Source organism: Abramis brama (genome assembly GCF_963993115.1).
Source record: "Abramis brama genome assembly, chromosome: 9".
Lineage (NCBI taxonomy): Eukaryota > Metazoa > Chordata > Actinopteri > Cypriniformes > Leuciscidae > Abramis > Abramis brama.
The window spans coordinates 8,389,738-8,664,106 of NC_139971.1; the positions used below are offsets into that span (position 1 = coordinate 8,389,738).

Consider the following 274,369-nt stretch of genomic DNA (forward strand, 5'->3'; position numbering starts at 1 on the left):
TGTCTTGGAGTATCGCAATAATATTGTATCGTGATATGTATCGAATCGTGACTTGAGGGTATCGTTACACCCCTAGGCTAACATATATCTAAATATGTGAAAATGTAAAAGTAAAGGTAGTGTACATATTTATCACTGAATGTTGTTGTCCTCTCTGCACTGTAAGAAAGTGAAAATAAGAAATTGTTACCTTAATAAGGAGCTACCTACTTCTTCTGATCCTTGACATGCCAGTCTTCATGCTTTTTTTTCTGTGACTTTTTTTTTTGTGCGTGTTGAAATACCAAAAGAAATTTTACAAAGTATGAATGAATGTCTCATTAACAAAAAATGTGAAAAATAGATTTTTCTTTTTTTTATTTGATTGTTTGATTGTTTACTAAAATTGTGTTGAAAGCCATTACAAATGGCACGTCTCTGGGTGTTATCTATTGTAACCAGCAGGAGTCTCATGATCTCAGGCTGAATGCAGAAGTTTGGCTTGATGAAAGTTCAGAGCGCGGAAGTGAAGAGAAACTTTCGCATGAATCTCTGCAAGAGAGCGACTCTTCCCGCGTTTGACTGTGGATGATGATGGTGATGGTGGTGATGATGACACGGATCCGTTAGTGTGCCTGAGGAAATACTGTTGTTTTGTGAGGCTTCATTTCAGGTCTGATAATGGGGTTGCCGACTCTAGAGTTCAGTGACTCTTTTGTGGACAGTCCGGACTTTAGAGAGAGACTCAAATGTCACGAGATCGAGCTGGACCGAACCAACAAGTTCATCAAAGAACTGATTAAAGATGGACACCAGCTGATCTGCGCGCTCAAGAGTGAGTACTAAACATTTCAATTCAATTCAATACACAACAGCATCTCTCTAACTGTTCATGTTGGCTGTAACTCAATACCTAGTTTGCTGTCTACCTAGACAGCATGTGGTCACTATAGACGTGTTCTAGCGCGTTTGTGATGCCCAACTATGCAGTCTAAGTAGGCGTCTAACTAAGTTTTGACAAATAGCCAACGTGATGAGTTAAAAACATCCGAGTTTGCGTAAAAGGCAAAAATCCAGTGATAAAATTACCACAGCTAACAATTAACTCGGCATGAAATGTAGCTGGTTTAAACGCATCAAACAAAATGAATAATTTTAGCCTCACCTCACTAAAAACAACAGAGAAAGCTCTGTTGTAGCCAATAATTCAATTCACAGACATTTTAATTATTTTAATGACCAAAACATAATATTTACCTTGTTACTGCATGGTGTTACCTCTATTAAAAAAAAAAAAAAAGAAAAGAAACTATGACACTCAAATTGATATCATTTGGACTCTTTCTACAGCATGACAGGAAGACAAGTAAATCATGTCAGTACATTTGATAAGTGTGTACACTAATTGTAGTGTTGACAGCATTTCTGAAGCTCATATATATTCGACATGGCTACCAAAGATAAAATTACCAAACAATTGTTTAAAGAAATTAATTACTATAATAAAAAAATAATTACTTAATTTAAGCTAAATTGCAGCATTGTTACTTACAGCAATGTTACCCAGTCGGGCGTATTGTTGAATATTTAACCTAAGATTTCTTTGAATGTTTATTGAAAATGAAACAGTACATCTGACAGTTAGTTCATATCATGAGTCATATCACAAGTCTTTTCACTACCTTGTTGACCATTTAAAGGGATAGTTTGAAAATTTTGTCATCACTTTCTCACCCTCAAGTTTTTCCAAACTTGTATGAGTTTCTTTCTTCTGTTGAACACAAAAGAAGATATTTTAAAGAATGTTTGTAATAAAACAGAACCATTTTGGTGAACTATACCTTTAAGAGTTTCAAGTCTTAAAAGTCTTTTCAAGCCTTTTTATAGAAAGTGACTATTAACAAGCATTATTTCTTCATGAATATGCTTGTCGTGTCATAAATTAATGTATATTCAGATAAGCCTACTTATTATTGTGTGACATCATGTTACTTTATGTGATGAGATATAACCTAACTATAAAATTACCAAGACATTTCTATTTATTTTTTTTGCTGTTTAGGGTAGAGAGACAGAAAAGGAGAACATGAATTTTGAATGTCAACATTTCTATTTCAGTTCATGTTTGAATGTTTGTGTGATAGTATCTATTCAGGGGTTATCTAAAGTTCTAAATGACAAATTGTTTACTGATCTGATCAAGGTCACAGATACATAGAGACTGTTGTGATTCCCAGTGTAGTCTTTCACTACAGGCCTTTTGTTTATTAGCGTACACTAGCTATGTTTCCATCCAAAGTTGTGAGTTTTGTTTTCCAACAAAATTGGAATATCGCATAAAATATTTGCGAATAAAGTACTGTTTCCATCCTGTGTTAAGAGAACAAAACTTCCTGAGAAATTGGTGCAAAATATCTGTAATAAAAAGAAAGTTGCTGCAATTGGGGAATCCACTGTTGCTCTTATTTCATACATCATAAATTACTTGCATCTCAGAGTGCGCAGACAAAATTAATTTACGCTGTCATGTTACTGTATCTTGCCTTCAGAGGCGGAAGCCTGATGTTTGGGAACGCAATTGTGTGAGACAGTTCTGGGAGGTGAATATACCCAAACATTTGACATACTTTGGCTCGGCCATTTCAGACTAAACCAACATTTCAGATGCTGCCCAATGAAATTGTCAGCTAGTTAGTCCACTTTATTAAATCACATAGACAAATGCCCCTTTCACACAGCAATACCGGTAAATTACCGTAAAATGACCAGATTGACTTTTCTGGTAAATACACAAATGTGCTGTTCACACAAACAACTGTGTTCCGTCTTTTTACCGGTAAGATACCATTCACACAGCAGTACAAAAAAATGACCTTTAAACGCCGGGCCATTTTATTCATCCACTTGAATGAAGAGAAGCACTTAAGTTTCACTTAAGTTTTACTTCTGAGTGATGGGCGTAAGGGGATTATCACAAGACACGTAATAGTTAGGCTATGTATTGCAGTTATAATAGTACGCAATAACTGCAGAGCCGCAGCACTGATGAATGGAAAAGAAGGCCTTGCCTTCTTGGCTGCATCCAAAAATCGCTGTACGTACTGTACATTTGGTTTTGAAACTTAATGCATCCAAAAGAAACATACATTTATAGTTCGAGTGTTGTCATTTTATGGTGCAAGTTTTCAGCACTGCTGCAGTTCATTTTACAGTTCCCCTGCATTATGTGGATTATAAGGGACAAGAAAATGGATTATTTGTCACATTCGAATGACGTTTTAGTAACTGTTGACTAGTGCTGCACGATTAATCGTATCGCAATCGCAATCGCGATGTCAAGCCTACGCGATTATATGACGCAAAATGCTGCGATTTTATATTAAATAAACAAATAAGCGCTGTTAACGCAATAAACGCAGCATCTGTTAATTTTTGGCATCCTTTGGCTATTACATGATCCCGCTCTTATTCATGCAAATGCTTTTAAACCATTCATGCGCGACAAGACAACAAAGAACGCGCTGTCAGTGAATGTCCTCCTGACACACACACACACACACGCACATACACACGACCTACAGATAGACGCGCGCCAGTATAAAGTTCTCTTTCGCTGTAGAACGAACAACACACATGTATACATGTATGCCAAAATGAACGCGCTGCCTGTGAATGTCCTGACTGTGACACACAGAAAGACTCGCGCTAATATCGTGCGTGCGCACAAAACAGCATGCCAGAATACAGTTCTCTTTCGAGCTTGAACGAACAATAACACACACAATTATGCCAAAATGTCTTTTTGTCGAGTATCTTCATAACATAAGAATAGTCTTATGATGAACGTGAAGAGTTGTGACTCGTGAGAGAATGAGGCGCGTGTGAGATCCGCGTCTCTGTCAGCAGCGGCTGGTCTTAAAGGGACAGTACACAGTAGCCACTAATTATATCTGTCGCTAAAGTTAATCAAAGAACAAAGGGAACAGAGAAAAACACTCACTGCTCTTGACTAAAGAACTTTTTTCTTTAGGCAGATTATCACTAATCTGTGTGTGCATTTATTTTCCTTGAGAATCAAGCAAGTTGACTCATGAAACCATTTGTTTATTATATCGCAATCGCAATATTGACCTCTATTATCGCAATATGACATTTTTACTTATCATTCCAGAACTGATTTACCAGTTTTTTGTGTGTGTGTGTGAAAAAGTCCTGTTTACACATGATCTCATAACGGTAATTTACCAGTAAAGACTATATGTGTGAAAGTAGCTAAAGTCACATGAGGAATTTAATCAGTAAATGTGATTCCACCATAGTTGATGGGCATGTCTTTTTATCGGAAAAAAAAAACTGAGCGCATACTGTTTTTTTTTTTATGCACCTTTTTAGAATTTACGTGTGCTTTGGCTTTTCCATTCAGCATTTTATTTTTTATTTTTTACAGGAAATGCCAACATTTTTAAAAATAGTTTGATGGAAATATAGCCGCTTTTCCTTGTCAAAAAATCAAGGCAGATATCTCTTCTTCTTTTTTTGTAGGTTAATGTATGCACAATTAAAATTACATTTAAAATTAGTATGCCAAAGGTGCTTGGCTGGTATATCTCCAGTATATTTTTGTATGCATCTGTGAAAGCATTCACACTGTTTCAGCTAGTATTTGACTGCCAAATGCATTAGATGTACTGTGTGTGTAATTCTGGAATTGTGATTCTAGAGGATGTGGATAAATTGTGGGTAAATACAATATGCCCCCTGCCCCACTCAAGGTTCCTAGATTATCTGATTCCCCATGCCAAGGCCGTGCAAATGCTGCTGCTTCTTTTTGCATAATGGAGGTTTTGCCTAATGATAATATTATGTGGCACCGCTGACCTTCAGACATGGAAACAAAAGATAACTTGTTTTTAGTTAATGCCACATTGGCTCAGAGATAACATTAGACAATAGGATAACTGTTTAATGTTGTTAAAGAAATAAATAACCCAAAAATTAACATTCTTTCATAATTTACTCACCCATGTCATTCAAAACTTGTATGACTTTTTCTTTTTCCAATTCTGAAGGTTGTGCTGATATTTATTTTTATGCTTTTTTATTATCTTACAATGACTAAAGGTTTTAAAATAGTACACAAAAGCACAATAGAAGTGTCATAAATTTGTCCCATATGACTTCAAGTCTTCTGAAGCCATGCGATTGTTCATCACTGAGTCAGTGTGAATAATTTTTCAAACTGGTTTTATGAACTGCTTTGTTAAAAAGTTGGAATCAACTAATTATCTCACATACTCTCAATATTGTGGTAAATACAGCTAGGATTGATGTCAACATTTTCAGAGAATAATATCTTAAATTTCAGTCTATTCATCAAGTTCAAAAAAGCTATCAACTGGCTTCAGAGGATAGTGACATCAACTAAATGAAATGAGTTTATTGTACTAAATATAAAAATAGGATGTTCATTGTACTTAATAGAAAAAAGTTACATGAACTCATGTTAAGCTGAAATTAAGCTGAAATTAAGCTGAATGAGTTGCAACAGATTTCTAGTTCCCAGCATACATTGTGTCAGACAGAATAGGAAGAATAAATGTTGAAATTAACTGTTTGTTTTGTTTGTTTTTTGGTGCACAAATATTAATATAAAGAGAGATGAGTTAGGAGAATAAATGTTTAAATTAACTGGGATTTTATTTGGTGCACAAATATTAATATTAACATTAAGAGAGGTGTGTTAGTGTTTAATATTCTGTTATGTTGGGATTTATATGGGTTTCTATTATGTTGTAAATGTTTGAGGTTATATACGCTGGATGTTGCTGAACTGTGTATATGCAAGTGTATAGTGATAGTCTCTTTGCTAAATACATTAGCACATGCAAATGTGCTATTGCTTGCAAGCAGTTAACCTCAAAAATGATTTGAGTTTATATGTTTATGCAATCAATTTATATGAGTTAGCTTAGTCAAAATTTAAATTACATTTTCAGAAAAAGTCAGAATTTTAAGTCATAACTAACATAATATTTGAGTTTAACTTAAAAAACGTGTAACTGATTGCTTAAGTTTTTTGTTATGCCAATCTATAAGAGTTTACAGTGCATATGAACTACTTTTACATCCTTTTTGAAGCTTGAAAGCCATAATTGTATGGAAAAAGCATAGAAGCAGTGTTAAAAACACTTTTTTGTTCCATTGGGAAAAACGAAAGTCATACGGGTTTGAAACAGCATGAGTGTGAATAAATTATGACAGTTTTCATTTCCGCTTGAATGTTACTTGTTTTGTTTTTTTTGACAATCATAAAACTCTGTTCCTTTGCTTACTTCACATGGCACACAGACAAGACTACCATTCAGTTTAATGCAAAAAAAACTAAATACATTTCCCAAAATCATACAGAGGACTAATTGTCACAAAAGCTCTGTTTCAAATAGGTCTTTGATCCTCCTCTGTCCTGTGCATTTTGGGACTTTAACCTTGCTTTATTCCCAGCAGAAAACTTTGAAAAATCATCCAAATACACTTTTAATATCCTTCTCTCCAGTCAAATGAACCCAAATGAATAATAAGTCTTTCAGACTGATGTGTCACTGGGTGGCAGTGCAATTTTGTTCACTTCATTCAATGCTTCAGTGGGGTGCATGTTTTTGTAAAGGTCACATAATCCTGCGTTTAACAGCAGCGCATAGTGACTGTCGGTTAGAATCTGGGGTGGTAATTTTCTGTGGCTTTTTCTTAATGTAATATACTACATTCATTGAGCTACTTTACCATATTTCCACCTTCTTTGCAGTGGCTTACTCGTACGGGTGCTTGAAATCCTTGAAAATGCTTGAATTTTTATGTTGTTCAAGGTTTGAAAAGTGCTTAAATTTTGGATAAAATGCTTGAAAATGCTTGAAATTGTAACTATTTCTTTCACAACAAATAGAATAGTTTGTTTATTACATGGAGAAATAAAATGTAGCCCTTCAAGATACAGAGCGATTAGCGCTACGCTGGCCAGAGCAAAAGTAGGCGGAGTTTTCATTTTGATTTCTGCGCTTTTTTGGATGCCCCATTTTTATTGGCCGCACAGGAAATCGTCACAGAGCGCAGCGGCAAAAGTTGAACTATTTTTAACTTTGACCGCGGCGTGCACATGAGCTCGCCAATGCTGCGGCGCTTTGGTCGACGCAGCAACAAAACGTCCTCGCGCGGCACGCAAGCCTTTGAAATAAATGGGTGTCATAGCACAGCGGTGATAATGTAATGTTAGTATTGCATGTCCGTTATGGCACGTTCATTTGTGGAATATGTGAACATAGCCAAAGTTACAGCACAGTAACTGTAACGTTAACTACCCGCAAATTAAAACCTGCAAACGTTAGCCCAGTGCATAACAACAATCGCTGATTGCTGAACAGAAATCGTGTCAGATGGAGTGTCATACAAGTAGCCTATAGGTTGAGGATGGCCTTATGCAATATTTACACTGCTCTATTCCAGTATATAAATGTATATGTCTTGGCAATGAAATACATTTTTTTTTTTTTCAATTAATATAGGCTATTTATCAGGCAGGTGCCTGTGCACTGTCAGAGTCTTCTGGGTTTAAATGGAATTACAGGTTGTTGTTGCACTGTTCTCCGATTTTGTTCAAACCTCGTCTATATCAAGAATGTGTCCCAAAACCAAGGCCTGTAAAATATTTCTGTTCAAATCCTATGTCTTCATATTTTCAGCCCTTGAAATTACTTCAGTTTTACAGCCTGAAAATCACATTATCTGGGAAGCAATATTTGGGCATTAATATAATGAAAAGTATTATTCATAGACATTATCTACTTAGACAGTGATACATTTTGAAAAATAAAACTTGTGATTTGCTTAAATATCTGATCCTTCTGCTATTACGAAACACAATTTTGGCTGTTTATAGCATTATCTCTTTTAATGTGATAAAAACACTAAATAATAATTTTGACTATGTATTGGTATGTAATTTACGGTGGTGAAAGGTGCTGGAAAAAGCTTTAAAATGGACCTTGAAAGTGCTTGAATTTGACCTCGGAAAAGGTGTACGAACCCTGTACAGTGTATGTGAATATGTGCAGTTGTTACCATCTGCATGATCTGTCCCCCTGTAGTCAATCATTTTATCCCTTAAAACTCATCTTTGATCACCAAAATGATATATTTGACATATTCTTCATGCCTTAAAATAGCTTGAATGTAACTCTACAACCTTGCCTCATTTAGTATGTACGTGGTTCTATGAATATCCACATTAGCCCCACCTCCACTCACTCACACAGCTCAGAGATCCACTCGTTGAGGATCATGTAGTCGTGATTGGTTACAAGGTAGTTTGACGCCAGAAACACCAGCGATTTCAAACCGCAATTTTTATTCTGTCTTTTGGTTCACTGTAGTTTTAAGGAGAAAATACTCAGCAATGATGTTCACTTATGAATTTGCACATTGTTTCTCTTAAAGCATATTAAAAACACCACATAGACATATAAACAACATTAAAAGCTTGATTTTCACCATAGGGGGACATTAAAAATGTCTTCCATTGAATTATATGCTGAAACATATAATATGGATGTACTGACAGCATCTGAAACCCAAGTAGTATTATGTATTTACAGCTATAGAAATGTAATATCTATTTGAATCCTTTATTGCACAAAAATATATAAATAGTCATATTTTTACAATTTTATAGATATATTTCAGATTCCTTAACCCCATCTCCAAACCTAAATATAACCAAACTTTAGAAAAACATTAAGAGAGTTAATTCAAAAGTTATTCACAATAAGTTATTTCAAAAATGGCAAAAACATTTGCAAAGTAGCATTTAACAATGTGTTGCATTTGAGGCACTTACTGGTGGTAAATAGGAGTTTTGTGTGATGTACAGAGTAGAATTTTAGTTGCTAATCACTGAAAAATGAAGATTTTCTGATCCACTTCATAAAGGCATGCATATCTCATTTAAATTCATACAGTATAGCCTACCTGAAACATGACGTCGCAGTAGTGATGAGGCAAACGAAAGCCAATAAGCATTTGATATGACTGATTGAAGACAAAAATGTCATCTTTTAATATAATTTCATTATTTAATATTATGTATTATTATTCTTTATTAGTATTCATAATCAGTTGTATTATCTTATGAAGTTTAAAATGCATGAGCTAGACTACAGATTGCATGGACACATGTGTTTAGGGATCATATGTTAGACACAGAGAGGGGAGCTGGAATGAATCATATAAACATAGAAGTATGTGTGCAATGCAATACTCCACTGATGCATAGGTTTTCCAATGATGATGTGTACATCGACTGTTGAACAGTTGGCATATTCTTTACAAGGAAAGGAATGTTTTAAACATATATAAATAATAAATAAGAGATTTCTTGGCGAAATAACTGGCTTAGCTTCCGTGATTCAACCATAACAATTTTAATTTTCAAATCTACACTGATGTAAAACAATTGCCATACATCTCTGGCAAATGTACTCATTTTAAACGAGTGCAAGATCTCATAGATGCAACCTTTACTGAGGTTATATACAAAGATTGCTGAATAAGAATTTGGATTTGGTTCCGTTCCTCACATTATGCAATCATATGGATTCTGGAAATTTGGATTACAGTGCAAGAATAAAATGAATTACTTCTATGATTATGTTATGGTGCATTTGTGGTGTATTTTATGCAAACAATTTTATTCACAGCATATTTAGCATATTTATTGTCTTTTTTTCACAACATATTTAGAAAATGAAAATTCTGTCATCATTTACTTACCCTCATGTTGTTCCAAACTTGTATGAATTTCTTTCTTCTGCTGAACTGTTTGATTACCCATATTCTTCAAAATATCTTATTTTGTGTTCAGCAGAAGAAGAAAAAAATCATACAGGTTTGGATCAACTTGGCGGTGAGTAAATAATGACTGTTTAATTTCTGGGTGAACTATCCCTTTAATAAATGTGATTTGAAAACAGTTTAATTGATCATAAATGAAATAGAATCAACAAATTAATTTCATGAATTAAATATTGATAATTACGATGATTCGTAAACTGTAAAGTTGTTGATAAATGATTTACATTTCAGATGCTGTCAACACGTCATTCTTGTATGTTTAGTGTCCATGCAAACACAAGTAAATGGAGTAGAACAACATTTTACATAAAATACATATGGATACTTAGGAGTTGCATACTAGACACCAAGTTAGTTTTCACTGTGTGTGTGTATACCATTTCTAATACTTGACAGAAACATATAATACTTAAATTACTTACATTACATTATATTACATTACTTTACACTACTTACATTGTTACATTCAGTCATAATTGTGATTGCTACTTTTAGGGATTAGTCTGTACTAGACTCTTAAATGATGTGTAGGGACATGCCCTTACCGTCCATACCAAAATCTACACCCGTCGGGAATAGTATTACATTCTTGTTAGATTATCGCATGGGACAATCACCGTGATTTTGCCAAGTAAGACGTGTTCCTGGATAAACACATTTTGTTGATCCTGGAACAACATAGTCATATCCCTACCCATAAGTTATCCCTAAAATCAGAGGGAAATGATCGGTGAATAACACTGATGTGGAAGCACCTCACCCTGGTTGTAAGCCTGAAATTGACATAAACTGTAAACTTGTCCTTCAAATCTGATCTTTTCAGAATGTTTTTCCAGGATCAAAAAGATGTTGATCCAGGAACATGCTGTACTTGGTGAAATCACATTCACCCTCATGGGACGCTGGGTATATTCTGCATGCCATGAGTGATTGGCCAGAGGTGTTTATTTTGGATTTTTTTTTTTGGCTAAAATTTGTCTGTTAATTGAGACGTTCCCACACACAAATCACAATTTTTAAGTTACTTGACAGAAAATTTTTACCATCATTTTTGCTGAAAGTCAACATATTCGTCCTCTAATTGTGAGTGTTTATTCAGTGCATATGTGAATCTAAACAAAAACATTTAGTTTTATGAGCTATACCTCACCATTTTACTTGAATGGCATTGTTAACAAAGCCAATCTCTTTCTACTTCAAAGTTGCTCAATGCTCACCCAGCAATGGAAGTTCGAAATAAACCACGGCCCTTCTGAAAACATGATTTGTCCTATCTAATTTGCAGCAGAGAGTCTGTCAAGGAAATTAAGGGGAGCTTCAGCTGAAGAGACTACTTACCGCCCAAATGGGTTAGAGGTGCTGCCTGATCAAAAGGCCCTTTGCCTTATGAAGGTGATTAGTGAGCTCTGAATAAGAAGGATGACGGGGTCGGATTCTGTCCATGTTAAAATAATGATGTCCGTGTAACTGCTACACAATCGCTCTTCAGCACTGATTGAAATATTTAGGAAGAAGTATTGTGCATTAGAGCCCGAATTCGTAAGTATTGTACAGGTTGGCGATTTTTGTATGAATTCGGACAATCTCACTTGTATTAAAATGTAAAACACCATTAAAACTTCTTAAAATCTCCTGATTAGACTTTGAATTACAAATTTCCAATGTGACCCTACTAAACCACGCAGTACGTGTGTGTGAATGTTGTACTTTTCACCTTACGTCATTGTGATCTGTGTGTGGAATGTGAAGGACTCCGAGCTGAAAATCTCCAGTAATGTGAATCGTCACTGGTCTCACAATTCAATCCTATTACGATTATCATGTCTTCAATTCGATATCACGATGCATTGCAATATCACTGCACATGGCAACATTTCAATCAATGAATACAAGCAGTCAGATATGAACTCCCTTTTTATTTTATCTGCTCCAAGACCGTACACTTCCTGAATGTATTTAAACAAAACGTAGCCTAAGCCTGAACACAGCAGACAACAGGAGCATTTAGAACTAATAAACACTAGTGAATACTAAAAAGGCATGAAACTGTCAAGTAGTGTACACTGAGAAAAACAATAAGTAGAATTTACTCAATTTTTATAAGGCAAGTTTTTGCACAAATTTTTTTCAAGTAAATTTCACAATGATGGAAATTAAGTAAATCTACTTAACTAAGCCGAGTAAAATTCACAAAGTGAATAAGTACATATAACTTGGCCTGTTAAATTATATTGAGTAATTTTTACTTACAAATCTGATATAATTAATATAATTAAGTAAAACCACTTGATATTTTAAATACATTTTACTTGTTTTATGCAGTGCTGGTAATTATTTTAAATTCAATTAAATGTTACTCTTATAATGTGACAAAATAATACTGTGACAATGTGCAGTTAAGAGTAATTTATTAAGAAATAAGCATATACAGAAACCTATAATGACAATAATAACAATTCAGTGTGTTCGGTCTCTCTCTTTGTCCCTCTCAACCGGTTTACAGCAACGGAGGCACAAAGGGCTGAATGCATTTGAGAAATATCCTGAAATTAAGAAAAGAGAGAGAGAAAAAAACAATAATCAGTAAACAGCTAATACTTTTAAATTAAAAGTTAATTAATTTGCATTCACATTATTCATTTCATTTAAACCAAATCATTAAAAACATCCTGCATGACCTTACTCTCATAGTCAATTTACACACATTAATGCTAACATGTGACACACAGCAGATATCAAGGCTACGAATTAGGAATTTGGGAGTACGAATTATTGTCATTTACAACGTGGTTACGATTTAGTAAAAGCAGGGACCATTTAATAGATAGTATGCACGATTTAGCAAATGAATGAGGAAATGAATTATACTGTGCACGATGAGGGAACGAGAACCTTCTCACTTAGGCCTATTGTTAATTCGTGGCCAATATTTGTCATCTATAAAGAAAATTGCACACAAAATAAATATTAAACAAAAAGATCATGATTTAAGTGACATATTCATGGTTTTTAGGCGTAATTACTGATAAATCGTGTAAAACGTAAAGTTTAAAAATGAGAAAAAAATATGGCTAACGTCTACAAAGTTAACTCGTCATTAACCCTCTTGAGTCGGCAAAAGCGCCCGCGCGTAGCAGCAAATTAGACTTATACTCCGTCATTTTTGGTCATAAAGATTACAGACTTAAGAAATATGAAAAAATAAACTGTTAAATGTCTACTTTTTCCACTTTCAATCGAAATAAAACATTGTGCTTTTGTAAAATAAAGAAAATAAACAGGGTGCTTTCTGCCTCTGCCTCTCCCTTAACTTTTTTCTGGAGCACGTCTCTAAACTTAAGAACACTAAACTTTTCAAATGTATAGCATGAAGTGATGACAAGACAATCGTTGAATTAATCAAAAAATCATTATAAATCCGTAATATAATGCAGTTTTTTACTGTTGCTTACCTGTCGAGAGCCGTTGGAGTGGAGATTCGAAATCCCTCAATCATCGCGTGTTTTCTTCTTTCTGCGCATGCGCAGATTCCTTTCTTCAAGGACTAAATTTTACTTGATTTTTTTAAATTTGCTTCAAGTACTTAATTAATGCATGTAAATATGCCAGAGAGTCAGAAGTCAATTTCACTTGTCTGTTGGATGTCTAATATTTACAAGTAAAAAATTAGTATATAATTAGGATTTACTTAATATACTAAAGTTTTCATTTTTACAAAATTATTCTTAGCAAAAGATACATGATTTTTCCTGTTTTATTTACTTTGACATAAAATCATTTTTTACAGTGTACTTAAAGGGTTAGTTCTCCCAAAAATTTAATTAAATTTAAATTACCCCATGATTTACTCACCCTCAAGCCAACCTAGGTGTATATTACATTCTTCTTTCAGACAAAAACAATTGGAGTTATATTAAAAAATGTCCTGGGTCTTCCAAGCTTTATAATGGCAGTGAATGGTTGTTTCTGTTTTGAAATCCATCCATAATAAAAGTCCTCCACACGGCTGATGGGGGTTAATCTGAGGCCTTCTGAAGTGAAGCGATGCGTTTGTGTAAGAAAATTATCCATATTTAAAACTTTATCGACTAAAATAACTAGCTTCCGGCAGATGGCCGTACGCATTGATTTATGGTGGAAGAGTGACCCTTGACCTTGACGTAATGACGGAAGCGCATAGGATAGAACAAAACAAAACCAATCACAAATTAAAAGACTAAAACGACAATTTTTAAGAGAAATGTCGGAGGAGCTTGAGTTTGTTGCCCAGCCCTGTTTGTTTGAACCGCGAGAGGCGTCTAAACTTACGATACTCCTACATCTTACGTCATACATGCGTCACGAGTTGTGGCGCAAGTCGACTTGCATAGTATGCGTCCTAATGTTACCGAATGAAATGTGGACCCAGGACGAGCTATAGGACTGTGATAGAAACAAACAGGTTGTGTACTTTCTTAGCTGCTGTGTTAGCTGAGCCATTGAGACATTGCTAGCGGCTAAATACTATTTATAGCTCTTTCCAGGCATTTATAATCTTGTCTTGTGTCATTTATAAATATTGTAAAAGTTGAATTTTGAATGGTTTTTGTTGTTTGTCAATTTAGAAGCAGCTTTTAGCAGCAACATTGTAGACATACAAAACATCGAGCCCACATTGTGGCATTGATAAGTGACATTTGTGCTTCTCCACTCTTGCAAAGCACAAGCAGTGCATTAAATTTGAAAGCATTTCTCTTCCTCTATCTCCGCATTAGTAAGGTCTCTGTTTGGATTCCACTACTCTTCTGGGAGTGTTGTGTGTTTATGTGAGTAAGTGCAATGCTCCAGGGGTTTTGCCACAGGAAATGCGCTGTAAACAGTGTTGTGTAGTCTTGTGCTTTCCTCCCACTGATAACTTTCCTCACTGACAGTACTGTAAGTGTGTGTCTGTGTTTGTGCTAGTTTGTATCTGTAAGACTCAGGATGCTGAGAGACTAATTAATCTGAACCAAGATTGGATTGTCGGGAGTTATTTTCACAGTGAAATGTTCTAATTCTTCAAGGCTCTAAGAAACAAGAAACAAATGTTACACTATAGCCAATTTTATCTATAACCAAGTGAGTGTGAATATGACTCTGACCTTTACAAATTCACTCCCAAGAGCTGTTGCCTGATTTGACCTGATGTCCTCGTTCAGAGAAATGCTCTTCATTGACTAGTACATCATTTAACATATGCTACTAAATGAACATATCTGTACGGTACAATTTTCTAAACCATTGTTGCACTATTTGCTTTTGTTATGCTCTGTACAGATAATTTGATACAGTATATTAGTTTTGTTAACTAGAACAAATACTAAATGTATGAAGAACTTTTCATACCTTGAAATAAATAAACATTAACTGAAATAAAATATACCGTTTATAATATACTTGCCAAGGCAACATTTCTCATTTTCGCAGAGATAAAATAAACTAAAACTAAATTTAAATAAACAAACTAATTTTGTTTATATAATCTAAAAATCTCACAAACCTATATAGACACATTAAAAAAACAGAAAATATAAAAATCTAATTATAATAGTATATCATTGATACTAAAATAACACTGGTTTGCAACATAAATCCCATACCAGCCATCTTGACCAGTCCCAGAACTACATTGTTGCTTAATGGAATGTGACTTATCATTCTGTATCATACCTCCTTGCAGCAGACAAAGAAATAGACGTATGTCTATTTTACACCATAAACAATGTTTAGCTGTTTGTATATTACTTGCAGAAATATGTTCACAAAAATGGTTCACAGTACAACATATTTTTGGCTTCCTGGTTTGACCACCTTGATCAAAGCCTGTTTTATCCTTTGAGGTTTCATATCATAAAAAACTCAATCTAAATTGGGCCTATTTAAAAAATAAAATTATGCATGTTCCTAGTGTTAATTGTGCATTATTCATCAGTTCAATAAAAAAAATATTTTTGGAATATCAAATGTTATTACGTGCTCTCCCTTTTAAACAACTTCTCAAATGACCAGGAATCACTTTTACTTTCAATCTTTTCTCCTCCAATCGCTCCATTCTGGTATATACAGTATAACGGCCACATTTAAAAAAAAATATCCTGGTTCCTTATGAAATGTGACATCATGGAAGTAAAGTTTCATGTACTATGTAAAGATACAGAACTGAAAACTTCCTTCTCAGGCCAAACAAGCCATTAACCGAAACTCTAAACTTCCTGAACTATGGCTTTATCGATATATTATGATTTTTTTTTTTTTTTTCTCATGGTGCATTGTTTCTTCAGGTCCTTCAATATGTTTATTTACTGTATGCATGCGTTTCTTTTCTTACAATCAAGCAGCACATGGTCTAAGTAAGTGTATACAGCACTCCGAAACCGCTGTTTCTCAGTGCAATCAGAGCCGTTTCTGGGTGAAGTGAATTGATTGATACTGATACTGCAGATTTACCCACTCCAGAGTTTCAATGGCGATCTTATAATGAGATTGTGATTGTATTGATCTGTATTATGATGTGTATTATATTGTGACATAGTTGGCAAGACCCGGCTATTGTATTAACCAACTGATCTTTGGATGCTAACAATACTTTTAGTACTCATTAATTTTGTCCGCCCAATCAAAGAGAAGTAATAAGGAAGGAGATTGGATACTATTATTCCATATGGCATATAATTAACAGTAAGAGTGGTATAAGAGATGCTTGCCAGATGCTTTGCCGTTTCTAACTGATATTTAGTGTTTTCCAAGGTCACTGATCGATACGTGAGGCACAATTCAGGGCTCAATGATTTCCACAATGCGGAAAATGCAGACTGAATCATGTTATAAAAATGGAATTTGCCAATTTTTATATAAAGAAATCAAAAGTAGATCTAGACAATTAATCAAATTGTGATATATTGTGACTAGTGTCTGTGAATATTAATCTGCAAAAAAGACTGCTATTTAAATTCGAAGTCTGCATATTTTGTGTGTCTTCGTGTGAATTTCACAGTTTCGTCTGCTACAGATATTCAAGCACGCGTCAGACCAATGGAGGCCTATTTTAACGATCTAAGCACATGGTCTAAAGCGCACAGCACAAGTGCTCTTAAGGCGTGTCTGAATCCACATGGTCTAAAAGGGTTGTCCCTATTTCTCTTAAAGGGGTGGTTGATTATGATTTCACTTTTCTAACTTTAGTTAGTGTGTAATGTTGCTGTTTGAGCATAAACAACATCTGCAAAGTTACGACGCTCAAAGTTCAAAGCAAAGGGAGATATTTGCTTTTAAAGAAATCGTTTTTTAAGGACTACAACAAACGGCTGGTAGGGACTACACGAGCTTCCTCCCGGGTTAGTGACATCACTAACCCTATAATTTACATAAACCCCGCCCCCGGGACCGAGATTTATAGATTATCATGACAGAATATGCTAATCAATGACTAGAAGATAACTCCACATAAGCTACATAAATTCATCAACTGTTGCATTCTACATGTTGTCACTTCTTCTTGAGTCACTCCATCATTAAACATAAACATTGACATTTCTAGTGCACTTCTGTGTGAGGTAAAAGGACACCAGCTCTTGAAGCTCCGCCTCCTGTGCTGAAAGCAGCAGCTCATTTGCATTTAAAGGGACACACACAAAAACGGTGCGTTTTTGCTCACCCTCAAAAAGTGACAACTTTAACATGCTATATACAAATATCTGTGGGGTATTTTAAGCTAAAACTTCACATACACACTCTGGGGACATCAGAGACTTATTTTACATCTTGTGAAAAGGGCATTATACCACCCCTTTAATGAGTAATGGGTGTGTTTTGGGCGCAACGTGCAATAAACCAATCAGAGTCTAATCTCCCATTCCCTTTAAAAGCCAGTTGTGCTCGCGCCATGGCGGATTTGCTATTTACATGGCGAAATTTGCAAGCGGAAAGCTGAATGCTTGCGTGAGGTTAAAGTGCGCAAGCAGACCATCTACGGGACAAAGTGTGCGTGCGTTGTGGACGCGCCTTTAGGCTCATATTACTAACGCGCTCTTTAAATAACACAAAATATTGGCGCAGTCTATTTCATTTCATTAGATAAAACTATCGTCAGATACACAGAATTTTTTGTTTGATTACAGTACATTTGAAAAGATTAATTAAAAGTATGCAAATATTTAGAAATAATTAGAAATGGCCAAGTTGTCCTGCATATGTTTTTTTTATTCTTGATGCTGCTCTGCGTCACTTGATTACACACTTCTTTATTTGTTGTTTGGATGACAAAATGTTACATTTTTAGGCTTACTGTTCAGCGAAGACAAGTGTGAATTTCAACGCTTTAGTTTTAGCAGTGAAAGAGTGTGTGGTAAGATGTTTTTTTTTTTAAAGATGTAGTAAATAGCTTTTTAACATTTAATATTTGACAACAACGGGAAATGTTCAACGACCAACAGTAATATGCAGTGATGCAAACTTCTTTATTAAGTCTTGCTATTTTGAATTGAAAATATTCTATCATTTACATGATTCATGTAATTCATGACTGAATGTAAACGAGACAAGAAACGTTTTGCGTTTTTTGAAATATTAGACATAAGAACAAGAGTAAATGTGTGTATATTTTAAAATAAAATATTATTTGCAAATTAATTAAATTCATCATAGCTACAATTAGAGAACTTCTTTACCGCTCTTTTACCGCACCCTCCATGTGTTACAGCCTTGATCACACAATTCAGACAACATATTAAACATTTATGAATTCAATTGATTAAACAGGCTTTTGATCTATGAAAATTTAACTAAATCACTAAAACTGAATCTAGAAAAATAAAAATAAAACCACCAAATTTGGGGGAAAAAATTTAACTGAAAAAATACATAATTTTACAAGATCCTAAATTCAGTGTGCATGGAATCTTTTGTGAATCTATCAAAATGTGATGCAGATTTTACAAAGAAGCTGTTGTTGAGTGATTGGGAAGTGTTTTGGACCAGATTGCAAAGTAACCACTGATTCTCATTTCACATGCAAATATGGAATAAACATAGAAGCCTTTAAGGCATAACGGTAAAAAAAAAACAACAAAAAAACATTCTAAGGGTTAGTGAGAGGGTGGAAGATGGTCATGAAAAACTAAATTATATTGTTTGTTGCCAGAAAAAACAGTGGAACATGACCTGCAATATCACTGAATGGCCTGTCTTTCATGTTATACTTCTTTCTGTCTTATGTTGTGAAACATGTGCCAAGATCTGAAGATATACAGTACTGTATAATTGACAATTTAATGAGATGAGATGTAACTGAACTTCATTCAGCTAATGCGCATAGCAATGATCTTTAAGTAATCCCTGCAGATGTTAGTATACGTGATGTGTTGTGCTAAACGGAAATATTTCCCTTTGCTCAGCAGAAAGGAGTAATTTGTACTAAACGATATGCTCTTTTGCTGCTAATTGAAAGTGACACTGTTTGATGGAATCTGAATAAGATGCTTTTGTTTGTTCTGCTGGATGGCTGTTTGGCTTTTGCTTATGCAATTAATTTCAGGCATTGTTTTGCGTTTTATGCTTCTATTGCATTAAAGCCAACACCAAGAAAGCTGGTTTTGTCATTCTGTCTTCCCTCAGATTGTAGACACGGTGTTATTACAGTCTGAGATGCATATGTCACTTTGCTTTTGCTGTAAGAGGCTTGTTTGTAAGACTTGTGAGAGTGATTTTGTCCAGAATTAATGCATTTCTGAGACTGTTGTGCCACCGTGATAAAGTTTTTCTTGATTTGTGGTTCTCATGTCTTGTATTTCCATCTGAACGAGGCCAATAATGGAAGTCGTGCAACCCATCTGATTGGCCGATATGTTTGGACATCTTATTGGCTGGGTGTGTTTGTTGTGCTACCTTGACTTCTTTTCAATGATGGAACTGTTTCATAAGTTGGTAACAAATAGTCAAAATTGTATATACTTTTTTGACAGGGTGTGTTGAAGAATTTTGTCTGCAAACGGAAAGACTGAACGCGTCTCCAGAGAGGAAACGTATCTGTTCGTGCGTGAGGTTAAAGTGTGCGAGCAGACCATCTACCGGACAAGCCGGATTCCACCATATCTTTATGTACACAATAATAATCTTTTACATTATAATCCTTTTTTTTATATATATATATATTTGGCATGTTTGTGTGCTGCTGCGTGTCCCTGTGTGTTTAATAAGAAGAGTGTACGCGCGTTGTGCACTCGACTATAGGCGCACATTACTAATGCGCCCTTTAAATAACAAACAAATATTGCGCCATTGACTTTAGACCAGGTTTCAGTTGGTCAATGGCACAGTCTATTTCTGTTGCCTCAAAATAGCAACTCGCCAACAATGCTCCTGAACACACCTCGTTTTCAGACCAGCACGCCCATGGGCGCACAAATATGCGCAAATGCATTTGCTATTTAAACAACGTGGCGCTGTGACACATCTTCTGGAAGAGTGCTGAATCTCCTGATCAAAACACATGTGAAGAAGACGCAGAAACAAGTGATCTCATATGTATCATATACATATGTAAAATAACTGCACATAAATCAAAACTGCACAATGTTACTGATTAAAATGTGGACCCAGGATGAGCTATATGACTGTGCAAGCATTAAGGGTGTTGATAGACTCGATCTGCGTGATTTTCTCAGCTTTTTGCTTAAAATCTTGCTTTTTTGTTGTTGTTGTTTAAAAGCAGAGGCTCTGTTCTTTCTTTTGATATTGCATGTTCAGATATTCATACAACAAAATATTCTGGCGGCCATGAAAATTTTGTGAAAATGATCAAAAATGTTGGCGGTGGCTGGCAACTTAAAAAAATAAAATAAAAATGCTGGCAGGGTGTGATGGCTAAGGCCACACTGAATGAGCACTTAGTTTACTTTGAATATGAAGTGATATTTTGTTTGTTTTAGAGGATTAATGTTTTTGTCTGTTTATTTACTAATTATTTTGTTTCTTTAAATGTTATCTACCCAAACACATGTCTCTTTGGTGCTGTAAATCCCAATGAGCAATAAAGTCAATAATCATTTATTTCTAGAGTGCACGCTAGTGAGTAAATGAGACCACAACCAAGTTATGGGTTTAACATTTTATTTAAGTTTGTTTAAATGTGTACATCTTACCCGTGGTTCCGCCGGGCTCCATGACTGCAGCATGGAACAAAGGCTTGGAATTAAAAGGGCGCGGCCTTTCCTGGTGTCCTTTATATATTTAGTTGGGAATTATGGGAAATGTAGTTTGGGGATAATGTTCTAGGGGGTTGTGTGTTAATTTGAATGTTTAAAAGATGTTTTGTGTGTGTATGTTTAAGTGTATTTTCATTATGACTATGATAAATGTGATTTTTATTTTGGTTTTTGTGAGTTTGTGTATAGAAGTATTTCTTTCTTTCACCTTTTTAAGTCTGATGTAATTGAGAACTTGTGAGACCCCTGTAATTCTAAGAATGGTTTGGTCCAGCTTGTTAAAAGGGCTTCATTTTCTGTGGCTGAGTTAGTTCGGGTGAGGGATCCCTGAGTAAACATCTGAGACCCAGAACTCAGTTGTGTGCTGATGCACAATTTATGAATCAGTGGGGTTTTTTTTGTGTTTTTTTTTCTCCCTGCACAAAGTGTTGTTAAGTAAGTGTTACAGGCAATAAAAGTACACTTTGTTGACTCCATACGTGTCTCCTGAAAATTTTATGGAAGAACCCTTACAAGATGGTGGCAGCGGTGGGATTCTGTCCAGGAGGAGACTGTCTGTAGAGAGTCAAGTACTAAAAGAATGGCGCCTAAGAGAGCAGTACGCGCTGTTGTTCCTGCTGATGTCCAGAGCGGCCCAGATGAGGGTGAGATGCTGATGGAGGATCCGACAGGTGTGGCTGAGCAGGTGTCTGAAGAGGAGTCGAAGGGTGATGTACTGGAGCTTAAGCGGATGTTTCAACGGTTCATGCAGGATCAGCAAGAGAGAGATACCCGTCAGATGCAAGATGCAGCTCGTCAAGAGACGAGATGGAAATCGCTTCAGCATCAGTTTCGTGTACTACAGGATGAGGTCAGCCAGCGAACTCCGTTGGAGGATTTGCGAGATAGGGGAGACGCTGAGGTGGAGGAATCACCTAGAGCTTCTGTTGGCTCCCGCATTATGAGCCATGGTTATGCGCTGAAAGAACCAAAGATTCAACAATTGTGTGAAGCGGATGACATCGAGCATTATTTAACCACGTTTGAACGGATTGCTGAGGTGTGCAGATGGCCAAGGGAAGATTGGGCCATTAGACTCATTCCATTGCTGACTGGCAAGGCACGCAGTGCATATGTTGCCATGGATGTTGCAGATGCAAGTGACTACCCGCAGGTAAAGGAGGCTATTCTGAAAAAGTATTCCATTAATCATGAAACGTATCGACAGAGATTTCGTGCTATGGAGGTGCTGGAAGAAGAGACCCCTAAAGAGCTGTATGTTCGACTGAAAGACTTGTATCAAAAGTGGGTGAGACCGGCAGAGAGAACGAACCAGGAGATCGGAGAGATAATTGTCCTTGAACAGTTTTTGCGGATGCTTAGCCCAGAGCTACAGACGTGGATTAAAGAACACGGCCCGTCTACAGCTGAGGAGGCGGCGCGTCTGGCTGAGGTATTTGTGGCGGCACGACGAAGAGCTGAGCCCTGGAGTCTCGCTCGCTGGAAGACTGCACGAGATGGAGCTTCTCGACGACCGATTTCAACATCTCAAGGAAGTAGGTTCACAACTGAGGCAAGTGGAAAACGAACTGAGAACTCTGGTGTCTCTGGTTTAGAGACTATTAAGTGTTATAAATGTGGTCAACTAGGTCATAAAAAGCCAATGTGTCCGCAATTGACAAAAACACTTACTAATATGTGTTATGTGCCTCGAGAAACTATACCTGAACCTGCGAACATTCCCATCCCAACGCAAGTGATAAGAACTGTTGAGTTGAATGGGAAAAAAGTCTCTGCCTTGATAGATACAGGTTGCACGCAGACCTTAGTTGAATCAGAACTTGTACCTGAATTGGGTGTTAGTGGTGATACCCCAGTAATAGTGAGATGTGTTCATGGGGAGGAGCGTCAGTATTCTGTCACTGATGTATACCTGGGTATAGCGGGGCAAACCTATTTGATGAGGGTAGGACTGGCACAGAACTTGCCATACCCAGTTATTTTAGGTCATGATTTTCCTGCGCTGATGAATTTGTTACCTCTTTGGGATACTTGTAATGTAGTTCTGACACGGGCTCAAGGCAGACAGAATGAATGTGAGGAGGAGGAAAACTCATTGTTGTCATTACCTTTTTTTGATTCTGAACTGGCTGTGAATCAGTGTAAAGAAAAGAAGTCTAGGAGGGAAAGGAAACAGGAAAAATTTAAGAGAACTGTAGTGCAGGCTAGGGAACTAAAAGAGCCTGACAAACTGTTGAATGCTGATCAGATCCCAATACCTGAAAATTTGAGGCAGTTGCAGAAAGAGGATGCTGAAATTTCTAAATTGTATTCCCAGGTGGTAGAGGCAGCTCAAACAGGGTCAAACATATTCATGTTTCAAGGGAAATCCTTCAGTGTAATGAATGATTTGCTGTATCGTAAAACAGGGGATGAATTACAAGTGGTGTTACCTGTTAGTGTACGTAATACAGTAATGACACTGGGGCATTCCATCCCGTGGGCTGGACATTTGGGGAGGCGAAAGACTCATTCTAGAATTAGTAAACATTTTTACTGGTTGGGAATGTCTAAGGACATTGCTGAATTTTGTAGAGCTTGCCCTGAATGCCAATGCTGTGGAATTCGCAAACCTCGTAAGGCACCATTAATACCCTTACCAGTCATTGATGTTCCCTTTCAGCGGCTGGGAATGGACATTGTAGGTCCACTGGAACGGAGTAAGACCGGCTATAAGTATATGTTAGTCATTTGTGATTATGCGACACGGTTTCCAGAAGTGTTTCCGTTAAAAAACATCAAAGCTAAGGCTATCGCTTCATGTCTGGTTCAGTTTTTTTCTAGAGTAGGTATTCCAAAAGAAATACTGACCGATAGAGGAACGAATTTCACATCTCAATTTCTGCAACAGGTGTATCAGATGTTGGGAATAAAAGGATTAAAAACAACTCCCTATCATCCGGAGACAGACGGCCTGGTAGAGAGATTTAATCAAACTTTAGTGCAAATGCTTCGGAAATTCGTGAATGAGGTGGGGACCGACTGGGATCAGTGGCTACCATATCTTATGTTTGCTTATAGGGAAGTTCCGCAGGCGTCAACTGGGTTTTCGCCATTCCAGCTCATGTATGGCCATGAAGTGCAGGGACCATTGTCCCTTGTGAGAGAGCTGTGGGAGGGGAATTCGGGGACTTAAGTCAAAACAAATGTTATTGATTATGTGTTAGCCATGAGACAAAAATTGCAACAAATGACTGAATTTGCTTCTGCCCATTTGAAAGAAACCCAGAAAAGACAAAAGACGTGGTATGATAGGAAGGCGAAGACACGATCTTTCGAACCAGGTCAGAAAGTTCTCGTCATGCTTCCTACCTCCGAAAATAAACTTTTGGGTAAATGGCAAGGGCCGTTTGAAGTAACTAAAAAAATAGGAACAACCACTTATGAGATAGCAACCCCAGGCAAGGCACGATCACATCGGGTGTTGCATATTAATTTGTTGAAGAGATGGTACTCGCAGAGTGAGAGCACAGTTGTTAATCTGATCCGACTAGTGAAGGATGAGGAGGAGCCAGAAGAGCAATATTTACCTGGTAGTCAACCTTCGCTGCCTATTGACCTTAGTCATCTTCCTGTAGACCGTCAAGCTCAAATTCAGCAATTGTGTGATCCGGAGTTGTTTAAAAATCAGCCAGGCTATACCACAGTTACAAAGCATAAAATAGTGCTTAAAGAAAATGCGCATCCAAAACGAATGAGCTATCGCATCCCTGAACGATTGCTGACAGCTTTCGAAGATGAAGTAACATTGATGCAGCAAATGGGTGTAGTTGAATCGTCAAAGAGTGAATGGTGTAATCCGGTGGTGTTGGTACCAAAAAAGGATAATACCCTCAGGTTTTGTATTGATTTTCGCTATTTAAATTCCGTCTCCAAATTCGATTCGTATCCTATGCCTCGTATTGAGGAGTTAATTGAAAAACTCGGAAAGGCTAAGTTCATTAGTACTATCGATTTAAGTAAAGGGTACTGGCAGGTGCCTCTGGACTTGGAGTCGCGAGAGCTGACCGCTTTCCGTACACCAAGGGGGCTAATGCATTTTCGGGTGTTACCGTTCGGCTTGCACGGGGCACCCCCGACTTTTCAAAGATTGATGGATACCGTATTGGATGGTTTGGGAGGATTTGCGGCAGCTTACTTGGACGATGTTGTGATATTTAGTACATCTTGGGAGGATCACCTTCAACATCTTCGAGCGGTTTTCCAACGAATTAAAGATGCCGGTTTAACCATTAATCCCGCAAAATGTTCATTAGTAAAAACCGAGACCGAGTACTTGGGGTACGTATTGGGAAATGGAGTTATTAAGCCTCAAGTGCAGAAACTCCGTGCTATTCAATCCTGTCCACTTCCAGCTACAAAAAAACAAATTAGATCATTTCTTGGTTTAGTCGGTTGGTATCGGAAATTCATTCCCCATTTCTCGACCATCGCGGCACCGTTAACTGATTTAATTAAAAAGACGAATCCTAACAAAGTGCAGTGGACTACACCCGCTGAAGAAGCATTCTGTGAGCTAAAGGGGGTGCTGAGCAATGAACCCATTTTATGTAGTCCTGATTTTGAAAAATCATTCGTTCTTCAGACAGATGCGTCCGAATTAGGGTTGGGAGCTGTCTTGATGCAGGAAGAGACCGGAGGAATGCATCCCGTGGTGTATTTGAGTCGGAAATTATTTCCCAGAGAAACTAGATATTCTGTGGTGGAAAAAGAATGTTTAGCTTTGAAATGGGCTCTCGACTCATTGAAATATTATTTGCTCGGCCGAGATTTTGTTATCGAAACGGACCATAAAGCTTTGAAATGGTTGAATAGGATGAAAGATACAAATTCTCGCTTGACACGATGGTTTTTATCTATACAACCCTTTCGTTTTACAGTGAAGCATCGCCCGGGGGTCGAAAATATAGCAGCCGATTTTCTTTCTCGCTCACTGTGCGAGAATGTATAGGTGGGGGGAAATGTGATGGCTAAGGCCACACTGAATGAGCACTTAGTTTACTTTGAATATGAAGTGATATTTTGTTTGTTTTAGAGGATTAATGTTTTTGTCTGTTTATTTACTAATTATTTTGTTTCTTTAAATGTTATCTACCCAAACACATGTCTCTTTGGTGCTGTAAATCCCAATGAGCAATAAAGTCAATAATCATTTATTTCTAGAGTGCACGCTAGTGAGTAAATGAGACCACAACCAAGTTATGGGTTTAACATTTTATTTAAGTTTGTTTAAATGTGTACATCTTACCCGTGGTTCCGCCGGGCTCCATGACTGCAGCATGGAACAAAGGCTTGGAATTAAAAGGGCGCGGCCTTTCCTGGTGTCCTTTATATATTTAGTTGGGAATTATGGGAAATGTAGTTTGGGGATAATGTTCTAGGGGGTTGTGTGTTAATTTGAATGTTTAAAAGATGTTTTGTGTGTGTATGTTTAAGTGTATTTTCATTATGACTATGATAAATGTGATTTTTATTTTGGTTTTTGTGAGTTTGTGTATAGAAGTATTTCTTTCTTTCACCTTTTTAAGTCTGATGTAATTGAGAACTTGTGAGACCCCTGTAATTCTAAGAATGGTTTGGTCCAGCTTGTTAAAAGGGCTTCATTTTCTGTGGCTGAGTTAGTTCGGGTGAGGGATCCCTGAGTAAACATCTGAGACCCAGAACTCAGTTGTGTGCTGATGCACAATTTATGAATCAGTGGGGTTTTTTTTGTGTTTTTTTTTCTCCCTGCACAAAGTGTTGTTAAGTAAGTGTTACAGGCAATAAAAGTACACTTTGTTGACTCCATACGTGTCTCCTGAAAATTTTATGGAAGAACCCTTACACAGGGAAAGAGTTAAATGCCTGAATGTTTCACCATTCATCATTACATATTCGGATCTTGAGCGACCCGGATCTATATCTAACAGGGATGGCCCTCTAACTGCCGCAGTAGTGTACAACTCTCCTAATATTTTAATAACAATTGCAAAAGAATAAAATCAAGCATATTTCGTTACCTTTTGGAATTTGGAAGGTTTCAATATGAGCAGATATTTTATACCATCATCACTGTCCTCATCAGAGCTCATTTCCCAGTACACACAGCATCTGGCTCTTATTTGCGATCTCAGCCATATTCTCAAAGCTGTCATATTCAACATCTTCAAAATCAATATTTTGATTGCTGACAGCTTCTTCACCAGATCCACCATCAAGTGACAGTGACACTAATATGATTGCATACAGTAATTGCATTGAGTGAACTGAGGCGCTAATAGAGTCTCACGAATATGCACATCGTGTAGCCGTGTGGTGAAGCCCAACGGCCAAGGTCAGGATTTTTATTTATTAATACATACAATTTTGGTTTGTTTTTCACCCTATCGTATACCCCCAGAACACTTGGAATATACGGCACGTGTCGGTTATAATTATTCTGTAATCACCTTTTTTTAAAAGCTTGATGCTGGTCGCTATTCACTGCCATTTCAATGAACGAACGCGAGCGAGACATTTAAAAAAAAAAAAAATTCTCCTTTAGTGGCCTATAAAAGAAAGAAGGGCATACGGCATTAGAACAACAACAGGGTGAGTAAATTATGACTTAATTTTCATTTTACGGTGAACTATCCCTTTAAGATGGTGTCGTTTAGGTAGAGATACTGCAGGCCTGACTGGGGGATTGGTGTTCAGAGAAGTGCTGACTGGAAGAGTGCCAGGCCTGATTTCCTCCGGCTGACACATGGGCACCCCCGCTGAGAGGCTGATGAACGATTGTCATCGTTACCTGGAGCAAGACTCTTCCTCTTTCGATCCCCTCTGAGTGGAATCAAAGGACAGGGAACTCCTACGGTTCGATCAGAGAACAATCCCATGCTTCTTGTTAAGCTGGAAGAGGGTCTCTTTGATGGGCCGCTCTCGTGGCAAATCAGTTTGGTCTTCCCGTCAAGAGCATCTGATTGGGTATCAGAGGAATACAAGTTCTCTCTGAGACGTTCCCTAATACATTACCTGTCAGTCCTCAAAAGAACATTGTAATTTAGCAGTTTTGTTCCATGACTTCTACATGAACCTCGAACAAAGGAAATGTTAACGGCCCCTTCACTTGCGTGACAGTTAGTAATGGATAAATAAATGATGTTGCAAGCGGGCCTGCTGGTGTCCACATTTATGAAAATATATAGGTCTACTCCGAATGCTGTGCAGTTTGTTAGATAAATGGATACTGCAACATTTTAAGCAGGTATTTTAGACAAGGCTACACTTTTATTATCAAAATTTGTAGGGGTGTGACGAGATCTCGTGTTACGAGATCTCGCGAGATTAAAACGCGACGAGATTTCTCGTCGAGGTGAAACTTTGTCTCGTGAGTTGTTGTGATGTCAGCGTGATGGAGCGTGAGGGTGAAATTAGTATTGAAGATGCCCCTGCCACTTTTAAATCATTTGTGTGCCGGGCCAATCACACACACACTCCACGCACACACACAAACTCACTGTCCCTCGCTCACTCACTCACTCGCGCGCACACACACACACGATCACTCGCGCGCGCACACTCACTGTTGCTCGCACTCTCACTCACTCGCGCACACTCACTCTCGCACACACTCAACCCGTCGTGGAGGACCGTTAAAATTAAACATGCTAGTCTTTCTGTCGTGATGTCCTGAAGCATCGCAGACACGTAGGTTGTCGCCCACTATGACACACTATACGAAATGAAACGATCGAATCTTGCGTCCCGACGCCCGTTGTCCTTTACGAATCTCCACGAAACGGATCGTGCCAAAATCGCGCTAAAATAGTGTAATCTGAACCAGGCAGGTAATAAACATTTGACCTATCGCGCAAAGAACCTATTAAAGCAGTAAGACATGGGAACAGTATAGCTAACATTCACATATCACAAGTCATATCGACATCGCAATATTAAACAATGTTATCGCACATCGCAGCTTTTCCTCATATCGTGCAGCCCTAGTTACTGCCCAAAGGTCTCAACTGCTGCCAGAAATCGTCGACATGCTTATATTCTTGAAAAAGAACATGACCATAATCTTAGTCTGTTCTGTGTAGTTAATTTATCTCTTTTTCATGCTTGAAGAAATTTTTTTTTTCTGTTTGAACTTGTAGTTTTGAGAGAGCAGTAGGCTACTTTGATTATGGATACACACTTACTGTTTGCATTTAAAGTGTTATTTCAGTTATTTATATTAATTTTATTTATACTGTTTTATTTTTTTTTATGTTCGATTTGTAGAAAGGAGTTAGATTTCTCATGTGAAATCGTACAGGGGAGAAGCCAGACGGTAGAGTTTATAGCAAAACATTTTGCAGTGTTTGCATGTCCTTTACTGCATAGAATTCATTAAAATAGAAGTAAAATAACATTCATTACAAGTTGATTTCAAAATGCACCTAAATTGTTTTGCATTTTGTGATTTTCAGTTGAATAAAAGACTATTTTCCATTCATACATTTCATCATTGAGGATTTCTTAAAAATTGTGTAAAAATCTCGTCTTGTCTCGTTCTCGTGAACCCAATCTCGTGTCTCGTCTCGTCTCGTGGAGTAAGCGTCTCGTCACACCCCTAAAAATTTGTATTGGCATTATCACTTTCTGTACTTCGCAAATAGTTTGACACATACTTTCAGAAATGCGTTCCGAAGCATTTAGGAATGCAACACAAATACTATTTAATGCAGGTGATCATGATAATTGTCAGAAATGCAAATATTTTTTTCTTGTTTTTAATTTTTTGCGTTAAATAAAGCTTAGGCATTACATGTGCATGTAGTTTGACTGGTTACTATTTTCTTTCTTAATGTTTTGTCTGTCCTCTAGTGGTTGGAAATGTGTATTAGCTGTGTCTTATTATGAGCAGATTCTCTACACCTGTGGACCGTGTAAGAGGAGCGTGGATATAAGGAGCCCCGTTGTAACATCTGGGAGGCGGGATTGGTGCGGCGGTCGAGTGGCGCTTGTTTCCTTGTTTCTGTTTCCCTGTTCCCTTTTCTCCCAAATTTTGTTATGTTATTGTTAGTTAATAAAAACCATATTGGACCGAGCCTTTCACGTTGACCTCCTTTTGCGTTATGGCACTGGCCGTAACATAATTGGGGGCTCGTCCGAAACTGTTCCATTTATTAGCCTATGTTATTTTTGGCTGTTTTTGTGTGGAAGTAACTACTGTGGTCCCATGTGAGTATTTGACCCTCTTTTGTGTATTGGCAATGGCTGTAACAACATAAAATAGTTTGATTTTATGGAAAAAAAATAGTTATTATTTTAAAATATGCTACAGTTGGTGACTGTGATAGAAGGAGACATTCTCATTCTACAGATCATTTAATAAAATATTTAAAATTAAATTTATTTTCAAGCTCCATTCTACTGAGAGTGAAAAACCACAGTGTTTTATAAACGTGTATAGGCCTATCTGATTTTTTTTTTTTTTTTTAGGAATGTGCTAGCATACACTGTAGATGAACATGAGAGATTAGACATGAGCTAAAATTGACAAAGCTCCCATTTTTAGTGTCACTAATTTTGACAAGCAGATTTTGAAATTTCAGTGTTTCCACATTCAATCAGGTAGTAGCTGTACTTGTTCCAAAGATGGCCACAGAGTGAACTGACTTGCTTTAAAAGGGACTTTGGTTAAATTTGAATACATTGTTTTCTGAGTGTACACACACTGGTGGCACCACTCTGCATTTGTTCAACTACGACTCTGGGGGCTGTTCATCAATCCTGCCATGCCATAGACCAACATTTACATAGTTTTCCATTAAATTAACCTAACAACACTTTGGGGTGTACAGTATGTACTGACTTCAGTACATCTATATATACAACTTGTATCTGCACAAAAGGACGAAAATGCAAGTGAACTTGAACTAAGTTACATGCTAGCCAGAAAGTGTACTCCCATGGATACGCTCTTCCCATCACAACACGCTGAAACACGGGCAACTAAAGCACAAAGAATTCACAACATATTATAGGCCTAGTGTTCGCATTATAATGTTATAAATGGACTGCATTTATATAGCGCTTTCACAGACCTATGGCCACCAAAGCGCTTTACATTGCCTCACATTCACCCATTCACTCACTCATTCATACACCGACGGCGGTGTCAGCCATGCAAGGCGCCATCCAGCTCGTCGGGAGCAGCTGGGGTTAGGTGTCTTATGTTATATGGCTGACGGGCGCTGCAAATCTTGCACTTAAATGTACGCAAAATATTTTACGAGAGAACGCAAAAGCATTTCACGATCTAAGTGTTTTCAGGCATCACTGAGTGTTTTCAAATCCATAGTTTCACTTTATTTCGCCTGTCTGGATTCTGCATGCTGTCCTACGCTAACCAATCAGACCTCAGGTACCACCCAAAATGGAGCAATAATCAATAAAAAAAAAAGGGAAATATATTTTTCACAGCAATCATCATTTTCATCCGAGTACTAAAAATTTGTTTGCCAAATTGGCTGGTGAGTGAAAAAGTTAATTTCAAACTGATTACAGAAGTAAAATGGGATTTTATTGTCATTTTATGTTGACTTCAAAGCATGCTGTTACTGATGATTCAATTTAGATTAAAATGATGACGTCATGCACATGCGTATTACGTGTTCAATCTACGCGTTTCATCGCCATCTAATGGCCTGGCAGCAGAATACAGGGTTTTTAGTTGTTTTCGTCGATCGGTGTGAATGGGGATCGTTTTGACAATGGTGTCGTCTGTTCGCGGAAAACTCAAAGGAAAAACTTTCAGTTTTAAGCATATCGTTGTCGTGTAAACGTACCCTTAGTATCATCCAGTAGATTTCACTGAAAATACTGCATGCTTTAAGTAAGTTTTACAGTGAAAAACTTGCATTCTCTATTTGGTTTTTGGTTTTTTTTTTCAGAGACTTGCGTGTTAGATGGTGTTGTTATCACTATAAAAGGTGTCATTTGCCACATTATTGACTAACTGATGAAACATTTTGGAACGTAAAGACAGAACTGAATTCCTTTTCACTACACACCCACACTTATATAAAAAAAAAGGAGATACACGCAGCCACCCACTATCTGCAGTACACTATTAGACACAGGCACCGTCACTCTCTCTTTGGCTTGTTGTTTGTAGCAGGGCCTGGAGGAAATGTCCTTTCCCCAACAGGCAGTGAGCTATGAAGGAACTCTTCCATGGCAGGCTGTGTGGAGGTGTGACATCAGATAAAACCTGTGATAAAAGCAGGCTGGAAGCCCGTCATGTGCACACTGCCTCTGCCAGGTTCCACAGCATGCCCTGTAATTACACTCGCAGCAAAATTACCCAGCAGATGCATCGTGCTTGTTAATGTCATAACAGGAATGTTGATAAGTGCCGACATGCATGTTCTGTGCACATCGGATCGTGTTTAAAGGGATAGTCAGCCAAATCTATCAAGCTCCAAAAAAGACAGAAAAGCATCATAAAGTAGTCCATAATCCATATCTGCTATTTTCCAAGTCTTCTGAGGCCATATGCGTGGTCTCGCGTCACAACCATGATATATTTTTGTGACAAACACTAAATGAAAAGAAATAAGTAAATAAATCTAGTAAGGTTCGAGAGGCAGCAGGGTGGATGTATGTGACCTTTTGAGAACATGCTCTTGTTCTGCTGTCTGGTTTTGCCCTTTGAGCTCTTATTGTCTTGTAAGGGGATTTTCTTTTCTACCCCTGAAACTTGGTAGGTAATGACACATACTGTCTTTTAGTGTGTGTGTGTGTTATTGGGATTGGTTCCAGGTGGTTTTATATTCACTTGCAGCTTTTGTAAGTCAGTTTGAGTGTGAAATGCTTTGTGACAGCTCATACTGCTCTGTCATCTTTTTTGAATCCAGTTTTCCATTTTATTCTCACTCATTAATTATTAAAACCCAGTGTGAACATATGCAAATATGCAAAATCATAATACTCATTCTTACTGGTGTATGTCATATCATGCAGTGGTGTGAACAGCTAGTATTACTCTTGTTCATTAAACCAACTGTCTGAATCAAGAGCTGTAAAACTACTGAGATGCCTTCCTTCCTAGGCAACATCTTTAGGCATCATAGCAGGTGTGCTTCTGATGCACAGGCTGTTACAAAACGTCAAACTAAATTGTGGTCTTAAAACATTCCTAGTTTGGCCCAAAATCTCTTTTTGACAGAATGCAATCCCAGACTGCAGTGCAGAAATGCTGATTATGAATATGTATTTTATTAAGTACCAGAAAGCATCAAAATTGTTCTCTCTAATAATTTCTTTTGTGCTTATTTATCAAGTTGTTATCTTAGCCACATGCTAATGTCAGATTATTGGAATCAGCAGTTACATTCGATTGCTAACTAAAGATTATACTCTTTAAAAAATCCGTTGAGTATTGTCAGTCTCAAGGACATAGTGGAAAAATGCAAATGCTTTTGCGGCAGCATTTTAATGTAGCTGTTAGTTGACCAATGACGATTTCAGAGAGGCTGCCTTTTTGTTTCATGAATTCTGATTCACTGTATTGCTACATGGTTTCAAATGTATCTGAATCTTTCCACACCCTCAAATCTGTATCCTTCACATGTTCAGTCAGAGGTTTGTCTAGTACTTTGAGTCTCTTGCGTGGTTCTCAAATAAAACCGTAAATACATCGTTTATTGTTTAATTAGAGTCTATCTTGAAATTATTCTTATTTTAGATTGCTGACAGCTCTATATTTTTAGTGTTTTACAGTGAGAAGCGCGTCTGCAGCAAATGACATGCACATCTCATCATTGTCACCCGATACATTTTTAAATGTGTTTATTGTGTAATGTATTCTCCCCCCATGAATTTCTGTTATGCTACGCAAAACTTGTACTGAAACGGAATTGCAATAACTCGCAGAGTTAGGCTAATTAATTAATTTCTGTATGTGGATGCCAATTAATAGTGAAGTACATACTGTAGTAAAGGACTTTTTATCATGCATACAGTGGCCATTCTTTCAGTGCATCAAACAGGTGAATAGCAGCTTTATATGACTAATGAGCATAAGCAACAGAGAGAGAAAATTAAACGTAACACTTATTAACAAGTTATAAACGTTAACAACTTATTCTACTAACCCAAACCCTAACATCTAACCCTAACATAACAATCTACTAATACTCTTGAGAGTTAGGGGTCGTTTACACGACACCGTTTTCGACTGAAAACGTAAAACTTTTTTGTACGTTATATAATTATTTACACGACAACGACTTTTGGGGGCCTGAAAACGCAAACTTTTGAAAACTGGTTTCAAAGTGCAAGTTTCTGAAAACGATACCGTTATTGTTTCCATGTAAACTACAAAAACAGTGATGTCACGCGCATGCTTATTACGTTTAGTCTATAGGCGTGTAGTTTTTACTCAAAAAGTGACATCGCCAACTACTGGCCTGCCAGCATAACACAGCATTTTTTGTCGTTTTTGCCGATCCGTGTGAACGGGGATCATTTTGTCAACGTGAAAAATGCAAAGGAAAAACGGTTCCTTTTTAGTACATCGTTGTGTGTAAACATACCCTTGGTTGACATGTAGTTGTAAGGCTCTTATTTCATTAATGTAAAGAAAAATAATGTCTTTGGGATTTCCAGTACGTGACTCAGTGAGTTTGTCTCTGTTTCTTAGCATCAAGCTTAAACTACATCTCTCATTTGAACATGAATGGCTGTTACGTTGAATAAAGTTTATCGTTTTATCCATGATATGATATTATAAAGATAATATCCCCCCCAAAAAAACTTAAATATGGGGAAAAAAATATAAGTAAAACAGATTATCTGTGTATCTTTACAAATGTGTGACTATTAATGAAGTTGCTTCCTAAGAAGATAATTTCAATTCAATCACTTACAATGTTGATACTCTTAGATGGCAACTGCTTATAGACAGTAGACAGTGAGGAAGCTCACTAGGGTTTGAAACAGAGCCAAGAACTCACCATTTACAATCCTGACTCAACGATTCCCTAAAGGCATGAAGGCAGAATTTTGTGACGGGTAGCATGTTCTACACTTAATAGGTAAGAGGAAGAAACGAAAGCAGCACAAAGTGACAGCTCTGTGGAGACAGACAGCAGATCTACGAGCCATTACCTATAGAGATAAAGAGACAGTTTGGAGAGCTGAAGTAATGCAGGAAGGAATGGCCACTAGGGAGATTTTTCACGGCTTTGGGGGCAGTTGTGGCCTAATGGTTAGAGTCTGTTTGGTAACCCGAAGGTTGCTGGTTCGATTTTCAACAACGGCAGTAACGACCCTCAAGACACCCACTTTCATTTGAACAACCTCTGATCTCGGAAGAAGCCCGGCCTGTTATACGTTAATGCTCTCACGGAAGGCTTGAGGAAAGTACTGTAGTTGTGGATCAGCGCTGCAGTGGTGATGCTGTCTGGTGGTATGAGAGGTGAAGGGCACTGCATTATTGATGGGGCTTATTCAGCTTGACTGAGCAGACTCGCATCTCAAACAGATTATTGACCAGCACCCTGGAGTCTCGGAGCTTGTGCATGCCATGAGATGATATACATGCTCACTCAACACATCAGTGGATAACCTTGTTATGCGCTCTCAGTGCAGTGGGTGACACATAAGGCCACAGATGAAACCTGATCCTGGAGTAAATTCCTGTGTTTATCTCAGTTAGAAGCCATGACTAGACTTAAGCCAGTTCTTTCAATAGGAAGCAAGACATTTGCAAATAGAAATCTAAGTTAGTTTTATGAATTTCTTTGAATTAGAATTTAATTTCTTTACATTCAAATTTGAATTGCAATTATACATTCTGTTTGCAACCTCAGCTCAAATTCACTTCAATTCAAGGATTGATTCAGCATTTAATATTCATTATCAATCACTTCTAAAGACCAAGAACGATAACTACTGTAAAGGTAATAACAATAACTATATTATCGTCCACATCAAAGGATGATAACCCTGTTTATTATAAGCATGCATTATGTAGTCTGCCGCTTTAAAAGTTGGGTGGATTCTGATTGCCTATCAATGTTTTTTATCATTCATCAGCTGGAAAAAAACTCGTCCTGAAAGTGTTTCCTTTTAATTCCTTTGTGAATTGAGGATACTAATTGTTGCAGTTTGCAAGAGGAATTTTTCCCCAATCTCTCCTGATGCTGCTCAAGAGTTCATGGTAATCGTCTGATTCACCTTTTCATGATGGGTCATACATTGTCAATAATAGACAGATCTGGACTGCAGGCAGACCAGTCAAGCACATCCACTCTACAGTGTAGTGTCAGTGTAGTGCCACTCTGTTGAAGCAGATGCACAATGAGGCCTGACATTGTCTTGCTTCCCAGGAAAGATGTCATCTTGATGGCAGTATATACTGTATGTCTCTGTACAATCCCATACACTTCCACATCAGTGGTACCTACACACATTTTCAAGTCACCCATGCCATTTGCACTGATGCACCCCATACCATGACAGATGTTTGCTTTTGCACCTGTCGCTGATGAAAATCTGGATGGTCCCTTTCGGCTTTGGGACCTGGAAGTTGATTCTGTTTTTCCCCCAAAACAGTCTGAAACATGAATCTGACCACAGCACACATTTCCACTGTCTTTTGGACCGTCGGAGATGAGCTTAGACCCTGAGAACTGAGCCGCATCTCTGCAAAGAATTGATGTATATCTTTCTCCTTGCATAAACAGAGATTTAAGTTGCATTTCTTGATGCAGAGGCAGACTGTTAAAGGAGACATATCATGCTTTTAAATTGTTCCTTTTTACATATAAATCATACATTTGTAGTCTATATAAAACGGAACTGCAATGCTTGGGTCTGAATTCCTCATTATTATAGCTCCACAGGCCCCTTTTCTACCCCTTTTCTGATGTGCGTCTGAGAGCAACTCGTTTTGGTGCGGTCTCTTTAAATACAATTGAGACACTTCATACCCCGCCCACACTCGGTTCAACTCCATCCCGTTCGGCCATTTTTGTAGTCTGATAGCAGAGATACAATTATCTAGCGGCACAGAAACTTTTTATTCACACGTTATTAACAAAATGTCAACAACGGAAGACTTGTCCAGCCAGCCTTACATGTTCGAGCCAGAGTCGGAGCAGGAGCGAGATGAAAATGAAGACGACGAACCTGTAGAACAACGTCTTCATATGGATGTATCGCAATGGTGTGTACTGTATTTACACATGAAACTTTGGTCTTCCGACCTTTTACCACCGTGTCGATTTATTTTGATTAATATGTGCGAGGGAGAGAGAGCAAGACAGCGTCTAGTTTGGAGACGGTGATGTCTTGTTTACACTTTCGCCTGGCTCTGAAGAGAGAGAGTGAGCGCTCGCGCGACCGGGTCTCTCTCTCTGCTCGTTCTTTCAGTTAAACATGCGCCCTGTCACGCGCGGCAGTTCATCTACATTAGACGGTGTAATGAAGCGTGTGGGTTACTATATCCAACAATCAAACATTTTAACTTACCCTCTCGTAACTTCTGCATCCTTTAGCTTGGACTACAAAATTGCAGCGAGAAATAAAAATGGCGGATTGCTCGAAGTGTTGGGCCGGAAGTCAATGTCCTTATTTGGCAGTTCCGCTGCAAATACTGTGACGTAATAGTTCAAAAAACGTCATAGATAACAGAAAAATCGGAACAGGTTGAAAAATATGACCAAAAAAGAATATAAAGATATCAACGAAGCACCTGAAGAGAATAATTTCATATTTTCTGTACTTCTAAACACTCCAAATATACAACAAAATGCATTTAAGGGCTAAAAAAGTGCATTTGGCATGATATGTCCCCTTTAAGTGACAACGTTTTTTTTTTTTTTTTTACAGAGTAGCTTGACAGTTTCTTATTCAGTGCCATCTGGAGGCTCAAAGGTCATGCACATTCAACAGAGGTCTCCTGCCTTCACCTACACAGGCTGAGATGTATCTTAATTCCCTGAATCTTTTCACAATATTATGTATGGTAGATGGGGAAAGACCTACATTCTTTGCAATCTTGCATTGAGAAAAGTTTTAATTGTTAGACAATTCTTTCATGAAATTTGGCACAAAGTGGTGAGCCGTGATGACCCATCTTTGCTTGCAAAGGCTGAGTCTTTAAAGGATGCTCATTTTAAACCCAATTACAATACCATGTCACCTGTTCATTGTAGACTGTTTCAAAATGTTTAACTTGGATATTCTATATTCTCTAGATTTATTTTATTTTTTTCACTTTTATTTTGCCTCTGTCCCAACTTATTTGGAGTGTGTTGCAGCCATCAAAATCAAAATTTGTTTATATTTACAAAATACACTTATGTTGGCCAGTGAAAACATTGGAAATCATTTCTTCATAGTTTAGTCAGTTAAATAAAGGTGCAAGAGAATAACAAACCACAGATTATTCTAAAAAATGTGGGGTTATATATCTGAAAGGTAGCAGATATAGTACAACCTTGTTAATTCTTTAGGCCAGATAAAGGAAAGAATGGTCATGAAAATCTGTATTTCAGTGTATATTTCACTGTAAATTTCTAACTTTTATGACAAACATTGACTAACTATTGTAAGTGGAACTTTAGGGAAAATGCAACAGAAGTGTATACATGACTCCTTTAAAGTAACACTGTTCGTGTTATAAGATATGTAACATTGTACCCTGATGTTATGGAGTGTGGGAAAAATCACATCACATCCTGTTGTCCTTTGCTGCACTGTTTTCTTTAGTTAGGAATCATGGCTAATTTATTCATATATAATCTGTAACCTTTGGAATTGAACTCTGGAAGTGGAATGTTCCAGTGTTTACTAAATGCGGGATTGCAGTGTTCTCTGTGTCCTCCCTAGTGACCTCTGTATGATCTAAACTGCATTCTGTATGTTTGATACGTGAGACTCAAAGAGCCAGACGTTACAGAAATGTTATTTCTGTCTGCTCTTGACCTTCATGTAAGGTCAAAAAGTGGGCAGAAAATGAACACAAATTACAGTTTGCTGAAACTGTATGATGCACACACACACACACACACACACACACACACACACACACAAAAAAAAAATCAGATAAAAACAAAAGTCATTAAGTGCAAATCTCAAGGAAAAATGGCCACAAATAAAACCATATGTTCACCTTTCTATCCTCTCAGCTTTTTTCAGTGTCAATGCTATGGATAGCCTATATTTTATAAATGAACCATAATGCCCCAAATTACATTTTCATTGAACCTAAAAGCAAAGTAGCCACAGGACTGCGAATTATATGGAGTGAACTTTTGATCTTTCTGGAATTACAAGCCTCCGTTGCAGCAGATCAGTGCCAGTCTGCGTATTAGCGCTGGTCTATGTAATGAGCCTTGCAGTGCATCCTTGTGGCCTCTCTTGATAGATGTCAATGAATAATTTATCAAACCAACAGTCAAAAGTGAAAAGTAAGTATTCTTCCCCGCCCCGTTGTGAATCCCTACGTATTGCTCTTTTGACAAATCTTATGCTCTTAAGCTTGAAAGATGATTAGATGAGACATTTTCCAACCCTACATTCTTTCAAAAATAAGATTTAAGGAGAAAGTAATGAGAAACCCTTTTCAGAGTTTTCTTTGTCAGAGAGCTTTTGAAGGCTTTTGTTGGTATTTGGAGGAGCAGTTGGGTCTATCACCTCTTTAAGACATGATGAAATGGCTGTTCTCTGCAGTCTCATTACCTTTTTTGATTGAGTTGCTTAGCGTTTCCTGATCGAGTCCTTTCCGCCCACTCTTCATGACTGAGATGTGCGTTTAGCACGCCAAATGAGAGCTCATTTACTCTCAGCAGGGAGTGAAGATTATTTATTTGTCTTTTTGTACAGACTCATAGTTTCATGTTGAATAGAGGATACACCTTTGACTGAAGTGGATAGATTTTTGTTTGATTTAAGCTCAAACTTAGCTTTCATGTGTTTTTAAAGTCTTTGAATGCATTTATGTACCATGATAGTTCAGTCAGGGCTGGTTAACACAGAATGGGTTTTTGCAGTTAAAAACGTGAGATGCAGGTCAGTGGAATGAAAAAAAGGGCAAGGTCTAGAAACGTGTTTTTTTTTTTAAGTTGCGCTTCTTTTAACTTGAGCGCTGCAAAAGATGCGGCACGCGAGCCAACAGCTAAAGACGTCTTTCTAGCGTGTTTACATCATGAAACAATGGTAAAGTAGAGCATTGGAATGGAAAAACATATTTTGTGTGAATGGCCCCTTAAATTGATTGTGTCACCTTAATTAAACCTTATATTACGGGGCTGTTGAGTGCTTGAATCTGATTGGTTGATGAACGTTCTAAGGCGTGCAATTATATTTCAGGAAAACACACAGTAGTAGTTCCAGGCAGTTACATGTCCATATCACTTCACCAAATGATTTCAGTTATTTCAAAATCCTTATAGACTACAACAGCAAAAAAAAAAAAAAAAAAAAATGACACTGACCAAGCAAATAAATATAGTAAATAGGATAAAAACAACAGATTACGACACTTTTTGTCACAACATTACGGAAAAAGCACATACTTAAACGCACACACATACAGTACTGACACACACTCGCACAGAAATATGTTGTCAGCGCTAGCAACTTAAAAGCAATGACATTTCTCACTAGCGAGGTAGTAACAGCGCTGTTCATTAAGCAGATAAACGTTTCGCTGTAAGTACTGAGGAGACGCTGCTGCCGAACACTGTTGAGAGATGCACAGACTAAGTTTAGGTAATTCAGTTTAGGTAATCTCTCTGTAATAATTGCATTAATAACTCCACTTCGCGTCGCGGTGTGCATTATTTTTGAATAATTCAAAGGCCTGTCGTCAATTATTCTTTACTTGCGGTACTCTTGCGGAACATTCATGGGAAATAAATCTCTCTTTCTCTGTTTCAGACCTCTCAGCAGCCGTGCAGAAGTTCTCCCAGTCTTTACAGGAGTTCCAGTTTGAGTGCATTGGTGATGCAGAAACGGATGATGAGGTGAACATTGGTAAGTGTGAGGTCAACTGCTGTTTTGAGGTCTGCTACTGCTGATACAGTTTCAGTCTTGTAGATGCATGTAGGAATGACAAATCACAAATGGGATATCTCAGCTATTGGATAAAATGCAGAGCAAGTCTCTTGCTTGGGTTCCCCAGACAACCCTCTACGCACACATTGGCAATAGAATCACCATTTTATTACTCGCCAGCTTAGACCAGGGATGGGCAACTTCGGTCCTGGAGGGCCACTGTCCTACAGAGTTTAGCTTCAACCCTAATCAAACACACCTGAACAAGCTAATCAAGGTCCTCAGGATTATAGAAATTTTTTTCAGGGTTGGAGCTAAACTCTGTAGGACAGTGGCCCTCCAGGACCGAAGTTGTCCAACCCTGGCTTAGACTATACAAACTTAGAGCTCTTTTTATTTCATTTGTATCTTTGTTTTATTGTAATTGTCCTATTGTTTGTAATTTGCCTATTTGTGATTATTTTTAACTGCTGATGTGGAAAAAAAACTCTTGTTCTTGATGTTAAGTTCTAGGTTGATAAAACTATATATTACCAAGTTGAGCAAAGAGCTGTTGGTATTTAAGTATTGGAATTAGGTTTATATTTTTCATTTACATTGATGTTAAAATTACATTGTCAGATTTGAGACATTACTTTTTATGTCATGCTAAAACACTTCTGTTCCTTTCAGAATTTCAGAATACTTTCTTTTCCCAGAAAAAATGTGAAACACATACAGTATATTAGTTACATGATCAGACCAGATCAGTTTTTACATATTTTTAAATACAATTTAAATTGATTTTACACACTTAAAGCAATATCATATCGCATCTCGAATATCGCATTTAACAAGTTATCACATATCGCATTTATATTGCAAATTAAATCAGTTTATCTTTAGCATAACAGCTAAACTAACAAACATCAGGCAATCAAGCGTTTTTTTTTTTTTTATAATATAACTTTAGTAATTATAACTAAAATGTGGCAACCATGCAAGGAAATGTATAATTACATATGTGTTATATTAAACTGAACTTAAATCATAACCGAGAAGTCCATTAACTCGCCTAAGCTATGAACTCATCATCTGAGCGATAAAATGTTCTTCCAGACCCATTAAAGACAATCTGCTTAACCATTCTGAGATCATTTTAATGGAAAGTTCCTCTAATGCTCTGAGGAATAGTTTCCTTCCAAATTCCCAAATGTCCTGCACCCTCCCAGATGGATGGGATTGTCATCTTAATCAAGACTTATCCCTGGAAATTTCATGTGAGTTCATTGGAGCATAAAGGGATTTCAATGCTTTTTTTCTTGCACTCCGACTCTTTTACTTTCGGCTATTGAACACAAACTTTTTAAAGTCTTAAACGTGTGAGCAGTCACTGAAGGTCTTAGAATTCATCGTTTTGATTAGTAAATGTATTCTTGTATGAAAGCAAGCGTTGGGCATGCTTGAAATCCTGTCCCAATCCAGATTTAGCTCAAGGCAGGTCTCGGTAAGATTGCCTGCCCAGCATGCATAATGTATTGTATTGATTTTCTTACATTCTAGACGAAAAGCTCTCGGCTCAGCCCTTTAAAAGATCAGAGTAACTAATTGTGATTTGTGTCAGAGATTAAGGAGAATGCAGACTGCTCACCCCACGGTGGGCACTGAGCAGATGTGCTGAGAGTTCGTATGCCCTGATGGGTTGATCACTCATTCTGTTCTGACTCTTTTAGCATCCATTCATCTCTTCCTATGCTTTTCTCGTTCCAGCGTTCTCTCCTTATGTGTCATTACTTTGTTTATTATCTTCCTGCACTGCTCTGTGCATTGTGTGCTGGCTTGACACTCAGACCATCTGCATCTAACAGTTGGCTTCCCGTCTTTCCGTACTCTCGATCTCTCAAAGCAACCTGTCTTTTAGCTTTCTACCTTTTCCCCTTCTTTTCCCAGGGAATCTGATGGGAGAAAAGCTAATTAAATGTGTCGAGGTGGGGCAAAGCAAGCCCACAATGGAGTTAATTTTGGCCCTTTAATATCCCCATCTGGTCGTCAATGTGTTGAATAGTTGCCATTTTTTGTCTGGTTAAAAAGGATGTTGGGCAGGCCAACCATATTGGGAATGTTTTGTAAGGTAGCAAAAACATCTTTATGGTTGTTTATCTAATGGACAGCTGTATTGGACAGAAGCATTGATGGGTAGGAAATAATAGGGCTACAGATATTGATTTACACTTGTAATGTGGCAGAATGATTTTGGTTTACATTCCATGGACAAGTGAATGTTGATGAATCCTGTGACTGCATGTTAATGCAATCTCTTTGCCATGAATCCAGCATTTTGTTCACAGTCCATTCAGTGACACTCTGATGAATGCTGCACACAAAAATAGCAGGCCAGGCACTTTGCAAAATTGCAAGTTCCGATCTAACGGTTTTATGCAACTTCCAGGTGTGTAGCTGTGGATGTTTGCTTAACACTGACACAAAACCAGGCTTCATTCACCCCAAAGGAAAGAATATTTACACCGTGTGAATCGTTCAGACCCTCTTCAAGGTAGAGTTGCACCAGCCATTCCCAAGTTCTTTCTTAAATTGGAATGTAAAGTCCACACTAGAGTAGGGATGTCACGGTACCAAAATTCCAGTAGTCGGTACCGATACCATTCAAATTTTACGGTTCTCGGTACCAATTTCGGTACCACAGCAAAATCTGTTGGAACTATTTTTCTATTTTATTTAAAGGGTTAGTTCACCCAAAAATGAAAATTATGTCATTAATGACTAAGCGACGAGAATACTTTTTGTGCGCAAAAAACAACAAAAATAACGACTTTATTCCACTATTCATTTCCTTCTCTCTGGGCCTCGAGTTTTTTCACGTAGTATAACTGCGTAGCGCATCTAGTCGTTACTTTTGTTGTTTTTTGCGCACAAAAAGTATTCTCGTCGCTTTATAAATTTAAGATTGAGCCACAGTAGTCACTTGGACTACTTTGATGATGTCTGTATTACCTTTTCTGGACATGGACAGTATACCGTACATACATTTTCAATGGAGGGACAGAAAGCTCTTGGACTAAATCTAAAATATCTTAAACTGTGTTCCGAAGATGAACGGAGGTCTTACGGGCTTGGAACGACATGAGGGTGAGTCATTAATGACATAATTTCATTTTTGGGTGAACTAACCCTTTAACTATTTGAAAAAAAATATTGAATTCAATTCAATGACTTTATTTATGACGGTAATCATAAGTATATAATACATATAAGCATTAAAGGCTACATGCTGTTTAAACGTAAATATTGCTTATAAAAAAATCCCATGGAGACGTAGCTAAATCTACTGTACAGTAGCCTAATATAATTATTTCTGTCAATTTCTTCAAGTTAAACTTTTATTTTGACGGGTTGCCGTGAAGACCTTTGAGTTTCTGTGTCTGTATGATATGACGATAGTTTTTTTTTTTCAAATTAAACGGTAAAATGCTCATGAAGTGACTCTCAGAGCGGCTCTGGAGATGAATTTCATCATGTCATCATATCGTGAGGCAGCAGAGGCTGAAAACAGTGCGAGCATCACTCGTGCTTCAGTGTGTGTGTGTGTGTGTGTGTGTGTGTGTTTGTGTGTGAGGTAAATGAAATGTTCACACAGAGATAAGCATAATATGCAGGGTTAATATTTAAATAGTCTTTTTGCAGTTTAATATACACAGACACTATTTATATATCTACTATATCGTGGTATATATCGGCTACAGACAGTGCTCCAAGTAAAAAAGTTAGTCTGGAGCCCCGTGCTTAGATAAAAACACGAAAGAGACTTAAAGCAGCTGCCTATTAGTGAGTACCGAATATACCCGGTACTACAGAAATGCTGGTATCGTCACATTTTCCGGTACCGGTACTTTGACAACACTACACTAGAGGCTTAGTAACTACTAGCTAGATTGTATCTAACTCTGTACTTTATTCGGTTGAACCATTTGTTCTTAAGGTAGAACGAACCTAGTAGGTCGTCACTTAAGTCGCATAATATGATGTTTACCCTCAATGCAGCTTTCAAATACGTGAGCAAAAGTTGTGTTGAAAATCCTTTTTTGCCTCACGTAACTAACGGTAAAAATAATTTTCCATTAAATACGATACTACTTAATCATGAATGAAGTGTTTTTATATCTAATTATTACATGGCTCTGTGGAATGCTTGATTCTGATTGGTACATCGCGCCATCCAGCGGTATGTTATGTAAGGGATAATGTACATTCACCTGGTTGTTATCTCAGAATAACCCCCCGACAGGGTGATGAGGACCCTGACGCGAAGCAGAGGCGCGAAGCATTATTTTCAATTAATTGAAAATAATTGAGAAATATTGATCGGAGTTGAAATTTTTTATTAGGTCTTTAAACACAAAGCTTCCACGGAGAGAGCAGTTGCTAGCACAGCAAGTTCACACTAGATGGACATTTAAGAGATACGGTATACAGTCACACCACTTATTATACATCATTTCGCCACATAAATAATTATGAAGACCCTAACCCTAACCCTCGAGACTGCGCTCTACAGTCACGGCGGCCACTGCACTTGGGGGTAAGGACAGACGAGGCGAGAGGCGAGAGATAAGGAGACGGAAGGATAAGGAGAGACAGAGACGAGAGTGGGGAGAGAGGGAAGAAAAGAAAAAAAATCTCGGTCCACTTCCCAAAACGCACTACCTTTCGGTCCTCCACCAGCTGGATGAACTCCTCTGTGATGCCTGGCCGTGGTTCTGGATAGCCCTCGGCAGAGGGCCTCTTACTCCTCCGACGCATTATAACCCATTGTAATCAGTGATGCTGTCTACACTAGATGTGGCGCGACGCGGCATGACAAATTCCTGACATTAAACTCATGCCCTGTTTTATTTATAACATACTTCAAGCACTCACACTACTTCTGACTGGATTTGCAATGGTCGCTGTGTAGACAGCCTCAAACTATTGCGACGCGACAGCTGTCACGTCCAGTGTAGACATGGTGTAACCAAGTTTTGAAGCAGGATTTCCACTTTCAGAGTGGTTTTATTTTTTTAAGGATCATACCCAGTAATATAGTAGTATTATAGCAGCCATCCGCTGTGGCATCGATCATTGAAGACCCTATATCAGTTGACCACTAGAAAGTTCTCATCTATCACTCTTCATGGAAAGTTTTCAAAGTGTCTGGTATTTCTGTTGTGATCCCATAGTGTCCCATACCTAAAAGGGTAAGATTACTCTTACTGAAGAAAAATGTAATTGTCTTGTGGAATCAATCTGGTCATCGATGAAAGTGAGCTTTCGGAGTGACTTGACCGGACCCCTCGTGTGCTGTGGGACCAGAATCTTGATGTAGCTGAGCTGCAATCTACTTTGAAGCTCCAACCAGTCTGCGTCGCATCAGCAGTCTGTCTGGGAGTACAGACAGGGTCACCTGACCTCCTATCGATTTCATTCCATGACTTCCTGCTGTGACATTCACAATCCACACCAGTTATCCTGAAATCAATCTCACTGAAAGATTGATGTAGCTATAGAAATATTAATTGTCCTATAAGTACAAGACTGTTTCACTTCAACCGCGATGAGCCAATGACTGTTGCCGGCCATACTTTCTTTCTTTTTTTACTTTCCTCTTTTCTATCTTTGAGTCTCTCTCTTTCCCATTGTCTCACATAATAGAGCTGTTAAGTCGTGATGTCAATTTGTAGACCAACCCAGAAGGAGATTGTGTGAAATTGATCTAAGCATTTAATAGTGCAACCATCAAGTAGAAATTAATATTTTTCCCTTACACCTTGAATCATTATTTTTCAACAATGTTTTGAAATATATTTTTTAAAAAATGTATATATATATATATAAATTTTTTTTTTTTTTTTTTTTTTTACAAGTTCACAAATATCAAATATTAAGCTTTTGGGGAGCCACACATCACAATGATATTTTACAACCTGAACTAACCATGTCATAAAGTATGGTGTGTGTGTGTGTGTGTGTATGTGAGTGTATAAATATAGACATGCGCATTAAATATTTGCAAACATTTTGATGACTCAAATCAATCAATCAAATGCTCTCTGGATTGTTAAATACCCTGCCCGTTTCGTTATGTCCTGCCTAAACTTCCTGTTCCATAGGAAATATTGCAATAAAGAACAATATCAAGGGCTTTTAAAACTTTTTTTTTTTTTTGAAGCAGTGTCGTCTGCGACTGGTCTTAATTTATGGATAATGCATTTGGGGTTTCTAAATGAGAGGGCGATTCCATGTCTGCCTCTCTCATCTGTCCTTTTCAAATGTATGTATGTCAGATCTCTTTTGTCCTGAGCCAAAAGCCCATTTCACAGAATGACTCATCACTTCTGTCATTCTCCCCATTAACCTGTGAATGATACATATGCTCTAACCCCTTTTAGCCGCTATATTCTGCCTTAAGTACCTCATATAGTTCAATAGAGACATTTATCCACAGCCTCTACCCTTATCTTCCACATCAAATCTGTCTCACTCTCTCCCACTCATTTCCTGTTCTCTTCTTCTTATCTTTTCACATTCAGTTTCTTACTCTCTCTGCTTCTAATAAATAAATGCACGGTCACTTTCGTTGCTAAAATGTCTAACATGCACATTTGGTTTTATTTACAGCTAATTATACAACAAATTTATTTGGCAAATTTTATGTTTATATATTTTTTTACACTTATTTATGAATCATTAAATCATCCATATATCATCTAATCATCAGTTCATATATGTATATAAATATGCACTGATCTATCGCCAAAAATCACATGATTATATCCTGTCAATCAAAAGGGGGCGGAAAAACGTGTTCAGACTGCAACTCATGCTGCATATATATATATATTTTAAGCAATACATAAATATAAAATATAATAAACAATGCATAAATATTTAATATTTTAAACTAGGGCTGGGCGAAATGACCAAAATCTCATATCACGATGCAAGTCATCTCATATCCCGATAACGATATATATCACGACATAGTACCTTTTCTGTAAATTCAATCAATTAATAGTTTATATATATATTTACCACATGGAAAATACTTTCTTTTAGTATATATAAACTAAAAGAATAGTTGCTATATATAAATAGAGAGAGAGAGAGAGAGAGAGAGAGAGAGAGAGAGAGAGAGAGAAAATGTTTGATTAAGAATGTAGAAATATAAAATATGAATGAAATATAAAACAGTTTTCAAAAACAAATGATTACAGGCCCAACATAAACTATTGATATATAAAATGGCAAATGTAAACATTGTACTTTCAAGTTTAAAATGTAGCAGCAATCAGGGTTCCGAATCTGTTCAATGAACGTAAACAAATAAAGGAAATTTTGACAGGAACATAACCAGAAATCAAAATTTAAAATTTAAATTTAATCGTTCTGAACAGACGCACTTATTTGAAATGGCCATTAACTGGTTATTAAAGGGTTAGTTCACCCAAAAATGAAAATTCTGTCAGTAATTACTCACCCTCATGATGTTCCAACCGCGTAAGACCTTCGTTCATCTTCGGAACACAAATTAAGATATTTTTGATTAAATCTGAGAGTTGTCTCACTCCTCCATAGGCTGCTATGTGACCGAAACTTGCTGGCCCAGAAAAGTTATTAAAGAGATCGTTAATATAGTCCAAGTGACTCCAGTGGCTCAATCTTAAGTATATCAAGCGACGAGAATACTTTTTGTGCGCAAAAACAAACAAAAATAACGACTTTATTCCACTTTTCATTTCCTTCTCTCTGGGCCTCGTAGTGTTTTTGCGCTGCGCGTCTGTGTTGCACGTCATCACGCATCACACACATGACCGGCGTCGGCCAATAGTGAGCCTACGTGTAACACAGACGCGCTGCGCAAAAACACTACGCGAACCAACTAGAGGTCCAGAGAGAAGGAAATGAATAGTGGAATAAAGTTGTTATTTTTGTTTGTTTTTGTGCACAAAAAGTATTCTCGTCGCTTGATATACTTAAGATTGAGCCACTGTAGTCACTTGGACTATATTAACGATCTCTTTAATAACTTTTCTGGGCCAGCAAGTTTCGGTCACATAGCAGCCTACGGAGGAGTGAGACAGGGCTCAGTTTTCATCAAAAATATCTTAATTTGTGTTCCGAAGATGAACGAAGGTCTTACGCGGTTGGAACAATATGAGGGTGAGTAATTACTGACAGAATTTTCATTTTTGGGTGAACTAACCCTTTAACGTTATTTTATCGTTCTGTTAAATAATTAAATTTGGCAGTCAACCAATCACGAATTCAAATAGTACATACTGTGCAAATGTGATATTGACGCATAGCCAAGATCAACGTGAGTGAAATGCCCGCGCTCAGCTGTCAAGTCATCATAGGTAGCCTATGTCACAATGGCAATGCGCTGGCGTTAGTTTTCCCGAGGATATACTGTATATGTCACCAAATATCAAACAATTAGGCCTACATTTCAGTGAAAATGAATAGCAGGTAATATGCAACTTTTAGTTTTTTTAAACCAGCGAAAATTGCAGGATAGTGTAGAACATCGATTCACACAACGTCACATCACGCACTTAAAGTGCTTCTGTGAATGGAGGAAACAGAATAAAACTAAATATATAAAACTAATATATAGGCCTATACGCAAAATATAGGCTATTTCACTTAAATAATTACAGATTAACAAAATTTTTTAGCTGACCTCGGTTCATGCGACGGTTGTCCAAAGTTCACGGAAAGGAAACCGAGACGGCAGAAAATGGCATCGTGCTTGTTTTCTGTATTTTATGAAAGCTTTACAGGTTTGAATCATTTTTTGCTTCTATCCGTATGACCATAAATTACGGAGTAACGGGTTCCTTAGAAGGACAAAAATTCCTGTGATCGCGCCGACGCCTCACACGCGCACACGTTCTAGCATTGCTAACTTGACATCGCAGCATGTTCATTATCAAAATAAATAGTCAACCAAACATATAGAAAGTTAACCAAACCATGTCCATGCTACAGAGGTAGCCCCTCGTTTAGGAACGAGCTCCTTGGTTTGTCCCGGCTGGTCCTTCTCCTGCTCGGAGCCTCCCGGCTCTGTCTCCCCTTCACTCGCCATGTTATTCACGTTTCTGCCTGCATCCCGTGGTTGGCGTGTAAGATTGCAGTCATCCAAATGATGAACAAGTTTTGTTGTAAACAATGTTTTTTTGCGACACCACGATATATACAATAGAGCATAATATGAAACAATACATTTACATTTACATGTACATTTATTCATTTAGCTGACGCTTTTATCCAAAGCGACTTACAATTGCTATACATGTCAGAGGTTGCACGCCTCTGGAGCAACTAGGGGTTAAGTGTCTTGCTCAGGGACACATTGGTGTCTCACAGTGGATTCGAACCCGGGTCTCTCACACCAAAGGCATGTGTCTTATCCACTGCGCCATCACCACCCATACAATAGACTTTTTATTTCCATACGATATATATTGTCATATTGCACATCCCTATTTTAAACAATACATAAATATTGAATATACAAAGTCAACAAAAGCTAGACATACAGTAGCTAGAAAAATTATTTTGCCCAGCCCTAATATTGAGTGTGTTGTGTGCATGGCTGGCATTAATGGGTGTTTTTGGAGTCTTTTGGGAGATGGTAGTCTTTCGTTCAGCTCTGGCTGCTAAAAGCCAGGAAGCGTGAATGGAAACAAATAGAGTGGACAGGCTATCTGTGCCGATGATTTGATAATTGTGTTTATAGAGTTGGCAGGCTGAAGTTGACCAAGTGTCCAAGCACAAACGGAGGTAAAATCCATCCAGGGGAGACAGCAGCTGTCTCTCATCCACATCTTGTTTAAATGAAACAATGGAGCCATCAGTGGCACGCAAAAGCTGTTCTGAGAATTCACAAGCTGCCGTTGTGCCACAGCAAGAGACCGAGGGTAGTGCCAACTCTGGATGAGGTATTATTTTGAAGGGTGCGGATGTCTTTGTGAAGCACTACTTTGCAGTGGTCTTGGAATTTAAGCTCAAAGACAGTTCACTAAAAAATACATTTATATGTTGTGTTTTAGCTGTTTAGCACGCTACAGGAACTGAAAGCACCATAAAAGTAGGGCTACAAATAACGATTATTTGAATAATCTAAGCATTTAAGATATATTATAATTATAAGATAATATAAAAATAATATTATCTACAAAATTGTTATTGTATGAATGTATTGAATATATATATTGAATGTATCTATGTTGGCTATGTGCAATTATGTGCAAAAAAAGGGGGTTAAAATTTAAACTGGTCATTTTCTATTGTGCTTTGTCTGTTTGATGCGCATGCGTGTCACACTCACTGAAGTCAGAACATTGCTGTCAATATGAGCGTTTATTCAAAATGGAAATACTCACTTGACCTTGTAACATTTAGGATACAACCACAAAATGTAAGCTATTCACTAGTGGTCGTTGTTCTCTTTAGCTGATGTGTTGGAAGCAGGACTTTTATTTTGACAGCTCTGAGAACACCCATTCTCCATCTTCATTAGTGTACGGCAGGGCTATTCAATTGGCGGCCCGCGGGCCAAATGCGGCCCGCCAATCATCTCCATGAGGCCCGACGGCACCAACCTCCCGCCTCTTTTCCTGACGGTGCGGCTAATTCAGTTTGATACTCGCTCCGATTGACCTGAGAAACGTTTTACGTGCGAATATTTCAGCAGTTATTATATGTGTCCCGAATTTATGTCGACTGAACCAGCGATAGGCTACCAATCATTCGTGAATGAATCATTCTTTTGGTTCGATTCTAAACGCGCTTGCATAACGGTCTAAAACTATTCGGATTCATTCGGACCGCTCCGTCATCATCTGAAGCGGTTTCTCGTTCAGTACAGTATAACAACAAATAGCGCTGTTTTCAGTTGTTTCACTAGTCGTTTCAAAACGGCCCAGCACGGAGTTGCGTTTACTCCCGGTCCCGGACACTATATTAAACAGCGTTGCGACAACCAGTGGGAAGCGTTTCAGTTCGACAGAAACCTCTCTGTTACAAACCACAAACCACTCGATGATTTAATTAGTATTAAATCGGATGAAACAGCCTCAACATTCCCAACAAGTCTGATGAGGAAAGCAGGAGAAACATTGTGGCATGAACGAAATTAGAAAACTTTAAATCCCTTAATCACCCTTACAAACATTTACCATGAATGTACCAGGCCCGGCTCCACGGGGGGGCCAGGGTGGGCCTGGCCCACCCAATCAGAAGCTTGGCCCACCCTGGCCCCACACCACATAACAGCTAATCACAAAACTGTTCAATCTTTAATATTCAATTGCTGCTCTCACGCTACACACCATGTTCTTATGCAGTGAAACATACATCGTGGAGCAGAAAGGACACTGACAACGCGCTGACAGACAGGACAGATCAGGTTACTTTTAATATGAAACAAAGTCTCAACTTTCAAATTTGGTCATTTTTTAACGCAATTTAAAAAATAAATACCGTTTTGTGGCTCTTTATTATGTGTCTGACAGATCGCTGTAGAGCCTCAGTTAAAGCTGCTGGTGAACCGATCATCTCTTCCTTCTAGTTAATTTATAGCATCAAATAAACATACAGTAAATGAACATCAGAAGGAATGTTGTTTTAACCGTGGAAAGACGTCAGTACACGCCGTTATTCAAGTTCAAATCCTTCAACGTTAATCTACTCCTGACTGCTTTGTCGGACGCAGATGGCGGATTATGATTGGTCAGATCGCCTGTCAATCAAACTTCCTGCGAAGTTTGAATCTTCATGATGACTTGTAATCGAGAGTTACCACACTCTTTAGCCTAATAAAACACAACATGCACAGATTTCTTGTTCCAAAATGAAAACCTTGTGTTTTTAGCTCATGAAAAAGCAATAACACATGAAATGGACATGGGTGAGTTTGTAACAGAATTCTCTAAAATGAGTAGAAAGCTAATGTTGTAAATTATAGTGATGTAAGTAGATCTTTTTCAAGACCTGCCCCGTTTTCTTCAAATCTAAAGTTACTAAATTGATACTAAACTGATACAAGTGATACAACTGTTATTTTTTGCATTTTTATTTTTACATTCTTATGTATATTTAGATTTTTTTTTTTTTTTTTTTTTACCACACAACAGATTTGTGTGGTTAAAAAAAAAAAAAAAAAGATTCTAAATATACATAAGAATGTAAAAATAAAAATGCAAAAAATAACAATGGACAAAAATCTGTAATGTTATACTACATTAACAGACGTGAGAATAATTCTCAAGAAAAACAGCATTTCAGATAAAATTAACATTTTTAGTTTGTAACTACAGCTGTAGCTGATGTTGTAAATGGTATAGTGATGTAAATAGTTATTTTAAAAGACCTGTCCCTTTTTATCAAATCTAAAGTTACTTAATTGATACAGGATCTGTTAAGGGGTAAAAAAATAATAATAATATTACAAACGCAAAAAGAGAGAACGTAAAAATAAACATGTTAAACATTTTTATTTCTAAATAGTAGCAAAATATATATATATATATATATATATATATATATATATATATATATATATATATATATATATATATATATATATATATAAATAATAATAATAATACACCCGGCCCACCTGGACCATGACTTGGCCCACCTTTCATCTCATATCTGGAGCCGGGCCTGGAATGTACTGTAGTAATTTACCATGGTTGGGCAGAAATGTGCAATATTTATATTGAATACTATGTAGTAATAAATAAATATAGTATATATATATATATACACTATAATATCATATAGTATAATAGTAAATATAGTGATTTATATTGCGTTAGTTTTATTAGGTGGGTAGAGGAATATATAATTAATGCTTGTTATGAAATGATGTCAGTTTCTTTGTAAAGGTGTGTATAGTTTTTAACTTGTGTTTAGGCATTTTTTATACAGTGGGAGTGAGTAGCAAGTCTCACTGTCAGAATATTTTCATTTAAGCATAACAATTATAAATAAAATAATTATTATTTCTCACCAACAGCTATAAGTTTGTATAAATAATTTATTTGTTCCAAGGAAAATAGTTGTACACAGCTGTAAATTATCAAGTTTTTTATTTATTATGGTTTTATATATTTGCATAGGCTACTGTTGGGTACCACATTTCCAAGTAAATACCACACTTTTTTAGGGTTACTTTAACTTATTTATTGAAACTGTTATGTTTCAATAAATAAGATAAACCCCCAAACCAACCCACCGGCCCACCTCAACTTTTTGATTTGATAATGCGGCCCTCGAATGAAACTAATTGAATAGCCCTGGTTTACGGTCTCTGTTTAACAGCTCTGTCTAATACGTTATTAGATAGAACTTTTAAACAAAGAAAGTAAGTTGTATACGAAAAATTATTATAGTGTTTACTACTAGTAATAATGTAATTAGTAATAGGCAAACACTATAATACTTTCTCATTTACTGTCAGCATTCAGCAAATGTGTATTTATATAATTTAAACTAATCTAGGAATATCTAATAAACATTTCATTTCACAAACCTTGCAGGCTTAGTCAAATCAGTTAGATATTTTATGCAGTCTACAAACCGGATGCACATGCATCTGTCAAAGCACATGACAGGGCAAGCTTCAGTCAACTATAAGCTTTTGTTTGAAGATGTTTAGTGTGTACTTTTTCCGCAGCAGGGAAGATGCGTTTTGTCCATAGAAAATGTGTTGTTCCCTGCTGTAAAGTGACGTGACTGGCAGATGTTTTCTGTGCATTGTGAGTAGGCTTGATTAATCGATAAATAGATTATAAATACTAGATTTTTTAGGGCTGCCCTCGACTAAAACTTTTCTAGTCTACTAGTAATTGTTAATTTAAGCAATTAGTCGACTAATCGCACATGTATATTAATAAGCCATAGAAATCATAATAATGAGCCTTTAATTGCCTATATATAACACATAGCCTAATCAGCACTCAAGTGCATTAAGCTTGCTGCAGCGCACCGGCAAAAGTAATGATTATGAATGTATCGTGAAAAAACAGAAAGGAGACTGTCTGAACATTTTAATAATTTATTAATAATGTTTTCTGTGTTTCGGCTGCAGAGGTTTAAGTGGACGATGCTGACTCGTCATCTCCAGTAGTGGACGCCTATATGCACGTTTAAATTCTTGATTGACAGCCTTTCATTGATAGCCTTATATTTCTGTTTCAAATTAAACATTCAAATGGTTAATATTTCAGTATATTATAGTAGATATTTTACCAGTGCCTGATCTTTTTTTTGGAGACACTTAAAGCGTGAAATTGTCATTATGTAATTGTCCTGCAGCTCCAGATTGATTAGTCACATGGCATTCATAGCTGATGTCAGGTGAAATGAAATGTAAAATTTTCATTTTAATTCCGCTTTAAGCTTTAGTACCTGAAACAACGACAGCAGCGTCTAAAAGCCTATAAGTGCTCTGTTAGTTGTGGATAAATTAATGAACACTTCTCTTTCATACCTTTTAGGTGACCAGAAGTGGAGGAAGGTTTTTTTTTAACTGTTCCATATTGTTTTAAATTCATAGTAAAATGGCCATTGTTCATTCTGCATTCTTATTAAATGCTAATTCATTTATATAAGTAGCTGTGACAATAAATCAATGCTAACAGCATCTATTGACTCGTATGAATCAAGTTAGTATTATTATATAAGTCTGAACTTTAACCAGCGAATGCAAATGTATTAATAACTCTGTTTTTCTCCTCCAGCTCAGTCCTTCAAAGAGTTTTCCCAGCTGCTAAACACCATGGAAGAGGAGAGAAGGCGGCTGGTAAGTAATGAGTATGCATACTATAAATACCTTTATGGTTGAAACCTACTCTCCTGCGGGACCCAATGCAATTGAGTGCAGTGCGGGACAATATTTGATGGGAAAGTGCGATTGCTGGCGGTATGTGTGCGGGTTTTGGGAGAATAAAAGGCTTATTCGCTTAGCCTTCCCCTGCATGCTGCTGCTTCTGATTGCTTTTAGAGGGAAAAGCTGCCCATAACTACAGGTCTAGGATCAGTTTTCTCTGTAATAGCATAACAGGCGAAACAGATTTGGCAAGCGATCCAGTGCATATCTTTGTTTGTGCTCTGGAGAATGTCAAATGTTTCTATTCACAATATGTTTTTGCAGTGTTGAGTTGACAAAGCCTGAGTTGACAAAGTTGATACTAACATAACCTGACTGGGTTTGTTTGGTTTTGTTAAATTGAAAACAATCCTGTAACCCAGAGTTTGTTCATAGCTAGCTTCATGGTACATGCCCCGTGTTTCTGTGGGTGTGTGTGTGTGTTTCAGAACTCAGAGCAGACACACCAGTGAGATCCAGAAGAGACGGTATGGTTAACGTGTTTGACGTGTGTGGTCACTCGTCACATCTCGCAAGTGACATCCGGCGGATATCACATACCATTCCAGTAAAATGATGTGCATTTCTGGGAATTTAAACCATTATACTGTAGTTTAACACCAAAGGTTCAAGGTCAAGCCCTAGGGCCTTATTGACTTTCTAAATGTTGAAACACTTCCAGCAATATGCAGCCTCATTTATATATAAAGCCTTATAACATAACCAAAAAGATGTGAGAATTATCCAAAAGACTTAATAGCTCACTAAAATGGGACCTTAATGATATGTGTGGTTATCACACAGTTACCAGCTGCTCTTTTAAACCTTTACATTTTTAACTACATGGCATGAATAATACATCAGGGATGCACACAGTCTGTAACTACATTGGGTTACAGACAAATACTAAATCAAGCCATCCGGGTTTTTTTTTAATTGGTCATGATGTCAGGTAGCTCCACCTCTCATTTTACAGATTATGCTGCCTCTTAGGATACCTGACAATTGACAGTTCTAATGGTGCATTCACATTAGTGACATTTCAGTAGAATTTTGCAAGCAGAAATGTCCATCGTCTACTGTCAGTAGTGTAGCGATGGATGAAGCACAGCTCACACAGAAGTCACTTTCAAACCAAGCAGATTCTTGTTGGTCAATGCAGTGAATATATTGAACCCAATTGAACCTGTTGTGAAATCTGCATCCAGAAATCTTTCGTCCTCATGCAAAATTCACAGTTGCGTGGATTCCTAATGAAATTACCTATTGAAATTTAATGAATTTCACCTGCAAAAATTTGCAGTTGAGATCATATTCTTTCTCTGTTGTGATGTATATGGCTTCTTGAGCAAGAATGTAGAGTTGGAGCTGATTATGTCCATTGGGAATTGATTGGATTGTTGGATCAGTGTCATGTGAGAGGTTGCTGGAGTGGAGGCAATATTGCCCAGCCCTTGCGTCATTGCAAACAATCCCAAAATTCATCAGGATGAAAAAAAGTCAAAAAGATGGCAGAGTCGATTATACATATACTTTATTCCAGTGGCAGTATACAGTCTGACATATAGCTCAGTCTAATTTAAATTGGGCTATTTAGAGCTAACTAGAATATTACGTTATCAAACTCCATTGGAATCAAGATTAGATATCAGTTAGGATGTTGTCTTGGAAGACTGCTGTCAGTGTCAACATAGGCAGTAGACAACATGGAGGCTAACTGTGTTTATGCATTTGTGTTTGTAAGTGGTCCCAACAGGGAGCATTAATGTTTGGTTCCTTTAAAAATGTTTGAAGTTACAGAAGATAAAGGAAGTGTGATAAAATGACTAATGGTTTGTTTTCGCGACCCTTGTTGTTGTTTTTCCAGAAGAACTGCTCCTTAACGTCTTTGTCTCGAGTGAAGCTCTAAAGGTTCATTCGTATACTGCAACCCCTGCTCTCTCACTCTGATCTCCATATACGGGGAAAAGCAAAGTCTGTTTCATTTCAGACAGTGAGTAATGGGCTGAATAGAATAAAAAAGGACCTTTAAAATATACATTTCCTCTTAAATGCATAACTCATGGATTTATGGCTGGAATAAACTCATTTGTGTGGTCTCACACAGTCAGACACTTTAGTTTTATTGAGAACAAAACACTTTTGAGGCTAGCTGCCTCAGTGGATTTGATTTCATTTTCCTCTCCTTCATCTTAAACATCTAATCTCTTTTTTTTTTCTTTTTTTTTTTTTTTTGCAGTCGTCATGCATAGTTTGCTGCAACGACACTCTTTGCAAGGAAGAAACTCGGAAGATTTAGACTGAGAGGAAGCCCACAGTACAGAAAAAAATCTCAAATGAGATATCTTTATTATCTTTCACCTAGACAGCAATGAGGTTGAATGGAGATCAAATGAAGGTTTAAATGTACAGTTACACAAATGCATGTGAAATTATTTTGGACCTGGCAAAAACAAATATGGGCAACTGGATACAGTATGTCATGCTGTAGGGGTCCTCTTTTTAGTAAAAATAAATTATCATAAATAATAATATATATTTTATATACAGTGAGGAAAATAAGTATTTGAACACCCTGCTATTTTGCAAGTTCTCCCACTTGGAAATCATGGAGGGGTCTGAAATTGTCATCGTAGGTGCATGTCCACTGTGAGAGACATAATCTAAAAAAAAAAAAAATCCAGAAATCACAATATATGATTTTTTAACTATTTATTTGTATGATACAGCTGCAAATAAGTATTTGAACACCTGTCTATCAGCTAGAATTCTGACCCTCAAAGACCTGTTAGTCTGCCTTTAAAATGTCCACCTCCACTCCATTTATTATCCTAAATTAGATGCACCTGTTTGAGGTCGTTAGCTGCATAAAGACACCTGTCCACCCCATACAATCAGTAAGAATCCAACTATTAACATGGCCAAGACCAAAGAGCTGTCCAAAGACACTAGAGACAAAATTGTACACCTCCACAAGGCTGGGAAGGGCTACGGGGAAATTGCCAAGCAGCTTGGTGAAAAAAGGTCCACTGTTGGAGCAATTATTAGAAAATGGAAGAAGCTAAACATGACTGTCAATCTCCCTCGGACTGGGGCTCCATGCAAGATCTCACCTCGTGGGGTCTCAATGATCCTAAGAAAGGTGAGAAATCAGCCCAGAACTACACGGGAGGAGCTGGTCAATGACCTGAAAAGAGCTGGGACCACCGTTTCCAAGGTTACTGTTGGTAATACACTAAGACGTCATGGTTTGAAATCATGCATGGCACGGAAGGTTCCCCTGCTTAAACCAGCACATGTCAAGGCCCGTCTTAAGTTTGCCAATGACCATTTGGATGATCCAGAGGAGTCATGGGAGAAAGTCATGTGGTCAGATGAGACCAAAATAGAACTTTTTGGTCATAATTCCACTAAACGTGTTTGGAGGAAGAAGAATGATGAGTACCATCCCAAGAACACCATCCCTACTGTGAAGCATGGGGGTGGTAGCATCATGCTTTGGGGGTGTTTTTCTGCACATGGGACAGGGCGACTGCACTGTATTAAGGAGAGGATGACCGGGGCCATGTATTGCAAGATTTTGGGGAACAACCTCCTTCCCTCAGTTAGAGCATTGAAGATGGGTCGAGGCTGGGTCTTCCAACATGACAATGACCCGAAGCACACAGCCTGTAAGAAGCTTCTCTGTGAGCTTCTCTGTAAGAAGCATATCAAGGTTCTGGCGTGGCCTAGCCAGTCTCCAGACCTAAACCCAATAGAGAATCTTTGGAGGGAGCTCAAACTCCGTGTTTCTCAGCGACAGCCCAGAAACCTGACTGATCTAGAGAAGATCTGTGTGGAGGAGTGGGCCAAAATCCCTCCTGCAGTGTGTGCAAACCTGGTGAAAAACTACAGGAAACGTTTGACCTCTGTAATTGCAAACAAAGGCTTCTGTACCAAATATTAACATTGATTTTCTCAGGTGTTCAAATACTTATTTGCAGCTGCATCATACAAATAAATAGTTAAAAAATCATACATTGTGATTGCTGGATTTTTTTTTTTTGATTATGTCTCTCACAGTGGACATGCACCTACGATGACAATTTCAGACCCCTCCATGATTTCCAAGTGGGAGAACTTGCAAAATAGCAGGGTGTTCAAATACTTATTTTCCTCACTGTATATATAGTTTGTATTTTGTATTGAGCCAAGAGATTTAGGGCTAGATTTACTAAAAGCTAGCACCAGCGCAAACTCTCTTTTGGTGTTAAACTGCTGTCAGGATTTACTAAAGACAGGCAGTGAAAAATTTGCGCTGAAAAGGCGTAGACATGGTTATTTTTGCGGCTGACCTTATTGCATATGCATTCGTAGGAGTTTCTCTTTCAGACGCAAAATTTATGGGAGGAGAGTATTTAAATTAATCATGAAAGGTGATTTACTAAGGTTTGCGCTAGTCAATTTACTGGTGTTTGTGCCATTATTTACCGCCTAAAAAGATCATGTCTTAAATCAGATGCTAATTTGCACTGTTCTTGGTAGATTGCGTTGGTCACATTATGTAAATGATCCAGCTGCGTCTGTGTTTTTTAATTTGCGTGTCGTCAGTAGATCACGTGCAGAACTGCGCTCTCACGCTTATTTGCCCTGTTTAGTAAATCTGGCCTCTAGATCTTCTGTTGGTCAAATGTCTTTTTTACTTGTTTCATTTTGTGCCAGATGGTGTTAAAAATAGACTATTTTCACTAATGTTTTGTTCTTGGCTCATTATAGAGTATTATTTTAGCAAAATACTTCCTTTAAATCATTTGTGGGTTAAGTATCCTGTGTATTCTATTTGTGAGTTGCTGCCTTGAGCATTGAAAATCAGTCATTTATGAGGTTGCATTTCAGTTAGAATTCCGATGTTGAAGACAGCGGTACGTAGGCGGTAGACAGACAGGCTAGGTTTTGAAATGAAGCCATTATCTTTGTTTACGTTGTGTGGCTCGCTGCTCCTGTCCATTCTCTGTTTCAGCGATTGACTTTCCACACCGCTTAATCAGACATCCACTAAACCAGGGCCAGCTTTGGTTAATGAGAAACCACATGGAATGTAGCTGCAAGTCAACGAAACTTTCCACTTTATTTAGTCATTCACATTCTTTTTTCATGTTGTCTTCAGCTTAGTGTTTCATCACTTCGGCCTGTAAGATCTCAGGTCTCATTGCTCCATCTAGCAACACCTTGTGTCATACATTTTTGAACAAAGGAATATAAGAAAGGGAGGAAGAAGATTTTCCAAATATTTTCCGTGGTGGAGTTGCTAGTGTATTCTTTATCTCCTGAGTCCAATCAGTCATGGAACGGAACGCTCCGCTGTCAGACTGAATCCGAGGCAGCCGTATATACATGCAAACGTCAGTTCTCTTCAGTCGAGTGGGATTGAAGCCGGGCCCTTGTGATGCTGTTAAACTGTCAATAATGCTGACCTATTGACGTGCCAATGAGAGCAGAATTGTGATTATCTGTCCACGTCTTCATTAGTATTTCTGTTTTGTGGAGATCAGAATGCTAATTGACATTTCAGATTTTAAGATTTCTGTCTGCAACTCACAAAATCACAACTGCACCAAAAGTCTAAACCTCTGACATGCACAAAGACAGCTTTATAAACACATAATCTTTATTATTTACATTGAATTTGGGACCAGAAAATCCCTAGAAACCACCTAGCAACACCTTAACAACAACACATAACAGCCTAGCAACCACTGTAGATTAACCAAGGCTAGATTATTGTAATGCTGTTATGGGTGGTTGCCCTGCACGCTTAATAAATAAATTACAGCTGGTCCGAAACGCAGCAGCTCGAGTTCTTACCAGAACCAGGACGTATGACCATATTAGCCCGGTTCTGTCAACACTGCATTGGCTCCCATTAAACATCATATAAATTAAAAAATAACCACTAAATGGTTTAGCTCCGCAGTACTTGAGCGAGCTCTTAACGCATTATAGTCCTTCACGTCTATTGCGATCTCAAAATTCCGGCCAGTTGATAATACCTAGAATATCAAAATCGACTGCTGGCGGTAGATCCTTCTCCTATTTAGCACCAAAACTTTGGAATAGTCTTCCTAACATTGTCCGGGAAGCAGACACACTCTGTCAGTTCAAAGCTAGACTAAAAACACATCTCTTTGACCTAGCACACACATAACACATTATAGACTTTTATAATTCAATGTTAGGCTGCATAGATTGGGTCAGCCGGGACCGGGAACACTTCTCCTAAATCCTGATGTACTCGTTACATCATAAGAAGAATGGCGTCTACGCTAATATTAGTCTCTCTGTTTATCCCGAGGTTTACCGCAGTCCGCCGGATCCAGGCCGTATCCAGATCTGATGAAGGACCTGCATCTGGACACGTAGACAACGCAGTCCTGAAGTGTCAACTAGTCTCTCCCCTGTGTTTCTCTGAAACACAGCAAAACCAATGTTACTCACATATCGAGAAGAAATAAAGCAACCTCGGCGTCCATTTTCAGGCCTTTCCACTCCTTTTAATGGGTTAGTTCATTAATTACTCAGCCTTATGTCATTCCAAACTCCTAAGACTTTCGTTCATCTTCAGAACACATCTTTTTGATGAAATCTGAGAGCTTTCTGTCCCTCCATTGACAGCCTCCGCAACTGACACTTCAATTAAAAAAGTTCATGAATGAACAAAAAGTTCATAAAGAGATCGTAAAACTAATCCATTTGAATTGAGCGGTTTAGTCCAATATTTTCTGAAGCAACACGATCACTTTATTTGTTGAACAGATTGAATTTAGACTTAAAAATATAAATATTTCACAATATTACAATAATTCAAAAAAGCTGTTTTCTATGTGAATATATTGTAAAAGTAATTTATTCCTTTGAGCTGTCTTCAGTGTCACATGATCCTTCAGAAATCATTCTAATAATTTGCTGCACAAGAAACATTTCTGATTATTATCGATGTTGAAAACAGTTGTGCTGCTCACTGTTACTGTTGTTCAGTTGTTACTGTCACTTGAATCATTTTAATGCATCCTTTCTGAATAAAAGTATTCATTTCTTTAAAAAAATCTTACTGACCCCAAACATTTGAACAGTAGTGTTTGTATGACAACGGAAATGATGTGTGAATGGATGGTTGAGGGAATTAACAAATAAACTCAAAGCAAACCCAGCAGCCTGCATCAAATTTCTTCTGCGGCTTTGAAAGTGTGTGCTTTCACAGACTAGAAATTGAAACAAAATCCTCTGTCCTCCAACCCCCCGCGTCCCCTAGTCACATCTGGAGTCAATCAACAACCCAAAATAGAAAAGACACTGAGCGATAAGAGGCTGCTTTTGCTCACTGCCTCACTGATACATGTGTCTCATATTAGTGCCACTTCCTGTTTGAGTGGTTTATTAACTCAAATATATATTTTGGTGCCAGTATTAATTTAAGGAAGTTTTGGAATGGTTTGAATGGTGAAGCTGGGTTATTGCCACTAGACAGGCATGACGGTTTTATTACCGTCATGATGGTTTGTTTGGCTCAAAGCCATAGAAGAAATTGGTATCCGTGTGCGAGTGTGTGCCAGCCACCCAACTGTGTTATTGTGAAGCACAGACTTATCAAATTCCACCGTTTTAAAACGAAGGCTGGTTTAATTCCCCTGGTGTGAGACAGCAGAAAGAGAGATGGAAAGCTTGTGTGTGTGTGTGTGAAAGAGAGAGAAACTGTTTTGTGCTCTGCATGGTTGGAGATTGTTCAAGGCCGCTGAGTTCTGATGGTATTCAGGGGCCAGGGGCCTGATGCTGTGGTGCTCTTTAAAGGTGATCATATCCTTTAGGGAAATCCTCTTTAAGCTTTTCCAGAACAAATCTGTCCTTAGAGCCGATAATGTTGTGAAAGCAGTGAAATTCAGTCCCCTTTTTTTCGGTCTAGCCAGGTGTGGTTATCTTCAACCTGCACCCTGTTTAGTAATTTCCTCACTTGCTTAACGCCGTTCCTCTTAGCTTGTTTTGTGTTTTAGTCAGCTCAAAGCATGCTTTTACATCCCGTCTTACATTAAGGCTATTAAGAAGACAGGTCCTCAGCAGCTCAGCTGTGTACATTCGTGTAATCTTGAGTTACAGGGAACTCACTAACATTTATGCTTACATTGTGCCCTAAACCACTCACAGCTTATTATACCCTCATAAGCTTCGATTTGACGTGATTTGCATTCAAAGGTGTTTTTTTTTTTTTTTTTCATGAGCTTAGGTTTGACATGCAGTTACTGTATAGTAGCCTGATGTCGTCATACTCGGATTCTAGTCAGAATATGAGTCTGATACTGCTCCATTGGGCTGTGATTAAGGAGCGTGTTTCAACCGAACCAGGAAAGAAAATGCCTCTGCACTCAATTGGATAGACCTACAACCAATCAGACAATGGTGAAACAATGTAATTGATACTAGGGGTGTGCGATATTGACAAAAAAATGATATCTCGATATTTTCTCAAAAAACGATTATTAGACGATATTTTGCTGAGTGTGTTTATTGTGTTGGTACTTTGGCAGGTTTAGGACTGTCGTGGACAGCCAACTCTGGTTTAGGACTCTGTGTGGTGGTCAGTTCACAGCAGTGACAGAAATGATTTTTTCCAATATGTTTCAATTGATTTTTACCAATGGGCATTTTTACCCATTTTTAAAACCTATTTATATGCATGCATCATCTTTTGTGTCAATTTCATAAATTGAATCAAATAAAAATAAGACACAATAGGGCTGTTACCAATCAAATGAATTCAGTATCAACAAAATTCATTTTTGCAATATTGATATTTAAAATTATTTAAAACAAGAAAAGATACTTTAAATGTGAATTTGAAAAATGCCAGTAGGTGGAAGCAAGTCACTGTTAATGAGCGAATCATTGAGATTCAACCGATTCATTCAAACGGCTGATTCATTCAAGGAAAGAAGCATTTGACTATCTAAATTTATCCTAGTCAACTGATTCGTTCAAAAAGCTGATTCACTCAGTAAGGAAACTCGTTGGCGAAATAGAGCAAAAACAGGCAATATGGTGTATAAAATGTAAGTCAATTAATATTAACTTCTTGTTTATTAAACTTGTATAAAATCAATATCACATGTGTTATCATGCTGATATTTGGAGAAAAACTGCACTCTTGTGATATTTATTACTAAGACTAAATCACGCAGTAAAAGCGTGCACTCTAAATGTGCACCCGCACTAGTCTAATCTACAAGACTACATTACGTAGAGTATGCATGCACTCTCTGGGTGTGTGTGAGGGATAGGCTATAGCCTACTCGATAATGTCAAATCGCACATAGTTAAAACAACAATTACGATATTATCGCAGACGATATCACACACACCTAATTGATACTTTGATATCTTTATTTGAAGCGACTTTCAAAAGGTGATTTTATTCCATTTTGATCGCTACCGTAGACATCAGTGTTTATTTTCAAACTTTGAACTTCTGTGATAATTTGAATAATTGTAAGACAGAAAAAAAATTATACTGTTTTATGTCTTGTATACATGACAACTGCTCTCTCTGGCTCAGATTTGAATTTTTCGCTGTGATTGTTTATAAATATATATATATATGTGTGTGTGTGTGTGTGTGTGTGTGTGTGTGTGTGTGTGTGTATATATATATATATATATATATATATATATATATATATATATATACTGTATATATATATATATATATATATATATATATTCATGTGTGTGTGTGTGTGTATATATATATACACACACACAATTTTGTTTGTTAAATATGATAAACAGTTTTTGTTAAAATATTTGTCTCTACATTTTGCAGTCTTTTATGATTTTTTGCAGAGATTTATGCAGTGTCTCCCTTGTTTTACAGTTGGAATAATATTTATTTGTTTTATTTATTTGTTTTATTTTGCAGTGCCGTTATGAGAATTTGGCAAGAAAATGTCCTTAATTGTCACGAAAATGATCTTGAAAAAAAATGTGATCAAGCAGTACTAACTCTTGATCTGTGTTTATGCAAAAACTGTAACCTGGTTTAGGCTAGACGTGGTGAATTGTCCAATCTCCTGGAGCTTTTGTTTATCCTCACTGTGATTGCGTTCCGCGGTGTGGGCACACTGTGTGCTGAGGCCAGTCTTATGGAATGTCACATCGAGCGTGACTACAGTGAGGGTAGACGGGCAGAAAAGAAGCGATTGTTTCCAAGGTTTACTGAGTTTGTTAATGGGACTCAAGAGGGCATTTAAAGTGAGACACACACACACTAAACTATAATGTAACTCCAGGACTTGAGACGAAATCACTGCCTACAGCTAGAACCAGACAACAGGGAAGTTTATTTGAGGTTACTGTAACTAAGACAAATGTTTCTTTGAATAAAAGACCCTGCATACCTCTCACAGCTGGAGCAAAAAAACAAACAGAGGGAACATAGATTGATGGATAACATCTATGCTACCAGTCAAAAATTTGGAATAATTAATATTTTTTATATTGTTTTTAAAAGGAAGTCTGTTATGCTCACCAAGGCTTGTATGTTGAATAATACAGTAAAACAGTAACATTGTAAAATATTATAGCTCTTTTCTATTAGAATATATATATATATATATATATATATATATATATATATATATATATATATATATATATATATATATATATATATATATATATATATATATATATATTTTAATGTAATTTATTCCTCTGATAGCAAAAGCTGCATTTTCAGCAGCCATTACTCCAGTCCTTTTAAAAGTCTTTCTAATATGCTGATTTGGTGCTCAATTATTATTGGCAAATACACTCACCGGCCACCTTGCTAGGACCAGGTTGGACCAACTGCCTTAATTCTTTGTGGCATAGATTCAACAAGGTGCTGGAAACATTCCTCAGAGATTTTGGTCCATATTGACATGATAGCATCACGCAGATAACTGCAGATTTGTCAGCTGCGTATCCATGATGTAAATCTCCTGTTCCACCAATCCCAAAGGTGCTCTATTGGATTGAGATCTGGTGAATGTGGAGGCCATTTGAGTATAGTGAACTCATTGTCATGTTCAAGAAACATTTTTGAGATGATTTGAGCTTTTTGACATGACCCTTTGTCCTGCTGGAAGTGGCTATCAGAAAATTGCACTCTGTGGTTATATAGGGATGGACATGTTCAGCAACAATACTCAGGTAGGCTGTGGAGTTTAAACGATGTTCGATTGGTACTAAGGGGCCCAAAGTGTGCCAAGAAAACATCCCCCACACCATCACACCACCAGAAGCTTGAACCGCTGATACAAGGCAGGATGGATCCATGCTTTCATGTTGTTTATGTCAAATTCTGACCCTACCATCTGAATATTGCAGTAGAAATCGAGACTCAACTGACCAGGCAACATTTTTCCAATCTACTATTGTCAAATTTGATGAGTGTTTGCGAACTATGGCCTCAGTTCTTAGCTGAAAGGAGTGGCATACTGTGTGATCTTATGCTGCTATAGCTCATCTGCTTCAAGGTTCGATTTCAAGGTGCTTTCAGAGATGCTCTTCTGCATACCTTGGTTGTAACAAATGGTCATTTGAGTTTCTGTTGCCTTTTTATCAGCTCGAACCAGTCTGGCCTTTCTCCTCTGACCTCTGGCATCAACAAGGTATTTTCACCCACAGAACTGCCGCTCACTGGATATTTTCTTTTTTTTTGGACCATTTAACTCTGTAAACCCTAGAGATTGTTCCCAGTAGATTAAACAGTTTCTGAAATACTCAGACCAGTCCATCTGGCACCACCAACAACACCATTTTCAAAGTCACTCACCTTTCTTACCCATTCTGATGCTCAATTTGAAATTCAGCAGATCGTCTTGACCATGTCTACATGTAGTTGTTTGAATGCATATGAGCTGCTGCCATGAGATTGGCTTTAGATATTTGCGTTAACAATCAATTAACAGAATAGATGTACCTATTAAAGTGGCAGGTGAGTGTATATTATTGGAACTATTTTTTAATAATAATCTTATCAATGTTGAAAACGATTTTTGGCGCTTATTTTTTGGTGGAATCATGAATTTTCAGGTTTCTTTGATGAATGGAAAGTTAAAAAACAAACAAAAAAAAAACAGCATTCATTTATTAATTCCGAACTTTTTACCAGTAGTGGATTTACCATTTATAATCATTTTTGTGCCATTTCTTTCTAGAACAAGTAAAATATCCACCAGGAATTGAATGGAATACCTATACATTTTTAGACCAGAGGGAAGCTACCTGCCACAGTTCTCTATTTTAACATCCCATCTATAAAATCTGATTTGGTCACAAAACACTCTTCACCTCATCACACCGCCAATGAGAAGTTTGAGTGCAAGTTGCTCTACCTTGAATGAGGCAGCCTTTGCAGTCATGAGCAGAAAAAACCCTCTTATCTGCTCATCTACTCTGTCCGCAGACTGTCGCCTCAAGCCTCAGTGTGTGAAGGATGTGAGGGTTTGTCCAGGAAGCAGGTATTAGGCTGCATCAGCACCTGAGGTGATAGAGCGACTCAGTAAGATTTGTGTCTCGCTGTGAGCACACTTAGCATAATCGCAACTTAATTGATATGTTAGAAAATGCTGTCATGGAAAATCTATACAAGTTCATCATAGAAATTAGATGTCCCCTGCTGGTGAAATGCCTAATGGATAAAGCTATAGAGCCCAAATGGATTTCCCTCTTTTTAGGTTTATGGGTAGAATGTGTGCTTCAAGATCTGTTGAACGCCATCCAAATGAATTCAGCAGACTTTCAGCTCAAAGCAAATTTTTGCAGTCAACCTCACTGACACCAATTAGTGTCGTATATAGATCACAGCAGACTGCTCTCAAATGCCAGGAATGAACCAGGTGCTTTTGTTCCTTGCGGGCATTTACTTTGATATCTTATGAAAAGTTTTTCTGAGTAACTTGGAAGAGTTGATGAGTTTATCATATGATTAAATAAAAGTTATGATTACTAACAGCTTAATATATTGTTCAGTTGTGTTGAAGTACTCGAGACCGGTCAAGACTCCAAATGCCAAACTTCCTGCTTCAGATTAGCCTAAATCAAAAACTTATTTTGAATTTGATTTATTTTGTTAATTAGAAATTAACGAGGGAATGTATAAAAAAAATGACACCAAAATGAATATAAATGACCACAAATTTCGAGATATGATTGCCAAAAATTAGTCGTATGAGATCTTAGTTTTTATTTTATAACATATTAAGCAAAATCGCAAGACCATGAGAGCTGTTTCACAAATACAGTATGAGCACAATTGCAAACGTGATACTGATTTCAAGCAAATGTTCAATAAACAACATTTTATTTTTAAAACACTTATCTAAACATTATTTATTCAGTTGTAATTGTACAAATTCAGATGCAACTTCTGTGCCACCTCTACATTGCAAAGCAGAGATGTGCACAGGAATTTTGAGGGGCAGTTGCTCTGACCTGAAAAAAGGGTACCCCCCCCAAAAAAAAAAAAACTCACGGGCTATATGAAGGACTGAGAATAACAGGGTCTTTATTAAAGAAGAAAGAAGTAAAGAAGTAAAGAAGTAAAACACTGAAATACAGCACTCAATCACCTTAACTACTACTAATAATAACACAGAAAACCATGACTTGAGACATATTATGGTCTTATTATTATTTGTAAAGATTTCAAAACGTCAGAGATGACAGGTTTATGATATGTAAACAGTATACAAAATGTATTAACAATACGTTAAATGTCACCAAAATACACATGAGAAAAAGAGTTCCTCATATTATTGTTTATTGTTTTTTATTTATTTATTTTTTTTAATTTGAAAAGAAATAATATGGATTGAATTGACAGATGGGGAAAAACTCTCTTCTAATAATAAAAAAAAAACGCTTAAATTTCAGGGAAAAATACAATCCTTTTTTAACCTTTTGGCTTCCTGTACATTCAGTTGTGCTTCTTGCTCGTATTCAGTTCTGATGGTACGTATGGTAACCGTTTATATACTGTCTATGATGGTAACTGGGCAACTACGCATGATTTGTAGTATGATTGCGTAAAGGGAACAGGAATTCTGGTAGGGAACAGAATCGACTGCTACACCGGTCTCGTGCAGCGCTGCAGCCACTTAAACAGAGTTTGCCCTTCCCCTACTGACTGTCACTTTCGGCGCCCGAATGGAAGTGAATGAGGCTTTATTTTTATATCTAAAATGAGTTTTACTTAAAATGATTTTTTTGTTGAATTTTTTTTTTTTTAAACATAAATTTAATTATATGTTTTAAAGTGCCCTTAATATGCTTTAAAGGTTATGTTTGCCCCTTATATGTTTTAAAGGTTCCTAATTTTGCTTTGGAGTCTCCTAAAATAGATTTACATGGATCCAAGGCCTAAAAACACTTTAATTTTCTCATAATATACATTGCAGTATCACCTCAGACTCTGAAAACAGTTTGTTCGAAGATTCAGTCTCTCTAAACCCCTCCTTTACGAGAGTCTACTCTGCACTGATTGGTCAGATGGCTTAGTCTGTTGCGATCTGTCTACCGCTTACAGTGTTTGTCAGAAACGAATCATGTATTATTATTTCAGCTATGGATCTTCCTCAGTGCTTTATACACAGTGATACAAACAGTAACGATGGTGTCGGTTTTACCGTATCAATTCAAGTGTGAGTCCTCATCCTTTTGAAGTGCATTCGAAGTGGATTAGCATTGTTGAACACAGCATCTTCTAGACATGTCGACAACACAAACCAAACTCATCCAGGCTTCAGCACAACTACAGTGTTTGAGGACAAATTAGACGTTGTTCACGGGCAGCCAATGAAAAGCATAGGCTGGTATTATGCAAATTTAGTCTTTAAAACTTTGCAGACCTTTTACATTCACAAACAGCTATATTACACACTGCATGGAAGATAATATTCGAAAAAAGTATATTAGGGGCACTTTAAAGGGACTATGTGTAGCTTTTTAGGTATTTTATTATCTAAAATCAATATTTTTATTAATAAATATGCCCTCAATGGTGTACAAATACCTATGCCAATGATCAGACTAATCCTCGTAAACGAAGAATTTATTATCTTTATATACATAGGACGGGTAGGTCCACGGAGGCTTCCATGTAGTTCCGCCATCTTGAAAAACTATAATAGCAGAGAGGGACAAAAAGTACTAGGCCAACGCCTTTCCACAACGCGTTTTCGTTCAGAACCAGCGCCACGTGACTGAAGCCAGCAGAAGCGTTGGAGCAGAGCAGTGAGAGGCGCTTGTCACTGCCGCGGCAAGTTTAAAAGGCTGCACTGTACGGTTATTTATACACCGTTCATTCATACATATGCTGAGTCACAGGATGAGTCCTCGTCATCGAAAAAGTCCAAAATAGACCGTAAAAGGAAACGTGACCGGAGATTGCAAAAACAAGGGTTAATGTCAGGATAGCTAACGTTAATGCAGGAGAAAGCTTTCAAAAGAGACCCTGAAGTTGCCTGCTTTCTTCTCGACAGGTAAGTCAGTGTTACGGTCTTAATTACAAGCTTTTTTTTCACTGCTTGGTTGTGTACTTTATTATATAGACAGTAGAACATTTATAGTTAAAAGTTAAACAGGCTCTTTGATGAATAGCAGCTATTGAGTAAAGTAACGTTAGAGAAGGCTCTGATGATGATGATATCTAACAATGCACGTACTTCAAAAAATATAACGAATAAAGAAGGCATTACTAGGGTTGTGCCGATAGACGATAGTATCGTGTATCGACGATAGACAGAGATATCGCCGATGGCAGATGCCTTTGACGATATCAATACGATAATTGGCTCGTTTTTCCATTAATGTATTAAATCATTATTATTATTATGAAGCTAGTATAGTTATTAAATTAATTAGGAACTACAATTATATTTGCCTTGCCTAAATTCATAACGACATCACCACATAACCACACTTCCCTGCTGAAAAATCCAGCTAAAACCAGCCTAAGCTGGTCAGGCTGGTTTTGGCTGGTCTCCCAGCCTGGTCATAGCTGGTTTATCAGGCTGGTTTTAGAGGGGTTTTGAACACTTTTTTAGCTGGTCAGGCTGGTCTAAGCTGGTCAGCCTGGCTGGTCTTAGCTGGTCAGGCTGGTCTTAGCTGGTTTTAGCTGGTCAGCCTGGCTGGTCTTAGCTGGTCATTGTTGGGCTTAGCTGGTTTTAGCTGGTCAGGCTGGTCATTGTTGGGCTTAGCTGGTTTTAGCTGGTCATTGTTGGGCTTAGCTGGTTTTAGCTGGCCAGGCTGGTCATTTTTGGACTTAGCTGGTCTTAGCTGGTCAGGCTGGTCTTAGCTGGTTTTAGCTGGTCAGGCTGGTCTTAGCTGGTCAGGCTGGTCTTAGCTGGTTTTAGCTGGTCAGGCTGGTCTTAGCTGGTCATTGTTGGGCTTAGCTGGTTTTAGCTGGTCATTGTTGGGCTTAGCTGGTCAGGCTGGTCATTGTTGGGCTTAGCTGGTCAGGCTGTTTTTAGCTGGTCAGACTGGCTGACTCTATGTCTTCTCTATTTTTCCTGCCACTGTGTGTTGTGACAAATAATGTAAACAATTCCAAGTATACTTAAAATAATCTTCAGGAGCACAGGCAACAATTCAAACAAATTCCTTTTATTTGATATTGCAGCCCCTTAAAACAACCCATTGATATGCTAACAGTAATGTACAAAATTATTAATTGAAATGATTAAAATGCTAAAAACTATAATAGTAACTAAAGGAGAACAATAACAGAATTATAGAGATACATTTTACATTACATTTTTCTTTTCTTTTTTTATGACATCTTGTATTTTTTGGGATATGTAATACCCCACTTGCTTCTCCCGCTTCTCTCTCTCCTTTTTCGGGTTCTTTTTGTTTGAGCCAGTCACTGAAGCAGACTTGAAAGATAAATAATTTAGATTATTAATTTGTCACTTTTCAACTAGTAAAACTTAGAAAGGTAATCAACTAATGTAAAACCGTTTTACTAAATTGGCTACGGCTACATAAAGTATATGAATGAATGAATGAATGAATGAATGAATAAATGAAATAACAGATTACCTCTCAAAACTTGCAGCTTGGATGGTGTCAGGGGAGGCTTTGCAGAGTGTTTATTCGTGGGACACTCCTTTCCTGACACACTTCTGCTCTTTAAAGTGTTTGTATGTGGATCTTCAAGACAAAACATAAATTAGCTTCAATTGTATGAAAAAAAACACTCTTCAAAATATCTTCTTTTATGTTCTACAGAAAAAATAAACTTATACAGAATATATTCCAGTTGGTAGCTATAAATGTTGTGACGTTACTCCTACTTTGGCTACCACATCAGAGCTGCATTTTTTTAAAGATCTCAATATTACAAATAAGAAGCTGTATTTATTTTCCTACAAAGATATCTAGTCATTTCAGTGAGATCTTAACAATTTGTGTGGAACCTTTCAGCACGTGTCAAGCAACTTCAGTCTGGGTAGATGCCATATTTAAGTGAATCAAAAATGAGGCTGTGTGCAATATGCATACAGTCAGTTCAAAAGTTTGTACCATCTAAATGTGCTGGATCTTTTTACTTCATCACCACCCATGTTTTCTAAAGTTGATTTTTTTCAATATTTCATCAACATAACAGTACATTTAACCGATTGTAAGTCTGTCTTTTACAGACAGTGTTAGCTGTAGCTTTGATTTCGAATTAAAAGTCTCAATATGTGATGATCATTAGCTTCAATGCAGAACATTAATAACTATGATTGGGACTGCCATATATACATACATTATAATGAGCAAAATATTGCATTAAAAACGTTGTAAATTCTTTGGGATTAGTTGCTGTGTTTCAGCCATAGACTGTAAAAAAAGATGGACGACGCCCCTTCGCTCTCTTCCATTGATGAGAACTGAAGCCCGATATGGCGCTGACATCTTGGGGCTTGAGTTTGCGCAGTAGCGATCTCGGGACCAGACCTGCGCAGTAGTGAGCAGGAAGTAATCAACGCTCCGCCCTCACTCTCGCCGAATGCACTGAGGGAGAGTGGATTCTGCACACTTTTTTAAAAATTGATTGCAGTACGACAAGAGGCTTGTTAAAATAAAGTATACAATCTCCTCAGTCCTCCGAAGATCCAGACAAAATGTCCGTTGGTGCTTCGGTGACTACTTCACTCAGAGAACCTGTCAATCACAGCTGTCAATCATGACGTTACACCACCGCATCACGTAACTAACTAAAAACCAACTTATTTTTGAAACAGACACTTGATCTTACACCAGCGTGATAAAAACAACAGCAAATGAAAGAAACCACATTTGGAAAAAAGATATTTGAAGTGTAATTTAATTGTTTAGTTGGTATCAAGTCCCGTTGAATAACACGGGGAGGCGGGGCTTATGACATATACAGGGTACCCCCAGGATCCTTCAACTTAAATTCAAGGCTTTTTAAGACCTTTTTAATACCATTTCAAATGAAATTCAATGCCAACTTCGTACCAATTCCGACAGAAGTATGAGGGGAAAATGTCAAATCTGTATACATTTTAAACCCTAAAAAATAATTATGTACAAGTAGACTACTTGAATTAAATAAAACATTTTATTTAAATAATAAGTCATATTTAATATATACGCAGCAGCGTTGTAGCGTGCACGTGTGTAGGCTAGTGTTAATTTTGGCAGCCATTTTTGATTTAGTCTTACTCTTCATCTTCAGACGAAAATGCTTATTGGTCTTAGTCACATTTGAGTCATTCTGCCTTTCATAGTTTTAGTTGACGAAATGTGTTTGCATTTTTTGTCAACTTTTAGTCATTACTTTTAGTCAAACTGCAGTAACTTTAATTTTGGTAGCTATTTTATATGTAGTCTTTAGACAGAAAATGTCATAATTATTCTCTCTAGGCCAATTCAATTAAGCTTATGAGAAATTAAAATTAAGCTAACAGGCTGTATTGGCATTGCACTCTTTAGCAGTAGCACTTGTGCAATTCTACATATCCCTTTTCCTTAGTTCTCCAATTTTTTAGAGTGCCGTACCCCCTGGTACCCCAACTCTTCCACATCTTTCCATTAAGGGACAATATTTGCCCCATTTAATCGATTTTTCCATTTCATTTTTCACCTTTATAATACCTTTAAAAAAATAAATAATGCTTTAAATAAAACAATGTTCAATAAATATGCAATGTTAAAAAACGTTTAATATTAATAGAAATATGATATTAAAATCGCCAGTAGGTGGCGGTAACTCACTGTCTTTGTCAAAGCCACAGATTTTGTTGCAAAATAGAGCAATAAGCCTGACAATACTGTTTAAAATGTAGCACATCACTTAATGTTACCCCCTTTTTCTTTTCTTTTTTTCACTGTTGTATAAAATCAATGTCACATTTGAAATCGTGTGGATAGTCGGGAAACATTGCATTCTTGCTCGTATAATGATCAACATTAAAAACACTGCTGTATATCAGCCTGCATTTTGATCGCAGATTTAGTCGCACAAACAGCGCAAGCGGCTCGTGACAGAACACAGACCGACTGAATGACACTTTAATTTAAGTAGAAAATCTCAAATGAAGATCGCTGAACTCCAGCTTGTCTGTGTTTTCAGATCATCCGCGCTTCTTCAACAATGTAGAGAGAGCGCGCGTGGATGGTTGTGGCCAGATACTACTGAAAAGACCGGGTAGAAAACATGTTCTTTTAACAGAAAAGCTCTGCTTAGTAACCATCGTAACGGGTGCGCACACTTTCGCGAGTTCTGCTATGACGTGGAGCGCGAGGTGCACTCAACGTTACGCGACTAATTTTTAATTAGTCTACATTAGTAACAGTTAATTTTGTTACGGTATGAACTTAATCATAGAAAAGGCAAAAAATCGAAGACTTTTGTAACGAAATCCAAGACTTTGTATACCAAATTCAAGGCTTTTAAGGCCTTCATTTGAGATTATCAAATTTAAGACTTTTTCAATGCTTTTAAGACCCCGCGGGTACCCTGATATACTAGGACCAGTCACCGGGGGGCGATCGAGACGTTTTGGCTTCACTTTTCAGGGCTTGTGCGGCACGCTTGGTTTCAGCGTGTTGTCCTGGGAGGAGTGCATCCACAACAGGAGTTTCACTATGTAATAGTTGATTACTATTCAAGCCACTAGATATCAACTAAAGTGGATTTTCAGAGGGAAACAAATAAATTAAATTGACTTTAGAATTCACAAAATGACAGTTAATTGCATTAACATGCAATGTAATACCTATGAAAAAAAAAAAACATGTCAATGTGTTACATTAACAATGCATCTCTATTTAGTTTTTCACCGATGTCTAGGGGCTGTTTACACCAGGGCACTTCATGCGTTTTCTCAGATCAGATTGCTGTCTGATTTATCAAAACGATTCCATTTACACCTGGTTACATCAATGTGTGTGTGTTTTTTTTTTTGTTTTTTTTCGGATATAAATCCGATCTTAAATTCCCGCTATTTGCAGATTTAATGGAGTGCACGTCACCGAAAGCAACAGATATGAGATACATTATTTTATTGATCATCAGCTAAAATTTCTGAATCAAAGCCCGCAATAAGAGAAAGCAGAAACAGCCCTGGTAAGATCATTTCGTTTCTTTACATTTAATGAAGATGATTGTGTGATAAGCGTCAGCGACTTACTTTCACTTTGATTTGCGATAGTTTGCACGTTGGTTTGATGAATAGATGCTCATCTGCGGCGATGCGTGTTGCAGTAGCGTCATCATATCTGACTATAACATGACATATAGCCTATAACACGCTCTCACATGTTTATTTTTTAATAAACCATATTCAACAACATATAAAAATGAAATAATCTTTAGAGTAAAGCCGCAGCATCATTACCAAGCGCGAACCATTGACAGTGAATGAAACGAAGCGAACTTAGCCTGCAGGCTGTAGTGTGACATGCGTAAACCAATGGTGTAAACATAATCATAGAGATGACGTGCCACGGGTTTTTATTTAAAAGAAAAAACGTAGCTTGTGTTTGTATGTAGGTCTAGGCAATTTATATTCACAATACTTAATAACTAATATTATTTTATTGCATTTGTATTAAATGTTTGAAGAGGTAAAAAAAATATCGGTCGGTCTTAACTAGTGTTGGGCGATATGCTCCATTTTCATATCGTCCTATCGTCAGCCTGTAAGATCGGTGGTACGCGATATTATCGTGAGGGGGCGGGGCTTACTTATTTGATCATTAACTTGCTTATTTACTCGTTAATTTAATTAACAGCGCGTTCTCTCAGAGACGACGGTGGATATAACGGTATAGCAACTATCTTAACTTACTGGCTTAATATTTCTCTTGTGGACTTACATTATTGACAGTGAAACAATTAGAAGAATATTACTTGTTAAACAAGTGTTTGAAGTAGGGGTGACCCCGAATAGTCGAAGATTCGATTGGAGGAGCCTGATTCGACTACCGATCTCACGGTCGAATCTTCGCACAGGTGTTATGAAACGAGGATCATGCCACTTTGGCTATAAGAGAGCGCTCAATGTCTGATTTCACATAGAACTATCGGTTTTCTGTCAATACATTAATATTCAGCCTATTATGATAATGCTGTATATAAAAATGTGCAAAGAAATAAGTTTTTAATAAATATTTTTAATGTGCGTGAATAAATCCAAACACCCCGTGACAGATTTAAGTTTCACTTTCAATCCGTGACCGACAGAGGAGCGTCTTCGCGGCAAGGATTTAAATCTTTAACAATGTCTGGGATAAGAAACTTTAAAGTGTGGATGTACACCATCAGAAAGGATATTCTCCAAGGCTGAATTTAGCATCAGGAAAACCATGATCGCACTTCTGCCGGCCAACGTTAAGTTTCACGTTAGAATGTATTTTATCCGCGCGCACAATTTGAAAAGACTCCAACGGACACAGACAGAGTGAAAGATTGGATTTGTTCTCTCGATCAGGTAGGGTACAAGTGATTTCAAAACTTTTCAGACGGTTCTAATTTGATTTTTGGATGCTGTGAGTGTGAACATTTTTAGCTAAAAAGACTGCCTCTCCAGTTTAGCATTTATTGTTGTTTCTGCAGTTAAAAAGACAAAGTTGAAAATTCTGGCTACTATCGTTATTTTAATAGTTTCTTTATTTTAATTTTATTTATTGATCTGTCAGGGTAATCTTTATTTGTGGCTTGTGTTTTGAATATATGTTCCCCTGCACTTTAGGCATTTTGCACACATTTGCTCATCTTGTGACTTGATTCTGATTTATTTCGTTTTGTATTTTTATTTATTAGAAAGGTATATTCTGTTCTAATTTAATTTAGTAAATTGTTTATTTTTTCGGTGCATCGATGTTGTGCCCGCACAGGTAATTTAGCCGATTTAATTTGATTTGCATGTGAAATGCAAATCCTGTCCGTGGCCTTTCTGGAGTTATTTATTAGTGTTATTTCTTAGTTTTATTGATCCAAAATGTTTTTATACATTTTCTTCTATATCTTTGTGTGATTTTCTGTACATGGTGGCTTTGAAATGTTAAAGCCCCGCCCCCAGCCCCACCCCTACACACATGATTCGACTATTAGTCGACTATAGGCAAGACATGACGATTCTGATTCGACTATGAAAATCCATAGTCGGGGACACCCCTAGTTTGAAGTTGCTTTTGATTTCACAGACGGCAGAGTTGTGCTGCGTTCTTGAACTAAAGACTTTTATTAGGCCTATATAATTTTAGTAATATTATTATCATTAATATTTTGTAATTGTATTGTTTTTAGTGTTATTAGTGTCATTCAATGTTTTGTTAATGTGCTATGGAAACAAAATACTGACGAACAACGATGCCGTCTTCATCTTGGCTCTAAATGATGCGTCTGTTAAAGCAAGCACTCTTGACAATTTGTGAATGGATCTCATACGCACGTCGGTGATGTCGCAAGTGTGGTTATGTGGTGATGTCGTTATGAATTTAGGCAAGGCAAATTAATTGTAGTTCATAATTAATGTACCCATTAATGTTCATGTTTCAGTACCCATGCCTACATATGGGTGTGTTCATATGGATGAAAGCCTGTTGTGTTCAGTCTCTTGATTTGTGATAGTGACAGCTATTGTGAAACTCACCTTGTCAAGGTGACCGCATCAAGGTCTTGTCCTGAAGAATCACAGGGCCAAACGCTAGGGATTATTTCATCTGATAACAAGAGCATAGCCATAAGTTTAAGAACTCTAATGATATCTTTAGCCCCTGATATTGCATTGGGGATATCAATTCAAACATTTTAAAGGCTAAGAGTATGAGCCATGAGTAAGCTGGCCAGATATCTGTGAAAAATAACTTGCGTGCCTGAACCATATTTAGCATTTAAAAGTAAAAAGAATTTCAGTATTTATCAGTAAAAAATACATACAAATAAATAAATACCCCTGAGTATGGTGTCTGTCTCACTGGCCAACATAACTCAAAACAGACCTAGAGAAATAAAATATACCAATGACCATGATATCCTGTTATCATAATAGTTAAATAAATAATTATAACTAGGGTTGTGCCGATAGACGATAGTATCGTGTATCGACGATAGACAGAGATATCGCCGATGGCAGATGCCTTTGACGATATCAATACGATAATTGGCTCGTTTTTCCATTAATGTATTAAATCATTATTATTATTATGAAGCTAGTATAGTTATTAAATTAATTAGGAACTACAATTATATTTGCCTTGCCTAAATTCATAACGACATCACCACATAACCACACTTGCGCCATATCACGCGCGTATGAGGACTCCTCAAAGAAAATGTTTTTAAAACAGACAAAACAAAAACTACATCCCAAAACGAAATTTCATTGCAAGGTGATCCATTCACAAATTGTCAAGAGTGTTTTAACAGACGCATAATTTTTATACAGAGCCTAGATGAAGACGCGGCATCGTTGTTCGTCAGTATTTTGTTTCCATAGCACATTAACAAAATATTTAATGACACGAATAACACTAAAAACAATACAATTACAAAATATTAATTATAATAATAATATCAATAAAATGATATAGGCCGCCTAGGCCTAATAAAAGTCTTTATTCACGAAGCATCTGTGAAACTCTGCCATCTGTGAAAATCACAAGCAACTTCAAACTTGTTTAACAAGAAATATTCTTCTAATTTTTTCGCTGTCAATAATGTAAGTCCACAAGAGAAATATTCAGCCAGTAAATTAAGATAGTTGCTGTAGCCTACCGTTATCCACCGTCGACTCTGAGAGAACGTGCTGTTAATGCAGCGAAAGCTCAGTCCGTTTCTGCTTTCGTTTTCAGGGATTGAGCGCGTTTACATGCACGTTATTAACTCGATTTATGCTGAATAAACTGACAATGCATGTGGTCATGTAAACGGATTAACCCGTTTTCCTTTATCAGAGTCAAGTCATAAGTTTAAGTCGGCGTATAACCGATCGACTTTTAGATTTTTGCCTCTGATTTCTCCTGGCATTTAAAACACCTGCGTTATTGAAGTGCGGTGCGCATGTGAAGTGCATCCAGACAGAGAGAGCACTGGTAGGAGGACATATATCGCAGACTCCGACTCTTTCTTGAATCAAGAAATTAAAACGTGTTCACATCTCGTCAAACAGTCAAAATGCTGCAGATCTGTAACGGCATGAGAGGATAATGTGTGTCCGTAAATTTCCCGCTGACGTACATGTTGAAATACTCCGAGTCAGATACAAGAATGATTAGGATCTTTTTTTTACCTCACTATACCAGGAAATAACCTGATTTAGCCTATTAATAAACACTCCACCTTTGCTAGCAAAATAGAAAAAAGATTCTCATTTAAAACGAAGTAATAAAACAAGCAAATTGATGAGTAAATAAGCAAGTTAATAATCAAATAAGTAAGCCCCGCCCCCTCACGATAATATCGTGTATCGCCGATCTCACAGGCTGACGATAAGACGATATGAAAATGGAGCATATCGCGCAACCCTAATTATAACTACGACCATTATACCATTATATTTGTCGCCTATTATTTAGCCTACAGGCTTCTCAAGGACAATCACACTGAAAAATCCTGGGGTTAATGATTTTAAAATGTGAGACTTCTTTCAAAAGCATAAATCTTACAGACCCCAAACTTTTGGACAGTAGTGCATTGTATGTTTGAGGTGGTTTTGCTTACTAGTCATATGGTTCATAGCCGTGGAGATTTTCTTGGATGGGGTTGCAGCAGGCCTTCAGCATGATGATCTACAGTAGGAACATAACATGCAATGTCACAGAGCCAACACTGTTACATAGGATTTACAATAGGGTTTATTACAAGAAACCAAGCCAGAGCAGAGGTGAACTGCAGAAAAGAGAAAGAATTATATATTTAGATAATATATTAAGATAATAATTAATTATATATTAATATAAATAGATGCATATGAAATTAATAATTCACCCTTTGTTGTAGAGTTTTTTTTCCTGTTGCTCCTGAAATCACTTTTTTTAAATCACTATTTGTAAGTGACGTCACTGATTAACAGTGCAGCGCATTCTTTCAGGTTAAATAAATTAGCTTACTTTCAATCACCCATTGACAAATTACCAGCAAAACAAAACTATCAAAAACTGTTATCTACACAAAGATGTGGTTAAAACCCCAAACTTTTATAAACAAGAGCTCCAGTCAGACTATAGTTAGCCTTAACGTAAGTTAAGTTAGGCCTAACTTACCTCTTCTGAAACTGGTTGAGATGCTAACGGACTTTTTCGAAGACACAAAACCATTTCTATAAAGTAAATATTCAACAGGAGCGTGTCAATTACACGTAATAAAGGTGTCAGGGACGTTTGTATGTATTATTTTTGTGAATTTGTTGACTAAACTCACCTGAAAGCAGTGAAAACAACAGCGAGAGACAAGAGTTTTGCTGTGTGTCAGTTGATGACGTTTCCCGTTTCCATCTGCTCTCGCGCGCACAGCGCGCTCGCTCCAGTGTTTGAATGCGAATGTTCGAATGTTCACGCGCACGCACATTAAAACACTTCAAAGTCACGCAGCATTTAAATAAACATCTAGAATTAAAAAATCATTAATATTAAATCATGAATTTAAAACTCATTGTGTAGTTATATGACCCATTCATGTGCAATATGCCAGGTTTATGGCAGGCGAGTAAAAAAAAATTGTGACAGTGACAGAAGTATTAAAAGTTTTTTATTTTATTTTTGAAAAATTCAATTTACATTTATATAATGATAAGTTGCGTTAGAATACTAATAATTGCGTTATATTACTAAATGGCAAGCAAACAAACAAACAAAAAATCTGGGTTCCAGACGGTTCCAATAATTAACTAGTGTATATTATAATCAACTTCGTCTATATTAACTTATTGTGTGTGTGTGTGTGTGAATTATTATATATATATATATATATATATATATATATATATATATATATATATATATATATATATATAATATTGTGAGATGTTCATCAGCTTGGCTAGGCTGGGAGACCAGCTAAAACCAGCTGACCACCAAATTGTCCAGGCTGGGAAACCAGCTTGACCAGCTAGGAAAGGCTGGGAGACCAGCTAAAATAAGCTATAAGCCAGGCTGGGAGACCAGCTAAAACCAGCTAAGCCAGGCTGGGAGACCAGCTTGACCTGCAAAGCCAGGCTGGGAGACCAGCTAAAACCAGCAAAGCCAGGCTGGGAGACCAGCTTGACCAGCTAGGCCAGGCTGGGAGACCAGCTAAAACCAGCAAAGCCAGGCTGGGAGACCAGCTTGACCAGCTAGGCCAGGCTGGGAGACCAGCTAAAACCAGCTAAGCCAGGCTGGGAGACCAGCTTGACCTGCTAAGCCAGGTTGGGAGACCAGCTAAAACCAGCTAAGCCAGGCTGGGAGACCAGCTAAAACCAGCTACTTCCAGCTTAAACCAGCCAACCAGCTTAGGCTGGTTTTAGCTGGATTTTTCAGCAGGGTTGCGCCATATCACGCGCGTATGAGGACCCCTCAAAGAAAATGTTTTTAAAACAGACAAAACAAAAACTACATCCCACAACAAAATTTCATTGCAAGGTGATCCATTCACAAATTGTCAAGAGTGCTTTAACAGACGCATAATTTTTATACAGAGCCTAGATGAAGACGCGGCATCGTTGTTCGTCAGTATTTTGTTTCCATAGTACATTAACAAAATATTTAATGACACGAATAACACTAAAAACAATACAATTACAAAATATTAATTATAATAATAATAATATCAATAAAATGATATAGGCCGCCTAGGCCTAATAAAAGTCTTTAGTTCACGAAGCATCTGTGAAACTCTGCCATCTGTGAAAATCACAAGCAACTTCAAACTTGTTTAACAAGAAATATTCTTCTAATTTTTTCGCTGTCAATAATGTAAGTCCACAAGAGAAATATTCAGCCAGTAAATTAAGATAGTTGCTGTAGCCTACCGTTATCCACCGTCGACTCTGAGAGAACGTGCTGTTAATGCAGCGAAAGCTCAGTCCGTTTCTGCTTTCGTTTTCAGGGATTGAGCGCGTTTACATGCACGTTATTAACTCGATTATGCTGAATAAACTGACAATGCATGTGGTCATGTAAACGGATTAACCCGTTTTCCTTTATCAGAGTCAAGTCATAAGTTTAAGTCGGCGTATAACCGATCGACTTTTAGATTTTTGCCTCTGATTTCTCCTGGCATTTAACACCTGCGTTATTGAAGTGCGGTGCGCATGTGAAGTGCATCCAGACAGAGAGAGCACTGGTAGGAGGACATATATCGCAGACTCCGACTCTTTCTTGAATCAAGAAATTAAAACGTGTTCACATCTCGTCAAACAGTCAAAATGCTGCATCTGTAACGGCATGAGAGGATAATGTGTGTCCGTAAATTTCCCGCTGACATGTTGAAATACTCCGAGTCAGATACAAGAATGATTAGGATCTTTTTTTTACCTCACTATACCAGGAAATAACCTGATTTAGCCTATTAATAAACACTCCACCTTTGCTAGCAAAATAGAAAAAAGATTCTCATTTAAAACGAAGTAATAAAACAAGCAAATTTATGAGTAAATAAGCAAGTTAATAATCAAATAAGTAAGCCCCGCCCCCTCACGATAATATCTTGTATCGCCGATCTCACAGGCTGACGATAGGACGATATGAAAATGGAGCATATCGCGCAACCCTAGGCATTACTACTAATTACCATAGTTAATGTTTTTCACAGTCAGTAATTCATACTGTAGCATTCTTTTTTTCATTGTTTCAAGTTTCAGTTTGTTTTAAATAACAAACCTGTTCACCCGAAGAAAAACTCAAAGTGCTATTATAAGACATCCTGTCATAGCTTTTTAGTACATAGCGGCTACCGTAGATGCAACGCGCATTTAAAAAAATGAGGCGCTGGAGAGCATTATTCGTTTGAATGCAAAATACAATTTCACCACTAGATGGGAGAAATTCCTACACACAGTCCCTTTAATATTAAATACATTTGAACACATTTTGTCTTGAAACCAATATATTATCAGTGATGCTTTAATTAACAAACAAATCAGAAATCACAGTGCAACATCACAGAAATCTTCCACAACACCTTGCAAGTTCTACAATGGTCACATTTTCTTCAGATTACATAAAAATCTCACTGCACAATACTATGGCATCCAGCCATAAAGTTTCGCCCATCTATTTTTATACACAGATCCACTGTTTTCCTGTGCGCTTTTCCTTTAGATTTTTTTTCACATACATTCTATTCTTTTAGCGTTATATTTAGGCCTTTGTTCATGATGTATCTTGAGACATTAAACACTTCCAATGTAAAGTCAAACCACTCCAGCTTTTTGCATGTATGTTTTACATAAACTTGCCGCATGATAAAGCAATTATTTTTGATTGAAGCCATTTTTTTATGTCTGCAGTGACATGATCCCTACAGGTGAGACTCTACAAAGGCCCCGTCAAGACAGGCCATTCCAGATAAGGCTGATTACGGCAGCTCATCCCAAAATTAATTCCAAAGGTCAAGTGTCTTGAGAACTGCCTCTGCAACTACAGAGGAAAAAATGCAATGAAAACCTTTACTGTTGATATGGAGTTATTCATATTCAGATTAGTCACAGTGTCTGAGCACTGCATCGCAGGATGTTTTGGTCTACAGCCAGGGAAGTTAAGACGGTATGAAATCAGCCGTGAGGACGTTCCACTCCAAACGGGTATTAAAGCCAAGGTGTCGATTCAGCTCATGCATTAAAATCATATAGATCTGATCCCTTACATTATCCTGGGAAGACACACACAAACAGACCTGTTTGTGCCAGACGAATTATTCAGAGTTCTGAATACACATGCTTTATTCATTGGTCATAAAATAATAATGAAGGAATGAGCTGGAAATTTGAGTATTTATTGAGTTACTTTCCAGTTAGCCACATTTATCCATTATCCTCTCCACTAGCCGCAGGGTTGATGTTCGCATTGCAGTTCTTCCCTTGCGTTGGAATATTAATCCAACCAGTAATTCCTTTGATAAAGTTATGCTTTCAAAATTCTTTGTTCAAGGCTCGGGGGGGGGGGGGGGGGGGGGGGGGGGGGGGGGGGGGGGGGGGGGGGGCAGTCTTTGAATACCAATGAAGCGATGCTTCCTAAATTGAAATAAAAACAAAGGAATGAAATGAGGAACGGATAGAAATGGTGCAAGGTTTGAGGTTTGCGGCTAATTGCAGAGCATTCGGATGTAGATGAGGTTTGTGTGCCTTTGTCAGGCAAAGGTTAGGGTGACCGTGTGTTTGAGACAATGAAAACAATTCTCTTGATTTATGGGTGGAGGGAGACACTCTCCAGAGATGGTGGAGGAGAAAGGTCTCTCTAAAATTAGACCAGGTATTATGTGCTGTGTTATAGCTTTATCACACACCCTCACGGCACAGAATAACTCCGTTAATCAAACCGAGTGTCATGTCATGCCACCACGGCAGGTCTGCTCCACATACGCAGATGTGCATCCTGACCTAATATGTTTGCATGTTTTTGGTAAGGAGGTTTTTAATACCTGGAGAGAGAGCTATCCGTTAGCATTCCCATTTATCTCAATGGCAGTTGCAGTGCGCTGCATAAAATCTACTGCAAATAAAATGTACTTGTAGCAAGATTGTGTGAGCAATGTGTTAAAAAGACTTTTGAAAATATGCAGAATATTTGCTGCTTTGATGCAGACACTTAGTCTTGTTTCCTTGCACTGAAATGTTTAATTAAATACTCAGAAGATGGTAAGCAATGGAACAGGGAACAGGTGATAACTAATCAGAAACCATGACAACTAAGGAATGACTAGGGCTGTGTCCGAAATTGCCCCCTATACCCTCCTCCACTATTCCTTCCATTAGTCCATTAATATACGTAGTTCGCTTGAGGGAGTGAGTGAAAACAAGTGAGTGAATTCGGACAATGATGGCGCCGGAAGGGCTGCCGCTTTTGCATAGTTTGTGCTCGCTGTTTAATAATTATTTGAAACTTAGCAAACTGGCAGCTACCATCGTAAGATGAAAAGATTTATCTTGAACTCTGTCATGGAAACTATGTGTAAACCTTAATTAATCAATTTAATAATCAATTAAAAATGAATTTATACCTGAATGATATTACGCTGTAGCCATTGGACCAGTGGTTTGGACAATGGATTCATGGATGACTCAGATGAGGGAATTAATTTGACGCACAACTCTCACCGTGAATTATGGGTATTCTTTAGCCGTTGGTTGTACACTTGTTATTGCAGTGGATTGTGGGATTGAATGAGTGCACTCAATAACGTTCACTATGGTTTAGGACACCACAACAAATGTCTGTCCCTTCAAATAGTGCCCTATTTAAGGGTATGGGGCGATTTCGGAACACAGCCTAGAACTAAGGGAAAATGGAGACCATGAAAACTATGACTAAAACCAAACAAAACAGAAAAACAGAACATAACTGTGAATGAAATATAATACCACTTGTCTTATATGGTTTGTGTGAATGCTGGAGTCTTCCCAACGTCTCAGGCTGTAGTGTAATATAATACAATATAATATTATGTGGTTAACACTGAGGATGACAGACTTAAATGAACAAACAACACTGAGACACCTTATCTATAAGAAGAACCAAAGCTGAATGTACTTTTTGAGAAAGGTTTTTCAATGTGTGCAGCTGCACATGTTCTTTCCGTCTGTTTGCGTGCCTGCCTTGTTCTACACTGTAGTGTGCTGGGACTCTGGGAGTAACAAGAAGATGAACAAGCTCATCAAGAGAGCAGGCTTTTTGGAGAAGGCCGAAACCATCTGGTGGTTGTAGAGAAGAGAATGATGTCCAAGCTGCTGGACAACATCATTGACAGCACTCCCTACCCCCTCTGTGACATGCTTGTAGAAATGAGGAGCATGTTTCGAAGTAGGCTGATTCAGTCCTGGTGCAACAGAGAGCACTACAGGAACGTCATAATTCATCAACTATGTGCAGGCTGAGAACCATTGATCTTAAATGAATTAGATCCTGATCTCAGTTGTTCTTGGTCATATCATGAAAAAACTTAAAATATATTATATCACCCAAAGAACTACAGCATCCAACTTGCAACATCCTATTAAAGCCTGAGTGACTACCCACATAACACCCTAGCAATGCGCTAGCAACAACCTAGAAGATCCTATCAACTACCTAGCAGAGCCCTTGCAAATACCTAGACACCATAGCAACATCATTGTAAATGTAACTGATGCAGTCACCTGTTCTCTCTGTGAGGCTGGAAAGAGCGTGTCAGTCTGCTACGAGGGTCTTTTCCACGGTATACTATGATACCCTCAGCAAACGCAGATATATAGAGACATATTTCAGCTTTTAAATGCATGCCTATCTGCGCACGTAAAACTCCCTCTCTGGTCGTTGATGGCCATATTTCTCTCAGCTCTGACAATACCGGTGCGTTTCATGGCCCGTTTAAAACAAAAGCCATTTTATTATTTATTTATTGCTCAAATTCACAATGTCTGTATTATTTGTCATTTTCCTCATTTGAAAAGTCTTTTCTGGAGTTCTCATTAAGTGAATACTGATGAATAAAGTTCTATCACACTAATCATTACTGCTCTTCTGAAGTGTTGGTGTGAATGTTCTCACAAGCCTCCTGCAGAAATGTAAACTCGCACCACAAATTTGCGACCATACAATGAAAGAAATCCATTCACTCCTTTTTTTTTAATCCTCAAAGTCTAAACACTCTCAATAATCAGGCCTTTGGATTTTCTGAGCACTATGATGTCATAATGCTCATGCTCCGCCCACGACCGCTGACGGACTGTCCCGTATTAGCGTATTTCTGCCCTCAGCCATTCAACACCCCCCATGGAAGAGAGGGGTGGGGTGAGCAGTTGCTCATTATCATTTAAAGAGACATGCACCAAAAAGGTCACTGTGAACAAAGCTGTTTTTGAGGAGGTAAAAAGGGTGTTGTTTTACGCAACCATTGAGGAGTTTTAACCAAAGTATATTACAAACTTTACATGAACACCCTAAAGAATCATACCAACTTGTGGAAAATGGGCATCCGATGACCTCTTAAAGCTGTGAACTTCACTGAAGTTAATGTAGTTTAAAGAAGAGTGTTTTCTCATGAAATACCTTATATCTATTCTTGATTGATTGCAGATACAGAATGCTGACGATGTTCTGATCACACCCTTGGAGAGATTCCGGAAAGAGCAGATCGGAGCAGCCAAAGTAAGTCATCCTATATCCCTTTAGACAATAACCAAAAATACCTTGGTATTTGGACCAACATGGCTAAAATATGCAACGCAGTCATTCTTGTGTGTGTGTGCATTTGCAAACACATTCGTTTTTAGACTGTGGACAAATCTTGTTTGCAATATTCTGCTATAATCTGCCACTGTGTTATTTATGACTTAAATTATTCCATATAAGGCTTTTTTGCTGTTAGCATGATTTGATGGATATATTATATACCTGAAGATAGTGATATTTTATGAATGTTTAGCCATTACGAGAGTGCCTTCATACCACTAACAAAACAAAAAAAAATGTAAAAGTGCCAAAGGTATGACCATGTTTGCCCTGCCGTATATTTTTTTTAATTGGTTGGAATACCAAGTAAATACCATAGTATATTATGAATATGGTAATAATTTAGTATCAGTATGTGTCAAACTACTGTGTTATGTATGCTTGAAATTAGCATGATTTGATGGATATATTAAATACCTGAAGATAGTAATATTTTATGAAAGTTCAGCTATTACAAATCTGCCTTTTGTACCAATGAAAAAGAAGTTGCAAAACGTACCTTAGTTTTACTGTGGACTTTGGCCAGTTTGTTAGTACCGTAGTTATATACGAAATACCTTTGAATAGCATCAAATATAAAAATTGCAATCATTCAGTATACTGTATATTGAGAGCCATGATAATACCATCACTATACTGTACCATAGTACGGTCAGTTTACTTCCCAAAAGTGGTATGAACGGCTGCTCTTGTTTATCTGTAGCTGTAATTATGATGGTATTATTATTTTGATGAGATTGAAATTGAGGCTCATAGTCCCTTCAATGTGTCGTATTGTGTAGGGCATCAGGTCACTTATTTTTACAGACCAAGTTTTCCGGGTCACAATTTTTGATGGTCTACTTAAGACATTCTACTAACTATGAGTAAATTTGCAACCACATCAACTAGGAGTCAATAGAGTCTTAGTAGACTGTCTGCTTAATATCTGCTAACACTTTATTGTGATGCTCCCCAACAGACATTCTACTGACAATAAGTAACTTTGCAAGTATATGTCAACAAATTCTACTAACTCAAACCCTAACACCTGACAATCTATTATAGTCGACTAGTACTCTATTAACTGGTAGTTGACATGTAGTTGCAAAGTTACTTATAGTTAGTAGAATGTCTAAAGTGGACCATTGAAATAAAGTGTACCAGTTTGTGTCTACTGGAAATCTTAGAATATAGAATTTTTAAAAGCTAACTGAATTATGGTACTTTGCCCAGCAGTCTTTCAAATATAGATTAAGCGAGATATTCTGTGCTGCAAAGCATAAATAAACCATCTTCTCCAAAACTTTGTATGTATATATATATATATATATATATATATATGTATATATATATATATATATACAGTACCAGTCAAAAGTTTGGAAACACTACTATTTTTAATGCTTTTGAAAGAAGTCTCTTATGCTCATCAAGCCTGCAGTTAAAAACAAAACAAAAACAAAAAAAACAGTAATATTATGAAATATTATTACAATTTAAAATAATGGTTCTCTTTTTTAATATACTTTAAAATGTAATTTATTTTTGTGATGCAAAGCTGAATTTTCATCAGCAAGTACTCCAGTCTTTGGTGTCTTATGATCCTTCAGAAATCATTCTTATATGCTGATTTATGATCAATGTTGGAAACAGTTGTGCTGCTTAATATTTTTTTATAACCTGAGATACTTTTTTCAGGATTATTTGATGAATAAAAAGTTAAAAAGAACTGTATTTATTTAGAATAGAAATCTTTTGTAACAATATACACTACCGTTCAAAAGTTTGGGAACAATAACTATTTTTTTTTAAAGAAATTAGTACTTTAATTCAACAAGAATGCGTTAAATTGATAAAAGGTGATAGTAACGATTTATATTGTTAGAAATGTTTTTATTTTGAATAAATGCTGTTTTTATGAATAAATGCTGTTAACGTTTTACTCATCAATGAATCCTGAAAAAAGTATTCCAAAAAAATATATTAAACAGCACAACTGTTTCCATCATTGATAATAACTGAGTATCAAATTATCATATTAGAATGATTTCTGAAGGATCATAAGACACCAAAGACTGGAGTACTTGCTGATGAAAATTCAGCTTTGCATCACAAAAATAAATTACATTTTAAAGTATATTAAAAAAGAGAACCATTATTTTAAATTGTAATAATATTTCATAATATTACTGTTTTTTTTGTTTGTTTTTTTGTTTTTAACTGCAGGCTTGATGAGCATAAGAGACTTCTTGCAAAAGCATTAAAAATAGTAGTGTTTCCAAACTTTTGACTGGTACTGTATATATATATATATTACATTTATATTTATTTATACATTTACTATACTTGCAGGTTCCCTACAAAAAGTACTGTGACGGTACCTTAGTAGAGTAATGAAATCAGATATAAAAAATACCATGATGCTACTATGTACACTTAGATACTGAATTATTACCATATTCATATACTATGGTATTTACTTGCTATTCCAAGATATTTCAAAGAATACACGGCAGGGCAAACATGGTCATACCATTGGCATTTTTAGGTACTTTTTAGTTAGTGGTATGAAGTCACTTTTGTAATGGCCAAACATTCATAAAATATTATTACCTTCAGGTATTTAATAGGTTTATTAAATCATGTTAACAGCAAAAACCTTATAAGGAATAATTGAAATCATAAATAACACCGTAGCAGACTTTGGCAGAATATAGTCCAAACAAACACATTTCCAAATACAGACACACATTCAGCTGCATCGCTGTACGTTAAATTAAGCAAAATAAAATATCCAGCAGTTTGACCCCTTTGGGCATCTAAAAGATCATACACACATATTCAGTCACACATATGTACAACTACACTCACTCCTACATAAATATACCTATACTCACTCAAACACACATGCTGAGTCTTTTCAAGGCGAGTGTTTGGTTCAGCCATCTGTACATAACCCAAACCCTCTGATTTATGTTCCTACCTCAAAGCCACTTTTGATTTATTTTGCATGAAAAGGGTTTGTGCTTGTGGCATGCTCTTTGTGGAAGGTTCACTTGCAGGACCCGAGGACCAGTATTCTCTCTGCTTTTGAACGGATGGTTGGACACAGTGTAACCAGGGACTGATTCGCATAAATCGAGATCAACCGCTGTGGCATTATGTTTGATTTTCAGTAAAATATTTGCAAAACAGTGCCTTTAAAGGGGTAGTTTACACCAAAATAACAATTCTGTCATTATTTTATTTCATTTCCTTTCTTCTGTGGAAAACAGAATGAAACATTTAGCAAAATGTTGATGCATTTCCAAAAACCAAGCTTGTATAGTTTTTTTTATCATTATTATTGTATAGTTTCAGAAGACTTTGAATATAAACTTAATATGCACAAGTCGTATGGAGTTTGCTTTGTTGGATGTTTTTCATTTATGCCTTTTTATTGTCCTGATGTACTTCTACTTCACCTGTTTCTTTTTATTGTTTCTTTTGTTTTTTATTATGATTGATTGTATCATCCTGTACATCTCAGTCTTTTATTGTAACGACTAAACAAAAGACCTCTCTCTGCGGAAAGAGCACTTATTATAAGTCTGCATGAAACGGAAGTTGCGATAATATTTTCTTCCATTGTGATGTGTATATATATATCTTTATGTATGTCACAACGTGAAATACCGTGAAATATAAACTCGCAATTGCAAGTTATAAAGTCCAGTTCTGAGGGAAAAGACTGAATTGTGAGTATACATCACGCAATATCACGAGAAAAAATGTAAAATGTAAAATTGACCCTTTGTAGGGAGTTTAATTTGACAGGCGATCTGATCAATCATAAAACGCCATCCGCCGAATCCGCCATTTTTGTCCGGAGAGTTAGAAGATTAACGTTGGAGGATTTGAACTTGGAAAACGGAGTGTACTGATGTCTTTCCGCGGTTAAACCAACATTCCTTCTTATGTTCTTTCATGTTTATTTGATGCTATAAATTAAAGCGGCGCTATGCAGTTTTGGCAATTTCTTCGCTGTTTTCTTGCTTTTTGCTCGTGGGTTTCTTTATAGAGCTCCCCCTACAGCTTCGGAATAGATATTTGACAACACTGTCGTAAAAACTCATTGATGACTCCCCCCCCCCTCCCATCTTCTCCCTCCCAGCACAGAGCCATGTCCACTGACGTATGTATGATACACAGAAGGCTAGCATATAAATGTATGTGTGCAGTGCCGTAAAGCAGTTTGTTACATCGCGAGACCTGATATCACGCAATACTTCCTGACGCTGAGGTCCGCTGGCCCAAAGTTGCAAGGGTGGTTTTTCCGCTCACAGGCACTAGGGGGAAGCGAGACGGCCACCATTCAACCCGAAAAAAGTCATATAACCATTCCAATGACTCCGAAGCTGTTCAGTTAAGGTAAATTAAGCTAAAAAAAACTGCATAGTTCCCCTTTAATTTGAAGGAAGAGATGAACGGTTCACGAGCAGCTTTAAGAGGCGCTACAGCAATCTTTCACGACACATTAAAGAGCCACAAAACGGTATTTATTGTTTAAATTTCTTTAAAAAATTACAAAATTTGACAGTTGAGACTGTTTCATATCAAAAGTAACCTGTCTGTCCTGTCTGTCAGCGCGTTGTCAGTGTCCTCTTTGCTCCGCGATGTATTTTTCACTGTTTGAGAACATGGTGTGTGGCATGAGAGCGGCGTGGCTTGTCGGACAAAACAACAGTAACTAAAGGGGGCGGGTCTTTGCAAATGGTCAATTGCGGGGGAAAAAGTCACAAGCTTCATAATATATATCTTTAGTGTAAAATGGCTTCATCAGGTTCTTTGGATGGTTGTGGTTTGCTATTGGTCGAGCTCATGTGAGTGACAGGTTGTCCCGCCCTTGTGCCAGTAAACACATCATCACAGAAAAGAAGGGATGTCACTGCAAGAGAGAGGGGAAGTTATTTTGATTAAAGATTACAAGTGCGCACAAATTAAAAATAAGAATAATGATGATGATGTGCACAGATAATTAATTTATAATAAATACTGCAATATTCCATAAAAACAAGACTTTATAAATCACCACCCTTCTTTCACCCCTAATCTCCTTTTTAACAACTTGCTTTTAATAGCTTATCCCTTTTTCCTCTACTATAAACACACTCTAAATATGGAGAATGGATTGAACACTAGCCATGGAGTCAGGAGACTTACTTAAAGGATTATGGGAATGTGGGGAATCGGCCGGCTGCCAGGCCTCCCCCTCACTCAAGTTTAGTGTTCAGAGGGTTGCTGGGAGGTATAGACGTCCTTATTAGGGAATTACAGCCTCGCTGCAGCCCCAGCTGGTTAACGGAGTGAGGTCAGTGGCCGATGAAAGGGCCGCTCAAGCCCAAAGCCCGAACAATTTATTTCCCATTGGCCAAGCAACCCTACCCGCCACCTCACAGGTACAAGGCTTTTACTACGAGAGGAGAGCAGTTACGTATGGGTCATCAGAGCTTAGAATCACAAGCTGTGCAACTTTAACGGAACATAAGGATTTTTAAAGAATTGGACTCTTCTCCATGCAGTTACAATTTTATCAGGTAAAAACTTACAGTATTGGTATTTAGTGTAGTTTTTCCCATTTGTCCTGGAGATTATTAATGATTTGGAATTAATTCACTTTTGCCTTTTGCCTCTGCAAATGTCACTGGCACAAATCTACCCTAGAACAGAAGTTAATGATCTCAACTAATGGTGTGTGTAATTCTCTGTGAGATGGTTCTCATAAAACTGCCCTCAGCAGGTCATCAAATCAGCATATCAGATCCAAAACTTATAAATAAATAAAGCTACACCCTCTAACTGGACCACAAATGTAACATATGCCGATACATTTATTACCAACAGTCACAGTATTATCTAGTTCATTAAACTAAAAACTGCAGCAAGCACTTCTTACCTTGGCCTTGAAAATAGGTTTGCATGGAAGCCAGCTGGGTAATTCTACAAAACAGGTGCCATTTGTGTCCCTCATATATACAACTTTAACAATGAATAGCTAGTGCCAGCTTGTACTGTGTGGTAATGCATGCCAACTAATGTGTTGCTATGTGCCATTTTTCTACAGTTGATGTTTTTGAAGAAGCATCACATGTAAATTCTCATGCTATGAAGCACTTTTTAGTTTCATGACCAATGCCCAAGGGTCCAATTTGAATGACCTTAAGCGCATGGTCTAAAGAGCACGGCGCAAGTGCACTTAGTCCGAATCCACTTCTGCTAGTTTAATGACGGGAAAAATGGTTGGCGCCCGGCGCATGGGCTAAAAGGGTTGTCCCTATTCTCATAATGAGTAATGGGTGTGTTTTGGGCGTAACGTGCAATAAACCAATCAGAGTTTCATCTCCCATTCCTTTTAAAAGCCAGTTGCACTCGCGCCATGGCGGGTTGCAATTTACATGGCGGAATTTAAAAGCGGAAAGACTGAACGCTTCTCTAGCGAGGAAACAGATCAGCTTGTGCGCGAGGTTAAACCGCGCGAGCAGACCATCTACGGGACAAGCTGGATTCCACTATATCTTTATGTACACAATAATAATCTTATATATTGTAATTCTTTTATTTTTAATATTTGGCAGGTTTGTGTGCTGCTGGGCATCCCTGTGTGTGTAATAAGCAGAGTGTACGCGAGTTGTGGACCGGCATGTTGTGGACGTTACTAACGCGCCCTTTAAATAACAAAAAAATATTGTGCCATTGACTTTAGACCATGCAGGTTTCAGTTGGTCAATGGCGCAGTCTATTTCAGTTGCCTCAAAATAGCAACTCGCCAACAATGCGCCTGAACACACCTCGTTTTCAGACCAGCACGCCCATGGGCGCATTTGCTATTTAAAAAAACGTGGAGCAGGACGTGAAAATGATAACTGCGTCGGGCTGAAACTAGCAAAAAACACTTGTGTCGCGCATGGCGCTGCATTGTGCCGGGTGTATGATAGGGCCCTAAATCTTGTAAAGTCAAATAAAAACATAAATGTCTCAACCCTTTTACCTTACAGAAGGCATAATTATGCCCCAGCAAGAATTTCAATTTATTAATTTAGCTTGAGATGGCAGTTTTTATCTGATAGAATTAATATCTCATAAAAATTGTACTTTAAAAATCACCTTATGAACTTTAAAAAGCATCCGTTTGCCTTGCAGCAGTTAGATCATCATGGCCTACTGAGAAATGTAGAGTAAAGATGGATGTGGGCACATGGTTTGCTGTCACAGTGACGACTGGAGATACGAGGCACGTGTGAAGACACCTCTGGACTGATGGTGGCTGGAGCAGGTGGCGGACGGCAGGGGGTGGATGAACATCTGCCCTGACCGGGATCTGCTAATGAAACATGCCGTTATGAGATTGCCTTAGGTGGTTAGGCAGACAAATTTGCAGACAGAAGATCACAGATGACATACATCTTCTAAATATACTGATAAAACTGATTCTGTGGTGCTACTATTGTCAATACTACAGAAAAAACAAATGTAATTTCTGAATAAGTTAGTTCAGGCAAGAATTAAAAAAAAAACTAAATTATATATTACTGCTCAATTTAAGCTTGTAGAAATTAAAGCATAAATATCAACATTAAAAAAAATAAGTAAAACATACTCAACTTTCTGATACTGGTGTTCCCATCATGCACTGGGGCATGAATAATTAATAAGGTTGCATTTATCACATTTTCCAGCTGCATTTACACTGTTTTATCATTGCTTTTGTTGTTAGGCTTAGTAACTTGCTGTTTTGTGACATCTGGAGTTGATTTTCGACTTAGAATGACACTCTAAAATGATCCAAATGAAATTTACCAGTATTGTGTATTGTGTTCCAAGTATTGAGATCTCTGTGTTCAGGTGGGTACCACATTACTTCTATTATATAGATATGTTGTTTACACAATATCTACTGTATGATTTACTTAGCATACACTTTACAAGCATGGCTTAATTGAAGTAAAATGCCCTTGAAACAGAGTAAAGTATGCAAAGTAAACTTTAAGTAGAAATTACTCAACAAACTTTAACAGACCAAGTTCAATTTAAATTTACTATACAGCTTCCATAAGACAAAAACTAATATTTTTACATTTGATGATTAACCCTTTGAAGCATACGATCACACCGGTGTGATTCAAGTTATCAACTGCTAAATTTAAATCTGCTTTCGCATTTGGCTGGAAGGACGGACATGCTCAGCGCTCGTCATGTTTTTTTATGTTTCTGATATTTAAATACAGATAAGTACAGTATAAGTATCCAAAAAAAACATTTATAGTTTGTAAAATATACACTGTTGTCTATGGAAGCGGCAATAATCCTTTCAAATGTAACTTGACGACGTGTTTTATTGATATCCGGTAGTCTATTACACATTGTGTAGTTGACTATAAAGTTTACCGTAATCTTAGAATGTAGGTACAAAATGAATAGTGCTCCAAAATGGTTGTCTATTGGTGAATTTCTTAGTTTTGAAGCTAATATGTCACACTGCCTAGGCGATTCATGCAGAACCATCAAGTTTCCGGTGGTTGAGGTAATCTGTCAAAATGGCTTTTACCGATCAACCGAACTCAACGCATGCTAGATAATTGAGGACGAAGAAGTTTGAAGGACTTCATAGAATATCCTCTGATTCACAAATGCTGATGTAATCCGTGTCACTGCTTATTAAATTCACTTGTTTCTGTAAGTTACAGAATACATGAAAGACTGAATCAATGTACCATATTACTTATAGGCCTAATATTCTGGAATAGCGACAGTAAATGTATTAATAATGTTCTCACTTAGATAATTCAAAGTATAATCTGATATGATAACATTGCAGGAATTATTCCAGTAAAAGATGAAGTAAAGTTTTATTATAAACATTTTGGGGGTATGGGGGTTCTTTTTTTTTTTCACATAAAGCACAAACAGCTAAAAAACAAACAAAACAGTCATCAATTGTGAAACCTAAGAGCATTTTGTCCCTCTATTGAATGTCCATTCCACCAAACCTTTGACGCTTCAAAAAGTTCATGAAGACATCATAAAAATAATCCATGTTAATGGTTTAACCAAAGTCTTCTGAAGAAAAACAAACTCTTTATGCACATTATAACTTATTATAAACATTGATCAACAACACACATACATGGAGCACATCAAATAATGTAAACGGAAGCTCAAACATGCTCGCTTGACGGGTGAGAAGTGTTCGTGTTCATATTGATTACTTTTAAGATGTCTTTATGAACCGTTTTAAGTGCCAAAGTTTTGGTGGAATGGCCTTTCTAAATTATGGCTCTGTTCTAAAAATTCGGGAGTCACCTACCTAGACAGCATTTTTAGGCATATATGGTGTAAACATGGTGTTTTTTTTAAGATGCCTTGTTTTGTCAATAAAAAATAAAATAAACATTTGTATCTATCATTAGCAAACAAGGTGATCCCAGAATGCATTTCAAAGAGCACAGTATTATTACAGTATTCTCTTCTTAGCTTAGCCACATGCTGAAGTCAGACTCTTTGAAAATCAACTATGAACATTAGGATGCCTACACACTAGAATTTATATCAGAGATGGATGGTGCATTGTACAGATGTAGAGGGAAAGTAATGGAAGCATAAGTTCAGAAAAGGTTGAGGTTTCATGAGAGTACTACACTGAAAATATAGTAACATCTAAATGATCTAGTTTTGTTCAAGTCAAAAATATCATTTAACATCACTGAACCAACCTAAATACATCAATTTGCAACAAATGTAATTTTATGTTATAAATAGCTATTTAAGGTATTAATTGCACATTGCCACTTTTTACAGTGAACTTGTGGTATAGTATGTGTGAGAGACCATTGACAGAGTTGCTTGTGCATTTTAAATCAGAAACTTGTGATGTTCCTTTTCAGTTCGGATGATATAAGGTACAAGATGAACAAAAGCGTTGCACTGAGATTGAGCAGCAGAGCCTATGGTTTCGGTTATGTGTATCTCTGAGACCTTGCATTCCCAGCTGGCAGGTCGAGCTAACCGTAGGCAAATACAGAGTTGAAGATTTGTTTGCATCCTTAACCACTCAGAGATCCTCAGACTAGACCTCGCTTACACAAAAACTCACACCATCAAACTCAACACACTCCCACTTCCCTAGACCGGCGCATATCTGATGACATTCAAGGTAACCACAAAACTCTGAACATTGTGCAAACATGCAGTTACTGAAAGAAGTACATTGTGAAAGGAATAACTGGTAAACATGGGCAAGAATTGCATCATCTGTTGTTTATGTTCACAGAGTTCTTTAGCTATCGTAGACACCAGTCCTTTCATTTGTAAAATAATGGATTAATGGATGGATTTAAATTTTAATTTTTAATTGATATTGATAATAACTTTGCTATGGAAGCTTGGTTCCACCACAAAATAAAAATAAAAATGAATTGTGATTTTTGCTACTTTTTTCTTGAAATTGCGAATATACATGACGGAATATATACGAATATATACATATTATTTTCTCAGAATTGTGAGATAAGAATTTGCAATTGCTAGTTATAAGTAAGAATTGCGAGACATTAATATATATATATATATATATATATATATATATATATATATATTATATTTATATTACGCAATTTTGAGGGGAAAAAAGTCAGAATTGCGGGATATAAACTTGTAACTCGCAATTGTGAGTTTATATCTCACAATTCAGACTTTTTTTCAGAATTGTGAGACTTGCAGTTGCTAGTTTTATTCCATGGCGGAAACAAGCTTCCATTCCGTACCATACCACAGTCAGCAATCTTAAAATGAAATTACAATAAAATAAGACTCTGATTTTTTTTTCACAATGTATTCTGGGATTGCATAATGCTGCCTACTGTTTGGAAAAGGTCTAAGGTGCCTTACAATCCTGTCTAGGTAGGCAACTTTGGAACCAAACTAATGATCTCTGTGGCCGGACAAGAGCTGCCTCTAGTATCTGAGGTGTTTCTGTCTAGCTTTTCAAGGGTTTTAAAATTCAAGATGAATGGGTAGGTGTCCAGGTCATCTGGGCAGCGTTGTTAAAGGCCCGTCTAATCTGGGGCACTTCCTGTCTGGTGCCGAGTGCAATACAGTGTATTTTTAAATAACTCAACGGGAGGACACATTCAAGGATTACTGCAAACCTTCATTAGAAGGAGAGCTGTGAAAGGAGCTTCTTGCCTCTAGAAAGAGTTTCAAAATAAGGGGTGGGAAGCTGGCCTTTACCCTCATGTGCTAGGTAGGAAACGTCTCGGTTACGTATGTAACCCTTGTTCCCTGAGTAGGGAACGGAGACGTTACGTCGGATGACGACGAATGGGGTTTCGCTTAGAAAGCCTATCATCTTTGAGTATATAAAACGAGCCAATGGCAATGAAATGCCATGGGTGTGCGGAATTTGCATAGCGTAACTCCGCCCTACCCTGGGGGTATATAAGGAAGTGCGCTAGCAACATGCAGATATGTATTCGCTGAGGAGCCGAGACTGAACTCAGGCGTTCCAGCGGTACAGGGGAAGTGGCAGGGAGACGTAACGTCTCCGTTCCCTACTCAGGGTTACCGAGACGTTCCCTTTCGTAGTCACTCCGAGTTACGTCGGATGACGACGAATGGGGTTCCCAGTGTAATCACGCCACCTCTCGACTGTCTTCCAGTGCCCTGCGTAAGTCTGAGCTCCCTGTCGTGAGACTAGCACGGACGAAGGAGTCCTACTTAACACAGGGATACCAAGGTACACTGGGAAGCATATCTCAGTGGAAATATGCAATTATGCCCAGCCCGAAGGGGGGGACTTGAAATACACATATGACCCCGGGGGGCTGCATATGGAGTATCACTGGGGTGTCCAGCCGCAGGTGGAATATTTCAACCCCAGGGGTGGCAAGGTGGCTTGCCAAGGGAAAGACACATGCTCAGAGAGGCTTACAGTGGAATACACATGTGGGGGTCACCCAGAGGGGGAACCATGCACATGGAAGCACCTAGCCAAGCGCGAAAGCTGCCAGTGGCATAACTCTGGTGTTGACGTCGTCAGTGCTGGAGGAGACTCAGGGCTTATTAGGCTCACCTGAGAAGAATATCGCACGTATCCCATCCGTGGAGAGGAATGGCGAGCAAGCGAAGACACCTGAGCAGAATCTCTTACCGGCTAGTTGAAGCGAGTACATGAGAAGAAACTGGCTCCACTCCCATTATAGAATCTCGCAAATGTGTTAGGTGTCGCCCAGCCTGCAGCTCTGCAGATGTCTGTTAGCGAGGCGCCATGCGCTAGAGCCCAAGAGGATGCCACACTCCGAGTGGAGTGGGCCGTCACACCAAGGGGGCATGGTCGACCTTGCTGCTGGTATGCCAAAGCAATGGCGTCCACTATCCAGTGAGACAACCTTTGCTTGGAGAGAGCCTTTCCCTTCAGCTTCCCACCATGACAGACAAAGAGCTGATCTGAGGTCCTGAAACACTGCGTTCTGTCTACGTAAGTACGGAGTGCACATACTGGACAGAGCAGTGCCAAGGCTGGGTCTGCCTCCTCCAAGGGCAGCGCTTGCAGGTTCACCACCTGATCTCGAAAGGGAGTGGTGGGAACCTTGGGCACATATCCAGGCCGGGGTCTCAGGATCACGTGAGAGTTAGCCGGTCCGAATTCCAGGCACGCTTCGTCAACCGAAAATGCCTGCAGGTCCCCTACCCTCTTGATGGAGGCCAATGCAACCAGGAGCGCTGTCTTCATTGACAGGAACTTAAGCTCCACTGATTGCAGAGGCTCAAAGGGAGCACTCTGCAGGGCAGTTAAAACCACTGAGAGGTCCCAAGAGGGAACGAGAGGAGGGCGAGGAGGATTCAGTCTCCTTGCTCCTCTCAGGAACCTGATGATCAGGTCGTGCTTTCCCAGAGACTTACCATCAACTGCGTCGTGATGTGCGGCAATGGCGGCAACATACACTTTCAGGGTGGAGGGAGACAGCCTTCGCTCCAAGCCTTCTTGCAGGAAGGAAAGCACGACACTGATCGGGCATTTCGTGGGTTCTTGATGTTTAGAAGAACACCAGTTGACGAAGAGGTTCCACTTCAACGCATAGACATGTCTCGTGGACAATGCTCTAGCGGAAGTGATGGTAGCCACCACCGCTGGTGGTAGGGTACTCAAACCTGCCTCGTCCCGTCCAGGAGCACACGTTCCACACCCTCGGTCAGGGAAAAAAACAGGTCGCAATGGGACGAGTCGTGGGAGGCAAACAGATCTACCTGTGCGTCCCCGAACTGATCCCAAATCAGCTGAACCGTCTGGGGATGGAGTCTCCATTCTCCAGCGAGAGGCCGAAGCGGAGACAGCTTGTCGGCCGCCTGGTTCAGGTCTCCCGGGATATAAATGGCTCGAAGCGACCTCAGATGCTTCTGACTCCATATGAGGAGGTGGCGGGCGAGTTGTGACATACGGCGGGAGCGCAGACAACCTTGATGGTTGATGTACGCTACAGTCGCGGTATTGTCTGACCGGACTAGTACGTGTTGACCCCTGAGCAACGCACGGAAGCGGTGCAGGGCAAGACGTACAGCCAACAACTCGAGGCAATTGACATGCCAAAGGCGCTGGGGTCCTGTCCAGGATCCCGCGGCAGCATGTCCATTGCACATGGCGCCCCAGCCCGTGGTGGAGGCATCTGTTGACACAACAACATGCCTGGACACTCGTTCCAAGGGCAAGAAGAAGGGCGCGAGAAGAAGCACTCTGAGGACACAGTTGCATCGCAACAGAGCGTTCAACCCGGGGAACCCCAGTGTACCCTTTGGCGGCCGCCTGATCGAGAGGAGGCAAGGCGGAGGAGGACGCCGAGCGATCACGGGAAGACAAGGGTGCCTTCCAGGACCTCGTGACCTCCTCATGCACATCCGGGAAGAAAGGCATTGGGGTCACGCGCTGACGAGGATCAGCGGCGGCACCCAAAAACCAATCGTCCAGCCGCGAGCGCACCGGACCAGGTGGCGGGGACCACTCAAGACCGATGGCCGCGGCTGCCCGGGAAAGCATGGCCGTCATCTCGGGATCAGACTCGGGCAATGCTGGGACACCCGAAGGTGGCAGCACAGCCGAATCCTCACTTCCCAAGGACTCCTGCCCACCTTGTGATGCAGCGATCGTCATCACATCTTCCTCTGGAGCGCCGAATGAGACCCGCGGCAAGTCAGAGGACTGTACAGCGGGCTCATTCGAAACACTCGGGGGTTGCACGGCGCTTGTGGAGCGTGGAATAGTCGGCGCTTTGTTCCACACCGTAACCCTCAGGTCACCCTGGCCGCCAGCCGAAGTACCAGCTCTCGCGGAGCTCGTAGATCGGGGTGCGGATGAGGGGACTCTACCATGAAGGTCATTGAGTCTTGACCGCAACCGTGCGATGGGCATGTTCCCGCAATGGGAACATGACTCATCCACAAACGCTGCCTTAGCGTACTCAATACCCAGACACACAAGACAGCGATTGTGCCCATCAGAGTCAGAAATGAATAGACCGCAACCAGAAGTGCACGGGCGAGGCATCTTTAAAAAGACGTGCCGCGTGCAAGCTCTTTTAGAAAGGAGATTTCTCCGCAAATGCTGAAGCGACCAGGGAGAGAACACACAAACACTGGCAAATCACTGCACAGATAAGCAAGGAATGTGCACTCGCTGGAACTCGCTGTCACACCAACACTTGGAGAGAGGCTCGTTCGAAGAGAAGAGAGATGAATCTCAGGATTGGCTTGTGGAGTGAAGTACATCAACTTGGCTCCGAAGCGAAAACATATCTGCATGTTGCTAGCGCACTTCCGTATATACCCCCAGGGTAGGGCGGAGTTACGCTATGCAAATTCCTCAGACCCATGGCATTTCATTGCCATTGGCTCGTTTTATATACTCGAAGATGATAGGCTTTCTAAGAAAAACCCCATTCGTCGTCATCCGACGTAACTCGGAGTGACTACGAAAGGGAATGATAGTTTTTATGTCTAAGATAGATCAAACGCTGAAGGAAGAACGCTTCTCTTGTCTCTGCGACGCTTCTGTAAAACGAGAAGTGAAATGCACTGTGGTTTGTTAGTATTCAGTTCTGTGATTACAGAGCACTGATGTTTGCATAATAATGCTTAATAATAATAAATGACAGCTTGTTAACTGTTGTGCTAAAGGCTTTTGAACCAATCATGATCAATTATTTTAATAATGTACCTTGTATCTTCATAAGTATTGCTTTTTTTAGGGTGCAGTATGTAATTTCTGCACAACTAGAGACACACAGCAAGGTCTATCATAGCAAAAAGCAAGCCGTTAGCATTCCCATTCATCTTAATGGCAGTTGTTCAGCTATCGCTATTTCATGCTTTTAAGAGCCTTCCAAAAAATTGGGCACTGTTGAAACATCTACAATGATATGTTGAAATATTAGAGAAATATACTTTTTGTTCACAGAATGATGCATTTAACATCATCTACCAGCAAACTCAACCAGAATAATACTAAATAATGATTGTTTGCAACCAAGTTTCATAAACACTCCCCTGTCTGTCATTGATCCCCAACCAGGATGTCCCGTCCCAAAATTAACATAGTTCGTTGAGCCAAATGTATGCATGGTGAATTAAAGCACCACACACTCTAAAAAACACTGGGTTAAAAACAACCCAATTTGGGTTGTTTTCAACCCAAGGGCTGGGTAAATCGAGGACAGAACACATGTTGGGTTCATTTTACCCAGCGAATTGGGTTGTTTATTTAACCCAGCATAATAGGTTGATTTAACCCAGCATCTTGATTCATTTTTACTGTAATACTAGCTTTTTTTCTTTCTTTTTTTTACTTCATATAGTTAATGTACGGACTAACTTAATTACTTAAAATACTCGATACAACCACTGGCTTACATGATAATTCCTTTATTTTCAATCATATTTTACAGTATAGAATATTTTACATCATTTTTAATACATAGTCAACATTTAAAGGTGCTGTATGTAACTTTTTCACTCTACCAAAGCATAAAAATACCATAATGTTTGCATATATTGAGGAAACATGCTAAGTTTACATAGTTGTTTCTCTGAAAACCACTTCTACAGCCAATTATTTTACTTTGAAATGTGCGTTTCCTGGCTGGAATGTTTGTTATTGTTTTGGTCTGTGATACCAACGCATTCTCATCCTAGGGCGTCATATACTGACGCTTTTGACATTTCGTCTACATCGAACGCACATGGCACCCTTTAGCGTCAATATGAGACGCACAGAGCTTTGTTCGGTTATGGGTAGGTTTAGGTCTGGGGTAGGGTTAGGGTTAGACCGCTAGGAGGCGCCTTCTGGCCCATATCTATCTGCGTCTCATATTGACGCTAAAGGGTGCCATGTGCGTTCGATGTAGACGAAATGTCAAAAGCGTCAGTATATGACGCCCTAGGATGAGAACGGGCTGGTGATACTGCACGTTGCCAGTTTGCCAATTTTCATCGTCCGTAGCGCTCGTTCCTGTGAGCGCCGTCCAGTCTGAGGAGCAGGTGGCGGGAGAAACGACGATCTTCGATATTTTGAATTCGACTGCAGTACCTATTTCGACCACTAGTCATTCTTGTCATTCTTACATACCGCACCTTTAAGCTCGTTTTACAAATATTAGTAGTAATTCAAGTGTAATCGACCAGTCTCTGAGAACATTTCCATCACGCGAAAAATATCAATGCGTCACTCTTTTAGGTGACTCACATCGCTCCCCTGTATGTTGCTTTGTATAAAATTAAATGATATACAGAATAATAACGAATTTATTGATAACATAAAATGTATACAAACCTGTAGCCTATTTTACAGAAGACATACACCATTTTAACGGAGCTGCACTGCTCTCTCCTGAAGAGGTCGCAAAAAGCCTGCAATATATAACTCAATCCATGGGTTGTTATGTCTGACCCAAGATCTGGGTAACACAAGAAAGCTACCCAAACACTGGGTTGTTACGTCTGACCCAGGAGCTGGGTAACAAAAACTACCCAAATGCTGAAAAAAATAACCCCAAAAAATGACCCAAAAGGCTCAACCCAGGATTTGGGTAGAAAAAATAACCCAAGGTTTTTTTTAGAGTGCAGTCAGTGTTTACAAAAGGCATATTTACAGTGAGGAAAATAAGTATTTGAACACCCTGCTATTTTGCAAGTTCTCCCACTTGGAAATCATGGAGGGGTCTGAAATTGTCATCGTAGGTGCATGTCCACTGTGAGAGACATAATCTATAAAAAAAAATCCAGAAATCACAATGTATGATTTTTTAACTATTTATTTGTATGATACAGCTGCAAATAAGTATTTGAACACCTGTCTATCAGCTAGAATTCTGACCCTCAAAGACCTGTTAGTCTGCCTTTAAAATGTCCACCTCCACTCCATTTATTATCCTAAATTAGATGCACCTGTTTGAGGTCATTAGCTGCATAAAGACACCTGTCCACCCCATACAATCAGTAAGAATCCAACTACTAACATGGCCAAGACCAAAGAGCTGTCCAAAGACACTAGAGACAAAATTGTACACCTCCACAAGGCTGGAAAGGGCTACGGGGAAATTGCCAAGCAGCTTGGTGAAAAAAGGTCCACTGTTGGAGCAATCATTAGAAAATGGAAGAAGCTAAACATGACTGTCAATCTCCCTCGGACTGGGGCTCCATGCAAGATCTCACCTCGTGGGGTCTCAATGATCCTAAGAAAGGTGAGAAATCAGCCCAGAACTACACGGGAGGAGCTGGTCAATGACCTGAAAAGAGCTGGGACCACCGTTTCCAAGGTTACTGTTGGTAATACACTAAGACGTCATGGTTTGAAATCATGCATGGCACGGAAGGTTCCCCTGCTTAAACCAGCACATGTCAAGGCCCGTCTTAAGTTTGCCAATGACCATTTGGATGATCCAGAGGAGTCATGGGAGAAAGTCATGTGGTCAGATGAGACCAAAATAGAACTTTTTGGTCATAATTCCACTAAACGTGTTTGGAGGAAGAAGAATGATGAGTACCATCCCAAGAACACCATCCCTACTGTGAAGCATGGGGGTGGTAGCATCATGCTTTGGGGGTGTTTTTCTGCACATGGGACAGGGCGACTGCACTGTATTAAGTAGAGGATGACCGGGGCCATGTATTGCGAGATTTTGGGGAACAACCTCCTTCCCTCAGTTAGAGCATTGAAGATGGGTCGAGGCTGGGTCTTCCAACATGACAATGACCCGAAGCACACAGCCAGGATAACCAAGGAGTGGCTCTGTAAGAAGCATATCAAGGTTCTGGCGTGGCCTAGCCAGTCTCTAGACCTAAACCCAATAGAGAATTTTTGGAGGGAGCTCAAACTCCGTGTTTCTCAGCGACAGCCCAGAAACCTGACTGATCTAGAGAAGATCTGTGTGGAGGAGTGGGCCAAAATCCCTCCTGCAGTGTGTGCAAACCTGGTGAAAAACTACAGGAAACGTTTGACCTCTGTAATTGCAAACAAAGGCTACTGTACCAAATATTAACATTGATTTTCTCAGGTGTTCAAATACTTATTTGCAGCTGTATCATACAAATAAATAGTTAAAAAAATCATACATTGTGATTTCTGGATTTTTTTTTTTTTAGATTATGTCTCTCACAGTGGACATGCACCTACGATGACAATTTCAGACCCCTCCATGATTTCTAAGTGGGAGAACTTGCAAAATAGCAGGGTGTTCAAATACTTATTTTCCTCACTGTATATTAGTTTCTGCACCATAAATTGAATTAGGATAAAATATTATAACTTTGATAAATTGCACTTTACCTCTTTATTTTGAAACGTTTGCTTTAAATATTTGGAATGTGGCCTTGATTATCTTGTTATATTAAAATTAGACAGGCAAGCACTTGCTTTGTATGACAGGTCTTTGTATGCTGTTATAAAAGACTCTAGCTGATGAAAAAGACAGTGTTTATTGTTCACTATTCAAATCAAAAGCCACACAATTCCAGATACCACAGTTGATGATGTGTGCATAGAATATTTTTAACTGAATGTACTTTTTTTTATCTTTTTTGTTCTGTTCTGTTCTGTTAGTTAATGATGTTGTATCCTTTACGGAAGTTTGTTTTTCTTTGGTGTTTATGTTGTTGGAAGGTGAGAACATGCTTTGAGTGTCATTAAAATAGCTCAAGTTGAGGTGCTACTGCTTAATTATCACTGGACTCAGTGTGTAATTAGCCATGTGACAATTAGCTGAAAAAAGAGCTGTTTGTTTCAAGAGCCCTGCACTGCATCAGTAGATCTTCAGATGTTTCCAAGCGACTGCTCAGGCACATGTAACATCCCACCTGCTCGTATCAGGTAACAGAGGAACGATTAACCCTTAATGAATGTAATTGAAGTGTTGTGTGAAGATGCTGAGGATGTCACTGTTCATTATGATCCTCAGTTCTCTAGAGATCAGCACAGGACTCATCTCTTGTCTCATCCCCTTTTCTTGTCTTATTTTGTCCTCTTGTCTTGTCTCATCTTATCTTATCTCATATTGTCTCATTTTGTCTTCACCTCTCATTTCTTCTCATCTGTTTTTTTTCTTTTCTAGTCTCGTCTTCTCTTCTCCTTGTCTCATCTTTCAACGCTTATCTTGTCTTGGTTTGTCTTTTCTCTGATCTTCTTTTGTCTTGTATTGTCTCCTCTCCTTTGTTCTTGTCTTTCTCTTGTTTATGCCTCTCCTCTCTTCTGTTCTTTTGTCTTTCTCTGTTCTTCTCTGTCTAACTTTTCTCCTCTCTTTTCGCCTCATCTTAGTTTTTCTTCTCTCACCTTGCCATGCCTTTTCTCCTCTTTTCTTCATGTCTCATCTCAGTTTGCCTTTTCTCTTATCTTCTCTCATCTTGTATTGCCTCCTCTCCGCTGTTCTTGTCTTTCTCGTCTTCACCTCTCCTCTCTTTTTCTCCTCTCTTCTCTTCATTTTTCTTATCTTGACGCGTCTCTTGTTCTTCTCCTCTTCATGTCTCATTTTGTCCTCTCCTCTTAGAAGTCTCTTCTAATCTTGTCTCATATTGTCTCTTCTGTTCTTGTCTCTATTGTTTTCACTGCTCATCTTGTCTCAGTTGGCCTTTTGTCTAATCTTCTCTCATTTTGTTTTGTGAGTTTCTCATCTTCTCTGTTCTTTTCTCTTCTCGTCTTCACCTCATTTAATTTCTTCTTTTCCTCTTCTTTGTCTCTTCTTAGTTTTTTTTGTCATCTCTTCTTCGCTTTTCCTCTTTCGTTGTTTTCTGTCCTTTCCCTGTTTTCTGTCCTTTCCCCTCAGCTTGCCTACTCTCATCTCTTTTTCTCACTTCTTATCTCACGTTTTGTTTCTTCTCTTCCGTTCTGTTCTATCATCTGATCTTGCCTCATCACTCTTTTCTTGTCTAATCTTCTTAACTTGTCTTGTCTCAGTTTGTCTCTTCTCGCCACTCATCTTGTTTTGTCTTGTGTTCTCCTCTCCTCTATTATTGTCTGTCCTTCTTTCTGCTCTTTCTGCTTTCATCCAATCTCATATCTTGTCATCTCTTCCCTCTTTTTGTCTCATCTTCTCTCGTCTGTTCTCTTGTCTCTTTAGTCTCATCTTGTGTTCTCTTCTCCTCTCTTATTGCCCCCCCCCCCCCCCTTCTCATCTTATCTCAGTCTGTCTCTTGTCTTCTCTCCTCTTCTGGTACTTAGTAAATTGATCCAGTCATATTTATTAATTGAACTTCTGAGTGTAATAAACAGTGGCAAGACATTCCATCACAATTGTTTAGATTTGGCACCAAGCTTGGAAAATTGGAATATTGGCTAATGACTCAAATGACTAAAAGCAGAAGAGAGAACAGATAAAGAGAAAGAGTCTGGGCTGTTTGTGCAGTGCAGCCCTGGGGGTGGGGTATTGGTTTGTTTCCCCTTGGAGCTGTCAGTATCTGAGGCAGTGATCACTCAAAATCTGTGCCATCAGCCTGTCTGGCCAGGTGGCTCCGCAGGCTCCAGGATTCTTTGTGAGTGTGTGTGTGCTCAGGCACATATGTTTGTCTGCCTGGCTTCTTTGTCCCTCTGTGGGGGATCTGAAGACTGTCTGTCATGCAGGGCTCCCTCCACGGCACAGTGGTCTTTAACCTGGCTGCAGTTCAGACTGACCCAATGAGCTGAGGTCACGTGAGGTCAAGTCAGTAGTGGATGGCAGTAAATTGTTGAAGGTCTGAAACAAAGACCTGATGGTCAACAGAAGCCCTGCTGGGACAACAGAACAGGATCACACTGTGTAGCGTGTCTTATGGGTAGCCCTCTATAGATTCTGTTCCAGCAGAAGCATAACATTTCCACAGATTTTGGATATGTGCCATTCACAAAGTTCTACTTATCCGCTATGTAGCTTTTGGTGCTATCACAATAGTGCTTTTGGTGTGCACGTCTTTCATTTGACATAATAGTTTGGTCCGTTTAGATGATGTGAACAGTGATCAAACTCAGGCCCTGTTTACTCCTGGTATTAAGATGCGTTTTGGTCAATCGGATCACAAGTAGACGAGGGAGACACATACCCGTTTACACTTGTCCATCTCTTTTGTCCACTTTCAACCACTTCTGTCCTGATTTCTTCGAGGGGAGGATCTATGAGCGGGAAAATGCATAGGTTTTTTCAGATCTTTCGATCTAATGGACAAAATAAGCTCACACAATTTACATATGAACGCACACGGAGATGACGGAAAAACATACGGAGAGCAGCAGCTTTCACTTCTGTGCTGATAGCCATAAGACCACCACGAACGTGGTGAGTGTGTGTTAGAAATCAGGAATGGTGAAAGAACATTGTGCTTGGTACGTTTTTCGTCTTTAAACCAAATTTGGCCCATCTAGCCCATCCGGCTAGCGCGCTTCCCATAATGTTTACGCATTAAGTCATTAGGCGAAGAGTAGGCGTCTTTTGTGGCTGTTCAAACGCATTCGACCACATGAACGTCTCTGCTATGGAAGAAATCTGGCATTCATCAAAATGTTTTAGACCCTGTTTATACCTATAATTAGCGTTGTGATCCGATCAAACAAAATGCAGCTTAATATCAGGTTTAAACAGGGCCTCAGATTCAGACAAAGCATTCAAAACCAAATGTGAAAGCACCCTTAATTTTGATCAGATGTGTCTGTGACCATTGTGTGTCAAAGAAATTTTTAACCTCAGTTGGCATATGGATTAATAAATTCATTAGTAAAATTAGTTTTAAAGTGTGATTTAAAAGTTGCACCTGACTATTAATTGTTTTATTGTTACATAATAAAAGAATAAAAGAAGCTTTTATTCAGTCCAGTTGTATTGGATTTTAGGTTGACCTGTTGGCATTTAAGCATGAAGCATTGGGTCTCATTCACCAAGCATGTGTATGCACAAATTTGTTTGTTTCTGCTTGTTTACAGAATGTATTTCCCCCCTCACACTCTGGACTGTCTGGTCAATCAAAAACTTTTTTTAGGCCACTGATATAACTGGATTCTTCATCTCATGTGACTGCACACCAGTGATGCGCGGGTTGATCCAAAATGAACCGATGACTCGGTTACGAGTCATCAAAAAATATTTTTAATGATATTCGGGTCGCGGTCGGTCGGGTCGTTTGAAATAAAGATGCCAATTAAACCTTTGTAATTTATATAGTAGCCTACTAGACACAATTTTCTATGAAATACATAGGCCTACACTTTATTGGCTGAATAACTGGCAAGAAGTACGATGACGCACGAGCTCAGTCTGCAGGTAGAGATGGAGGCGGCAAGAGAAAAGGTGAAGACTGGGGAGTGGAAGCTCCGCAAATACACAAATAGAAAGAGCAAAGTGTGGGAGACATTTGCCGAAATAATGAAAGATGATGACCAAAGTGCTGGCTTTGTCATGTGTACTTCTTGCGATGCTATTTACACATTTGATAGCCACAAAACTGGCACGACCAACCAGGCACGGTGCCAGGATTCCAGTTTTGGATGGGCCAGGGGTGCGTTTCCCGCAAGTTCATCGCAATGTCCATTGAACTCTATTGGTAACGAGGGAACTTGCGACCATAGTTGGCTAACGATGCTTTCGGGAAACGCACCCCAGACCAATTGTGGGTGGGCCTTAAATTAAAATCGTAAAAAATAAATAAATAAATAATAAATAAATGTAAGAAAACGTTATCCAACCACTGCTTAACCTAATAAAAAAATATTGACTAATACAGCCTTCTGTTATATTATCTGTGTGTATACATAATATAGATTTTAATAGCTTGATGCTCTTTAAATATTTTGTTGCATTGTTAAAAGTTTCGGTGCATAGGACAGACCTATCCGCAATCGTTCTCCATGGTTCTGACCAAAGAAGAGCGCTTTGGAATCTCCATTACGCATCATACCTGGGCTGCATTTTCCGATAACATTGTCTCTTAGCGCGCTACGAAGACTCTTAAGGTATAACTTAACTAAAGGTATACTACCACTAAAGGTATATCATTGCTAGGCGTCTTCAGGGCTATCATCCACTCGCGAGGCAGAGGCGCTGAAAGGCAGAGGCGCTGGCGCCCTCCTAGCAACGGCGCTGTTTTTGGTAAAACATGATTTTGACGACTTCATTAAGTTTTGTTTTATAGAAAACTCTTTTTAAAAGATTTTCGTTTTGTATAAATTGTATCTTAATTTTGATCAATGTTTTATCAATCAATTGCCCGTATTTAATGAATAAGAAGCAAATAGCCCATATAGCAGACAATGTAATAAGGCGCCGGCATGATCACTTGCATTGCTTGTGCCTCACAGTTTTGAGAAATATAGGCTATATATTACAGAAAGCTTGAAATGTCTACTTTTAAACGAAAATATTCAAACCAAAATAAATAGGCTACTCTCTGATTATGTAATCCATATGAAATGTGCATTTCTCTCTGGCGTTCATGGCGAGTCCGCATCGTCAACTTCATCTTTGCAGTGACACAGAAAACACCAGGTTATTACTAAACAATTAAATGTCTCCTTGCTAATTTAGACACATTCATAATCATTACTTTAACCGGTTCTTTGTGGCAAGCTTTATGCGTGCGGTCATAACGCTTATTATCCTGTAGGCTATAGCCTATTTAAGTAATTAAATTAATATAAAGGGGCGATTTGTCCACGAATGGCTTAAATGAACAACTACTAGTCGACTAGAAAAAATTAATTAGTCAGAGGCAGCCCTTATTCCACATATTTTCGAACCAGCAGGCCATTCTGGGTTGAGCGAGTGACCCTACGGAATGAGTGAGAGGAGCGGAATATTCGGAAATGCGCTCTCCGCTCACGAGCTCTGATCAGAACAAACCCGAACCTCACTGTCTGCTGAACTTGCGCAGAAACATCAAAATAGACATAGCCAGCTTTTTAAAATTGTTTTTAAAACTAAACATTTAGACTATTTTAGTGCAAATTATGAGCTTATTGACGATTTTTTATAATTCTTGACAAAATTAGAATATATAAAAAAAAAATTCCAATGACGCTACGATGAGCATTTACTACTTTTAAAAAATGCGGGTCAGGAAGCGGGTCGGGTACAATATTTTCTTTTTCTTTTTTTGCGGTCCGAGTTGAAAAACGTTGGTCGGGTGCGGGTTGTTTATACATTGACCCGCGCATCACTGCTGCACATCATTAAAATGTTTAAAATAGGACTAATAGTCAGTTTGTAAAATTATGTATTTTAAATTTGATTTCTCTGTATGGCTTTAATATATTTTACTATATTCAGTTTTGCTGACTTAAATTTTTTAATCTGAATGCACTGTACTGGTGCAACGGTTCAAATTACTCACGGTTCGGTTTGTATCACGGTTTTAGTGTTACTGTTTCGGTACGATCCTGTGTGCTATGTTCAGGGAAAAAAGAACTGTGGATATAAAGGATATAATGTTTGGATCCAGTACATACTGACACACTGTTGTAATGTATTGGGATCCCAGAATGTGTATCCATCGACAGAAACATGCATTAGTAGAATATTGTCTGTCTGTTTTATGTGTTGTTATTTTCAATAAACCATATTGTAGATGTGTCATCAGATTTAAGATGAACCGCGGTGCAAGTGCGTGCCGAACCGTGGGTGGAGAATAGTACTGTTTGATTTTTTACCAAGAACCGTACACCCCAAGAATGAACATAGTTATAAACACGCTCTAAAATTATTTGTGGATTTTTTGTGGAGGTCATAGTATTACAGTCTTTTTTTTTATTGCAGATATTCATATCAAATTAGCCATTATCATCCAAATAAAAAAAATGCTTGTCTTTTACTGTGTGGTTATACTAAATTATTCATTGATTTTAAACTATAATGGGACAGTCCAAAACATTTCAAGCTTTTCAGTTTAACTCTCTTATTTTTCTCTGTCTCAGTCTGATTGTCTCTCAGTGTATTTGTGGAGGAGATTTTATTTATTTTATTTTTTTGTATTTCCTTCAGTCAGTTTATTATTTTATTTTTTTTGCAGTTTTCAGCTCACACAAAAAAGTCATCAAGCCCAAAGATGCAGTATATTATATTCCACTGTCATCCTCATATAAAGCAAACAAACCCAAAGGGAAATTGATTGACTGTCAACTCACTATCTAAAATATTTATTCATTTATTTTTCTGTTTTATTATTTAATTCTTATCCCATAGGAGTCTTTCAGATATAGACTCTACATTTTCCTCTGGAAAGGTATTCTCTTTTTCTGCACACAGTACAGGAAGAGTCTAAAGATGCAGTCATGAAATTATTTATTGATTATGGTAAAAAATGTGACAGTGCGAAGAATGCAGGACTGTGATTACTAAAATACAACTTAACATTGTCAACACAGAAACAGGATGTGATTTGAGGAGAACCAACAAGAAGTAGATCTGTTTTATCAGTGTTGAGTTTGAGAAAATTACCAGTCATCCATGCATTTATGTCATCAATACAAGCCGATATTGAGTTGGTAGGGAAAGGAGCAGTGCGTTGAGAACGGATGTAAAGTTTGGTGTCATCTGCGTAGCAATTGAAGTTAAAGCTATGATGACGGATAATGTGACCTAATGGAAGTGTGTAGATGATGAACAGTAAAGGCCCAAGGACAGAACCCTGGGGAACACTGTGTACTGTGATCAGTATTCACATTTTTCCGTATGTTTTCTTAAGAAAATGTAATAATCTAGTACTTCTGCTTGCATTTTTGGATGTTTTTGCACATTTTTAATAGAAAAATTAGGGAGGTGTTCGAAAATTATCAGGATCACATGTATGAAACTCATGCGTTTGGCTCAAACAAACCAGCTTGTTTCTTTTGACAGTGGTCCAAACAGACCCTCTGTCATCTCCCATGCTCCCACTCAGAACAGCACTTGAGTTGCTGCAAAGAAATAGAGCACTTTAAAATTTACATATGACCTTTGAATATTGCGATAACTGTAGAATCCACGTATTGCATCGCTGCATGAAAGGCCTCGGGCAGAGAGCTCAGGTGTGAAAACAGACTGAGTGGAGTCAGGGCCTTTGGAGGGTTCAATGTTGTGGATTCTTCTGTGGAAATTCATCTCCTTTCGTGAACTTGGTTATCTTGTGATTTGTGACGGGATGGAAGGAGCAGATAAATATCCAAATTTTATATTCAGAATTCTCCTCTTCATCCTTCACATTTCTTTACTCTTCAACCTCTTTATTTTCATCTAAAGCTAGCCTACAAAACGTGCTCTGGGTCAAGTTTTCCACTGAAAAAAAACAGCAGTTTTATTTAACATAAGGTGTGTCTCCTCCTGCATTCTCATCCCAAGGCGTCATATACTGACGCTTTTGAAATTTCGTCTACATTCGACGCACATGGCACCCTTTATCGTCAATATGTGACGCAGATTATGGGTAGGTTTAGGTCTGGGGTAGGGTTAGGGTTAGACCGCTAGGAGGCGCCTTCTGGCCCATATTTATCTGTTCACTTGAATAAGTTCACTTGCAACACGGACCAAAGACATCTAAACAAACCAAAAACAGGACGTGATGTCGCAAGATGTTACCCTAAAAGAAGATGTTACCCTAGAAAGACAGAATGCTCTGTCTTATGCATTTTTTCTTGTCATAGTCGTGAAGTTGTCCAATACAGATCAGTAAAGGCATCAGAACGGCATTATCTTGAAGCAGATCTTCGTTTGTGTGTGTAACGAAGGAATTTCTGGTGCTGTTTTGAGTCCTTCACACATTTTATAAGCCTTTTGTGAGTTCTTAGCTGGTAAAAATACCATGTACGCACATACAATGAGTGCATGCAGCATTGTTTTCGATGCTCTGTAAGTTCCGTCGCAAAATATACATCATAAAATCGGACATCGGATGTGCCTTGTTGCCGCCTTACCTCCGGCAGCATTGTTTTAGCTTTCGGACACAGCCACAGTAACTACACCATTGTGCTGCCAACACAGCATATTTGCATTGATGGCATTTCAAAAATGATAGTGTTTTATGACAAAGTAACTTTTGCCATCTTGACTTTTAATACCCATGACATTGAGCCTATTTGTGAGTTTGTGTTGCTGTAATTTGATTATTTTGGCTGAAGTTTTAGAATATTTTGATTTTGAAATCTTCCACTCCTATGCTTGAGCGAACATACTCCATACTACCTGTGCCATTAATGAGTCAGCATTGAGACAAATGCAAACCTTTTCTGTCTGCTTGCAACTGTCAGGAAATGTTAACTTATTAAAAGATGACCCATGGACATGAGATTGTGCAAAATGGTGATTTGATCTGTGTCTGCTGAGAACAGAAAGGGATGAATCTTGTTATCTTCAAACTATGCATGATTAAGTATCATCTTTAAGCTTGGTTTATATCATTTCATTGCAGAGTGACAATATATTTATTTTCATGCAATATATCAATTATGTGTTAAACTGTTTTTAAAGCAGTAACTACACATATCAGTGGGAGACAAGAACGGGCTATAATAAAAGCATTAGAGTGCCACCCAATGGCCTGACAGGCACATCACAAGCATATGAGGACCCCACTTTTAAAGAAAGATTTCCACGTTTAACTTTTCACAATATATTTGTTTGTTAGGTTTTAAATGATTAAATGACAAAAGTATTCAGACACTTTGTAGCTGTCAAATGTTAGTGTTACATGTTCATAATCAACTGAAGTGTTTTTCACCTGTGGTTACTCTGTTATGACACAGAAAACTGACTTAATACACTAAACAACTAATGCCAGAAACTATTTGTTTTTCATAGGAGGGAAAGAAGAAATTTGACAAGGAGACGGAAAAGTACTATTCCACACTGGAAAAACATCTCAACCTTTCATCCAGAAAAAAGGAATCGGCTCTCCAAGAGGTGAATCATTCCATAAATAAGTATAGTTTTGCACTTTCCAAAGGAAATACCAGTGCTTGCAAGAAAAAATCTTACTAATTTAGGTTTTAGTCTTAATTCTGATGCAGTGCTGCATTAGAAGTGCCTTACCATCATGATATCTTGCTTTCTGTCTGCTGTGCACAAGACTCACAGTAGCTATGTTTACATCCACCTATTTGTATGCACATAACTGGATTAACCAGCGGACCAATTTCATTGTACAGCATCTCAATTGTTGGATTGATCATTCTAAAATGTCTGAGCAAAGTCTATCATCAAAATGATTTGATTTAATTCCCTCCCAGAAGCATCTCACATCACACAATAAACACGCCAGTCGCCAGAACACATCTTATTTTGGCTCAGCAACGTTCTCGTTGCCGAAATGGTACTTTTAATGCTCTTGCTTGCAATCTTATGTACACTTTCACAAATCTTACCCTGCGCATGCGATTCTTTATGGCATCATAATACTTTCATATATTTTGCGCTAGTTTCTCAGTGATGATTTTGTTCTCTTGAACACATAGGATGGAAACGGTGCTTTATTTGCAAATTAAATTAAATTCACAAGTTAAATTCGCAACGTTGTTGTTTGTTGTGAATCAACAAATAACTGCATTGTAATGCTGCCTTCATGTGCTATCGGAATTATCATAAATATCAGTTTCCCAGTCGGAAATAGGACATGGACGCCCTAAACGCCTAAAGTCATATTTAGTACTGGAAGGGCGGACCATGAACTTTAAACATGGCGGAGTAGAGAACGACTGCTGCTGTGACTGCTATTCTTTCTTAATTTTTTCCACAACAGCTACACCACTTTGTCTTGTTGTTAAATTAGTGCATATTGACATATATGAATAACCATTCGAAGCATATTGAATGTTATAAAATTCCAGAATCGTCAGCAAGATACCACGGTGAAAGTTTATATGGTTGTCAATGAATGGGACACTACATTTTATTCAAAATTAAATATCTTCAATACATTTTGGCTCCATTCTCCATTCTTTTCGACAACAAAGCACTTGAACGTGACAAGCTCAAAATTACGACTTCAGAAGTCGGTTTCAATAGCACGTGAAAGCAGCATAGTGGTGAGTATAAATGGTTAAATGTATGCAAGGAAGACAAAGTCCAATCAAAATTCTGTATGCAAATCAATGCAAGAAAGACAACCGATTGCAAGTCAGTATGCGAAACGACAAGTTTAATTTTATTAAAAAGTATATAAAGTTTACAAAAAGCAAAAACAAATAGCCAATGTAAAACTGAAACTGTGTACACGTTGACTTTTTGATGAAAACAGTGGCTAAAACATGGGTGAGTTTTGTGATGTCATTTATTTAAATGGATAGTTCACAATTTTTTTATCATTTACTCACCCTCATGATGTTTCAAACCTGACTTTCTTCTGTGAAACATAAAAAGAAATTTTTAGTAATGTACTTTCCACACTTTCCATTCAATTACAATAAATGTAATAACCCACAAGTCATATGAACTTTTATAGTCCTTAGTGGGGTTTTTGTGAAAATTGAAAGCTTGAATTTCTACTTTTGTGTTTCACAGAAGAAAGTCATATGGGTTTTAAACAACATGAGTAAAAAATGATCAAATTTCCATTTTTTGGGTGACTAATCCTTTTAAAAACATCAGGGTTTACAAGCTTTAGTTCCTGTTTTTTTCTTTTCTTTTTCTTTTTTTCATTCCTCTTTCCTGCTGTTCAGAGATGTTCCTATGCGTTTGTTTAGCTTGTTGTTACACAAATTCTCACAAAGCTGAGCCATAAATTCTCACATGTAACGATTAACCAAAGCCCAAACACATCCAAATGAGCGTACAAGCCTGGCAGTCATCGCTTTCTGTCTGTCTCTGGGGTAACAGCGCTCTTTGTTCATTTCCAGGCTGACGCTCAGATTGATAAGGAAAGGCAGCTCTTTTATGACGCCTCGCTAGAATACGTCTTCAAAATCCAGGAGGTTCAAGAGAAGAAGAAATTTGAATTTGTTGAGCCGGTAAGATCTTTGTGATGCATATTATTCCTCTTACATTTAGACTTGAAGTTTCTGTCTCACAAACTGAAGCTCACAAATACACACAAAGCCACTCTTATGCACATAAACACGATAACGTATAGACAAATGTAACTCCTGAAAAACAAATCAGATGCCCATCATGATGTGTAATGTAATGAGAATCAAGCCATCTGGTCAGTAATGGTTTTGTAGCCAACAGGAAGTAGGTTGAGAGTTTGACCACTGAAGTCATAATCACACTCTTATCATGCCAACTTAATCAAACCTCAGCTGTCATTTCCTGTCCCACAGTCACCCCTGAACTATTTAAGAGATAGTTTACCCAAAAAATGAAAATCGATCATTTACTCACCATCATTTCATTCCAAACATGTGTGACTTTCTTTATCTGTAGAGCACAAGATATTTTGAAGAATGTTGGCAAACAAAGTGTTTTGGTTTCCATTGACTTCCATCTGTATGAAAAAAAAAAAAAACATACATTCCTCAAAATACCTTCTTTTATGATAGAAAGACTATCTATCGTTCTAAGTGTCTATCGTTCTAAATGTCGTTCTAAGGTTTGGAACGACATTAGGGTGAGTGAATGATGACAGACTTTTTGGGTAAACTGCAACCAAAAGTCAGAAATCTCAATATAATCTCAAACATGTCTCACCAAATTTGTCCAGTACCAAATGATCTATGATGCATTCCACTTTCATTGTCAATGACATCAAGGTCTAATTCTTTTCTTTTACTGGAAATACAACAGTATGTTCATTTGAGTCTATTTTTATTTCTTCTAATGAATTTGTGAGGGGAACCTTTGATACAAAGTTGATCCTTCAATTATTGAAAGTTTCCTGCCATTAAAAATAGTTTGAGAGGAAGTGCTCTTACTATAGTTTTTTAGGTTCTTTTCATGTTGGCCATCTAAATCTCCACTCAGCAAATAGGTCGCATAAAATACACAACAGCTGAACCTCACATATTACAACAGTGGACAGAATTTGCATGACTCATTCCTGCATTAAGCATATTTATATGCATAAGTGTGAGCAGTAAAGTGAGTCAGACAACGCGCTGTATAGATTTAGAGGGGTGTCCACTGTTTATCACCAGGCATGGGGAAAACAACGCTGTTAATCTACCAGAAGCACAGCAGTCTGTTCTGCTCTTGAGTTTCGGGGGTGTGGCATCAGCATCTTTGAAGTCTTGTGCTAAAGTCACTATCAGAAAGTCAAATTGTTACAGTGGCCAGATGGGATAACTGTAATGCTTAATAGATGTATAACTTAATACACAATGCACTTACCATAGCCACATCAGGTCTGTGCATTAACAATTCAGTCAGTGTTTTAAGTGAGTTAAGTAAATGTCTTCCCTAAGAAATTTGAGGTTGTAATTGTATTTACAATAAATAATTTCTCCCCTTCTCTAAATCTGACCTGTACTGACACCTAGTAGTGTGGATGCAGAAATACGCAAAAGAAAATGTTTTTAGTTACCAATGCCATTGTAGAAATGCACTATTTTTACATACCATCATTAAATGATTTTTGTCAGTGAAAATGTCCAATAACAGGAAGATTTACAGAGATAAAGCAAATTGTATTCGGCTGGTCATGTGATTTCAACATGGCCGCCCCCATGAGGCGTCCCGCTTCATATAAAATTAAACACTTTTTGTTAGGCGACTGGTATGACTACAGTCTCCATCTAATGTGTGTGTTCATTGTTTTAATGTCCCCCTGTGGTGAAAATCCTGCTTTTAATTTTGTATATGTCTATGTGGTGTTTTTAATATGCTTTAAGACAAACCATTTGCAAATTCATAAGTCAACACCAACAGTATGTTCTCCTTAAAACTGCAGTGAACCAAAGACAGTCTTAAAAACACGGTTTTGAAATCGCTGGTGTTACTTGTGACTGCTGATGTCACAAACTACCTTGTAACGAATCAGGTCAACGTGTGATCGTCAACGAGTGGATCTCTGAGGTGGTGTGAGTGAGTGGAGGCGGGACTAATTTGCATATTCATAGAACCGCGTATACTAAATGAGGGTGTAGAGTTACATTCTAGCTATTTTAAGACATGAAGATTTTTTTTTCAAGAAAAAAAAACTGTTAAATATGTAATTTTGGTGATCAAAGATGAGTTTTAAGGGAAAAAATGATTGACTACAGGGGGACTTTAAACATTTTACAAAAGTACTATTCATTTCTTTGTGTAAATAAAAAAAAATCCTATTTTAGCACACCGTTTTGAAAGTTAGAGAATCCCTTTGAATTGTATGTCAGTCTTTTGGTTGAGCAGTTATGTGACAGCTTTAGATATTCAGAGAATTTAACAACTGACAAAATATTGTAAAATTCCTGTTTGCACTGAGAAAGATACTGTACAGTAGATATGTTGTGTTAAAGGCATAATATAGAAACTTGTATTTACATCTTGCTTGGGTTGCAGCTCTTGGCCTTCCTACAGGGTCTGTTCACATTCTACCATGAGGGTTATGAGCTCGCCCATGAATTCGAGCCCTACAAACAACAGCTACAGTTTAACCTGCAGAATGTAAGTGCACATTTCCAGTGAGTCATCCAGCTTCTCTTTCACTTTTTCACTTAGCCTCCTTTTGACCAACTTAAGTTTTCCCTTCTGAAAATATTTGTAAAGCGACATGGTGTTCAAAAAAGTCTCTTTTGCCCTCTGTTCTTTAGACTTTAACCTGCTCTGTGTGTCTTTGATCAATATCTGCCTGTTATAAACCACTTCCTGCTGCTCGTCAGCATCTCTGTTTCGGGATCCATGTCCTTTGACCTTTTCTTTGCATCACTGTCACAGTGAGCTCAAAGCTGATGTAGTGTCACAGATTTTCAGCACAAAAGACCTGTTCTGCTGCAGAACTGTGCCAGCACTGCGGCATATATACGCTGAATGAACACTGCTGTGAAAGCGTGAGAAATTAGCCTTAAATGTAATTCACTACCGCAGGACAAGCACATTTAATATTGTAGGAGTGTCATTGATAATTCACATTGATGTATTTGGGTGTGATGTCAGTACTCCAGAGGACTAAAGAAGGAAATGAAGCTATTTATTCTCCTTTCCTTCCAGCAATTGGTGTATATACAGTATATCAGGGAAAATTCATGGCTAGCTGTGCATTTAGTAAGGGATGAAGTAAATATAATAAACAAATTCAGACAGGTTGATCTGGACAGGTCTTGTGTGAAGGTTTATTTTGCAATAATATCTGGCTGAATGTTCTGTACATTACCCAGCTTATTACTTGCTACTTGCCACACAACTAAACAATTGGACACCAAATATTGAATTTGATTTGTCAAGGCCAATTCACACTGCATCGACAGATGCAAACCAACGCAGACAGTCACACTGATCTGATAAACCCCGACGAATAGTCTATTGCCGTCTGTCAGCGCGGTGCGAGACATAAAATTAATGGATAATGTACAGGCATACCACATATTAAAATACTTTTCACAAAAATAAATAATTATGCAAGTATTAAATATTGATTTGAGTTGAAAATGTTTTTCGTACAGTGTACGAAACAATCATTGTGGAAACAAGGAGAACACTATAGTATTACAGTACTTTAAAAACTTAAGTTTACCCCTATAGTACTTTTGAAAAGTCTTCTGACTTTAGCTCTGTTTCATAAACCGATGAGCTGCCTAGCTAGGCAACATTTTAGGTATCAATGTGAACACTAATTCGCATGATAGGCAGTATAATTATGCTCCCAAAAATTTTGGCCAAAATCTAAGGCAGCCTTTGAGGATAAGGACTATCTTATAATGCATCCTTCTGAAGGATTTGGTAATACTTGAGTCATTACTGGTGGGTTAGCTTGATCTTCACTTCAGAATTAATTACTTTCATTAATTATGAACCTGCATATAGTAGTTGTTAGTCCTCTGGGAGGTGTAAGAAATAGTAGTTACTGATTTGCTAATAGTGAACTACCTCATTCAACTGAGCGCTAATTAATCAGAGATAGAATGTTAATATTGTGTTACTCATTTGCTCCTGTTTAGTTATTAATTAATGACGGAACAGTATTCTAAAGTGTTACCAAAAAGTCTTTATTTACCGTTATTACATGGCTTGGTTGAATTCTAATGTAGAATGTGTTCTGTTATTTCTTGATAACAGACCGCTGCTAAGTATAACACACCGTTGCTATGAAAAACAAGAGCGTTGCTATGGACGCAGGATTCTAACCGTAGAGACGGAACGGACTATTTTCTTTAGCGGAAGCAATACAATCGTTTTTAAATCGATAAACTCCTTTTTAAATCAATATTTTGTGTTAAATTATTGATTTATTTGGTAGGTAGCCATGTAATAAGCGGGATCATGTAGAGCGAGGCGGTTGTTATAGCGAATACAACCCCTTCAGGCTGATTCAAGACCCCTCCGCTTCGCGCTGGGATTCTGATCAGCCTGTCGGGGGATGTATTCGCTATAACAGCGCCTCGCTCTACATTATCCCTTGCATAATATGTCTCTGTAATTATCACCAATTACCGCCACTAGTGTTCATTACAGCTGGAAACTGCAGTGAATTGTATGTATAGGTGCGTTTTTGGAGTTTTGCAAAAATGTAGGTAGAGACCAGTATACCTAGATTGCATGTGATGCTCGTGCCTGAGTTTTACAAATCAGTCACATACAGTATGTGGTTTCATTTGTCACTTATCTTTTGGAACAGATCTTTTGGTTCTTATGCATGTTTATATACTGTAAATGTCTATTACTTATTTCAGTGCCATGTATGGTTTTAAATAAATTCACATCTGTCAGATCAATCATGAAAGGCTATTTTAAAATGGCAGTTGCATTGTTGAGATACAGTTCCCATGATCTGTTTGCATATGTGTGATTTTTTTTGTGTGTGTGTGTGTGTGTTAAATGAAGACAAGAAACAACTTTTTGAGCACCAAGCAGGAAGTAGAAATGCTGATGAAGAGAGTTCGATCTGCAGATCAAGACCAGAAGCCCCCGGGCCAGTGGACTATGGAGGGATACCTCTATGTCCAGGAGAAACGTGAGTGTCATATGGACAGTCCTCAATCTTTCAGGCAAGAGCGGTGAGCAAACAAAAGGACAGACAGCCTGTAACAGGTCTAGAATTTTGCTTCATATTTATCTTTCCGGTTTCACTTTATTTTCGTGCTTTAACACATTCTGTTGACTATAAGTAGCGTTGCAGCTACATGTCTACTAACTCTCAAATTGTTAGTTTACTGGGTTAGGGTTAGAATAAGATGGCATGTAGTTGCAAAGTTACTTATAGTCAGTAGAATGTCTGTTTGAGGACCATCACAATAAAGAGTTTGCAACTAAATGTCAACTAACTCTCATTAGTAGACTGTCTGCTTCATATCTGCTAAGTTACTTATAGTCAACAGAATGTTCATAAGGGACCATCAAAATAAAGTGTTACCATCTTTCCTAAGTGACCTCTTTCTAGTCTTATCCTGTATTTTCCTGTTCCTTCACACTGCAAAGGAAATGCCAAAATAAAATCCACATGTAAACCGAATGCTTTTGATTATCACCAGATAATTTCAGATAGGACAGAGAATGACCTGTTCTAGGAAAGAAAAACATTGCCCTCTTGTGGACTGATACATCATACACAATGAAGATTTAGTGAAGAGTTGAATGCTAAATATATTGCTAATATAAAATGTATTGCTTTTTTTTTATTTTAAAATCAAAATATATAAATATTATCCAAAAATATATTAAATAATTTCAGTGAAAATTCAAAAATACAAATTATAAATACATATTTAGGACATAGATTTTATTTTTAACATAATATACATTTTCTATTCTAAAAAATTTATTAAAAGTTTTAAAAAAGCTACTTGTTGCTACTTAGCCCTAGGAGTTGTAGTCCACACATGTCGCATGCATATCTAACATGTATTATGTTGTAGGAAATATATTTAATTGGAAAATAATTTATAACATACATTATATTAAAAAAAATATTTAAAAAAAATAGCCTACATGTTGTCCAGAATTGTTGTGAGCTGCAAATGACCAATGTTTTCCCAAATACCTCAAAGCAAGTATATCACATTTGCACTTTTCATGTGTGTGTTGCAGGGCCTTTGGGCTGCACATGGACACGGCATTATTGCACATATGAGAAAGTTAGTAAGACCTTCAGCATGTGCAACACAGAGGCGAAGCCCACAGCTAAACAGGTACAAAGATGCTCATGTGGGATCAGAGGTGCTGTTTGCTTCAGATCCTCACTGTCTGTCTCTCTTTCACAGAATGGTGTCATGTCAAATCCCCCAGAGAAGTTCAGACTGAAGTCCTGTATTAGGAGGAAGACTGACTCGATTGATAAACGCTTCTGTTTTGATATCGAGGTTGTTGAAAGGTGGGTGTCTGCAGTGACAGCACAGTGCAGACGTTTTAAAGCTTTCAAATATTTCATCCAAAAATGATCATTTTGTCATTATTTATTCATGTCATTCTTCCATGGAGCCAAAAAGAAGTTTTAAAGAATGTCCAGGCCGTTTTTTACTATTTAATGAAATAGAAATTCTATTTTTACATATATATTTGTGATGTGGCCAGGGAAAATGTTGCCAGCAGAAAAAGTCCTTATTGGTGAGCACTGACAAGTCTTCAGGATGGATGGATGGATGGATGGATATAGATTGACAGCTATAGATAGATAGATAGACAACTTTAGGGAGAGTAAATGATGACCAAATTTAAATTTTTGGGTGAATTCCTTTTCCTATAACATTCGCTATAGTTTCTGTTTCTATGTGTGCTCAGATATGAAACTTCCCTTCTTGTTTTAAGAGTGGCCTGCATTTCTGTTTTCTGCATGCTCCTTGTGCCTTTTTTCACACTAACTGTACAATCTGTCTTCTATGTACTCTAACTGTATAATCTTCTGTTTTTACTTGCATCTGCCTTCATGGCACAGTCTTACGATATTAGGTGGCAAATATGAATGCATTTATATGTATGTTATTACACTGTGCACACTCAGTAGAACATGCATGTTCTACTAACACTCAGCCAGACCTGTATGTTGGTAAGTAGCTGCAAATGTACTGTAACTACCTGTCTGTTCATGTTCTTTGCCACCTAGTAAGGTTGCACTGTTGTTTTCTGACAGTTTACCTTGTATGTGCCCATTTCCCTTGTCCCTTCTCTGTGTTTATTTCAATCTAGAAATACCATCTATCGTGGATCTCTTTTCAGACCACTGCAATTTTTCTGTAAAGCCCGGTATGTGACCAGACCTGTGCCCTACAGCGCAAAAGCATGTTGTAGCGCATGTGTGCTGCATTCCAAATCCCACGCTGATCAAAGCTCATTTCTCACCCCAGTGGTTTTAAAGGATTGCATGTTGAAAATCCAGCACATTTCCTGCACCCATAATTGGTGGGATAACAGTTTGATTTGATTTAACTGGCTGTGTGATTCTACCAACTCATTTTTGATCTGGATATCACAAACTATCACTTGACATCAAGGAACAAAAATCACAACATCAAATCAACATTATACACCAGGCTGAAAAACTGTTGAAACCCCCAAATTTTCAATAATTTAACAACACTTGCGCAATGTTCACAAGTCTTGGATGTTGGTCGTGTCATGCCATGCCGCTAAACAAATAAAATATTGAATTTATTTCATATTTATGTTTAGTAAGTGTTACATTTTTTATGTTTTTTATTTGAACATTTATTTTTTTAATTTTAAACCTTATGATTTGATTTATTAATTCATTAGCTTTTCATCATGTCATGAACCCCCATCATTCCCTCACAAACCCTTTTATGATGCATTGCGACAAGTGAATTATCCAAAATAAGAAATGAGTATACATATACTTATTTCAGTCAAAACTCAGAAGTATCAATAAAAATGGCTCTATTTCGCATTTTACACACTATTTACACAAAAGTGTGTTACACGCTCCTTTGCCAATAAGAATATCATGTGTTGCCCTTCAAACTCTGGAATCTAATTAAATTCATGTGAGGAAGGCAGTTTGTGTGATTTGTGGATTTGCTGCCTGTGTATTTTATTTTAAATCACTCACTAATTAAGTTCTATGACAGGTTACTTTAAAAGGCTGCTGCCTATGTAGACAGCAAGGCAGCTCACTAGGTTTTGTACAGTAGTTCACTTAAAATTCCATCTTAAATTGTTCTATTTCTAAAAAAAAGTTGTTGAAAGATGCTTTATTATTATAAGCAGATAGTTTTGACTGTAAATTCCAATTGGATGAGCCACGGTTGTCACTATAAATGACCTGATATACATACACTTCCTGATATACACAAATCTCCTCCTAATACCATATCCTTCAAACTGCACTGCAGCGTGCTTGCTCTAACAAGCGGGATGGTCATAATCAAAGCATAACTGAGCATATAGCTCGTTCATCCATGCACAGATATTAGTGACAGCTGTTGCACAGGCATGGAACGCGTTAATGGCTATGAGCTCGCTCTAACGTTCACCTTACAGATACGGTTCATGCAAATGCTGTCAAATCATGTGTGAAGAAGATTCATGGGCGATATTTATGGGTGAATTAATTCCTTGTGATTCTAATCGGTGTGAAAGTCCAAGCACAGATAATGAATATGGTTAAATTGATGTTTATGTAAATGAAATGGTACTTTCATGCATCGTTTTTTCCCAAGAGTGTGTAGTGTTACTGAGCATGGGAAATGTAAATGTAAATGTTTTAAGGCCATCACACAACATGCTTTTTGATTTTAGTTCAGACAATTAAGAGAATAGATTACCCATCATAGATTCACCATCATGTCATTTCAAAACACGTGACTTTCTTTTTCTTTACTTTTTATTGTTTTGAAGAATGTTCATGCTGCTCTTGTCCATAAAACAACATCATATAGTCACCAGGAACTCGAAAAATGAGGGAAAAAACTCCATAAAAGTGACTCTTATATAGTACACTCTAATGTCCCTATTTTGCGTGTTCCGGCCTAAAGAGGAGGCGTGTTCCGGCGCAAACGTTCCCTGGTGCTATTTTGCAGCTTCAGAAAACAGACCAGGAAAAACCTAGTCTAAAGTCAGTGGCGCGTTTTCAGTGGCGCGTTCATTGTTGTGTCCATGAAGATGTGAAAAAATAGGCATAAATCTAGCTTACACATTCACCCAAATTATTATACGCCTGTTTAACCGAAGCTAATTTGGGTGGGTTTCTCCATCCCCATACAATGTCACTTCTCTGTCTTTTACGGCCCTGACGAGAACGTCGGTCTCCTTGGCTGTGAACCGCTCCTGGCGTGCGCCTGGCAAATCCGCCGTTATAAGAGCAATCCGCCATGGAACAAGCTCTGATTGGTTTATTTCACGTTACGCCCAAACCACACCTATGAGTAATGTAGCTACTTCAGACCAACCCATTTTAGAATTGCGTCGGGCGCAAGAGTCAAGAGAGCAACAGTGCCAACAAAGTTACTTGCGTTTCGCGTTTGAAACTTACTTTTCAGATCGTTAAAATAGGGCCCTAAGTCTTCGTAAGTAATATAACAGTTTAGTGCAAAATTGAAGCTGTTATTCACTGAAAATCTTTGTACCGCTACTCTTTCTACTTCTTTGTATGGAAAAGAGCAGTTTGAACATTCTGCTAAATTGTTCCTTTTGTGTTCCATATAAGGACAAAAATCATACAGGATGGGGGAACTATTGCTGCTCATCCTGACTTAAAAATAAAAATTCTGTCATATTTTGAGAAATGGAAGTCAATGGTAACCAAAACTGTTTCGTTCCCAGCATTCTTCAAAATATCTTTGTATGTTCCACACTGAAAAAAAACTCATACTGGTTTGAAATGACATAGGGTGAGTAAATGATGACAGAATTTAGATTCTTTAGTCAATTGTCAATGATGTTGCGACATTTCGTTCTTTTAACTACATTCTTTAGTTTAGGCATATACGAGTAAAGGCACTATACAGGAACTATAGTAAGTAGGCAGGATATTTCTATAGCATGTCAGACTTAAAAATGCTGCGTTGTCTTCAGGCATGGCATTATCACGCTACAAGCGCTGTCGGAGTCCAACAGGAGACTCTGGCTGGAAGCTATGGATGGCAAAGAGCCGGTGAGTGCTGGAGAAACTTTCTCCTCTGATTTTATACTATTTTGACTTAGTTGTCATCATTGCTTCTGTATTGATTCAAGCTTCAGAAGATCCTCAAGTTCAGGTCTTTTCTTCAAAACATGTAAAAATGGATTATCGGCTATTTAATTGCTCAACAAGTTCACAGTGAAATCAATACAATAAATATAATTTTTCACTCTTTTAGATCTACAATCTTCCTGCTATTCTGAGCAAGAAAGAAGAGAGTGAGTATTTAAATCTCTAAACAGTGTATTTATATTTATCACTTGAAGGCTTTATTTTTTTCAAGCAGTGTGAGCTTAATGTTTGAGTCTGACCTCACATGCTCTTATCAGATTAGCTGTGTTTAACAAACACTTATTCAGATAATGTGTTCTGTTTCCCATCACTACACCCTTTGTGTGTCTCTGCTCTCTCATTTCCTGTGACAAGGTCGATAGCATTACACTGAGTACAACCAGAGTAAGCCGTATCCCCCAGAGTGTGACGCACGCTAAATCCATCTATTGAACATGCTGTTTCTTTTCACCTGTCTTTTATAGCATATTTAAATGAGGCTGGCTTTAATTTTGTGAGGAAGTGTATACAGCTGGTGGAGATGAGAGGTGAGTTTTGTGTTTATTGCCTCTTACCTTATATATAGGATATTTATTGTGGATAAAGCATTCCCATACTTTTTATTTTCTTAAAATAATTTATCCTTATAATAATAATAATAATAGAAAAAATAATGTTCCAACTAAATAATGTAAAATATGTTAAGTAATGCCATGTTTCAGGAATCTTACCCTATAAAAGAAATGTGTGTGTGTGTGTGTGTGTGTGTGTGTGTGTGTGTGTGTGTGTGTGTGTGTGTGTGTATGCATGTATATATATATTATATGTCTTGACTTCCCTGAATATTAATGTTGATTATTATTCTGTGTTTATTATAATTAGGCTATTATTGTTATATTTGCACTACCATTCAAATGTCTGGGTTCAGTGTGATTCTTTTTAAAAGAAACTGATAGTTTCATTAAGCAAGCATCCATGGAAGTGATTAAAAAATAAGTGTAATAATAAGTTTTTTTTTTTTGTTCCCAAGTAGGGTAACACTTTATAATAACTGCATTCATCATTTATAAAGCATTAATAGACATTAATAAGCAGTTTTTTTAAACACAGCTGTAAATGCTTTATTCTTGATTTATAAGCATACCTTTCTGGGAATCTAGAGATTAAGTGTTCGTGTGTGTTGTGTTTATATATTTATACATGTTCTGTGTGTATATATTCTCCTCTCAGCAGGGCTCAACACTATGGGTTTGTACAGAGTCGGTGGAATAAACTCCAGAGTGCAGAAGCTCATGATCACAGTCTTCTGTAAGTCCCTTCACTCTACACAACTCGAGAACTAGACAGAAATGTGTGATGCGGGCCAGGGTAGCAATGATACATTGCTCTGGTGCAGTTCCCTCTCGCAAAAACATTGTCAAAATAATTTATTTTGGAGTTTAACGTCTGGTAGCTATTCACAGACCAACTTTAAAAGTCACCATGACACCAAAATTGACAATTCTCATTTTATTTATGGGATGATGTATTGTTTATTATAAATGATTTCTCTATGCAAATTTTCTTATTAATGTGCCCACATATATATATATATATATATATATATATATATATATATATATATATATATATATATATATATATATATATATATATATATATATACATAATTGTAATATAATTATATTATATGCTTTTTTTTTTAAATGAAAGAAATAAGAGATTGTACTTTATGCTTTTTTTTTTTAAATGAAAGAAATAAGAGATTGTACTTTGAATAGGGGAAATGAGGCCTATTTTAGAACCATTCATATTTTTGCATTGAGACACTTTCTTGACTGTTAAGCACATTAAAAAAAGCCCTCATTATTATTATTACCATAATAATGATATAACCAAAAATAATGATACATAATTTAGATAGTGCTGATTTTTATTTTTTATTCTACAGCAAGCATATTTCTCATTACTAACCTACTCAACAGGGGGGACAGTGTGCTTATTTTTCATGAAAATATTGTCACAATGTAAAAATGTCAATTGGTCCTAACAATCACATTCATTTTCTTGCAACATTAGTTTCTTATAGTGTAAGAAAATGATGTGAAATATGAGATTTGCCCAAATTACCTTTATGTTGGATTAGCCATTTCCATGGGTCATAAATATTTGAAGTTTAATGTCACTACAACATCTGCACACAAACAATGTTGTACATGTGCCTTGGTTTCTCTTACAGCACCCAAAGCAGCATCAGATATGGATCTGGACCCAGACACATGGGACAACAAGACTATCACCAGCGGCCTCAAGAATTACCTCAGGTTCGTGTGTTCAGGCTGACGTCACTACTCTTAATGGAGGTTCAAGACGTTAGTGAGAATTGCCCTAAAATAATGTGTACCTTTCTTTGTTTGAGAGAGTTGAAAATAACCAATAGCATTTCTGAGAGAGGAGATAACAAGATGTAATTATTGTGTCCGTCCACTAGGTGTCTGTCTGAGCCGCTCATGACATACAAGCTTCACTCTGACTTCCTCATGGCTGTCAGTAAGTTATAAAGCAATTGAATTACATGTTAAACATATTTGATTAGATTTTTAACTTTTAACATTTAGGAGCCTGTTATTTTATATTTGGGTTGAGTTTGTGATCATGGTGTGTTGATACTCACTGCTGTGTGTGTGCACTTGGATGAGTGAAATGCAGAGCACAAATCACTTTGAGCTACACACAGAGCTAAACACATCACTTCACTTTATGTGTTTTGTCTGTTTTCTTTCAGAATCTGATGATCAGAACTACAGAGTGTGTGCAGTCCACGCGCTGGTGCACAAACTACCTGACAAAAACAAAGAGATGTTGGAGATATTAATCAAACATCTACTCAAGTATGACCTGAACGTAGATTTAGATTAAATTTTTACTCAAAAATTAAAACCTTTCTCTCTCTAAATTCACTTTCTTCTTAGTCTCATGTAATACTTTGTAGATTTATTTAGAGCAAAATGTTATATAAAATTCGTAATAAAATTTGTTCAGCAGCAGTGTACAGTATGTTGTTCATGGATGCTGGTGTCTTCACAAGACTTCTTAAAGGTGCAGTATGCGATTTCTGAGAAATGCTGTTGAAATTTGAAAACTCTCCAGTGCAGGAGAGACGTTAGAGTGCGGGAAGACCTGAAAATGGACGCAGAGTTTGCTTTGTTTCTGCTTGATACATGAGTAACTGTAGTTTTTGCAATGTTTCACAATGCTTTTCTATGCTGTTGTTGTTGTTGTTGAATCACAGTTGTTTCATCCACAGTTGCAAGAGCTGTCCGTATTGCATAGCGTGTCATTTTTTGGGGCAGAGCAATGAAGGGCTGTTTCTTTTGGTTTTGAGTTTGTTTGCTTGTTTGGGTGTCGATTTCAAATAGCAAGTGTTTCTCAGATATCTCTTACTGCACCTTAAACTACCTTAACCAACAAAACTTTCTTGGTCATTGACCTTCATAATTTAAAATTTAGTGGTAAACAGCATGTCCACTAGGTAGCACTAACAAGCATAACAGTCTGGTCCAGCAAGTAAATTTTTGTTGGTGTAAGTGGATTTTGTGGGGTAATTATTATTTGAAGTTTGATATTGGTTAGAGGATTTGATTGACACATGTCCCTGCAGTGTGTCTGCTCACAGTGAGAGTAACATGATGACGGTGTCCAATCTGGGAGTGATCTTCGGCCCTACGCTCATGCGCTCACAAGAGGAAACCGTTGCTGCCATGATGAACATCAAATTTCAAAACATTGTGGTAGAAATTCTCGTCGAAAATTTTGAAAAGGCAAGTAAAATCAAAGATAATTCATAACAATCTCCTGTAAAATATAATGCATTTATATCTATATCTATATATATATGACTGTGTAAACTATTGTTCAAAAGTAAGGTCAAATCAGTAAGATAAAAAAAAAAAAAAAAAAACATTTTTTAAAGAAGTATATTTTGCTCACCAAGGCTGATCATTATTTGATCATTGTACAAATTTGCAATAATTAAGGGCCAAGCATCGAAGGCCAAGCACCTATTCTCATCGTTGGCGTTCTTCTTCGTCGTCTTCTTCCACTCTGGAAGATTTCCGTCCTGAAACTTTTTCCACCATTTCGAATTTTCAGAAAAACCTACTTTTTCAAACTCTTCATAGGCCATTACTCCGATTTTCACGAAAATTTAACCAGATAACGCTGACAGAAAGAAATGTAATTCAAGTTGATTCATCAAACCGTTCTCGAATAATGCGCAAACGAATTCAACGAAGAGCGCACAAAAATGGTTGTGAGACTGTATCTCTGCAAGGCTTTGGCAAATTCTAACCAGACTTGGTTTGTGTTATGACAGCCATGACCTTAGACTACCTGCACCATTTTGGCGCAGTGCCACCTAGTGGTCAGGAGACATGGAGAAAAATTGACATTTTTGTTTATTATAACTTCTAAACAGTTTGGCCAAAAATCACAAAACTGATCTCTTTAGATTCTGTGTAGCATGCCGAGTGGTACGAAACCAAATTTTCTCATATCAAATGCGATATTTTACGAACGCATTGTCGTATCGTCACAAAACTCTGTATGTGTCTTCGGCACCATACCCTGACAGTACTCAAAAAGTTTCAGGGCAATGCCACCTTGTGGTAAAAAGTTATAATGCAATTTGCAAAAATGCTAACAACTTTTGTTTAGCCTATTGTAATGAAACTGATTCCTTGGGTCATGCTGAGAACATAGATACCAATACGCTCTATGCACAAACGCTGCTGACGTATTTCCAGTAGAATCTCAGCCAGCGTCTTTACTTCCACATAGCGCATTCTATAGCGAAGTCTACTAGCGCCAAATCTTTCTTAAAATTAATTTTCTCAGAAACGGTGACAACGATTTTAGAAACCGATTCGCTAGTCGGATTTTGCATGATTTGAGAGAATTCTCACCCTCAAAGTTGTTGATGTAGCTCGAAATATATCATTTAAAGCCTTTCTCTTTCTTACTCTTAGGTGTGACAGCTAACTGCCTCACAATATTGTTAACATCATTCACATCCGCTGGAAGTTCTTGTAAACAGCGAGTGTAATTTGCCATTATCTCCACCGAATGCAAAAACAGCTTCCGACGCAGCACCGGATGTAACTGGGCGGGCTGAGACAAAACACGGAAGCGATCTTGCATAGAGCCTATTTTGCCATAGTCAGCTGAATTTCCTGTCCGCCATTTTGATTTTCTTTAAAAAACTATTTTTTTAAACTCCTCCTAGACCATTTGTCCGATTTTTACCAAAATCGAATCGTATCATCTTCAGATTGGATTATGGATTTCGTGTTGATAGACGAAATTGTTTTCATATACCGCATCAACAAAGTTAATGGCATGATGCCAAAACGACTCTGAGGCTGTATCTCTGTAATGCTTTGGCATATTGACACCAAACTTTGCAAGAGTGACCTTAGTCTTACCACACCACATCAAATTGGTCACAGTGCCACTTATATTAGTCGAAAGTGATAAACCATTAAATCAAATTACTATATTTATGTTTTTTCAGCCATTTTGCCTAAAATGGTCTTAATATGTCTTTAATTGCTCATTGTTGCAGTTGGTCATGTTCTTAGTGCTTGGCCCCGATAATTGCTGCTTGCAGCTATATTATTTCACAATATTGTGTTTTTACTGTTTTCTATTTGAATATATTTTAAAATGTGATGTCAAAGCTGAATTTTCAGCAGTCATTACCCATTACTCATTACTCCATTACTCATCTAATATGCTGATTTGGTGCTCTAGAAACATTTCTTATTGTTACCATTATTTTCAGGAGTCTTTGATCAAAGGTCCAGCATAGAAATGTTGTTTTAAAATGTTTTTGATGTGAAATAAGAAAGTCTTTACTGGCACATACACACACACACACATAAATGCATATTACATGTGGATTACTTAAGTGTACTAATGCTTGTTGGAGCTTGCATCCCTCATCAAACAGAAACTCTTTTCTCATTGGGGATATTTTGGGGATATTTAATTTTATTCTATCAATCAATAAATTCCACTAGAAACAAACCTTGTTGTATTATTTTATTTTAATTTAATACTGTGAAGCTGCTTTGATACAATCTGTATTGTGAAAAGCGCTATACAAATATACTTGATTTGATTTGATTTGATTTTGGTCATAATCTTTCACAGTTATTTGGGTATGTCTTCACAGATATTTCATCAAGCGCCGGACCCTAATGTTCCCCTGCCGCAGCCTCAGTCTCAGGCAGGGTCTCGCAGGAGCAGAGCCATCTGCCTCTCATCTGGACCGCGCAAACCCAAGAGCCTCTACGCACCCTCACTGTGCCTGGCTGACGCGGACAGTGAGTCTTACACTGCCAGTAATCCTCACATTTCACATTCTCTATTGATAGTACATCCACTCTGTACTGTTTCATGATTACATAAGAAATGAATTTTAGATTTTGACATCAGCACATTATTTAACGCCATTAACACATTTACTTATTTTAGAGTTTTTTGCTAAGGCTTGATAAAACAGGTGGAACAAAATCCCATATACTTGCATTAAAGAAGGGACTGAAGTCCTTAGTGACCAGAATATTATAGAGACTTTTATTTTACTTGGGTCAGTAAACCTTGTAATTCCGTAGCATAGGGTGAACAGTCCCAGTTTCTGGCGTCTTGTCCCCGGAAGTAGAGCTGTCCACAGAAATGACCATTTTAGTGCCCACAAATACACTGCAAAAAAGCCCAACCAATATATCCTGCTGGCTAAGCTGCTTGTTAAATTAAAGTAATACTCTTTGTATGTACTATATAACAGGGCCTAAACAGGGTGTGAGATTTGCACACAATTTAAAACATTCCAGAAAGATCCAACACAGAAATCTCCCCCCCCCCCCCCCCCCCCACCCCCCCACCCCCCACACACACACACATACACATCTTATAACACATGGGTGAAAGTACACCCTGATATGTATGAAACATTAAAAAAAAACTTTAAAAAAACTAAACAATTACATGTGGAGAAATGTACTTACTTTGTTATCTAAAATGCAAAATAATAAGCCTAATTAAACATAAAATAACATTTTGAAAAGTTGTAATGACTGTAAACCGTATATTCACAGGCTGTACACTAATTGCAATTAGAACATTTTTAAATTATTTGTTAAATTCAGTTTTTTTTTTTTTTATCATATGTACTCTTTATTTCAATATTTGTAGAGTCTCATAATTTTGTTATAATATAATAATCTTTGATCTGTTTGCTATACTATTTACTGTTGTTAATTTTTGGTTCTGGTTTTAATACAGGCATCATAATAATTATTATTTATAATAACAAATAATAATTGTTACAAAAATGTATTGTCCCTATTTTTTAATTCATGAAATTTTAAGAACTAATCTGGGTCATATTTAACCTAAAATCAAAAAACAGAAATAAGAATTTATATTTACTTATATTTTATGTGGGGAAAAAATCTCATTCTTGTTATTTTTATGTGATTTTATTTTTATTATTTTATTATTGTTTGTACTTTGTGTTAGCATTTATTTTAGTTCCTTATTTATGCTGGTTAAAATATAAAAAAAGGTGAGAATCTAATCGCTATTAGTAAGAATAATGGGAATTAGTAAAAAGTAAAACACCTCAGACAAATTACATGAATTTTTGGGGGAAAATCTGCCTAATTGTCATTAAAATCACACAATGCAAAAAAAAAAAAAAAAAGTAAGAAAATAGGCTTATAGGCTCATATTTATTTATTTTATTTTCATTTTGAAGTGGACCGTGACCTGGACATTTTGACAGTTTCATGTTTTACCTATTCACTGTATAAATCAATCAATTGTGATAAATTTAAGATATGCTGTAGTTTTCATCTGCTGTATGTCTTACTGTCCCTGCAGGCGATACGTTCAGCAGTAGTTCAGGCAGCACTCCAATCGGCAGCATGGACTCCCTCTCCTCACACTCCTCAGAGCAGAACAGCTCCTCCAAAACCTGCTCCTCTCCACAGCCCAAAGACAAGCCCCCGTACCCCGGCCCGCGGCAGATCCCCACCTGCACCAGCAGTCCCGACTCCAGCTCCAGAGAGGACGCTGGACGTGTGGACTGGGACTCCTGTGGTGTGAACTCAGCTGCCAGATCTTCACCAGCACCAGCAAAGGCTCCTCACTCAGTGGGAATCAGATCCGCACAGCTTACCCGTTCCAACGCCCCATCTCTAAGATCTTTACATATCACAGAAGGTAGGAGTCAAACACACACAACTTGGAATAATTAGGAATGTTTTCAAAGTCTCTTATGCTCGTCAATAATATGTTTTCAAATGTAATTTATTCCTGTGATGGCAAAGCTGAATTTTGAGACTGAGTTTTCAGTGTCACATGTTCCTTCAGAAATCATTCAAATATACTGATTTGCTGCTCAGAAACATTCCTTATTATTATCAATAGTAAAAACGTTTTTTGTAGCTCAATAATTTTGTGGAAATGTGCATTGCCTACCATTCAAATGTAGGATTAAAAAAAAAAAAATAATGAATAACATTTTAAGAAATTAATACTTTTATTCAGCAAGGACATATTAAATTGACATTTAAAGTGTTAGAACTTTTTAACTTTCTATTCATCAAATAATCCTGAAAAGATTGATCAGTGTTTCAAATGGTATCAAAACTATTAACCAGCCAAAACAATTTTCAACATTGATAATAATAACTATTATAAATACTTGAGCACCAAATCAACATACCAGAATGATTTCTGAAGGATCATGTGACACTAAATCTTGACACTAATGATACTGAAAATTCAGCTTTGCCATCACAGGAATAAATCACATTTTAAAATGTATTCAAATAGAAAACAGTTCTTTTAAAATGTAATAATATTTCACAATAATAGTTTTTATACTGTATTTTTGATCAAATAATGCAGCATTGATGAGCATAAGAGACTTTTTTGAAAACATAAAAAAATCTGAATTATTCCAAACTGTATTCCACACCAATAGTGTGTGTCCTATTTTCTATTTTTTCTTTACAAAACTCTATGCAATTTCCTTATATATGAAGAGTTCAGATGCAAAAGCCTCTAAGTGCCATCTGAAATTTTCTTCTAGAATGATCATTTTTATCAAGCTTGTATATTTAAGTTCAGTAATTTCACTTAAATGGCAATGAAAATGACCTATTAATTGTCATTTAAGTGAAATTACTGAACTTAAATATACAAGCTTGATAAAAATGATCATTCTAAAAGAAAATTTCAGATGGCACTTAGAGGCTTTTGCATCTGAACTCTTCATATACAGTATAAAGTTTGTAGCCCTCTGATCTAGACAAAAAGAAACTAACATTTAGTAATTTTGTACTTTTCTGTTTTGGGCTCTCTGGAGGTCATAAGAGCTGTGTGGGGTCTGTACAGAGTCTAGCGTGTGTGGATCATAAAGACGGTGCCAGATCCGCCACATTCCTCGATCTGCCTCCGAAAACAATCCTACGGCGAAAGCTGGACAACAGCGGCTCTACGAACGGCTATCAGAGACCAGGATCAGTGTAAGTGAAACTCTTTACCAGTATCTAACCCACTGATGCTAAACCTCACCCTGTGCTGTGAGCGAATCAAAAGATTATGGATCGGCGATAGATCTCAGGAAACATTTGAGGATAAAGATGATGAAAAAAAATCATTGAAAATTCATTTTAAAAAAAACATGCCTTTTGAAGTTAATGTATTATTTGTATTTATGTTGTCAAACATATATATATACAGTATATATATATTATATAATATTATTATTATTATATATTTTTTAAATAATGTCCCATTAGTTAATGCATTAACTATTGACATTAACAGTGAGCAGTATTTTTTTTACAGTATTTATTTATCTTTATGTACATTTGTTAATAAAAAATACAACTGTTCATTGTTAGCTCGAGTCCATTATAATATTTACAGATACAAATGTTTCATTGTTAGTTCGTGTTAACTAATGTTAACAAATGTAACATTGTTGTAAAGTGTGACCCAAAATGCCTTTCTGCATGTTGATTACACCACACTGACTTTTGAAGAAATTGATTTGGCATGCAAATGTTAAAAAAAAAAAAAACAATAGTAATAATTTAAAACAAAATAACATTTCCGTTAATCATTATTTAAAAAAAAAAAAAAGATGGCACACTACTTAAGGTTATTTTTCAAGAATTATATTTATTTTTTTTCATTACGATCTCAGTGCAGTTGATTTATTGTTAGGAAACAGTAGAATTGATCATGTAAGCTGTATATAGAACTTGTATGTGAATTGCATTTTTAATGTGTTTAAAATTAAATATATATATATATATATATATATATGTATATATGTATCACATTAAAGGGATGATTCACCTGAAAAAATTCTATAGTTTACTCACCCTCATGTGGTTCCAAATCTGAACACAGCAGAAGTAGATATTTGAGAAATTTTGGTAACCAAGACATGGAGAAAAAAATATATTCATGTTTCACAGATGAAAGAAAGTCATACAGGTTGGGAATTACATGACAATGAGTAAATAATGACAGAATTTTCATTTTTGTGTGAAAATCTCTTCCATTACTTCATTGACAGCTTTTATATGTTTCTGTCAGGTTTTAGAAAAACACTACGTCATGAGAAATGTAAAAACATGTATTAAAAGTAGTGAGGAAAGTTTGTGCAGTATTATACAGTGTAGTTGCTGGCGGCGATGGAAGCTGCTGAATGGAGATTGATTGCAGTTGTTTTTTGTTGGCACCAGTTTTAATTACACTGCTGAAAGGGTTGATGTGACCCCGCACTGGTTTTTAAATCTTCTCTGCAGGGAACGATGTATAATTTCGTTTGAGTTATCATGACAGGAAGAAAAGAAACATCACGTCACTTAAGTGGACTCGATTCAACAGTCTGTGGTCGTCGTTGTCATGATGGGTCATACATTTTCAATAAGAGAGACATCTGGACTGCAGGCAGACCGTCAGGCACATCTTGATGTCATCTTGATGGCAGTTTATGTCTCTGTACAATCCAAATATATGCCTCCATGTCAGTGATACCTTCACACACATGCAAGTTACCCATGCCATTTGCACTGATGCACCCCATACCAGGACAGATGTTTGCTTTTGCACCTCTTGCTGATGAAGGTCTGGATGGTCTCTTTAGTCTTTGGGACTGAGAACTCAATGTCCATTTTACCCAAAAACATTCTGAAACATGGAATGTATTTTGGATCATCTGAGATGAGCTCGGGCCCAGAGAACTCTGCAGCATCTCTGCATTGAACAGATGAATAGCTTTCTCCTTGCGTAACAGAGATTCCATTTGCATTTCTTGATGCAGCGTCAGACCGTGTTCAGTGAAAATGGTTTTCCAAAGTACTCTTGAGCACATGTGGCTGTATTTCACAGAACATAATAGTTTCTCATGCAGTGCCGTCTGAGGGATCAAAGGTCACGCACATTCAACGGAGTTCTCCTGCTTTGCCCCTACACAGACTGAGATTTATCTTAATCCACTGAATCTTTTCACAATATTATGTATGGTAGATAGTGAAAGACCTAAATACTTAGCAATCTTTCATTGAGAAATGTGATTTTTGAATAGTTCTTTGTGACAATAGTGACAATTCTTTCATGAAAATTGGCACAAAGTGGTGAGCCATGGCCCATGACCCATCTTTTCTTGCAAAGACTGAGCCTTTGGTGGATGCTCCTTTTATACTCTAACAAGAAACCCTCACCTACTGTATTACCAATTCACCTTCTAATTGTGAATGGTTTCAATTCAGTTTAACTTGGATATTCTGTAATTTTTTCACTTTTATTTTGCCTCTGTCCCAACTTTTTTGCAGTGTGTTGCAGCCATCAAAATCAAAATTAGTTTATATTTATAGATAATAGTAAGTGTTAGTATTAATGGGTTAAGTGTTGACAAAAAAGTGTTGTCCTTATTCTTCTTTTGAGTTAAACTCCAAATCTAGCAGTACTGAATGTAGAATGTTGGCTCTCACCAAAAAAATTTTTTTATATATATAAATCAAACTGTTGCCACCTGCTTAGTTAAAATGGTTTGTTCAGCCAGCCTAATTATTGTGCGGTGAAATCATCTCGTCAATAATCATCCTGACATCTGGCCATGGTTGTATGTTTCAGGGTGGCTGCCAGAGCACTGCTTTTTGAGAACCCATCAGCCGGAAAACCTCCTCCCTTGGGAAGGTAAAAATAGGCACACTACATAAAAACAACCGTTTAATATATATTTCATGGCAAACATCTTTATAAAACCAAAAAAATGTCTTTTAAAACAGTTGAATTTGATCTTTTTATGATTATAATCCATAGAGATGCCAAAGCCATATATTCCTGTGAAGCCGAACACAGCAATGAGCTGAGTTTCCCACAGGGGGCTCACTTCTCCAACGGTGAGTCTATCTATTTATCTATCTATCTATCTATCTATCTATCTGTTTATATATCTATCTGTCTGTCTGTTTATCCATCTGTCTGTCTGTCTATCTATCGATTGTTCTATTGTTCTATATATCAGTCGTTCTATCATTTGTTCGTTCCTTCTATCCATTGTTCTATCTATCAATCATTCTATCATTCGTTCGTTTTATCTATAGATCATTTTAGAGTTGTCAAAAAGTACCGACTTCGGTACCAAGTACTTCGCTTTGAGCGCTGTTGAGCAGAATCGTAAACACCTCTGATTGGCCATTGTGTTCACGCGCTTATTGGATATGTCTGTGATTGGCTACAATGATCAACGCTCGGGAGCGTTTAAGAGCACACGGAAGTGTTTGAAAGTGTTTTGAAAGCAGGAGTGTTTGAAAGCACAAGCAGGCGTCTATCAGTGGACCCGTCCGCTGATAGACGCTTGTTTTCAAACGCTCCCGTGTGTTTCTGTGTAAGCGCTCTGTGTTTTTGAAGCCAATCACAGACATATCCGATGAGCGTGTGAGCACGCTGAGTCATCCGAGGTGTTTACGATTGCGCTCAAAGCGTCACATTTTTTAAATTTCAGTACCGACTTGGTCTGACAACTCTTTGACAACTCTAGATCGTTCAATTGTTCTAACTATCGATCGTTTTATCATTCTATCTATCGATCATTCATTCATTCTATCTATCTATCGATCGTTCTATCGTTTGTTTTATCCATTGATCGTTCTATTTTTTGTTCATTCATTCTATATATCGATCATTCGTTTGTTTTAATGTTCGTTTGTTCTGTCGTTCGTTCTATTGTTCATTCGTTTGTTCATTCTATCTATCGATCATTCTTTCGTTCGTTCTATCGTTCTGTCTACATTTATATTCAATCATTTAGCATAGTGGTTCTCAACGGGGGCGGGGGGCGTTCAGAGAACAACAGGGGGCGTTGGAAACAAGACCGTTCATGTGTTCATCGGGGGCGTTCACGAGTTTAAATGCAAGAACGATTTATTACCATCGCTCTAGCATTCTCTTGTCCTATCGTTCTCTCATTCCATCGTACTATCGTTTTCTATCATTCCATCGTACTATCGTTCTCTCATTCCATCATTCTATTGTTCTCTCATTCCATCATACTATCGTTCTCTCATTCCATCATTCTATTGTTCTCTCATTCCCTTTGTTCTATCATTCTCTCATTCCCATCGTTCTATCATTCTCTCGTTCCATCATACTATCTTTCTCTCATTCCATTGTTCTATCGTTCTCTCATTCCCATTGTTCTTTCATTATCTCATTCCATCATTCTATCTTTCTCTCATTCCATTGTTCTATCATTCTCTCATTCCATCGTACTGTCATTCTCTCATATCATCGTTCTAGCGTTCTCTCATATCATCGTTCTAGCGTTCTCTCATTCCCATCGTTCTATCGTTCTCTAATTCCATCATTCTATCTTTCTCTCATTCCCATTGTTCTATCGTTCTCTCATTCCATCGTTCTATCGTTCTTTCATTAAATTGTTCTCTCATTCCCATTGTTCTATCGCTTTCTCATTCCCACCATTCTATCGTTTTCTAACTCCACCATTCTATCGTTCTCTCATTCCACCATTCTATCGATCTATCTTTTTCATTCCCATTGTTCTATCGTTCTCTCATTCCATCGTTCTATTTTTCCTCATTCCATCGTTCTATCTTTCTCTCATTCATCATTCTATCTTTCTCTCATTCCCATTGTTCTATTGTGCTCTCATTCCATCGTTCTATCTTTCTCTTATTCCATCATTCTATCTTTCTCATTCCATTGTTCTATTGTTCTCTCATTCCATCGTTCTATCGGTCTCTCATTCCATTGTTCTCTCATTCCATCGTTCTAACTTTCTCCCATTCTATCGTTCTCTCATTCCACCATTCTATCGTTCTCTCATTCCACCATTCTATCGTTCTATCTTTTTTCATTCCCATTGTTCTATCGTTCTCTCATTCCATCGTTCTATCTTTCTCTCATTCCATCATCCTATCGTTCTCTCATTCCATCATTCTATTGTTCTCTCATTCCATTGTTTTATCTGTTGATTTCAGCCAGCGCTTGTCATTTCTATGTGTAACAAATGGTCAGTAAATGGTCTGGGTGGTCAGTGGTCAGGCTGTCTGAGGCTCACACAATTCATCAAGTGATCTAGAACTTCACTTCAGTTCTTAAGTGACTTTTTATGAACTGCGACTGCAATATACACCAAGAAACATTGCTGTACTGGGAATGTGGTTTGGTGGATGTTAAATATGTACGTCTTTTGTGACTTGCAGTGACGGTTACAGAAATCAGAGAAAATTAACTATGACTGAACTGATGCACTTTTGCTGCATACCAGGGCATTAATATTGATAGAAAATAATGTGTTCCTGTGTCTGTTCTGTGGAACAACCATCGGTTGTTGTTCCTTGAACATGTCAAGAATAGAATTTTATTGCTGGATGTATTTTCCGCAAGGAATAAACTTGGCTGGGCACCAGGGCATTGAAACAGGTCACAGTAACCTGGTGAAGTCAAGTCTTCCTCTCTCTAAAGCTCAGCAAACACTTAGCACAACATAAACCCATCAGCCTGAGTTCTCACTGTTGACATTTGAGAGTTCTGCTTATAAAAACGATGTACTCTTTATTTTGTAATCTCATATGCCTAATGCTTTAGTGTGTACAGATGCTTTGATAGTTCAGAGAATGTTAATATGAGTCATTACTGAGCAAGTTATTTGTGAGGTCTTTTTGAAAGCTTTATGACGGCAATTTCTCGATGCAAAGTGACCCAACTTTGTGATTGATTACCTGCAGATGTGGTTCACTTGTGCCTCCCTTTTCTGAGGATACTATTGCTTTGTGAACATAATGGTCAAACAAATCACTTTATGAACGGTCAACTTAACTTAAGGCTGAAGAAACGAAACTAAATAAAAGTGAGACTTTAGAAGTGTCTGCTTATTTTGGTCTCCAGTCATTTTACCCACCAAGTAAAAAATCGTACATCTGATAACTTAGAAATATAAAAATAATAGCACACCTCAGTAAATCACATGATTTGAGGTAACATTCAAATCTGTTTCAAAAATTTTGAATGGCTTATATGCCAAATTTGATGCTTAGGGTTGGAGGGTTTGCGGGGCTCAGCATTGTAGATTTTCAAAAAATGTTGTTCCCTTATATATATATATATATATATATATATATATATATATATATATATATATATATATACAGTATATATACAGTATATATATATATATATATATATATATATTACACACACACACACACACACACACACAGTAGTGGTCAAAACTAAGTGAAAAGTTGTTTTATTTGTGATAACACAATGAAACATGCCAAATTGAGCGGACATAATTTTTGGCCAGGCTGTCATACAAAGAAAACTTGTTTTATTGTAAGTAATAGCTATACTTTTTTTTACAGACAATATTTTACTGGAATTTGCAACTACGTTACTGATTGATTTATAATTTTTTAACCCACACTATTAGAAGAAAATTTTCTGTCAGGTCATTTATTTTAATTAATTTTGTATTGTTCGATTTTATGAATTAAACAGCTAATAAACATTATTTATCACTAGAAAAAAATGAAATAACCTCTTAAACATGAAAGTATTATGCAATCATTTAAGACATTTCTCTTTATATAGGGCCTTTTGGGCGTCAAGGGTTCTTTAAAACTAAGTCAAGAACCCCATTGAACTTGACTTTTCAAGTCTTATTGACGCCGTCTTATTGACGCCTACTTGACTAAGTCATTATTTTAATGATGTTAGATTTGTAACCAAAAAAAAATCAGCAGAGAACATACAATGTAATATTGAATAATTAATTTAAATTTGCAAAACATACAAGGCATAATACAAGATCAACAAACATAAGCTGCATTGACCCAATGATGGTTTTGTCATTTGTCCCAAAACTCTCACTGGTTTGGGTCTCATATCTGTTGTTGTGCCCCAGTTTATTCAACCCCCTAAGTATGAGCAATAATACTATAGAATTCTTTTTCATACTATAGAAGACTTCTCCACAGCTTAAACCTTCTCCGTTTCTTCTTCGCAGTGTATTCTTCAGTGGAACCAGGCTGGCTCCAGGCAACGTTTGAGGGCAAAACAGGACTCATTCCTGAAAACTATGTGGTGTTCCTCTGACAGCGTCCAACCAGGAGAGGCCGAGCATTTCATGGTATCCATGGTAACATGAATTTTAGACCAAGAGCTTAAAGTATATATATCAAGCATTAAATGATTTGTAAATGAACTGTATGGATATTACATTATATGACACTGAATATTAAGAGATCATGTATGGTACACAAACCTCAATGATACAGCACAAGGCCTGAATCGCAGCTGTAATTCTAGATAAAGCTTTTGCTGACATGATGTGCTTCTGGTGGAAGCCCAACTGAAATCATTGAGTGTAGATGCACAAATTTAGATACACTGAGGTCAGGAGGTGCAATGTACCGCACTAAATGATCATTTTAGGTCTACTGTGCGGTGGAATACTGCAATTCTGTCATGAAAGACCAGCTTATAGGTCTAAGAGACAGGCTTTCTTTGATTTTAGCTCAATTCTTATTATTTTAAAATGAAGGGAAAGAAGGTTAAACCTCACCAGTAACTATTTGAGCTGTGACTCATTGTCATATTTAACTCAATTCAGCTAATTGTGCTGTGTGTGTGTGTGTGTGTGTGTGTGTGTGTGTGTGTGGTTTCTCATTATAAAATGACTTACTGTTACTGTCATAAATGTTCAAAAGTCTGAGACCACACTTTTAGGATTTTGAACATTTTTAACAAAGAGAAACTAGAAATATCTCGGATTCTGCATTATTTCTAGCTGACTGATCAATTGGTTAACAATGAAGCTCAAGATTTTCTTTTGAACATTTTCAAATCATGCCAGAGAATGTGTCATGTTTTGTTAGCTTATTCATATTCATTTATCACATTATGCTGTTCATATAATTTTTGAAAATAAAAAGGAATAAAAAAAAAAGCTAAATATTTTTACTAGTGGTCTCAGACTTTTGGACCCCATTTTGTTATTGACTAATAGAATTATACATGCAGTACTGAAATCAGCCATTTTATGTAAAATTTCAGAAAAGTAAAATGATCAAATTCTGTGCTGAATTAACAGCATCCTTGGATCACTGCTTATTTTATCGCATCAGAGCAATGGAACTAAGTGTTCTAGTAATTTATAATTGAAATGTCTAATATTTTCTGATACACACAAAATTATTCCTATTCCTGAAATGTTTGGAAACCACTGGCTTGGGATAGCAGTGGATGATGTCTCAGTTTGGTATCCAGGTCTATACAGATACTAATGAAACAAGTCCAACTGTAATAACTTCCTTCTTATCCTTCTGAAGTTTAAAATGACACCCACTGTCAGTGTCAACACCAACATGGTACATTCCAGCCATCTTATTGAAACTTCTACTTTGATGATAACTGATTTAAATAAAAAAAATAGATGATAGAAATGTATATATGGATAATTGTTTTGCAAATCATATATTTGCCGTCTTAATACATTTTGGTTCCGTCAATAAATTTGTTTACAAAATGAGACCCACTTCTTGTCTTCTGTTTAAGAAAAGATTTTTAGCACAAGCTAAATCATCAGAAGTAAATCCCAGACATCAATGACTTTCCTGGAAAGAAACTGCGTCGGAAGTCTTTGAAAAGCGGCCGGTTGCCAAGATCCCAGTGTTCTTTCCCAATTAAATACATGAGAATGCTCGGTGCCCTTGACCGCTGATGCTGGACTGATACTCCCTTCAGATAGGCCATCAAGGTCAGAGGGAGGAAATTATAGGAGCACCAATAAATGTTTTTCAAATTTATGCTCTTGCCTTCTGATAAAACTCTACCTACGAGAACACAGACGCAGCCGGATCATTTCCATAATGACCAACACAATCTACCAAGAGCAGCGCAGATTAGCTTCTGGTTTAAGACATGCTTTTTTAGGGGCTGTAAATAATGGTGCAAATACCAGTAAATTGACTAGTGCAAACCTTAGTAAAAAAAAACATCAATTCATTTAAATAATCTCCTTCCATAAATTTTGCTTCTGAAAGGGAAACTCCTACTACGCCTTTTCAGCACTAATTTTTCACTGCGTGTCTTTAGTAAATCCTGACAGTAGTTCAACGCCAAAAGAGGGTTTGCGCTGGAGTAAGCTGTGCTTAAAAAAAAAACAAACAGGCTGGATCAAACTGTTGAATGTACCTTTAAATATAGACTGTGATCTCTCAGCCAATCTACAATTTAGCTATTTGTCTTTCAAGCATTGTTATTATATGCAATCAATGTTTTTTTATTAGATACTTCACATGTACTTTTCATTTGACGTGAAGTGAGCGGTTACTGTGCATTGGGAGTTTGTGAGATCTGACCATGAAAACTGTCCTTTTGACGCTTATCAGCTTATCAAGTGTTTCCTTTTCATCACACATTTAGGATTTAAAATAAAAATAAAACTGGGAGGAAAAGTATAATTTTACCATGAATTACAGTCTAATTGGTTTTAAAAAAATGTCTGTGGAAATTTTAGTAAAAGTCAAGAATTACATGGAACATGGAAAAAAAATTACTTCACATAACATTTTTGCACAGTTATGTGCTCACACGTAGTTTACTTCTCTTGGTTCTTTTGGTCCAGACCAAAAAAGAAAATTATACATTTAGTCTTGGTTCACTTAGCGTTCACACTGTCATTTTTAACACAGAACCTAAAGATACAAAGAAAACAGCTTTTATGACGTATATTTTGCGAGTCAATCAGTGGACTGTGAATGGGGGTTTTTTTTTACTCCTATTGAAAAATTGTGTATTTTCAACTAACACATCAGGTCAGAACTTGTGACTATTAAAAGGGGAGGAATTGTGTATGGAAAGATGTGTGTCTACATTAACTAGATGTGGTACACGTACACCAGAGACACGAGGAGTCCCAGACCCAAGCATACTGTCTGGATCACATGGCTTCACTTGTTGTGAAACAGGAGGGGTCTGACCATCCCCGCAAGCACTTTCGGCAGCTGTGATGCAATGACCTCTGACATCATCTCTGGAAACTCCACCTTCATGGCGTCCGCCTGGATGTATGTGCTCAGACAGTAGAGATTGACCTTCTTTACAATCTACACAAAGATAAAGTCAACGTCACTCTTCAAGCTCCCCTATCGTGTTTTGCACATTCTGATACATATAACAAGTGATGGCGTGAATAAAGCTGTTATGTGACCTATTTCATATCGTGTTTTACACATTTGTGCGATGAAATATTCATTTGATGTGTTTTACACTGACATCACACAGCTTATCACTGTGTGTTCTGAAAAAACATGGCCTTTAAATCGTGAAAACATGATCGAAACTGCTCTGAAAAATCTGTTGTACACAATCTATTACATTCCTTCTCTCGTCTGATTGATAGTTTATATTTTTTTTAGCAAGTAAAAAGCCTTTTAGTATAATTCTAAAAATGAATCATCTTTGCTGATTTTTATAAAGTAAGCAAGAATTGCTGGTAAAGTTGGTAAAATGACATGACTAACACTAACAGACTGAAGAAACTTGGTTTTACTTGATTATCCATTCATCATTTCTTAGAAAAATCATGTTAAAATGGATTTTTTTTTAAATCAGGCATCTCTCAATCATCATTGTATTATATGTTTTGCCCCCCATAATAAAAACTAAAAATCTTTGATCATAAAATTAAGCATTTAAATATCAACTTACTATTATTATTACTGTCTATAATTGGGAGATAAAGAGTGACAAATTTTATTTATTTGCAATTTACATCATTACAAGCTATCAGAGCTTACTTTTTGGCCATATAATTGTTTTGGGGTTTTTTTGTGTTTTTTTTCTCCATGAGGATGAGCTCCATATTCTCCTATATCATACTATGTGAGCCATAAAAGCCTGATATATAAAATATGATGTGCAACAAAAAACACATATACAAACTTATTTTTAAGATTTTGTCTAAAGGTTCAATAAGCGATTTTTAGACTATTTTTTCATGTCAGGCTTTAAAGGGTTATGTTTCTGAGAATAGGAAAATAGGATTTTATGAGACAGCTCAGCAGCTACCTATGGAAGCTTGTTTCCACCACTGAATAAAAAAAAAATATATAAAGGTTATTATGACTTTTTATCATGCAATTTTGACTTTTTTTCTCTCAGAATTGCGTGATGAAAACTCGCAATTCCAACGCTATCTCACAACCAATTTGTACGAATTCGTACGATTTGATGTGATGGGTAGGGTTAGGGGCGGGGTCAGGGGTAGGTCATTAGTACGAATTCATAAAATAGAATTCAACTCGTAAAATATGTACGATTTAGCAAAAATTACAAATACAAATTCATACAAGTGAGGTTGTATGAATTCTTACGAATTAGCCGCCATCATAAAATACGTACGATTTGCCGTGAGATTGGGTTGGCAATTCTGACCTCGCAATTGCGAAGTTACATCTTACATTTTTTTCTCAGAATTATGCGATATAAATTGCGAGTTATAAATTGCGAGTTATAAATCCTGAAACTGTCTAGCATTTCCTGAGAATGACCCATGTATATTTAGCCTATAGCTCCTGCTGTACCTCGTGCATGCCGTCCATGAGTTTGGTCAGGTGGTAGAATCTCTGTGAGCTGGCCACCACTCCTTTCTCCTTCAGCTGGATGGCTTTCGTCAACTCACAGATGTAGTTATGTCTCATTTCATCAAACTGCGTCTGACTCTTCAGGCCTTCCAGAGGAACTGCCACAAACACATCAATGTTGAAACATTACCGATAGCCTACACTATACTGCCATGGGTCATATTGGAATTTACCACAGCATTAGTGTCACGGATAAATTAAAACGGCTGTTTCACAATGCATAAAATGTTCCTTTTTTAAATCACTGAAATGACAGCTCTGTAAACGATACAAAAAATCTCTTCACTGATGACTGCATTTGCTAATCATGCCAGTTTCAGTGTTCTATCAATATAGTAATGTTGTAGTCAGCACAGTTGTTGTAAGGCTTCTTTGGCATTAATGTTGATCTAATTTGAAAAATGTTAGCTTGGAATTGAAACTTAGTTTGGATTTTCAAGGTCTCGCAGTCTGCCAAACACATATCTCTTGTCTATCCATGCTCACTGGCATGAAGCCATTGGTTTAAAATTGTCCAGATTGTTAATATTCCATGCTGGAACACCGATCTGACCTGTAGAGAGGGTCAGACCGTAAGAGTTTTATGTGTCAGAGAGAAAACACAGAGGATTTATTACCAGTGTTGAGGAGCATCAAAGCCTTCATGCACAGAAACTCTTCCCTGGACACTTGCAAGTTGGCGAATTCCTGTGGAACAGACTGCATCCCCAAGCACAAGTCGTAGATCGGAGACCTCCTCAGTTGATCACTAAAATATAGCTAGACTGAGTATATATGCATATTTCAATGTCTGTCAGTATATATATAAACCTGTTTATTGAATGTAGCTATTAAGATCTACATGTCAGGCCACAAATAGTGTATGAAATAGTTCTCTCTCTTTTTTATCAGTGAAAAAAGGTACGTTACCATCAGAAAATGGTGTATGTTGTTATGTGTAAAGTTAGGTAATAAAGCCCCTGATACCTGCTTCGAGGTAAAAAGTTTGAAATACCTGAGCCATGGTATACTTATAGCAAACATCATATATGTCATTATATATATCATCATATATATATATATATATATATATGCTGTGCACTATCCTCTTAATTACACAATAAACAACAAAATGGCAGCGGTGAAAAAAAACAGTTGAGGAAGCATTTTAGCGATGTGGAGCTCTGCGGTTAGGCACTCCAGTCACATCACATTTATTTCTATAGATTTACAGTATTAAACATGAAAAAAACAGTCACACTGCCACTTTCAATTAGAATTACGACTTCAGTGTATACTATAAAGCAGCTCTCCAGTGTGTTCATGTTTTTACTCATCTGACCTTGACGGTCTGAACATAAGAAATTAACCGGAGAAGATTTCTACATCTAGGAAGGCGGAGCCTCAGAGCCACACCTACCTATTACATAATCGCTACGGACCAATGGTCAACCTGTTTTCAACTCTTGAATGAACATTGTTTTGGCCTGATTTTGTTCGAAATGACGTCACTCCAGTTCATTCTTCAATTTTGCTTAAAGTGTATCAGGGCCTTAGCATTTGAACAGATTTTAAATGAATTGATTTTACTGTTACTTACTGGCTCAAGACCAGATCGGGTGCAAAGTACAGGTAATCAGTGGTGACATTCTGGAAACTTCTCCAACCCAGGGAGAACAACATTAAACCCATCCAGGAATACTGGATTAGCGTCATCTGGTCGTTGATGTGCAAATTGCGAAAACCTGTTAAACATAGATGAACAAGAAAAATCTTTAGTAAAGCCTTGGAACTCACAGAATTCACAGATTATGAAGAGCTCCATTGTCTGTGCTTTGGTTTGATCTCATAGTCATTCAGAAGGTAATGAATCATGAACGTTAGTCTCTAAAATGTTTGTTAGGCTGATTGTAAAGGTGTTACCTGGAAGAGACTTGGACCATCTGACGATCCAGAGCAGCTGCCTCTCGCAGAGCCTGTTGAGACTGTTGAGGAGAAGGTGGGGAAGCTCTGGTTGCGAGCTGTCGTAGCCAGAGTAGACCACCTGTGGCTCAATGCTCTCCAGAATGCTGATCACCTGCGGGGCCAGCTGCAGCTCACGGATGGCTGGCATACAGGGCAGGGAGGACACCGTTTGACCATCAGCCAGCAGGGAGAACGGACTCTGGAACATCAGCAATGGACTCATCCCCATGAGCTTCAGATTCGCAAACCGCTTCATCTTACGGCCTGAAACACGCAAATGCACTTTAATGAGGGCTTATCTTGATCATCTCGTCACTCTTATTGAACTTCCATATGCTACGGAATATTAGAATAATAATTACTTGTGATTCTTGGGTGGAAGCTTAAGGATCTTTAAGATGCTCATAATTTTAGATATTTTAGTTAAATTTAGTTTAAATGTCCAGGCTGCTGTTTACAAACAATTAAAGTGAATGAGGACTGGGGCTCAACAGGCATCAACGAAATTTGAGATTTCAGTCTGTTCCTCACAGAAAAAATGACACATAGTGCAAACCTCCCGCCTTGTTTGCAGAGGCTATTTACAGTAACTCCGTCTACCGTTTTCTGATTAAGCAGACAAAATTACTAAAGGAATCGATGTGATAACAGGATCAGTGAGATCCCCGAGAAACTTTGTGTTTGCTCAAACATTTTGAGCGAACACAAAGTTTATCTGGGAAACGTGAAGGTTTCTCTGGGAAACGTGAAGCTTTTGCGAGCAAACAAAGTTTGTCGGGAGAACGCCAAGGTTTTACGAGCAAACGCAAAGTTTCTCGGGGAACAAGTTTTTTGCGAATGAGCGCAAAATTTCTTGGGGGAACGCAAAACATTTGTGAGAGAACGCAAAAGCATTGACTTAAAAAAATATTTTTTCTTTTTTCACCACCATGTCCCTTTAGGGGCTCCGTACTTTTAAAATGCACATGAGCATATATGAACAACTTTTATGATACTATTATGGCACGTTTTGATTTTGAAAGCCCAAGTCCTTATTGACTTTCACTGTACATAAATAAGCAGCTTGGACATCGTGCTAAACATCTCCGTTTGTGTTTCACTGAAGAAAGAAAGTCATTTAGGGTTAAGAACAACATGAGGGTTAATAAATGAAGAATAAAAAAAAGTTAACAACTATACTTAAGATTGGACTTTAGAAAATGTTCAACATTTATATATAACATGTAACATTTTAACTGCCCATTAATGTCTATTAAGTCCAAGAAGCTTGACAAATTATATATAGTTAATGTATAAATACAAAGCATAATGTTAACAAACAGTGATACCTCCCAGCATCATCCCTGCCTGATAGCACTTTCTAAGACGGCATGCGGGACAATTCTTTCTCCTGAGTTTATCAACAATGCAGTCATTTCGTCCTGCACACAGGTAGTTATGGTGACCTAGACAAGAGGGAAAAAAATATTAAACTTATGAATAACTGTCAGGTTTTTTTTTTTTTTCAAAGGAAGGCGATTTGGAGAGTACAGCGAGAGAGAGAAAAGGAAAAGGCACAGAGCGAATTGGTTTGAAGCAAGGCTGACAGGGCATAGTGACACGGCCATGGTCAGACATAGTGGCTCTTACATATCTGTCCTCAGTGATAAGAATAACAAGAAAGAACACTGTGAACATTGGTCCAAATGATAATTGCCATCTTCCGGGACGCTCTTTGAAACAGGAAATAAAAACTCCTGTTTGCAACAACACTTTAATGAAAATATTAAAAAACCCATGTTTATGTCAAGTTTAGGCTTACAACCAGGGTTAGGTGCTTCTACATCAGTGTTATTCACCGATAGTTCCCCTCAAATTTTAGGGATAACTTAGGGTCAGGGATTTTCAGACAGGAATGTTGTTCCAGGATCAACAAAATATGTTTTACTTGGCAAAATCACGGTGATCGTGACTTAAAGTTGCCAGAACTGACATTTAGAACATGTGCACATAAAATGTTCAGTCTTGCTCTTCTGGAAAAATACAGGTTTTTATTCAATCGAAAATGCTCCCAAGACTGAGATTGTCCTGATCCTGATACCGTCTGCTGTCATTTGGAAAGTAGCAAATTGTGCTCATGGCTGTGACATAACTACTGGCTGGCCCTTAGATACTGTATGTCCCGCCCAAACTTCCTGTTTAGGAAGTTTCCTGTTTACGAGATACATCAACACAGGAGAGAAACTGCAGCCTGCAGACTTCATGGGGTCTTCAATATACTCTAAGACAGATAATACTATTTTGACAAAATGATTACAATGTTGCTCACCCTCAACAGCTCTCTTGAAAAACACCTTGCAGCTTCCACAGGTAAGAACTCCATAGTGACAACCCGAAGCCTCGTCTCCACATATAACACACACTCTTTGAGATGGAACCCTGAATAGAAGCAAGACACAATGATCTCTTGATGATATAACCCAAACAAATCCTAAATGACAGTGGATTAAAAGTGTATTTGGACCAAATAGTATAAAATAATAACCAAATGTAATTCCAAATAGCTGTACATTTGCTTGAAATTTTGTCAAATACAATCACATTTCCACAAGTGTCCACATACTAAGAAGAGCCAGTACAGTATGTTCTAACTTTTGACCTTCTGATTAATGATAATGGTTCGCTTATTCAGTGCTAAACTAGATGTGCTCAGAATTGCTACTGAAAACAATTTGGTTACGGCTCACACCAAGTGGATCCCAAACCCTTAATGTGCTGGTTCTGATGTGATGCAAGAGGAATGTAGTTTTAAGCAGAATTAAGCTCCCTTGATTTAGATGCCTGACTGGAGGATAACTAAAATATTATTCCATATTATTTGAGCCCAGGCTCATTAGAAAAACTTACTAGTGGCAACATTTTAGCAAAACGCAAAATACGTTGTTCCTGCAAGTTTAGCGACAGTCTCAAATTGAAATGTCCATTGAGTGGCGCTAAGCGTTTTTAGTGTTTTTTGTTGTTGTTGTTGTTGTTTACGTTGAAGTTTGTACGTTTCACCTCAGTTCGCAGTTGAAATGGCCGGTGAGTGGCGCTAAAACCTTAATACTCCATTTTAAAATAACGTACACTAAACCCTAAACCTTCCCGATAGTGTTAAAAAAAAAAAAAGCATGTGACATAAAACACAATCGTAACAATGGCATTATAGTTTGTTTTTGAACTCTTGACTTTGAGCTCTTTTATGTGAATTATCTTTCACGGGATTCGTACCCTAGCTCACCGCATCACAATAGGCTACAAGTCAGCTGAAACCGAACATATGGAGCTGGTTAATTATGCAAACTCCAAAATATATTCGTTTTCAAATCAAAAAGTGTTTTGAGGCCATAACATAATTGTGCAAGGGTACCGCAGGTTATTAATCCATAATCTGCCCCTGTAATCATAATTGTGTGTGAAAAGAAAACGATTAAAAGGGCTTGTTTTACTGACTCTAGTGTTAATTTATGTTGGAAACTGCAGATATATGTACGTATTTTGCGTTTTGCAAAAATGTTGGCACAGGTATGCTAACTTTTCCAATGAGTCTGTGTTGATACTTTTAGTGATCCCCGTTCAGTTCATAAGATGAATTCAAAGTAAACATGGTGTCAATATAATACATTATTTATTTATTTATTACAAAAACAGATGACTTCTTAAATCTTCTGTCTCCATCTTGTAAACCTTCTTCATGTTCGACTCCATTTTAAAGACTTTTGGGAAAATTAGAGCACTCTGGGACATGTTGTTCCATCATGTGCCATAAAATGAATAGAGTGAATTCATTAAATATAAGTAAATGCACATTTCTGGGTGACATTGCCAAAATGTATTATTATTATTATGATTACCCCAATTTTTGTGTGTCATTTTTTGTTATCACTTATTGTTTTTTAATTAGAAACTTAAAACTACACGCACCATTTCAATTCTGGTTATTTTAATTCATGCAGTTATGCGTCATGTTGCTTAAACTCAATTCAGAAGAGCGCACAGCATACATGACGTCGTTCTTACCCTGGGAAAGCAGAGTAGACTGTACGTGAGCGCGGGATTAAGGCATCTTGTGAAGAACATCCAGCGTGCTCTTCATTCACACGAGTGGACTGATACCAGAACGGAGAGTCCGCGGCGGACACCCATTTAGACATGTCCGTTTTGGACATCATGGGAGCTGCGTTCGTTCCATCGAAATTCAACATACCCCTGCCTAGAGAAGGTGATACTCTTCTCTGAGGTGGCAAAACCAATGTAGATTGATTCATGTCCAACTGAAAGTCAGAGGAACTCTCCACAACTACCTGTTGGGCAGCTTGAGATGAGAGCCTCAAAGCTGAAGACTCAATAAACCCACATTGCTGTTTCCTTTCGGTAGGGTCGTAGCAGCTTTCCAAGGCGCTGATGTTTAAGCCGACGTCGAAATCAGTGTTGGGTGGCTCCATAATGAGAGACTGTTCTGTCTCATCTTTGATAAACGCACTCCCCAGAACATCTGTCTCATTGGGCAGACTCGCTTTTGGGCTCCACTGTCCGGTTTCAACTTTCAGAAATTCATCCATGTGATCAGTATACGTTTTGGTACCAAGAGGTAAGTCAAGCAGAGATAGTTGATCCAGAGCTTCGGTGCTTGATTCAGGCGCGCTGCTGCGTAAAGGACCCGCGTGTCCAAAATTACGCACGGAGACCCTGTCCTGCCCAAAACTCCCGTCCGTATATTTTTCTATTAAATTACTAACTTCCGTCATCATATCTGTAGAATCAACGAGAGAAGTGTTCACAGTGTCCATTCTGCTGTTTGTTTTGGTTTCCATAATCACAAATCTGGCCGGCGAGATGCGTCCTCTCTGTTGGTTGGAAGTTGTGATCTGTGGCGTATAACTGTCTCTCGGTTTTCCTCCTTGTGGTGAGAGGCTGTACAAAAGTGTTCCAGCGACTTATTCCTAAATATAAAAACAACAATCACTCTGAAATAAATGCTTTATTAATTATAAGGTTTATTTTATAATATTAAATAAATGCTTTTCTTGATTTAGAAATCATACTATATTTAATTAAACTATATTGCCTATGTTCACTAAATGCCCTTGAACTGTGCTGCCTCTTATTTATGAATCATTTTTGATATTAAATGGAATCCGAAGTTAATTTCTTACCTTACAAGTCAATGACATAAAATTGAATTTAGTCTCATGTGAAAGTTTGACGGCCGAAGACACCGAAATATCATAGTAGTCATGGATGACGTGCTGAAATATTATCTAACATGCTCCAGATACATGCTCCAGATACATGCTCCACAGAATGTGTTCAGCACGAATGGGAAGAAAGAAGATGTCCTTCTAATTTATCTATGCAGAAGTTACACATTGTTGACAAGCAATTTGTTTCCAGACTGAATATGAAACTATCTGTCTGCTTCATAATTCAACTGAATCTGTCTGTGATGTCTGAACTACAGAAGAAAAAAAAGAAAAAACTGACTAAGAAAATAGACTGGTTTTATATGTAAATCATCTTTGTTTGAGGTCACTCATTAATGTGATGTGAACATCCTGTACTTGTGTGCTTGGTTGCAGAAGGCCGGTTGAGAGCTCTCTTTGAAGCTCATTTCCATACAGCAAAGCACACTTTCACACCAAGTGATTTTCCACTAAAGCATTTTGTAGTCCAGGAGTCTAATGCTGCGCGAGGAGTCAGGTTTAATTATCTTCTCAAAGCAATAGTGATGATTGCTTTTGTAAACCACTAAATCATGTCCCATAAGTTTTGAACAGATTTTTCAGCTGATAACAGTTGCATAGCCTTGGCTGTATGATATCACCCACGTCACAAGTAAAGCACAATCATATGGCTGTCAGACACAATAACTGAAACTTTCAGCAGATTTCTAATAGGAACGACCCAATTTGGATAAAAATGTTCTCAAAATTGTATTCAAAGCCCTTTTGTCACACACTTCTTATATCAAGAGTTCTCGGTTGATAGGGTCAGAGTGACCAAGCTGGTTCTATTCTTCCCTTTCCCACATCTTCTAGGCATTATTTTTGATCACCTTGGCAACCATGCTTCAGTGAGCTGTGACAGTCCTTTGATCACGCAAACTCGCCCTTAAAAACACCAACATTTTATCTTGTGATACCATAATTAGAATAGCTAGAGTATATAATGTATTACATGCATCTCTTGAATACATCATTCTGATTCATATAATGATTGGCTTATGTTTTTGGATAATGACTGTCAAATAGTTGTCCCTGGCTATCATTCTACTATTGATATAATAAATGTGTTGTTTTTCTTACAAAATAATATTCATTCAAAATCAGAATTTCATTTATTTATTTATTTATTGGTTGGTTTATTTATTGATTGATTTATTTATTGGTTTATTGGTCATTACAATTTATATTTAATTTCAGTTTAACTGTGATCAAACTTTTTGCATAATGACAATGAAATAATTGTCCCTGGCTATATGCTAATTTGATGGGTTTTATAAGTCAAATCAACATTTCATGTCCTTTTAGTTACTTATTTGGTTATTATACAAAAATATTTGTCTGTTCAATGCTGTGATTTGTCATTCAAAACCAAGTATTCCAGAATGATATATAACTGGAACACTTGATTCTGACTGGTCAATTATTGGTAACACTTTATTTCAATGGTCCACTTTTTTCCACTTTTCTACTAACTATAAGTAACTTTGCAACTACAACTAGCAGTCATTCAAATATTAGTAGACTGTCTGCTTATACTAACACTTTATTTTGATGCTTCCCAACAGACATTTTTCTGATTATTTTAAAGTACATGTCTACGTATTCAACTAACCCAAACCTAACAGTCTACTTATACTCTAAATGGTAAATGGACTGCATTTATATAGCGCTTTCACAGACCTATGGCCACCAAAGCGCTTTACATAGCCTCACATTCACCCATTCATACACCAACGGCAGTGTCAGCCATGCAAGGCGCCATCCAGCTCATCGGGACCAACTGGGGTTAGGTGTCTTGCTCATGGACACCTCGACATTTGGTCACCAACCTTTCGGTTTGTAGACAACCTACATGAACCACTGAGCCACTGAGAGTTAGTTGACATTTAGTTGCAAAAAAATTTCAGTTTGTTGACATGTAGTTGCAAAGTTACTTAAAGTCTAAAGTGGATTATCAAAATAATTGAATAAAAAATGTAAAATCCAATCAATATTTCCATGTATTTATGTTAAGTAGCAGTGTAATGATAAGCTGGATGATACAATGAGATTGTCTGTAATGGAAAAACAACTCAATAGCATTAAAAAAATAAATGATGCAAAACCCCTACGCTCCATGTTGGGATATAGTTAATGGATGTAGCTAAAAACGCTGTTACTGAGGTCAGAGGAGCAGTGGTAGTCAAGTCAACCAATGCTGATAAAAGCTTTTCACCTCAGCTCTCTATGTCTGACTCATTTCCAGGCAGAGTTGCACCTGGTATATTCAATCTTTATGGGCTGCACTCAGCTGCAGGTGGTGGGAAGAAAAGCGTCTCCTGAGAGGTCAGGTTGAACTTTGAAGAAACATCCCTGCCTGTTACTGAGACCCGAGTTTAAAATATATGTCATGTTAGATGTCTGTTATAGAAACCTTTAGGATGAATACAGAACTGTTTTGTGTGGAAACTATACCTGCGCCTCTGAACTGAACAGGGAAGACCAACCAATGATTTGATCTTTGAATTTTGTGTTACTTTTTAAATTTTCGCTTGTTACATGAATAGTAAAGTTCTGAGCTTGCTTTTAGAAGGAAAGGCTGCCCACAAAGGCCCTGATTATACTCACGGCAAAGTTATTTTTCATTCTTTGCTTAGGGGTGAAATGAAGTATAGTTAATACGCGACCGGCGATATACTGTTAGTGAACCTTCCAATGCCACCCAGTGTTTAGATGAATAAATATGTGTTGCGTGCTTTTTTTATGCATTTAGCAGACACTTTTGTCCAAAGCGACTTACATTGCATTTCAAGGTACACATTTACATTCTTATCAGTTCTTGCTTTCCCTGGGAATCGAATCGGGTCTTACAATTGATTGGTTGGGTCCTTACATGCGCTTCGTGAGGCACACTAGCACACACACGCAAGGTCTCTCGCTCCCTCTCTCTACACGTTCTTCCCCCGGTAGACGTAGAATCCACAGCTAGATCAATGAGAAACCCTATGATTACAACGACCATCATTTGAAGTGTCACACAGGTCTGAAATTATCATACATTTCAGGATTTTTTCCATTATTGATCGTACAGAGGTCTAAATTATCGTACAAATACGATAATTATCGTACATCTGGCAACACTGCTGAACAGGAGAAATGAACTGGAAAAGATTTCTACGTAAAAGAAGGCGGAGCCTCAGATCCACACCTACCTATTGTGTAATCGCAACGGACCAATGGTAGTACAAAGATGTTTACCAGCCGAAGCAAACTTTTCCAGAAAGATCGCTTTGTCAAGCGTTTTTCGAACTCCCAAAACGAACTCCAGACGAACTTTGTTTTCACCTTATTTTGTTCGAAATTACGTCACAGCAGTTCATTCTTCCATCTCGCTTTAAGTATATCGGGGCCTTAAGTCTGTAAAGCTGACATAAGAAAAAAAGTCACTTTTTTTTTTTAAAGAACAGTTTATTGAAACTTTAGATAAAGTATTTTTAAAAATCTAATAAAAAGTTTGCATAGGCTATGTGTACATGAGGGTTTTATGACAATGGAGCTCCTTTTTATTCAGAAGTCCCAAACGGAGTAAAAATACCCAATTTGATGCTGTTGCTGATATAATGTGGCCAAAAAGTAAGATGAAACCCTGATACCTTGTAACGTAAATCAATTAAATGTATAACACTTTTTGGGGGTACACTTTTTGTCTTGTCACTTTCATTTCAGACTGCAAGATCACAACTCACGAACATAGGCTCACAACAGAATATAATATTCTTTGCTGTGATGTTGTAGTTTAACATACACTGAAAAAGAATTAAAAACAATGATCACTCATATATAACAATTCCCAAATAAATACAAAGAAACGGCAATGACTGAAAAAAGTATTTTCTTGTAAAATCTTTGTTTTATTTACAACTTTTGCACAGTACTGTATATTTAATAGAGGAAACACTGTCACAGTTATGTTCTGTTTTATGGACTTTTGGTTTGCTTCATTTTGTTCCACTCTTTCCTTTGTTCCCTATGTTCCTGCTTATTATATGTTGCCCTGGTTTAGTTACTCACCTGTTTCCAGTGAGCGATTTCTGAGAATCTTTGTTGAAACCTGTTGATATTTGAAATCAACCCAAACAAACACACCCCTCTCTTTATTGCTGCACCCCCAAAATGTACAAACACACATTGTGTCTCTTTATCATAGTAGAAGCGAAGCAAAATAAAGCTTTGCGAAAAATCAAGTGAAGATAACGAAAGACAAGGAAGAACAAAAAATTGACACAGTACACAAGAATATATACAAGCAAGAGTTCATTGTTAGTTGCCAGCAACACACACTCAAAACCAATGTTACTCACGTATGGAGCAGAAACAACACAACCTCAGCGTCTGTTTTCAGGCCTTCCCGCTTAGGTCTTTCCAGCGCTGGAAAGCTTTTCTAATATTAACTCAGTTCCTAAAGCTCTTGCTTGATCATGACCCTTTTTTCCAGTGATATTCCACTGGCCTTTTCTCTTTTGTAATGTCTCTCAGCCATCTCTCTTTCTACAGTCTTTCTTCAAATCTCCCTCTTGCTCACTCTCTCTCCTCCCCCAACATGAGTGGACACGCCCCCTACTGCTGATTGGCTACTAGTTTGTTGTGGTGCTCGGCCTGATCCACTTTCAACAGTGTTTTTCAGAAATCGCTTACTACACCTTTAAACCTGTGTTTCCAGTTCAGTTTCGGTCTGGCCTTGTCTGTGTGAAGGTTGGTTTGCTTGGCGGTTCACCTGTTTTCCAGAGTGTTTTTATGTTTAGTTGAATAAAGACTGCTGAAATTGACATCCGTGCTTCCTCATCCTTGACTTACAGTGACACACTGGTTAAATCAAGATCAAATTCGGAGTAGCATAGCTAATCCTACTATTTTTACCATATAGGCCAAAGTGTCGCTTTTGAACAGTAGGGTACAATGAGGCTAAGGCCCTGTCCACACGGAGACGCGTTTAGCTGTATAGCGTTTAGCTGTATACGTACAAATTTTGTATCGCATTGGCGTTTCGTCCAGATGGTTCCGGCGTTTTCTGAGACTGAAACCGCTATTTTTTGAAACCGGGTCCCAAGGTGGATAAATCTGAAAACGCCACCCTTGCGTTTTCGTGTGTACGGCCAATCCGTACATTTTGTGAAATGATGATGTAATCACACCAAGTGTCAACTAGTCAGACACCGCTAAGTCACAGCAACAACTGCCGACTACATGCTTGTGTCCGTGCTGCAGAAGCTACTGAGCCTCTTTAATTTCTTTATTATTATTTATTATTTACTTGAATGTATTTTTATTTCTTTTTTTTTTTTACTTCTTTATTTAGGCCTATTTATATTTTCTTTCTTCTGCTATGATGCTTGTCTGTTGTCTGATTAAGACATTTCGTATTTTGTAGGGATGGGCATTTCAAGTAAAAATAATATTCGACGATCGCTGGGAATTATTTGATTATTATTAAAAAAACGCACCCCCGCCCCACATGATCACCGGTAAACCTTGTTTTCTCAAATTCCACTCTGACATTACATTTCTCTGTAGCCTACGTGTTGTAGCCATTAAAGAAAATGTATTTAGTTTCATATTTATGTGTGAATAATATGTTTTGTTTTTTTAATTGATCTATGTTGATTATATGAAAAGTTTATATTTTGACCACATTAAGTTTTGTATAGGCTAAAACCTTTCTTTAAAGTGAATTTCGTTTTGTATAAATTGTATCTTAATTTTAATCAATGTTTCATCAACCAATTGCCTGATATAGCAGACAATTTAATCAGGACATGGAGGCACCGGCGCGATATAACTTGCATTGCTCGTGAACTGAGCTTGTCTCATAAATGAACCGAAACTCAGAAATGTATCTATAGAAAGCTTGAAATGTCCACTTTTAAACAAAACCATTCAAAACGAAAAGAAACAGACAACTCTCTTATGTAATCCGTTTGAAATGTGCATTTCTCTCTATAGGCACGTTCACAATACTGTGAAGTTGGCGAGTCAGCATCGTCAACATCTTTAGCCGAGACTGACACAGAAAAAACTAGTTTATTAATAAACAATTAAAATGTCTCCTTGCTATATTTGACACATTCATAATGATTACTTTTGCCGGTTCTTTGTGGCAAGCTTTATGCGTCCGCTAACTATTGTTCAACAAAGTTCATGATAAAAAAAAGAAAAGAAAAAAAGAAGCTACTGTGCCTAAATATTATTATTGTATACAGAGCGCAAGGTTTATGCGCATGCTTTTAAGTCTTCTTCTCCGTTTTTAGTGTATGTCTGTGGCAGAATTACAGCGCCACATACTGGTCTGGCATGTGAACTACATCGTTTTGAGTCGGTTTCAGTGGTTTCGTGTGTACGCAGATATTTCTTGAGACGACGCCGTGTTTACGGAATCTTTTTTTTGAACGGGAAAAAAAAAATATCGGATAGGGAAAGCTCTGGCTTCGTGTGGATGTGGCCTAAATGTGCACCGGGGTAAAAGGCGCATTTGACTTTATTCTCTTTTAAACCACTAGATGGCACAAACATCCAGCTCAGCTTTGTTCGGAACAACCGCTTTTGATGATTTGGCTGCTCCTTGACACATTTGTGGACAGAACGTAACGATGATTCTGGGCTAATTTGATCTAATATTTAATAATGTTTTTTTAAAAATGTTGTATATTTATGTAGCAAATGAGAATGCAAATGTCCAGTTCAAGGATGGTAATTGGGGTAAAAAGTGCACCTGCTGTTGGAGCGAAAGGCACAATAATTAACATGATAATAAACAGCTGGCTGACTTTTTCATTTGTTGATACGACATGGTTAGGTTCAGATGGTAAATATCATATATCAAATTGACTGTCCACCTTAGAGATAATCACTATATTTATAATGAAACCATCATATTTGCAAATATGATATTAATCATATCATATAATCAAATATAATTTGTTACTACCATAAAGATTTATTAAATCATTATGGGATCTCATTCAATGCGTTCAGAATCTTTTTTTAAAATAATTTTTGTCTCTGTATTTTTTAAAATGAACATTTTAATGAGTTGATTTATTGAACAAAAATGAATTCTTTTATTAATCAAAATAAACCAAAAATAGTAAAAACTTCACTAAAGTGATTGTTTTGAACAAGCATTAACTTAGACACATTATTAAAAACATATTATTGTATAGCCAAAGTAGTTGTATCAATACTTTGTGCCTTTTACTCCATGTGTGTAATATATATATATATATATATATATATATATATATATATATACTACAAGTCAGTTAAGCTCATTCAATTCAGTTAAGCTCACTTTTTCCCCAGAGAGGTTTTGATCATTGGTCAGTTTGTAAATGCAACAACCTTGCAGAACATTTAGTTCTTTAAATAGGTCTAGGACCTATAATTAATAAGTGGATCAGGAATTATTCTCTCAACAACTTAAAACTGTCTAATAACATCTTGTTTCCAAATTATAAGCCTGACTAACAATGTGAGACATTACTGAGAATCTCCGTAGATTCATTGCCTTAAAGTAACTAAGTGAAGTCAACGTACAGGGCTTCATATTGTATATGTGTGTGTGTGAACATAAAAGAGGGAGCAAATGAGTTGAAAGCACAACTTACCACTTGTGTTTAAAAAACATTTATTTTTACATTCCCATTTTATTTTTTATAAATATACCATTGACTCTATAGTAACACAGACACCTTTTAACTGTCAGACTTCACAAAATGTATAATTAATAATTAGGGTTAACAAAGCATGCTTGAGGGGGTTGCAACAAATCGTGTACCCTGATTCTCAAACATAAAATCTTAACATGTTAAAATTTGACACATTTCTACATTCCTTAACATCAATACCACCATGCAAAACAAAGTAACTACACTTTTACAATGGTCAAAAACTAGAAACATTATGTCTCGGACTATGTTCTGCTCTGTGACATAAGTTTTGCTCCTTCACTGCTCAGCTTCACTGAAAACTTTGAAGCTTTTTTTTTTTTTAGTCTTTCTGTTACTATGTTATATATTTGTAACAATGCATGTTTAGAATATGACACAACATGGCAACACAATGGCAAACAGCAGCACTATTAGCATTTTCAGACTTTCAAAAAAAAATCTATCGACTATCTATTGACAATCATCATTGAGAAAAATGAAAAGAGTGCTCTTGTTGAGAAAAACTACAGGTTCTGATGACTGGCCAGCCTCTCTCCCAGTCTCCTGACCAGGTCTGCTAGCTCCTCTGTCTGACGGGACTTCTCCTCCAGCAGCTCATAGCGTAAACTTGAGATGTCCTGCTTTATCTCCTTTAGTTCCCCTGTAAAACACGAAGTCAAGAGAGTGATAAAGACAGTTTATGATCAATGACATGCTAACATACTGTAACTGGATCATTACATGACCAACACATAACCAGAGGTCCATCCACTTAGAAAGGTAGTTCCAGCTGAAACCACATTTTAGATAATAAAACTTTCTTTTCTTTGTTGCTAATTGCAAACATTTTCATGCATTTCCCCATAGGTTTATTTCCTTTCAGGGACAAGAGCTCTCAACAAGTGCTGTGACCATCTGTTTAACAGCACAAATTCTGGTTTGGAACAATATGAATGTGAGTAAATAATAGCGTAATTTTATTAAAAAAAATAGACAGGGTCAGTTTTAAGAGCGAACCTTAAGGTGCCCCTATTACTTCCTGCACGAGCCAATGTAGGTTTGTAACAAATTTCCATAATGAAAGCCTATGGTGTTCATTGGCTGCCCGTGAACAACATCTACTTTGACCCGCCCTCAAACACTGTAGTTGTAGCTGACGCCTGGAAGAGTTTGCTTTGTGTTACTGACATGTGGAGTTTTCTGCTCTCTGAAATCAAGTCAGAGGCCGTCTGACTGACATGTAAAGCAACCAATCACAGTTCGGTTTGTTCCGCGTCATGTTTAGGGGCGTGAATATGTAAAGACGATGTCGACCAGCATGCATCTAATAAATTATTCATTCAGAAATGTTGTGCAAGTTTACTGCAACAATGGCCCGGCAAACTTCACATACTCTGGAAAACCCAGTTACAAAATTAGGAACCTTTAATACAGCATAAAAGGAACAATTTAATGAAGACATCAAAATAAAAAAAATTCTAACCCTAAATAATTAGGTATATTCAGTAATTAACGTTCTCATTCACAGTGTTTGATTCATTTCACAACAATTTCAATGACTTTTTGTGAATGTGAGCTGAAACACAGAGATGTCCAGTACATTGTCTATAAAACAGAAATTCATAGTGTACCTTCATTAACTTCATCTCCCTCTTTGTCAGTCTGTGCTTTGATCACATATCGTTTGATTAGCCGTTTCATGATCCTCTGTGGATGCAAAAAATAGCAAAAATAGCATGAAATCTACATAGTTGTGCTAGATTCTTGTCTCTCATATTGCTTATTTTAGTAAGTAGCTGTGTAATAATCAGGATAGTGTACAGGTATCACAAAATAAACCCCTTCAGCACGAAATAATATCAGCTGACTGGTCAGTGTTGCGTGAATTACCTGGTAGCGACTTGATGTATGAGGTGAATTCTTCTCACTGGACTCTTTTTGTTTACCCGACTGGGATAAAAAAAAAATAAAAAAAAAAAATTCCTTGTGAATATTTTACTAAAACTATTTTGTTCTTTCAATAAATGAAAAGCTCCTCATGTTGTCTGGCCATTAGATGGCACCAAATACCAATAAAAGGATCACATTTTCATTGAGAACCCCACAGACATGTCAAAAAATTCTCTCACACATCCGATGCATTATGAGTTATTTAAAGAGACTCCCCTTCATCTCACCTCATTGAGCTCTGTGTCCTCCTTCAGGTCTTCTTTGTGTCTGTGGAGGGGTATTAGCAGGAACTGTTTGAGTTTCATAGCCAGGCTTATGACTGATTTTGGGCTGGGGATGAGGTTAAACGGCACAGGCAGTGTCCCTCCTTCCTCAAAGTAAGAGAACCACAGCTTAGCCCTGGCAAACTTCCACTCCACATCTGCATCGTCCTGTCCCAAAAATATTATAATATGGTTTCATTGGAAATGGCATACAATTTGATACATACAGTATATGTATAAAGATACATATAGAGGGGCCCCTAAAATTATGTGGACATAATTAAGTGTCCAAGCACCAAAGGTGCTGGAACCCTATTGTGTTTGTACTGATTTTCCTTATTTTTATGCCCTAAAAGTGTATGGGTGACATGATCACTTTATATGATGAACAGATTGAATTTAGGCTTTTATTAACATAAACAGAAGCTCAATCAAAATTGCTTGACACACGAGAACAAACACATTAAAGTGTAACACACAAGAATGAACCTCATTGGTTCTCGCACGTCACCATTGATCCTAACTCATTTATCATCAGTTTATCATAACTGATGTGAGAGTTGATGAATGTTTCTATGTGAATAAAAGCCTAAATTCAATCAGTTCATATAAAGCGATCGTGTCTCTTCAGAAAATGTGGATGAGTTTTACTAACTTTTTGAAGCGTCAAAGTGTCAGTTGCATAGCTGATTATGGAGGGACAGAAATCTCTCAGATTCAATCAAAAAATATCTTCATTCGTGTTCTGAAGATGAACAAAAGTCTTACGGGTTTGGAACGACATGAGGGCAAGTAATTAATGAAAGAATTTTCATTTTGGGATTTTTGTGAACTAGGCCTTTAACGAAACTTGATACATAAAGACAACAGGACATTCTGAGGACTCGCACCAAGTTTCATAAAATTCCACCAATAGGGGGCGCTACAACTTAAAACAACTAACTCCACAACTTATCATCCATTAAGTTGAAAATGGCTATGCATGTCCTTTGGTGGACGTGCTAACAAATCCTCAAATATGACACTACTAAAAAACTAAGTCGCTTTGGAAAAGAGCGTCTGTTAAATGCAATCGCAATCGCAATAATGAATGTAGGAAGACTCAAAACCTTTACTAAGATATAGAACTTCCCCATGTGACCACTAGCCCCAGTTTCCCCTGCATACGTAAGAACTGAATGACATGGAACTGGAATTTTTATAGCTTCTGTAAATGCACTGACAAAACCATAGCATGCAAAAACAGTATGATTTGAACAGTTAAGTGTGTTGCCATATTAGTAATGTTCAAATAATGAGATCCCCAGATTGGCAATAAAATGCATCAAAAATAACTTCCTCTGTTTCCTGTTGCCTCATCAGACCTCCCTGGCGCAATAAATCGTATTAATATAATGGCATTCTTACTTTGCAGCAGCATCTATATTTGTTGTACATGACCAATTTATATTTCACTGTTTGATGCTACTGTAATACATTGTGAACCGCCAGTTTAGACAACTTGTTTCTACACAGTGTACACAAACAGGCTGTAATTTATGAAACAAATGATGACTGATGATGAGAGAAGTTATACTGTGACCAGAGAGGACTTCCCATTGCATTTCAACAAATGTAACAGTAATATAAAGGATCTGTATCTCATTTGAAAAGCAATATGAATGGGAAATGATGGGGTCTGGACATTTACCCTTGGCCTGTACTATCCTATCCTAACGACTGGTCATTTCACAAATCTCATTTCATAATATGATTTGATTACCTCAATTTCCTGAAATGAGTTGTTGATCATGGCGATGAGCATGTTGAGTAAGACTATAACCATGGTAACGTTGTAGACTCCATAAAGTACATAGCCAATATTCTCGATGAATTTGTGCCCGTTGTTGATGACGACAGACTTGACCTCAGAAAGTCCAAAAATAGCCCAGAATAAAGTTTTAAAGCTCTCCTCCACACTGGAGAAGAAGAAGAAGAAAAAGAAGAAACAAATGACTTTCTTTAGGTCTGGGGGTATGTTATAAAATAGTATTTCATTCATCAATGTCAATTAAAAAAAATCAATAAAAGATTTGCTATGATAAGGATAATTATTGCATACACATACACATATGAATGTTTGAGTACATATACTTCTTTTTTTTTAAAAATCATAAGTTTTCAAAAAATTATCAAACTCATAAAATAGTTACATTTTCTCATGAGATTGGGTTGGTGCAACTCACATATATGTGACCCTGGATCACAAAACCAGTCACAAGTCGCACGGGTATATTTGTGGGAATAGCCAACAATACACTGAAAGGGTCAGAATTATTGATTTTTCTTGTATGCCAAAAATCATTAGGATATTAAGTAAAGATCATGTTCCATGAAGATATTTTGTAAATTTCCTACTGTAAATATATAAAACATTTATTTTTGTGAGTGAACGCAGCACAATCACGAACATAAATGGACAACTTTAAGGCGATTTTCTCAATGTTTCGATTTTTTTGCACCCTCAGATTCCAGATTTTCAAATAGTTGTATCTCGGCCAAATAGTGTCATATCCTAACAAACCATACATCAATGGAAAGCTTATTCATTCAGCTTCCAGATGATACATACATCTCATTTTCAAAAAATGTACCCATGTGACTAGTTTTGTGGTCCAGGGTCACATATGCTCTAAAAAGCTACTGTATTTACTAAATGGCACAACAGTCCAATTTTGATTTCACATTTTTTTAATGAATTCATTTTGTATTTCAATGAATTACTTATCTATTTCATATCGACCTGAGGCTTTTTAAATATCAAGAGCATGAAGAGTCCAGGACTCTTATTCACTCTCATGTCCTCATGGACATGGTCATGGTGTGGTAGTCATGATAATTGAATTTGCCAAACGCCTACTTCCAGTATGTCCATGTGCATTGCTGCCAAAGGCTCTGGGCATTTTGTAATTATATAATGAATAAAGACATGGATGTGATACGATTACAAAGGAAGACATAAACAATCATCAAAGGAATTAATGTGAATCAACCAGTTATGTTCATGGCTTACGTTGTGAAGGCACCGTTTTGCTTTGCCCCACGATAGTATGAGTAGAGGTTAAACATTCCAATCATGAAGGCCACAAACACCATTATGAAGATCACCATGAATTTAAATATGTCTTTCACAGTCCTGCCCAGAGAGATCTGCAAAGGCCCAAAGCTCTCGTTTGCCGGCAGGATGTACGCAATCCGAGAGAAGCTCAGAACCACTGCGATGGCATAAAGGCCCTCAGAGATCAGCTGAGGGTCTGAAGGAACCCAGTGGACACGAGCTGAAATATATAAAAAAGGAAACTTGTAAAGGCTGAGAATCTGGTCTTTTCTACAGGTTTTTCAAATGGTCAAGCTGAAGGTATTCAACATGGAAAGTCATTGGTGGAAAAAATGTGAGCTGCTACATTTATGTTCCCACTTGTCTGCGTTAGTTTTGCACTTCATTAAAAGGATAGTTCCCCCAAAAAAATGTATTCTGTCATAATTCACTATTATATCTATAAATATATTCTTATGTGTTCAGCAGAAGAAATAAATTCATACAGGTTTGGAACAACTTGAGGATGAGTAAATGATGATAGAATTTTCATTTTTGGGTGAATTATCCCTTTAACACTTTCCCCGCCAGTGTTTTTTTTTTTTTTTTTTTTTTAAGTTGCCAGTCAGCGGCAGTTTTTTTTAATCATTTTCACAAAAATGTCATGGCCCAAAAATATTTTGTTAAATAAATATGTGAACATAAAATACATTAGAAGAAAGAACAGAGGTTCTGCTTAAAAAAAAAATTGCTACCTGCAATTTTTATCAACACTTAAATGTGGGTAAGTTTCATTAAAAAAAGCAACATTTTTAACAAAAAGCTGAGAAAAATCACATTTTTGTAAAGACTTCATCCAGAAGGGATTCAAAACATACATGGTGTAGATAGAGTCCATCAACACCCCCAAAGCTTCACAGTCTTCATAGGTTAACATTTCATTCGTTAACATGAGGCAGCTTTGATTTATATGCTGGTTAATTTTTGATGATTGCATTGGCTTACATGTCCATGAGCAATGTTTGTTCTGTACTATTTCAGAAGATGCTTAATAGTGCCCCGTACTGTATAAGAGGAATTAACACTGACAATGCTACATCTCTCTTTACTGTGATATGTGTAGTATTGTGTATTTAAAAGTTATTTTTTAAGCAAATAATAAAGAACATTCCATATGCTTTGTGTACAGAGAGTTTAGCTGAATGCACATTCCGTAATCATTCAGCTAATAGAAGTAATCTTACCACCACCTCATTATCATATTGGTAGAGAATATATCAGTGGGATATACAAAAATGTAAATAAATAAATGCATAAATAAGCATATTACATTTATTTACTTGATAGATGCTATTATCCAATATTATGTAACATTGCATAAAACAAAAAAAATATCTTTTGCAAAAATATATTTGCATTGTTGAAGTAATGTTGTTGAAATCATAATCATTATTTATTTGGTAGTTTTGACCCTCCATAGACCACATTCTTATGATAATGTCAAAACAAAGCAAAGTGATTTTTAAAGGGGTGCTATTATGTGCCAACAATGTATAATATGTGCAAAATGTTTGTTTTTTTACATTCAAGTATGAAACATATTCTAGTAGACACCAAAAACAAAATCAAGACTCTGAAAAGGGGCCCCTTTAAATGGACGAAGCATTATTTCTTCAGTAAAGCTTGACAACAGTACTCACCAAGACGATAGTATTCTATCTCAAGGGGCAGGGTAATGTTTGCTAGATCTGTGTAGCGCTTGTCGACGTAACTCTGTGCAACATTTGCATGCCAAAATGCCATAAATCTAGCAATGAAGGAAGTCACAAAAATGGCCAACATTCCAAAGTCCAGCAAATTCCAAGGCTCCAGCAGATATTCCCGAGGACCCTGATACCATATCTCTTTACATTCAGCCCAAATCATTCCTTTAATGGGAAGAAAGAAAGAGGTAATTAGTTTTATTATAAAAATGTTCCTGCACCCAGTCATTTCGTGTCTGATATTTTTAAGCAAACATTTTTTTTTCTAAATGAACTACATCTCTTTTACAGATATTTTTTTACAAATATATATCTAATATATTTTGATAAGGCAGATGTGACAGCTGTTAGATGGTTTGAAGAGTCGTGTCCCTTCTGATTCGTTGTGTGCTTGCAGCAGTCATTTGGGATTAAGTTTAGTACATCACTGTGGGAACTTTCCTTAAGCTTGATGACTAATGTGTATTCATTTCCTCACCCGCAAGTCATTCCAAACCCATTTACACTGGTCATATAGACTACTTTTATAGTGCTTTTATGATGCTTTTTGGAACTTTCATACAGAAAATGAGCAGTTTGAACATTCTGCAAAAGTTCGTCATGTGAGTGAGATTATGAAATGATGTGATTTAGAATAAATGTTTGATTTGTTGTGTAACACAGTGAGATGTCTGACCTACGACCCAGGAAATGATCAGCATTTCCATCCAAGTAAAAGGTGTGATCTTCATCCGGAACAATTGGGAGGGGTGGTCGTGGATGGTCATATTTGGTAAGAGAGTTGTCCCCTCAAAACGGTCAGCAGCGTTCATGATGAGAAGGCCAAGAAAGATTGTGAAAGAAGCTGCATGTGCCACAAATTTTAGGAAAGGACCACGTATGATCTTCCCCAACTAGAATTAAAAACATTGCACAAAACAAATAAAAAATTGTGTTGTTGAATGATTGCTATGTAGCAGAACAGACATGCAATGCCTTGGCTGAAATCACATTGACTAAAGGTGGAGGTTACTGCAGTCTGACCTTGCTTGAGGGTGCTATCCAGTACAGTAAGGCCAGGATGGGAAGTCCAACCACCACCCCCAAAACCACAAGTAACTTGACAGCTGTGGTCTGCTGCCTGAGCCCAGACAGATTCTCATACCATATGGACAAAAGCTGCTGTTGGCAGTTTGGATGGGCTACAAACTGTGTGGGAGGCATAAGAGCAGTCAGAGATACAGTAAACAGATATGTTAATATTACTGTACTATCATCCACAGTGATGAAGCCTATGTATTTCAACACTGAAGGGTACTTAGATGAATCAATCTGCCTAATAACTATACCATTTACTGAAAACATTGTGTGCATTATTAATGTTTGTTATGAGAGAAACCCACCTTTTTCAGCTCATATTTGATGGCCAGTTTTAATCGAACTAGATTAGGTCTGCCGCACTTGTCAAAGTGGCCTGTCTCTGTGTCTCCAATTAAAATGGCTTCCACCTCCTCTGTATTCCGACACAGATCCAGAAGTCCAACTACAAAATCCTTACATTGCATAGACAGCTTCTTATAATCATTCTGTGAATGGAAATTAGCATAGATCTGTTGAAAATATACACACACAAGTATGATAAAAATTACACCATTTTGACCCTAAACATACCTTAAAATAAAATGTGAATATTATTTTTTGAAGTAAATTTCTACAGAGCCCCAAAATTGACGTGGACAAAAAAAAAAAAAAAAAAAGACATGCATGACATAAGTATTTGATACATGAGAAAAGCAGAACTTAATATTTGGTACAGAAACCTTTGTTTGCAATTACAGAGGTCAAACGTTTCCTGTAGTTCTTGACCAGGTTTGCACACACTGCAGCAGGGATTTTGGCCGACTCCTCCATACAGACCTTCTCCAGATCCTTCAGGTTTCGGGGTTGTCGCTGGGCAATACGGACTTTCAGCTCCCTACAAAGATTTTCTATTGGGTTCAGGTCTGGAGACTGGCTAGGCCACTCCAGGACCTTGAGATGCATCTTACGGAGCCACTCCTTAGTTGCCCTGGCTGTGTGTTTCGAGTCGTTGTCATGCTAGAAGACCCAGCCACGACCCATCTTCATTGCTCTTACTGAGGGAAGGAGGTTGTTGGCCAAGATCTCACGATACATGGCCCCATCCATCCTCCCCTCAATACGGTGCAGTCGTCATGTCCCCTTTGCAGAAAAGCATCCCCAAAGAATGATGTTTCCACCTCCATGCTTCACGGTTGGGATGGTGTTCTTGGGGTTGTACTCATCCTTCGTCTTCCTCCAAACACGGCGAGTGGAGTTTAGACCAAAAAGCTCTATTTTTGTCTCATCAGACCACATGACCTTCTCCCATTCCTCCTCTGGATCATCCAGATGTTCATTGGCAAACTTCAGACGGGCCTGGACATGCGCTGGTTTGGGCAGGGGGACCTTGCGTGCGCTGCAGGATTTTAATCCATGGCAGCGTAGTGTGTTACTAATGGTTTTCTTTGAGACTGTGGTCCCAGCTCTCTTCAGGTCATTGACCAGGTCCTGCCGTGTAGTTCTGGGCTGATCCCTCACCTTCCTCATGATCATTGATGCCCCACGAGGTGAGATCTTGCATGGTGCCCCAGACCGAGGGAGATTGACCGTCATCTTGAACTTCTTCCATTTTTCTAATAATTGCGCCAACAGTTGTTGCCTTCTCACCAAGCAGCTTGCCTATTGTCCTGTAGCCCATCCCAGCCTTGTGCAGGTCTACAATTTTATCCCTGATGTCCTTACACAGCTCTCTGGTCTTGGCCATTGTGGAAAGATTGGAGTCTGTTTGATTGAGTGTGTGCACAGTTGTCTTTTATACAGGTAACGAGTTCAAACAGGTGCAGTTGATACAGGTAATGAGTGGAGAACGGGAGGGCTTCTTAAAGAAAAACTAAGGTCTGTGAGAGCCGGAATTCTTACTGGTTGGTAGGTGATCAAATACTTATGTCATGCAATAAAATGCAAATTAATTATTTAAAAATCATACAATGTGATTTTCTGGATTTTTGTTTTAGATTCCGTCTCTCACAGTTGAAGTGTACCTATGATAAAAATTACAGACCTCTACATGCTTTGTAAGTAGGAAAACCTGCAAAATCGGCAGTGTATCAAATACTTGTTCTCCCCACTATATATATATAATGGCCATGAATTAAGAATTCATTCCCATGACTTGAATTTGTTCCCTCGTTTTAGCAAATAATGGCTACATTATACTAATTTTTGTTTTGATTTAACTAAAATAAGGGAACAATTATTACGTGGCCACAACTTAGTAAAAGAGGGAATGAATTATTACTTCGTGGCCATGATTTAACTGAAAAGAGGGAATGAATTAGTATACGTGGCCACAATTTGCTAAAACGAGGGAAGAAATTAATAAAACAAGGGAATGAATTATTCAATTTGTGGCCACAATATAACATCACCGTCCATTTTATTATACCCAAAAGGGGTTGGAACCTCTTTTGCCTTCAGAACTGCCTTAATTCTTTGTGGCACAGATTCAACAAGGTGCTGGAAACATTCCTCAGAGATTTTGCTCCATTTTGATATGATAGCATCACGCAGTTGCTGCAGATTTGTCGGTTGCGCATCCATGATGTGAATCTCCCATCCCACCAAATCCCAAAGGTGCTCTATTGGATTGAGATCTGGCGAATGTGGAGTATAGCCATTTGAGTATAGTGAACTCATTGTTCAAGAAACAATTTTGAGATGATTTGAGCTTTGTGACATGGTGCATTATCCTGCTGGAAGTAGCCATGTCATAGCAGATAATATGCTTTTCATTTCTTTCTAGAGAGCAGGCTTCCCATCTGTTTAAGACTGAATCTGCATACAAAACCTTACACCCATCAATAATAATATAAGCAAGAAGAGCAAATCCACCCACTCTATGGCAAAGGCTGCAAACTCACTAACTACCAGGCAAGACTGCACACCCACATCCATATGCATGCTGCATAAAAAGTTAAAATAATCATATTTCTAAAACCCATTTGTTGCTTGTCTTTTTACTAATGTACTTCCTGTCTGATATTGATAATATATCAATATACTTATCTATTGACAATACCCAATTAAATGTTTGGACACACCCATTCTTCTTTACTGTGTCGACAATGACATAACCTATTGAAATGTTGGGATGGGAAATATCCTATTCTTCCATGTTCCATAATTTAAAGGGGACATATGCTTTTTTTTATTTTACCTTTCATTTAGTGATTGATATACTTATAGCTGTTTGTGCATGTAAACTGCAAAGTTACAAACCACAAAGTCCACGTGTAAATCACTCCAAAAGAAAATGCTAAACTGAAATGACTTGTCTGTAGTCCTGCCATTATTACCATGACATGTAATACATTTGCATAAGATAAGGCTAGGAAGAGTTTATGTCATGTCGAGGAAACAACAATTACCTGGACTTCCAAAGGCAGAGGAATTGAAGAATCAATGTTTTAAAAATCATTTTTAACACTATTCCTCAGCCGTACAACCACAACCTTTAGTTGTGTTCTCACCATTTTTCTCGCGACTGCTTCCTGAACAATGCATTCCAATGCAGTGTGTTAATCGACATACAGTTTTACCATGATGAAGATAAATGAGTTACAACTGAAATGTAAGAGATGGATCAAATTAAAAAACAAAAAAAAATCCACTTTCAAATGTCCTGCTTAAGTTGTGCTTGCGAAGGTGCTTTGGAACTGTCATTATCGGACTTGGCTCAAACTGATAATGTAATTACAGTAGTATTTAAAGGACCTCAGGAAGACTTGGGACTCAATGGTTATGGTGAGGGAAGTTACATTTCCAACGCACGCTCTAAGCGGTAAACTAATCACCACAGATGGGGGCTGGCTGACCAATCAGAGAAGACTGGGTTTTTCAGAAGGCATCTTTTCAAGAAACTGAAACTAAAACAGACCGTTCAGACAGAGGGTAAAACAGGTGCTGCAACAATATAAATTATAAGACTGAGTTTTTTTAACATTAAATCATGTTAACCTATTCTATTAGACCCACTGAACAAAATTATGAACCTGTAAATGAGCATAATAGGAGCCCTTTAACCCCTTTACGTTCATTGACATGATGAATGACAGCTGGTGAGATGGGTGTCCATGGTAATTGATGATGGTGGGAAACTCAGACATGGGGAAACAGGAAGTAAAGAATACAAACTAAAAGTCCCTGAAAACAAAACTAAAAGAACATGACTGTTACAGTATCATTAGGAAATTAAAGACTTCAGCTTCGATATTTGACCACTTTTTATGATAAAACTAGGTTGCAGTGACATTCATTTCCTAATTTATGTCAGGAGTGCAAAATAATCAATCTGTAATGTTTGATATTTTGAGTAGAATATCACACGCATATGAATTCAGTCACATCTGCTGCGGTTTATTTGTGTTCACATAACTTCACTTAACAGCGTCCGTTAGGGCTTTTAGTCCAAAGGTGTGCATATTTGGAGAAATATTGATTTATTCTCACATGTTTGCTAAATATTTAGTAATTCAGAATACCATTTCTATTAATTTCTCACTGAATTATGCGATCTGAAGAGCTGAAAGAGCGTTCAGACCACGCTCTGTCTCTCCTGTTCCTGGTTTGCATCAGTTATGATCTCGTCGCTCTCATTCGGCGTACAGCTACAATACAGTAGGCCTACACGTCAAAAATGAAGAGAATAAACACACGATTACGATATTATATGGTTTGTTTGTGATTTTCACAGAGGTGGGAGCAAGTCACACATGTTCAAGTCACAAGTCACAATTCACAGGTCTCAGGTCCCTACCATCAAGTCTCAAGCAAGTCAAATCAAATCAGTGGTTCACTTCAAGTCAAGTTACAATACCAAACAGAAAAAAGTAGAGTTTATATTGGCCTCAACCTTATTCATTTTCCCTTCAGAAATGATTACCTTTCTTATACATTTATATCGTAATATTAATAATAATCATATAAATTATTATAGCATGTATTTATGATTATCAAAAATTTTTATTATTATTATTATTATAATAACAATTATACGAAAAATGTTGAAGATAAAACATTTTAAGGTAAATTCACAAGTACAATGCATTAATTATATTGGTTTTATAGGAAATGTCATATGTTTTTCCCCGGCAGAAATTAATTAAATTTCCCATTAAGGGCCAATATTTGACCCCTTAAATTGATTTGTAGGGGCTTTTTTTTCTAACCATGTTCTAACCATTTATTTTCTAACCATGCATTTACACTGCAATTACAACCACATAAATAATGTTATGCGATTCATGATTTAAATATAATAATTTTAATATAGAAAAAATGAGACGCTAAAAAATAATAAATTATATTTTTAATTATGAAATTAAAACCGCCAGTAAGTGGCGGCTAATCACCGTCTTAATGAACGAGTCATAGAAGCATTCATTCAACTGATTTGTTAAAATTCAAAACGGCAGATTCATTCTGGAACTAAGCAACTGGGTCACTGAATTTGCAATCAGGCCAATATTCTGTAAATATTGTTAAATATCATATGTTATAAATATAAAAATAACTCATACTAGGGCCATTTTTTCCACCATATCTTGAATTTTTGGTATTAGAAAATTAATTGAATTAATTCTGCTGGCATTTTGCTGATAACGTCTGACCCTGCTTCAAGAGAAACATAAATCACGACAAAACATCATTAACAGTTTTTTATGTCATTTTTTTCGTCATTGGAAAGAGCAACATATTTGGCATTAAAGCACTATGATTTGAAAGAAACTTGTGGCAAATGTCTGTGAATTTATGCACGTTATATACAAAACATATGCCATGATTAATTATCATTTGAATCTATTGACAGCCGTAAAGAGGCATGCTGTTTTGACCACTATTCTCTCTAGATTTAACGTTAGTCAAATTAACTATAACAAACAGGTTAAACAAGCCATAGCTTACTTTTTGAAGTGGTGAATGAAATTCGAAGTTGTGATGGTCTTGTCCGATATCCCTTTCCAGTTATTATGTGTACAGCAAATCTCCTTTTATGAATATGGTCAATGTCAAAGTGTTTATCTCCAAAAAGAAACGATGTTGGGAGATGTTTTTGTATTTAGCGTGCTCACCGCGCTGTATGTTTTTTTCTGTGCTTGTGCGTTACGCAATCGTGCAGTTGCTTTAATTTTGTTCAACAATTGATGTTGCGATGATTATATATAAAAAATTATATAAAGTCATTCTTGAGTCATACAGTTCAAGTCAAGTCTCGAGTCATTGGATCTCAAGTCAAAGTTAAGTCAAGTCATTTTCTTAATTTGGTCAAGCAACTCTCAAGTCCTTAAATTTGCCACTCGAGTCAGACTTGAGTCAAGTCATGTGACTTGAGTACTCCATATCAGGATTTTCATGCGATTTGGGGTATATTCATTTGAATAAGGAATGTTTACAGTATACACAGTAAGCAGGTGTAACGATAATTATATTATGGTAAATATAAAATATTTCAATATTAAATGGCAATCGGAAGTTATTACAAAAACTCATTGGTGGTTTAAAGTGAATTTAGTAAGAGTGTAATATTAATCTTTTAAATTGTTATGTAGCTTGATGCTAATTGTAGCTCTAACCCACACATAAGGTTCCAAGATTATGCCTTTTCTTTTCTTTTTCTTTTAGAAAGACTTCAGTAGATGGATTAACAAATCTAGGATGAAAGTGATGTTGATACCGGGAGGAGTTCTAACAATGGGCAGTTCTCTGCACCAAACATTAGAGTGCAGGGGAGTTATAGTGGTCATAAATAATTGTATTAGCATTTATTAGCCTTCTCTAAAAGCACACAATATAATCTTATGAAATGATTAATAAAATGCATAGTTTTAGAGATAAAATTCCTTAGATTTGAAATGAAGCAAGACCACACTTTAATTATAGGTATAAGTTGTTATCTATCTCCCACATTTATACACTATTTTTATACATTTAAAAATCATATTCTTAATATTTAAATTTTATGTTTTTATATTTGAGCCTATATATTTCCATATTAATAGCAGTCTGAGTAATTATGAGTCTTGAACTGTAATCTCACAAGTGTAATTTTTTTAAACATATGTTGATTATGTATTGTGGCGAGCAGGACGAGGCCGAGGGCCGTGGGAGAATGGCGCGAGGCCGGTGGCATGATTGATAATGAGCCGGTATCGTATCTCTCACAGTCCTCGGCCTCGTCCTGTTCGGCACATGCATCTATCCAGAATGACTTATGAGCAGCAACCTTTTTATTTTGGGTATGTCATTTATGCCCCACTTGCCAAAATGGGGGATGTCTAGTGAGGGGTTAATAATACAATCCAATCTATATTTTCTCTTCCTACATCCTATTATGCCTACCTTAAACTCCTTTTCTATGTTGGCTAGTACAGCCAGTTCATTGCTAAGCTCTAGAGCCGTCAGTACTGGGTCCTCACTGGACAGGGATAGGTAGGCAGGGCTAGCCAGCCCTTTGTAGGCATTGATTCTGGAACGTGAATGGCTAAAAGAGTCATGCCTCTGGTGATAAAGGCAGCTGTTGCATTTGCAAAAGTAGTCATGTGGGCGTGCAATGCGGGCACCCTTCCTTAGCAGAATGTGCACAATCTCATATTCGTGGCAATGAGAGGCTAGTGTAATGGGTGTAATATCATGGGAAAACCGAGTCCCATCCTCGTCGTAGGCAAAGAAGTCGTCGTGTGTCTCTGTCTGGAGGGGGCTGCTAGTGAGTTTGGTTGTGTCTGCAAAGGCCTGGTGGCCCAAAATGGCCTCCACAATACGAATATATCCTTTACTTATGGCTAAAAGCAAAGCGTCACCTATCCTGGCCAGGTTCTCTTTTTTCAGCAAGAGTTCGGTCACTTCCAGGTGTTCGTTGGCAACTGCAAGCTGCAATGCATTCTGGTCCATGTAGTCCACACAGTTGACATTAATTTCCGGAAGTTCTTCCAGCATCCTACGGATGACAGGGATATTTCCATACTCAGCTGCCTCTAGGAAACGCTCTTCAATTAAGGTCAGACTATTGTAACGGGCGTTAAACATGTAGGCCGGTCTTCGCATAGCCATGCGCCGGCTCTTAGCCAATGTGTGCCTTTGAATGTCATCATTGCTCCACCTATTCCAACAGAGAGAAAAGAAAATTGTAACAACATACTTGTTTAAAACACAGTAGTGGTAAGTAACCAGTGTAAATAGTGAAATTTTGCTGAGGAAAAAAAGGTCCATTATCTACTGTCAGACAGTGTAGCAAAGAATGAAGCTAACAGAAGTCACTTTTAAACCAAAAGATGTAGCTCCCCTTGCATTTAGCCCACATTTTAGATTTTATAAATTACTGGATCAGAGTGTCAGGGTTTGGGGTAAAGGGATGAGGCGAGGATTCAAGAATACAGATATGGGCTTCTATTAATCAAAAATAATACAAAGCAAACAAAAACTACCCCAAGGGGGAAGACAGGGGCAAGGGGCAAGGGGCAGGGTGGCACAGCAAGACAACAGGGAGCAGGTAAACATGATGCACATACAACAACGATCTGGCACAGGACTGCAAACACAAGGAGAATAAATAGGGAGAACAAACAAAGCTGGTAACAAGGGAGGACGGGTGTGGCAAATTAACCAATAATCAGATAAAAAGAAGGGTGAGATTAGACGATAGACAGGAGAGACATGGCTTGTGTAACGACTGAGACAAATCAGACACAATTATTTGTTATACTAATCAAATAATCTTTAAAACTCACTCTGGGATCTATGGTCCCATCCCCCCAACAAGGGCAAGAAGGGTCTTGGTTACCATGACTACAATCAGATAAGTTGGTTTTATTGCTGTTAAAAACGTGGTCATATGGAAAAATCAGAGGCCATAGAAAAGACCAACAGCCGCATGAAATGATGCAGAAAATGACGCATTTTCTGCATCAATTTATGGATGAACTGATCTTCAAATAAACATGCACCCCAGGACACTGTGTGAATGATTTATTGTAAAGTGTACTATTATGTCTTTGATACTACAGTATGTATTTTATGATACAACCAACGGTCAATGTAACCCCACCAGTATCGTGTCTCCTATCTAATTAATCCTCATTTAATGACTCACACTTTAGGGTACATCACCTTCTCTTAGAATGCAGTGTGTGTTTGTTATATCTATCTGAGTATGAATGGACACGAATGGATTATGTCTAACCACACTTGAGATAGAGTCATAAATCAGAGTAATCTCCCGCTTGGAAATTCACCCTTTCTTATTGGTTGAGCCAACCCTGAAAGCTGGGACCTTTCTCAGGCTTTAACCCTCTGGGGTCTGTGTTTTCTGGGCCCTGGAGGTGTTCTGACATGTGCTGACATTTGTTCTTATTTCTGTTACTTGTGACATTTTCATGGCTAAAATCTGATTACACTGTATTTAGCACAAACTCTGCTACAATAATATATCAGCAGCATGTATGTAAAAGTTTGTAGTTTTGAGATAATGACATTTATGCATGGTTTGTGAAAAAAACAATTATTTCTTCACACGACTTGTTACGTAAATTGTATCTCGTAGCCTAGAATATTTGCTTCAAAACTATGTGAAAATCATCCTGACAACTCATTCAGATAAAACAATATATCGATTTTAAATTTGTAAGACATGTTTTGTGTAAGAAAGCTTTATGCGAGGAGGCATGAACACATGATGGCTTTCACACCTGAGAAAGAAAAAGACCCTCCAATAATGGCCCTATTAGGTGCTATCAGGCCCTATCATTCTGAGCAACTTTGCACAAAGAATGAGGAGATTTAAAAAAGAATGGCTTTTTGATTGTTTGGATTTATTTACACAACATAATCCAAAGATACACAACAAATGACAAAAAAGCACATTATTTAATTGGACATTGTGTAGGAATTTCTCCCATCCAGTGGTGAAATTGTATTTTGCATTCAAACCATAGACTGTAAAAGATTCAAACGCATTATATGCTCTCCAACGGCTCGTTTTCAAATGCGTGTTGCATCTACGGTAGCCGTTATGTACCAAAAAGCTATGACAGGATGACTTCTAATAGCACTTCTTCGAGTTTGCCTTTGGGTGAACAGGTTTGTTATTTCAAGACCGTAAAATTGACTTACCTGTCGAGAAGAAAGCAGGCAACTTCAGCGTCTCTTTTGAAAGCTTTCTCCTGCATTAGCTCTTTCCACCTGGAAAAAGCTATCCCGACATTAACCCTTGTTTTTTGTAATCTCCGGTCACGTTTCCTTTTACGGTCTATTTTGGTCTTTTTCGACGACGAGGACTCCTTATCATGTGACTCAGCATATGTATGGTCCTCCATTATAAATAACCGTGCAGTGCAGCCTTTTAAACTTGCCGGGGCAGTGACAAGCGCCTCTCACTGCTCTGTGACGCTGGCTCTGAATGGAAACGCGCTGGCCTAGTACTTTTTGTCCCTCTCTGCTATTATAGTTTTTCAAGATGGCGGAGCTACATGGAAGCCTCCGTGAACCTACCTGTCCCATGTATATAAAGATAATAAATTCTTCATTTACGAGGATAAGTCAGATCATCGGTATAGGTATTTGTACACCATTGAGGACATATTTATGAATAAAAATATTGATTTTAGATAATAAGATACCTAAAGAACTACACATTGTCCCTTTAACACACTGATCTAAAGACACAGACTTGAACAGTCACACACCTTTGTGCCATTCCTGAAACATACATACCTGACATTTCCAAGGTGTTTGATTTTTCACTTTACCATGTTCATGTACAGAGACTCATGTGAATGTTGAAGTCAGCAGGACTCATCAGTGGCATTTGGTCCCTGTATAAAAAATAAAAATAAACACCTGTGAACATGCTGATATCAAGAGAAACTATAGGGCTGCACGATTTTGGGAATACATTTTAGATTTTTATGGTTAAAATTGCTTTTTAAAAATCACAAAATACACACACACACACACACATAATGAACAGCAGGTTTTTATGCCTTGTAGGCATAGGCTGCAGGGCTGCATAAAATAATAATAACAATAACCTATAGCAGGCAGCCTATCAATCGTTAAAAAGGAACACTTCAGTAAAACTACACTAGAGAAAAATATATTGATTATCATATGTCACTTCAAATGTTTCCATTTGTTATGACGTTATGAAATGAGATTGGAGTAAAAACATGAAGCCTAATGTTTGGTGCGTTTTGCTTTTCAAACGCACAGCGCATTATTTACTGAAGCGATCAAGACGCTCCAAACTATGAAACATTATTGTTACCATATACATATCTACGTTTGAGCAGATATCCACAAACACAGTATTTAACAGTGAACATGGGTCTAAACATTATAATATTCAGCATATATCTAGCAACAGTTCAACTGCAATGTGAAGTTTATGCAACAATAACATTAACTAATATAATTCAGAATACATTTCTTACCTTACATCTTTCTTGTCTTCAAATCGCGTTCTTCTTCTTCTGAGGTAAATCCAATGTAAGATCACAGCGTGTTTTCCAAACTTGACGAAAAGCAGAGGACTGATGAAGTTTGGTGCTTTGTTTTTGAGGTAATGAGCGTGTTCGCGTTCCTTAACGTGGAGATTTGCATGTCAATCTCTTTTGCGCGTGTTGGCGTGGTCACATTAAAACTAATGAGCAAGGTTTTGAGAAACTGGACATCTTGTTGGTTTTATACAAATTACTTAGAGAATATTTGTTTTCATTTTGAATCCGATCATTTAAAAGTACACACTTAAATGTTTATAAAGATATATGGCTCATAAATGTGTGACAAGTATTCGCTGAGTTTTGTTTCAGTTTATAGATGTGCTCAAGAAAAAAAAGTTCACTGAGATGGAGATGCAGAAAGCACACCCTGTTTATTTTCTTTATTTTACAAAAGCACAATGTTTTGTTTTGATTGTAAGTGGACACATACAAAAGTAGACATCTCACAGATTCTTTTTTCATATTTCTTTTTTCTGTATGACCATAAATGACGGAGTAATTTAAGTTTATTGTGCTACTATGTGAAGAAAATCCAGCAAAATACACCGGCGCGTTTGCCGACCCCAGAGGGTTAAATGGTCTCTACACAAGCCCTTCCCTCTCTGCTTCTGGCCTCTACTGCTGCTTCTTCGGGTTGATGTCTGTGGGGACCCCCACCGGGACCCATGGGCTCCGGCAGGCTGTGACCACAGCCTGCTATGCCTTCACTCTCCAAACAGAGTCAGACTGTATTTTCTTCAATCCAACTCAGAAGAAAACTGCAACTTTACCATCACTGAATGGGCAAACATTAACTCTTCCGACTTCCTCACTCCTTGGTTGCCTGCGTGACCTCTCCGGCCCAGGGATGGCAGGCCACAATCTGCATGTGCTCAGCCATGTGCTCATGGAGAGAGAGAAAACCTTCAACCGGAAGAGTCAAACAAACCACTCAAGTTCACCAACTTTTCTTCAGTCAAAGCCCGAAGAAATCGATTGAGACTCATGGGACCATCAAAAATCCTTCTTCAGGAACTTACGATACGTTTCACTGCAAAGGCCATGCAAGTATACATGTAATGAGGTTCTCTGAAAATGATAAGCTGATGGTTCTTTTCAGGTTCAATGAATCTTTTCCATAGTTCCATTTCCTGCTTCTGGTTTCATTCTGTCACTCACTATTTTACCTATGCATGTGTGTTTAGATTAGTTATGTTCGTGATTTAGTTAATAAAACTTGTGCACAATACGTATTTGGTTCTGATTCTCTGCTTGCAACAAAGTTTACTTTACGATTTAGATTCTGACTACAGGCTCTTAGTAGTACTGTACAGTAAGAAAGACATTTCCCTCCCCCGGAAATGAATATTACTTAGAATTAATAAACAATTAATGCTGAGTGTTCATGGGACTAACAGGTGGGTTGATTGTAATATTAATTTTACTACATTAAGTTAATTCTATTAGCTGATCCAAATATTCATAATCAATTATAACAAGTTATGATTGATTATTAATATTTCTTTAGAGCTAATTTGCTACACTTGTCATGTTTGTTTCTATGTGCTATGTGCTTAAACCAAACATTAAAAAAAACAAGAGCACATGGCCAGTGAACACAATCACAAGCCATGTGCTCAAAACATGACATGAACGCGCAGCCAATGAAAGCTCTCTCCGACTGCGTGTCCACACAGAACAAGACAACATGAAAGCACGCAGTTGAAATAATCATGAAATGCATGCTACATCGAACACAACACACACGCGGACAGAAGAGTGTATGGCCCGAGCAAACACAACAAGACAGAGCACACTAAGAATGAGCGACAAGACAGAAGGAGCGTCAGAGCTCTATCAGCAATCCAAGAATAAACAGACCGAAAAGACAGAACCCTGACACATAGTCTTGTGAACGTCCAGTTTACTAATGTAACCCCCATTACCCGAAGGAAGGAACGAAGACGTTACATCAGAACGACTGACGAATCGGGATCTTGCCTGAGAGCCCAATCACCTTGGAGTGGTAACAGAACCAGCCAATGCAAATTGGAGAGTGAGATTTGCATTGCAATCTGCTCCCCCACTTCTGGGTATATAAGGCAGAGTGCAAATACTCACATTAAGTTTTCTGCTGAGAAGCCGAAACGGGTGCGTAATGTCTCCGTTCCCTCGTTGAGGGACGCCACGTTCCCTCACGTATCAGTCAGTCACGTTCGACATTACATCAGAACAACTGACAAATTAGGATCCCTATGGAAGACGCCACAACTGCTGCCCCTTCCAATGCCCCGAGCAAGCCTCCTGCACCTGTTGGGGTGGAAGAAGGTACAGGGCTGTGTACGGAGAATGTCAATCACTGACATTCCAGCCGGGGAACTCACCTGAGGAGAAGAACAAGCACCCGTATCCCATTCTCAGAGGGGAATGGCGCATCAAGCTAGACACGGAGCCATTCCTCCCACATATTATCTGTTTGTACACAACACACAGGAAGATAGCGGCTCCACTCTTAGATTGTAGAATCTCCCAAATGTATTGGGTGTCGCTCAGCCCGCAGCTCTGTGTATGTCTGCCAGAGAGGTGCCGTGTGAGAGGTGCTCTTAATGGATGTGAGCGCAGTCAGGAGCGCTGTCTTGAGAAACAGGAACTTAGTCTCTACTGACTGCAAGGGGTCAAAGGGTGCTCTCTGTAGGGACCAAGGAGAGGTCCCAAGAGGGGATGAGGCATGGCCAGGGAGGATTCAACCTCCTGGCGCCTCTCAGGGACCTAATGATTAAGTCATGTTTCCCCAGAGACTTACCGTCTATTGCATCATAATGTGCGGAAGCAGCGGCAATATACACTTTCAGGGTGGAGCAAAGCACGACATTGACAGAGCATCTACGGGGGTCTTCCCTACGAGAAGAACATCAATCAATAAAGAGTTTCAACTTCAAAGCTTAAGCGCTCCTCATAGAGGGGCCTCTAGCTGAAGTGATGGTGTCAACTACTGCTGGAGGTAGGCCAAATCCCGTTCAGAGAGCACAAGTGGAGGTACCAGATGTCTGGACGTGGGTGCCAAATGGTGTCTTGTCCCTGATAAAACAGGTTCACTCCTCAGGAGAATACACCAGGGAGGGGCTGTTGAGAGGAGCATGAGTTCTGGAAACCAGGTGCGGGTGGGCCAGTAAGGTGCAACCATCAAGACCTGTTCCTGGCTCCACGGTTCCTGTGTTTGGAAGTGGCTGGAGATACATGAGAAAGCGCTGCGTCCTTAACCCTCTGGGGACCAAAAACGCGCCCGCACGTTTTGCTCGGTTTTTTTTTTAGCAATGTAAATTATGTTCATAATGCTCTGTTAATTTTGATCTTTCATTTTCGTGTTATACATCAATCGATCCTGTTCAATTTCTATTTTTTTTCTGTGTACTCACAATAAAAATAAAGTGTTTTGCTTTTTGCCAAATAAAGAAAAATTAACATGATGCGAGTTCTGCACTCTCTCTGTCAGTGAACTCCAATTTGAAACGCGTTCGAAAATGATATGTAACTCCGCGAAAATTCAGTCAAACAGGCAAACATACCCACGGGCATCAAGCTTGAGATCGCATCTTTTAAATGAAGTAATTTTTATAAAAAACAAATATTCTCAGCTTGTGAAATCTGTATTAAAAGAGAGCGATTCCAGTCGAGCTCATTAGAGCTCATTCAAATGTAATGTGACCACGCCCCGGAGAGCGCGCGGTATTCAAACGCAAATTCTGAGAACCATTTCAGTCCTGTGAAATGCCCATCAGCTGTAAACACAGCGCGCCGCGAGTGATGCATAATATAGCCTACATAACAAACAGTGAGCAATAGATCCCGCTGAGGAGTGAGGTAGGCTAAGTTATCTTTTCTCAAGTGTTAATGTGGAATAACGTTATGGAATAACGTTAGTGTAGGCCTATGTAAACCGCAAAAAGATGAATCGCGTTTCTGTGAGATGAATGAAGGGTACATATTTGTAAAGATATGTACCCTTCAGGTTCTCAGAATTAGCGTTTGAATGCCGCGCGCTCTCCGGGCCGTGGTCACATTACATTTGAATGAGCTCTAATGAGCTCGACTGGAATCGCTCTCTTTTAATACAGATTTCACAAGCTGAGAATATTTTGTTTTTTATAAAAATTACTTCATTTAAAAGATGCAATCTCAAGCTTGATGCCCGTGGGTATGTTTGCCTGTTTGACCTAAATATGAATCGCGTGTCTGTGTGTGAAAGAATAAACCGCTTTAATCAACTAAAATGCTTGGCTATACTGAGATGAGTAAAAATCGACTGAAATATGTTGAAATAAAATGTCTGTATAAGCAACATATTACACTGCAAATTAACATTTATATGCCCTAATATTTCATAAAAACAACGTTATAGTCAGGCGAAATATGAAAGACAACATTTTGTTGACTAGATTTGGGTACAGTTTTTACTGTAGAATATACTGCCACATCAAATATATATATATATATATGAAGAGTTCAGATGCAAAAGCCTCTAAATGCCATCTGAAATATTCTTCTGTAATGATCATTTTTAAATTTAATTTAAAGCTCGTATATTTAAATTCAATAATTTCATTTAAATGGCAATGAAGATTACCTATTAATTGTCATTTAAGTGAAATTACTGAACTTAAATATACGAGCTTGATAAAAATGATCATTCTATAAGAAAATTTCAGATGGCACTTAGAGGCTTTTGCATCTGAACTCTTCATATATATATATATATATATATATATATATATATATATATATATATATATATATATATATATACTATTTTTGTCAATTGAATGAATTGACACCTGAATGAATGGCTCATTATGCATAATGGGTGGGACATTGTATTCTCAGGTGTAAACCACTCCTCGTTCACGCCCCCCTCGCATATTGGCTTTCCAAGCAAAACCTGTTTTACACAATTTAAATCAATGTATTGTTTTATGTGAACGATAAAGCAAGACTATTTTCACATAATTTTGAAGCCAGAACTCGAAGCGACAACATCCATTAGTCAAAAGTCTTGTGGACACATATTTAGTATGTGTCTTGTGGTCTTATTTCAGCAACTTTCATTTTTATTTTTTTCAATAACCACGCATAAACATTATTCTCTTAAAAATACAAACATATACATACATGATGCTCACATATTATGGTAGCCCTGTTTGTGCTATATAGAGTGAATTTACACCTTTGCCATTAACATGTTTATAAATAACTGAAAAAAGCACAAATGTCAGGGCATGTCAGAACATCTCAAGGGCCCCAAAAACACCTTGGTCCCCAGAGGGTTAAACCGCAGACTCCTTCCTGTTGGCAAAAGAAGAGGGGGGAGAGAGGGGCAAGGCATTGCGTCGCTCACAGTCAACCCACACCCCTTGTAACCCTGGCAGAACATAAATAAACTCTTTGTGAAAAAAACAAAAGATTCTCTGCCCGGTCCTCCAATGGGGGAAGGAGCAGAGCATTCACCATCTTGGTGAACGCTCAGATATTGATTTTCAGCCATAATGTCTAAACCATCCAAGGTAGATTGACCACAAGCTACGAGGTTGTGAAATGAAAGTTTCTGCTCCTATAAAAGCCACAAGGTATAAAAATCAACCTTGTTATTTGCGATCTTCTGGAGAAATACTACACTATCCATAATTCTAAGCAAAACACTGACGTCTCTGATTGGTTGAACTGGAGTCGCGCCGCGGTTACCATGGCGATGTTTACAGCCTCCACGAATGGTGATCTGAAGTAAATAAATACCGGTAGTTCATGTGTTTATACTTTGCCTTTTTTGCCGTTAGGTTAAAACGTTATTTTGAGCAGGAAAATAATTTTAATAGGAAATGAAACGTACATATGGCAGTGGTGCTGAAAAACGAAAGCTTTATTTAGTCTACCAAAAGTGACCTCTTTCTTTGGTTCAGCATCTGTAACGTTAACCCTACCGGGCGACAGCAGCGGCCGAACCCCCGTCACAGGATGCTAGCCAAAATTAAGATTATCCGTCTTCAACTCAAACTGCTAGCAATAATGATGACCAAACATTGTTAGAACAAGAACATGACGATGAAGTTCCTACCGCTGAGACAGGTGAGGGAGATGCCAGGGAGAAAACCCCATTTACAGAGACAGACCCGGGGTGCTGGCCAGAGCATATTGCCGATGACCAACGAACTGATATTGTTAGGAGCGGTCCCGTTCAGATAGAGGAGTTTAACTTCCCAAAAAGCCAATCACACCGCCGTTTTACCAAGGACAGATATTTCATGAAGATGAAAAATGTGACCTCTATTTATTTGGCAAGCTATTTATTTGGCAAGCGGACGAGTAGTCTCACTCACAGAGGTTTCAGAATGTGGGAACGACTCACTCTCACACTCCAGGATCATGAAAAATCGAATACACACCGTGCCAACATGGACAGCTGGCACGAGCTGGAGAAGCACGTAAAAACGCACAGTACCATTGACAATACCTATCAAGAAATGCAAATGTTGAAAAAAAGACAGTGGAATGACGTCATGAAAAGGTTAATTGCCATAGTCTGTCACCTTGCAGAACAAAACCTTGCTTTCCGTGGCCACAATTCCAACCTACATGAAACAAACAATGGAAACTTTCTAGGTGTGGTGGAGCTGCTTGCAGAGTTTGACCCAGTGATGAGCGAACATGTCAGACGAGCGGAGACAAAAGAGATTGCTGACCATTATCTGGGGAAAAAGATGCCAAAATGAGCTGATCACTCTTATTGGAGACAAGACAGTGGAAGCAATAATACAAAGAGTAAAACAATCCCATTACTACTCTGTGATAATGGACTGCACCCCGGATGCTGCACACTCTCTCTGTGACACTGCGCTTTGTCAAGTGCCAAATCGGTGCCAGGGCTACTGTTGGAGAGCATGTTGTCGGTTTCCTACCAGTGCTAGACACATCAGGCACAGGGCTAACAGATGTCTTCTTGAAGCATTTGGAGAAGTTAGGCCTGGATGTTGAAAAATGCAGGGGACAGGCGTATGATAACGGTAGCAACATGCGGGGGAAAAATAGCGGTGTGCAGAAAAGGGTGCTTGATATCAACAAAAAAGAACTGTTCATGCCATGCGCCAGCCACGGTCTAAACCTCGTCATTGTAGATGCTGCGAAGTCAACAGTGGAGTCTGTGAGCTTCTTTGGGGTGCTGCAACGTCTGTACACCATTTTCAGCTCTTCCACACAGAGATGGGAGATTTTCAAGACAAACGTACCACAGATGACCCTAAAGGCCTTATCCAACACGCGATGGGAATGCCGCGTGTAAAGTGTGAAAGTGCTGCGCTATCAGCTTCCTGCTGTCGGCGAAGCTCTTCTCTCACTAGTCGATCATGCAACAAAAAAAGATATGTACGAGTCGAGTGTGTGTTATTTTGTTTTGTGATAGACAGGCTATGATTTTAGTGTGTTAGGCTACTTATTAGGGTGTTTTTAACCTATGGCATTGTGAAGCGTCATTATAAATTGTTGAAATTTAAAAAAACAACATTATTGTTATTATCAGGTGACAGTGAGACTGCGTCTGCTGCCAGAGGCCTTGAACAGGAGATAACGAGCTGGAAATTCCTGCTTACTGTCATCATCTGGTACAACATTCTACATGAGGTTAATCGTGTCAGCATGCTGCTCCAGAGCCCACAAGTTGGGATTGATGTGCTACAGCACGAGGTGAGATATGTTCTTAAATTCCTAAAGGAATACAGAGAGAACGGCCTTTCATCCGCCCTGACAGATGCTAGAGACATCGCGGAAGAGATGGAGATACCAATGGTCTTTCCCACTACACGAGGCCGAAAACCCAAACGCCAGTTTCCGTACGAGCCCCAAAATCCGGATCCTTCCTTGACAGTGACACCCGAGGAAAAGTTCAGGAGAGATGTTTTCCTACCACTAGTGGACTCTGCCATTACAGGCACTAGTGAGCGCTTCAAGTTGATGGAGACATTTCATGGTCTGTTTGGTTTCATTTATAGAAGAGAGGAAATGAATGAATATAGAAAAAACCCTCTGCAATGTGGACGCTGAGGACCTTGTGCGCGAGATCTCAGCTGCTGTTACTACCGTGCCTGCAAAAGAAACCACTGGCCTGCATATTCTGAGCTACATTTACAGAAACAATTTAGTTGAACTGTATCCAAACCTCAGCATTGCTCTCCGACTCATGATGACAGTGCCTGTGACTGTAGCGAGCGGAGAAAGGAGTTTCTCTCGCTTGAAACTAATAAAAACACACTTGAGGTCAACAATGCTCCAGGAGCGGCTGTCAGCTCTCGCTCAGATTTCAATTGAGCACGAGGTGACAAAATCGCTGGACAAAGATGAACTTATCAGGGCATTCTCAGTACTCAAACACAGAAGGGTGGATTTCTAAAAAGGGCTCAGGTGAAATCTACGCCCGCCGCCCGTGAGCTGTCCACAGGGCTGAAATAACGCGAAAACATCGTTATTTATTTATTTATTTATTTATGAAATTCGGTTCAGTGTCAGTCAGACACTTTTTCTTCTTTGCTTTTGTTAAATAATTCAAGATAGGGGATGTTTGAGCTGTTTTTTTTTTTTTTTAAGTCAGCCCAGACAGCTGAAAATATACTGCGCAAATCAGTTAAGCAGTGAAGTTGCCCTGCGTGAAAGGGCGAGGCTTATTCCAACGTAAAACGCTGTATAATTGTATACAGTTTTAATCAAATAAGGTTGGATTATTTCTATGTTGAGCTGCCTGTTCATGAAGCTGAAAGTGCACGTAATAAAATAATATACCATTGATGCAAACCAACAGGAATCCTTGCTTTTTCTGCTCTATTATGTTTATGTTTTATTTGGGTAGGGCCCCATATTAGCTATTGAAACGGGCCCCCAGATGCTTAAGGCCGGCCCTGGTTAACAAGTCCCCACTAGCATTGATGTTTGTGGTTGCCAGATCTAAATAGCTTAAATCTCCCAAATCACCCAAACAGAGCTTTTCTCTTACATTTTATGCCCAGTGTTTTACTTAATCGGTGCAATCTGGCAACCCTGCGCATGCACGCTCGCTCTACACTGCGGAAAAAGCACTGATCTCCACAGCGATATTCTGTTTGCATGAAATTGTTACACAGCCAGTCTGTTTCTTCACAAGCCACTTGTGCTGTTTGTGTGACTAAATCTGTTTCTAAATGAGTTTTGCGGTTCTATTTTTTTAAGTTTAAGTTTTACCAGTTTTCATGATGTGAGTCAGTTGAAAAAGACAGCCACTGACCGTTTTCAGTGTGTATCAACAAGTAGACTATTTTTCTTTGCAGTACGAATTTGCTGAGCGATCTGGATCTGTACTTTGTCTCATTTGCAACCGAAATGTGTCGCTTAGAAGATCTAATGTGAAGACGCATCACAAAGCGCTCATCTAACGTAAAAACATGCCATTTGTATTGACTTGATGTCTGAGGAAGTTGTCATAATTGGTTAAATGAAGTCTGATGGTTTGAAATTTACACCCGCCAACCCGACAAATGCGGCTAAAAATGAACTTTGGCCGGTAACGCTGTCAAATCACTGGCCAATTTGGCATGTTATTATGTTTACTCACTTTGCTGGGGAAATTTGTGTAAGCCAAATCTGCGAGTATTTTGCGCAACTACTCGTGAGTCATCATGATCTACTGAGTCATCATGATATATTAGTATATTGTGCAGAATCTGCGCATTTCTGGCTTACTTGAACACACACGTCACTACACAACAAATAACGTTCGCTTGCATTGAAGCTATTATATATATATATATAAACCGTTAACTGTCTCTTCTCTTTCTCTGTAGTTTCTCAAATGAGAATAATCGTAATTAATTATCGCAATTATAATTTTGAGCAAAATAATCGTGATTATCAGTTTAACCATTATCATCCAACTATGAAAATCGTGCGTGAACTCGGCATAACCGCCCCTAGTGGCAATTTTGGCTGAAAACTGCAATTAATTGTATGTATACAGTAGTATGTTTGTGGAGTCATAGTATAATGTAGGTTGAGGCATAATATAAATGATAAAATATGATTATAAATATTTTGTAGATTTTAAAATGTATTTAAAAAATGTATTGTCCCCTTGAATAGCTTTAATATAGTTATCTACATTTGTTAGTATAGCTAACTGTAGTTTAACTACTTTGAATTATTATAAGAAGCCTGTTAGCTTGGCCACTATCATGCTATAATGAACTTTTTTGACTAATAAAATGTTTAGCTGTATATCATCCTCATGGGATTCCGAGGCTGAGTGTTCAGATTCAGAAATCCAAAAATATTTGGACATCTGGTGGTTGACGAAATGGATCATGTTCACATGTTATGAACTACTCCTGCGATTACTCCTCAAGACACTTGTGTGAACTTCATAAATTTGGGACTTTGGGACCAGTTGGTTTAAAGTCGCTGCAAAAATATCAATAGTAAAGATAGTTCAGATAAAAACTCTAGCAGCATATGTTTGCAGATCACTTGGTTCATGATATTTTAGTATTCCTTAAATGTTAAGTGTTCAAACACTGTGGGATTACTGTTCACTGTACACAGATGAGATGTTTATAATCTCTTTTTCAGATTATACTTGAATACATGTTAATGGATCTAAGATGCTTATTAATTTTGAAAAAACATTCTAAATGTGAATCATCTGAGATGTACCAAATTACAGAGTTGTTTAAAAGAAGTTTAAAAACCGGTTAACCTACAGTATGTATATGTCAGACAAAGAGAGGATGTGCCTGAATGATTGCATTTAAATTGCTTAATTTAATACTAAGTATTTCAATTAAAAATAATGTGTTTGTTTCCGTAGCAATAACAGCACTGAATCAGAGATTGATGAGTCCTCCTACACTAATGCTGTCTTTGTTATTCAAGAAAAAAAACTCATTTCAGAAGCCAAGGATTTACAAATTACAAAAATTCATAACGTGCTGAAATGCTAACCAATTCTTCAAAACCAGACCACAGATAAAGACCACAGATGAAAGAAGAAGAAAAAACATTTGTGTAATGATCCTTTGACTCAAAATGTTTGAAAGGTCACATCATAATCTTCAGTTTGTCAGTTCCAGCTAGGCAGATGCAGAGGTTATTGCCCTAATTCACCTTACGTTAGGTCCAAATGATTAAGTTTGTCAGAAAATAGCCATATGTGACAAAGAACAGAGTTATTATTTATGTAATTTCTTTATAATTACGTATCAATGTTTTCAGATCAATACTTCAGGGACATTTAACATGTCAGTTTGTCAGAGAGGGTGGCAATCATCTTACATGTACAGCTAGAGCATTAAATAAATACAATGACAAAAATCAGGAAAACAATGAGCTTAACTAAGTGGTAAAACTTTGCTGAACTTTGTTAATGTTGTAACATTTCTATGTAGCCTATCTCCAAAAATGTCCAATAAACAGATCTCACCTCTTGCAATAGCGTGGTAAAGGATTCTTTTCAAAGTCGGTGTTCATCCGTTGATGAACAGAAGTGGGATCAGTGGACATCGGTTTGCTGTCTTCATGAATCACTGGCGCACGAAAGAGCCGCTCACTGGAATAGATGTGATCATCCAGAGCTAAACAAAATTCTCCTCAAATTATTTTTCATTAAAGAAGCGAATTCTAGTGTAGGGTTGATTCGTAAAAGTATTCCTGGGAAGCTTATTCAGTCAAGTGTGTTCAATAAATCGAATGTGTGATGATGTCACGGCTACATCATTACGATCCGTTCAAAGAAACATTTTCCAATTTTATTAGGTGATTTTTAAAATAAATTATTGTAAGATTTTAGACACTGTAGGCCTATGCGGGGAAAACTGCAACAACAAAAAATGATTAAAACAGTACATTTGATAAATATAATTAAAATAATAACATACGATAGGGTAGCCTACATGCATGAGCCGACTAGAAAAAAGCTGTTTTATTCTAAGTGGAGCGAGTCGCCCCCTCATGGGTGCTGGCATGTTGATATGCTATTGTCAGAGTTAATAATAATAGTTACTTTACAAAGTTTAAACATAGAAAGTACACGAAAAACAAACACAATCTAGCCTACATACTTCAGACAAACATAACAATGGAACCTGCATCGACAGCAGCCTAAATGGATTAGCAGGCTACTGAATGTCTGTGTAGTAGGCTATAAAGAGAAAAATGTAGACAAAAAGTTGAAATAATTGTGTCTTTAGAAAGGTTTTTATTTTTAAACATTATTAACTAGACCCAATTTTGTGAATGTAGCCAAAATCATGGTAACAGGGTTGACATCATACAACCTTGAAGGTCATACAACCTTGAAGAGATTGCTTCCGAAAGGATGAAAATGATTTCATGTACAACTTTGTCAGTATTAATGTCAATGTATTCAGCACTCTGAAATAGCATACTTTTATGCTGCAATACATTATACAGAATTTGTAAAAACAATGCAGACATGTCGCAAATTGACCTTTTTATTTTATTGACCAGATTTAAAAAATTTGCACACTTCATTCCAATTTTCAAGATTTTTCCTTTAGAATTTGAAAACTTTCAAAATCCTTTGTAAAGGTTATATTGTATGGATGTATACTTTAATGAATGTCTTATTATTCTTTATTCCTTTACCTTGTTTTCCTGACAGTATAACAGTATACTGATGTGATGTCACAATTGACCTACAATTCTCCACATTTAAAAAAATGTGAGGAGGTTAAACAAAGACATAAAACAAGTCAAATAATAAATGTGTGTATATATATATATATATATATATATATATATATATATATATATATATATATATATATAAATGACCATCACAGATGCAGAAAAGTGACAAAAATAAAAATACCGTACATAAATGAAGAAACTGTCATACAGTACAAATGCAGACCATCATTCCAAAAATCATTCCATGAATTAAAAAAATATATGCAATTTGTTTATCCCACTCTTCATTTTTCTTGTTTCAAGAAAAAAAAATTGAAATCTGGAGAAATTAGAGCAAATGGTAAAAATGAACTTGACCGCGTGTGTTAAAAATATACTATATTAATGCATGGATTTTAAGACATCCAGCCAGGGGCCTGTTAACAGACAACTCCACTGAGAGACCGATCTGCGTGTCTGCAGACCCGCCTATCCCAGCCATTTTGTTTCTGCGTCTCTTCGCCATGGCGGAGATGGACGATGGTGATGAGCCGGGTTTAGCGCACACTCACAGCAGTTCTTCTGGATCCAAATCAGGGGGAGATAAGATGTTTTCCCTCAAGAAGTGGAATGCTGTGGCAATGTGGAGTTGGGATGTGGAGTGCGACACTTGCGCTATTTGTCGGGTTCAAGTAATGGGTGAGTGTTTCTCTAGCTAACAGGCTAACGTTACCTGAGGTAGCATTTATGTGACTGTTAGCTGGTTAACCTCAACAGACCACGAATGTAGAAAGTGTTCGCCTGACACACTAGTAGTAACAAATAAAACTTGTGAACCGTTAAAAGTGAATGACATACTGCTGCCTAACATTACTCAGACAACATTTGTGGAAATCATAAGTGGTCGTTTAAATGCTGACTCAAACGTTGTAAAGTCGTATTATGCCAAAAATGTTACGACCAAATGCACCTAACGTTAGTTCAATAAAAAAATAAAAAAAGCAAGAAATCTGAGATTCGAAACTTCCTGCAACAGTAACTTAATTCTCATCGATCGTTCGAATGAACCACCATCACTGCTCAAAATATGTCGTTTATATGCTGCTTCAAACGTGAACCTGTAACGTATAACTTTACTGCCCAAAAACGTGAATAAACTCTTTGAATCGACGCCTTTATGATGCTACAAAAATTGCCAAACCTAACAATATGATGCTGTAACCTGCTGAATCAAATGCATAAGAATATTAAAAATAACTTTTGATGCTCAGAAAATGCTGCATCAAATTCAACTGCAAGTGCATCTGCGCAGACGTTAAAAAACACTTAATGAACAATGCCCAGAAGACTGCGGTGAATGTGCAAAATGCACTTGTAAACAATAAATAAACAATATACCAAAATGCTATCTAGGTAGGCAGTTCAGGCTTTGAGACAAACCTTTGTTTGGATTTTACTTGTCCAAGACAAGCAAATGTAGCCTATAGTGCCCACCTCAACCTAATCATCAAGCTATAATTGTACACCCTTCAAACTGTGACTTCTTCATAAACATGATTTAGATTTAATCTTATTTCTGTTCTAAATGAATATTAAGAACTTGGTATGTTTATGGACCGTGTGTATTTTAAAATGTATTTCAGATGCATGCTTGAGATGCCAGGCAGAAAACAAACAAGAGGACTGCGTTGGTGAGTCAACTGTAACATCACTGCTGGCATACTAATTACCTGCCTAATTAATAAATTACATTAAGCCCCTAGAAGCAGATGGCACCACAGTCCTTTGCCATTACAGTTTGCACTTCACTAATATTCTTTGTCATATTGTATTTCTTTATTTCTCTAATTTTTAATGCACAATAATAATAAAAATGACCTTGTCATTTATCAGATGATTGTATCCAAAGTGACTTACAGAACACTTATTAGTGGCAATCCGGGTTACGTACCTTGACCAAGTGCATAATCCATAGTATTAATTTGCATCATCAGACGCGCCCTGCCTCCTCACTGGTAGGTTAGACAACTGGTCAAATCAAAGGACAGTCTCACACTATGATATTTAAAGCAGCAAAGACTTAAAGAGATACTTCACCCAGAATTGAAAATTGTAATCATATATTCACCCTCACATTTTTCTTTCTTCTGTGGAACACAAATAGATATTTTGAGGAATGTCTCAGTGTTGTTGTTTTTTTTTGTTTTTTTACAATAAAAGTCAGTGAAGTCCAAAACATCACCGTCTCTTATTCTGTCTTTCTCTCAGTGGTATGGGGAGAGTGCAACCACTCCTTCCACAACTGCTGCATGTCCCTCTGGGTCAAGCAGAACAATAGATGCCCACTATGCCAACAGGACTGGGTGGTACAGAGGATCGGCAAGTGAGGATTGGAGCTTTGTACCCACATTTCCTCCGTCCACTTTGGCACTTCTCCCCTTAGGGAGACAAGACTGAATATCAGATCATCTCCAGCCGCTGAATGTGTAGGAATACCTATCTGCATGTATGTGACTGTCAAAGTGAAACCATGGACGTAGGCAGAAATCCAGGTGACTCTGGTTAGTGGTTAGCTTTACCCTTCTGTCACCTCACACAGCATTAACAAGAACCAGCCAGAAGAGCTCCGGGAAACAGCAGATTCACTTGGGTGTTTATGGCATCATGTGTGACATTCGAACTGAAGTTGTACTATGAATGCGTGTTTTAAGTGTGCTAGAAATAAATTTAAAAAAAATAATTAAATGTTTTATTGATGTGTGATAATGATTACTGGATGAGGATTTTTTTCAAAATCATATTTTAAGTATTTCTGGAGAGCATTTACATTTCATATGTCGATAGTTGTTTAAATTATTATTCATTATTAGTGTACACGGGTCTATAAAACTCCCTCAATGGGCAGATTTAAAGGAATGGTTCAAAAATGAAAATTGTCATCAATAAACTTAAATATTTATAAAGCTGGCTTGCAGGCAAATTTTACTTTTATACTTGCAAAGAGAGAAATCTATCTATGAAATATTTTACAGCACAAAACTGAAAAAAAGTCAATGTAACAGAGACCTCAGTGAAAAAGCATTTTGTAAGTCTTCCACCAGTACGTTTCTTATTGCTCCATCCTTTGCTAATTCTAGTGAAACAATTAGCTCAGGATTTGAGTGCATATGAGTAGTCCGGAACCTATAAGGACAATTTCCAAGACAAAGATTTAGTTACTTGAAATGTGAAGCAGGTTTTTCAGCCAGCGGCACTGTAAACTGTTTGTACTCATATCACCCCTGGTGCATTCTGGGGTTAAGGGCTTTTCTCAAGAGTGCAATCGAGACTAAATATTATGCACTAAATTGTATTTGGGAAGTTGACATGACATGTTAAGCAGCTAGTGTGACAAGTGTCCTGTATAAACAATATGTAATGTAATAACTTGTAAAAATACTTGAGGCTGTGCATGCTATAGATAATGTTACCTAAGAATAAAGCTACTTAGACATTGTTTTAGGGAGTTCACATTCAGACATTGTTTTAGGGAGTTCACATTCAGGTCTGGCAGCATTCTGCAACGTAACACCTGCTTTGGAAATAGAATATTATGTATGCAGCCTATACCCATCACTCACAAGAGTTTACAGCTTAGTATAAATCAAGACCAGGTTAAATGTCTATTGTCTATTATATCAGGGATGGGCAACCTCGGTCCTGGAGGGCCACTGTCCTACAGAGTAGCTCCAACCCTGAAAAAATCACCTGCCTGTAATTTTCTAGTAATCCTGAGGACCTTGATTAGCTTGTTCAGGTGTGTTTGATTAGGGTTGAAGCTAAACTCTGTAGGACAGTGGCCCTCCAGGACCGAAGTTGCCCATCCCTGTATATATTGTTGGCTACTGTTCTCACTCATAAAAAATAAAAAACTAAACAAAACACTTAAGTTACTTTTTTAGTAGTGAAAAGACGTTTACAGGCACAGGTTTATTACTCTACAAAAATCATGTCAAGCATTTGAAGTTTCATTACACTTTTAATTTATAAAAAGAAAAAACTTGCAATCTTAATAAATGCAAGTACTGTAAGGCTGCATCATTATTGTAATATGTCAGCTGTCTGCCAGACAACCCATAGATGCTAATGGCTGACCCAGTGCACAAAGCTTGATTAAAAGCAGCCAAGAGGACAGATCTTACTATAATGTTTACACCTAATGAAGGCTTACTCTCATTCTACTGTCATAATGAGCTCTAAATCTATCCCATGTATGATTCTAAAGTCTTCAGACTCAAAGAACTGAAAACAATGGAGATCTATGAGCTTATAACAGCATCAATAAAATGTAATTGGTGGTAAGCTAAGGCAAGCATCACTAATGTGGCTCATACTTGGGGTTCAGAATTTGAATAGACCTCTAAAAGTATTAAACTTTCAAGCATAAAAAGAGCTATTATTTTACTATCATCTGGCAGATAATCATGCATCATTAACCCTTGAACGCATACCTTGAGTCTATAGTGATCAACGACATTGATAACTACCCTCCTCCTCATTCATTTTTTTTAAAGTTAGACATCAACTTTCTTGGTATTCCTTAATTAATTCATTATAAACCACACAATAATTCCTGTTTTCCCAATTCATTTTTTGTAAAAATTGTATAGGGTCTCTAACGACCCGAGTATTTAACGATAATGAATCTTTGATGACTGAGTAAGTGCAATTCACCTTTATTCCAAAAGGTGACAATGTCTGATACACAATGATTAACTGACATTTCACTCATATTTACTGTAGGCAGAAAACAAAAGAATAGCATGTATCATCGGCACAACTTGAAATGTACTGAAGTACTAAAAGTACTGAACGCAATCAAATATTAGTGTCACTGTCACTTGATGGTGGATCTGGTGAAGGATCTGGTGAAGAAGCTGTTAGCAATCAAAATATTGATGTTGAAAATTATAGTTTTGAGACTATGTTTGAGATCGTGAATATGAGCCAGATGCTGAATGTACTGGGGAATGAGCTCTGGCGAGGACAGTTATGATGGTATAAAACAAACATCTGCTCGAACTGAACCTTTCCAAGCTCCAAAAGGTAACAAAATATTCTTTATTTAATTCTTCTGTAATTGTTACTCTAATATCAAGGGAGTTTTATATTATCGCAAAATTAGAGATCCAAAAGAAGAACCACTGCCTTAAAAACTGGATAGCAACACCCTATAGCATTAAAGCAGCAAAGTTTGCATGGGCAAGCACCACTCACATTTTCTTCAGAAACTGTTTTATTTATTTTCTCAAACTTAAAGTTGACCGTAGAGGACTGAGCACTTCAGACAACAATTACATTGTCTATCCCTAAGCATTGTGGCTAAACATAGCACAAAGCCTCTTTAAGTTGAGTACGGCATAAGTTCCTTCCATGAGCAGTATCCATGATATAGCATACAAAGACACTTACTTAAGAGAAAACCCCTATTGAGGTTTTTAATTCTGACTGAGCAATTACATGAGTGGCACAGGGAAGACTCTAACTTGAGACGCTGAAGCCCCATTCTTTTTGACTCATCTGCATATCACAGCTTGCCACTGTGCTGCCTATTATTTCATGTCCTTATTCATTGTTACCTGCTGCATCACATAGTTCTTTCACATAGGCCCTTCACTTGCCACAGCCATGTGTGACATTGGTGGACTGGACAACCTAGTGGCAAACAGAGCCTGCCTGAAAGCACAGATTCAAGACGACAAGGAGATGAGGAAACAAAGGCGTACCCTAATTCTTCCCCAACTTGAAAACTGTACAAGGGTGCATGCAGCTATTCCCAAGGACTTTGAGGACATCTGTGAGAGGCAGCCCATTGGGAAAACATGCTTCCAACAGTTCCTCTTAGCCTCCAATCCAGAATACCTTGCCGCTGTAGAGTTCCTGGAGGAGCTGAATGGCTGCAATTTGGCAGGTGCTAAAGAAAAAGCCAAATTCTGCAAAGCTGACTCCAAAAGTTTCCTGTCTTATCTGACAGAGGACATTGTGGAGAAGTGTAAAGCCGTCTCTGAGAAGGACTTTGAGGAGGTGTTGATGGGGCAGGTGAAAGAAGCCATGCAAGAGTTTCTGAGAGGAAAACCTTTGAGTATCAGACTAGCCCATTCTTTGAGAGATTTGTGCAGTGGAAGGAATTCATGATTTTATCCATTAGGAATGGATTAGATCGTACCCAGTAGCCTGTGTAGTGATGTCAACAGAAAAGGCAAGTGATTTTAAACTAACAGTAATTTATTACATTTTAATTTTATAACCTCACTTGAGTTTGCAGCAAAAGCAAACTACAATGATCCAACTATCCAATCAATTCCTGTTGGACAAATTCCTGCCTACATTTTCCCTTGTTCAAGAAGACGTTTCAGTTGGATATACGTCACAGTAGGGTAGGAAAATCGTAACTTCATGCTCAGGATTCAATATGTTCAATATGCAGAAACAGCTACAGTAAGTAAGCTATTCATAGGTTGATTTCACCGAATATTTAATTACTGAGGTACTATCAAACATTGCTCTATTAGTTTCAGAAGCTGGCATGTCCACTGCCACCACACTTACCTGTGGTGTGAGTTTGGGGTGGAACTATCAGTTATTCCAATTAATGGAAGATGGGGAGAGTGTTCTGGAAATCCATTTGAATTACAGGCAATATTTTGCAGATTGCTTCACCTTTAAGACACAACTAAAGAGACAATACACAAGGTGAATATCCTTTGATGAACTGTGGAATACATTGGCCAAATGGTCCATTTATGTATGAACTGATTGTTTGTTCTTTAATGTCATTGTGAAGCATCCTTGAGCTTGGGAAAGGCGCTATATAAATTAAACATATTATTATTATTATTATTATTATTATTATTATTATTATTATTAAATGCCAACTGGAATAAAATCCCCAGGAAATAATACTCCTGATACCTTTGACATAATATTCAGTGCACATAATAAAATAATTCCTTAATCTGAATAGATTTTCAAGTGTGTATTCTTACTGCTGCTGCATCAAAAAAACAGTATTGTATTGTACAAAATCTAGAATCTAGCCCATCTTTCAAGTTCAATAACAGCAATGTTTCTCTTTTAATGTTTTTTTAAATTTCTCTCTCTGTACAGGTGTGTGCTTTTCAGGTCAAAAACACAGGTCAGATGTATGCCTGCAAGAAGCTGGACAAGAAACGCCTGAAGAAAAAAGGTGGGGAAAAGATGGCTCTACTGGAGAAACAAATCTTGGAGAAAGTGAACAGCCTGTTTCTGGTGAACCTGGCCTATGCATTTGACACAAAGACACACCTGTGTCTGGTCATGACTCTGATGAATGGAGGAGATCTGAAGTACAACATTTACCATATTGGGGAGAATGGCATTGAGATGGAGTGAATCATTCACTACACAGCTCAGATTACCACTGGTATCCTGCACCTACATGCTATGGATATTGTGTACCGTGACATGAAGCCAGAAAACGTCCTACTGGACAGTCAGGGCCAGTGCAGGTTGTCAACTGGGCCTAGCTGTGGAACTACCAAACGGGAAAACTATCTCTCAAAAGGTAAGGACAGGAAGATAAGAAAATATTATCTCCCTGGAAAATGTGGGAGGTGTAGGTGTAGACTAGTGGTTAATCTGAGCTGGTAGATGAAAAGTTTGAGGACTGAGCACCACGTATATATGTGGGCACCTGAAAAGGTAACTGCTGAGTCATAAAAAGTACTAAGTCCCAATACTACCCCCAATCATAAATGTGTGGTTACAGCTTTGCAGAGTACTTACTGATACTATAATGCTTAAACATGGCTAGCCAACCCTGTTTCTGGAGACTTCCTTCCTGCAGACTTTAGTTCCAACCCTGCTTCAACAGCCCTGCCTGTCATTTTCTGTCACTCTGAACACATTGATTAACTGGATCAGGTGTGGAGCTAAAGTGTGTGTGTTTGATTGGGGTTGAAGCTGAACTCCCAAGTAGTTCTCCAGGAGCTGGGTTGGCTATACCTGCGCAAAAGCAATATTTTCCAACCCTGTTCCTGGAGGCATACCCATTATTGAGCAGCCCCAGCTAGAAATTTTTTGTTCTAAAAATGTTCTAAGAACATTAGCATGTATTGTTCTATAAATGTTTTCAGCGGCTAGTTTTAGTTTTGTTCCCAGAATGTTCTTTTAAAAGTTTGGAGAACATTCTTTAAAAACATTATTAAAATGTTTAGTAGTAACATTCTTTTAACATTATTCTCTAACGTTCTTAGAAAGTTTTCAGCGGCTAGTTTTAGTTTTGTTCCCAGAATGTTCTTTTAAAAGTTTGGAGAACATTCTTTAAAAACATTATTAAAATGTTTAGTAGTAACATTCTTTTAACATTATTCTCTAATTTTCTCAGAACGTTTTCAGCGGGTAGTTTTATTTGTGTTCCCAGAATGTTTTTTTAAATGTTTAGAGAACATTTTCTAAAAACATTATTAAAATGTTTAGTAGTAACATTTTTATAACATTATTCTCTGACGTTCTTATAATGTTTTTAGCGTGTAGTTTTATTTTTGTTCCCAGAATGTTCTTATAAATGTTCGGATAACATTTTTTTAAAAACATTATTAAAATGTTTAGTAATAACGTTCTTATAACATTATTCTCTAATGTTCATAGAACGTTTTCAGCGGGTAGTTTTATTTTTGTTCCCAGAATGTTTTTTTAAATGTTTAGAGAACATTTTCTAAAAACATTATTAAAATGTTTAGTAATAACATTCTTATAACATTATTCTCTAACGTTCTTATAATGTTGTAAGCGGATAGTTTTATTTTTGTTCCCAGAATGTTCTTTTAAATGTTCGGATAACATTATTTAAAAACATTATTAAAATGTTTAGGTGTAACATTCTTACAACATTATTCTCTAACGTTCTTAGAAAGTTTTCAGGGGGTGTTTTTATTTTTGTTCCCAGAATGTTCTTTTAAAAGTTTAAAAATTTTTTTTACAACATTATAAAAATGTTTAATAATAATATTGTTAGAACATTATTTCTCCTAAAAGGTAGGATAACATTCTCTAAGAACACTCTAAAAATGTTTTGTGATGATGACCTTCTATAAATGTTTAATCATAACATTTTTAGAACATTATCCCTTTATTCTTATAAAGTTTTTAGCAGGAAGTTTTATTTTTATTCTTAGAACGTTCTTCTAAAAGTTAGGATAACATTCTCTAAAAATACTCTTAAAAATACTACTTAACATTCTTATAAATTTTTTAGTGGGAAGTTTTATTTTTGTTCCCAAAATGTTCTCTTAAACATAAAAAATGCTTAGCTATAACATTGTTAAAACATACAATTTTATTAATCTCTAAAATAAAACAAAAATCTAACAGGTTTATGAATGGCATTCACATAAATTATTAGAAGTTCTGCGTACAGTAGATGCCCAACATTAAATGAAGAACTCAGTAAAGTCCAATGTGCAATCACACGTCTTGACTGCTGTTTGCTCAGAGCGCTCATCATCAGTCTTTGGTTGTCTTGGTTCTTGCAGAAAAAGAATAAAGTCATCTGCATTAATAGGTGTTCTACTGTTCTTCTCTTCTTCTTTTTCAGCTGCTATCCCAGTTAGCAGAATTGAGCTCCATTCTCTGTGTGCATGGTAGAGTTTTTCCTCATAGCCTATAAAAGAAGATCATGCAACAGTGTAAACAAAAATAATACAAATACATATTACATATTAAGATCACAAGCAATATTGACTTTGAAAACTTTCAAAATTAGCCAGCCTAATTATTAATCAGAAATTAATTAGATTAGTTTATTTAAAAGTATAAATATGATACCTTATGAGTATCTATTTTGTTTCTGTAATTTAAAACATATACTTAATCCATTATATACATGTTAAAGGGATACTCCACTTTTTTTGGAAATAGGCTCATTTTATAACTCCCCCAGAGTTAAACAGTTGAGTTTTACCGTTTTCTAATCCATTCAGCCGAGTTTCTGATATTTAGAAGAATGTCAGTAACCAGACAGTTTCTGGTCTCATTGACTTCCATAGTATATATTTTTTCCTACTATGGAAGTCAATGAGACCAGAAACTGTCTGGTTACTGATATTCTTCCAAATATCAGAAACTCGGCTGAATGGATTCGAAAACGGTAAAACTCAACTGTTTAACTCTGGGGGAGTTGTAAAATGAGCCTATTTCCAAAAAAAGTGGAGTATCCCTTTAATAACACAACTAGAGGCTAAATTATTTTAACAAACTACAAACTTGGCTTGAGAAGTGTGAACCTCGAACTCAGGTAGCCTTGAGCACAGCTGCAGCATGTCACAGCACTGCCCACGATGCTTTTGCTCTGATGTAACAGCTCATTTTCATCAGTTATACTGTCTATGGATTGTTACATTTCTTACAGATTTCTGCTTGTTTTAAATCAGATACAGATAAAGTAGTACTGCATTTGAGATAGAACAATTTCTAGTGTGATTTAATCATACCTGTGAATCGTCTCTTTGCTATTAGCTAAGCTGTAAGTTTTAGTTACTTCAAAAGCAGAAAGAAAAATATGCTATAACTTCTGTTTCTTATTGAGAAATCACAGGACAGTGTTGACACTAACTTTTTGTGCTCCAGTAGGTTTCTGTGTGCGCACAATCTGCATGTTAAATGTGAGCTACTGTCTGTGCATATGAAAGCTTGTTTCCGCCATGGAATACAATTTTTAAAAAATAAGATCAAAAATAAAAAAATTGCGAATCACAATTCAAACTTTTTTTTCTCAGAAGTGCGAGATATAAACTTGCAATTGGCCGTTTGAAAGTCAGAATCACAGGATAAATTAGTAAAACCTGAGAAAAAAAAGCAATTCTGGCTTATTTTTTTTTTGCTGTCGTTTCTATATGAGAACATTAATGCACTTCATCAATACAGCTGCTCTGAGAGTCACTTCAGCAGCATTTTAGCTTCATTTGAGAAAAACTATCATCATATCATAAAACACAGAGAAACTCAAAGGTCTACACGGCAATCCGTCAAATAAAAGTTTGGTTTAACCTTTGAAGAACGTTTTGCTTAAATCATTACATTTTAAATAATTGGTTATAGCAATTTAATTAAACCATTCAAATGGAATCAAGAAAACAAAAAAAAATTTACTTTTGGGAGATGCGAGAGCGAAGTAGTCCAGTGATAATTAACAGGCAGCCATGGTTAATGCAATTTGCAAAGACCCGCCCCCTTTAGTTACTGTTGCTATGTCCAACAAGCCATGGCGCTCTCACGCCACACATCATATTGTCACGCAATGAAAAATACATTGCGGATCACAGAAAAAACGCTGAAACGTTTAAACGCAGAGACAAGACAGAGCAGGTTACTTTTGATATGAAAGTTGAAACAAAGTCTCAACGTTTAATTTGTGTAATTTTTTTAGGAAAAAAATATTTTTGGTAAAATAAAAATGTAAAAAATACCTGTCAATCAAACTCCCTCGAAGGGTGAATTCTGAGGGGAGTAAAAAAGACTTCAAAAAAGTGGACTTCAAAGATTTCTTATTCTGTAGCTCCCTGTGGGATTTTTTTGACAAGTCCATAAAAATGCATCCATCCATGATAAAAGTACTCCACACGGCTCTGGCAGGTTAATAAAGGCGAAAGGTGAAGCGAAGTGATGCGTTTGTGTAAGAAACATATCCATATTTTATATTTTAGGGCTGGGAATCGATTAAAAAAAGTAACTGATTATTTACACAATTTGCTGTAATTAAATGCAATTAATTGCATTTCCCCCAAGCTTGTAATCATCAATATTTAAACTTAGAATAACCTAATTAAACAACAAAAAGGAAAAAAAGGAACAGAAAATAGCCCTGTATTAAAATAATATTAAACATCAATATATCAATATATTATTATTTTCAATAATCAATCAACATAATAAATTTAACAATTTATTATTATAATTTTTTTTTTCTAATTATCAAAATAAAACATAGTCCTACAAAGCTATTATTACAAGAGCATGTGATCAGAGCAGGTAATTTTACCATTGTTGTCAGCATGACTATACCAGCTCAGTAGGGCTATTTCACAGAAGTCTACTACTGAGAAATTTCACGTTATTTGACTTTGCTTTTCCAGTGCATGATCGGTACATGATTGGAGCGTTTGGGCCGTTAACGACAGAGCAGAACGCGCAGCGCAAACACGGAGCAGAACATTGAGCAAAGAGCTCAATGTTTGCTCAGTGTTGTGTGTGTGTGTCAGTGCGCCGACACACACACACGGAATGGAGAGCGCGGAGCGGAAAAGACCCGGTCATGAAAGCTGCGCGAGAATAAAACCTGATCGCCGAACACGGAGGGGCGGGACGGCATATTTTGCAGCCTTTTCCGCAACAGGAAGTCATTAAAATGAGGCAAAAAAAGTGCTGCGTTAATTGCATTTTTTTTATAAACTCGTTAAGCATCTCAAATTAATCGCGAAGATTAACGTGTTAATTCCCCCAGCCCTACCATATTTATAATTTTATCGACTTAAATAACTAGCTTCCAGCAGACAGCCATATGCAAGTCAAATTACGCCCAAAGAGTTAGTCAACGCATCGATACGCATATGCGCCTGCAAGGCTACGCATCACTACACTTCGGCCGCCATATGCGTCTATGAGTAGAAAAATGTGTCGTCCCAGTTTTTGATACGCGACGCACCGTTGTATGCAATACTATGCGTTGTTGGTGGGGGCAAAACTGCAAGTTGCTTGCGTCCGACGTGTTGACTATAAAAGGCTCTTGTCGGTGCATGACATAGGAGTAGCATAAGCTTTGACGGCTCTCGCGGTTCAAACAAACAGGGCTAGGCAATAAATTCAAGCTCCTCCCACCTTTCTCTTTATATGATTCTCTTTAATGATCATTTTTCTAAAAATCTCTGTGGAAAGAAAGTCAGATATAAATCTGGGACAGATATAAATCTGGCACGAGGGAGAAAAAAATAGATCATTTTTATTTTGGAGTGCATTGTGCGTTTAAAATTGACTACGGTTTTATAAAATGCAGTGGATACTTACTAGTGATGGACTTGTTTCTCTGTTGGTGCCTGTTCTGCTCCGTAAACATTGGTCCAATGCTTGATCTTAAGAAAATGTAAAAAGTGTGTTAATGTGTGTTAACAGACTATTGATCTGGGTGACATAGGACCATTTTTTATGTTTTCCTTAAGTGTTAGGCTATATAAATCTGGAGAACCCTTACTAACATTAACCATGGTTTTGCTACACTAACTAAATGGTAATCAATTATTGTAATCAATCCACCATAAAAATATTGTTTCTACACTTTACTATAATAAAAACCATGGTTAATTTAGCAAAGGACCCTGGGAACATGTCCTAAAAAGAACAGCTCATCCAAAAAATAGACTCTCTATCGTTATTTACCGGTACTCCATGTTGTTCCAAAACTGTATGAATTTATTTTGTATAACCTTAATTAAGATATCTTGAGAAATGACTTCACTGTTTTTTTGTTTTTTTTTCATAAAATGGGTTCCAATGTTGTTTAATTCCCAACATTCTTGTGTTTCAGAGAAGTAAGTCATACAGGTTTGAAAATAATTTCATTTTGAAAGGACATTTATGTTATGTATAAAGACACAATGTTCTCAGTTCCCTCATTGTAAAGCTCCTATGCTGAGGTTTATTTTATTTTATTTTTTCAAAATGTTGCAAGTAAAATGTTCTAATTGTGTTAACTTGTCACATTAGAAGAACGTTTTATGAAGAACATTCAACATCTCATCTCTCAATGATATCCTCAAAACATTTCCCTAACGTGAATGTTCTTCTTTTGTTATCATGAAACATTGGGACAATGTTATATTGAGATCATTGTACAACTTTAACTTTAGCAACATTCCCAAAATATGCTCAAAATGTTGCAAGTAGAATGTTCTTCTTTTGTTATCATGAAACATTGGGAACATTTGTTTCCATAAAATGGGTTCCAATGTTGTTTTATTCCCAACATTCTTGTGTTTCACAGAAGTCATACAGGTTTGAAAATAATTTCATTTTGAAAGGACATTTATGTTTGGGTCAGCTAGGCCCATAAAAACTCATATCAAGAAGACAGGTACAATTTTGACTGGAGGGTTTGGACCAGTGTGCCTTTGAGCAGAGTTTACATGTTCTGCCTCTATTTCACGTGTATTTTACTATGACAATACTCACCGCAACTGAAGATCATGTGGCTGGATAATTTATTCCCAAAATTCCTGGATAATGGGAAACACACACATACAGCAATATTATTAGCTATTTGTATTTACTTACTAAAAGAGACATAAAAAGCTTGCAAATTTTTACTCACCAGCTCAAAAACATATTATGATGATGACTCATCATTTTGACGGTAACGTTAGGCCGATATCCCGCGATCATTCAAAAGCCTAGTTTTCATAGTGTGGGTCGAGTTCCTCTCTGTATAAAGACACAATGTTCTCAGTTCACTCATTGTAAAGCTCAGACTATGCTGAGGTTTATTTTTATTTATTTTTATCAAAAACTAACTTGGCTGACAATATTTAGCCTAACGTTACACATGCAGCCTGAAACATTGACATAATATCGATATTGCTCTAGTCGCATTTAAAATTAGCTTCTCAATTTAACACACTATATTTTGATGTAGCAGAATGTATTTTTATATAAAATAAAGTTATTTACCTTCCGCAGATTGCAATATGTCCGTTACACGTAGGCTACGTTGTTAAAATTCGTTGTCCATTTACATCCCGCAACTCGCTCAAAATAAAAATGTAACAGTACGATGCAAAATAATCCATGTTTTAAACAATGTAAAAGCCACAGAACCGAAGGAGGCTAGTACTGAAGATCCTCCCGAGCAGCAGCAGCGCGCACACACACACACTCTCACTCTAAAACAGACGAATATTCAAACTTCAAACTTGACCAGTAAAAGGCGCGCATAGCTGCCATTGGCCAGATTCCTGGATGACAGTCTGAATAGCCAATCATGCTCAAAACAACTCGAAGAGACAGCCAATAATGTGGTAACATTGCAATTACAGGAAAAGATTACATGTTTTAAAAGAAAGAATATGAAAAAAAATGTGCACGGCTATTTATTTAGTTGTATTTGTAAGCTGGCTGTTATATTTAATCAATTGGTTAAATGGTGTCTTCATTGCAGTGCATGATAAAAAATAAATAAACTTACAATAACATATAAATAATAATAATAAATTACACAAATAATATATACCATGTATAACAACATATATTTACCACTGCTCTGCCAAACAGCAGTTTAAAAGAGCAAACATATTATATATTAAACAGAGCAAACATTGCATATGTATAGGCTATTCATATACAATTCTGTATACCTACCTACATGAAAAACTAATGGATTATCCATGGTAACATTAGAGATACATTCATGTGACCCATAATGATCCTTTTGCACTTTAACAAAATATTGACCTTTCCTTTAGAAACACTCTTATGCCTAATAATGTCAACTTGCTTTTCACCCTGTGTGGCACAGTTACACAACCTGTTGGTTTAGGGTAAATCCTCTGTCCAACACAACACTTTGGTAACATTGGCATAATTCTATACAAGTTGCAACATATATCCCGGGTTTCACAGGCAAGGTTTAAGCCTGTAGTCCCAGACTAAAATGCACGTTTGAGCTGTTTTACCTGAAAGCAACTTGCACTGACATATCTTAAAATATGTCGGTGCCATTATTTTGTCTCAAGATGCACACCAGTAATGTTTCTTTTTCTTTTTTCTAAGGCACATTTTTAAAAGCTAATTAAATGCACTAAGGCCTAATCCTGGCTTAATCTAAACTCTGTGAAACCGGGTCTGGGTTAGAAATTAAGGGTTAAGGTTAACCCTAACCCTAACCCTTGTCTACAGACTTTTATTTAACAGCATGGATACTCCAAGGTGTTGACTGCAGTGGTTAGGCCTTTAGCGTTGATACAGGACGAATAACTTCTTACTGTGACAGTCTGTAATGTATTTTAGCAAAGAGTGTTTGTATGGATTGTCCCTAATTAAGCTAGAGCTATTGGTGCATTCAAGTCATGTCATAAAGATCGTATTTACAAGTTGAACGCCACCACAATGATGAGAATATGAGTAGGAAGCTCAGGATTTTCTTTAACCCCGATCTTGAAGAGTTAGGGGTGTGTCAGTGGGAAACATTGTGGGATACCACTATACTTAGGTATTCAGCAGTGACAATGAAGTAAGCTAATGCCTGCACAAAATATGATAGCATTAATATGTAACAGTATAATATGTGATGATAAAGTTTACAGTGGCTTCATTAATTTAAAACATTAAACAAAATTGTAAAACCTCATGAATACAAACTTCCCAGGAGGACTTAAATGCACCATATGTTCCATCGTGAACCCTGTTGGCCTGCTGTCAGACCAGCAAGCTCAATTTAACAATAATTGTGTAGTTTGATTGCTAAATGTTACATTTAAAATGTTCTAGTTTTGTTAACACGTCACATTACAAGAATTTTTTTTAAAAACACTCATCATCTCAGGTCTCAGTGATATCCTCAAAACATTTTACGAACGTTGATTTGATAATGTTCCTCCTCTGTTATTATGGAACATTGTGCCAATGTTTTACTGAGAACATTATATAATCTGTTATCTCAACAACATCCTCAAAACATCCTTAAAATGTTGCAATTAAAATGTTCTAATTGTGTTAACACATAACATTACAAGAACGTTTTATAAAGAACATTCAACATCTCATCTCTCAATGATATCCTCAAAACATTTTCCTAATGTGACAGAGAGAATGTTCTTCTTTTGTTATGACAAAACATTGGGACAATGTTATATTGAGATCATTGTACAAACTTTAACTTTAACAACATTCCCAAAATATGCTCAAAATGTTGCAAGTAGAATGTTCTTCTTTTGTTATCATGAAACATTGGGACAATGTTATATTGAGATCATTGTACAAACTTTAACTTTAGCAACATTCCCAAAATATGCTCAAAATGTTGCAAGTAAAATGTTCTAATTGTGTTAACTCGTCACATTAGAAGAACATTTTATAAAGAACAATAAACATCTCATCTCTCAATGATATCCTCAAAACATTCTACAAATGTGACAGAGAGAACGTTCTTCTTTTGTTATGACAAAACATTAAGACAACGTTATTTTGAGATCATTGTACAAACTTTAACTTAAACAACATTCCCAAAATATGCTCAAAATGTTGCAAATAAAATGTTATAATTTTGTTAACTCGTCACATTAAAATAACGTTTTATAAAGAACAATAAACATCTCATCTCTCAATGGTATCCTCAAAACATTTTCCTAATGTGACAGAGAGAATTGTTCTTCTTTTGGTTTTATGAAACATTGGGACAATGTTATATTGAGATCATTGTACAAACTTGAACTTTAATAACATTCCCAAAATATCCTCAAAATGTTGCAAGTAGAATGCTCTTCTTTTGTTATCATGAAACATTGGGACAATGTTATTTTAAGATCATTGTCCAAACTTTAACTTTAACAACATTCCCAAAATATGCTCAAAATGTTGCAAATAAAATGTTCTAATTGTGTTAACTCGTCACATTAGAAGAACGTTTTATGAAGAACATTCAACATCTCATCTCTCAATGATATCCTCAAAACATTTTCCTAACGTGACAGAGAGAACGTTCTTCTTTTGTTTTTATGAAACATTGGGACAATGTTATATTGAGATCATTGTACAAACTTTAACTTTAACAACATTCCCAAAATATGCTCAAAATGTTGCAAGTAGAATGTTCTTCTTTTGTTATCATGAAACATTGGGACAATGTTATATTGAGATCATTGTACAAACTCTAACTTTAGCAACATTCCCAAAATATGCTCAAAATGTTGCAAGTAGAATGTTCTTCTTTTGTTATCATGAAACATTGGGACAATGTTATATTGAGATCATTGTACAAACTTTAACTTTAACAACATTCCCAAAATATGCTCAAAATGTTGCAGGTAAAATGTTCTAATAGTGTTAACTCGTCACATTAAAATAACGTTTTATAAAGAACATTCAACCTCTCATCTCTCAATGATATCCTCAAAACATTTTCCTAATGTGACAGAGAGAATGTTCCTCTTTTGTTTTTATGAAACATTGGGACAATGTTATATTGAGATCATTGTACAAACTCTAACTTTAGCAACATTCCCAAAATATGCTCAAAATGTTGCAAGTAGAATGTTCTTCTTTTGTTATCATGAAACATTGGGACAATGTTATATTGAGATCATTGTACAAACTTTAACTTTAACAACATTTCCAAAATATGCTCAAAATGTTGCAGGTAAAATGTTCTAATTGTGTTAACTCGTCACATTAGAAGAACGTTTTATAAAGAACATTCAACATATCATCTCTCAATGATATCCTCAAAATATTCTACAAATGTGACAGAGAGAATGTTCTTCTTTTGTTTTTATGAAACATTGGGACAATGTTATATTGAGATCATTGTACAAACTTTAACTTTAGCAACATTCCCAGAATATGCTCAAAATGTTGCAAGTGGAATGTTCTTCTTTTGTTATCATGAAACATTGGGACAATGTTATATTGATATCATTGTACAAACTTTAACTTTAGCAACATTCCCAAAATATGCTCAAAATGTTGCAAGTAAAATGTTCTAATTGTGTTAACTCGTCACATTAGAAGAACGTTTTATAAAGAACAATAAACATCTCATCTCTCAATGATATCCTCAAAACATTCTACAAATGTGACAGAGAGAACGTTCTTCTTTTGTTATGACAAAACATTAAGACAACGTTATTTTGAGATCATTGTACAAACTTTAACTTAAACAACATTCCCAAAATATGCTCAAAATGTTGCAAATAAAATGTTCTAATTGTGTTAACTCGTCACATTAAAAGAACGTTTTATAAAGAACAATAAACATCTCATCTCTCAATGATATCCTCAAAACATTTTCCTAATGTGACAGAGAGAATGTTCCTCTTTTGTTTTTATGAAACATTGGGACAATGTTATTTTGAGATCATTGTACAAACTTTAACTTTAACAACATTCCCAAAATATGCTCAAAATGTTGCAGGTAAAATGTTCTAATTGTGTTAACTCGTCACATTAGAAGAACGTTTTATAAAGAACAATAAACATCTCATCTCTCAATGATATCCTCAAAACATTTTCCTAACGTGACAGAGAGAACATTCTTCTTTTGTTATGACAAAACATTAAGACAACGTTATTTTGAGATCATTGTACAAACTTTAACTTTAACAACATTCCCAAAATATGCTCAAAATGTTGCAAGTAAAATGTTCTAATTGTGTTAACTCGTCACATTAGAAGAACGTTTTATAAAGAACATTCAACATATCATCTCTCAATGATATCCTCAAAATATTCTACAAATGTGACAGAGAGAATGTTCTTCTTTTGTTTTTATGAAACATTGGGACAATGTTATATTGAGATCATTGTACAAACTTTAACTTTAACAACATTCCCAAAATATTCTCAAAATGTTGCAAATAAAATGTTATAATTTTGTTAACTCGTCACATTAAAATAACGTTTTATAAAGAACATTCAACATCTCATCTCTCAATGATATCCTCAAAACGTTTTCCTAACGTGACAGAGAGAACGTTCTTCTTTCGTTATAATGAAACATAGGGACAATGATATTTTGAGATCATAGTACAACTTGTTATTTCAGAAACATTCCCAAAACATCTTTTGAATGTTGCAGTTAAAATGTTATATCTTAGTTTTCATATAACGTTATAGGAACATTTTTTAAAATGAGAAAACATCCTTAAAATGTTCAGTAAACATTACATTCAAATGTTTTCTTTAGAACATTAACCAAACTTGTAGGGAATGTTAGCGAAAGTTCTGAGAACGTTCCCTGCTAGCTGGGGCAGTTGTGAGCAGAATATGAACCAACATCAACTGGCATGGGAGACGTGCACACAAGGACACCAAAGACTGCAGCCACTAGCGTCATTTGCTAGCACGCCAGAGAAGTGAGGTTTACTTGCACAGCTCTTGCCTAGCTGGCCTCCATTACACCAGCAGTACACTTTTTGGATGTACACATTTCACATCTCATTTATCTGACCCATCTATGAAGTCTCCACTAGCAAACTGATGAGTTGCATCAGATGAGCTTGATTAGAAAGAGTTTGAAAATGTGTTAGCTGTATGCAAAAATAACATGTCCACTGAGGTACTTACTTTGCGATGTTCTGTACAGTATAGTATGAATGTGTCTAGTATAAATGGAATCCGGACATACTTCATTTGTCATGTTGTCATTGTCACATTAACAAATATTTTTGCCAGGGGTACCATAAAACATTGAATAAGCCCTTGGTAATGCTAATCACAGTATTACCCAAAGCTGGCATCTGGGTTGGCACAGCACACCCTTACAAAGGGTTTGACTTAAGTCCCTGGAGATACTGGTTAAATGGAAAGAGACTGTTTTTGTGTCTGTTTCAGTAATCTCTTCTGAAATGGGATTTTAGTGAGGATGAAGAAAAGGTCAAAGAGTTTGTACCATTATAGATGGCTTTAAATATGATTTGAAATGCTTTTTCAGGTGGCTTCAAGAAGGCTGAATGGTTTTTCTCATAACCCTTCTTGTTGTCTTTTCCATCGTAGGCTGGCACCAAGGGGTATATGGCGCCAGAGATCCTGAAGCGTGAACCATATCTTACGTCAGTGGACTGGTGGGCCTTGGTCTATAGCATCTATGAGATGGTGGCCAGCCGTCTGCCCTTTAGAGATCACAAAGAGAAGGTTACTAAAGAAGAGATGGTAAGGAGAACTCTTGTAGACGAGTGCAAATTTGAACACGAAAATTTTGATGCCCCCTCCAAGGACATCATCAGTCTTTTTCTGAAAAAGAACACTGAAGACCATCTCGGCTGCAAGTAAGTGGCAGCATTTCTGTGTTTCATGGCAAGGGGACACACTGTTTCCACTCTAGGTCATTATTAGGACATGGTCAGTCCAACTGCCCTCCGCGTGCCAACAGAGGAGCAGAAGCTTTACTCTGTCAGCAAATTTAAGCCAGTGTGGCAGCAAATCGAAGAAACAGGCTGTTTCTGTCAGCCTTTCTCATTGAGAGCAGTGGTTTTGGAGCCGCAGCACTAGGTTTGGATGGAGCAAAGCATGAATGTTAAAACAAAATAGCTTTGAGTCTTTTTTCATTCTGTGGGTGAAGACACCAAAAGATTTAATACCAGCTCCGTTGCTCATAGGTTTAAATTACATTTTAACATATAATACTATTCCTTATGTCAGTTGCTGAAACTATTTCAAGCCATTACAATTTTTATTTGAATCCTGTTATTGGAACACTTTCACCCAAAAGTGAAACATTTGTCATTATTTACTCACCCTTATGGCAGCCCAAATCCAATTATTCCCATTGAACACAGAAGGAGAATTGTTTTAAGAATCTTTATGCAGCTCCTGTCACATCTGTCAAAAATGGCCAAAAACCATAAAATCTAATCAATATAAGTAGTCAATATGACTCATGTGCTGTTGAGTCTTCTGAAGTCATTTCATAGTTTTGAATGAACAGACTGAAATTTAAGTTATTATTCACTGACAATCTTCAGCTCTCAAATCAAACATGGTGCCGACAGATGTGTCACACCAGATTTAATGTCAATGGGTTTAGATATGTGACACCCTGTATGTATAGTCACAGGAATATTTTTTTTTTCTTCATGTATTTGATTTATTTTATTGTGTTTATGATATTGTTTCAATTACTGTTATTATGCTGGACTTGTGATGCGTAATACCTTCAGTGGACAGTAGGGGGAGACAATGTGCTGATCATGTGGGTAACTATGGCTGTGTCCAAATTCAGGGTCTGCATCCTCCTTAGGATCCTTCCTACCCGGTTGAAGGAGGAGGGATCCTCCGACGACCGCAAAACCCGGAAATCGGTGTTTGTGAACTTGGACAGCCTACCCTTCTTTCAGTTCCCTCCCTTACCCGTTGCTCATATCCTGTCGCCTAGCAACCGGAGCTTTATAAACACTTCTGTCTGCTCTTTCGTCCCTAGAAGCGTTAAAAACAGCTTCAATCACTAACAAATTAGCTGTGTGTAATAATTACTATAAGGGGATATTCACACAGGCCGTAAGGAAGAAGCTAGTTTACGAAAGTAATGTTTTTTTTTTTACATAAACGTACAAATGTAAAAAAATGCTTAACGCTAAAACAAAATGCCTGACTAGACAACCACTGAAAAAATATATTTATAAATATATATAAATTTATAAATATATTTTTTTGAAAAGACAGTTTTAAAAAAACTTACATCGAAAAGCATACTCCTCTCCCACTCCGCTACCATGGCTACCACTCGCTTCGTCCGCCATTACGCTCTGCCGAAAAGAATTATGGGATAGGTAGGACAGGAAAGGATCCACCACACCCATCCTTCCAATTCGGGGAAAAGGAGGACGTATTTGTGGGCCGCATTTGAAGGATCCTACGAATTTGGACAGCCTTCGTCGCGGCGCTGTGACGTAACATCCTTCAAATGAGTACTCCGAAGGATGTAGACCCTGAATTTGGACACAGCCTATGAGTCGCGGAGAAGCAGCCGCCATTACAAGAGCGACTCCGACTCGTTACTGATAACAGCACAACTGTGTCTGTCTCATTGTTTTGCCAAACAGAATTAACTTACTGCAGCACCGCCAGTCGGACGGCGGGCGTGCTACATATACAAGGCCTGCAAAACCCAATGACCTTTGATGTCATCGACGTCCAACCTGCAGTATTGGCTCCACTTTTGATTTGATTTGCGACAGAGGGGAAGATTGTCAGTATAAAATGACTTTGGTCTATTTATCACAATGCTGTTGCATGGCTTCAAAAGACACTTTAGAACCAGCTAATCAAGGTCTTCAGGATTACTAGAAACTTCCAGGCAGGTGTTTTGGAGATAGTTGGAGCTATAGTCTGTAGGACAGTGGCCCTCCAGGAGTTGAGTTAGTGCTTTAATATTTTTGGCTAAGAAAACTGTAGGTAAACTTAATGCTGCAATCATAAATTTATCCATATATGCCTTATTTCTGACTGTAAACTGTTTTTTGTTTTTGTTTTTTTTTGCCCACAGGGATGACCCTCGGAAACATGAGATCTTCAAATCCACCAACAGCCGAGGCTGGAGATAGGAGGGAGATCCTATTTAGATGACCCAAATAGGAAGAAATTGGGGACTGGATGATCATGGTGATGAGCAAAAATCCAAATCTTGCACTCTTCTGTGACAAAATAAGAATATATTGCACAACAAAACAAATGGTTTTATTAACTAATTTAACTAACCCCGAAATATTTTTGCAGGTGGTCTCAAACTTTATGACCTAAATGTATATTTTTACAGTCACAGATCTCAGTGACTGATGCTTTACTGATGCATGAATTTTAGCATGTTTCCTGGGGACATCTTAAACAGTTTGACATGAGACATTATTAGTCGCTTACTTGATATTTATCTGTATGCTCTGAACGACTATGTTTTTTACCATGTCTATACTTTATTTTTTCCTCATATACAGAAGTCTGATCGAAAAGAAACACCTAATGGCTAAATGAAAAAATATCTTAATGTCTTTAATGTCTGTGTGAATTGCTGTGTCAGTTATGATAAGGTCCCTTTAGTAATAAACCGGCCATTAAAACAACACCAGAGCTCAGTGGAAAGTTCTGCCACTGGCTTGCAGTACCGACACGCTTGTCAAACAGACGCCACTTCCAAACACTCTTGAGGATACAGAATCTACTGATTGCTATATGAACAGCAGAGGTCACTGTTCACAATGAGATACTGCTGTATATTAGGCGGGAAAATGACTTAGATGAGCAACTGCACTGATAAACTCATCCATGGTGAAGAAAGTTTATCCATTTCAAAGGAATTCATTTTTTATGTGAGCTGTTAAATATTTTAGCTGTGTTCATAAGTAGATTATCATAAATCCTGTTCTTGTCATGGGGGGATTAAATGAAATACGATGAAGGATGGGGTCAGGCACGGCATGGGAAAGAGGCTTGTGGCTTTGGACAGGGTGCAGATATTTGCCCTTCTCCTCCATGTTCCTGGATGACACCTCAGCTGTGTGATAAACAAGCTCTCCTGAGACGGGTGGAAATCTCTGGGTGTGGCCCGGCCAGACAGACTCAGACCCACTGCGCTGCACCCTGCACCACATGCTCAAGTGTTTTGTCCCCGGCTAACGGGAACCAACTGAAATAGCCAGTGGTTTCATTAGGAAAACAAGCCTCGTCTGTTTGTATTATGGGCAAAGGTTGACGTTATTAAATGTGAATATTTTTATGCTGCTTTTCTCTTCATCATGCCACAGACTGTTCCGTTATTGGAATGTGTGCCTGAACGTGTCTGGGTCTCTTTTATCCATGCACATGGTTATTTTCAAAAATGTACAGTATGTGCCCTCATAATCTTTAATCAAAATAACTTCCCCGTCCTCTTACAGTGACATCTCTTCACTGATGACGTGTTTACTGGCGTGAATGCGGAATTCATGAGATCATCACAGCCATAGCAAACCACAACGATCCAATGATCCAATTAATTCCTGATGGACAAAATCAAGTGCTGTCCTGCATTTTATTATATTTTGACCACTGAAATAGAAAATGTCCCTGGGATCCATTTCAGAAATCTGGTCACCTTGAAGTTGACCAGAAACAAAGTTGCAATAGTCCCTATTGTGAAGTATATTTGAGGGAAACAGCTTCTCAAACAATAAATAATGTAGGGTGGGACTTGATTTTGACCATCAGGAATTGAGTGAATCGTTGGATGTTGTGGTTTGTTATTGCTGTGATTTCATGTGAGTGACAGGTTGCCCCGCCCTCGCACCAGTAAGCGCATCACCAGAGAAGAGATGTCGCTGCAAAAAGGAGGGTAAGTTATTTTGATTGAAGATTACAAGGGTGCATGAATTAAAATAATAATAATGATGTGCACAGATAAATAATTTACAATAAAATACTGCAATATTCCATAATTTTTTTTGTCTTTTTGACTTTAAGTTCTTCATGGCTAAAGTAGCGACGTACAATGAAGTAATCAGTGTGACTTGCAGCCTCCTCTGTTGATGAAAACAATCAGTAGACGATTGCTCTGGTAACCAGCAGGCTATATTGGTCAGGCTTTATTGCAGTGTATTCACAGGCTATTTTGAACGTAAAATGGGGACATTTCAGGGGACAGCTTCAGACAGAGACAAGACACCAAAATCGGGTCTGTTCCTGGAAAACGGGGATGTGTGGTCACCCTAATTTGGGTTCAACACAAGTGAAGCTCTGTGAACAGCATCTGTGACATGCTGTTGATTACAGAAAAACTCATACCTCAGTTAAAATGAATATTAACTTGACCTATGCTCCTTAGTGCTATATTTTTTACCCATTCGTAATCAAAAATGTTTTTCTTATTGCATGTGAGGAGTAATGGGCACACGCTTATCCTTTTTCTACGTAGTCTCAGCCTCAAACGTCACGCCCACGGACAGTTGGCAGAACATCTGATGCAGGTAGCACACAAAAGTTTCGTAGTCATAATCTGATTAATTGAATCCTACAGGATTTCCGGGAAACGTGTGTCGTGTTCTTCAATGGTCCGTCTGGAAACAAAGTCGTTCTGATGCCAAACCCCCTCATGGAAAAAGAAAGCCGTTGTGTTTACAACTGTGAAAATAAAAGCTTATCAGGTTCAACTAAACGCTGGATTTTCAAAAGTATGTGAAGTTCACAGCACCCGATTGTTGCAGTAGACTTTCAGGACGTTCTTGAATGAATTGCAAGCCGGATTTGTAATTTGTAACTTTATATTTTCACACCGCTAAACATTACGTTGAACACAGTGAACTGTGATTGGTTGCTTTACATGTGTTCAGACATCCTCTTGGGTGGTCCGTGGCCAATGGAAAGCTGCTATGGAGTCTAAAACTTCTGCTGTCAGTCTGAAGGCCTGGCTACGCAAGGCTAATTTCTACATTGCAGACAATGACAGCAGCTGAAGTACAATTGATCTTCACAGCTCAAATAACAAATTTTGTTATGTTAATTAATATAAGCATTTTAACAAAAATGTGAGGTGCACATCGCTGCTTTGCATCATAGACTTCCATTGTAAGGGCATTCCTGTAAACTATTTTTGCATACCAATATGCCATCTACAGTTTGAAATAAATCTCATTATTAGGCTGGCAAATACACAAGAATGCTTTATATGAATGAGGAGATTCTCTTCTGGGCTTGTCAACACATGTTACATTTCCAGAGAACTTTATGTGGTGTCAGCACCTCTTACAAATGATCTTGTCTGTTCTAATACTGGTTGAAAGAGCGTTTATAGCAATTGATCTTGCTTTTGAATACAATAGGCATAATTGCTTAGAGATTTTGCTTGTGTTGGACTAATTTGCAGTTCTTAAGTTTTTAGTGGTGGATATTAAGCTGTTTTATCCAAACCGCCATCTGAAGGCCCCCTCTTCGGGTATCTTCTTTTACATTGAAATTATTAGTTTCAGATTACACCACAGCGGCACAGACAGTGCTCTCTAATCTCATTAAACAAGCTGACATATGGCTGTTAACAGAATACTCTCATGAAACCCTCCACTTCAGCCTTCTGCTTCACACTTTAACAGACTGCGGTCAGCCCTACAACATTTCAGAGAGGTTAATGTCCTTTTAAAAGTGCTTATACATATGCATAGACATACTGTACACGTAGACTGAGACACTTCCATTTTAGAATTATTTAATACAGGACTAAAGCAAGCATCACTATCTATTGCTCTAGTTTTTTTAAAGTCCTCTAACCTAAGTATTCAATTTATATAATTCATCTTGCACAAATGAATGGCATCTCAAATTGTACAGCTTGTTATGGAGAGGAGTGCTTTCACTTTTCTAAGATGATTTGGTAACACTTTATTTTACAGTGTCCTTGTTACATAATGTTACATGTACTTACCAAATTAATAACAGTAAATTATGCATAATTACATGCAACTAATCAAATCCTAATCCCACCCTAACCCTATAGTAAGTACTAATGTAGTTGCTTAATATTACTCAGAACTTTAATATATAATTACACTGTAACAATGACATCTTCAAATAAAGTGTAACCTATGATTTTCACCTGACAAACAATAAAAGGTCTTGCAATCCTATACTGTACCTACACTAAAGAATCAATAGGCTTGTGGATGGACTCCTTTGACTTAGACCATTAGGCAACACTCTAGCAACCATACAGTTGGGTGAAGTTCTATTTCACTGTCTTGTTTTATTTCTAGTCTTGGTTTTCATGGTCTCTGTTTTACCTGTGTCCAGATATTTATTAGATTTTATAGTTTCTAATTAGTCCACACCTGTTCCCTTTTCTGTTGATGATATTTTCTCTGGGTATTTAATACATTTTCAACAAGAATTAATGCATTATGAAGAAATAACAATGAATTGTACTGTATTTATACATTTTCATTGAGCTACTGTAGATTAGTAAATGTTGCAAATTAATTATTGTTCATTGTTAGTTCATGATATATGATACATTAACCAATGTCAATGAATGGAACCTTATTGTTAAGTCTTACATGCATCTATGGACATCCATGGTTTAAATTGGTCTACAAAATTAATGTTAGCCATTTAAGCCTTTATAAAGTCAGGTATTTCCAAATGTTTGAATGGTACTATATTAACAGTTTATTTTTTAGTTTTAACTTATGGTGCACCAACAAAGACAGATCATATGCTCACAGGTTTTTAATGCAGGCATGCACTGAGAGATTAGTTGCTGATTAAGGTTAATGAGGTCAGAATGGCATGCCCTATGAAATGTGCTAGAGGACAAGAGTGCTGAGATTCACACCAACGTGCAAATGGAAATCTTAGATGGTCCATGATTGCAGTTATAGGCTACATAACCAGGGTGACATCTGTGGCTGCCGCAGTGACAGCTGGAACTCCATGGAAGATCTCAGAACATGTTTTTCCCAGGCTGGTCTGTCAGTGTGAAACTGTGATACTCTTACAAAGACTGTCTCTTGGTAATGGAAGTTGTTGATCAAGTCACCCAAAGAAAGCCGCCATCCTCCTTAGAAAACACACACACACAAACACACACCCTCAAACACACATTCACACCTACTTGTATAGACACTAAATATTTACTGTCTCAGCACACACTCTCAAATGTGCAAAAACCATAAACACATGCACACTTTTAGCACTTGTGCGGGCAGTTGGGGTGTGAGATCAAAGTGACAGTGACGGCAATTTGGAAGTCATGTTAGAGACATGATCTGGCTTCGCTTCACAGGGTGGAATAGTGTAAAAAAAAAATCTTGCTCACAAATCTTCAGCTGATAACTTGACTTTCTCCATTTGTGTAAAAGTGGATAGTGGATCACTGATTATGACCTTATACATGTCAATGTGTGTGATAAACAAGAACTCATGACAAACAAATGTTCCTGGGTAAAAAAAGATGATAAAATACAAATAAAAATCTAGTTTAAATTACATGTGCCAATGTCATAGATATGTAATCTTATTGAAAATATGCCATTTCTAAAAAGTATGTTTTAGATTTTTAAAGGTGATGCAATTTTTCAACTATTTCAGTGATTTCTGCCAAGTAGGATATTTTACGCATGGCACCTTTAAAGGCCCCCTGAAATAAAAATGTAAGTTTTTAAGCTTTTAGTATGAATATGTTAGCCTTAAGGTTATGAATAAGCTGGTGTGTTCAAAAACAATGACACAATTTGCATTTAGGAGATATAAGCATTCAAAACTTACAGTCTCTCACCCCCGCTAAAATGGATCATGAATTTTTATGACATCACCGTGAACTTTAGCTTCTCATCACATCTTCCATCCAATCAAATTCCCTCTAGAATCTAAAGCGTCCCACCCCCCATGCAATAAATACCACCTAGTCAAAGCGACCGTTGACACGGAGCAAGGAGATGTCGTTGGAGATGTGTGTTTGGTTGCTCAAACGCTCAAGTTTTATTCTGTTTTCCAACTGTATGTTGGTTAAGAATGAAATGGCTAAAATGTATTTACACATCTACTATTGAATCCAATAATCCAATATTGAATCCCTTCCATGGTGCTGTCAAGTACAATTTGCAGTCTGTGAGGTGGGGGGGGGGATTACTAATAATTACTAATAATTCCATTTGTTAGTTTCTATGGACGTTAACTGATTTCCGCACATATGAGTTCCACACATATGCCCTTCATGGAGCATATTCCAGGATCCACCACAGACACAGACACAGAGCCTGAGCCTGAGCCTGCTGCGATGCCAGCGCCAGAGAGGACACCTGAGCCAATCATCATCCTGGAGCCTGAGCCCAACGGAGTGTCTGACCAGATGCGCGAGCTGGCAACATTGCCCGTCCCAGTGGGTGTGCTCATGGCCTACGAGGGCATGGGTGGAACACTCTCGCTGCTGAGGGTGAGCTGTGCCTGGCCTCTGTATTATTTGATGAGGAAGTAGAAGAAGTTATCCCCATAATCTCCCATCTCCACTGGTCTTGCCCAGCTCTAAGTTTCCTTCATCTCTGCTGGTCATGCCCAGCTCCAAGTCTCCTTCATCTCTGATGGTCCAGCCCAGCTCCAAGTCTCCTCCTCAGTTTTCCAGCACCCTGGCTCCACCTCATCCGCTCATTACAGCAGCTCCACCTTGGCCTCTAGGACTTATGGTATCACCCGGTCTCTGTGTCTCCTCGAGTCCGCTTGGGTCTCCAGCTCTCCTGGCTCAACCGCTGGTTGTCAGACCTCTGACTCCACTATGACTCCTCCTACCATCGGTTCCACCATGGGCCTTCGTTCTGGCTGTCATTTGGATCCTCCCTTCATCAGCTCCTCCTGCCATCGTCTCCGCTATGGTGTTTCCATCTGCCAGTCCAACCTTGGTCACATCCCTCTCCAGCTCTATGTCTACCTCTACAGCTCTAGCCTCCACCCTCTCTCGCAGAACCTGATTTCACCAAGTGCATCATGTTCCTGGATCAACATCTTGGTTGATCCTGAAACAACATTCAAATCAACCCCTCAGATTTAAGGACAAAGTTCACAGTTTATGTCAAGTTTACGTCAAGGCTTACAACCAGGGTTAGGTGCTTCTACATCAGTGTTATTCACCTATCATTTCCCTCTGATTTAGGGATGACTTATGGGTAGGTTTAGGTTTAGGGGTAGATATATGGTTATGATTACAGTTTCAGACAGGAATGTTGTTCCAGGATCAACAAAATATGTTGACCCAGGAATGAGTCTAACTTGGCAAAATCAGGATGTGCACCCTCCCTCCTCTGTTGGACTTTGTTAGTTGTTTATGGCGTGAGTTTCTATGGACGTTAATTGAGTTCCACACCTGTTCCCTGTTGTGGTGATTATCCTCCCTTGTGTATATAAGCCTTCAGTTTATCTCCTAGCTTTGTGGTTTATCTCCTTTGTACTCCAAGCGATCTCCTGCATTTATTATTAAAGACTATTTAAAGTATTTCTCCTTCGTGCATGTTGCCTGCCACACTTCGTGTGACAATATTAACTAGGTTATTTCTCTTGATATGTGAACATGAACCAGCCTTGCTATGTAATATTCTTGTCAATGACAACAGCTTTCTATATGTTGGATTATAAAGAATATATAGATGATTTATAGATATACAAAATATGTATAAATGGAAAAATCTCTTATGTTCACCAAGGCTACATTTATTTGATCAAAGGTACAGGTAAAACGAGAAAGGAGAGAATATCGTTCACAGGTCTGGTTGTCATGGTTCCTCATATGCTGAGAATTGCATTTATTTGTCTGTGTTTAGTAGGGCCCATTACTTGAATTCTTAACATTTCCACAAATAAGTGAATTCCATAGAGGAGGCCAAAGGAAACACAAACCTCAAACACTGGCATGTTTCTCTCTCGTTCTCCCCTTCTCTCTCCTAATGTGCACATTTGTCCTTCCCCAGTGTTGTAATAAAGAAATAAATGTAGCTTATCGAATTCAGCTCTATCCATAGACCCACTGACCACCACAACCGCCATTGTCATCTTACAACTGAAGTAAAACAAAGTCAACAAAATACTCTCTTATTCAGACTTTTTTCTGATCAGTGAATAAACTTTTGATTTATTCCTGTTTACTGTAAGCAGGTCAAGTATGAAGAATCATTTGATGAGTTTTATAAGAACAGTCATCTAGAAAACAGATGCTCTCATTGTTTCTGTGGTCAAACTGTTTACATCAGTTAAAAATATTCCAGGACGGTTAAGTAAACTTTGATATTATCTGTGACCAGTAGTGAAATCTTGGAACAAATGTAATTTTAAACCTGGAGAATATTTTCTCTCCATTTCTGTCTCTGTCTATTTGTTTGTCTCTTTTTAGATTGTTTTTTCTTCTCATGCCTATTTTTTTTCTGTACAGAATTTTTCTATACAATGGCTTATTGTCGGGTTCTCAGTTGTTATACAACTAAATGCAATTTATGTGCATGACTGGGAACCTTACAGCACAAATGTACAAATGATCAAGTCATTCAGCCGAACATATCGAAAGATGACTGGGAATAAGATAGATTTGTTTTACCTAGAAAAAAAGAAGTGCTCCTCATTTTAGTTAATGTGCATTTGTAGTGTACTTAAAATCTTAAAAGTATATTTTTATACAACTTTACTTGCAGATAATATAATATTAATGAAATCAAAGGCCACTTAAGTGAACTAAAAGATAGGTATAGATGTGTTGTGTTAATGCCTGTCTGCCTGCCTGCCTTTTGGATTACTTGTTATTAAACTACGTTTAGAACTTTATTTATCTGTCTTCGTCTTCCTGCCTGCAAACATGTCTGTGACAGTTATCAAATAACATACTACAGTTAAAATTATAATCAAGCACTTTACATGAGCTTTAGTATGTTAGTCAACACTTCAAAATAAGTGTAGGCTACTTCTTTAAAGAACAACACAAGATTATTAAGATATAATGATTTTAAATGTGTTTTAAAGTAAAACTTTTAGTGTCAAATTATTACAAAGTGCACTTTTTAAAACTGTAAGTGTGTTGTGTGTGTACTCCCAGGAGTTTATATGTGAATAAAGGCTTAAACTCAATCAGTTCATCCTATAACAAGCTTTTCTTAGGGGAAAGCGCGTCCCACTGAAGTTCTCTATGGTATAACATACTCAATGGAGCTATGGGAGGCCTTCATAAGCATGTTGTCCTGCATGGGCCCCAAGATTTTAAGTGATCACCCTGATGGGAATATATTCCGCAAACCTCGAACAATAATTACACGCTGCTGCACGCTGTCAGACCTAACATCGAGATATCATTACATGTGCAAATTTACTTAAAACAAACTGCAATTTCCTGCTTATGTGGTCCAGAGGTTTGGCTCAGGCATCTCTGCATTAGTGTTAGGAAGTGAGGGAGTGAAAAGAGAGGGAACAGATGGAAAATGGACAATGGTAATTAAACTCGATTTAGAAATATTGAAAATAAAAAGAGAAATACTGTATTCATGAAGAAGAATAGAAAATCAATTAATGCATCAGAGACAATATAAAAACTATGACAGCCAGGCGAGATCGCTCTTCAGGTGTGGAAAATGAGGTATCAGATTCAAAGCTGATCATGAATCACTTATTACATTCCCTCTCAGTGATGTCATTTGGTGAGTTGGTACAGTGGCAAGCTGGAAACGTCCCAAAGCCATTAGTATCGCTGCTGTCATCTGTCTCTCTATCTGTCCATTCTCTCCATGTGATATATTGTTTCTGCCATTATTCGATTTTATGCAGTATAATATATCTCTTCTGTCTGTCTCTCATATCGTTCTCCTCCTCTCTACCACTTACCTACTGCTCTAATACACATTAAATAATCCATGTAAACTTTTTTTTTATTAAAAACTGTATTTGGCCACACTTTATATTTGGTGTTACTATGTTCTTGTATCAACAAAACATATATTGTATTCATGTTGTATTGCAAATCACATTTGCTGCTATTGAGGTGGAATAAGGGTACGGTAAATATATGTGTGTGTGTGTGTGTGTGTGTGTGTGTGTGTGTGTGTGTGTGTGTGTGTGTGTGTGTGTGTGTGTGTGTGTGTGTGTTAATACTGCATTGTATCTAATGATTAATTAAAATGTTAGAACGTAGTAGAACGTAAAGATACTTAATATAAAGTGAGACAGTATTTATAATTTAGCGTACATTTTGTTGTGCTTTAAAGAAGTACACTTATTTTGATGTGTTGACATAGCACACATAAAGTACTTGATTATAATTTTAACTGTAGAGTGTTAGGCCTATTCGATATTACATTTTAAAATTAATACATATTTAAATGTACTGAATTGTAACTTCATCATTACAAATGTTTAATTACAATTTACAAATATATTGAAATACACAATGTGTCAAATGACATTAAAGGATATTTTAGTTCACCATAGCCTAATGACTGTCAGTACATTCAGCAATACACTAGAAGTATATAGAAGACAATAATTAAGAAATGACATATAAATATGTTCTCAAGTCCTATTAAGTGGGTGAAAAAGCACTCTAAACTTCAATATAATTGAATATAAAGGGAAAGAATTGTCACGGTTCATGAATCAGCTGTCTCATTACTGATGTGTGTGTGTCTGTGTGTGTGGGTGTGGTTACTCATGGTGTTGATTATTGTTGCCAGCTGTGTTCAATCCCCGTTCCCTTTATATGTGCAGTAATTCCCATCTCATGTTGTCAGATCGTTGTGGCTTCCCCGGTGTCGTGTCCTGTTCCCGTGTTTCGCTCTTATCTCCTCGTGTGGATTCCTGTCTTCGTGGACCCGCTTCGTTGTGTTTCACGCTGTCTGGATTGTTTATTGTTTCCTGGTTCCTGAGCACGCCGATCACCACACATCATCACCGGGTTGCCCATTGAAGTCCCTGCGTCATCTCGCCATCTGAGTGTTTGTTTCCCCGACCTGTGTTTCTCTGACCATCTCAATAAACATTCTTTTACTTGCAACTGTATCCGTCTCTTTAACACTACAGAACGATCTGACCAATCATGGATACATTAAGTGCGGCCAGTTTGAATGACTTCCTCACGCATAGCGTCACAAGAATGGATCAACAAGGAGAGGAGATCGCTAACACAGGTCGCACGGTTCAAGCACTCATGACGCAGGTGTCCGAGCTCACCCAACAGCTACAACTTCTTCGAGTTCCCACTGCGCCGCCCACACTGCCCGTTCAGCCCCCCCCCGCCTCTGCAAGAGAATCAGCCGGAGCCTCGTCTGCCCACGCCAGAGAAATATTCAGGTGAGCCTGAGTATTGTAGGGCTTTTCTCACAGCATGTTCTCTGCACTTTGCATTGCAGCCACGGACCTTTTGCACTGAACAGTCTAAAGTGGCGTTCGTGTTGACACTACTGTCGGGGAAGGCGGCTCTCTGGGGAACGGCGGTGTGGGAGAACCAAAACATCTGCTGCGCCTCGTTCCAGGCACTCTCCACGGAGATGAGAAGAGTATTCGATCGAGCGGTGGCGGGTAAGGAGGCGGCCAGATTACTCGCTGATCTACGCCAAGGAAATGGCTCGGTGTCGGACTATTCCATCCAGTTCCGCACCCTGGCTGCAGAGTGCCAATGGAACGAGGAGGCGCAGTGGGACATGTTCCTGCATGGGTTGTCTGACCGCGTTCAAAGAGAGATTTACATCCTGGACCTTCCCAAGACCCTGGATGGCCTGGTGGAGCTTGCGCTGAGGGTCGATGCTCGTCTAAATCGTATGACCTCTCATGTACAGCAGAGTCGACTCCAGTACCACACTGAGGATCCACGGGCCAGCGGCGGGAGCGCGGTCAGCCCAGTTTCAGATCATGAACCCATGCAGGTGGGGAGAGCTCGGCTTTCCCGGGAGGAGAGGGAAAGGCGGAGATCCCAGGGACTCTGCCTTTACTGTGGCAAGGCTGGCCACTTTCTCTTTTGCTGTCCGGTAAAAGAGCAAGCCCGATAGTAAGTATGAGGCTACTATCGGGTGGGATCTCCGCCGAGAAGACCTCATCACCATCATCAACCCTCCTCCCGGTAAGACTGAAATGGGCAACCTCCACGCACCGCACTCAAGCACTGCTGGATTCGGGAGCAGAGGGTAATTTTATGGACTTTGGACTTGCACACAGACTCCAAATCCCCATCAGGCACCCGTGGCTCACTCAACACAACCCCCGTATCGACTGGCACAATAATTCTGTTTCCACTTGGAGTAACCGTTGTCATGAGTCATGTTTGGTGTCTGCCTGTTCGTCTGTGTCTGGTTCTGTGTTTCAGAGTGAGGCAGCGGATTTGTCTAACGTGCCCGCGGAGTACCTCGACCTGAAGGAGGTGTTCAGTAAGTCTCGTGCTGCGTCTCTTCCTCCGCATCGTTCCTATGACTGTGCGATAGATCTACTGCCAGGTAAATCTCCGCCTAAGGGCAAACTTTACTCTCTTTCTGTTCCCGAGAGGGAGGCCATGGAGAAATATATTTCTGATTCTCTAGCCTCTGGGTTCATCCAGCCTTCCTCTTCTCCTGCGGGGGCGGGGTTCTTTTTCGTTGGGAAGAAGGATGGCTCTCTGCGACCTTGTATTGATTATCGAGAGCTGAACAACATCACGGTAAAGAATTCTTATCCTTTGCCGTTAATGTCTTCAGCTTTCGAGAGGTTGCAGGGAGCATCCATTTTCACGAAACTGGACTTGCGTAATGCATATCATTTGGTTCGCATCAGGAAGGGGGATGAATGGAAAACCGCTTTTAATACCCCTAGGGGGCACTTTGAATATTTGGTTATGCCTTTCGGGCTTTCCAACTCCCCAGCGGTTTTCCAAGCACTCGTCAATGACGTGTTGAGAGACATGGTAGATCAGTTCATATATGTTTACCTGGATGACATATTGATTTTTTCTTCGTCTCTCCAGGAACACGTTCAACACGTCAGACGAGTGCTCCAGAGATTGTTAGAGAATGGGCTTTTTGTCAAGGCGGAGAAATGCGCGTTTCATGCACAGTCTGTTCCTTTTCTAGGGTACATCATCTCTTCTGAGGGAGTGCGCATGGATCCTGACAAGGTTAAGGCTGTGGTAGATTGGCCAAGTCCAGATTCCCGTAAGGCCTTACAGCGGTTTCTGGGGTTCGCCAATTTTTATCGGCGTTTCATTCGCAATTTCAGCCAACTAGTCGCACCTCTGACTGCCTTGACCTCCCCCCGAACGACGTTCAGGTGGTCGAACACTGCCGAGGCAGTGTTCGTCAACCTCAAAAGTCGCTTCGTTTCGGCTCCCATTCTGGTCACCCCTGATCCCACACGTCAGTTCGTGGTGGAGGTCGACGCGTCAGAGGTGGGAGTAGGAGCAGTGCTTTCACAACGCGCTTCCTCAGACGACAAGATGCATCCCTGCGCGTTTTTTTCTCATCGACTATCGCCTGCTGAACGTAATTATGACATTGGTAACAGAGAGTTGTTGGCAGTCAAGTTAGCGTTGGAGGAGTGGCGTCATTGGTTAGAGGGTTCAGGGGTTCCCTTTATCGTTTGGACCGATCACAAGAACCTTGAATATATTAGATCTGCTAAAAGACTCAACTCCAGGCAGGCTCGGTGGGCACTTTTTTTTGGACGTTTTGACTTTGTTCTCTCGTACCGCCCGGGTTCCAAAAACATCAAAACCGACTCTTTATCTCGTATTTTTGATCCATCCGAACGCCCGGTGACTCCCGAGTGCATTTTACCTGAGAAAGTAGTTATCTCCACACTCGTATGGGAGGTCGAGTCGAGGGTCAAGACGGCCTTAGAAGGGGTAACGCCTCCGCCCGGTTGCCCACCGAATCGTTTGTTTGTTCCGGAGGGGTTACGGTCCGACGTTATTCGATGGGGTCATTGCTCCAACGTGGCTTGTCATCCAGGAGTGACTCGCACCAATTTTCTAGTTAAGCAACGATTCTGGTGGCCACTAATGGCTCGCGACATTCACGATTTTGTTTTGGCTTGTTCTGTCTGTGCCACTGGTAAGACATCCAACCGACCTCCAGATGGGTTACTTCGACCGCTGTCTGTCCCTTCGAGACCCTGGTCCCACATCGCACTAGGCCCTCCCGCCTTCCAAGGGCATGACGGTTGTTTTAACCGTAGTGGACCGGTTTTCGAAGGCGGCACATTTTATCCCCTTGCCCAAATTACCTTCAGCCAAGGAGACAGCGGTCACGGTCATTGATCATGTCTTTCGGTTACATGGCCTCCCGACGGACGTGGTCTCTGACAGGGGTTCCCAATTTGTGTCCAAATTTTGGAAGGAGTTCTGTAAATTATTGGGGGCTACGGTCAGTTTGTCTTCGGGTTATCATCCCCAGACCAATGGTCAGTCTGAGCGGGCCAACCAGGATCTGGAGAGAATGTTGCAATGTTTGGTAGCCAAGAATCCTTCGTCCTGGAGCCAACAACTTTCTATGGTGGAGTACGCCCATAACTCGTTACCAGTGTCATCTACGGGCCTCTCTCCGTTTAAGTGTAGTTTAGGTTACCAGCCACCAATTTTTCCGAGTCTGGAATCCGAAGTCGCGGTCCCCTCTGCTCACGCTTTCGTCCAGAGGTGTCGCCGCACTTGGACTAGAGCCCGTGAGACTCTACTCCAAGCGGGGGGGCGCATGAAGGCCAAGGCCGATCGCCACCGGTCAAAGCCTCCCGTATACGTCGTGGGTCAAAAAGTGTGGCTTTCTACCAGAAATATTCCGCTCCGTTCCGTTTCTAACAAGTTAGCTCCCAAATTTATCGGCCCGTTCCCTGTCACCAAAATTATTAGTCCGGTGACAGTCCGACTCAAACTTCCTCCAGCGTACAGGAGAATTCACCCCGCCTTTCATGTGTCTAAAGTCAAGCCCGTGTTTTATTCTCACATTAATCCGCCAGCCCCGGTTCCCCCCCCGCCGCGACTCGTAGATAGGGGACTTACTTATTCGGTACGTCGTATTCTGGACTCGAGACGGAGGGGACGCGGATTTCAGTACTTGGTGGACTGGGAGGGTTACGGTCCGGAGGAGAGAAGTTGGGTACCTGCTAGAGACATCCTGGATCACTGGGAGGCGTTCCTAGGGGAGGGGGTACTGTCACGGTTCATGAATCAGCTGTCTCATTACTGATGTGTGTGTGTCTGTGTGTGTGGGTGTGGTTACTCATGGTGTTGATTATTGTTGCCAGCTGTGTTCAATCCCCGTTCCCTTTATATGTGCAGTAATTCCCATCTCATGTTGTCAGATCGTTGTGGCTTCCCCGGTGTCGTGTCCTGTTCCCGTGTTTCGCTCTTATCTCCTCGTGTGGATTCCTGTCTTCGTGGACCCGCTTCGTTGTGTTTCACGCTGTCTGGATTGTTTATTGTTTCCTGGTTCCTGAGCACGCCGATCACCACACATCATCACCGGGTTGCCCATTGAAGTCCCTGCGTCATCTCGCCATCTGAGTGTTTGTTTCCCCGACCTGTGTTTCTCTGACCATCCCAATAAACATTCTTTTACTTGCAACTGTATCCGTCTCTGTATCACTACAAGAATACATTTTCATTTAGTTGTAATTACTATAACATGCAATTAAGTGTCCAAAAACATTACATTCTGTTCACACTTCAGTAGGCCTGAACACATTTTCACTATTAACTACAACTTTTGCTTTTAAATTGAGGTATTGGGTAGGATTAAGGGATGTAGAATAAGGTCATGCAGAATAAGGCATTAATATGTGCTTTAAAAGTACTAATAAACAGCCAATATCCTAGTAATACGTGTAAGCTACTTGTTAATAGCGAGAATTGAACCCTAAAACAAAGTGTTACCAAAATTATTTACATAACAATTACTATTTTTAAAAGTATGCTAAAGTGTAGCCTACAATTATTTTTACCCCCATGACTTTATTTTTGAATAGATTTTTGAGATGTCTCTGTGTTGTTGTTGTTTCTTTCATACAATGGAAGTCAATGGTTACCAAAACTATTTGGTTACCAACATATATTATTTTGTGTTCTGCCAAAGAAAAAAAGTAAAACAGGTTTGGAACCACATGAGGGTGGGTAAATGATCCCTTTAAGTCTTTGATATTATGATATTTTGGTCACTAGATAAGGGATATTGGATTTTAATGGATGTTTTATATCCATAGAACAGTTCAAGACAAGTTACATTCTTATGCCAGCCTAAAAATCAATATGCTTAGCCTAGGAATACTGAATCCACATATTCCATCATTAGAGCAGATTGGGATTCATAGCTTATATTTGGTACATTTTAACCCTTCAGGTTCTTTTAGTGTCTTGCTCTTTATGAGAGCACCATGTGGTTTGCTGGTCTGGTATGCCGTTCGCATGTCCAGACTCCCATGTGCCTATTGAAAATGCCTTGGTGATGAGACCTATGTTTAGAACTCCTGTAAGTTAATATGTTAGTCATATTTTTAGGTTTCTCTGACATGTGGTCATCATTGGCTTTGCACTTTCATTGCACTATAGCTTTCTGTCTGCTTTTCTGGCCCCTGTTTGACCTTTGGCATTCAAATGAAATGTGGCCCATTGCAATTTAGTTGTTTTCATGTTATAATATATTTGAAGAGAAGTTTACCTAAACTGGAACAAAATAAAGATAATACTGAAATAAATTACATTCAAATGAAATATCATGAAACAATGTTTTTTCACTTTCAAAAATGTTACATTTGAAAATCAAGTCCATTCCTAAGGAGTGGTTTTTATGCACAAATTTGTTTTTACTGCCTCTTATAACAAAAACCATATATACCACATATATAACCACATATATATATATATATATATATATATATATATATATATATATATATATATATATATATATATATAAATCCCCCCCCCCCCGGTCAGGGAACGAGGGTTACATACGTAACCGAGACGTTCCCTTTCAGTCGGTCATGTTCGACATAGTCGACGTGTCGACTGATTGGGATCCCTACTAAGACGCCACTAGTGCTGCCACCTTCCAGTACCTAGACAAAAGCCTCCTGATCTTTCCGCATATTGAGACGGATATAGGACAGAGCTTGGGCCAGGAAAATCACTGCTGTTCCACAGGACCACTGGGAAAGCGTACCTTTCGTTGGAAGGCAAACGCTGCGGAAGCCACAACCTGCCTGAAGGAGGTAACGTGGAGAATACACATATGGACTGAGCGAACTTAGCGGGCAGTACAACATATGGCATGTCACTGAGGTGGCTCCAGCCTATAACAGCGGGGAGATGCAACCGTTCAGTGACGGCAGAACAGGCTCTACCAAGGGAAGACACAGGCTCGCCGCAGGGAGTCAAAACCGTGGAAGAATACACATATGGGATCACCGTAGGGATCACAACATATGGACCCCACCTAACACAAGCATACAAGTGATAGGTCTAGCATCGGACGCTCCGCCACATCCAACACCGAAGGGGTGAGAAGGAACTCCACAGGGTTCGGAAGAGGGAACTCAACTGGAGCAAAAAGGCGCACTTATCCAGTCCAAAGGAGGGGAATGGCGCAGCAAGCCGACACTACAAACTGGGCGAAGGTGAAGCTGGCTTCGTGTGAAAGGAGCCCAAGGAAGCAACCGGCTCGACACATAGGCTAATTTCTTAGCGAATGTGCTGGTGTCATCCAGCCCACAGCTCTTAATCTGTCAGCGACCCAGGAAGGAGCTACACTCTCTTTTTGGAGGAGCTCACTACCCAGGTGGGCACGGTGCACCTTGGGAATTTCACCAAGATGATGGCAACACTAATCTTTTAGTGGGCCAACCTCTGCATGGAAACCGCCTTCCCTTCTGCTAGGGTGACCACCCGTCCCACTTTGCGTTGTACGGCACAGCATTTTCACCCCTTGTCCCGCACGTTGCATATTGAGAAAATGTCCTGCATTTTCATCAGTCTGTTGGTTTTTAATTATCATATTAAGAAAACGTGTATGCGTTATTTTGCCTTTTTAAGAAAGCATTTTATTTATTCTTTTTGCGGCATAGTTTTTCACCTACATTTAACAGCGCTTCGTAAGAAGTAAAAATACAACAGCCGTTTTTTAAATTCTATCCAATGTTTGAAAAGAAAGGAGTAAATACGGTCACTAGTAGGTTGTGACGGCTGTCAATGAAAATGTGGACCGGTGATTCGTTCCATGTATTCCCTGTCAGAAAACAAATGGATAATTCGATAAATTTTAATTTTTAAAATATTTTAATTTAACAGAATTTATCAACTTGTTGCCTGCTGTGGTTGTTTTAATTCACATCCTTTCTAAAAATATGAAAGTTTTTGGTTTAACATATTCTTATATAAGACTGTCAATTAACTAATTTCATGTTGTTTTATATTTTATTTGTTCATTATTTATTTTGTTGGATTTTAGTTGGACTTGGTCAGAACTGTTTCAAAAATACTTATCTGCATGATGCCTGATGCCTTTGGGCTCAGATGTTGAATTTAAATGACATGTAAAATAAAGACATGTGATGTTACATTGTGATGTAATGGTGTTTTCTGGAAGGGACTAAAGAACAAAGTATTTTTATCAGCTGAAATACAAAATACAAATGTTTTTATTAAGTTAAATAGACATTATATAACAGTTTCAGGTTATGTTTTAGTGTTGGTAACATGTCCCACATTGTCCCACACAAACTTAGTAATCGTCCTACATTTGGTTTGTTTGATGGTGGTCACCTTCTGCTGGTTTCCGAAACAGACGAGAGCTGGAGAGGTCATGTGACTTTGCATTCTGTCCTGAATAACCGCAAAGCAGGAGGAACAGAGAAAATTCAGGGCTGGGTCTGCCTCCTCCGGGGCAGCGCTTGCAGGCTCACCACCTGGTCCCGTTTTAAGGGAGAGGTAGGAATCTTGGGCACAAATCCAGGCCGGGGTCTCATATTAGTGAGAGTTAGCCGGCCCGAAACCAGGCACGATTCGTTGACCGAAAATGTGTGCAGGTCCCCTACCTTCTTGATAGTGCAAGCAAGCAGGAGAACTGTTTCTTTAAAAACAGAATTTTTAACTCAACTGCCTGTAGATTTCATCTCCTTGCACCGCTCAGGAACCTGACGATCAAGTCGTACTTTCTATATCTTGACTGCATCCTGATGTGCTTTAAGGGCAACATCATTTTTAGGGTGGAGCGAAACAGCCATGCTCCGACCCATCTTCTGCAGGAAGGAAGCACAGAAGTGATCGAACACTCTCGGGGGTCCTCTCGTGAGAAGAACACCAACAACAAACAGGTTCTACTTCAGATCGTAAGCAAGCCTCATTTTTAGAGGGAGCTCTCGCAGAAGTAATAGTATCTACGTTCTTTCAGCGGTAGATAGCTGAACCACCGCAACGGAACCTGAATTTCTCTGGATCGGTGCGGGTGCCAACGGTTCCCTATCCCTGAGAAATCTCAGAGGAATGAGTCAGGAAGGCTGTCTAGGGAACGAGGTCCTAGTTGGTACCTGACTTACACAGTAATGTGCAAGAGGGCTCACTGGGGAATTAACGCATTTTGCGTAGGCCACGGCGTCAGCTGTAAGCCGGTGTCTCCGTGTTTAAGGGAGTAAACAACTGGCAAGGGAACAAGATCAGAGCGGCAACAGATGTAACTGTGCGGCCCTGAAGATATCCCGGATAGCTGGAACGCCTGGGGATGGAGTCTCCACTCTCTTCGACAACAGGCTGTCGTGAGGCCACATGGGCAGCACGATTGAGCAGGCCAGAATTTAAAGTGGAAGAAGCAACCTCAGAAGCTTCTGACTCCATAGGAGGAGGTGGCGGGCGAGTTGTGACATGTAAGGGAAGCGTATGAGCAACGGTCGCTGTACTGGGCAGTACATCTTGCTGAGCGGAATCAAGCAAGGAAACTGCTAACAACTCGAGGCAATTGAATGCCAATGCAGTTTATTCAGTGGGACCCTTTCTCACCTCTAAGCACCGACTGGACACATTCCAGTTGAGAAACGTGTAAACCAAGTCCACCTCTGTACTGGAAAAAAGCTCCTCAGTCCGTAGGCGAGTAGGGGTGTAAATCGGAGCCTACATGACGATTCGATACGATACCGATTTCTTAAGCCAACGATTCGATTATTTTCGATACTTCAGAATTCCCCGCGATACGATTCGATTCGATACGATACGATAAAATACTAGATTTGATGATATCTATTAAGTTTCAAATAAATCAACAAAAATAATAAATAATTAGCCTTTTATTGAGAATACAGAATACAATTGCATGTCACAAAGAAATTGTTTTTCCACCTCCACGAATGAGACAAGTGTTGTTCATTATGTCTCCTTGTTGAGGTAAATTGTAGTTTCCTTGCTTTACCCCGGTCTTAAAGTAAAAAAGATTACTGTGAAAAATAGTACAATTAATTTAAATACATTTATGGTGAGATTACTACAATTTATTTAAACGCATTTATGGTAAAATTACTACATTTTCATGTCAATCTGTGTTCATTTTGACCACGAAACATGCGCTGTCACTTTAATTCAGCGCGTGCAGCACAGCAGAAATAGACTCGGTGCAGAAACGATCTCTGCACTGCTGTATAGCCTATGCACCGCAACTGGAACGGATAAACGATCCGCAACCGCGTGCAGTGTGAAAGCGCTGACCTGTTAACATGTGTACTGAAAAAAATACGCACCGCATACACACTGCAAACGGAGTATGTGTGAAACGGGCGCAATCAGACAAACGGCAACTCTTACCACTGCTCCATCTGTTTTCCTGAAGCCAAAATACATCCACACCCATGACTTGACGCCGACTGGAGTGTGTAACATTTCACGGTCATTGCCAGCTCGCTCTGACGGATCCATCGCTCTTGAAAGTCAGACTCAACAATGTGTGTGAACATAGATAGACTGTGAAACGTAAGTAACGCGTGTGAAGCGGTGTGAAGTAGAAGACAATAATGAGGTTAGCGCCACCCGCAGTTTAGTAGGTTGTACGCATATGTCGGAGCAGATGCTAAAAATAGTCAGGCGGCAAAACAAAACGCATTAATCGATACTCTTGCGGACGCATCGATGCATCAAATCGTCGGCTGTATAATCGATGCATCGATACGAATCGATTAATATTTACACCCCTATAGGCGAGTTACTCTTCTCCAGTTAACCTGAAGACCCAACTGGCTATGTAGCACTCGAAGGGAGGGACTTGTACTGAGACTTCAACCCCTCAACGCAAGACGCAGGATGGCCTGTGTTTACGGAGGAGTGGATATCTGAAGTACGCGCCCTTCAGGTCCCACGCTGCAGAACATTCATAGGGATGAGCATTAGTAATGTACTGTGTAGTAACTTGAACAGAGGCTTGGAAAAGGGCCCAAATCAAGCACACAGATCCCTGATGGTCTTACTCACTATAATTTGAGTACAATGAAGAACAGGCCTCACTTAGAAGCCTATCTTCATATCGGCTGGTGGAACGGGTCTATCACAACCTTCGCCAGTAGGAAGCGATGACCGCACACGCGGCAGCACAATTCGGAACACAGATGTGTAACAAACAGCGCTGCACATGGGTGGGTGCCGGATGAACTGAATCGTCTAGCCGTGTCTGATGATACAAGAGCTGGCTGAGTCGGTCGGGGGCACCTTTCAGTGCTACAACGGACCAACACAGGGGGCCCAAGGTATCAGAGACGTACTCAGAGTGAGGCAGTGGGTTAGAGACAGGGACCCAGCTCGGGAGGCCTGAAGTCGGCCCAGAAGCAGGATCTGAGTGATTAACACCTGAGTGATTAACACCTAGTTTTTGTAGCGGCAGAGAGTGCGTGAGAAGGTGTGACCGGGTCCTCAAACGCACTGAGTGCCAGCTAATGAAGCCGAGTCTGTTGGTACAGGGGAACCGCTGGATCAGCCAGGAGCACTGTGTAGTGCTACAACTGAGCGATGCAGGGGAGCCACAGATACCGCAGACTTCTAGGCAAAAAACAGGGACCCAGCTTGGAAGGCGGCCCGAAGCAGGGTCTGAGTGTGTAGTGTGACTCTTACCTGTCTGTTCATTGCGGCAGAGAGTGTGTGAGAAGGTGTGACCGGGTCCTCAAACCCGCTGCTGGCTGGCGATACAAGAGGTAGCTGAGGGGTGCAAGGCTTTACAGGGTCACACACCGCCAGTCTGGCCCTCTTTGAACCCAGGAACAGAGGAAACTGGTCTTACTTTGAAGTGCGGGTACCGCCGGCTCTGCTGTTTTTAGGCGCCAGCGGCGGAAGAGTCACACACACAACAAAGCCTCCACCCGGCCTTCCACCGGGGGAAGGGAGTGGATCGGACGAACTCCAAGAGGATCCTCCTCCATCCCTGAGTGGCCCGCTCAGGAACCCTTTCGCTGTTGCTTACCACCTAACTTGGCAGCTTCTAGAGCGGGTTGGGCACCCCTACTGTGGCTGGCTCCACGCTGAGGCCTTGCTGAAGGCTGCTGTGGAGGCCCAGCGGGAGCGGGAGTGGCGGCAGGACTCGGCGGCGAGCAGGCGGAGGAACTGCCACCGGCGGGGTGGAGGAAGCAGTAAACCGCCAGGGCAGGATGTGCCGGAAGGCCTCCGTCTGCAGAGAACTGTTGGGCGCAGCTCTCCACCGCATCGCCGATCAGCCCAACCTGGGAAGTTGGGGAGACCAGGAACCGAACCTTGTCCGCATCCGCCATATCACCCAGGCTGAGCCAACGATGGCGCTTCTGGACCACTAAGGTGGACATTGCCAGACTGATCGCGCATGCCACGACACTCCTGCCCCAGAGGGCGAGGTAGGATTCGGTGTGGAGCTCACCTATGAGCGCACGGTCTGGGCTACCCCCGTGCATGTCCATGAGTGCCCCGGCCTGATAGACCTGTAGCAGCACCATGGCACGCTAGAGGAGGCGGTTTGCCCACAGGCTTTGTAAGATCTGCTCATCAGAATGGACGAGAACTCACAGGCCTTAGGGGGGAAACGAGGGGCCCCCGTCCAAAAGGCAGCGGCCACCGGACACAGGTGCACCTGTGTCGTGACAGACCGCTCCATTGGAGGGATAGCCTCACAATCCTTCACCTCCTCCGTCAAGGGTAGTGAGGGGGGAAAAGCTATTCAGGCAGTTTCTGGCAGAGAAAGGTGCCGTCCATGACCTGGTAAGCTCTCCATGCACTTCAGGAAAGAAAGGCACTGGGGAGGCGAGCTGAGAACCAGCGCGGTCCGTCCAGAGACACCAATAAACCAACCGAGACTGTTCGGGACACGTTGGAGGATTCCACTCGAGCCCGACAGCCTCGGTGGCACGTTTCAGCATAGCTAAACGTTTCTGGATCTGGCTCGGGTGTTAAAACAGCAGTTGAGAGCTCAAAGCTCGCGATCCACCGCTGTACTCACGCTATAGAACCACTAGCCTGGGAGTCTTCCTAGAAGAACACAGACACACTCGCTCGTTTTAAACAACAGTACTCTTCAGAGACATCGAGACCGATCGGCTCCGAAGTGAAAGACAACTGGTGCGTGCATCCACTTCAGTATTTATACCTGCGCTGCGGGGCGGGGCGTGTGATGCGTTTCACGCACGCCAATGTCCATTGGCGCGTTTTTACAATACTCGAAGATGACAGGCTCCCTAGCGTGATCCCAATCAGTAAAAATACTGTTAAATGTACTGTTTTTGGAAGTAAAGTTCAGTACATCAGTTTGTGGAAAAGGTCCTTGTGATGAACTTTGATTCATCAAATGGCTTTCTTTTTACCACCAGTGTCATTATGGTGGATGTCAATATATGTTAAAAATACAAAACAGATTTAACAGCATTACTAAAGAAAAGGGCTATTGGATTTCCCACTTGTAATTTTACAGTTTTAACAATTTACAGGTTATTCTGTAAATATGTTTACATTTTTACTGTATTTTTACAGAATTATTCTGGCAACAGCAGGTTTTTTCTCTTCAGTGTAGTGTAATTTTATTGTCAAATAGAAAGTAGAGAAACTCTTTCTTTTGATTTTCCTAAGGGGCTTCAAGGCCAGCCCAAACTCTCCTGTACATCACACCCTGGTTGCAAGTATAGACAGAGCTGTCTTATCTTAAAATGCTCTCATTGTTTTGCCTATTTAGTTGAATAGAATGAATTAAAGGTGAAACATGTAAAGCTTGATTTGGGTTAAAAGTGGAGCTACTATTAAAGCTCGCTTCATCTGGACTTTTAGTTTTTTGGCAAGTCCACAGCTTTCAGAAGATTAAATGGGAAATTATACAGTAGTTCTGTGGTTTGAAATTAATCCACCTAGAGATACGGATCTTTGACTCTATAAGTTTTTGGTATCTCAAATGAAACACTGTGGTGAACTGGCCTGAAATAGCATATCCTGCGGTGACACTTTAGAATACTGTTCCATCATTAACTACACAGAAACAAACGAGTAATGCAATATTACAATTCTAGTAACTACTGTTAACTACCAAGAAGCTCTGTTTAAAGAAATTGGTAAGTAGCGCTCAGTTGAATGAGGTTCAGTAGCTCACTAGCTCAAGAACAACAATTTTTTTCATATCTCCCAGAGGTAAGAGCTACTATATACAGGTTTATAATTAATGTGAATAATGCATAATGTATATAATTCTAAAGTGCTATTATATTATTGTGAATGTATGTCTTTGTGTCAATCTTTTTAAAACTATTAAGAGAAACTGAAATATACTCTTGGTGAATATTGTGTCCTTAATTATATCCCTTACAATAAATGGAATATAAAAATGTAGTAGCTCATCCAAGCATTTTATGCACACTGAAAAGTTATATATATATACACAGTAGAAATAATATGAACAACATAGAATTATGCTGTCTGAAACATAGCCAGGGAATGCCAGGGTTGAGGAAGTGGATGAGACGGAGGCTGTACATCACATGCTCCAGGCAACAGGCCCAAAGACCCAGGGGGAGTGAGAGAGAGCTGCCAAACTCTGGAGCAAGAAACAGATTCATAACTCAGCACTTATTTAGAGCGAGTCTCCTGTTTACACACGGCAGCAGCTACATGGTTGAGATTGGTTGAGATTTATAGTACAGAAAGTACAGCTCTCAACCAAAGAATAAAACTTTTAGATAGACTGTTATTTCAACATTCTATTAGCTGGTTGTTAGGCTAATCAAGTCAGTGCTTGAGCACCTGCATGTCTTATTTTTGTTCCTTTCTTTTGCCTCTATTCCATAGCTACCAGATGCATGCAGTCTGATAGAGAAGCACAACACTCACAGGCCGCTTTATTATAGGTACACCTTGCTAGTACCAGGTTGGACCCGCTTTTGTCTTCAGAACTGACTTAATTCTTTGTGACATAGATTCAACAAGGTGCTGGAGATTTTGGTCCATATTGACATGAGAGCATCACGCAGTTACTGCAGATTTGTCGACTTCACATCCATGATGATACAGGTCTGCCAGATTCCTGCACTACAATTCCCATCACTCTCCTCTGTTCCCACCTGCACGTCATTCCTGATCACACACACCTGCACATCATCATCACTATCATTACCACCACTATAAAGACACACTCTTCACTTCTGTTCACTGTCTGGTCTCATTCATATGAAGAGGACTACTTACCCTGCTATTGCTAACCTTGAATCTCCCTCATCTCCCTCATCTCCCTCATCTCCCTCATCTCCCTCATCTCCCTCATCTCCCTCATCTCCCTCATCTCCCTCATCTCCCTCATCTCCAATTTTACTGACTCTCTTGTTCGATCTCGTTCATCAAAATGAACAAATCTTTGAGTCATTTCATTTAAGTGGCTTTAAATGTTATACTTTTAACAGCCAAATTCCCTGAAAACATCCACCTACGCAATCTTGATCTTATTTTGAATTCAAAAATCATTATAATGCAGCCAAAGATAACTTACAAGGAACATAAATATTTAATTTACCTTCTGAGTCTTTGGTTCATTTGTCATGTGACACACGCAATGAACGGATCGTTCGCAAATGACACATCAGTATCCAGCGTCTCCACTCCAGCGTCTTCATCTCCATTGTCTCCAGCGTCTGGAGTCTCCAGTGTTCTTTGTTCCAGCCATCCATCTCACCCACAAACAGTCTCCATACCTGTAAGAAGAACCATTCCACTCATCGCCTGCACACCGCTCCCCAAAGTATCTTTGTTCATATCACTTACCTGCATTCTGTCTTCACTCAGTGTTGTCAAACTCCTATTAACTTCATTATCCATTTCTTAAATCTGCTTCCATAACGCATGATGTGAATCTCCCGTTCCTCCAAATCCCAAAGGTGCTCTATTGAATTGAGATCTGGTGACTGGAGGCCATTTGAGTATAGTGAACTCATTGTCATGTTCAAGAAACATTGAGAAGATTTGGGCTTTGTGACATGGCATGTTATCCTGAAGATGTATCCAGCCTAAACCATTGATAAGGCAGGATGGATCCATGTTTTCATGTTGTTTATGCCAAATTCTGACCCTGAATGTCACAGCAGAAATTGAGACACATTAGACCAGGCAATGTTTTTCCAATCTTCTATTGTCCAATATTGGTGTGCCTGTGCAAACGGTAGCCTCAGTTTGCTGTTCTTAGCTGACAGGAGTGACACTGGCATGTCTTCTGCTGCTGTAGCTCTTCTGCTCCAAGGTTCAACGTGTTGTGCATTCAGAGATGCTCTTCTGCAGACCTCGGTGGTTATTTGAGTTACTGTTGACTTTCAGCTCAAACCAGTCTGGCCTTTCTCCTCTGACCTCTGGCATCAAGGCATTTTCATCCAAAGAACTGCAACTAACTGGATATTTTCTCTTTTTCGGACCGGTCTCTGTAAACCCTAGAGATGGTTGTGCGTGAAAATCCCAATAGATCAGCAGTTTCTGAAATACTCAGACCGGCCCGTCTGGCATCAACAACCATGCCACGTTCAAAGTCACTTAAATGACCATTCTTTGCCATTCTGATGCTCAATTTGAACTTCAGCAGATCATCTTGACCATGTCTACATTCCTAAATGCATTTGAGTTGCTGCCATGTGATTGGCTGATAAGATGTTTTTGTTAGCGAAGTGTACCTAATAAAGTGGCCGGTGAGTGTACATGCAGCACGTGCTGATCTAAACACAGATTAATTTATGGCTATACCAATCCAAAATAAGCCTGTCTATGGTGCTTTGGTAATGTGGTAATTAGATGTTGGGTTCAGGAGTCCGTAATTTTGCGGTCAGTTTGTCACTGAATCCACCACACTGCTTCCACAAGTCAAGGCTTGTGACATATGGTTACCCTTAAAAACATGGACTAGTGTTTGCTGGCTTTCACATAAAGTTTTTTTTTTTTTTTTTTTTTAGCCATTATTGTTTTTTTTAAAAAAAATCATGTTTACATTAAGGCATTTACAATGGAAGTATATGCAGCAGGAGATTGCATTGGTAAAGTTTGACAGCATAATTTCAAAGAGTTTTGGAGGAGGGGAGGACAAAAAAAAAGCAAAAATGAAGGGATTGACTGATTTATTAATAAAAAAAATTCAAGTCAAAAATAAGATATGCCAATATATGTTCATGTATTATATTCATGTATAATTAATAACAGCTAAATTTGTTTTGTAATAGGTTAGCATTTACATGCATTGCATAAACACGGTAGTGATTTATAATGACGAACACTACAGACATTCACAGTAACATAACTTTAAAGAAAGAAATTGTAAAAACGACTCGCATCTAAATAGAGATAGTAAAACTCAAAAGTAATGTAAATGGGTTATTTGTGTTGAAAAAAGCTGAATAGACATGCAGACGTTGGCAAAATAATGAAACCTTATTTCCTCAATCTGTGAGTGCAGTGATTTTCCTATCAGTTATGTATGGGATATAGTACTTCCTTCACAAATCAAATATCTTGTTTGCTGAGGTCTGATTGGCATCATTCAGTAAAGTCAAAGTATGATAAGACCACCTCTGCACAAATGCATACAGTCAGACATGTTTGATTGCTGAAGTCGCCCAAAAGAGACGATGCTATCATGCTAAGATGTCTATCCTGCCTTTTGAAAGCTCCAGGCATATCCACACACCACACAAAAGCACATATTATAATATTCTTGATAATATTTTCATTTCATTGTAATTAACATGCAATAAGGTGTCCAAAACATTACATTCACGTCACACTTAAGTATGTTCTTTTAAAGTATATTATTTCTGTAACAAGTACTCTTTTTAAAAGCATGGTGTACTACTTTTGTACAGCCTGGAATCGGGAAAAGATCCAAGCCAGATTCAAAATCAGTTTGTCTGTGTGTAAAGCACCTTTACTACCAAATCTTTACATCTGACCATTTCAGCCAAACAAACGAACTGTGAAACAGATTCAGTTGTGAAAGTGTAAGTAAAGCCACAATCTCTGGAATATTTGTCATTATGTAACACTGGTTCTTTTAAACCTGGCTGAGATGGTGAAGTTGACCTTGCTATTGAACTTTCGATTGCTCAATCCCAGCTCTGTATACATCTGAGGGTAAAAGGATGTTATGTTACTCAGTTTCTGTCAGGTACTTTTGCACTTCCGTCCCCTTCTCCAAATCAGTGTCTACTTTCTTTATCTCACTCTCTCTTTCTTTCTCATTTTAAGCCACTGCATTGTCTTATTGTCTCCTTCTTTGTGATTCTTCTTCTTTACTCTAGGAAGTCTGCGTTAGTTCCTGCAAAACAAACTCTTGCACGCAGACACACCTTATCAACCCTTTTATCTCTTAAATCTATTTCCTGAGCAGAGGATGAGGGCTTCTATCCCTCGCTCTGTTTGCATTCAGTTGAGTGTGGTTATGAATGAGAAGAGCAGGCCTGAATTGGTCTTGTTTTGAACGCTTGAACTCCTCTACTCGTGGGTTGCTTACAAATGACCTGTTCTTCTCTGAGCTGTGACATAATTACTTACAGATTTCACTACATAGCACAACAGATATTCACGGTGGAGGTCAAACCTGAGCTGAATAAAAGAGACTTTTGAAACATTTAATGGGGGGGGGGGGGGGGTGTATTCTCTCATTTTCACTCCATCATTCTTTCTCTTATTTGATGGAATGTTAGTCTGGAGACAATGGAAACGCAAATGCTTTAGGTCACATACTACGCCAACCACCGGACCGCTTACCGAAGTACAATTTCATGACTATGTTTCTAAACACAATTAAGTACACTTCTAATGAGTGTACTTTGTAATAATGCAAAAGTATTTCAAAGTATGTCTTAAATCAATTCATTGCGATTAATCACATCTAACGTGTTCATATGTGTGGTTCAAAAGTTTGTGTTCATATAAGTGTGTGTGTGTATATATATATACAGTACATACACACACACACACACAAACATATATATATATATATATATATATATATATATATATATATATATATATATATATATATATATATATATATATATATATATATACTGTATATGCATACATATGTTATATAAACACAAACTTTTATTTTAGATGTGATTTAAAGTGATTAATCGATCTGACAGCTCTAATTTAAATATATGACATACAAGTTTCAATAGAAATGACAATAAAGTACATTTTAGCTTACCATAAATATTTGACAGTACACTGTAAACATATTTCAAAGACAATATAAATAATTATGAAATTACATATAAATATTACTACTAAGTGGGTCGAAAAAGCACTCTTAAATTCAACTAACTGCATTTTCATTTAATTATAAATGAAATGCAATTAAGTAATCAAAAACATTACATTCAGTTAGCACTTTAGTATATTATTTTTAAGTATATTATTTACATAATAATTACTTTTTAAAAAGTATACTAAAATGTACTTTTTCATATGGGTATTTTTTTTAAAGAAAACCATACAAGCTTCTAGCAAATTGTTGGCTCTCTAAAATTAAATGTAGCCTACAATGTTTTCATTTTCAGGTCATTTAGTATGGTTTGTAACATGTATGTTTGGTTTATTATTATTAATAGTTTATTTTTATAAGCTTTTATTAAATAAGCCACTTAGCAGTGCAATTATTCTCTAGTGGCACCAGCAGTGGCTATGCTTGTCAAAACAAAGTATACGCTTTCAGTGTGAAGGATTTCATATTGTTAAGTAGGGTTTTTTCCTTCTCCGTTTCGAATTTTGATAAATATCCCCTTCATTGTCTTCTATAACAATGCACAAAAGGCTGCATTTGATGTTCGCACTGAATGCCCTGCACCCCTGCCCACAGCGGCTAGTCTTTTGAGGCATGGGTTTCTTTTTCCAATGGTTTGGCAGGGCAGGCTGGATGCTTGCGCAGAGGAACAGAGAGGGGGTCTATGATGGGGTAAAAACTTGCAGCAGCCTTTGGGACAATTACAAGAGAAACAGCCGACGGCTCCTGTGTTTCATATCCCCCCCCCCCCCCTCCGAACTCCTGTGGCTCTGTGTCTGTTGGCCTGCAGTGAATGCCTGCTTTGTGTTCTCACACCTCACGTAATGAACTGGGGTATTATGGACCTGGTCTAAGGTGTCTGCACTCACGATAAAGCACACAAGATGTCAATTAGCGCTCTGAGCCAACCTTTCATTCATCCTTTATTTATTTTATTTATTTTTGTTGGGCACAATTATTTCTGACATGGTGTTTCATTGGCGTGAATTGTGATGTAAAGCCATAAATTGCACATTGATTGGGCTGTTGACAGGGCCGGTCGCTCTGTCCTCGGGGAGCTGGGTTGTGTCACATTTCGTCTTTGGTTGTGGAATTGACGTGTTATTGTTCTGTCCAGTCTCAAAGTTTGGTATAGCTGTACTGTACCCTGCTACCTAAGTTAAAAACAAATTGATCTCACTCTTCCTATGGCAGAAACTTGGAAGTCAGGAGGAGTTAATATTTACTGGCACAGCATCACCCTGAAATGAAAAGCTGGAGACCAATAAAATATATCTGTTTACTTATTATTAGAACATTATTTGTCCTTGCAAAACATGACCGCAGTTTTGTTGTATCTGAAGTATCTGAAGAACGGGGGGAAAACAGTATTATTAAAACTGTATATTTGTATAGGCCTAATTTATATAACAAAGACTCGTGAGGTTTTAGAGTTGAAGATCCATGATCAAATAAATTAGCTGATTTTTTTAAAAAAAAAATTATGAACATGCATGTGTAAAATGTGCACTACAAAAATGTTAAAGTGCACAAGAAAAGTAAATGTTACAGATAAAAAATAAAGGTTTCAAACATCTGTTTTCACATTGATGCCATTTAAAAAACATTTTTAGCGAATGGTTATTCAGTGTAAAGAACAGTTTAATAACCTAAAGAACCTTTTATCCACTACAAAGAACCTTTAGCGCAATGGAAAGGTTCTGTGTATTTTAAAGGTTCTGAATGGAACTATTACCAGCAAAGAATTTTTCCTTTCTAAGGAACAGAAACATTTAATGTATGTTTTTAATAAATGCACCTGATTATTATCATTATTTTTTCAAGAATATTTTTTTCTTTACTACATTTTTTTATATTTTTGTAGTAACAATATCTGTACCAATTATTATGTCTTTTTTTTTGGAAACTATGGTCACGATGGTACTCTTTTAAAAAAAAATTTACTGGTCTCTTATAGTGAATTAACAATGGTTTTTACAGGACTGTTACGTCTCCATTACCTCCTTTATTTCACTCTGTCATATCACTCTGCTGTTTTCTCTCGGCCGTCTCTGTAATCTTATCTCTGCTGATAAACTGTCTCATCCTCTCTCCCGGTGGTGCTTGTCAAAAACGTGTCTGACTGCAGGCCTGATCTCCCTCTGCTGACTGATAGCACTCTGAAGGGAGTAATGGGTCAAAGATGCTCATCAGAACTTGATTTGATGCTGAATGCTATCAGTGAGATGTTTTGTGGACATGTTTGTACATTGATTTTCTTATCGTTCTCTCGTTCTCATTTTCTGTAGATCTCGGCCTCTAACTTAGTCTTATGTCATACAGTTGGTGGATGGACAGATGATGGACAGGGGAGATCCTATCTTCTAGTAAACCTCTATAACACAATGTTCCTTCTTGGTAGCAAACCCATTTCTTCACTTTGCTAACAAATGATGCATATATGATGATAATGAAATGGTTTAAAATGGATTTATTTCTTTATTTTTATTCATTTTTTGGTCACACTATGTCCTGGCAGTCAAAATAAAATTTGTCTAAAAAATAAGCTTTTGACTCACATTTGTTAGTAAGTCAATTTAGAACATTTTAAACATTTAGGCTTCATTCTGATGTTATGAAAAAGTTATTTGTGTTTGACATGGTTGGTATAAATGCAGAGAATGTGTTTCATATGTTTATTTGGGTAGATTTTTGTACTATGTATGATTAAATATTTACCTTTTTAGTATTGAATTAACATTTAAGTGAAAAGCGTTTAAGTAGATGAATGAGAATTTAATAGGAGCCATTTGTATTAGTTTCTGTCATGTGGCAGTTAGTGAACATAAATGTCTTTCCATTGTTGTACAATTGTCTTTAGGCAAAAAATAAAATAAAATAAAATAAATAAATAAATATTTAAAAAGAATTACAAACATCAATTTAGCCAGTTGCTATGTTTGACATGTTCATGAAAAAACTGTATTAAATCTGTACATAATTTGTATATTATATAATTTATATGAAAAACCTGTATTGTTAAAACTGTATTTGTATAATTTGTATATAATGACACTTTTATATAATGACAAAGCAACTTACAGCATAACTTAGTCAGATAGTCAAACTAACAATGGGTTTTCTCTGCACATTAGGCTGGGATAGAAGAAAGCATCCCAGATAGCAATATAGTGTCGGCCCAGATCCGGCCCACATCTGATACGCGCTGAATCCACATGTACCAGATGTGGCCCGGATCTGAGCCGACACTATGTTGCTGTCTGGGATTTTAACTTTGAACAAAATAATACACTTCTCTATAGCAGGCAAATATCTCTGAACTTTTCCAGCTGTCCGCAGAGCTCTCAAAAGATTAAAACCAGAACACCCCTGTCCAACAATGCCATGCTCTGCAGGATGTCCCGAAGACCCTCAGTCGACCGTCAAGTTTTTTGGCTCGTAACTTGTGTCATGTTTCCAGATTGTACCTGGTAAAGAGGAGCGTCTGTCAGCCTGGCACCAGGCAGCCTTATGTAAACATCCCCACCTGGCATCCAGCAGTGAATGAGTCGTGAAAGCTGTCTTTCTTTCCAAACACACATCGCAGACATGTAGAGACACAGCAGAGTCCTAAAAACGTGCCACATGCACAGACGTACTTGTGCTCACTGCCTTTGGAGAAGCTATAGCTTCCCAGATACAAACTACTCATTATTTAGTTCAATTGCAGTCAAGATAGTTAGGTAGAATGTACTTATTGTGTTCAAGTTGTATCGTAAAACACTTGCTGCTATTGAGGTGGGATATGGGTAAGGTTAGGGACAGGTTTGGTGGTATGGTTATAGGTTTAAGGGTTGGTTTAAGGGAATTACAGTGTACTGTAATTACACATGTAATTACATGGAGGTCATTTTTTAAATAGAAGTACAATGTAAAAACATGCACAATGCACAATAAGTGTGTATGCACATATTTAAAGAAAGTTAAAGTCCCCCATGTAGTCAATACGTTTATCCCTTAAAACTCATCTTTGACCCTATACCCAACCCATAATCCTAACCCTAATGTAAGTACATGTAGTTCCTTAATATTACTCAGTACTTGAATGTATAATTACAGTGTAACAAAGACACATTAAAAGTGTAAACAAAGTAACTAGCTATATTAAAGCTATTTTAATAAATCTAGAACCACAAATACATATCCAAAACAGTGACAAACAGCAGCATCTAAAAATATTTCACAACAAAATGTCATTGCAGGGAATCAATTAAATCAACGAATCTTGTAAACAGGTTCATTTCCAAGAAGTGTCCAGACAATCCAGACTTCCCAGCCTTATATATGAGAAAGAATGTTAGTTCTAGGAAAGTTAGAAAAGCCACACAATTCTGAAAAAGCTGTGTTACTGTCACGCTACTGAAAAAAAAAATAGTTAAGTTAGTTTTTAGTTTTAAGAGAACAAAGAACAACAGTGTCTTGCCGGGCCCTGCCACCATATGCCAGAAATTATCATACAGATTTGCCTTTGTATCCATTTTTAACATGCAAGAGAAGAATCAAGTCTTTATTCAGGCCGGGGTTCCACTGTTTACTCTTCTACCTTCAGGGCCAGAGGACAGAAAAAGAGAGAGGGAGACTCTGGTTTGAGTAAATGAAGGGAAATGTAGAGAACTGTAAGGTATAGAGTGAAGGAAAGGAGTGGAGGGAAGCAAGAAAGGAGCCCTTTGAGTGACAGTAATTTAGAAACCTGTGCTTTTTATGAGCTTCCTGCTCTTGAAAAAACATACAGAGAGAGAAAAGGGGCCCGATTCAAAGAGCGCTCCTTGTGCAAAGGCTCTCATGGCAGTAAGCTGGATTGCATGTTTGTACGTGTCTTTACATTTTAGGAAAGTTTGCTTTGTTTGTGACTTGAGAATGTATATTTGGATATATTGGCTTTATGTTTGTGACATTATACGTCAACATTTACCATGTCACTCCAAACCAGAATGACTTATTCCGTACTACAAAAATATTACCTAAGATATTTTACTGAATATCTGAGCTGTTATTTTACATACACTGAATGTGAGTGGTGATTTTTATTTTCAAGCCACAATAGACCTTGCTAGTTCGACCCCGTTTTGAATCCAGAACTGCCTTAATTCTTTGTGGCCCAGATTCAACAAGGTGTTGGAAACATTCCTCAGAGATTTTGGTCCATATTGACATGATAGCATCACGCAGTTGCTGCAGATTTGTCGGCTGCACATCCATGATGTGAATCTTCCGTTCCAACACATCCTAAAGGTGCTCTATTGGATTGAGATCTGGTGACTGTGGAGGACATTTGAGTATGTGAACTCATTGTCATGTTCAAGAAACATTTTGAGATTTATTGAACTTTGTGACATGGCGCATTATCCTGCTGGACGTAGCCATCAGAAGATGGTACACTGTGGTCATAAAGAGATGGAGATGTTCAGCAACAATACTCAGGTAGGCTGTGGCGTTTAAACAATGTTTGATTGGTACTAAGGGACCCAAAGTGTGGCAAGAAAATATCCCCCACACCATTACACCACCAGCAGTCTGGACTGTTGATTCAAGGCAGGATGAATTCATGCTTTCATGTTGTTATGCCAAATTCTGACCCTGAATGTCACAGCAGAAAGCAAGACTTATCACACCAGGCAATATTTTTCCAATCTTATATTGTCTAGTTTTGGTAAACCCCCATGCAAACTCAGTTTGCTGTTCTTAGCTGACAGGAGTGACACCGGTGTGTGTTCTGCCGCTGTAGCTCATCTGCTTGAAGGTTTGACGTGTTGTGCGTTCAGAGATGCTCTTCTGCGGACTTCGGTTGTAGCGAGTGGTTATTTGAGTTACTGCCTTTCTATGAGCTCAAACCCGTCTAGCCATTCTCATCTGACTTCTGACATCAACAAGCCACTTTCACCCTATTCTTTGTAAATCCTAGATGGTTGTGCGTGAAAATCCCAGTAGATTAAGCAGTTTCTGAAATACTCAGATCAGCCCGTCTGGCATCAACAACCATGCCATGTTCAAAGTCACTTAAATTACCTTTCTTCCCCATTCTGATCCTCTTGACCATGTCTACATGCCTAAATGCAAATGAGTTAGATATTTGCATTAACATGCAGCTGAACAGGTGTACCTAATAAAGTGGCTGGTGGTGAGTGTACTTTAAAAGAATATATTTAAGTGTGAACTGAATGTGATGTTTTTAGTCACTTAATTGCATGTCAGTTGGAATAAATAAAAATGTCTCATAATTTAACTGTATGTTAAATGCAGTTAATTTAACTTTAGAGTGCTTTTTTGACCCACTTAATGGCATAGTATGTATGTTTCGCAGATAGAGGTTGCTTATTCAAAACAATAACATAGGCGTAGCTTGATGACGCCATGAATGAGCGTGGAATCATGGGAGTTGTTGTCTTCACCTCCACGGCCGATGGAAAGCAATCCGACGGGACTTGGGCAGAAATCATATTCATGGGTGTGCTAATGTACTGAAGTTTCATTAAAGGGATAGTTCGCCCAAAAATGATATTTAAGCCATGATTTACTCACCCTCAAGCCGTTCGAGATGCACATTTCAATCTTTTTTCAGACAAACACATTTTCAGTTATTTTAACTGAAGATCTTTCAGTGGTTATAATGTGAAGCAATGGGGTCCAGCTGATTCAAGTCGCAAAATGTGCATGCATCCTTCACAAAAATAATCCATCCGGCTCCAGGGGGATAAACGAAGGCCTTCTGAGGGTAAACCGTGCGGTTTTGTCGTAAAAATATACATATTTAAAACTTTATAAACGAAAATAACTGGCTTCCGGTGGCGGTCGGCGCGCGTTCATGGAGATGAATGACGTCGTGACGTAGAGCGAACGTAGAGTTTTGTTTTGCTCTGCTCTCTGGCTGCGCTGTCACGCTCGTTCTACGTCACAACGCTTCCTGCGCTACGTCCTACGTCATATGCCAGCAACCATCTCCATGAACGCGCACCGACCGCCACCGGAAGCCAGTTATTTTCGTTTATAAAGTTTTAAATATGTATATTTTACGACAAAACCGCACGGATTACCCTCAGAAGGCCTTCGTTTATCCCCCTGGAGCCGGATGGATTATTTTTGTGAAGGATGCATGCACATTTTGCGACTTGAATCAGCTGGACCCCATTGCTTCACATTATAACCACTGAAAGATCTAAGACATTTTCTAAAATAACTGAAAATGTGTTCGTCTGAAAAAAGATTGACATATGCATCTCGAACGGCTTGAGGGTGAGTAAATCATGGCTTAAATATCATTTTTGGGCGAACTATCCCTTTAACGTTACTGTGGTATAAAGCAGGGAGGGGCCAAGAGCCTGGGATATTTTACATTGCTGTTTTTATTATGCTTGTTTGCCACAGTCGGACGCTGCCTCTCCTTTCATTTTGTTGTTTATGCATATTTTACGTTTAAAGTTACGATTAAAGTTATGTTTAACATCCGCCTCCGTCTTCTCTGAACTGGAACTTTTTTACAGATATGTTTGGTCACTTAAATTCACATTATTTTATTTCATTCTAATGAAACAGCCACAAGTGCTGAATTACTATACAGGTCACTTTATTTGGAGAATTAAAATTGTGGGGTAATGCAGCACTGTTTTACTTGGTCAAAACCATTGTAATGAGATATGGTTGGGGCACTACAAGTCCCATCAGCCCTAGCGCTATATAAGGAAGTAGCGAGGTTTGTTTGCGCTCTCGCTTCCTGCTTTTGACTGACTTGTGGATGAATGGATGTCACGGCACATCTAAAACTTCAACTGATGGTAGGTAGAGAGATTGGTTTGCTCTCTCGTGTCCTCTTTGTTGCATTGATTGAGTCATGTGTGAATAATGTCGCGGCAGATTGATCACCTCAGAAGAAGAGTAGCAGACGAGCAGTTATGTTAAATGCTGGTGCAGCGTTATTAAGAGCTGAATATATGATACACACCGTGAAGGAGGTAGTAGTTTTATAATTTTATGAAATTGTTTTTAGGATTATGTTTTAATGATTTTATTTTCTTTTGTTTTTAGTGTTTTGGCCGGATTATTGCCTGACTGATTGTTGCCTGAGTTTCCGTCAAAATAACGGATGTTAGAGGTATTGTTTAATTCGAAGGGAACTTTTGAATGTTTTATTTTATTGATGTGTTTTTTATGTTGTAAATAATTCTTTGTTGTAATTAACTGTGTTTCCCCTTACAGGGATGCACGGTTACCGTTTACTTTAGATTTAATTTTCTTTGGTTTATTTATTGTTTTTTTGTTGGATGTTGGACCATAATTGTATAAGGAAAATCTAGACCATAAAAGGATGGTTTTATGGTGCTGACTGGTTTGTTCTACTTGCATTACCCACTGTTAATTAATTTGTTTTTCTTTCTTTTTGTAGATTTCTTTTCAAACCAACAATGGCTTCTGGGTTATCCTCACTGTGTGGATGGCGGTGGTGAGGTGGCTGGGATCGTGTGGTGGTTTGGTCACTTTATTTGTGTTTCTTTCTTTTTTCTAGGTTTGCAGTGTGATTGCTGTGAGCGTTGTTGTGGTGAGAGCATTTTGAATGCCACTCTGTCTTCACGATATAGGTAACCCGTGGCTATCTGTTGGTTGATTTTGTTTTGTTTTGTTTCTTTTTTATTTATTATTATTTCCTTTGTGGGTATTTGCATTGACGATCTGTTACACCTTTTTAATATGCTGAATTATTTGAATAAAAATGTGCCTGTTTATTAAAGCTGTACTACCGCCTTGCGCCTGATTATTTACCCCATGTGGGTCATTATGTTACAATTGGCGTAGTCGGCAGGGTACCTTTTTCGGCGAGGGTGGTTGTGATATTATTATTATTATTATTATTATTATTATTATTTATTTATTTTTTTTTTTTTTGTGGCATATTTTTCCATTTATTTATTGACAGTAATTGTTCAAGTAAACGGTAATCGTGTGTCAAGAGGAGCATCACAGTCTTCGTGGGACCTTTTCACCTTTTGTTTTGAACTGTCTCCTAACATAATTTGTCAGCAGATATTAGACGGCGCTTCGTGGGACTTGGATTTCACCATTCTGACTGAACGGTCTTCTAAAATAACTTGTCAACAGATATGGAACAAGAAATAATAGACTTGCGGGAGCAAATACGGAACCTGCAGGCACAAAATGAACAGCTGACGAGAGAACGTCCCCCGCCTAGTAGTAATGTTTCTAACCAACCGCACTCTTCTGTGTCTAATGCCAATGCTTCGTCTCCAGTGTCTTTTAGCAGGGTACTTTATGTCCCTCGGGAGAGGAAATGCCCACGTTTTTATGGGAACATGGACACTACTTTGAGTATTGAAGACTGGACTGAGGAGGCTGAGGTGTGTATTGAGGGCAGGGGTTGGTCTGATAAAGAAAAGGTGGTGTTTCTGCTTGACCACCTGGGGGGGGAAGCTAGAATGGAGATAAAACTCCGCTCACCAGCTACTAGAGAAACTCCAGAGTCTGTTTTTGATATTTTGAGAGACTTGTATGGGGGGAGACAGACATTTGTGCAATTACAACAGAGGTTTTATGAACGAAAACAAAAAGAAGGTGAATCATTTACTGAATTTTCCCATGCTTTGATGTCCTTGATGGACTTGATTCTTAATAGTAACCCAGGCAGTGTTCCAAATTCTGACAGAGTGCTTCGTGATCAGTTTGTCGAACATGTTCGAGATGTGATGCTGAAGCGTGAATTAAAGCGATTGGTAAGGGAGAAGCCAACTTCTACTCTACTAGAGGTTCGAAGTGAAGCTCTTAGGTGGGTGGAAGAGGGAAAAAGGGAAGCAGTTGCTTCATATGCTCAGCCATGGTGTAACGTTACTCAAGGCAGGGTAGTTGAGTTTGAACCTAAGGTCAGATTTCAGGAGTCTACAGAGTTAAAAGAAGTTAAAGAGATGTTGAGACGGCAACAAACACAAATAACTGAACTTACCCAGCGTTTTGATAGCTTTATGTCTCAAAAGAATGAACCCTTAAACACAACTAGGCAAAATAACTCAAGACGGTGCCTTCGCTGTAATAGAATTGGGCATATAGCCAGATATTGTCGACAACCATGGCCCATTGAGTCAAACTCTAGATCCCCTCAGGTGAACGTAAATGAGACTTCTGTTGGGGAGCTTGACAGTGTAGCACCTGCAGTTTTGAGTCAGGTTGTAGAAGGAGCTAGTGAAGCCTCACCATCACCCGTTTGCCCTACAATCTTACAGCGTCTTGTGGGCAAATGTCCGGTTGTAATTGTCCAGATGGGGGGGGTGGAGATTTCATGTTTACTAGATACAGGGTCAATGGTGACTACTATAACTGAGTCATTTTTTGAGAAGCATTTCCGACAAATGGGAGTAGATGCACTTAAAAAATGTAGTTGGCTTCAGTTAAAAGCAGCTAATGGTCTTGAGATTCCATATGTGGGATATTTTGAAACCGATGTGACTGTGCTGGGGCAAACTCTTTTAGGGCAAGGTATTTTGGTTGTAAAAGATCCTGTTGATACTTTGTTCCATCAGAGGAAAGAACTGACCCCTGGCCTTTTAGGTATGAATGTGATTGGACAGTGTTATAATGATCTGTTTGAAAAACACGGCCCAGCACTATTTTCAGCTCCACAGGTCAGGCAGGCAGAGTTAGGCTGGAGAGATGCCCTGTCACAGTGCCACCGAGCAGATGGTGCCCCTTGTCCTGGATTCATTGGTTATGTGAAGGTGCAGTCTTGCCATCCTGTCCAGATTCCAGCTGGCACCATGAGGTTAGTACCTGCGCTGTGCCCTAAAAACATAAAAAGTTGTACAGTGTTTTTTTTAGAACCCCAGGATTTCAATGATGGGGGGCTGCCTGCTGGAGTGTTAATATCACCTGCCCTGTTGCAGTGTATACAAGGGGTAGTGCATGTACCAGTAGTTAATGTTGGGACAGAACCCTTATATTTGCCACCAAGAATTAGACTAGGTAGTTTGGTTGGTGCTGAGGTAGTCATGAAATCAGATCAAGACATTGTGTTTAAGGGAGATTTACCATGTGATCCTAATACTGTGACTGTTCAGTGTCAAACTATTACATCAGTGTCAAGCATCGATGTTCAAGGGTTAGAATTGCCGGGGCTTACAGAGGCTGAGGAGGAGGACGTTAGGAGTTTGTTAACGAGATATTCTGATGTCTTCGCCAAGCATGATAGTGACTTGGGGTGTACAAACTTAATAGATCATCAGATTTCTTTAATAGATGATACACCGGTACGCCAGCGATATCGTAGAATTCCTCCTAGTCAGTTCGAGGCTGTGAAGGCACACATAAGACAATTGTTGGACAGTCAAGTCATTAGGGAGAGTTGCAGCCCATATGCCTCGCCAATTGTATTGGTGCAGAAGAAGGATGGCTCTCTGAGAATGTGTGTCGATTATCGCCAGCTCAATGTCAGAACTCGTAAGGATGCCTATCCCTTACCAAGGATAGAGGAGTCACTGGATGCCTTGACTGGAGCAAAGTGGTTTTCGACTTTAGACCTGGCTAGTGGATATAACCAGGTGCCAGTAGCTGAAGAAGATCGTCCTAAGACTGCCTTTTGCACTCCATTTGGGCTCTTTGAATTTAATAGGATGCCTTTTGGGTTGTGCAATGCCCCAAGTACTTTTCAAAGGTTAATGGAGCGAATTTTTGGGGATCAGAGTTTTCAGTCTTTATTGCTCTATTTGGATGATGTGATTGTCTTTTCAGCAACCATTGAGCAACATCTTCAGCGACTTGAGCTGGTGTTGGATCGGCTGAGACAACAGAACTTGAAGATAAAACTCAGTAAATGCTGCTTCTTTCGGCCAGATGTACGTTATTTGGGGCATGTGGTTTCTTCTACAGGGGTCCGTACAGACCCAGAGAAGATATCTGCTGTAGCTAAGTGGAATCGTCCACAAAATCTTCAAGAACTTCGATCCTTTCTGGGTTTCGCCAGTTACTATCGGCGGTTCGTTAAAAACTTTTCATGTATTGCTGGACCCTTGAATACATTGGTGGCAGAACTGATCAGGGGACAGAAAAGTAAACGACCAAAGATTAATCTGGGGACCAAATGGACTGATTCATGTGAAAACGCTTTTCAGACTCTTAAAACCGCTTTAACCAATGCTCCAGTCCTTGCTTATGCTGATTTCAGTAAGCCCTTCATCTTGGATGTTGATGCAAGCCATCAAGGTTTGGGTGCAGTCTTATCTCAAGAACATGGAGGCAAATGTCGACCAGTCGCATTTGCAAGTCGAGGTCTGCGGCCATCTGAACGCAACATGCAGAATTATAGTTCAATGAAGTTGGAGTTTTTGGCTCTTAAATGGGCTGTTTCAGAAAAGTTTAGGGAGTATTTGCTGGGTCAGAAATGCCTGGTGTATACAGACAATAATCCACTCAGTCATTTGCGGACCGCGAAATTGGGAGCGTTGGAACAACGATGGGTTAACCAGCTTGCGGATTTCGATTTGGAAATTAGGTATAAACCTGGACGTTCTAATGTTAATGCTGATGCTCTGTCTAGAAAAAATGCTGCATCTGTAGCTGAATTGGCTATGACTACTGTTTTACCAAAGGAATTGTATCAGTATGCTCATAATAGTCAACATGTAGTCATAAGCGAAACAATTTCTGCTCTTCCTGTACAGCCTAGAGAAAATCTTAGTGTTCTGCAAGAAACTGACCCCGTTATTGGGCAATTCCTTGTCTATTGGGATCGTCAAAGGCCACCAGATACACAGGAGAAAGCATCAGAATCATCAGAGGTGCTTGAATTGGTAAGGCAGTGGGAGAAGCTGGTGAGGATCGAGGGCATACTGTATCGGAGGTTCTGTCCCCAGGAGGAACATCGTGAAATTCGTCAGGTCGTATTACCAGCTGTTCTCAGGGAAAGAGTTCTTACAGGTCTGCATGATGACCATGGCCACCAAGGAATTGAGCGGACGGCAAGTTTAGTGAGAACTCGATGTTACTGGCCTGGCATGTTCAAGTTCATTGAGGAATGGTGTAAGAAATGCCAGCGCTGCACCCTGGCCAAAGTGGTACGACCAAAAGTACGAAGTTTTATGGGGCACCTGATGGCAGAGAGGCCGTTAGATATTCTGGCCATTGATTTCACATTGCTTGAACCTGCATCAAATGGACTTGAAAATGTACTGGTTATGACTGATGTATTTTCAAAATTTACACAAGCCATCCCAACTAAAGACCAAACGGCATCAACAGTCGCACGTGTTTTAGTGGAACATTGGTTCTACTTGTTTGGAGTTCCACGACAAATTCATTCAGATCAGGGCCGGTGTTTTGAAAGTAGGCTGATCCAAGAATTATGTAGGCTGTATGGAATTTCAAAAACTCGCACCACGCCCTACCGACCGCAAGGAAATGGTCAATGCGAACGTTTTAATAGAACAATGCATGACTTGCTGCGTACTTTGCCTCCAGAAGAAAAACGTCATTGGCCAGACCATCTTGCGCAGGTAGTATATGCTTACAATACCACAGATCACCAGTCTACTGGGTTTTCTCCTTATGTCCTTATGTTTGGACAAGAGCCCCATTTACCTGTTGATTTTCTTTTGGGATTGGATAACCATGTCCAGAGTGAAGTAGACTGGGTGGTTGACCATAAAGACAATTTGGAACGAATATTTAGTAAGGCCCGAGCCCGCCTTCAATATGCTACAGAACATCGTGCTCGATCAAATGACCTAAAGGTACGCCATGAACAACTAAGCGAAGGCCAGGTTGTGTATCAGAGAGCCCATAACATAAAAGGCAGGAATAAGATCCAGGATGCCTGGGATCCAACCCCCTATAAAGTCGTCCGGTGCCCAGACGGATATGGAGCTGTGTATGCTATTGCCCCTGCAGATGGAGGTGGTAATATTAGACATATTCACCGTTGTGAGTTGCGACCAGCTTATACTCCCCCGAATGATCCTGGACTTCTAGATCTATTTGACCATCAGGAAACTTCAAGAGACCAAGATGAAGACATGGTAGCAGTGTCCCTAACGCCTGAGTATGCATCTGCCCAAGACCAAGTTATTAGGCCTCAACTTCCACAGGAAGATAATACCAACTTCTGTACTTCGGTAGTGGATTATGCAGAGGACCATCAGCCTCAACAACAGGAAGCTGTAGTAAGGCGTACAAGGAGAGCAACAGCTGGATGTCATTCGAATCCATATCGTCTCCCTCGGTCAGCCCCTACTACTGAAGTCCAGCTAAATCATCAGCTCGCTCTCCCTATGACAAGGCTGTCCAGTAGTGGTTTGAACGTAATGTTCCGCCCCTGGTTGTAGTGTTGATGTAATCGACGGGACGTCGATTTTAATCTAGGGGGGTAGATTGTAATGAGATATGGTTGGGGCACTACAAGTCCCATCAGCCCTAGCGCTATATAAGGAAGTAGCGAGGTTTGTTTGCGCTCTCGCTTCCTGCTTTTGACTGACTTGTGGATGAATGGATGTCACGGCACATCTAAAACTTCAACTGATGGTAGGTAGAGAGATTGGTTTGCTCTCTCGTGTCCTCTTTGTTGCATTGATTGAGTCATGTGTGAATAATGTCGCGGCAGATTGATCACCTCAGAAGAAGAGTAGCAGACGAGCAGTTATGTTAAATGCTGGTGCAGCGTTATTAAGAGCTGAATATATGATACACACCGTGAAGGAGGTAGTAGTTTTATAATTTTATGAAATTGTTTTTAGGATTATGTTTTAATGATTTTATTTTCTTTTGTTTTTAGTGTTTTGGCCGGATTATTGCCTGACTGATTGTTGCCTGAGTTTCCGTCAAAATAACGGATGTTAGAGGTATTGTTTAATTCGAAGGGAACTTTTGAATGTTTTATTTTATTGATGTGTTTTTTATGTTGTAAATAATTCTTTGTTGTAATTAACTGTGTTTCCCCTTACAGGGATGCACGGTTACCGTTTACTTTAGATTTAATTTTCTTTGGTTTATTTATTGTTTTTTTGTTGGATGTTGGACCATAATTGTATAAGGAAAATCTAGACCATAAAAGGATGGTTTTATGGTGCTGACTGGTTTGTTCTACTTGCATTACCCACTGTTAATTAATTTGTTTTTCTTTCTTTTTGTAGATTTCTTTTCAAACCAACAATGGCTTCTGGGTTATCCTCACTGTGTGGATGGCGGTGGTGAGGTGGCTGGGATCGTGTGGTGGTTTGGTCACTTTATTTGTGTTTCTTTCTTTTTTCTAGGTTTGCAGTGTGATTGCTGTGAGCGTTGTTGTGGTGAGAGCATTTTGAATGCCACTCTGTCTTCACGATATAGGTAACCCGTGGCTATCTGTTGGTTGATTTTGTTTTGTTTTGTTTCTTTTTTATTTATTATTATTTCCTTTGTGGGTATTTGCATTGACGATCTGTTACACCTTTTTAATATGCTGAATTATTTGAATAAAAATGTGCCTGTTTATTAAAGCTGTACTACCGCCTTGCGCCTGATTATTTACCCCATGTGGGTCATTATGTTACACCATCATACTAAAATACATTTGAGTGTGTTATGAAAATTATGTTATAATGTTACTCTGTGCGCTAGCTTAGCCTAGACATTTGTTGCATGCTAATACAAACTAGGTCGATATTAGAATATCATATTATTAAAAGTTGGATGACTTGTGTTGCTAAATGGTATGCAATAAATTAAAAATATATATTGTAAGGTGGAGAAAATGCTGTATTACTTTCGCGCTTTCTGATTTTGCTATGTTAGCCACTTGACAAAATAGTGTTGTCTCTGAGGCATGGTACAAATATGTTACTCGCAGTAAATCAAGAAATCAATAGATTCACAGACTTACGATGACTTAAGCTATATAACAAAGATTAGTTTTCTGTCAATAAAGGTATCTAAAGTTGCTAACTTGTCCAATAAAACACAAAATATATTGAAGCATCTTTGGTGTTGTTTCTATGGAGGTAAAACCAAAAATCAATGGTAGCACGGAAATGACGTCATTGACAGGCGACACAATGACACAGACCATGGTTTAAATTGCTGATTTCTCTGGATTTGACCCTTAAATGCATGAATGTTTCGCCAATCAATATTACATTTTCGGGTCTTTATATCTAAACATTGTTGGAAATATTAAGGGATAAAGTAAACAAGTCAACAAAGTATATATCATTGTTCTAGTGATTCTGGATATTTTAATCCAAAAAATCTTACATATTGTGCCTTTAAGTTGACGTACATACATCTTTTTATGTAATTTCATAATAACTTCTAATGTCTTTGAAAAATGTGTAAAGTGAAGTGTACTGACTGCCGAACTGTACTGTTTACGGTAAACTAAAATATACTTTAATGAAATTTATATTGAACTTTTGTATTGTATGTGAATATATTTGTAATTACACATTTGCAATGACAAGGTTGCAATTTAGTACATTTAAAACATAGGAACTTTAAAATTTTAATAACACCCTACAGCTCAAATTATAATCAAATACTTAATAAGTGCTTTAGTATGTTAGTCAACACATCAAAACAAGTTCATGACAAAAAGATCATTAAAGCAATTATTTAAAATGTATTTTAATAAAACCTTTACTTTGACATTAGACTGTTAGGAAACAGTCATGAAAATGTCCTGTCTTTAAGTTCACTTAAGTGGCCTTTTTATTTCACTAATATTATATTATTTGCAAGTACAGTTTTTTTTTAAATATACGTTTATGCTACAAGTGCACATTCAATCCAATTAAGCACTCTTCTTTTTTCTTTACAAGGAAAGACTACATCTAAGGCTAAACTACACTCTAAAAATGCTTGGTTGTTCAACCCATGTTTGGGTCAAAAATGGACAAACCAACCATCGTTTTAATTTTTTTAAACACAATTTTTAAACCCAGTGGTTGGGTTTGTCCATATTTGACCCAAACATGGGTTGAACAACCAAGCATTTTTTGTACAGTGTACAGTCAAGCTTTAAATCCAGGTAAGGTAGTTCTTCATTATCAAACGTAATTTCAGAATCATACTTTTGGATCAAAGATGATAATAATAAAACAAAGCCCTAACTGTCATAATTTACATCTCCATCATAATTCTTGTGACCTTGGAAGCAACTACGACTGTGCAGCCAAGAATTCCTGTTCTAGGGTTTTAAATAAAGAGTTTTCTCAGTTCTGTGAAACATGAGGAGGAAGTAAATGCTTTAGTTTAGTGGTTTTCCACAATGCCTTCAAATGCATGAAACAACACGATCCACCTCCAAGGCTAACAGCTCGTCTGGTCAAGGAACGCTGTGTAAAAGTCGTAAGAATGACTAACGAGACGCTGCAGCGATCCAGCTCCTAATGGCTGGATTGATTGATTCGTATTTTCATGTTCAGTAAGGAGACACAGTTATGAGGTTGTTCCCCCATGGGTCTGAAGCTGAAAACCAGGAAGAGTTTGTGGATTTGAGGTTTTGAGAACCTCTCTGACCCACACTCGCGTGTTTCCAGGCCTACGGTTTTTCTGAGCTCCGTGAAAGGAAACACTGGATAAATTATCAGTCGTTCTGAAGGAGACCTTGTTCCGCAGAAAAAAAGGAGAAAAAGTGAACATACTGATATTTCCACAAACATGTGTGTGTGTGTCCACAAGTATAGTAATACCAGATATGTTGGTCTTAAGGGGATTTTTTTTTTCTCATGAGGAAAACAGCTTATAAATCCTACAAAATTATTAATTTAGGGGTAGATTTAGGGTTATGGGATAAAATATACAGTTAGATATAGAATGTACAGTATAAAATGTATTATGTATGTGTGTGTGTGTGTGTGTGTGTGTGTGTGTGTGTGTGTGTGTGTGTGTGTGTGTGTGTGTGTGTGTGAGAGAGAGAGAGAGAGAGAGCATTCAGAGGTGAGTGTTAGGCCAGTCAGTCCGCTAAGTTTGGTCTGTCTCATTTGCTATATGATTGATGGCATCATCGGTGTGTGTGTGTGTGTGTGTGTGTGTGTGTGTGTGTGTGTGTGTGTGTGTGTGTGTGTGATCTTGCAGCATGCTCAGGGGCCCTGGTGGCAAACACATGTGCCATGTGACAAAAACAGAAGCCTCACGCTCTTGCTACTGAAATCAAGATATGTACTGGCAGTTCTGAAGAAAATATACTTGCCAACTCTACTGCATGCTGTAGTTGCTAAGGTGTTTTGGGTGGTTGCCAGGGCGTTGCTATGTCAAACACGCTAAAGTGTTCTGAGTAGTTGAAAGGGGGGTTGCTCTGTGGTTGTTATGGTGTTTCCAGTAGTTGCTAGGATGTTGCTTTACTGCTTTTAGTGTATTTTAAAGTGGTTACTAAGGCCCTGTTTAAGATGTGTTTTGGTTGATCAGAACACATGTAGACGAGGGAGACACAGTCCCGTTTACACCTGGTGTTTGAATCCGTCTCTTCACTTTTAACCACTTCTGTCCTGATTTCGTGGAGGGGAGGATCTATGGGCTGGCAAATATGGGTTGTACATTGTGCTTCGTACGTTTTCGTCTTCAAACCAAACTTGGATCTCCAGCCGACAAAGTCATAGCTGCGCTTGCCATAATGTTTATGTTGCATTAAGTCAGTAGGCAGTCATTTGTGGCTGTTTGAATGCATTTGACCACAAATTGACCACAAACACTATTGTTTCTTTGTCTACTGTCATGTTTATTTGTATCATATTGTAAAGCGACCTTAAGTTTGTAGAAAGGCGCTATATAAAATAAACGTATTAATTATTATTATTATAGTACTTTTTTTAATGCTGCATTATTATACTGGCAAGTCGACATGTAGTGTCTGTCTCATGGTTTAATATAGTTATTGCTCACTGAGTAGATCTTGTACTGACAGCATAAAGAGCCTTTAACACTGACACCTCTCCTGGCCTGTGATGCAGGTTAACAGCAACTCTCTGGATCTGTCTAAGGGGCTGTTTGTCATTCAGTAACTGAGCAGTAGGCCTTTTCGCTGGGCCCCATGTCAAGATGTCTCCCCCTTGGGCCACCTGACACTTCCATCCATCCACACGTTATTAATAGGCCTTACATGGCTCGACAGAAGCGCTAACAATTCATCAGGGTGGGGTGTGTGTGTGTGTGTGTGTGTGTGTGTGTGTGTGTGTAATAGTAGTGTGTGTGATAGTAAAACCATGGAGGGAGAGTTGGGATGTATTATGAGTTCAGGTGTGTGTGTGTGTGTGTGTGTGTGTGTGTGTGTGTGTGTGTGTGTGTGTGTGTGTGTGTGTGTGTGTGTGTGTGTGTGTGTGTGTGTGTGTGTGTGCGTGCGTGTGTGTGCGTGTGTGTGTGTGTGTGTGCGTGTGCGTGTGTGTGTGTTTGGAAGGGGTCATTTATTTTAATCTTTCTGTGAAGATAGCCACCATCACATTGCATATGTCCTCTGATCATCCCAAGGCAACTGCCTGGACACAGACTACACATTACTCTCACAATGCATTGTCTGCAAATTTAACCATAAGAAAGAGAAATCGGTCAAATTCTAATCATCTCAATTGTTTGTTATAAACAGCAATGATGTAATGGAGAGCAAAATGACTTTTGCTTCAATCTCCTGCTTCTCAGACATGTAAACTGTGCTCAGATTTAAAGAGATACTGAAGACTGCAATCACAAGATTTCAGTATGAACAGATATTTCCACCATTATTAATTATTATCCAAATTCATTTTAATGTTCTATATTCTTACTGTATGTCAGCAACTACAAGACTTTACAATGTTACAAAAGATTTCTATTCATCGAAGATAAAAATAAAAAAAAGTATCACGTTTTCCACAAAAACAACCGTTTTCAACATTGATGATAAGAAATCCCTTTTGAGCAGCAAATCAGCTTATAATAATGATTTCTGATGGATCATGTGACACTGAAGACTGGAAGAATGATGCTGAAAATTCAGCTTTGCCATCAAAGAATAAATTACATTTTAAAATATATTAAACTAGAGAACAGTTATTTTAAATTGTAATAATATTTCACAATATTACTATTTTTACTGTATTTTTGATCCAGTAAATGGTGGAGACTTCTTTCAAAAACAAAAAATTCTTACCAACCAAAGACACATTTCATGTTACAAGAACCCAAAAAGCAGCAAGAACGTTAGTGGTATGTACACACAAAAAACTGACAGTGTGGACAGTGTTCTCGGTCTTCCCATATCTGCTGCTATTTTGGTCTTATAGGTCTCTCATGCATGATAGCAGCGGGGAATTGAAATGTGGTTGTAAGTGTGTGTGATAGACAAAACACGGATAGTACAGTGTGTTTGTGTGTGTGTGTGTGTGAGTTCTCTTGCGCCAGGTGCTGATGGCTGTTGGGAGGGCAGGGATGAACCGCATGTGTTAGTTAACTGAGATGATTGGGCTGTTATTCATGTGGCCCCTGACAGCCGAGTAGATGATTTATGCTGGAGTCTCAAAGCTGAATCAGCCCCCCTCTAATATGAAACGCTGATCAAAGGAGCTGATGGAAAGACAAGATGAGTAAGAGGGAGAGAAATAGAGAGAACGCTGCTTGCTTTTTCCACTCTAGTCAAAGAAAGCATCAGGTTGGCACTTAGTAATCAGAATGCCAACATTTATGTTGATCACTATCGCATTTTTTTTCAGGTTCTATTTGATTATTAAAGTGGAAGATCACCTATAAAATATAAAAGCTTCGATCTTGGATGCTGTTAGGTCAGTACACAAAACTGTTCAAAAGTTTGGGGTCGGTAAAAAAAAACTTGTGTTAAATATTCTCTTATGCTCACAAAGACTGCATTTGTTTGATCAAAATATAGTAAAACAGTAATATTGTGAAATATGATTACAATTCTAAACGTTTTCTATTTTTGAATATAGCGTATTTTAAAATTGTATTAATTCCAGTGATGGCAAAGCTCATTTTCAGCATCATTACTCCAGTCTTCAGTGTCACATGATCCTTCAGAAATCATTCTAATATGCTGATTTTGTGATAAAAAAACATTATATTACCTTTCATGTGGTGTGTAATATAGCTGTTTGTGAATGTATAATGTCTCCAAAGTTTTAAAGATCAAAGTGCATGACAAATAAAGTTATTGTCTCCTAAAAGAAAGAATCGATTCTGAACTGGCGAAATGAGTCGTATCTAATTCCAGTCTCCCGTTGCATACCTATTACATACAGTACTGTAACAAATTTTCTTAATACCAGTCTATGGTCTTTATTGGCTGACCATGAACACCGTCTACTTTGACCCACTCTCATATTAGTTGTAGCTGAGGCCTGGAAGAGTTTGGTTTGTGTTGTCCACATGTCGAGAAGATGCTGTTTTCAGCACTGCAAATCTACTTTGTAAACATCCTTCAAAAGGATGATGACTCACGCTGGAATTGATGTGGAAAAAAATGATGCCATCATTACTGTTCGTATCATTGTGTATCAAGCACTGAGGAAGACAAAAATGAAATTCAAATATGGTAATGGCCGTTTAATTTCCGACACGCGCTGTAAGCAGTAGACCAATCACAACAGACTGGGCTGTCTAACCAATCAGAGTAGAGCTGGCTCTCGGAAAGGCGGGGTTTAGACTGGAGAGACTGAGGCCGAATACGAAATCGTCCCCTATACCCTTAAATATGGCGTTATTTGAGGGGACATTCATTTGTAGTGGTGTCTGAAACCATAGTAGACGTTATTTAGTGCACTTATTCAATCCCACATTGCACTGCAATAACGAATGTACAGCCGATGTACGCTCAACAGCAGTCCGAATTCCCTCAGTCCTTTTCATTCACTCCTGCAAGTGAACAGTATTAGTTGACTAACGTAGGGAATAGTGAATGAGGGTTTAGGGGTTGAGGGTTTATTTCAGATTCAGTCTGAATCTTCAAACGAACCGTTTTCTGAGTAAATAGGTGATGTGCAATGTATATATTATGAGTACATTAAAGCATTTTTGACCTTTTTGATGCATGTAAATCCATTGTAGGAGAATGGGAACCTTTAAAATAGCATAATATGGGCGCTTTTTTTTTGTGGAAACTGTATTTTTTCAGGATCTTTGATGAATTGAAAGTTCAAAAGAACAGTATTTATTTAAAATTTAAATATTTTGTAACATTATAAACGTCTTTACTGTCACTTATGATCAATTTTATGTGTCCTTGCTAAATTAAAGTGTTAACTTAATTAAAAAAAATATTTTGATAAATAATTCAACATTCACTGAAAAAAATTATTCGTTGAATTTAATAAAAAAAATTATCGTAAGTGGTTGCATACAATTGATTTTAGCTACATTTAAACAAACACATTAAGTTGAACTAAAATTGATTAAGTTCAACTTAATGTATTTGTTTAAATGTAGCTAAAATCAATTGTGTGCAACCACTTATGATAAAAAAAAATCATTTTTTTCAGTGTTGTTAATTGAATCGGGTGAGAATATTGTCAGTTCGAGCTAAATAAAATGTCAAAGCCAAGAATTCAAAACACAGCACTTGAACGACTCAGTTCATCAAACTGACATCAATTATATTTGGTAACCTAATTACATTAATCCCAGGCTTATTAGAAAAACGTATGCCTACCTGTGGCATCATTTTCTGCAAAACGCAAAATACATGTCGTTGTGCATATTTCGCGAGAGTTTCAAAGTGAAATGTCCAGTGAGTGGCGCTAAAAGCGTTTAGGTTTTTCCGGAACAGATGAACGTGACTATGGCAGCGTTTTATTCCGTCGGAGTTTGTACCTTTCATCGCAGTTCTGAATTGAAATGTGCGGTGAGTGGCGATAAAAAACTTATGCTCCATTTTAAAATAACGTAAATAGTGTTAACAAAAGCAAATGTGACATAAAAACGCCATCGTAACAATGCCATTTTAACAGCTGAGCTACTGAGCAAGCTTAGTAAAATTGTAAAACCAACGATATGGAGCTACTGATGCAAACTCCAAAATATATTCGTAAATCATGCACTATGGTAAAAAGTGTTGTGAGGTCATAATTGTGCAAGGAGCTGCGTGAAAACAAGTCTGTGTTAATCCATTATCTGCCCTTGTAATCATAATTGTGTGTGAAAACGATTACAAGTGCTTGTTTTACTGCCTCTAGTAGTGTTAATTTCTGTTAGAAACTGCAGTGATATGTAGCCTAGTAGTGATATGTAGCCTAGTTTTTCGGTTCCTTGCCACTGTTGCCTTTGGCTTGCTCAGTTGGGGATATTTTGGGGATATTTAATTTTATTCTATCAGTCAATAAATTCCACTAGAAACAAACTTTGTTGTATTATTTTATTTTAATACTGTGAA

General features: G+C 38.0%; 5 protein-coding genes and 2 long non-coding RNA genes across 15 annotated transcripts; 3 read left to right on the forward strand and 4 right to left on the reverse strand.

Annotated features, from left to right (window-relative positions):
• Positions 1-465: 465 nt before the first annotated feature.
• arhgap42b (Rho GTPase activating protein 42b) lies at positions 466-147,820 on the forward strand. Of its 8 annotated transcripts, none has more exons than XM_084123901.1 (25): positions 466-814; positions 41,040-41,135; positions 55,943-56,004; positions 88,849-88,920; positions 117,285-117,386; positions 119,318-119,428; positions 121,899-122,003; positions 124,377-124,506; positions 125,580-125,680; positions 125,753-125,862; positions 126,675-126,731; positions 129,519-129,597; positions 129,803-129,842; positions 130,161-130,223; positions 130,906-130,983; positions 131,915-131,999; positions 132,167-132,225; positions 132,461-132,566; positions 133,337-133,496; positions 135,911-136,079; positions 137,623-137,964; positions 139,115-139,274; positions 141,901-141,963; positions 142,090-142,169; positions 146,300-147,820. In XM_084123901.1, the coding sequence occupies exons 1-25, from the start codon at positions 661-663 to the stop codon at positions 146,386-146,388; spliced, it is 2,673 nt and encodes an 890-aa protein (XP_083980027.1). In that variant the 5' UTR covers positions 466-660; the 3' UTR covers positions 146,389-147,820. The 8 variants fall into 8 exon arrangements, with proteins under 8 accessions (XP_083980027.1, XP_083980029.1, XP_083980028.1 ...); XM_084123903.1 differs by having other exon boundaries at positions 135,911-136,061; XM_084123902.1 differs by having other exon boundaries at positions 130,909-130,983.
• On the reverse strand, positions 72,884-82,136 carry LOC311089310. Of its 2 annotated transcripts, XR_014607668.1 has the most exons (7): positions 82,022-82,136; positions 81,865-81,920; positions 81,323-81,390; positions 79,555-79,602; positions 79,254-79,323; positions 73,183-73,293; positions 72,884-73,016 (listed from the first exon to the last, which is right to left on the reverse strand). It is a non-coding gene; the product is annotated as an uncharacterized lncRNA (long non-coding RNA). The 2 variants fall into 2 exon arrangements; XR_014607667.1 differs by lacking the exon at positions 79,555-79,602.
• Positions 147,821-148,473: 653 nt separating the features above from the next.
• pgr (progesterone receptor) lies at positions 148,474-157,820 on the reverse strand. The gene is made up of 8 exons (XM_084123909.1): positions 156,924-157,820; positions 155,194-155,303; positions 154,214-154,330; positions 152,844-153,149; positions 152,521-152,665; positions 151,559-151,689; positions 150,882-151,039; positions 148,474-149,402 (listed from the first exon to the last, which is right to left on the reverse strand). Exons 1-8 carry the CDS (start codon positions 157,715-157,717, stop codon positions 149,247-149,249), a joined length of 1,917 nt encoding a protein of 638 aa, XP_083980035.1. The 5' UTR covers positions 157,718-157,820; the 3' UTR covers positions 148,474-149,246.
• A 7,952-nt stretch (positions 157,821-165,772) lies between these two features.
• trpc6b (transient receptor potential cation channel, subfamily C, member 6b) lies at positions 165,773-197,188 on the reverse strand. Its single transcript, XM_084124045.1, has 12 exons — positions 196,914-197,188; positions 181,299-182,055; positions 174,245-174,427; positions 173,886-174,050; positions 173,539-173,755; positions 172,800-173,027; positions 171,076-171,340; positions 169,786-169,981; positions 167,988-168,191; positions 167,701-167,760; positions 167,442-167,517; positions 165,773-166,471 (listed from the first exon to the last, which is right to left on the reverse strand). The coding sequence occupies exons 1-12, from the start codon at positions 196,991-196,993 to the stop codon at positions 166,335-166,337; spliced, it is 2,568 nt and encodes an 855-aa protein (XP_083980171.1). The 5' UTR covers positions 196,994-197,188; the 3' UTR covers positions 165,773-166,334.
• Positions 197,189-198,617: 1,429 nt separating this feature from the next.
• Positions 198,618-201,084, forward strand: rnf7 (ring finger protein 7). The gene is made up of 3 exons (XM_084124740.1): positions 198,618-198,820; positions 199,765-199,812; positions 200,390-201,084. The coding sequence occupies exons 1-3, from the start codon at positions 198,646-198,648 to the stop codon at positions 200,506-200,508; spliced, it is 342 nt and encodes a 113-aa protein (XP_083980866.1). The 5' UTR covers positions 198,618-198,645; the 3' UTR covers positions 200,509-201,084.
• A 2,704-nt stretch (positions 201,085-203,788) lies between these two features.
• Positions 203,789-221,489, forward strand: grk7b (G protein-coupled receptor kinase 7b; the record flags this gene model as incomplete). Its single annotated transcript, XM_084125161.1, is given in 8 exon segments — positions 203,789-204,236; positions 204,239-204,322; positions 205,266-205,528; positions 205,532-205,653; positions 205,655-205,703; positions 218,891-219,162; positions 221,379-221,416; positions 221,419-221,489. Coding segments are annotated over 8 exon segments (1,347 nt in total).
• Positions 207,454-213,107, reverse strand: LOC311089948. Its single transcript, XR_014607805.1, has 5 exons — positions 212,855-213,107; positions 212,499-212,608; positions 212,360-212,403; positions 211,199-211,263; positions 207,454-207,800 (listed from the first exon to the last, which is right to left on the reverse strand). It is a non-coding gene; the product is annotated as an uncharacterized lncRNA (long non-coding RNA).
• Positions 221,490-274,369: the final 52,880 nt, after the last annotated feature.

Excerpts from the sequence above, each read along its gene's own strand:
- pgr (XM_084123909.1), bottom strand. The coding sequence starts at position 157,717 with ATGGAAACCAAAACAAACAGCAGAATGGACACTGTGAACACTTCTCTC. Across the intron at positions 153,150-154,213 it reads GGCAGGGATGATGCTGGGAG|GCCGTAAGATGAAGCGGTTT; the intron begins GTATCACTGTTT and ends TGCGTGTTTCAG. Across the intron at positions 149,403-150,881 it reads TCATGGACGGCATGCACGAG|ATTGTAAAGAAGGTCAATCT; the intron begins GTACAGCAGGAG and ends ATCTTTGTGTAG.
- rnf7 (XM_084124740.1), top strand. The coding sequence starts at position 198,646 with ATGGCGGAGATGGACGATGGTGATGAGCCGGGTTTAGCGCACACTCAC. Across the intron at positions 198,821-199,764 it reads TTGTCGGGTTCAAGTAATGG|ATGCATGCTTGAGATGCCAG; the intron begins GTGAGTGTTTCT and ends AATGTATTTCAG. Across the intron at positions 199,813-200,389 it reads CAAACAAGAGGACTGCGTTG|TGGTATGGGGAGAGTGCAAC; the intron begins GTGAGTCAACTG and ends TCTTTCTCTCAG.
- arhgap42b (XM_084123901.1), top strand. The coding sequence starts at position 661 with ATGGGGTTGCCGACTCTAGAGTTCAGTGACTCTTTTGTGGACAGTCCG. Across the intron at positions 119,429-121,898 it reads AATTTGAATTTGTTGAGCCG|CTCTTGGCCTTCCTACAGGG; the intron begins GTAAGATCTTTG and ends CTTGGGTTGCAG. Across the intron at positions 141,964-142,089 it reads AAACCTCCTCCCTTGGGAAG|AGATGCCAAAGCCATATATT; the intron begins GTAAAAATAGGC and ends TATAATCCATAG.
- trpc6b (XM_084124045.1), bottom strand. The coding sequence starts at position 196,993 with ATGTCCACTGATCCCACTTCTGTTCATCAACGGATGAACACCGACTTT. Across the intron at positions 168,192-169,785 it reads ACTCATTTCAGGAAATTGAG|GACGATGCAGATGTGGAGTG; the intron begins GTAATCAAATCA and ends TTTTTGGGACAG. Across the intron at positions 167,761-167,987 it reads AGGACACAGAGCTCAATGAG|TCGGGTAAACAAAAAGAGTC; the intron begins GTGAGATGAAGG and ends TTTTTATCCCAG.